Consider the following 288,358-nt stretch of genomic DNA (forward strand, 5'->3'; position numbering starts at 1 on the left):
TAATGATAAATGTGAGATGTCTTCTTCTTCCACGCGTTTGTTCCACTCACGTGGGGTCCGCCGTCCTTGCCACCTTCTCCACACCGCCCCGTCCCGCGCCATCTCTCCCTCCGCTCCTCGGGCCACCACGTTCGACCGCATCACCACATCGCCCCACGTCTTCTTCTTCTGCCTTCATCTCCTCATCTTACAATTACAATTACTTAATAATACGCTTCCAGGCCGCACTAAGCCTGTAGCTGTCAGAGAGGTTAAAATAATACAAATTTTCTCAGTTTCAATGGATTCTCGAATTAGTCTTGACCAGTAATAATGAGTTTTACACAACACTTCATCGTTATCAAAATACATTAAGTGTTCTTGTTGGCAAGCATGTACTGCAACTTCCGACAGTTATGTTTGAGAGTGTTTAATATTTATTTGGTGTTCCTTTAGTCTTACGCTAATGTTACGTCCCATCTGTCCAATGTAACATCTGCCACATAAGCCATTAATCCGATACACACCATCCGTTGACAACTTAGGCAATTCATCTTAAGTACAAGATACTATTTTTTGAATTTTGTGTACCGTGCCAAATCTTACTTAGATGTTTAGATTTTTGCTTTTCCAAAACTCGAGCTAATTTCTCAATTACTCCCACGATATATGGTATTTTAATTGTTTAATAACCTGATTCAGCAGTATTGCTGTTCGATCTTGGTTTAGCATTCATTGCTGTTAATTATTTGAGCATTTTCTTTGGTTCTTTCGGTAAAGTCACGTAGAATGAGAATAAAATAATAAATTGATAAAATATCAATTTATTATTTGATAAAATATCAATTTATTATTTTATTCTCATTCTACGTGACTTTACCGAAAGAACCAAAGAAGATGAATCATTGCAGTCACGAAAGCTTTAAATCGATATTTGAGCATTATTGTAGACATTCAATCGTAGCGTTTCTTTGACATGTTCAATCTCTCTCCCCAGACATTCACCATCTGACACTGTTTTAGCCAGATGTATGAGCATCTTGATGAGAGAGGTTTTCTGTACGGGGTGATGATGCGAATCTGCATTCAGATAGGCATCAGTATGCGTTCCCTTTTGGTAAACGCTGTGTGTGTTATTTTACCATTTAGGCCTCGTCCGATAAATCACCTCTCCCAAGGAAATAAGTATTTAGAGGCCACACGGGACCGGGGGGGGGGGGGGGGGGGGGAGTTTATCGTTGTCTGTTGCTGAGAGCAGATAGCGCGCAATGGAGAGCTTGCTCAGAGCGGAGCTGGGCACGTACTCGGCGAGGACGCTGGGCGCTTCGGCCAGTGGAGGCTGCATCAGCACCGGGCAGAGCTACGAGACGGGGCGCGGACACGTGCTCACCAAGATCAACGCCAAGAGCGGGGCACCCTCCTCTACGCCTCCTCTACGCCTCCTCACCACCTCACCTCCTCTACCCTTCTCCTCGCCTCCTCTACGCCTCCTCACTACGCCACCTCACCACGCCACCTCACCTCCTCACCACGCCACCTCACCTCCTCACGCCACCTCACCTCCTCACCACGCCACCTCACCTCCTCACCACGCCACCTCAACACCTCACCACCTCACCTCCTCTACCCTCTTCGCCTCCTCTACACCACCCTGCATTCTTGCCTCAACCTTCATTCATTCAGCCCTGTCATTAATGTATCACTTTTTTTTAGCTGCGACTACTAGCTAATTTGTCAGTTACTCCCACGATATATGGTATTTTAATTATTTAATAACCTGATTCAGCAGTATTACTGTTTGATCTTGGTTTAGCATTCACTGCTCTGTTAATTTGAGCATTATTGTAGACATTCAATCGTAGCGTTTCTTTGACATGTTTAATCTCTCTCCTCAGACTTTGACCATCTGACACTGTTTTAGCCAGATGTATGAGCATCTTGTTGAGAAAGGATTTCTGTTCGGGGTGATGATGCCAATCTGCATTCAGATAGGCATCAGTATGTGTTCCCTTTTGGTAAATGCTGTGTGTGTTACTGTGTGTTATTCACCTCCATTTCCATGGTGAACTGGATGGCCGGTTTTTGTGAATTGAGATGATTTAGACATTCATTCATTAAGTGTATCCTTCCCATGTCGCCAGACAACCAAAGTGTCATCTACATATCTACACCAAAAAGTGGGTTTTAATGTACTTGAAGCAAGTGCTCTTGCAACCCGGGGGTTGAGGACCCCTGTGTTAGAGGCCACACGGGACGGGGGGGGGGGGAGTTTAACGTTGTGTTTGTCGCTGCGAGCAGACAGCGTGCAATGGAGAGCTTGCTCAGAGCGGAGCTGTGCACGGACTCGGCGAGGCCGCTGGGCGCTGCGGCCGGTGGAGGCTGCATCAGCACCGGGCAGAGCTACGAGACGGGGCGCGGACACGTGTTCACCAAGATCAACGCCAAGAGCGGGGCACCCTCCTCTACGCCTCCTCACCACCTCACCTCCTCTACCCTCCTCTTCGCCTCCTCTACACCACCTTGCATCCTGGCCTCAACCTTCATTCAGTCAGCCCTGTATCACTTTTTTTCGCTGCGACTACTAGCACCACCGTGGTGAATGTTGCAGTGAACTTCCCCTCGTTGATTCCCCCCTCCACCCACGTTAAGGGACTCGGTCTACCAGACACTTTGACCGCTTCGTCTCATCCACTCCGCGTTCAACCACCGCGCCTCACTGCAGTTCACAACAACGCACTCAACTAAACAACTCGGTCACCCACTCATCCAGTCACTAACCCAATCACCCTATCACACATTCATCCAGTCACTAACTCATCCAGTCACTAACTCAATCACCCTATCACACACTCATCTCGTCACTAATTCAATCACCCTATCACCCACTCATCCAGTTAACCACTCATCCAGTCACCCACTCATTCAGTCACCCACTCATTCAGTCACCCACTCATCCAGTCACCCACTCATTCAGTCACCCACTCAATCACCCTATCACCCACTCATCAAATCAGCCACGCATCCAGTCACCCACTCATCCAGTCATCCACGCAATCACCCTATAACCCACTCATCCAGTCACCCACTCAATCACCCTATCACATACTCATCTAGTCACTAATTAAATCACCCTATCACCCACTCATCCAGTCACCCACTCATCTAGTCACCCACTCATTTAGTCACCCACTCAATCACCCACTCATCTAATCACCCACGCATTCAGTCACCCACGCATCCAGTCACCCACTCATCCGGTCACTGACTCAATCACCCTATCACACACTCCTCCACTCGTTTACTCAAACACTCACCCATTTACTCACCCACCCACTCACCACCATGCAGGTCACCTCACTCTTCTTTTCAGATTTATCAGTTTGCACTGCTCCACTCTGGAATCCACTCCCGGTCTTCCTGTTTTCCCAAACTCTTGCAACAATAAACTTGATCAATTTAAGGAACGCGTTTCTTTGATCTTAATTATCTAATTACTCATTGGACAGTTATGTATTATTATTTTTTATTGTTACTGGCCGTTTGGCGTTTTGTATTGTGTGGGGTTTGCATCGCTGTCAACCCCTCATCAGTGCCTACCTTATTACAGAACAATTCAGACCTTGTTGGTCACCCCGTGCCCCTTATAAGTCCCATGACAAGGGAGAAACACACAAATAAACTTAACAAAAATGTTGCCCGTATTGAAACGGCCGTCTGCCGTATGGACCTGACAACTCACTTTCCCCCAACAGAATACGGGTAAACCGTGTGGGTTGGCGGCTATGGGTTTTGTTGTGTTTGCGAGTCCAAGTTATAGGACTGCACCCTGGGTTGTGCGTGGTTCTCATTGGTGGGAGATTCCCTTCGCTGTGTTGCACGCCAGTGGCTGGGGGCTGCCTGGGGCTAGTGACGTGTAAGCCGGTCCCAATGTGCACCGGCAAACATTTACCGCCAGGTGGCCCCAGTGTTTATTGCCCGTCTCCACGTGGATACCTGAAACCCACGTCAATCCACTGCTGGATGAGTCCCGCAATGAAGATACAATCAGTACATCCACTTTGCTTTTGGACACCACCTGTTCCATTGGCGGCCGAATGCGAATCTAAATGTGCATACGTTAGAGACTGGTTAATGCGCATAGAAATCAAACCAATTGACCTACGACATTTGCCCCATCAACTTTTGTAGAATTTTAGATGTGCATTACAGCTACTTTAGCCGGATGGTTGTGGTGGCTTTGTATGCCTGTAATCCACGACTACGTGGAGGTGAGGGTTGGTGGATCACAAAAATGTTGCGACAACTCCCACCCCTTGGTCGTCAAGGAGGTAGAGAAGGCGGTGTCGAATAATGTGGACTCCGCCTGTTCCATCTGTAGATTTGTGATAGAGCGTTGGCCCCCCATTTGCTTGGATTTCTCCAGGTGCTCCGATTTCCTCCCACATGTAAACACTCATTAATCTTGATTTGAAGCTTTCGTGACTGCAGGAATCCTTACTCTTTGGTTCTTTCGGTAAAGTCACGTAGGTAGAAAAAATAATAATGGATCACGACGTTTCGATCGCCACACAAGCAATCTCACTGAGTCTCAAGACTCTTGTTCAGGAGGGGCCTGACAACTTTTCGCAGGAGTAATTTGGATGTTTGGCTAGTACCAGTTACATTGTATGTTGTTGTTGTTTTGCTGTGGGAGTAAACCCATACAGAGAAAGGGACCAGAATGAGGAAAGCGAAGCCAGGCAGTCCTTCAGAAGATGTCATGCACGGGCGTGACCACTGCACCACCCTGCCGCCCAAACAAATGTAATTTAAATAATGTACAATACTGGCAAATAAACCCTATTAGTATCAACTGAATTTGTGGACAATGTGGCACGTGTATAGCTGCATCGGTGTTTCTAAAAGTTGTGTTCAAATTGCTTATTAAAAATATTATAAAGAACAGGTTTCTCACCTCTGGTTTCATTTGACTTACCGGTTGTCCTCATTATGTGTGTCACAGGTAATATGGCAAGGAAAATATTATGCAGCACGAGTTGTAGGATTAGGGCAATTATGGTGACACACGTGACCCCCTCTACACAAGTAACAGCTGAGAGTCAATGCTGGGATGTTGTGCGATTGGTGCAAGCGACACATCATTGTGTTTTGATGTTGAGCTGTTAAAATTGCACTGTTGTGAGGTGAGGTCAAGGCCGATAACTGCTTCCAGCGGTGTCAAGATCAGCATTTTGAAGAGGCTCGCGGAGGATGATACTGGGCACTGGGGTGCAGTCTCCCTCCATGAACAACAGAGGGCAGAGGAGCGACGCTCACAACAATAATTGGCGGAGCACCGGGCGTATAAAAGACAAAGTTGGAAGAAAGTTTATCTCGGGGAGGTAACCCACAACACCTGGGTCTGTCCCGCGTGTTCACACGATAACGCGTTTTCACTACGTTGAGATTTATAAGGGCACGGGGTGACCAATAAAGTATGAATTGGTCTGTGATAAGCTCGGCCCTGATAAGGGGTTGACAGATATGAAATAATCGAGCAGACAGACACGGGCCTGACTTCATCCACAGATGCCTTGTTGAGTCTCTAATTTTTAGGATTCTGCTTGGGATGTCTTGCCAATTCCTCAGCAAATAATGTGTACGTGTGAGTAACCAGACCTACCTGAGATCTCACGCCTCGTAGAGAGCCAAAATAAATATCGTACGTTTATAGATTGCTCGGTAACCTCCGTTCCATGCTACCATCGACTGGCCAAGAATGTGGCCTGTAGATGCTGCCATCTGCTGGCCACTGATGTAGATGGCAGCATGTAATGTGGTGAATTGCGGTCGTTGAGATGAGTTTTGATTGGTGAGATGAGTGAGGTTGGTGCAGTGGATGAGATGGGTGCAGTCAGTATGGTGACTGTGTGGTTGGTGTGGTGAATGTAGTGGGTGGTGTGGTGAATGTAGTGGTTGGTGTGGTGAATGTAGTGGTTGGTGTAGTGAATGTAGTGGGTTGTGTGGTGAATGTAGTGGTTGGTGTGGTGAATGTAGTGGTTGGTGTGGTGAATGTAGTGGTTGGTGTGGTGAATGTAGTGGTTGGTGTGGTGAATGTAGTGGTTGGTGTGGTGAATGTAGTGGTTGGTGTGGTGAATGTAGTGGGTGAGATGAGTGTAGTAGGTGTGATGAGTGCCATTTGTGCGGTGAGTGGAGTTGGTGTTTGGTGAGTGAGGTGAGTGTGGTGTGATTGGTGAGGTGTAATTGGGGTGGTGAGGTGGGTGAGGTGTCATTGGTGAGGTAAAGTTGGTGAGTGTATCAGTGAGCACCTGGAGGATTCTCCTCCACGGTCGCCTTTGTCTCCCCCAGTAGCGGTGTTCACTCCACTCCTCACCAGGAACTCATCTGAGGCTGAGTCGACCTCACACTCTCTCACTGTCTCACAACAACAACAACAACCGCCATTCGCCACTAAGTGGCGGTGACGTCACCACGACGCTTGTGCCAGGCCATGTGCACCTTGAGGCCACGTGAAGTGTCGAACGCCCGCTGGCAGGAGGTCACGGGGCAGATCCAGGTGGTGCCACGGGTCGACTGACTGAGATGACTGAGATGACTGGCTGATGCACCACCTGTGCCCCCTGCTCACACTCACGCACGCGCACTCACTCACAAGCGCGAGTTCGCGTTTTCAGGCGATATAAAATAATTTATATTTCATGCCAGTTGGTTCTGAAGGGCGGCTGTTTGTAATTTGGGCGTTCGTAAGTCGAGGACTGTCTGTAAATAAAGATTCCGATTGTGGGGCTTTCACCGTGGGATGAGCTTGGCCCGATCTGCAGGGGCGTGGCTTGCACGACAGTGGGCGGGGCATAGCCGCGACGGGCGTGGCTTATCCAGGAAGTGGAGACCGCGATCGCCGGACTGCAAGCCAGACAGAAGCGCGCTCCTTTTAAAGTTAACAACATTGTTAAATGTAAGTAGCGCCTCTCTACTTTATTATTGTTTTATTTGTTTAATACATTACTTGTGGTGCCGTGAGTCGAGTGAAATCAGTCAATAACCTTGCTAGACATGGTTAATCTTTTAATAAGGGGCGCCGCGGTGTCGAGATGTTAACTACCTCGCTAGGCCTACAGCAGCGTGGAGGTTCCATCGAGACCCTGACGCCTGCTCTGTATTTGTTTATTTTTTTCCCCTGTGGTCGCGTAGATTCTTCTCCTGGTCCTTCGGTTTTCCCCTCCACATTTAGAAACGTGAGTTTAGAGTACTTGACTGCTATAAATGTCCACATGATAAGCCACTTTCGTTGAGCTATCATTTGTGTCCAGGTCGCTTCTGATAAGAGTTATATAGCTCAGTGGGCCTTACCTGGTTAAATAAAAATAGTTTATAGTTTAGTTTATAGTTCATAAGAACTCGTGACAAGGGTCAGTGTCTACTTCAAATATTGTTCAGGCTCTGGAGACCTCCAAAGTTATTCGTGATGTTATACATTTGGTTCGTTTTGAGCATAATCGCGACCTTATATAATTATGACGTGATGCACACGCTGAATATACGCACACAAACATCGTGTACACGTGTGTCGTGCCCTCTATTGTCCACATAGACGGCTTGTGCTGACGAGAGAACGGTCTTAATGTACAATGTCGTGACATGTATCAGCCCTTTGTCGATCCAGCGTTTTGATAGAGGCCTCCCCCACACCATGTCGTTCGTGGGAGTTGTTTAACCATACTTCACCATGCCGGTCAATGCGGGTTTGGTGAAGTGAGGAGGCCCAGAAACTTGTATATGCAGATACGAGTTTGCCTGTGCTTGCATCTGCAGAATTACATTCTCACACATCTTCAAGTATAGTTTAATACTTCTAAAATGCATTAATTATTGAGGATTCCATAAAGTACTGTGGTAAAAAGAAAATAACTTGATTTGAATACTTTGTTGAACAGGGAATGCTTTGAGTTTGTGGGTTGAATCCATTAGTGCGGAGTTGTGTTATTTCCCCATTTGCAAGGTGGGGTCTCTCTGGGTTCCACTCACACAAACATCTCAATGCAATGGGACCTTTCTGAAAATGCAGTACTTAGACTCAATGAAGCTTTCCTGGGTAACTATTTAACATTGTAATAATTAGCATGAGAGATAATGACGTTCACGTATAAGTGCCATTAATAGTACTATACTGTACTTTTATTGAAGACTATTTTACATAGTTGTTTGTAAAAAAAGTGTCCATTCTCAAAACTTTTTAACTGGCCCTCGTACATAAATGATATTACAATCTTTATGGAGATTGCAAGTCAGAGTGTTGTGAATAGTGGAGTGAACGTGTGGTGCAATCATTATATTGTTGGTTTGTATATACAGAAAGGCCTATTTGGTGGGTAACATTAGGAAAATGGAGGTAGTTGGTCATTGTTGTTTAGAAACAACATATTATTTGGGTGGATAAGAGGAGTAAAATCGTACATGATAGGAACTGCAATATTGTGGAGTTCTGGTATAATGAGTTGTAGTATATATGAATCTTATGTCACCTTAAGTATGCCTTTGTGAGTACACTCGTGACACGGGTGTCATGCGCGTGACCTTTGTCTTTGTTTCAGATGTGCGAGAGCAACTCCGCTGTGAGTCATGGTGGTGCTGGGAGAATTGCCTTTACCATCGATGGCACTTCATCAGCACCCGTCTCAACCCCACCTCAATCCGGTAGAGTTACAAGACCGAAAAAACTTATCTCTTGTGACGTCTGTGGGAAAAAATTCCAACTGGCATGGTGCCTAGAAGCCCACGTAACAACGCACAAAGAGACCCATGACCAATGGTGCCGCATATGTGGACAAAGGTTTGAACAGCTAGGAAAATTTAAAAGGCATGTGAAGACCCACGAGAAGGATTACGTGATAAAGGGTGCACCAGGCTTGGTGAATAACGGCAGTTTTGCCAATGCGGTGTTGAATCCACCATCGCCCTATGAGATGTGCTCAGTCTGCGGAGTTTTATGTCCTATTGAAATCCTGAAAACTCATGAAAGTCTTCACGCACAGTTCTTGTACAGACCGAAGCCTGAACATGATTACGCTTCGACAAAAGATAGCGGCGTTAAGATAAATGACATGAAATCCAATTTTCCTGAATGCTTTGGCCTAGTTCCACATCAACAAACTGCTTCACCAGTCAGTGAGAATAAACCATACGCTGCTCTCGATCCTATTACGAGCATGAAAGTGTTGATGGCCTTGCAGCAGAAGAAGAAGGAAAAGCGACGTAGACCTAAGTCCATTAAAAGAAAGAAGACCACCACCAGCGTCACCAATTGCAGCAGTAGCAACAGCCAGAATTCGGACATCAAGAGGATGGACTGCACGGAAGCAGGAGGCTGCGTGGAGCGGAACATCCCCAAGGTGGATGAACCCAACCTGGCACCTTTCGGTACGTCCGAGTAATGCACACACTACATTTCATTTGGATGTAATTCATAATTTCACAAATTAGTTAATGTACGCATATGTTGACCATATCTGTATGCCTGCGCTGAGGAGTCTAGAGATCTGATGTGGTGCTGCTCGGATGTTGGGTTAAACCATGAAACTCTGGGTTTCAGTCACTGAGCCATGATTAAACTGGCTTCTCATTGATGGTCTTATCCAGTTACCAAACACTTCTTCCAGCAAACACTTCTGATGTCGCGTGATGTGTAGGAAATTGCAATAACCTCCTAGTGGATAAAAAACGGTCACGAAGGGATGTCATGAGCAGTGCAATGATATCTCCTTCCACGAGCTGTTCCCTTACATGAGGTGGTTCACTGCTGTGTGAGAGTTGCACAGGGATACTTCATCTCATGACATGGAGCCAATAGCACCATTGGAAGGAAACTGAGAAAAATACATTGCTTGACAAATTCCAAAAATTATCTATTTCTTAACCGGGGTAAATTTTACTTAAACAAGTGGGTAAATTTAGGGAACATTTTTGAATGTATAGACCGAGTCATTTCCACGATGGGAATTTCCTCTTCATTGTACTCACACCTAACTTCCATGTGTATTTACTCGTTCTATTGCAGGTAATTATTGTGTAATTAATGAGCTGTAATAGAATAATCTGGCTCAACCACCTCAATGTTAATTATAGTTGTTGCTCTGCATCAACATCAACCACACGAAGAAGTGCAAAATGTTGGGGCTTCAAAATAAGCCCCAAAAATGTATTATGATATTTTTCAGGAAATCAGTATCTTGCTTTTCTACTATTTGTACGTATGTTGAACTTCTTTCGTACCATACGTAGCCAACCGTGCTAATCAGAGGTATTTGTTGCTGGCCATTTGGCATTTTGGGCCTTTGGGCCTGTGCTCAGCAACCGTGATTGATAAAACGTCCCATATACATAGTAATGCTATGGCATCCACTGCATGGTGATAAATAAATTATGTATTAGCGCGTGCGTGTGCTCAACGGTGGATGTCTTGTGTTCCAGAGGAAAAGCCCTTCCCGTGCAGTGACTGCTCGTACGGAGCGATGCAGAAGTCGAAGCTCAAGAGACATGTCCTGAGCGTTCACCACGTGCCCTTCGATAGCGCGCTGGACTCCGACTGCCCCAAGAAGAGAAGGCGTCTGGCTGGGTGCCGAGACCACGGCTCAACTCTGGATTTGGAGCGCGCACGATGCTCACGGAGAACTCCCTGATGATTTATTTCATCCTGAGGCTGAGGTACCACGTGTGGGGCGATGAACTCAAGGTTTTGTGCAGCGGACATTTCCATGATGAAATTTCGTCACGTTCACTGCTGCGAGGTTACATCTATTGCCGTATATTTTTAGTCAATTGCTGTATTTTATGGTATACAATATATTTAATAAATTGTCCTAATTTCATAACCCATCAAGTGCAGAAATCAGAGGCGGGGAGGGGGATTATTGAAATTATATAATTGATTAGTAATCATTTAATTAGTATGTTTCCTCTATAAGTAATGATAAATGTGAGATGTCTTCTTCTTCCACGCGTTTGTTCCACTCACGTGGGGTCCGCCGTCCTTGCCACCTTCTCCACACCGCCCCGTCCCGCGCCATCTCTCCCTCCGCTCCTCGGGCCACCACGTTCGACCGCATCACCACATCGCCCCACGTCTTCTTCTTCTGCCTTCATCTCCTCATCTTACAATTACAATTACTTAATAATACGCTTCCAGGCCGCACTAAGCCTGTAGCTGTCAGAGAGGTTAAAATAATACAAATTTTCTCAGTTTCAATGGATTCTCGAATTAGTCTTGACCAGTAATAATGAGTTTTACACAACACTTCATCGTTATCAAAATACATTAAGTGTTCTTGTTGGCAAGCATGTACTGCAACTTCCGACAGTTATGTTTGAGAGTGTTTAATATTTATTTGGTGTTCCTTTAGTCTTACGCTAATTTTACGTCCCATCTGTCCAATGTAACATCTGCCACATAAGCCATTAATCCGATACACACCATCCGTTGACAACTTAGGCAATTCATCTTAAGTACAAGATACTATTTTTTGAATTTTGTGTACCGTGCCAAATCTTACTTAGATGTTTAGATTTTTGCTTTTCCAAAACTCGAGCTAATTTCTCAATTACTCCCACGATATATGGTATTTTAATTGTTTAATAACCTGATTCAGCAGTATTGCTGTTCGATCTTGGTTTAGCATTCATTGCTGTTAATTATTTGAGCATTTTCTTTGGTTCTTTCGGTAAAGTCACGTAGAATGAGAATAAAATAATAAATTGATAAAATATCAATTTATTATTTGATAAAATATCAATTTATTATTTTATTCTCATTCTACGTGACTTTACCGAAAGAACCAAAGAAGATGAATCATTGCAGTCACGAAAGCTTTAAATCGATATTTGAGCATTATTGTAGACATTCAATCGTAGCGTTTCTTTGACATGTTCAATCTCTCTCCCCAGACATTCACCATCTGACACTGTTTTAGCCAGATGTATGAGCATCTTGATGAGAGAGGTTTTCTGTACGGGGTGATGATGCGAATCTGCATTCAGATAGGCATCAGTATGCGTTCCCTTTTGGTAAACGCTGTGTGTGTTATTTTACCATTTAGGCCTCGTCCGATAAATCACCTCTCCCAAGGAAATAAGTATTTAGAGGCCACACGGGACCGGGGGGGGGGGGGGGGGGGGGGGAGTTTATCGTTGTGTCTGTTGCTGAGAGCAGATAGCGCGCAATGGAGAGCTTGCTCAGAGCGGAGCTGGGCACGGACTCGGCGAGGACGCTGGGCGCTTCGGCCAGTGGAGGCTGCATCAGCACCGGGCAGAGCTACGAGACGGGGCGCGGACACGTGCTCACCAAGATCAACGCCAAGAGCGGGGCACCCTCCTCTACGCCTCCTCTACGCCTCCTCACCACCTCACCTCCTCTACCCTTCTCCTCGCCTCCTCTACGCCTCCTCACTACGCCACCTCACCACGCCACCTCACCTCCTCACCACGCCACCTCACCTCCTCACGCCACCTCACCTCCTCACCACGCCACCTCACCTCCTCACCACGCCACCTCAACACCTCACCACCTCACCTCCTCTACCCTCCTCTTCGCCTCCTCTACACCACCCTGCATTCTTGCCTCAACCTTCATTCATTCAGCCCTGTCATTAATGTATCACTTTTTTATAGCTGCGACTACTAGCTAATTTGTCAGTTACTCCCACGATATATGGTATTTTAATTATTTAATAACCTGATTCAGCAGTATTACTGTTTGATCTTGGTTTAGCATTCACTGCTCTGTTAATTTGAGCATTATTGTAGACATTCAATCGTAGCGTTTCTTTGACATGTTTAATCTCTCTCCTCAGACTTTGACCATCTGACACTGTTTTAGCCAGATGTATGAGCATCTTGTTGAGAAAGGATTTCTGTTCGGGGTGATGATGCCAATCTGCATTCAGATAGGCATCAGTATGTGTTCCCTTTTGGTAAATGCTGTGTGTGTTACTTTACCATTTAGGCCTCGTCCGAGCAAAATATCCAGGAAAGGGAGTGTGTTATTCACCTCCATTTCCATGGTGAACTGGATGGCCGGTTTTTGTGAATTGAGATGATTTAGACATTCATTCATTAAGTGTATCCTTCCCATGTCGCCAGACAACCAAAGTGTCATCTACATATCTACACCAAAAAGTGGGTTTTAATGTACTTGAAGCAAGTGCTCTTGCAACCCGGGGGTTGAGGACCCCTGTGTTAGAGGCCACACGGGACGGGGGGGGTGGGGAAGTTTAACGTTGTGTTTGTCGCTGCGAGCAGACAGCGTGCAATGGAGAGCTTGCTCAGAGCGGAGCTGTGCACGGACTCGGCGAGGCCGCTGGGCGCTGCGGCCGGTGGAGGCTGCATCAGCACCGGGCAGAGCTACGAGACGGGGCGCGGACACGTGTTCACCAAGATCAACGCCAAGAGCGGGGCACCCTCCTCTACGCCTCCTCACCACCTCACCTCCTCTACCCTCCTCTTCGCCTCCTCTACACCACCTTGCATCCTGGCCTCAACCTTCATTCAGTCAGCCCTGTATCACTTTTTTTCGCTGCGACTACTAGCACCACCGTGGTGAATGTTGCAGTGAACTTCCCCTCGTTGATTCCCCCCTCCACCCACGTTAAGGGACTCGGTCTACCAGACACTTTGACCGCTTCGTCTCATCCACTCCGCGTTCAACCACCGCGCCTCACTGCAGTTCACAACAACGCACTCAACTAAACAACTCGGTCACCCACTCATCCAGTCACTAACCCAATCACCCTATCACACACTCATCTCGTCACTAATTCAATCACCCTATCACCCACTCATCCAGTTAACCACTCATCCAGTCACCCACTCATTCAGTCACCCACTCATTCAGTCACCCACTCATCCAGTCACCCACTCATTCAGTCACCCACTCAATCACCCTATCACCCACTCATCCAGTCACCCACTCAATCACCCTATCACATACTCATCTAGTCACTAATTAAATCACCCTATCACCCACTCATCCAGTCACCCACTCATCTAGTCACCCACTCATTTAGTCACCCACTCAATCACCCACTCATCTAATCACCCACGCATTCAGTCACCCACGCATCCAGTCACCCACTCATCCGGTCACTGACTCAATCACCCTATCACACACTCCTCCACTCGTTTACTCAAACACTCACCCATTTACTCACCCACCCACTCACCACCATGCAGGTCACCTCACTCTTCTTTTCAGATTTATCAGTTTGCACTGCTCCACTCTGGAATCCACACCCGGTCTTCCTGTTTTCCCAAACTCTTGCAACAATAAACTTGATCAATTTAAGGAACGCGTTTCTTTGATCTTAATTATCTAATTACTCATTGGACAGTTATGTATTATTATTTTTTATTGTTACTAGCCGTTTGGCGTTTTGTATTGTGTGGGGATTGCATCGCTGTCAACCCCTCATCAGTGCCTACCTTATTACAGAACAATTCAGACCTTGTTGGTCACCCCGTGCCCCTTATAAGTCCCATGACAAGGGAGAAACACACAAATAAACTTAACAAAAATGTTGCCCGTATTGAAACGGCCGTCTGCCGTATGGACCTGACAACTCACTTTCCCCCAACAGAATACGGGTAAACCGTGTGGGTTGGCGGCTATGGGTTTTGTTGTGTTTGCGAGTCCAAGTTATAGGACTGCACCCTGGGTTGTGCGTGGTTCTCATTGGTGGGAGATTCCCTTCGCTGTGTTGCACGCCAGTGGCTGGGGGCTGCCTGGGGCTAGTGACGTGTAAGCCGGTCCCAATGTGCACCGGCAAACATTTACCGCCAGGTGGCCCCAGTGTTTATTGGCCGTCTCCACGTGGATACCTGAAACCCACGTCAATCCACTGCTGGATGAGTCCCGCAATGAAGATACAATCAGTACATCCACTTTGCTTTTGGACACCACCTGTTCCATTGGCGGCCGAATGCGAATCTAAATGTGCATACGTTAGAGACTGGTTAATGCGCATAGAAATCAAACCAATTGACCTACGACATTTGCCCCATCAACTTTTGTAGAATTTTAGATGTGCATTACAGCTACTTTAGCCGGATGGTTGTGGTGGCTTTGTATGCCTGTAATCCACGACTACGTGGAGGTGAGGGTTGGTGGATCACAAAAATGTTGCGACAACTCCCACCCCTTGGTCGTCAAGGAGGTAGAGAAGGCGGTGTCGAATAATGTGGACTCCGCCTGTTCCATCTGTAGATTTGTGATAGAGCGTTGGCCCCCCATTTGCTTGGATTTCTCCAGGTGCTCCGATTTCCTCCCACATGTAAACACTCATTAATCTTGATTTGAAGCTTTCGTGACTGCAGGAATCCTTACTCTTTGGTTCTTTCGGTAAAGTCACGTAGGTAGAAAAAATAATAATGGATCACGACGTTTCGATCGCCACACAAGCAATCTCACTGAGTCTCAAGACTCTTGTTCAGGAGGGGCCTGACAACTTTTCGCAGGAGTAATTTGGATGTTTGGCTAGTACCAGTTACATTGTATGTTGTTGTTGTTTTGCTGTGGGAGTAAACCCATACAGAGAAAGGGACCAGAATGAGGAAAGCGAAGCCAGGCAGTCCTTCAGAAGATGTCATGCACGGGCGTGACCACTGCACCACCCTGCCGCCCAAACAAATGTAATTTAAATAATGTACAATACTGGCAAATAAACCCTATTAGTATCAACTGAATTTGTGGACAATGTGGCACGTGTATAGCTGCATCGGTGTTTCTAAAAGTCGTGTTCAAATTGCTTACTAAAAATATTATAAAGAACAGGTTTCTCACCTCTGGTTTCATTTGACTTACCGGTTGTCCTCATTATGTGTGTCACAGGTAATATGGCAAGGAAAATATTATGCAGCACGAGTTGTAGGATTAGGGCAATTATGGTGACACACGTGACCCCCTCTACACAAGTAACAGCTGAGAGTCAATGCTGGGATGTTGTGCGATTGGTGCAAGGGACACATCATTGTGTTTTGATGTTGAGCTGTTAAAATTGCACTGTTGTGAGGTGAGGTCAAGGCCGATAACTGCTTCCAGCGGTGTCAAGATCAGCATTTTGAAGAGGCTCGCGGAGGATGATACTGGGCACTGGGGTGCAGTCTCCCTCCATGAACAACAGAGGGCAGAGGAGCGACGCTCACAACAATAATTGGCGGAGCGCCGGGCGTATAAAAGACAAAGTTGGAAGAAAGTTTATCTCGGGGAGGTAACCCACAACACCTGGGTCTGTCCCGCGTGTTCACACGATAACGCGTTTTCACTACGTTGAGATTTATAAGGGCACGGGGTGACCAATAAAGTATGAATTGGTCTGTGATAAGCTCGGCCCTGATAAGGGGTTGACAGATATGAAATAATCGAGCAGACAGACACGGGCCTGACTTCATCCACAGATGCCTTGTTGAGTCTCTAATTTTTAGGATTCTGCTTGGGATGTCTTGCCAATTCCTCAGCAAATAATGTGTACGTGTGAGTAACCAGACCTACCTGAGATCTCACGCCTCGTAGAGAGCCAAAATAAATATCGTACGTTTATAGATTGCTCGGTAACCTCCGTTCCATGCTGCCATCGACTGGCCAAGAATGTGGCCTGTAGATGCTGCCATCTGCTGGCCACTGATGTAGATGGCAGCATGTAATGTGGTGAATTGCGGTCGTTGAGATGAGTTTTGATTGGTGAGATGAGTGAGGTTGGTGCAGTGGATGAGATGGGTGCAGTCAGTATGGTGACTGTGTGGTTGGTGTGGTGAATGTAGTGGGTGGTGTGGTGAATGTAGTGGTTGGTGTGGTGAATGTAGTGGTTGGTGTAGTGAATGTAGTGGGTTGTGTGGTGAATGTAGTGGTTGGTGTGGTGAATGTAGTGGTTGGTGTGGTGAATGTAGTGGTTGGTGTGGTGAATGTAGTGGTTGGTGTGGTGAATGTAGTGGTTGGTGTGGTGAATGTAGTGGTTGGTGTGGTGAATGTAGTGGGTGAGATGAGTGTAGTAGGTGTGATGAGTGCCATTTGTGCGGTGAGTGGAGTTGGTGTTTGGTGAGTGAGGTGAGTGTGGTGTGATTGGTGAGGTGTAATTGGGGTGGTGAGGTGGGTGAGGTGTCATTGGTGAGGTAAAGTTGGTGAGTGTATCAGTGAGCACCTGGAGGATTCTCCTCCACGGTCGCCTTTGTCTCCCCGAGTAGCGGTGTTCACTCCACTCCTCACCAGGAACTCATCTGAGGCTGAGTCGACCTCACACTCTCTCACTGTCTCACAACAACAACAACCGCCATTCGCCACTAAGTGGCGGTGACGTCACCACGACGCTTGTGCCAGGCCATGTGCACCTTGAGGCCACGTGAAGTTTCGAACGCCCGCTGGCAGGAGGTCACGGGGCAGATCCAGGTGGTGCCACGGGTCGACTGACTGAGATGACTGAGATGACTGGCTGATGCACCACCTGTGCCCCCTGCTCACACTCACGCACGCGCACTCACTCACAAGCGCGAGTTCGCGTTTTCAGGCGATATAAAATAATTTATATTTCATGCCAGTTGGTTCTGAAGGGCGGCTGTTTGTAATTTGGGCGTTCGTAAGTCGAGGACTGTCTGTAAATAAAGATTCCGATTGTGGGGCTTTCACCGTGGGATGAGCTTGGCCCGATCCGCAGGGGCGTGGCTTGCACGACAGTGGGCGGGGCATAGCCGCGACGGGCGTGGCTTATCCAGGAAGTGGAGACCGCGATCGCCGGACTGCAAGCCAGACAGAAGCGCGCTCCTTTTAAAGTTAACAACAACATTGTTAAATGTAAGTAGCGCCTCTCTACTTTATTATTGTTTTATTTGTTTAATACATTACTTGTGGTGCCGTGAGTCGAGTGAAATCAGTCAATAACCTTGCTAGACATGGTTAATCTTTTAATAAGGGGCGCCGCGGTGTCGAGATGTTAACTACCTCGCTAGGCCTACAGCAGCGTGGAGGTTCCATCGAGACCCTGACGCCTGCTCTGTATTTGTTTATTTTTTTCCCCTGTGGTCGCGTAGATTCTTCTCCTGGTCCTTCGGTTTTCCCCTCCACATTTAGAAACGTGAGTTTAGAGTACTTGACTGCTATAAATGTCCACATGATAAGCCACTTTCGTTGAGCTATCATTTGTGTCCAGGTCGCTTCTGATAAGAGTTATATAGCTCAGTGGGCCTTACCTGGTTAAATAAAAATAGTTTATAGTTTAGTTTATAGTTCATAAGAACTCGTGACAAGGGTCAGTGTCTACTTCAAATATTGTTCAGGCTCTGGAGACCTCCAAAGTTATTCGTGATGTTATACATTTGGTTCGTTTTGAGCATAATCGCGACCTTATATAATTATGACGTGATGCACACGCTGAATATACGCACACAAACATCGTGTACACGTGTGTCGTGCCCTCTATTGTCCACATAGACGGCTTGTGCTGACGAGAGAACGGTCTTAATGTACAATGTCGTGACATGTATCAGCCCTTTGTCGATCCAGCGTTTTGATAGAGGCCTCCCCCACACCATGTCGTTCGTGGGAGTTGTTTAACCATACTTCACCATGCCGGTCAATGCGGGTTTGGTGAAGTGAGGAGGCCCAGAAACTTGTATATGCAGATACGAGTTTGCCTGTGCTTGCATCTGCAGAATTACATTCTCACACATCTTCAAGTATAGTTTAATACTTCTAAAATGCATTAATTATTGAGGATTCCATAAAGTACTGTGGTAAAAAGAAAATAACTTGATTTGAATACTTTGTTGAACAGGGAATGCTTTGAGTTTGTGGGTTGAATCCATTAGTGCGGAGTTGTGTTATTTCCCCATTTGCAAGGTGGGGTCTCTCTGGGTTCCACTCACACAAACATCTCAATGCAATGGGACCTTTCTGAAAATGCAGTACTTAGACTCAATGAAGCTTTCCTGGGTAACTATTTAACATTGTAATAATTAGTTTAACACGTAGGCTTCCGCGACCAATATTATTCATAATAAAGGTTTTTGGGTTAGATCGCGTTTATTTATAAATGTGTCGTAACCCTCCACCACCCGACACGGCCAATCAGCAAAAAAAGTGAATTATTTGTCTTTTGTCAACGTGACACTTTTTTTGCTGATTGGCCGTGTCGGGTGGTGGAGGGTTACGACACATTTATAAATAAACGCGATCTAACCCAAAAACCTTTATTATGAATTGTAATAATTAGCATGAGAGATAATGACGTTCACGTATAAGTGCCATTAATAGTACTATACTGTACTTTTATTGAAGACTATTTTACGTAGTTGTTTGTAAAAAAAGTGTCCATTCTCAAAACTTTTTAACTGGCCCTCGTACATAAATGATATTACAATCTTTATGGAGATTGCAAGTCAGAGTGTTGTGAATAGTGGAGTGAACGTGTGGTGCAATCATTATATTGTTGGTGTGTATATACAGAAAGGCCTATTTGGTGGGTAACATTAGGAAAATGGAGGTAGTTGGTCATTGTTGTTTAGAAACAAAATATTATTTGGGTGGATAAGAGGAGTAAAATCGTACATGATAGGAACTGCAATATTGTGGAGTTCTGGTATAATGAGTTGTAGTATATATGAATCTTATGTCACCTTAAGTATGCCTTTGTGAGTACACTCGTGACACGGGTGTCATGCACGTGACCTTTGTCTTTGTTTCAGATGTGCGAGAGCAACTCCGCTGTGAGTCATGGTGGTGCTGGGAGAATTGCCTTTACCATCGATGGCACTTCATCAGCACCCGTCTCAACCCCACCTCAATCCGGTAGAGTTACAAGACCGAAAAAACTTATCTCTTGTGACGTCTGTGGGAAAAAATTCCAACTGGCATGGTGCCTAGAAGCCCACGTAACAACGCACAAAGAGACCCATGACCAATGGTGCCGCATATGTGGACAAAGGTTTGAACAGCTAGGAAAATTTAAAAGGCATGTGAAGACCCACGAGAAGGATTACGTGATAAAGGGTGCACCAGGCTTGGTGAATAACGGCAGTTTTGCCAATGCGGTGTTGAATCCACCATCGCCCTATGAGATGTGCTCAGTCTGCGGAGTTTTATGTCCTATTGAAATCCTGAAAACTCATGAAAGTCTTCACGCACAGTTCTTGTACAGACCGAAGCCTGAACATGATTACGCTTCGACAAAAGATAGCGGCGTTAAGATAAATGACATGAAATCCAATTTTCCTGAATGCTTTGGCCTAGTTCCACATCAACAAACTGCTTCACCAGTCAGTGAGAATAAACCATACGCTGCTCTCGATCCTATTACGAGCATGAAAGTGTTGATGGCCTTGCAGCAGAAGAAGAAGGAAAAGCGACGTAGACCTAAGTCCATTAAAAGAAAGAAGACCACCACCAGCGTCACCAATTGCAGCAGTAGCAACAGCCAGAATTCGGACATCAAGAGGATGGACTGCACGGAAGCAGGAGGCTGCGTGGAGCGGAACATCCCCAAGGTGGATGAACCCAACCTGGCACCTTTCGGTACGTCCGAGTAATGCACACACTACATTTCATTTGGATGTAATTCATAATTTCACAAATTAGTTAATGTACGCATATGTTGACCATATCTGTATGCCTGCGCTGAGGAGTCTAGAGATCTGATGTGGTGCTGCTCGGATGTTGGGTTAAACCATGAAACTCTGGGTTTCAGTCACCGAGCCATGATTAAACTGGCTTCTCATTGATGGTCTTATCCAGTTACCAAACACTTCTTCCAGCAAACACTTCTGATGTCGCGTGATGTGTAGGAAATTGCAATAACCTCCTAGTGGATAAAAAACGGTCACGAAGGGATGTCATGAGCAGTGCAATGATATCTCCTTCCACGAGCTGTTCCCTTACATGAGGTGGTTCACTGCTGTGTGAGAGTTGCACAGGGATACTTCATCTCATGACATGGAGCCAATAGCACCATTGGAAGGAAACTGAGAAAAATACATTGCTTGACAAATTCCAAAAATTATCTATTTCTTAACCGGGGTAAATTTTACTTAAACAAGTGGGTAAATTTAGGGAACATTTTTGAATGTATAGACCGAGTCATTTCCACGATGGGAATTTCCTCTTCATTGTACTCACGCCTAACTTCCATGTGTATTTACTCATTCTATTGCAGGTAATTATTGTGTAATTAATGAGCTGTAATAGAATAATCTGGCTCAACCACCTCAATGTTAATTATAGTTGTTGCTCTGCATCAACATCAACCACATGAAGAAGTGCAAAATGTTGGGGCTTCAAAATAAGCCCCAAAAATGTATTATGATATTTTTCAGGAAATCAGTATCTTGCTTTTCTACTATTTGTACGTATGTTGAACTTCTTTCGTACCATACGTAGCCAACCGTGCTAATCGGAGGTATTTGTTGCTGGCCATTTGGCATTTTGGGCCTTTGGGCCTGTGCTCAGCAACCGTGATTGATAAAACGTCCCATATACATAGTAATGCTATGGCATCCACTGCATGGTGATAAATAAATTATGTATTAGCGCGTGCGTGTGCTCAACGGTGGATGTCTTGTGTTCCAGAGGAAAAGCCCTTCCCGTGCAGTGACTGCTCGTACGGAGCGATGCAGAAGTCGAAGCTCAAGAGACACGTCCTGAGCGTTCACCACGTGCCCTTCGATAGCGCGCTGGACTCCGACTGCCCCAAGAAGAGAAGGCGTCTGGCTGGGTGCCGAGACCACGGCTCAACTCTGGATTTGGAGCGCGCACGATGCTCACGGAGAACTCCCTGATGATTTATTTCATCCTGAGGCTGAGGTACCACGTGTGGGGCGATGAACTCAAGGTTTTGTGCAGCGGACATTTCCATGATGAAATTTCGTCACGTTCACTGCTGCGAGGTTACATCTATTGCCGTATATTTTTAGTCAATTGCTGTATTTTATGGTATACAATATATTTAATAAATTGTCCTAATTTCATAACCCATCAGGTGCAGAAATCAGAGGAGGATTATTGAAATTATATAATTGATTAGTAATCATTTAATTAGTATGTTTCCTCTATAAGTAATGATAAATGTGAGATGTCTTCTTCTTCCACGCGTTTGTTCCACTCACGTGGGGTCCGCCGTCCTTGCCACCTTCTCCACACCGCCCCGTCCCGCGCCATCTCTCCCTCCGCTCCTCGGGCCACCACGTTCGACCGCATCACCACATCGCCCCACGTCTTCTTCTTCTGCCTTCATCTCCTCATCTTACAATTACAATTACTTAATAATACGCTTCCAGGCCGCACTAAGCCTGTAGCTGTCAGAGAGGTTAAAATAATACAAATTTTCTCAGTTTCAATGGATTCTCGAATTAGTCTTGACCAGTAATAATGAGTTTTACACAACACTTCATCGTTATCAAAATACATTAAGTGTTCTTGTTGGCAAGCATGTACTGCAACTTCCGACAGTTATGTTTGAGAGTGTTTAATATTTATTTGGTGTTCCTTTAGTCTTACGCTAATGTTACGTCCCATCTGTCCAATGTAACATCTGCCACATAAGCCATTAATCCGATACACACCATCCGTTGACAACTTAGGCAATTCATCTTAAGTACAAGATACTATTTTTTGAATTTTGTGTACCGTGCCAAATCTTACTTAGATGTTTAGATTTTTGCTTTTCCAAAACTCGAGCTAATTTCTCAATTACTCCCACGATATATGGTATTTTAATTGTTTAATAACCTGATTCAGCAGTATTGCTGTTCGATCTTGGTTTAGCATTCATTGCTGTTAATTATTTGAGCATTTTCTTTGGTTCTTTCGGTAAAGTCACGTAGAATGAGAATAAAATAATAAATTGATAAAATATCAATTTATTATTTGATAAAATATCAATTTATTATTTTATTCTCATTCTACGTGACTTTACCGAAAGAACCAAAGAAGATGAATCATTGCAGTCACGAAAGCTTTAAATCGATATTTGAGCATTATTGTAGACATTCAATCGTAGCGTTTCTTTGACATGTTCAATCTCTCTCCCCAGACATTCACCATCTGACACTGTTTTAGCCAGATGTATGAGCATCTTGATGAGAGAGGTTTTCTGTACGGGGTGATGATGCGAATCTGCATTCAGATAGGCATCAGTATGCGTTCCCTTTTGGTAAACGCTGTGTGTGTTATTTTACCATTTAGGCCTCGTCCGATAAATCACCTCTCCCAAGGAAATAAGTATTTAGAGGCCACACGGGACCGGGGGGGGGGGGGGAGTTTATCGTTGTGTCTGTTGCTGAGAGCAGATAGCGCGCAATGGAGAGCTTGCTCAGAGCGGAGCTGGGCACGTACTCGGCGAGGACGCTGGGCGCTTCGGCCAGTGGAGGCTGCATCAGCACCGGGCAGAGCTACGAGACGGGGCGCGGACACGTGCTCACCAAGATCAACGCCAAGAGCGGGGCACCCTCCTCTACGCCTCCTCTACGCCTCCTCACCACCTCACCTCCTCTACCCTTCTCCTCGCCTCCTCTACGCCTCCTCACTACGCCACCTCACCACGCCACCTCACCTCCTCACCACGCCACCTCACCTCCTCACGCCACCTCACCTCCTCACCACGCCACCTCAACACCTCACCACCTCACCTCAACACCTCACCTCCTCTACCCTCCTCTTCGCCTCCTCTACACCACCCTGCATTCTTGCCTCAACCTTCATTCATTCAGCCCTGTCATTAATGTATCACTTTTTTTTAGCTGCGACTACTAGCTAATTTGTCAGTTACTCCCACGATATATGGTATTTTAATTATTTAATAACCTGATTCAGCAGTATTACTGTTTGATCTTGGTTTAGCATTCACTGCTCTGTTAATTTGAGCATTATTGTAGACATTCAATCGTAGCGTTTCTTTGACATGTTTAATCTCTCTCCTCAGACTTTGACCATCTGACACTGTTTTAGCCAGATGTATGAGCATCTTGTTGAGAAAGGATTTCTGTTCGGGGTGATGATGCCAATCTGCATTCAGATAGGCATCAGTATGTGTTCCCTTTTGGTAAATGCTGTGTGTGTTACTTTACCATTTAGGCCTCGTCCGAGCAAAATATCCAGGAAAGGGAGTGTGTTATTCACCTCCATTTCCATGGTGAACTGGATGGCCGTTTTTTGTGAATTGAGATGATTTAGACATTCATTCATTAAGTGTATCCTTCCCATGTCGCCAGACAACCAAAGTGTCATCTATATATCTACACCAAAAAGTGGGTTTTAATGTACTTGAAGCAAGTGCTCTTGCAACCCGGGGGTTGAGGACCCCTGTGTTAGAGGCCACACGGGACGGGGGGGGTGGGGAAGTTTAACGTTGTGTTTGTCGCTGCGAGCAGACAGCGTGCAATGGAGAGCTTGCTCAGAGCGGAGCTGTGCACGGACTCGGCGAGGCCGCTGGGCGCTGCGGCCGGTGGAGGCTGCATCAGCACCGGGCAGAGCTACGAGACGGGGCGCGGACACGTGTTCACCAAGATCAACGCCAAGAGCGGGGCACCCTCCTCTACGCCTCCTCACCACCTCACCTCCTCTACCCTCCTCTTCGCCTCCTCTACACCACCTTGCATCCTGGCCTCAACCTTCATTCAGTCAGCCCTGTATCACTTTTTTTCGCTGCGACTACTAGCACCACCGTGGTGAATGTTGCAGTGAACTTCCCCTCGTTGATTCCCCCCTCCACCCACGTTAAGGGACTCGGTCTACCAGACACTTTGACCGCTTCGTCTCATCCACTCCGCGTTCAACCACCGCGCCTCACTGCAGTTCACAACAACGCACTCAACTAAACAACTCGGTCACCCACTCATCCAGTCACTAACCCAATCACCCTATCACACATTCATCCAGTCACTAACTCATCCAGTCACTAACTCAATCACCCTATCACACACTCATCTCGTCACTAATTCAATCACCCTATCACCCACTCATCCAGTTAACCACTCATCCAGTCACCCACTCATTCAGTCACCCACTCATTCAATCACCCACTCATCCAGTCACCCACTCATTCAGTCACCCACTCAATCACCCTATCACCCACTCATCAAATCAGCCACGCATCCAGTCACCCACTCATCCAGTCATCCACGCAATCACCCTATAACCCACTCATCCAGTCACCCACTCAATCACCCTATCACATACTCATCTAGTCACTAATTAAAACACCCTATCACCCACTCATCCAGTCACCCACTCATCTAGTCACCCACTAATTTAGTCACCCACTCAATCACCCACTCATCTAATCACCCACGCATTCAGTCACCCACGCATCCAGTCACCCACTCATCCGGTCACTGACTCAATCACCCTATCACACACTCCTCCACTCGTTTACTCAAACACTCACCCATTTACTCACCCACCCACTCACCACCATGCAGGTCACCTCACTCTTCTTTTCAGATTTATCAGTTTGCACTGCTCCACTCTGGAATCCACTCCCGGTCTTCCTGTTTTCCCAAACTCTTGCAACAATAAACTTGATCAATTTAAGGAACGCGTTTCTTTGATCTTAATTATCTAATTACTCATTGGACAGTTATGTATTATTTTTTTTTTATTGTTACTGGCCGTTTGGCGTTTTGTATTGTGTGGGGTTTGCATCGCTGTCAACCCCTCATCAGTGCCTACCTTATTACAGAACAATTCAGACCTTGTTGGTCACCCCGTGCCCCTTATAAGTCCCATGACAAGGGAGAAACACACAAATAAACTTAACAAAAATGTTGCCCGTATTGAAACGGCCGTCTGCCGTATGGACCTGACAACTCACTTTCCCCCAACAGAATACGGGTAAACCGTGTGGGTTGGCGGCTATGGGTTTTGTTGTGTTTGCGAGTCCAAGTTATAGGACTGCACCCTGGGTTGTGCGTGGTTCTCATTGGTGGGAGATTCCCTTCGCTGTGTTGCACGCCAGTGGCTGGGGGCTGCCTGGGGCTAGTGACGTGTAAGCCGGTCCCAATGTGCACCGGCAAACATTTACCGCCAGGTGGCCCCAGTGTTTATTGCCCGTCTCCACGTGGATACCTGAAACCCACGTCAATCCACTGCTGGATGAGTCCCGCAATGAAGATACAATCAGTACATCCACTTTGCTTTTGGACACCACCTGTTCCATTGGCGGCCGAATGCGAATCTAAATGTGCATACGTTAGAGACTGGTTAATGCGCATAGAAATCAAACCAATTGACCTACGACATTTGCCCCATCAACTTTTGTAGAATTTTAGATGTGCATTACAGCTACTTTAGCCGGATGGTTGTGGTGGCTTTGTATGCCTGTAATCCACGACTACGTGGAGGTGAGGGTTGGTGGATCACAAAAATGTTGCGACAACTCCCACCCCTTGGTCGTCAAGGAGGTAGAGAAGGCGGTGTCGAATAATGTGGACTCCGCCTGTTCCATCTGTAGATTTGTGATAGAGCGTTGGCCCCCCATTTGCTTGGATTTCTCCAGGTGCTCCGATTTCCTCCCACATGTAAACAATCATTAATCTTGATTTGAAGCTTTCGTGACTGCAGGAATCCTTACTCTTTGGTTCTTTCGGTAAAGTCACGTAGGTAGAAAAAATAATGGATCACGACGTTTCGATCGCCACACAAGCAATCTCACTGAGTCTCAAGACTCTTGTTCAGGAGGGGCCTGACAACTTTTCGCAGGAGTAATTTGGATGTTTGGCTAGTACCAGTTACATTGTATGTTGTTGTTGTTTTGCTGTGGGAGTAAACCCATACAGAGAAGGGGACCAGAATGAGGAAAGCGAAGCCAGGCAGTCCTTCAGAAGATGTCATGCACGGGCGTGACCACTGCACCACCCTGCCGCCCAAACAAATGTAATTTAAATAATGTACAATACTGGCAAATAAACCCTATTAGTATCAACTGAATTTGTGGACAATGTGGCACGTGTATAGCTGCATCGGTGTTTCTAAAAGTCGTGTTCAAATTGCTTATTAAAAATATTATAAAGAACAGGTTTCTCACCTCTGGTTTCATTTGACTTACCGGTTGTCCTCATTATGTGTGTCACAGGTAATATGGCAAGGAAAATATTATGCAGCACGAGTTGTAGGATTAGGGCAATTATCGTGACACACGTGACCCCCTCTACACAAGTAACAGCTGAGAGTCAATGCTGGGATGTTTTGCGATTGGTGCAAGCGACACATCATTGTGTTTTGATGTTGAGCTGTTAAAATTGCACTGTTGTGAGGTGAGGTCAAGGCAGATAACTGCTTCCAGCGGTGTCAAGATCAGCATTTTGAAGAGGCTCGCGGAGGGCACTGGGGTGCAGTCTCCCTCCATGAACAACAGAGGGCAGAGGAGCGACGCTCACAACAATAATTGGCGGAGCGCCGGGCGTATAAAAGACAAAGTTGGAAGAAAGTTTATCTCGGGGAGGTAACCCACAACACCTGGGTCTGTCCCGCGTGTTCACACGATAACGCGTTTTCACTACGTTGAGATTTATAAGGGCACGGGGTGACCAATAAAGTATGAATTGGTCTGTGATAAGCTCGGCCCTGATAAGGGGTTGACAGATATGAAATAATCGAGCAGACAGACACGGGCCTGACTTCATCCACAGATGCCTTGTTGAGTCTCTAATTTTTAGGATTCTGCTTGGGATGTCTTGCCAATTCCTCAGCAAATAATGTGTACGTGTGAGTAACCAGACCTACCTGAGATCTCACGCCTCGTAGAGAGCCAAAATAAATATCGTACGTTTATAGATTGCTCGGTAACCTCCGTTCCATGCTGCCATCGACTGGCCAAGAATGTGGCCTGTAGATGCTGCCATCTGCTGGCCACTGATGTAGATGGCAGCATGTAATGTGGTGAATTGCGGTCGTTGAGATGAGTTTTGATTGGTGAGATGAGTGAGGTTGGTGCAGTGGATGAGATGGGTGCAGTCAGTATGGTGACTGTGTGGTTGGTGTGGTGAATGTAGTGGGTGGTGTGGTGAATGTAGTGGTTGGTGTGGTGAATGTAGTGGTTGGTGTAGTGAATGTAGTGGGTTGTGTGGTGAATGTAGTGGTTGGTGTGGTGAATGTAGTGGTTGGTGTGGTGAATGTAGTGGTTGGTGTGGTGAATGTAGTGGTTGGTGTGGTGAATGTAGTGGTTGGTGTGGTGAATGTAGTGGGTGAGATGAGTGTAGTAGGTGTGATGAGTGCCATTTGTGCGGTGAGTGGAGTTGGTGTTTGGTGAGTGAGGTGAGTGTGGTGTGATTGGTGAGGTGTAATTGGGGTGGTGAGGTGGGTGAGGTGTCATTGGTGAGGTAAAGTTGGTGAGTGTATCAGTGAGCACCTGGAGGATTCTCCTCCACGGTCGCCTTTGTCTCCCCCAGTAGCGGTGTTCACTCCACTCCTCACCAGGAACTCATCTGAGGCTGAGTCGACCTCACACTCTCTCACTGTCTCACAACAACAACAACAACCGCCATTCGCCACTAAGTGGCGGTGACGTCACCACGACGCTTGTGCCAGGCCATGTGCACCTTGAGGCCACGTGAAGTGTCGAACGCCCGCTGGCAGGAGGTCACGGGGCAGACCCAGGTGGTGCCACGGGTCGACTGACTGAGATGACTGGCTGATGCACCACCTGTGCCCCCTGCTCACACTCACGCACGCGCACTCACTCACAAGCGCGAGTTCGCGTTTTCAGGCGATATAAAATAATTTATATTTCATGCCAGTTGGTTCTGAAGGGCGGCTGTTTGTAATTTGGGCGTTCGTAAGTCGAGGACTGTCTGTAAATAAAGATTCCGATTGTGGGGCTTTCACCGTGGGATGAGCTTGGCCCGATCCGCAGGGGCGTGGCTTGCACGACAGTGGGCGGGGCATAGCCGCGACGGGCGTGGCTTATCCAGGAAGTGGAGACCGCGATCGCCGGACTGCAAGCCAGACAGAAGCGCGCTCCTTTTAAAGTTAACAACAACATTGTTAAATGTAAGTAGCGCCTCTCTACTTTATTATTGTTTTATTTGTTTAATACATTACTTGTGGTGCCGTGAGTCGAGTGAAATCAGTCAATAACCTTGCTAGACATGGTTAATCTTTTAATAAGGGGCGCCGCGGTGTCGAGATGTTAACTACCTCGCTAGGCCTACAGCAGCGTGGAGGTTCCATCGAGACCCTGACGCCTGCTCTGTATTTGTTTATTTTTTTCCCCTGTGGTCGCGTAGATTCTTCTCCTGGTCCTTCGGTTTTCCCCTCCACATTTAGAAACGTGAGTTTAGAGTACTTGACTGCTATAAATGTCCACATGATAAGCCACTTTCGTTGAGCTATCATTTGTGTCCAGGTCGCTTCTGATAAGAGTTATATAGCTCAGTGGGCCTTACCTGGTTAAATAAAAATAGTTTATAGTTTAGTTTATAGTTCATAAGAACTCGTGACAAGGGTCAGTGTCTACTTCAAATATTGTTCAGGCTCTGGAGACCTCCAAAGTTATTCGTGATGTTATACATTTGGTTCGTTTTGAGCATAATCGCGACCTTATATAATTATGACGTGATGCACACGCTGAATATACGCACACAAACATCGTGTACACGTGTGTCGTGCCCTCTATTGTCCACATAGACGGCTTGTGCTGACGAGAGAACGGTCTTAATGTACAATGTCGTGACATGTATCAGCCCTTTGTCGATCCAGCGTTTTGATAGAGGCCTCCCCCACACCATGTCGTTCGTGGGAGTTGTTTAACCATACTTCACCATGCCGGTCAATGCGGGTTTGGTGAAGTGAGGAGGCCCAGAAACTTGTATATGCAGATACGAGTTTGCCTGTGCTTGCATCTGCAGAATTACATTCTCACACATCTTCAAGTATAGTTTAATACTTCTAAAATGCATTAATTATTGAGGATTCCATAAAGTACTGTGGTAAAAAGAAAATAACTTGATTTGAATACTTTGTTGAACAGGGAATGCTTTGAGTTTGTGGGTTGAATCCATTAGTGCGGAGTTGTGTTATTTCCCCATTTGCAAGGTGGGGTCTCTCTGGGTTCCACTCACACAAACATCTCAATGCAATGGGACCTTTCTGAAAATGCAGTACTTAGACTCAATGAAGCTTTCCTGGGTAACTATTTAACATTGTAATAATTAGTTTAACACGTAGGCTTCCGCGGCCAATATTATTCATAATAAAGGTTTTTGGGTTAGATCGCGTTTATTTATAAATGTGTCGTAACCCTCCACCACCCGACACGGCCAATCAGCAAAAAAAGTGAATTATTTGTCTTTTGTCAACGTGACACTTTTTTTGCTGATTGGCCGTGTCGGGTGGTGGAGGGTTACGACACATTTATAAATAAACGCGATCTAACCCAAAAACCTTTATTATGAATTGTAATAATTAGCATGAGAGATAATGACGTTCACGTATAAGTGCCATTAATAGTACTATACTGTACTTTTATTGAAGACTATTTTACGTAGTTGTTTGTAAAAAAAGTGTCCATTCTCAAAACTTTTTAACTGGCCCTCGTACATAAATGATATTACAATCTTTATGGAGATTGCAAGTCAGAGTGTTGTGAATAGTGGAGTGAACGTGTGGTGCAATCATTATATTGTTGGTGTGTATATACAGAAAGGCCTATTTGGTGGGTAACATTAGGAAAATGGAGGTAGTTGGTCATTGTTGTTTAGAAACAAAATATTATTTGGGTGGATAAGAGGAGTAAAATCGTACATGATAGGAACTGCAATATTGTGGAGTTCTGGTATAATGAGTTGTAGTATATATGAATCTTATGTCACCTTAAGTATGCCTTTGTGAGTACACTCGTGACACGGGTGTCATGCGCGTGACCTTTGTCTTTGTTTCAGATGTGCGAGAGCAACTCCGCTGTGAGTCATGGTGGTGCTGGGAGAATTGCCTTTACCATCGATGGCACTTCATCAGCACCCGTCTCAACCCCACCTCAATCCGGTAGAGTTACAAGACCGAAAAAACTTATCTCTTGTGACGTCTGTGGGAAAAAATTCCAACTGGCATGGTGCCTAGAAGCCCACGTAACAACGCACAAAGAGACCCATGACCAATGGTGCCGCATATGTGGACAAAGGTTTGAACAGCTAGGAAAATTTAAAAGGCATGTGAAGACCCACGAGAAGGATTACGTGATAAAGGGTGCACCAGGCTTGGTGAATAACGGCAGTTTTGCCAATGCGGTGTTGAATCCACCATCGCCCTATGAGATGTGCTCAGTCTGCGGAGTTTTATGTCCTATTGAAATCCTGAAAACTCATGAAAGTCTTCACGCACAGTTCTTGTACAGACCGAAGCCTGAACATGATTACGCTTCGACAAAAGATAGCGGCGTTAAGATAAATGACATGAAATCCAATTTTCCTGAATGCTTTGGCCTAGTTCCACATCAACAAACTGCTTCACCAGTCAGTGAGAATAAACCATACGCTGCTCTCGATCCTATTACGAGCATGAAAGTGTTGATGGCCTTGCAGCAGAAGAAGAAGGAAAAGCGACGTAGACCTAAGTCCATTAAAAGAAAGAAGACCACCACCAGCGTCACCAATTGCAGCAGTAGCAACAGCCAGAATTCGGACATCAAGAGGATGGACTGCACGGAAGCAGGAGGCTGCGTGGAGCGGAACATCCCCAAGGTGGATGAACCCAACCTGGCACCTTTCGGTACGTCCGAGTAATGCACACACTACATTTCATTTGGATGTAATTCATAATTTCACAAATTAGTTAATGTACGCATATGTTGACCATATCTGTATGCCTGCGCTGAGGAGTCTAGAGATCTGATGTGGTGCTGCTCGGATGTTGGGTTAAACCGTGAAACTCTGGGTTTCAGTCACCGAGCCATGATTAAACTGGCTTCTCATTGATGGTCTTATCCAGTTACCAAACACTTCTTCCAGCAAACACTTCTGATGTCGCGTGATGTGTAGGAAATTGCAATAACCTCCTAGTGGATAAAAAACGGTCACGAAGGGATGTCATGAGCAGTGCAATGATATCTCCTTCCACGAGCTGTTCCCTTACATGAGGTGGTTCACTGCTGTGTGAGAGTTGCACAGGGATACTTCATCTCATGACATGGAGCCAATAGCACCATTGGAAGGAAACTGAGAAAAATACATTGCTTGACAAATTCCAAAAATTATCTATTTCTTAACCGGGGTAAATTTTACTTAAACAAGTGGGTAAATTTAGGGAACATTTTTGAATGTATAGACCGAGTCATTTCCACGATGGGAATTTCCTCTTCATTGTACTCACGCCTAACTTCCATGTGTATTTACTCGTTCTATTGCAGGTAATTATTGTGTAATTAATGAGCTGTAATAGAATAATCTGGCTCAACCACCTCAATGTTAATTATAGTTGTTGCTCTGCATCAACATCAACCACACGAAGAAGTGCAAAATGTTGGGGCTTCAAAATAAGCCCCAAAAATGTATTATGATATTTTTCAGGAAATCAGTATCTTGCTTTTCTACTATTTGTACGTATGTTGAACTTCTTTCGTACCATACGTAGCCAACCGTGCTAATCGGAGGTATTTGTTGCTGGCCATTTGGCATTTTGGGCCTTTGGGCCTGTGCTCAGCAACCGTGATTGATAAACCGTCCCATATACATAGTAATGCTATGGCATCCACTGCATGGTGATAAATAAATTATGTATTAGCGCGTGCGTGTGCTCAACGGTGGATGTCTTGTGTTCCAGAGGAAAAGCCCTTCCCGTGCAGTGACTGCTCGTACGGAGCGATGCAGAAGTCGAAGCTCAAGAGACACGTCCTGAGCGTTCACCACGTGCCCTTCGATAGCGCGCTGGACTCCGACTGCCCCAAGAAGAGAAGGCGTCTGGCTGGGTGCCGAGACCACGGCTCAACTCTGGATTTGGAGCGCGCACGATGCTCACGGAGAACTCCCTGATGATTTATTTCATCCTGAGGCTGAGGTACCACGTGTGGGGCGATGAACTCAAGGTTTTGTGCAGCGGACATTTCCATGATGAAATTTCGTCACGTTCACTGCTGCGAGGTTACATCTATTGCCGTATATTTTTAGTCAATTGCTGTATTTTATGGTATACAATATATTTAATAAATTGTCCTAATTTCATAACCCATCAGGTGCAGAAATCAAAGGCGGGGAGGGGGATTATTGAAATTATATAATTGATTAGTAATCATTTAATTAGTATGTTTCCTCTATAAGTAATGATAAATGTGAGATGTCTTCTTCTTCCACGCGTTTGTTCCACTCACGTGGGGTCCGCCGTCCTTGCCACCTTCTCCACACCGCCCCGTCCCGCGCCATCTCTCCCTCCGCTCCTCGGGCCACCACGTTCGACCGCATCACCACATCGCCCCACGTCTTCTTCTTCTGCCTTCATCTCCTCATCTTACAATTACAATTACTTAATAATACGCTTCCAGGCCGCACTAAGCCTGTAGCTGTCAGAGAGGTTAAAATAATACAAATTTTCTCAGTTTCAATGGATTCTCGAATTAGTCTTGACCAGTAATAATGAGTTTTACACAACACTTCATCGTTATCAAAATACATTAAGTGTTCTTGTTGGCAAGCATGTACTGCAACTTCCGACAGTTATGTTTGAGAGTGTTTAATATTTATTTGGTGTTCCTTTAGTCTTACGCTAATGTTACGTCCCATCTGTCCAATATAACATCTGCCACATAAGCCATTAATCCGATACACACCATCCGTTGACAACTTAGGCAATTCATCTTAAGTACAAGATACTATTTTTTGAATTTTGTGTACCGTGCCAAATCTTACTTAGATGTTTAGATTTTTGCTTTTCCAAAACTCGAGCTAATTTCTCAATTACTCCCACGATATATGGTATTTTAATTGTTTAATAACCTGATTCAGCAGTATTGCTGTTCGATCTTGGTTTAGCATTCATTGCTGTTAATTATTTGAGCATTTTCTTTGGTTCTTTCGGTAAAGTCACGTAGAATGAGAATAAAATAATAAATTGATAAAATATCAATTTATTATTTGATAAAATATCAATTTATTATTTTATTCTCATTCTACGTGACTTTACCGAAAGAACCAAAGAAGATGAATCATTGCAGTCACGAAAGCTTTAAATCGATATTTGAGCATTATTGTAGACATTCAATCGTAGCGTTTCTTTGACATGTTCAATCTCTCTCCCCAGACATTCACCATCTGACACTGTTTTAGCCAGATGTATGAGCATCTTGATGAGAGAGGTTTTCTGTACGGGGTGATGATGCGAATCTGCATTCAGATAGGCATCAGTATGCGTTCCCTTTTGGTAAACGCTGTGTGTGTTATTTTACCATTTAGGCCTCGTCCGATAAATCACCTCTCCCAAGGAAATAAGTATTTAGAGGCCACACGGGACCGGGGGGGGGGGGGGGGAGTTTATCGTTGTGTCTGTTGCTGAGAGCAGATAGCGCGCAATGGAGAGCTTGCTCAGAGCGGAGCTGGGCACGTACTTGGCGAGGACGCTGGGCGCTTCGGCCAGTGGAGGCTGCATCAGCACCGGGCAGAGCTACGAGACGGGGCGCGGACACGTGCTCACCAAGATCAACGCCAAGAGCGGGGCACCCTCCTCTACGCCTCCTCTACGCCTCCTCACCACCTCACCTCCTCTACCCTTCTCCTCGCCTCCTCTAAGCCTCCTCACTACGCCACCTCACCACGCCACCTCACCTCCTCACCACGCCACCTCACCTCCTCACCACGCCACCTCAACACCTCACCACCTCACCTCCTCTACCCTCCTCTTCGCCTCCTCTACACCACCCTGCATTCTTGCCTCAACCTTCATTCATTCAGCCCTGTCATTAATGTATCACTTTTTTTTAGCTGCGACTACTAGCTAATTTGTCAGTTACTCCCACGATATATGGTATTTTAATTATTTAATAACCTGATTCAGCAGTATTACTGTTTGATCTTGGTTTAGCATTCACTGCTCTGTTAATTTGAGCATTATTGTAGACATTCAATCGTAGCGTTTCTTTGACATGTTTAATCTCTCTCCTCAGACTTTGACCATCTGACACTGTTTTAGCCAGATGTATGAGCATCTTGTTGAGAAAGGATTTCTGTTCGGGGTGATGATGCCAATCTGCATTCAGATAGGCATCAGTATGTGTTCCCTTTTGGTAAATGCTGTGTGTGTTACTTTACCATTTAGGCCTCGTCCGAGCAAAATATCCAGGAAAGGGAGTGTGTTATTCACCTCCATTTCCATGGTGAACTGGATGGCTGTTTTTTGTGAATTGAGATGATTTAGACATTCATTCATTAAGTGTATCCTTCCCATGTCGCCAGACAACCAAAGTGTCATCTACATATCTACACCAAAAAGTGGGTTTTAATGTACTTGAAGCAAGTGCTCTTGCAACCCGGGGGTTGAGGACCCCTGTGTTAGAGGCCACACGGGACGGGGGGGGTGGGGAAGTTTAACGTTGTGTTTGTCGCTGCGAGCAGACAGCGTGCAATGGAGAGCTTGCTCAGAGCGGAGCTGTGCACGGACTCGGCGAGGCCGCTGGGCGCTGCGGCCGGTGGAGGCTGCATCAGCACCGGGCAGAGCTACGAGACGGGGCGCGGACACGTGTTCACCAAGATCAACGCCAAGAGCGGGGCACCCTCCTCTACGCCTCCTCACCACCTCACCTCCTCTACCCTCCTCTTCGCCTCCTCTACACCACCTTGCATCCTCGCCTCAACCTTCATTCAGTCAGCCCTGTATCACTCTTTTTTCGCTGCGACTACTAGCACCACCGTGGTGAATGTTGCAGTGAACTTCCCCTCGTTGATTCCCCCCTCCACCCACGTTAAGGGACTCGGTCTACCAGACACTTTGACCGCTTCGTCTCATCCACTCCGCGTTCAACCACCGCGCCTCACTGCAGTTCACAACAACGCACTCAACTAAACAACTCGGTCACCCACTCATCCAGTCACTAACCCAATCACCCTATCACACATTCATCCAGTCACTAACTCATCCAGTCACTAACTCAATCACCCTATCACACACTTATCTCGTCACTAATTCAATCACCCTATCACCCACTCATCCAGTTAACCACTCATCCAGTCACCCACTCATTCAGTCACCCACTCATCCAGTCACCCACTCATTCAGTCACCCACTCAATCACCCTATCACCCACTCATCAAATCAGCCACGCATCCAGTCACCCACTCATCCAGTCATCCACGCAATCACCCTATAACCCACTCACCCACTCATCTAGTCACCCACTCATTTAGTCACCCACTCAATCACCCACTCATCTAATCACCCACGCATTCAGTCACCCACGCATCCAGTCACCCACTCATCCGGTCACTGACTCAATCACCCTATCACACACTCCTCCACTCGTTTACTCAAACACTCACCCATTTACTCACCCACCCGCTCACCACCATGCAGGTCACCTCACTCTTCTTTTCAGATTTATCAGTTTGCACTGCTCCACTCTGGAATCCACACCCGGTCTTCCTGTTTTCCCAAACTCTTGCAACAATAAACTTGATCAATTTAAGGAACGCGTTTCTTTGATCTTAATTATCTAATTACTCATTGGACAGTTATGTATTATTATTTTTTATTGTTACTGGCCGTTTGGCGTTTGTATTGTGTGGGGTTTGCATCGCTGTCAACCCCTCATCAGTGCCTACCTTATTACAGAATAATTCAGACCTTGTTGGTCACCCCGTGCCCCTTATAAGTCCCATGACAAGGGAGAAACACACAAATAAACTTAACAAAATGTTGCCCGTATTGAAACGGCCGTCTGCCGTATGGACCTGACAACTCACTCCCCCCCAACAGAATACGGGTAAACCGTGTGGGTTGGCGGCTATGGGTTTTGTTGTGTTTGCGAGTCCAAGTTATAGGACTGCACCCTGGGTTGTGCGTGGTTCTCATTGGTGGGAGATTCCCTTCGCTGTGTTGCACGCCAGTGGCTGGGGGCTGCCTGGGGCTAGTGACGTGTAAGCCGGTCCCAATGTGCACCGGCAAACATTTACCGCCAGGTGGCCCCAGTGTTTATTGCCCGTCTCCACGTGGATACCTGAAACCCATGTCAATCCACTGCTGGATGAGTCCCGCAATGAAGATACAATCAGTACATCCACTTAGCTTTTGGACTCCACCTGTTCCATTGGCGGCCGAATGCGAATCTAAATGTGCATACGTTAGAGACTGGTTAATGCGCATAGAAATCAAACCAATTGACCTACGACATTTGCCCCGTCAACTTTTGTAGAATTTTAGATGTGCATTACAGCTACTTTAGCCGGATGGTTGTGGTGGCTATGTATGCCTGTAATCCACGACTACGTGGAGGTGAGGGTTGGTGGATTACAAAAATGTTGCGACAACTCCCACCCCTTGGTCGTCATGGAGGTAGAGAAGGCGGTGTCGAATAATGTGGACTCTGCCTGTTCCATCTGTAGATTTGTGATAGAGCATTTGATTGGATTTCTCCAGGTGCTCCGATTTCCTCCCACATGTAAACACTCATTAATCTTGATTTGAAGCTGTCGTGACTGCAGGAATCCTTACTCTTTGGTTCTTTCGGTAAAGTCACGTAAGTAGAAAAAATAATAATGGATCACGATGTTTCGATCGCCACACAAGCAATCTCACTGAGTCTCAAGACTCTTGTTCAGGAGGGGCCTGCCAACTTTTCGCAGGAGTAATTTGGATGTTTGGCTAGTACCAGTTACATTGTATGTTGTTGTTTTGCTATGGGAGTAAACCCATACAGAGAAAGGGACCAGAATGAGAAAAGCGAAGCCAGGCAGTCCTTCAGAAGATGTCATGCACGGGCGTGACCACTGCACCACCCTGCCGCCCAAACAAATGTAATTTAAATAATGTACAATACTGGCAAATAAACCCTATTAGTATCAACTGAATTTCTGGACAATGTGGCACGTGTATAGCTGCATCGGTGTTTCTAAAAGTCGTGTTAAAATTGCTTATTAAAAATATTATAAAGAACAGTTTCCCACCTCTGGTTTCATTTGACTTACCGGTTGTCCTCATTATGTGTGTCACAGGTAATATGGAAAGGAAAATATTACGCAGCACGAGTTGTAGGATAAGGGCAATTATGGTGACACACGTGACCCCCTCTACACAAGAAACAGCTAGGATTCATATTCTTGGTTCTTTCGGGAAAGTCACGTCGAAGGGAAACAATAAAATAATACAAATATAAAACAATAAAATTCTCGCGACCTTTTGATTGCAACACAAGCAATCATCATCAGGTGTGAAAACCACAAGAAAATTTGAAAGAACCAAGAATATGAATCTCTGCAGTCACTAAAGCTTTAAATCAAAATGTAACAGCTGAGAGTCAATGCTGTGGTGTTGTGCGATTGGTGCAAGCGACCCATCATTGTGTTTTGATGTTGAGCTGTTAAAATTGCACTGTTGTGAGGTGAGGTCAAGGCCGATGACTGCTTCCAGCGGTGTCAAGATCAGCATTTTGAAGAGGCTCGCGGAGGATGATACTGGGCACTGGGGTGCAGTCTCCCTCCATGAACAACAGAGGGCAGAGGAGCGACGCTCACAACAATTATTGGCGGAGCGCCGGGCGTATGAAACGCAAATTTGGAAGAAAGTTTATCTCGGGGAGTTAACCCACAACACCTGGGTCTGTCCCGCGTGTTCACACGATAACGCGTTTTCACTACAACGCGTTTTCTCCGTCACAACGCGCTTTCTGAGCGGACTACTTGCTTGAGCTGCGCGGTTGAGCGAGATGAGACGGTAACGCGGCGGCGGCGGCGTCCCCTCAAGTTATTTGGACCCCCATCTTACCGTGCGTGGACATTATTATTATTATTTACGGGAGGAAAATAGTTTCCGCTTAACGCGGCACTTTTCAGGAACGCATCTACCGCGTTAAACGAGGACTCGCCGCGTACAGGTGCCGTGCACGCTGTATCGACCCTTGAGAAATCCGAAGCGCTATGAAGCTCTTGTTCACAGACGTCCAGTAAGGGGCGGGTGGTGTTGGTGGTGTGGGCGTCACCACGTGACACACAGCTTGTCCGTGGAGTCGATCGTGAGGGTGCCGACGTCGCCTAGGCAACGCCGCCCCCCCTCTGGCTCTGCTGCTGCTGCTGCCTCGCTCTGTGCACGCGAGGCGCCAATCCGTGACGCGGGCACTGTACGCGTTGCGTCACCGTTCACCGTGGGGGGGCGGGGCCTCATCTACGTCACGTCGTGTACAGTGGCACATTAATATTGACACTTTTACTCGTGTTTATGTGCCTCATTATTAAAGGTGAGTTTAATAATAATCATGCTGCTGCTGCTACACAATGTGTGCATTGATATATACGTACAGTTTATGTGTTTAAACGCGATTGTAGTTTATGGGCCCTTGAGGGATTTTTCGCCTCGTGTGAGGTTTTTATGCGCAACCTTAATTATTGCGCTTTTGTTAATCGTTAACATTTGGTCAGGAATAATGCACTTAAGATAAATGTTCTGGCGACGATATTTTGCAAAACAGACGATGGAAAAATTTCGATTTAAAGCTTTCGTGACTGCAAGGATTCATCTTCTTTGGTTCTTTCGGTAAAGTCACGTAGAATGAGAATAAAATAATAAATTGATCAAATAAAATAACACAATATTCTCACGACGTTTCGGCCACAACACAAGCGGCCTTCATCAGGTGAAGGGGACGAGACTGTCTGATGAAGGCCACTTGTGTTGTGGCCGAAACGTCGTGAGAATATTGTTATTTTATTTTATCAATTTATTATTTTATCTTATTCTACGTGACTTTACCGAAAGAACCAAAGAAGATGGCAAAATTGTGTATATATTGTGCGATATGTGCCACTGAAACGGCAAGAAGTCAATAACAATGACTCGTGTTGAGTGTTTAATATGCAAGCAATGAGCCCACCACAAGTTCGTTAATGTTATAATGGAAGCAGTGAAATTAATGAAAATCTTTTGCTCTGCCAATTTCATTTTAAATTACGACTCTTCAATGAGCTTTGGTTGTAGTAAGCAATATTTGAATTTGTTTAAACGACCTGTATTCTCTTACAACATGTTTTATATTCCTAAGCATTAAATGTGTACTAAAGATTCAGACTAATTGTAAATCTAATGGGACCACTTTAATCGATGTCCGTTAATATATGTAGGCGTGGTAAGGTTTCGAGACGCACTCGGCGATGCGTGAAACGCAGTCCGTGTCCTTCCTCATCCATTTGTCTTCATTCCAACGTCAACTTTGTTCTGCCGGTCTCTCTCATTAAGGCCACATGGCCACACTGTGTCTCTTAGTTCTTGCAAGCTAAGCTGGAGTCAGTCTCTCTCATTAAGGCCACATGGCCACACTGTGTCTCTTAGTTCTTGCAAGCTAAGCTGGAGTCAGTCGCTCTCATTAAGGCCACATGGCCACACTGTGTCTCTTAGTTCTTGCAAGCTAAGCTGGAGTCAGTCGCTCTCATTAAGGCCACATGGCCACACTGTGTCTCTTAGTTCTTGCAAGCTAAGCTGGAGTCAGTCTCTCTCATTAAGGCCACATGGCCACACTGTGTCTCTTAGTTCTGGCAAGCTAAGCTGGAGTCAGTCTCTCTCATTAAGGCCACATGGCCACACTGTGTCTCTTAGTTCTTGCAAGCTAAGCTGGAGTCAGTCTCTCTCATTAAGGCGACATGGCCACACTGTGTCTCTTAGTTCTTGCAAGCTAAGCTGGAGTCAGTCTCTCTCATTAAGGCCACATGGCCACACTGTGTCTCTTAGTTCTTGCAAGCTAAGCTGGAGTCAGTCTCTCATTAAGGCCACATGGCCACACTGTGTCTCTTAGTTCTTGCAAGCTAAGCTGGAGTCAGTCTCTCTCATTAAGGCCACATGGCCACACTGTGTCTCTTAGTTCTTGCAAGCTGAGCTGGAGTTAGTCTCTCATTAAGGCCACATGGCCACACTGTGTCTTTTAGTTCTTGCAAGATAAGCTGGAGTCAGTCTCTCTCATTAAGGCCACATGGTAACACTGTGTCTCTTAGTTCTTGCAAGCTAAGCTGGAGTCAGTCTCTCTCATTAAGGCCACATGGCCACACTGTGTCTCTTAGTTCTTGCAAGCTAAGCTGGAGTCATGTTCTCTCATTAAGGCCACATGGCCACACTGTGTCTCTTAGTTCTTGCAAGCTGAGCTGGAGTTAGTCTCTCTCATTAAGGCCACATGGCCACACTGTGTCTCTTAGTTCTTGCAAGATAAGCTGGAGTCAGTCTCTCTCATTAAGGCCACATGGCCACACTGTGTCTCTTAGTTCTTGCAAGCTAAGTTGGAGTGAGTCTCTCTCATTAATGCCACATGGCTACACTGTGTCTCTTAGTTCTTGCAAGCTAAGCTGGAGTCAGTCGCTCTCATTAAGGCCACATGGCCACACTGTGTCTCTTAGTTCTTGCAAGCTAAGCTGGAGTCAGTCTCTCTCATTAAGGCCACATGGCCACACTGTGTCTCTTAGTTCTGGCAAGCTAAGCTGGAGTCAGTCTCTCTCATTAAGGCCACATGGCCACACTGTGTCTCTTAGTTCTTGCAAGCTAAGCTGGAGTCAGTCTCTCTCATTAAGGCGACATGGCCACACTGTGTCTCTTAGTTCTTGCAAGCTAAGCTGGAGTCAGTCTCTCTCATTAAGGCCACATGGCCACACTGTGTCTCTTAGTTCTTGCAAGCTAAGCTGGAGTCAGTCTCTCATTAAGGCCACATGGCCACACTGTGTCTCTTAGTTCTTGCAAGCTAAGCTGGAGTCATGTTCTCTCATTAAGGCCACATGGCCACACTGTGTCTCTTAGTTCTTGCAAGCTGAGCTGGAGTTAGTCTCTCTCATTAAGGCCACATGGCCACACTGTGTCTCTTAGTTCTTGCAAGATAAGCTGGAGTCAGTCTCTCTCATTAAGGCCACATGGCCACACTGTGTCTCTTAGTTCTGGCAAGCTAAGCTGGAGTCAGTCTCTCTCATTAAGGCCACATGGCCACACTGTGTCTCTTAGTTCTTGCAAGCTAAGCTGGAGTCAGTCTCTCTCATTAAGGCGACATGGCCACACTGTGTCTCTTAGTTCTTGCAAGCTAAGCTGGAGTCAGTCTCTCTCATTAAGGCCACATGGCCACACTGTGTCTCTTAGTTCTTGCAAGCTAAGCTGGAGTCAGTCTCTCTCATTAAGGCCACATGGCCACACTGTGTCTCTTAGTTCTGGCAAGCTAAGCTGGAGTCAGTCTCTCTCATTAAGTCCACATGGCCACACTGTGTCTCTTAGTTCTTGCAAGCTAAGCTGGAGTCAGTCTCTCTCATTAAGGCGACATGGCCACACTGTGTCTCTTAGTTCTTGCAAGCTAAGCTGGAGTCAGTCTCTCTCATTAAGGCCACATGGCCACACTGTGTCTCTTAGTTCTTGCAAGCTAAGCTGGAGTCAGTCTCTCATTAAGGCCACATGGCCACACTGTGTCTCTTAGTTCTTGCAAGCTAAGCTGGAGTCAGTCTCTCTCATTAAGGCCACATGGCCACACTGTGTCTCTTAGTTCTTGCAAGCTAAGCTGGAGTCAGTCTCTCATTAAGGCCACATGGCCACACTGTGTCTCTTAGTTCTTGCAAGCTAAGCTGGAGTCAGTCTCTCTCATTAAGGCCACATGGCCACACTGTGTCTCTTAGTTCTTGCAAGCTGAGCTGGAGTTAGTCTCTCATTAAGGCCACATGGCCACACTGTGTCTTTTAGTTCTTGCAAGATAAGCTGGAGTCAGTCTCTCTCATTAAGGCCACATGGTAACACTGTGTCTCTTAGTTCTTGCAAGCTAAGCTGGAGTCAGTCTCTCTCATTAAGGCCACATGGCCACACTGTGTCTCTTAGTTCTTGCAAGCTAAGCTGGAGTCATGTTCTCTCATTAAGGCCACATGGCCACACTGTGTCTCTTAGTTCTTGCAAGCTGAGCTGGAGTTAGTCTCTCTCATTAAGGCCACATGGCCACACTGTGTCTCTTAGTTCTTGCAAGATAAGCTGGAGTCAGTCTCTCTCATTAAGGCCACATGGCCACACTGTGTCTCTTAGTTCTTGCAAGCTAAGTTGGAGTGAGTCTCTCTCATTAATGCCACATGGCTACACTGTGTCTCTTAGTTCTTGCAAGCTAAGCTGGAGTCAGTCGCTCTCATTAAGGCCACATGGCCACACTGTGTCTCTTAGTTCTTGCAAGCTAAGCTGGAGTCAGTCTCTCTCATTAAGGCCACATGGCCACACTGTGTCTCTTAGTTCTGGCAAGCTAAGCTGGAGTCAGTCTCTCTCATTAAGGCCACATGGCCACACTGTGTCTCTTAGTTCTTGCAAGCTAAGCTGGAGTCAGTCTCTCTCATTAAGGCGACATGGCCACACTGTGTCTCTTAGTTCTTGCAAGCTAAGCTGGAGTCAGTCTCTCTCATTAAGGCCACATGGCCACACTGTGTCTCTTAGTTCTTGCAAGCTAAGCTGGAGTCAGTCTCTCATTAAGGCCACATGGCCACACTGTGTCTCTTAGTTCTTGCAAGCTAAGCTGGAGTCATGTTCTCTCATTAAGGCCACATGGCCACACTGTGTCTCTTAGTTCTTGCAAGCTGAGCTGGAGTTAGTCTCTCTCATTAAGGCCACATGGCCACACTGTGTCTCTTAGTTCTTGCAAGATAAGCTGGAGTCAGTCTCTCTCATTAAGGCCACATGGCCACACTGTGTCTCTTAGTTCTGGCAAGCTAAGCTGGAGTCAGTCTCTCTCATTAAGGCCACATGGCCACACTGTGTCTCTTAGTTCTTGCAAGCTAAGCTGGAGTCAGTCTCTCTCATTAAGGCGACATGGCCACACTGTGTCTCTTAGTTCTTGCAAGCTAAGCTGGAGTCAGTCTCTCTCATTAAGGCCACATGGCCACACTGTGTCTCTTAGTTCTTGCAAGCTAAGCTGGAGTCAGTCTCTCTCATTAAGGCCACATGGCCACACTGTGTCTCTTAGTTCTGGCAAGCTAAGCTGGAGTCAGTCTCTCTCATTAAGTCCACATGGCCACACTGTGTCTCTTAGTTCTTGCAAGCTAAGCTGGAGTCAGTCTCTCTCATTAAGGCGACATGGCCACACTGTGTCTCTTAGTTCTTGCAAGCTAAGCTGGAGTCAGTCTCTCTCATTAAGGCCACATGGCCACACTGTGTCTCTTAGTTCTTGCAAGCTAAGCTGGAGTCAGTCTCTCATTAAGGCCACATGGCCACACTGTGTCTCTTAGTTCTTGCAAGCTAAGCTGGAGTCAGTCTCTCTCATTAAGGCCACATGGCCACACTGTGTCTCTTAGTTCTTGCAAGCTGAGCTGGAGTTAGTCTCTCTCATTAAGGCCACATGGCCACACTGTGTCTTTTAGTTCTTGCAAGATAAGCTGGAGTCAGTCTCTCTCATTAAGGCCACATGGCCACACTGTGTCTCTTAGTTCTTGCAAGCTAAGCTGGAGTCAGTCTCTCTCATTAAGGCCACATGGCCACACTGTGTCTCTTAGTTCTTGCAAGCTAAGCTGGAGTCATGTTCTCTCATTAAGGCCACATGGCCACACTGTGTCTCTTAGTTCTTGCAAGCTGAGCTGGAGTTAGTCTCTCTCATTAAGGCCACATGGCCACACTGTGTCTCTTAGTTCTTGCAAGATAAGCTGGAGTCAGTCTCTCTCATTAAGGCCACATGGCCACACTGTGTCTCTTAGTTCTTGCAAGCTAAGTTGGAGTGAGTCTCTCTCATTAATGCCACATGGCTACACTGTGTCTCTTAGTTCTTGCAAGCTAAGCTGGAGTCAGTCTCTCTCATTAAGGCCACATGGCCACACCGTGTCTCTTAGTTCTTGCAAGCTAAGCTGGAGTCAGTCTCTCTCATTAAGGCCACATGGCCACACTGTGTCTCTTAGTTCTTGCAAGCTAAGCTGGAGCCAGTCTCTCTCATTAAGGCCACATGGCCACACAGTGTCTCTTAGTTCTTGCAAGCTAAGCTGGAGTCAGTCTCTCTCATTAAGGCCACATGGCCACACTGTGTATCTTAGTTCTTGCAAGCTAAGCTGGAGTCAGTCTCTCTCATTAAGGCCACATGGCCACACTGTCTCTTAATTCTTACAAGCTAAGCTGGAGTCAGTCTCTCTCATTAAGGCCACATGGCCACTGTCTCTTAGTTCTTGCAAGCTAAGCTGGAGTCAGTCTCTCTCATTAAGGCCACATGGCCACACTGTGTCTCTTAGTTCTTGCAAGCTAAGCTGGAGTCATGTTCTCTCATTAAGGCCACATGGCCACACTGTGTCTCTTAGTTCTTGCAAGCTGAGCTGGAGTTAGTCTCTCTCATTAAGGCCACATGGCCACACTGTGTCTCTTAGTTCTTGCAAGATAAGCTGGAGTCAGTCTCTCTCATTAAGGCCACATGGCCACACTGTGTCTCTTAGTTCTTGCAAGCTAAGTTGGAGTGAGTCTCTCTCATTAATGCCACATGGCTACACTGTGTCTCTTAGTTCTTGCAAGCTAAGCTGGAGTCAGTCGCTCTCATTAAGGCCACATGGCCACACTGTGTCTCTTAGTTCTTGCAAGCTAAGCTGGAGTCAGTCTCTCTCATTAAGGCCACATGGCCACACTGTGTCTCTTAGTTCTGGCAAGCTAAGCTGGAGTCAGTCTCTCTCATTAAGGCCACATGGCCACACTGTGTCTCTTAGTTCTTGCAAGCTAAGCTGGAGTCAGTCTCTCTCATTAAGGCGACATGGCCACACTGTGTCTCTTAGTTCTTGCAAGCTAAGCTGGAGTCAGTCTCTCTCATTAAGGCCACATGGCCACACTGTGTCTCTTAGTTCTTGCAAGCTAAGCTGGAGTCAGTCTCTCATTAAGGCCACATGGCCACACTGTGTCTCTTAGTTCTTGCAAGCTAAGCTGGAGTCATGTTCTCTCATTAAGGCCACATGGCCACACTGTGTCTCTTAGTTCTTGCAAGCTGAGCTGGAGTTAGTCTCTCTCATTAAGGCCACATGGCCACACTGTGTCTCTTAGTTCTTGCAAGATAAGCTGGAGTCAGTCTCTCTCATTAAGGCCACATGGCCACACTGTGTCTCTTAGTTCTGGCAAGCTAAGCTGGAGTCAGTCTCTCTCATTAAGGCCACATGGCCACACTGTGTCTCTTAGTTCTTGCAAGCTAAGCTGGAGTCAGTCTCTCTCATTAAGGCGACATGGCCACACTGTGTCTCTTAGTTCTTGCAAGCTAAGCTGGAGTCAGTCTCTCTCATTAAGGCCACATGGCCACACTGTGTCTCTTAGTTCTTGCAAGCTAAGCTGGAGTCAGTCTCTCTCATTAAGGCCACATGGCCACACTGTGTCTCTTAGTTCTGGCAAGCTAAGCTGGAGTCAGTCTCTCTCATTAAGTCCACATGGCCACACTGTGTCTCTTAGTTCTTGCAAGCTAAGCTGGAGTCAGTCTCTCTCATTAAGGCGACATGGCCACACTGTGTCTCTTAGTTCTTGCAAGCTAAGCTGGAGTCAGTCTCTCTCATTAAGGCCACATGGCCACACTGTGTCTCTTAGTTCTTGCAAGCTAAGCTGGAGTCAGTCTCTCATTAAGGCCACATGGCCACACTGTGTCTCTTAGTTCTTGCAAGCTAAGCTGGAGTCAGTCTCTCTCATTAAGGCCACATGGCCACACTGTGTCTCTTAGTTCTTGCAAGCTAAGCTGGAGTCAGTCTCTCTCATTAAGGCGACATGGCCACACTGTGTCTCTTAGTTCTTGCAAGCTAAGCTGGAGTCAGTCTCTCATTAAGGCCACATGGCCACACTGTGTCTCTTAGTTCTTGCAAGCTAAGCTGGAGTCAGTCTCTCTCATTAAGTCCACATGGCCACACTGTGTCTCTTAGTTCTTGCAAGCTAAGCTGGAGTCAGTCTCTCTCATTAAGGCGACATGGCCACACTGTGTCTCTTAGTTCTTGCAAGCTAAGCTGGAGTCAGTCTCTCTCATTAAGGCCACATGGCCACACTGTGTCTCTTAGTTCTTGCAAGCTAAGCTGGAGTCAGTCTCTCTCATTAAGGCCACATGGCCACACTGTGTCTCTTAGTTCTGGCAAGCTAAGCTGGAGTCAGTCTCTCTCATTAAGGCCACATGGCCACACTGTGTCTCTTAGTTCTTGCAAGCTAAGCTGGAGTCATGTTCTCTCATTAAGGCCACATGGCCACACTGTGTCTCTTAGTTCTTGCAAGCTGAGCTGGAGTTAGTCTCTCTCATTAAGGCCACATGGCCACACTGTGTCTCTTAGTTCTTGCAAGATAAGCTGGAGTCAGTCTCTCTCATTAAGGCCACATGGCCACACTGTGTCTCTTAGTTCTTGCAAGCTAAGTTGGAGTGAGTCTCTCTCATTAATGCCACATGGCTACACTGTGTCTCTTAGTTCTTGCAAGCTAAGCTGGAGTCAGTCGCTCTCATTAAGGCCACATGGCCACACTGTGTCTCTTAGTTCTTGCAAGCTAAGCTGGAGTCAGTCTCTCTCATTAAGGCCACATGGCCACACTGTGTCTCTTAGTTCTGGCAAGCTAAGCTGGAGTCAGTCTCTCTCATTAAGGCCACATGGCCACACTGTGTCTCTTAGTTCTTGCAAGCTAAGCTGGAGTCAGTCTCTCTCATTAAGGCGACATGGCCACACTGTGTCTCTTAGTTCTTGCAAGCTAAGCTGGAGTCAGTCTCTCTCATTAAGGCCACATGGCCACACTGTGTCTCTTAGTTCTTGCAAGCTAAGCTGGAGTCAGTCTCTCATTAAGGCCACATGGCCACACTGTGTCTCTTAGTTCTTGCAAGCTAAGCTGGAGTCATGTTCTCTCATTAAGGCCACATGGCCACACTGTGTCTCTTAGTTCTTGCAAGCTGAGCTGGAGTTAGTCTCTCTCATTAAGGCCACATGGCCACACTGTGTCTCTTAGTTCTTGCAAGATAAGCTGGAGTCAGTCTCTCTCATTAAGGCCACATGGCCACACTGTGTCTCTTAGTTCTGGCAAGCTAAGCTGGAGTCAGTCTCTCTCATTAAGGCCACATGGCCACACTGTGTCTCTTAGTTCTTGCAAGCTAAGCTGGAGTCAGTCTCTCTCATTAAGGCGACATGGCCACACTGTGTCTCTTAGTTCTTGCAAGCTAAGCTGGAGTCAGTCTCTCTCATTAAGGCCACATGGCCACACTGTGTCTCTTAGTTCTTGCAAGCTAAGCTGGAGTCAGTCTCTCTCATTAAGGCCACATGGCCACACTGTGTCTCTTAGTTCTGGCAAGCTAAGCTGGAGTCAGTCTCTCTCATTAAGTCCACATGGCCACACTGTGTCTCTTAGTTCTTGCAAGCTAAGCTGGAGTCAGTCTCTCTCATTAAGGCGACATGGCCACACTGTGTCTCTTAGTTCTTGCAAGCTAAGCTGGAGTCAGTCTCTCTCATTAAGGCCACATGGCCACACTGTGTCTCTTAGTTCTTGCAAGCTAAGCTGGAGTCATGTTCTCTCATTAAGGCCACATGGCCACACTGTGTCTCTTAGTTCTTGCAAGCTGAGCTGGAGTTAGTCTCTCTCATTAAGGCCACATGGCCACACTGTGTCTCTTAGTTCTTGCAAGATAAGCTGGAGTCAGTCTCTCTCATTAAGGCCACATGGCCACACTGTGTCTCTTAGTTCTTGCAAGCTAAGTTGGAGTGAGTCTCTCTCATTAATGCCACATGGCTACACTGTGTCTCTTAGTTCTTGCAAGCTAAGCTGGAGTCAGTCTCTCTCATTAAGGCCACATGGCCACACCGTGTCTCTTAGTTCTTGCAAGCTAAGCTGGAGTCAGTCTCTCTCATTAAGGCCACATGGCCACACTGTGTCTCTTAGTTCTTGCAAGCTAAGCTGGAGCCAGTCTCTCTCATTAAGGCCACATGGCCACACAGTGTCTCTTAGTTCTTGCAAGCTAAGCTGGAGTCAGTCTCTCTCATTAAGGCCACATGGCCACACTGTGTATCTTAGTTCTTGCAAGCTAAGCTGGAGTCAGTCTCTCTCATTAAGGCCACATGGCCACACTGTCTCTTAATTCTTACAAGCTAAGCTGGAGTCAGTCTCTCTCATTAAGGCCACATGGCCACTGTCTCTTAGTTCTTGCAAGCTAAGCTGGAGTCAGTCTCTCTCATTAAGGCCACATGGCCACACTGTGTCTCTTAGTTCTTGCAAGCTAAGCTGGAGTCATGTTCTCTCATTAAGGCCACATGGCCACACTGTGTCTCTTAGTTCTTGCAAGCTGAGCTGGAGTTAGTCTCTCTCATTAAGGCCACATGGCCACACTGTGTCTCTTAGTTCTTGCAAGATAAGCTGGAGTCAGTCTCTCTCATTAAGGCCACATGGCCACACTGTGTCTCTTAGTTCTTGCAAGCTAAGTTGGAGTGAGTCTCTCTCATTAATGCCACATGGCTACACTGTGTCTCTTAGTTCTTGCAAGCTAAGCTGGAGTCAGTCGCTCTCATTAAGGCCACATGGCCACACTGTGTCTCTTAGTTCTTGCAAGCTAAGCTGGAGTCAGTCTCTCTCATTAAGGCCACATGGCCACACTGTGTCTCTTAGTTCTGGCAAGCTAAGCTGGAGTCAGTCTCTCTCATTAAGGCCACATGGCCACACTGTGTCTCTTAGTTCTTGCAAGCTAAGCTGGAGTCAGTCTCTCTCATTAAGGCGACATGGCCACACTGTGTCTCTTAGTTCTTGCAAGCTAAGCTGGAGTCAGTCTCTCTCATTAAGGCCACATGGCCACACTGTGTCTCTTAGTTCTTGCAAGCTAAGCTGGAGTCAGTCTCTCATTAAGGCCACATGGCCACACTGTGTCTCTTAGTTCTTGCAAGCTAAGCTGGAGTCATGTTCTCTCATTAAGGCCACATGGCCACACTGTGTCTCTTAGTTCTTGCAAGCTGAGCTGGAGTTAGTCTCTCTCATTAAGGCCACATGGCCACACTGTGTCTCTTAGTTCTTGCAAGATAAGCTGGAGTCAGTCTCTCTCATTAAGGCCACATGGCCACACTGTGTCTCTTAGTTCTGGCAAGCTAAGCTGGAGTCAGTCTCTCTCATTAAGGCCACATGGCCACACTGTGTCTCTTAGTTCTTGCAAGCTAAGCTGGAGTCAGTCTCTCTCATTAAGGCGACATGGCCACACTGTGTCTCTTAGTTCTTGCAAGCTAAGCTGGAGTCAGTCTCTCTCATTAAGGCCACATGGCCACACTGTGTCTCTTAGTTCTTGCAAGCTAAGCTGGAGTCAGTCTCTCTCATTAAGGCCACATGGCCACACTGTGTCTCTTAGTTCTGGCAAGCTAAGCTGGAGTCAGTCTCTCTCATTAAGTCCACATGGCCACACTGTGTCTCTTAGTTCTTGCAAGCTAAGCTGGAGTCAGTCTCTCTCATTAAGGCGACATGGCCACACTGTGTCTCTTAGTTCTTGCAAGCTAAGCTGGAGTCAGTCTCTCTCATTAAGGCCACATGGCCACACTGTGTCTCTTAGTTCTTGCAAGCTAAGCTGGAGTCAGTCTCTCATTAAGGCCACATGGCCACACTGTGTCTCTTAGTTCTTGCAAGCTAAGCTGGAGTCAGTCTCTCTCATTAAGGCCACATGGCCACACTGTGTCTCTTAGTTCTTGCAAGCTGAGCTGGAGTTAGTCTCTCTCATTAAGGCCACATGGCCACACTGTGTCTTTTAGTTCTTGCAAGATAAGCTGGAGTCAGTCTCTCTCATTAAGGCCACATGGCCACACTGTGTCTCTTAGTTCTTGCAAGCTAAGCTGGAGTCAGTCTCTCTCATTAAGGCCACATGGCCACACTGTGTCTCTTAGTTCTTGCAAGCTAAGCTGGAGTCATGTTCTCTCATTAAGGCCACATGGCCACACTGTGTCTCTTAGTTCTTGCAAGCTGAGCTGGAGTTAGTCTCTCTCATTAAGGCCACATGGCCACACTGTGTCTCTTAGTTCTTGCAAGATAAGCTGGAGTCAGTCTCTCTCATTAAGGCCACATGGCCACACTGTGTCTCTTAGTTCTTGCAAGCTAAGTTGGAGTGAGTCTCTCTCATTAATGCCACATGGCTACACTGTGTCTCTTAGTTCTTGCAAGCTAAGCTGGAGTCAGTCTCTCTCATTAAGGCCACATGGCCACACCGTGTCTCTTAGTTCTTGCAAGCTAAGCTGGAGTCAGTCTCTCTCATTAAGGCCACATGGCCACACTGTGTCTCTTAGTTCTTGCAAGCTAAGCTGGAGCCAGTCTCTCTCATTAAGGCCACATGGCCACACAGTGTCTCTTAGTTCTTGCAAGCTAAGCTGGAGTCAGTCTCTCTCATTAAGGCCACATGGCCACACTGTGTATCTTAGTTCTTGCAAGCTAAGCTGGAGTCAGTCTCTCTCATTAAGGCCACATGGCCACACTGTCTCTTAATTCTTACAAGCTAAGCTGGAGTCAGTCTCTCTCATTAAGGCCACATGGCCACTGTCTCTTAGTTCTTGCAAGCTAAGCTGGAGTCAGTCTCTCTCATTAAGGCCACATGGCCACACTGTGTCTCTTAGTTATTACAAGCTAAGCTGGAGTCAGTCTCTCTCATTAAGGCCACATGGCCACACAGTGTATCTTAGTTCTTGCAAGCTAAGCTGGGGTCATTCTCTTTTCGACATATGTCCAACCAAATTCTGTAATAATAATGTTCCAGTTTCTCTATATGTTTTTAAATATAGATTTAAATAAATCTACATTTAAAAATCCACAAATCTGGCTGCCTCCTGATGATGCTGGTTGTAATTACTGGCAAAACGACGTACTCAGATTGTTAATGTTGTGGCTTTGCTCTCTAACACACAACCGGTGTGCTGTACTAGTAACGAATTGGCATGTTCTGTTTAAGTGACAAATCTTACTAATTGGCTGTGTCGGGTGGTGGTGGGTTTACCGACATATTTTTATATTTACGCAATCTTACGCAAAAAACCTGTATTATGTAAAAATAAATTTATTTTCCTCCTTTCTTTTTGGACAGTTTCAAATCTCTAACGTCTTTCAAATTGTTCTGATGTACAGTGCTACATTTCAAATTACTGTCATGTTTGCAACGGGTTGTTTACAATATATTTAAATGGTGTAGATTCATGTTTAAACTCGCTTCGAATCTGCATTCATCATTTTCTTCTTAAGCAGTCCGTAGCTACAATTGATACATCGATGCATGACCCATATGAATATGGTTTATTGGTCTTTATTTATCAATTAAAATGTTATTGAGTGTGCCAAATCCTAAAGAGTGGCGTTTGAGTCGACCTTATTTATTTCATATTCACATCTAAAACGCCTGTGCACATGAATGTAATCCAGTTACACACTCTCCTACTTGTTCATCAACTCTCTTCGTGGTGTAGATTTGATGGCTTGTATAGCAACTATAAACAAACACAACAAGTCCGGGTGACTCATGATCCATGACTCACGATGCCAGTGGGCCAGGTTTCACTATCAACTCTCTACCTGTGTGGCATGAATAAAACGCACCTGTAAATTTGACCTGAAATTATTGCACAACAATTGCCCCGCCTTCATGGGATGTTTATCCTCCACTGTTTATCTGGCTTTGACCTGAATTATATAAAAGTGCGGCTCTGCAACTGCTGTAGAGTCACATTGGTATAAACACATTTTACAATATGAACAGCGCATTGAAAACGCATACTATTTTATGTATTGTTTAACAAGTGTGTTCACAAATCCACACTGAGAAACACGATGATTGACAGAGGGGAGTAGATTATGTTTTCGATGGTGTATTTAAATAGAGCTACTGTAGGTAAGTAGTTTTCAGTTTTAATGGCATAGTTTAACAAGACAACACTTGCCACCATCCTTCAAACCCACTGGTGAAAAAGAGCACAGTTTATGTTTACATTATAATATAATGTTTACATTATATATAATATATAATATAATGTTTACATTATATATAATGCCTACATTATATATAATATAATGTTTACATGATATGTTTACATATAATGTTTACATTATATATAATATAATGTTTATGCGCGAGTCGCCATAAGGTTCATATGAATGGTTACCTAATAACTTTTGAAACACGGTAATCGCTGTGAAGTGCAGTTTCCAATTATTATTGTTCACTCAATCTCTCTGGCCTTTCTATGCAATATGAAGAAGGGTCATTGCCCGAAACGTCGCTTATCAGATGTTTTCCCTTTTGCAAGGCCACAGTCCTACTGATGCATGAATTTGTTTGGTATTTGAAATGATACGAAGGCTCAGCAAGTGATTCCTTGCAGACATAAACAGAAGCGATACGCGCCACCCCAGCCACCCATGTCGCGAATCAATCGATTATCGCGATTGAGGGCTCGTGATTACATTCTAAATTCAACGCCTTGTTTTAAAACGTGAACACAGCCGGCTCTAGTGACTGGAGTGGGTGGGTGTTGGACAATGTGAAACAATGACACGCAACGTATACAAATCTAAAACATAAATTCTTACGCACGCGATCCGGTGTGCATATCGCGATCTTCAGGATGAATGATCACGTCCGAATCAATGCGTCGTCGTTGCTCCCCTAGCATGCGCTCTGCGTAACCCGCTCGTATTGTTGTTGTTTGCGGCAGAGTTTAGGACCTTCGTGGCCAAGAGCCGCAGCTCCCGAGGCAAAGGAGTGATGGCACGCTTCAAGGTGCCGGACTTGCTGAAGCATCTCATGGAACGATACGGGGCTCCGGATATTCACGATCTGGGCATCCGTATCACCAGCATACCTCTGGGCATTTCCGTACGTGCCGTGCCTGCGTGTACGAGCGTGTGTGTGTGTGTACGTGTGTATGCATTGCGTCGCTTGTTGACTGCGAATTGTATTATTATTGGATGCCTCAAGTTATACTCTTTGGTTCTTTCGGTAAAGTCACGTAGGTATAAAATAAAATAAATCACGACGTTTCGGGCGCGACACAAGCGTCCGTCATCAGGTGATAAAGCCTTGGTGTGCTGCTGAGGCAGACTGTTTTAAATGGTTTGAAATGTGTGTAGCCCATGGGTCATAAAGAAGTGGCCAAGGCTAGTGATGTTAACGTGAGAAATTAGCGTGGAACTGTAAGGTAGGAAAGCGGCCTCCTCGATTTTACGTGACTTTACCGAAAGAACCAAAGAGTCTGGATTCCTGCAGTCGCGAAAGCTTCAAATCAAGATTGCCTCAAGTATGTATTGTTGTTGCCCTTGAGGGGGTTTACTTTCGGAATTAAATGCGTTCTGGAATTGCTGACACACAGCCACAACGTACGTGTCGCTGTGTTCACACCTGAGAGTGACACTGCATCAGCCTTTTACCAATATTCCCCCGCCCCTGCGTTTGCCTTACACGGCCACAATGCTGAGCTATCCTCAGTTGCTCAGGCACACAAGTTTCACACCTGTCTCCCTGTCAAGTGAATGTGGTGTATCCTTTTGTCATGCAGTCTGAGACAGACTTCCAACACGACTTCAGTTTTGTGGGTGCAGTGCTGTGACAAGAGCACTGAAGTAACTGCTCGTGTAAGTACATCATGTTAATATATATCGTATTGAAGGCTGAGGCCTATTTTACTGTACCGCTCCTTACAGAAATCTTCTTTCCCGAGTGGTTGTGCATTTGTCGCTTGTTTCAGAGGTTCGCGATTCGATCCCAGGAGTCGCCCTCGTTAATATTGCGGGTGTATTATCCAAAACTGCATTTCTATATGCTTCACAAATAATGTAAAAAAAAAATCCCGTGTTGTTATTAATGAATGAGGAGGACATGTGTGCCGGCGTCAGAATCAAAATTTGCAAATCTAAACAAGTTCTCAGAAATGACTGGATTGGGTAAAACCACAAGTATATATGTTGAACTTCTTTCGCACTGTACGTAGCCAACTGTGCTAATCGGAGGTGTGGAGGGCAACAAACTGAACACAAAAAGCAGTTCTAAAGAAATTGTTTTCAATCTAGATTTAAAAGTGCATAGCTCCAATGGCTTCCTAATATCGAAGTAAGAGTAATTACCGTGCGAGAAAATTCATGGATCTGCTTATATTTGTCAAAATTTTCCATAATACATTTGTCCTCGGGAATTATTTAATGAGTGATAATCGCCATACGTTTCAAGTCTGTGGATACTTCCACCAGTATCAAAAGACTTGCTCTACCACTGAATTAACTCTCCTCTATAATATTTAGGGCTATCGCTTTCACAAAATTCAGTCACGTTGAGACAAAAGTAAGGGGGGGCATTGAAATCGGTCGGACATCTATGCATGTGTCACCCTCTATTTGTCCCAACAGAGTGATATGGCTGCACGTGGTTTGGGTCCTTTGTTGTCTCCACCAACAGTGTGTGCAGGACTTCCTGGGGCAGGTGAAAGGGGACACGCTGGCCCGGAAGCTGTTTCAGTTGGCCCTGTGCTGTGGCTCCCTCGAGACTCCTCGCGACCTCGTGGTCAGGGAGAAACCGGCCGCGTTTCTCGGCAACATCAGCACTCCCGACACCAGACCGCCGCCTCCTCCAGGGAGTAAGGAGACAAATTTTCACATACAGTAGACTCTCGATTGTCCGCGCTAATGACGTGGAAGATGGCTGCGGATGATAAAAAATCTCGGATGATCCAAAGATATCTATTTTCTGCGGATCTCTATGCCACAAACTAACGATCGACCGATCGATGCATGTGGTCGGTGATAAAACTTTCCTGCTCCCGAGCAGAAGACTCGGCCCTCTAAGTGGATAGCAGAGCCACGCCAATCACCATCAATCAAACTCCACCCACTGTTGTAAAGATATGCAACTACTGTACTGTCGAGGTGATCACGTAGATTTCGGATTCATGGGTGCACATATTTGCTCGATATAAGCACGTGAGTTGTAACAAACATTTCCAAGAATTACAATGTATAACTATTTTTCGATTATTAATTTGGGCCTAAGGGGAAATCCATGAGATATTAATAAGTAAAAATCTCACGTGCGTGGTTAATCCGCAAATCAGATAAACCGCACACGGATAATGAAGAGTCTACTGGATTGCACGCGCGCTGAATTGTCGTAGCTTCTCTAAACACCTTATTTCACATCTCGTCTCGATTATTACTAATGCATTAGTAAGAGTTTGGCATATCACGAAGGATCAGTTTGTTAAATTTACGTCGAGATGGCCCGGGTGGCTGAGAGAGATTATTAGCGTTGAGCTGGAAACGCTGAGATCCTGGGTTCGAATCTGGGTAACCACCTGTGATTAAACTTGCTTTTGTCAAGTGCAGCCAGTTGATGGTCTCAGCTCGGTCATTAATGACTGTCAAAAAAATCCAAAACATACTAAATAAATGGCTATGCACTTAATTTGACCAAGTCCAATATCGGTTCAACAGAGTGGGTGGGAATGTGCTTCCCTTTACTCTGTGGCCTAGAGGTCACTAGAAGCAATGTCAGAGGTAGCTTTGTGATGTTCTCTTCTGCGGGCCATTCTCCAATAGGACGGGTTCCGCTGCTCTGTGAGAGATCCGAGTGGATACTCGGTCTCATGACACGATATCGAAAGCACAATCTGAATAAAATGTAGTTTCTTATATTGTACATAAGGGATCAGACCACGGAGGACCTTCAGAATGCTGAGTGTGAACTTGAAATTGATTCTGGACTGGTTCGGGGGATAGTTGAACAATTCGAATATTGGGGCGATATCGTCTTGCATACGGGTGTGAGTGAGAAGTCTGCCAGCGTTTTTTTGAGTCCATAATCGAGATTTTTTGGTTAGATCACGTAAATATGCACTCAATAATACGCGTAAATATGCACTATTTATTCGACCTAATCCAAAAATCTCTATTGCGGGTAATATTGGTCGCGAAGGCCTTCGCCTAGTTATTTCAATGCTAAATTCTCCTGTTTGATTTGTACTAGGTGCATCAGTGAATGTATATGCTCTGACTTTAACATAGCTATTTCTGTGACCAGTCAGAAGCTAATCACTCAGCTATTTCAATGCTAAATTATATGCTAATTCCTTTGTCAAGGGGTGCCTTTGCGGATGTGTATACTTTAACTTAGCTATTTCAATGCTAAATTCTATGCTAATTCCTTTGTCAAGGGGTGCCTTTGCGGATGTGTATGCTTTAACTTTAACGTAGACTTTTCTGTGACCAGTCACAAGCTAATCACTCAGCCATTTCAATGCTAAATTATATGCTAATTCCTTTGTCAAGGCGCTTTGTTTCTTCTCACACAGCTTAAAGGTCGTGATCTCAGCGTGGCTTTCTCACTCCAGCGCTGTCCTCCAGACAGTCTCGTCCCCTTCACCTGATGAAGGCCGCTTGTGTTGTGGCCGAAACGTCGTGAGAATATTATTGTGTTATTTTATTTGATCAATTTATTATTTTATTCTCATTCTACGTGACTTTACCGAGAGAACCAAAGAAGATGAATCCTTGCAGTCACGAAAGCTTTAAATCGAAACTCATTAATTGGTCGATAACATCTTTATATAAAGAGGACCACAGAGCATGGGCAGGAGTGGTGGGGGGGGATTTGTTGCCAGCTGCTCACCATTTGACTGCCGCCTTCCCTCATCTGTAGTTCCTCGCGCCAAAGTGAAGGAATACTGTGTGCCAGTTACAATTATCACTTGAACGTAACTTGATGTTTCAATTAAATCAGCCACTGAGATTTAATACTGAAAATCTTTATTTTTCACATGCAGTGAAACAATGTTGTTAGTAGGCTTGTTTCCCTGGGAAAGCCTCACTGAGTCTCAAGACTATTTTTTCAGGAGGGGCCTGCCAACTTTTCGCAGGAGTAATTTGGATGTTTGGCTAGTACCAGTTACATTGTATGTTGTTGTTGTTTTGCTATGGGAGTAAACCCATACAGAGAAAGGGACCAGAATGAGGAAAGCGAAGCCAGGCAGTCCTTCAGAAGATGTCATGCACGGGCGTGAACACTGCACCACTCTGCCGCCCAAAGAAATGTAATTTAAATAATGTACAATACTGGCAAATAAACCCTATTAGTATCAACCGCATTTCTAGACAATCTAGCACGTGTATAGCTGCATCGGTGTTTCTAAAAGTCGTGTTCAAATTGCTTATTAATAATATCATAAAGAACAGGTTTCCCACCTCTGGTTTCATTTGAATTACCGGTTGTCCTCATGTGTATCACAGGTAATATGGCAAGGAAAATATTACGCAGCACGAGTTGTAGGATAAGGGCAATTATGGTGACACACGTGACCCCCTCTACACCAAAAAACAGCTAAGATTCATATTCTTGGTTCTTTTGGGAAAGTCACGTCGAAGGGGAACAATAAAATAATACAAATATAAAACAATAAAATTCTCACGACCTTTTGACTGCAACACAAGCAATCATCATCAGGTGTGAAAACCACAACAAGAAAATTTGAAAGAACCAAGAATATGAATCTCTGCAGTCACGAAAGCTTTAAATCAAAATTTAACAGCTGAGAGTCAATGCTGGGATGTTGTGCGATTGGTGCAAGCGACCCATTATTGTGTTTTGATGTTGAGCTGTTAAAATTGCACTGTTGTGGGGTGAGGTCAAGGCCGATGACTGCTTCCAGCGGTGTCAAGATCAGCATTTTGAAGAGGCTCGCGGAGGATGATACTGGGCACTAGGGTGCAGTCTCCCTCCATGAACAACAGAGGGCAGAGGAGCGACGCTCACAACAACAATTGGCGGTGCACCGGGCGTATAAAACACAAAGTTGGAAGAAAGTTTATCTCGGGGAGTTAACCCACAACACCTGGGTCTGTCCCGCGTGTTCACACGATAACGCGTTTTCACTACAACGCGTTTTCTTTACTTTAGGGAACGCTTCTCGCACAACGCGGAACGCGCTCCGTCACAACGCGCTTTCTGAGCCACACTGTGTCTCTTAGTTCTTGCAAGCTAAGCTGGAGTCAGTCTCTCTCATTAAGGCCACATGGCCACACTGTGTCTCTTAGTTCTTGCAAGCTAAGCTTGAGTCAGTCTCTCTCATTAAGGCCACATGGCCACACAGTGTCTCTTAGTTCTTGCAAGGTAAGCTGGAATCAGTCTCTCTCATTAAGGCCACATGGCCACACTGTGTCTCTTAGTTCTTGCAAGCTAAGCTGGAGTCAGTCTCTCTCATTAAGGCCACATGGCCACACAGTGTCTCTTAGTTCTTGCAAGCTAAGCTGGAGTGAGTCTCTCTCATTAAGGCCACATGGCCACACTGTGTCTCTTAGTTCTTGCAAGCTAAGCTTGAGTCAGTCTCTCTCATTAAGGCCACATGGCCACACAGTGTCTCTTAGTTCTTGCAAGGTAAGCTGGAGTCAGTCTCTCTCATTAAGGTCACATGGGCACACTGTGTCTCTTAGTTCTTGCAAGCTAAGCTGGAGTCAGTCTCTCTCATTAAGGCCACATGGCCACACTGTGTCTCTTAGTTCTTGCAAGCTAAGCTGGAGTCAGTCTCTCTCATTAAGGCCACATGGCCACACAGTGTCTCTTAGTTCTTGCAAGCTAAGCTGGAGTGAGTCTCTCTCATTAAGGCCACATGGCCACACTGTGTCTCTTAGTTCTTGCAAGCTAAGCTTGAGTCAGTCTCTCTCATTAAGGCCACATGGCCACACAGTGTCTCTTAGTTCTTGCAAGGTAAGCTGGAGTCAGTCTCTCTCATTAAGGTCACATGGGCACACTGTGTCTCTTAGTTCTTGCAAGCTAAGCTGGAGTCAGTCTCTCTCATTAAGGCCACATGGCCACACTGTGTCTCTTAGTTCTTGCAAGTTAAGCTGGAATCAGTCTCTCTCATTAAGGCCACATGGCCACACTGTGTCTCTTAGTTCTTGCAAGCTAAGCTGGAGTCAGTCTCTCTCATTAAGGCCACATGGCCACACTGTGTCTCTTAGTTCTTGCAAGCTAAGCTGGAGTCAGTCTCTCTCATTAAGGCTACATGGCCACACTGTCTCTTAGTTCTTGCAAGCTAAGCTGGAGTGAGTCTCTCATTAAGGCCACATGGCCACACTGTGTCTCTTAGTTCTTGCAAGCTAAGCTGGAGTCAGTCTCTCTCATTAAGGCCACATGGCCACACTGTGTCTCTTAGTTCTTGCAAGCTAAGTTGGAGTCAGTCTCTCTCATTAAGGCCACATGGCCACACTGAGTATCTTAGTTCTTGCAAGCTAAGCTGGAGTGAGTCTCTCTCATTAAGGCCACATGGCCACACAGTGTCTCTTAGTTCTTGCAAGCTAAGCTGGAGTGAGTCTCTCTCATTAAGGCCACATGGCCACACTGTGTCTCTTAGTTCTTGCAAGCTAAGCTTGAGTCAGTCTCTCTCATTAAGGCCACATGGCCACACAGTGTCTCTTAGTTCTTGCAAGCTAAGCTGGAGTCAGTCTCTCTCATTAAGGTCACATGGTCACACTGTGTCTCTTAGTTCTTGCAAGCTAAGCTGGAGTCAGTCTCTCTCATTAAGGCCACATGGCCACACTGTCTCTTAGTTCTTGCAAGCTAAGCTGGAGTGAGTCTCTCATTAAGGCCACATGGCCACACTGTGTCTCTTAGTTCTTGCAAGCTAACCTGGAGTGAGTCTCTCTCATTAAGGCCACATGGCCACACAGTGTATCTTAGTTCTTGCAAGTTAAGTTGGAGTCAGTCTCTCTCATTAAGGCCACATGGCCATACTGAGTCTCTTAGTTCTTGCAAGCTAAGCTGGAGTGAGTCTTTCTCATTAAGGCCACATGGCCACACAGTGTCTCTTAGTTCTTGCAAGCTAAGCTGGAGTGAGTCTCTCTCATTAAGGCCACATGGCCACACAGTGTCTCTTAGTTCTTGCAAGCTAAGCTGGAGTCAGTCTCTCTCATTAAGGTCACATGGTCACACTGTGTCTCTTAGTTCCTGCAAGCTAAGCTGGAGTCAGTCTCTCATTAAGGCCACATGGCCACACTGTGTCTCTTAGTTCTAGCAAGCTAAGCTGGAATCAGTCTCTCTCATTAAGGCCACATGGCCACACTGTGTCTCTTAGTTCTTGCAAGCTAAGCTGGAGTCAGTCTCTCTCATTAAGGCCACATGGCCACACTGTGTCTCTTAGTTCTTGCAAGCTAAGCTGGAGTCAGTCTCTCTCATTAAGGCCACATGGCCACACTGTCTCTTAGTTCTTGCAAGCTAAGCTGGAGTGAGTCTCTCTCATTAAGGCCACATGGCCACACAGTGTCTCTTAGTTCTTGCAAGCTAAGCTTGAGTCAGTCTCTCTCATTAAGGCCACATGGCCACACAGTGTCTCTTAGTTCTTGCAAGGTAAGCTGGAGTCAGTCTCTCTCATTATGGTCACATGGGCACACTGTGTCTCTTAATTCTTGCAAGCTAAGCTGGAGTCAGTCTCTCTCATTAAGGCCACATGGCCACACTGTGTCGCTTAGTTCTTGCAAGTTAAGCTGGAATCAGTCTCTCTCATTAAGGCCACATGGCCACACTGTGTCTCTTAGTTCTTGCAAGCTAAGCTGGAGGCAGTCTCTCATTAAGGCCACATGGCCACACTGTGTCTCTTAGTTCTTGCAAGCTAAGCTGGAGTGAGTCTCTCATTAAGGCCACATGGCCACACTGTGTCTCTTACTTCTTGCAAGCTAAGCTGGAGTGAGTCTCTCTCATTAAGGCCACATGGCCACACAGTGTCTCTTAGTTCTTGCAAGCTAAGCTTGAGTCAGTCTCTCTCATTAAGGCCACATGGCCACACTGAGTCTCTTAGTTCTTGCAAGCTAAGCTGGAGTGAGTCTCTCTCATTAAGGCCACATGGCCACACAGTGTCTCTTAGTTCTTGCAAGCTAAGCTGGAGTGAGTCTCTCTCATTAAGGCCACATGGCCACACTGTGTCTCTTAGTTCTTGCAAGCTAAGCTTGAGTCAGTCTCTCTCATTAAGGCCACATGGCCACACAGTGTCTCTTAGTTCTTGCAAGCTAAGCTGGAGTCAGTCTCTCTCATTAAGGTCACATGGTCACACTGTGTCTCTTAGTTCTTGCAATCTAAGCTGGAGTCAGTCTCTCTCATTAAGGCCACATGGCCACACTGTCTCTTAGTTCTTGCAAGCTAAGCTGGAATCAGTCTCTCTCATTAAGGCCACATGGCCACACTGTGTCTCTTAGTTCTTGCAAGCTAAGCTGGAGTCAGTCTCTCTCATTAAGGCTACATGGCCACACTGTCTCTTAGTTCTTGCAAGCTAAGCTGGAGTGAGTCTCTCATTAAGGCCACATGGCCACACTGTGTCTCTTAGTTCTTGCAAGCTAAGCTGGAGTGAGTCTCTCTCATTAAGGCCACATGGCCACACTGTGTCTCTTAGTTCTTGCAAGCTAAGCTGGAGTGAGTCTCTCTCATTAAGGCCACATGGCCACACAGTGTCTCTTAGTTCTTGCAAGCTAAGCTGGAGTGAGTCTCTCATTAAGGCCACATGGCCACACTGTGTCTCTTAGTTCTTGCAAGCTAAGCTTGAGTCAGTCTCTCTCATTAAGGCCACATGGCCACACAGTGTCTCTTAGTTCTTGCAAGGTAAGCTGGAGTCAGTCTCTCTCATTAAGGTCACATGGGCACACTGTGTCTCTTAATTCTTGCAAGCTAAGCTGGAGTCAGTCTCTCTCATTAAGGCCACATGGCCACACTGTGTCGCTTAGTTCTTGCAAGTTAAGCTGGAATCAGTCTCTCTCATTAAGGCCACATGGCCACACTGTGTCTCTTAGTTCTTGCAAGCTAAGCTGGAGGCAGTCTCTCTCATTAAGGCCACATGGCCACACTGTGTCTCTTAGTTCTTGCAAGCTAAGCTGGAGTCAGTCTCTCTCATTAAGGCTACATGGCCACACTGTCTCTTAGTTCTTGCAAGCTAAGCTGGAGTGAGTCTCTCATTAAGGCCACATGGCCACACAGTGTCTCTTAGTTCTTGCAAGCTAAGTTGGAGTCAGTCTCTCTCATTAAGGCCACATGGCCACACTGAGTCTCTTAGTTCTTGCAAGCTAAGCTGGAGTGAGTCTCTCTCATTAAGGCCACATGGCCACACAGTGTCTCTTAGTTCCTGCAAGCTAAGCTGGAGTGAGTCTCTCATTAAGGCCACATGGCCACACTGTGTCTCTTAGTTCTTGCAAGCTAAGTTGGAGTCAGTCTCTCTCATTAAGGCCACATGGCCACACTGTGTCTCTTAGTTCTTGCAAGCTAAGCTGGAGGCAGTCTCTCTCATTAAGGCCACATGGCCACACTGTGTCTCTTAGTTCTTGCAAGCTAAGTTGGAGTCAGTCTCTCTCATTAAGGCCACATGGCCACACTGAGTCTCTTAGTTCTTGCAAGCTAAGCTGGAGTGAGTCTCTCTCATTAAGGCCACATGGCCACACAGTGTCTCTTAGTTCTTGCAAGCTAAGCTGGAGTGAGTCTCTCTCATTAAGGCCACATGGCCACACTGTGTCTCTTAGTTCTTGCAAGCTAAGCTTGAGTCAGTCTCTCTCATTAAGGCCACATGGCCACACAGTGTCTCTTAGTTCTTGCAAGCTAAGCTGGAGTCAGTCTCTCTCATTAAGGTCACATGGTCACACTGTGTCTCTTAGTTCTTGCAAGCTAAGCTGGAGTCAGTCTCTCTCATTAAGGCCACATGGCCACACAGTGTCTCTTAGTTCTTGCAAGCTAAGCTGGAGTCAGTCTCTCTCATTAAGGTCACATGGTCACACTGTGTCTCTTAGTTCTTGCAAGCTAAGCTGGAGTCAGTCTCTCTCATTAAGGCCACATGGCCACACTGTGTCTCTTAGTTCTTGCAAGCTAAGCTGGAATCAGTCTCTCTCATTAAGGCCACATGGCCACACTGTGTCTCTTAGTTCTTGCAAGCTAAGCTGGAGTCAGTCTCTCTCATTAAGGCCACATGGCCACACTGTGTCTCTTAGTTCTTGCAAGCTAAGCTGGAGTCAGTCTCTCTCATTAAGGCTACATGGCCACACTGTCTCTTAGTTCTTGCAAGCTAAGCTGGAGTGAGTCTCTCATTAAGGCCACATGGCCACACTGTGTCTCTTAGTTCTTGCAAGCTAACCTGGAGTGAGTCTCTCTCATTAAGGCCACATGGGCACACTGTGTCTCTTAATTCTTGCAAGCTAAGCTGGAGTCAGTCTCTCTCATTAAGGCCACATGGCCACACTGTGTCTCTTAGTTCTTGCAAGCTAAGCTGGAGTCAGTCTCTCTCATTAAGGCTACATGGCCACACTGTCTCTTAGTTCTTGCAAGCTAAGCTGGAGTGAGTCTCTCATTAAGGCCACATGGCCACACTGTGTCTCTTAGTTCTTGCAAGCTAACCTGGAGTGAGTCTCTCTCATTAAGGCCACATGTCCACACAGTGTATCTTAGTTCTTGCAAGTTAAGTTGGAGTCAGTCTCTCTCATTAAGGCCACATGGCCATACTGAGTCTCTTAGTTCTTGCAAGCTAAGCTGGAGTGAGTCTTTCTCATTAAGGCCACATGGCCACACAGTGTCTCTTAGTTCTTGCAAGTTAAGCTGGAATCAGTCTCTCTCATTAAGGCCACATGGCCACACTGTGTCTCTTAGTTCTTGCAAGCTAAGCTTGAGTCAGTCTCTCTCATTAAGGCCACATGGCCACACAGTGTATCTTAGTTCTTGCAAGCTAAGCTGGAGTCAGTCTCTCTCATTAAGGTCACATGGTCACACTGTGTCTCTTAGTTCTTGCAAGCTAAGCTGGAGTCAGTCTCTCTCATTAAGGCCACATGGCCACACTGTGTCTCTTAGTTCTTGCAAGCTAAGCTGGAATCAGTCTCTCTCATTAAGGCCACATGGCCACACTGTGTCTCTTAGTTCTTGCAATCTAAGCTGGAGTGAGTCTCTCTCATTAAGGCCACATGGCCACACTGTGTCTCTTAGTTCTTGCAAGCTAAGCTGGAGTGAGTCTCTCTCATTAAGGCCACATGGCCACACAGTGTCTCTTAGTTCTTGCAAGCTAAGCTGGAGTGAGTCTCTCTCATTAAGGCCACATGGCCACACTGTGTCTCTTAGTTCTTGCAAGCTAAGCTTGAGTCAGTCTCTCTCATTAAGGCCACATGGCCACATAGTGTCTCTTAGTTCTTGCAAGGTAAGCTGGAGTCAGTCTCTCTCATTAAGGCCACATGGCCATACTGAGTCTCTTAGTTCTTGCAAGCTAAGCTGGAGTGAGTCTTTCTCATTAAGGCCACATGGCCACACAGTGTCTCTTAGTTCTTGCAAGTTAAGCTGGAATCAGTCTCTCTCATTAAGGCCACATGGCCACACTGTGTCTCTTAGTTCTTGCAAGCTAAGCTTGAGTCAGTCTCTCTCATTAAGGCCACATGGCCACACAGTGTATCTTAGTTCTTGCAAGCTAAGCTGGAGTCAGTCTCTCTCATTAAGGTCACATGGTCACACTGTGTCTCTTAGTTCTTGCAAGCTAAGCTGGAGTCAGTCTCTCTCATTAAGGCCACATGGCCACACTGTGTCTCTTAGTTCTTGCAAGCTAAGCTGGAATCAGTCTCTCTCATTAAGGCCACATGGCCACACTGTGTCTCTTAGTTCTTGCAATCTAAGCTGGAGTGAGTCTCTCTCATTAAGGCCACATGGCCACACTGTGTCTCTTAGTTCTTGCAAGCTAAGCTGGAGTGAGTCTCTCTCATTAAGGCCACATGGCCACACAGTGTCTCTTAGTTCTTGCAAGCTAAGCTGGAGTGAGTCTCTCTCATTAAGGCCACATGGCCACACTGTGTCTCTTAGTTCTTGCAAGCTAAGCTTGAGTCAGTCTCTCTCATTAAGGCCACATGGCCACATAGTGTCTCTTAGTTCTTGCAAGGTAAGCTGGAGTCAGTCTCTCTCATTAAGGTCACATGGGCACACTGTGTCTCTTAATTCTTGCAAGCTAAGCTGGAGTCAGTCTCTCTCATTAAGGCCACATGGCCACACAGTGTCTCTTAGTTCTTGCAAGCTAAGTTGGAGTCAGTCTCTCTCATTAAGGCCACATGGCCACACTGTGTCTCTTAGTTCTTGCAAGCTAAGCTGGAGTCAGTCTCTCTCATTAAGGCCACATGGCCACACTGTGTCTCTTAGTTCTTGCAAGCTAAGCTGGAGTCAGTCTCTCTCATTAAGGCTACATGGCCACACTGTCTCTTAGTTCTTGCAAGCTAAGCTGGAGTGAGTCTCTCATTAAGGCCACATGGCCACACTGTGTCTCTTAGTTCTTGCAAGCTAACCTGGAGTGAGTCTCTCTCATTAAGGCCACATGGCCACACAGTGTATCTTAGTTCTTGCAAGTTAAGTTGGAGTCAGTCTCTCTCATTAAGGCCACATGGCCATACTGAGTCTCTTAGTTCTTGCAAGCTAAGCTGGAGTGAGTCTTTCTCATTAAGGCCACATGGCCACACAGTGTCTCTTAGTTCTTGCAAGTTAAGTTGGAATCAGTCTCTCTCATTAAGGCCACATGGCCACACTGTGTCTCTTAGTTCTTGCAAGCTAAGCTTGAGTCAGTCTCTCTCATTAAGGCCACATGGCCACACAGTGTATCTTAGTTCTTGCAAGCTAAGCTGGAGTCAGTCTCTCTCATTAAGGTCACATGGTCACACTGTGTCTCTTAGTTCTTGCAAGCTAAGCTGGAGTCAGTCTCTCTCATTAAGGCCACATGGCCACACTGTGTCTCTTAGTTCTTGCAAGCTAAGCTGGAATCAGTCTCTCTCATTAAGGCCACATGGCCACACAGTGTCTCTTAGTTCTTGCAAGCTAAGCTGGAGTGAGTCTCTCTCATTAAGGCCACATGGCCACACTGTGTCTCTTAGTTCTTGCAAGCTAAGCTTGAGTCAGTCTCTCTCATTAAGGCCACATGGCCACATAGTGTCTCTTAGTTCTTGCAAGGTAAGCTGGTGTCAGTCTCTCTCATTAAGGCCACATGGCCACACTGTGTCTCTTAGTTCTTGCAAGCTAAGCTGGAATCAGTCTCTCTCATTAAGGCCACATGGCCACACTGTGTCTCTTAGTTCTTGCAAGCTAAGCTGGAGTCAGTCTCTCTCATTAAGGCCACATGGCCACACTGTGTCTCTTAGTTCTTGCAAGCTAAGCTGGAGTCAGTCTCTCTCATTAAGGCCACATGGCCACACTGTGTCTCTTAGTTCTTGCAAGCTAAGCTGGAATCAGTCTCTCTCATTAAGGCCACATGGCCACACTGTGTCTCTTAGTTCTTGCAATCTAAGCTGGAGTGAGTCTCTCTCATTAAGGCCACATGGCCACACTGTGTCTCTTAGTTCTTGCAAGCTAAGCTGGAGTGAGTCTCTCTCATTAAGGCCACATGGCCACACAGTGTCTCTTAGTTCTTGCAAGCTAAGCTGGAGTGAGTCTCTCTCATTAAGGCCACATGGCCACACTGTGTCTCTTAGTTCTTGCAAGCTAAGCTTGAGTCAGTCTCTCTCATTAAGGCCACATGGCCACATAGTGTCTCTTAGTTCTTGCAAGGTAAGCTGGAGTCAGTCTCTCTCATTAAGGCCACATGGCCACACTGTGTCTCTTAGTTCTTGCAAGCTATGCTGGAATCAGTCTCTCTCATTAAGGCCACATGGCCACACTGTGTCTCTTAGTTCTTGCAAGCTAAGCTGGAGTCAGTCTCTCTCATTAAGGCCACATGGCCACACTGTGTCTCTTAGTTCTTGCAAGCTAAGCTGGAGTCAGTCTCTCTCATTAAGGCTACATGGCCACACTGTCTCTTAGTTCTTGCAAGCTAAGCTGGAGTGAGTCTCTCATTAAGGCCACATGGCCACACTGTGTCTCTTAGTTCTTGCAAGCTAACCTGGAGTGAGTCTCTCTCATTAAGGCCACATGTCCACACAGTGTATCTTAGTTCTTGCAAGTTAAGTTGGAGTCAGTCTCTCTCATTAAGGTCACATGGCCATACTGAGTCTCTTAGTTCTTGCAAGCTAAGCTGGAGTGAGTCTTTCTCATTAAGGCCACATGGCCACACAGTGTCTCTTAGTTCTTGCAAGTTAAGCTGGAATCAGTCTCTCTCATTAAGGCCACATGGCCACACTGTGTCTCTTAGTTCTTGCAAGCTAAGCTTGAGTCAGTCTCTCTCATTAAGGCCACATGGCCACACAGTGTATCTTAGTTCTTGCAAGCTAAGCTGGAGTCAGTCTCTCTCATTAAGGTCACATGGTCACACTGTGTCTCTTAGTTCTTGCAAGCTAAGCTGGAGTCAGTCTCTCTCATTAAGGCCACATGGCCACACTGTGTCTCTTAGTTCTTGCAAGCTAAGCTGGAATCAGTCTCTCTCATTAAGGCCACATGGCCACACTGTGTCTCTTAGTTCTTGCAATCTAAGCTGGAGTGAGTCTCTCTCATTAAGGCCACATGGCCACACTGTGTCTCTTAGTTCTTGCAAGCTAAGCTGGAGTGAGTCTCTCTCATTAAGGCCACATGGCCACACAGTGTCTCTTAGTTCTTGCAAGCTAAGCTGGAGTGAGTCTCTCTCATTAAGGCCACATGGCCACACTGTGTCTCTTAGTTCTTGCAAGCTAAGCTTGAGTCAGTCTCTCTCATTAAGGCCACATGGCCACATAGTGTCTCTTAGTTCTTGCAAGGTAAGCTGGAGTCAGTCTCTCTCATTAAGGCCACATGGCCATACTGAGTCTCTTAGTTCTTGCAAGCTAAGCTGGAGTGAGTCTTTCTCATTAAGGCCACATGGCCACACAGTGTCTCTTAGTTCTTGCAAGTTAAGCTGGAATCAGTCTCTCTCATTAAGGCCACATGGCCACACTGTGTCTCTTAGTTCTTGCAAGCTAAGCTTGAGTCAGTCTCTCTCATTAAGGCCACATGGCCACACAGTGTCTCTTAGTTCTTGCAAGCTAAGCTGGAGTGAGTCTCTCTCATTAAGGCCACATGGCCACACTGTGTCTCTTAGTTCTTGCAAGCTAAGCTTGAGTCAGTCTCTCTCATTAAGGCCACATGGCCACATAGTGTCTCTTAGTTCTTGCAAGGTAAGCTGGAGTCAGTCTCTCTCATTAAGGCCACATGGCCACACTGTGTCTCTTAGTTCTTGCAAGCTAAGCTGGAATCAGTCTCTCTCATTACGGCCACATGGCCACACTGTGTCTCTTAGTTCTTGCAAGCTAAGCTGGAGTCAGTCTCTCTCATTAAGGCCACATGGCCACACTGTGTCTCTTAGTTCTTGCAAGCTAAGCTGGAGTCAGTCTCTCTCATTAAGGCCACATGGCCACACTGTGTCTCTTAGTTCTTGCAAGCTAAGCTGGAATCAGTCTCTCTCATTAAGGCCACATGGCCACACTGTGTCTCTTAGTTCTTGCAATCTAAGCTGGAGTGAGTCTCTCTCATTAAGGCCACATGGCCACACTGTGTCTCTTAGTTCTTGCAAGCTAAGCTGGAGTGAGTCTCTCTCATTAAGGCCACATGGCCACACAGTGTCTCTTAGTTCTTGCAAGCTAAGCTGGAGTGAGTCTCTCTCATTAAGGCCACATGGCCACACTGTGTCTCTTAGTTCTTGCAAGCTAAGCTTGAGTCAGTCTCTCTCATTAAGGCCACATGGCCACATAGTGTCTCTTAGTTCTTGCAAGGTAAGCTGGAGTCAGTCTCTCTCATTAAGGCCACATGGCCACACTGTGTCTCTTATTTCTTGCAAGCTAAGCTGGAATCAGTCTCTCTCATTAAGGCCACATGGCCACACTGTGTCTCTTAGTTCTTGCAAGCTAAGCTGGAGTCAGTCTCTCTCATTAAGGCCACATGGCCACACTGTGTCTCTTAGTTCTTGCAAGCTAAGCTGGAGTCAGTCTCTCTCATTAAGGCTACATGGCCACACTGTCTCTTAGTTCTTGCAAGCTAAGCTGGAGTGAGTCTCTCATTAAGGCCACATGGCCACACTGTGTCTCTTAGTTCTTGCAAGCTAACCTGGAGTGAGTCTCTCTCATTAAGGCCACATGTCCACACAGTGTATCTTAGTTCTTGCAAGTTAAGTTGGAGTCAGTCTCTCTCATTAAGGCCACATGGCCATACTGAGTCTCTTAGTTCTTGCAAGCTAAGCTGGAGTGAGTCTTTCTCATTAAGGCCACATGGCCACACAGTGTCTCTTAGTTCTTGCAAGTTAAGCTGGAATCAGTCTCTCTCATTAAGGCCACATGGCCACACTGTGTCTCTTAGTTCTTGCAAGCTAAGCTTGAGTCAGTCTCTCTCATTAAGGCCACATGGCCACACAGTGTATCTTAGTTCTTGCAAGCTAAGCTGGAGTCAGTCTCTCTCATTAAGGTCACATGGTCACACTGTGTCTCTTAGTTCTTGCAAGCTAAGCTGGAGTCAGTCTCTCTCATTAAGGCCACATGGCCACACTGTGTCTCTTAGTTCTTGCAAGCTAAGCTGGAATCAGTCTCTCTCATTAAGGCCACATGGCCACACTGTGTCTCTTAGTTCTTGCAATCTAAGCTGGAGTGAGTCTCTCTCATTAAGGCCACATGGCCACACTGTGTCTCTTAGTTCTTGCAAGCTAAGCTGGAGTGAGTCTCTCTCATTAAGGCCACATGGCCACACAGTGTCTCTTAGTTCTTGCAAGCTAAGCTGGAGTGAGTCTCTCTCATTAAGGCCACATGGCCACACTGTGTCTCTTAGTTCTTGCAAGCTAAGCTTGAGTCAGTCTCTCTCATTAAGGCCACATGGCCACATAGTGTCTCTTAGTTCTTGCAAGGTAAGCTGGAGTCAGTCTCTCTCATTAAGGCCACATGGCCATACTGAGTCTCTTAGTTCTTGCAAGCTAAGCTGGAGTGAGTCTTTCTCATTAAGGCCACATGGCCACACAGTGTCTCTTAGTTCTTGCAAGTTAAGCTGGAATCAGTCTCTCTCATTAAGGCCACATGGCCACACTGTGTCTCTTAGTTCTTGCAAGCTAAGCTTGAGTCAGTCTCTCTCATTAAGGCCACATGGCCACACAGTGTATCTTAGTTCTTGCAAGCTAAGCTGGAGTCAGTCTCTCTCATTAAGGTCACATGGTCACACTGTGTCTCTTAGTTCTTGCAAGCTAAGCTGGAGTCAGTCTCTCTCATTAAGGCCACATGGCCACACTGTGTCTCTTAGTTCTTGCAAGCTAAGCTGGAATCAGTCTCTCTCATTAAGGCCACATGGCCACACTGTGTCTCTTAGTTCTTGCAATCTAAGCTGGAGTGAGTCTCTCTCATTAAGGCCACATGGCCACACTGTGTCTCTTAGTTCTTGCAAGCTAAGCTGGAGTGAGTCTCTCTCATTAAGGCCACATGGCCACACAGTGTCTCTTAGTTCTTGCAAGCTAAGCTGGAGTGAGTCTCTCTCATTAAGGCCACATGGCCACACTGTGTCTCTTAGTTCTTGCAAGCTAAGCTTGAGTCAGTCTCTCTCATTAAGGCCACATGGCCACATAGTGTCTCTTAGTTCTTGCAAGGTAAGCTGGAGTCAGTCTCTCTCATTAAGGTCACATGGGCACACTGTGTCTCTTAATTCTTGCAAGCTAAGCTGGAGTCAGTCTCTCTCATTAAGGCCACATGGCCACACTGTGTCGCTTAGTTCTTGCAAGTTAAGCTGGAATCAGTCTCTCTCATTAAGGCCACATGGCCACACTGTGTCTCTTAGTTCTTGCAAGCTAAGCTGGAGGCAGTCTCTCTCATTAAGGCCACATGGCCACACTGTGTCTCTTAGTTCTTGCAAGCTAAGCTGGAGTCAGTCTCTCTCATTAAGGCCACATGGCCACACTGTCTCTTAGTTCTTGCAAGCTAAGTTGGAGTCAGTCTCTCTCATTAAGGCCACATGGCCACACTGAGTCTCTTAGTTCTTGCAAGCTAAGCTGGAGTGAGTCTCTCTCATTAAGGCCACATGGCCACACTGTGTCTCTTAGTTCTTGCAAGCTAAGCTGGAGTGAGTCTCTCTCATTAAGGCCACATGGCCACACAGTGTCTCTTAGTTCTTGCAAGCTAAGCTGGAATCAGTCTCTCTCATTAAGTCCACATGGCCACACTGTGTCTCTTAGTTCTTGCAATCTAAGCTGGAGTGAGTCTCTCTCATTAAGGCCACATGGCCACACTGTGTCTCTTAGTTCTTGCAAGCTAAGCTGGAGTGAGTCTCTCTCATTAAGGCCACATGGCCACACAGTGTCTCTTAGTTCTTGCAAGCTAAGCTGGAGTGAGTCTCTCTCATTAAGGCCACATGGCCACACTGTGTCTCTTAGTTCTTGCAAGCTAAGCTTGAGTCAGTCTCTCTCATTAAGGCCACATGGCCACATAGTGTCTCTTAGTTCTTGCAAGGTAAGCTGGAGTCAGTCTCTCTCATTAAGGTCACATGGGCACACTGTGTCTCTTAATTCTTGCAAGCTAAGCTGGAGTCAGTCTCTCTCATTAAGGCCACATGGCCACACTGTGTCGCTTAGTTCTTGAAAGTTAAGCTGGAATCAGTCTCTCTCATTAAGGCCACATGGCCACACTGTGTCTCTTAGTTCTTGCAAGCTAAGCTGGAGTGAGTCTCTCTCATTAAGGCCACATGGCCACACTGTGTCTCTTAGTTCTTGCAAGCTAAGCTTGAGTCAGTCTCTCTCATTAAGGCCACATGGCCACATAGTGTCTCTTAGTTCTTGCAAGGTAAGCTGGAGTCAGTCTCTCTCATTAAGGTCACATGGGCACACTGTGTCTCTTAATTCTTGCAAGCTAAGCTGGAGTCAGTCTCTCTCATTAAGGCCACATGGCCACACTGTGTCGCTTAGTTCTTGCAAGTTAAGCTGGAATCAGTCTCTCTCATTAAGGCCACATGGCCACACTGTGTCTCTCAGTTCTTGCAAGCTAAGCTGGAGGCAGTCTCTCTCATTAAGGCCACATGGCCACACTGTGTCTCTTAGTTCTTGCAAGCTAAGCTGGAGTCAGTCTCTCTCATTAAGGCCAAATGGCCACACTGTCTCTTAGTTCTTGCAAGCTAAGTTGGAGTCAGTCTCTCTCATTAAGGCCACATGGCCACACTGAGTCTCTTAGTTCTTGCAAGCTAAGCTGGAGTGAGTCTCTCTCATTAAGGCCACATGGCCACACTGTGTCTCTTAGTTCTTGCAAGCTAAGCTGGAGTGAGTTTCTCTCATTAAGGCCACATGGCCACACAGTGTCTCTTAGTTCTTGCAAGCTAAGTTGGAGTCAGTCTCTCTCATTAAGGCCACATGGCCACACTGAGTCTCTTAGTTCTTGCAAGCTAAGCTGGAGTGAGTCTCTCTCATTAAGGCCACATGGCCACACAGTGTCTCTTAGTTCTTGCAAGTTAAGCTGGAGTGAGTCTCTCTCATTAAGGCCACATGACCACACTGTGTCTCTTAGTTCTTGCAAGCTAAGCTTGAGTCAGTCTCTCTCATTAAGGCCACATGGCCACACAGTGTCTCTTAGTTCTTGCAAGCTAAGCTGGAGTCAGTCTCTCTCATTAAGGTCACATGGTCACACTGTGTCTCTTAGTTCTTGCAAGCTAAGCTGGAGTCAGTCTCTCTCATTAAGGCCACATGGCCACACTGTGTCTCTTAGTTCTTGCAAGCTAAGCTGGAATCAGTCTCTCTCATTAAGGCCACATGGCCACACTGTGTCTCTTAGTTCTTGCAAGCTAAGCTGGAGTCAGTCTCTCTCATTAAGGCCACATGGCCACACTGTGTCTCTTAGTTCTTGCAAGCTAAGCTGGCGTCAGTCTCTCTCATTAAGGCTACATGGCCACACTGTCTCTTAGTTCTTGCAAGTTAAGCTGGAGTGAGTCTCTCATTAAGGCCACATGGCCACACTGTGTCTCTTAGTTCTTGCAAGCTAAGCTGGAGTCAGTCTCTCTCATTAAGGCTACATGGCCACACTGTCTATTAGTTCTTGCAAGCTAAGCTGGAGTGAGTCTCTCATTAAGGCCAAATGGCCACACTGTGTCTCTTAGTTCTTGCAAGCTAAGCTGGAGTGAGTCTCTCTCATTAAGGCCACATGGCCACACTGTGTCTCTTAGTTCTTGCAAGCTAAGCTGGAGGCAGTCTCTCTCATTAAGGCCACATGGCCACACTGTGTCTCTTAGTTCTTGCAAGCTAAGCTGGAGTCAGTCTCTCTCATTAAGGCCAAATGGCCACACTGTCTCTTAGTTCTTGCAAGCTAAGTTGGAGTCAGTCTCTCTCATTAAGGCCACATGGCCACACTGAGTCTCTTAGTTCTTGCAAGCTAAGCTGGAGTGAGTCTCTCTCATTAAGGCCACATGGCCACACTGTGTCTCTTAGTTCTTGCAAGCTAAGCTGGAGTGAGTTTCTCTCATTAAGGCCACATGGCCACACAGTGTCTCTTAGTTCTTGCAAGCTAAGTTGGAGTCAGTCTCTCTCATTAAGGCCACATGGCCACACTGAGTCTCTTAGTTCTTGCAAGCTAAGCTGGAGTGAGTCTCTCTCATTAAGGCCACATGGCCACACAGTGTCTCTTAGTTCTTGCAAGTTAAGCTGGAGTGAGTCTCTCTCATTAAGGCCACATGACCACACTGTGTCTCTTAGTTCTTGCAAGCTAAGCTTGAGTCAGTCTCTCTCATTAAGGCCACATGGCCACACAGTGTCTCTTAGTTCTTGCAAGCTAAGCTGGAGTCAGTCTCTCTCATTAAGGTCACATGGTCACACTGTGTCTCTTAGTTCTTGCAAGCTAAGCTGGAGTCAGTCTCTCTCATTAAGGCCACATGGCCACACTGTGTCTCTTAGTTCTTGCAAGCTAAGCTGGAATCAGTCTCTCTCATTAAGGCCACATGGCCACACTGTGTCTCTTAGTTCTTGCAAGCTAAGCTGGCGTCAGTCTCTCTCATTAAGGCTACATGGCCACACTGTCTCTTAGTTCTTGCAAGCTAAGCTGGAGTGAGTCTCTCATTAAGGCCACATGGCCACACTGTGTCTCTTAGTTCTTGCAAGCTAAGCTGGAGTCAGTCTCTCTCATTAAGGCTACATGGCCACACTGTCTATTAGTTCTTGCAAGCTAAGCTGGAGTGAGTCTCTCATTAAGGCCAAATGGCCACACTGTGTCTCTTAGTTCTTGCAAGCTAAGCTGGAGTGAGTCTCTCTCATTAAGGCCACATGGCCACACTGTGTCTCTTAGTTCTTGCAAGCTAAGCTTGAGTCAGTCTCTCTCATTAAGGCCACATGGCCACACAGGGTCTCTTAGTTCTTGCAAGCTAAGCTGGAGTGAGTCTCTCTCATTAAGGCCACATGGCCACACTGTGTCTCTTAGTTCTTGCAAGCTAAGCTGGAGTGAGTTTCTCTCATTAAGGCCACATGGCCACACAGTGTCTCTTAGTTCTTGCAAGCTAAGCTGGAGTGAGTCTCTCATTAAGGCCACATGGCCACACTGTGTCTCTTAGTTCTTGCAAGCTAAGCTTGAGTCAGTCTCTTTCATTAAGGCCACATGGCCACACAGTGTCTCTTAGTTCTTGCAAGGTAAGCTGGAGTCAGTCTCTCTCATTAAGGTCACATGGGCACACTGTGTCTCTTAATTCTTGCAAGCTAAGCTGGAGTCAGTCTCTCTCATTAAGGCCACATGGCCACACTGTGTCTCTTAGTTCTTGCAAGCTATGCTGGAGTCATTCTCTCTCATTAAGGCTACATGGCCACCCTGTCTCTTAGTTCTTGCAAGGTAAGCTGGAGTGAGTCTCTCATTAAGGCCACATGGCCACACTGTGTCTCTTAGTTCTTGCAAGCTAAGCTGGAGTGAGTCTCTCTCATTAAGGCCACATGGCCACACAGTGTCTCTTAGTTCTTGCAAGCTAAGTTGGAGTCAGTCTCTCTCATTAAGGCCACATGGCCACACTGTCTCTTATTTCTTGCAAGCTAAGCTGGAGTGAGTCTCTCTCATTAAGGCCACATGGCCACACTGTGTCTCTTAGTTCTTGCAAGCTAAGCTTGAGTCAGTCTCTCTCATTAAGGCCACATGGCCACACAGTGTCTCTTAGTTCTTGCAAGGTAAGCTGGAGTCAGTCTCTCTCATTAAGGTCACATGGGCACACTGTGTCTCTTAATTCTTGCAAGCTAAGCTGGAGTCAGTCTCTCTCATTAAGGCCACATGGCCACCCTGTCTCTTAGTTCTTGCAAGCTAAGCTGGAGTCAGTCTCTCTCATTAAGGCCACATGGCCACACTGTGTCTCTTAGTTCTTGCAAGCTAAGCTGGAATCAGTCTCTCTCATTAAGGCCACATGGCCACACAGTGTCTCTTAGTTCTTGCAAGTTAAGCTGGAATCAGTCTCTCTCATTAAGTCCACATGGCCACACTGTGTCTCTTAGTTCTCGCAAGCTAAGCTGGAGGCAGTCTCTCTCATTAAGGCCACATGGCCACACTGTGTCTCTTAGTTCTTGCAAGCTAAGCTGGAGTCAGTCTCTCTCATTAAGCTACATGGCCACACTGTCTCTTAGTTCTTGCAAGCTAAGCTGGAGTGAGTCTCTCATTAAGGCCACATGGCCACACTGTGTCTCTTAGTTCTTGCAAGCTAAGCTGGAGTGAGTCTCTCTCATTAAGGCCACATGGCCACACAGTGTCTCTTAGTTCTTGCAAGCTAAGTTGGAGTCAGTCTCTCTCATTAAGGCCACATGGCCACACTGTGTCTCTTAGTTCTTGCAAGCTAAGCTGGAGTGAGTCTCTCTCATTAAGGCCACATGGCCACACAGTGTCTCTTAGTTCTTGCAAGCTAAGCTGGCGTGAGTCTCTCTCATTAAGGCCACATGGCCACACTGTGTCTCTTAGTTCTTGCAAGCTAAGCTTGAGTCAGTCTCTCTCATTAAGGCCACATGGCCATACAGTGTATCTTAGTTCTTGCAAGCTAAGCTGGAGTCAGTCTCTCTCATTAAGGTCACATGGCCACACTGTGTCTCTTAGTTCTTGCAAGCTAAGCTGGAGTCAGTCTCTCTCATTAAGGCCACATGGCCACACTGTGTCTCTTAGTTCTTGCAAGCTATGCTGGAGTCAGTCTCTCTCATTAAGGCTACATGGCCACCCTGTCTCTTAGTTCTTGCAAGCTAAGCTGGAGTGAGTCTCTCATTAAGGCCACATGGCCACACTGTGTCTCTTAGTTCTTGCAAGCTAAGCTGGAGTGAGTCTCATTAAGGCCACATGGCCACACAGTGTATCTTAGTTCTTGCAACTTAAGTTGGAGTCAGTCTCTCTCATTAAGGCCACATGGCCATACTGAGTCTCTTAGTTCTTGCAAGCTAAGCTGGAGTGAGTCTTTCTCATTAAGGCCACATGGCCACACAGTGTCTCTTAGTTCTTGCAAGCTAAGCTGGAGTGAGTCTCTCTCATTAAGGCCACTTGGCCACACTGTGTCTCTTAGTTCTTGCAAGCTAAGCTTGAGTCAGTCTCTCTCATTAAGGCCACATGGCCACACAGTGTCTCTTAGTTCTTGCAAGCTAAGCTGGAGTCAGTCTCTCTCATTAAGGTCACATGGTCACACTGTGTCTCTTAGTTCTTGCAAGCTAAGCTGGAGTCAGTCTCTCTCATTAAGGCCACATGGCCACACTGTGTCTCTTAGTTCTTGCAAGCTAAGCTGGAATCAGTCTCTCTCATTAAGGCCACATGGCCACACTGTGTCTCTTAGTTCTTGCAAGCTAAGCTGGAGTCAGTCTCTCTCATTAAGGCCACATGGCCACACTGTGTCTCTTAGTTCTTGCAAGCTAAGCTGGAGTCAGTCTCTCTCATTAAGGCCACATGGCCACACTGTCTCTTAGTTCTTGCAAGCTAAGCTGGAGTGAGTCTCTCATTAAGGCCACATGGCCACACTGTGTCTCTTAGTTCTTGGAAGCTAAGCTGGAGTGAGTCTCTCTCATTAAGGCCACATGGCCACACTGTGTCTCTTAGTTCTTGCAAGCTAAGCTTGAGTCAGTCTCTCTCATTAAGGCCACATGGCCACACAGTGTCTCTTAGTTCTTGCAAGGTAAGCTGGAGTCAGTCTCTCTCATTAAGGTCACATGGGCACACTGTGTCTCTTAATTCTTGCAAGCTAAGCTGGAGTCAGTCTCTCTCATTAAGGCCACATGGCCACCCTGTCTCTTAGTTCTTGCAAGCTAAGCTGGAGTCAGTCTCTCTCATTAAGGCCACATGGCCACACTGTGTCTCTTAGTTCTTGCAAGCTAAGCTGGAATCAGTCTCTCTCATTAAGGCCACATGGCCACACAGTGTCTCTTAGTTCTTGCAAGCTAAGCTGGAGTCAGTCTCTCTCATTAAGGCCACATGGCCATACTGAGTCTCTTAGTTCTTGCAAGCTAAGCTGGAGTGAGTCTCTCATTAAGGCCACATGGCCACACAGTGTCTCTTAGTTCTTGCAAGTTAAGCTGGAATCAGTCTCTCTCATTAAGTCCACATGGCCACACTGTGTCTCTTAGTTCTTGCAAGCTAAGCTGGAGGCAGTCTCTCTCATTAAGGCCACATGGCCACACTGTGTCTCTTAGTTCTTGCAAGCTAAGCTGGAGTCAGTCTCTCTCATTAAGCTACATGGCCACACTGTCTCTTAGTTCTTGCAAGCTAAGCTGGAGTGAGTCTCTCATTAAGGCCACATGGCCACACTGTGTCTCTTAGTTCTTGCAAGCTAAGCTGGAGTGAGTCTCTCTCATTAAGGCCACATGGCCACACAGTGTCTCTTAGTTCTTGCAAGCTAAGTTGGAGTCAGTCTCTCTCATTAAGGCCACATGGCCACACTGAGTCTCTTAGTTCTTGCAAGCTAAGCTGGAGTGAGTCTCTCTCATTAAGGCCACATGGCCACACAGTGTCTCTTAGTTCTTGCAAGCTAAGCTGGCGTGAGTCTCTCTCATTAAGGCCACATGGCCACACTGTGTCTCTTAGTTCTTGCAAGCTAAGCTGGAGTCAGTCTCTCTCATTAAGGCCACATGGCCACACTGTGTCTCTTAGTTCTTGCAAGCTAAGCTGGAGTCAGTCTCTCTCATTAAGGCCACATGGCCACACTGTCTCTTAGTTCTTGCAAGCTAAGCTGGAGTGAGTCTCTCATTAAGGCCACATGGCCACACTGTGTCTCTTAGTTCTTGGAAGCTAAGCTGGAGTGAGTCTCTCTCATTAAGGCCACATGGCCACACTGTGTCTCTTAGTTCTTGCAAGCTAAGCTTGAGTCAGTCTCTCTCATTAAGGCCACATGGCCACACAGTGTCTCTTAGTTCTTGCAAGGTAAGCTGGAGTCAGTCTCTCTCATTAAGGTCACATGGGCACACTGTGTCTCTTAATTCTTGCAAGCTAAGCTGGAGTCAGTCTCTCTCATTAAGGCCACATGGCCACCCTGTCTCTTAGTTCTTGCAAGCTAAGCTGGAGTCAGTCTCTCTCATTAAGGCCACATGGCCACACTGTGTCTCTTAGTTCTTGCAAGCTAAGCTGGAATCAGTCTCTCTCATTAAGGCCACATGGCCACACAGTGTCTCTTAGTTCTTGCAAGCTAAGCTGGAGTCAGTCTCTCTCATTAAGGCCACATGGCCATACTGAGTCTCTTAGTTCTTGCAAGCTAAGCTGGAGTGAGTCTCTCATTAAGGCCACATGGCCACACAGTGTCTCTTAGTTCTTGCAAGTTAAGCTGGAATCAGTCTCTCTCATTAAGTCCACATGGCCACACTGTGTCTCTTAGTTCTTGCAAGCTAAGCTGGAGGCAGTCTCTCTCATTAAGGCCACATGGCCACACTGTGTCTCTTAGTTCTTGCAAGCTAAGCTGGAGTCAGTCTCTCTCATTAAGCTACATGGCCACACTGTCTCTTAGTTCTTGCAAGCTAAGCTGGAGTGAGTCTCTCATTAAGGCCACATGGCCACACTGTGTCTCTTAGTTCTTGCAAGCTAAGCTGGAGTGAGTCTCTCTCATTAAGGCCACATGGCCACACAGTGTCTCTTAGTTCTTGCAAGCTAAGTTGGAGTCAGTCTCTCTCATTAAGGCCACATGGCCACACTGAGTCTCTTAGTTCTTGCAAGCTAAGCTGGAGTGAGTCTCTCTCATTAAGGCCACATGGCCACACAGTGTCTCTTAGTTCTTGCAAGCTAAGCTGGCGTGAGTCTCTCTCATTAAGGCCACATGGCCACACTGTGTCTCTTAGTTCTTGCAAGCTAAGCTTGAGTCAGTCTCTCTCATTAAGGCCACATGGCCATACAGTGTATCTTAGTTCTTGCAAGCTAAGCTGGAGTCAGTCTCTCTCATTAAGGTCACATGGCCACACTGTGTCTCTTAGTTCTTGCAAGCTAAGCTGGAGTCAGTCTCTCTCATTAAGGCCACATGGCCACACTGTGTCTCTTAGTTCTTGCAAGCTATGCTGGAGTCAGTCTCTCTCATTAAGGCTACATGGCCACCCTGTCTCTTAGTTCTTGCAAGCTAAGCTGGAGTGAGTCTCTCATTAAGGCCACATGGCCACACTGTGTCTCTTAGTTCTTGCAAGCTAAGCTGGAGTGAGTCTCATTAAGGCCACATGGCCACACAGTGTATCTTAGTTCTTGCAACTTAAGTTGGAGTCAGTCTCTCTCATTAAGGCCACATGGCCATACTGAGTCTCTTAGTTCTTGCAAGCTAAGCTGGAGTGAGTCTTTCTCATTAAGGCCACATGGCCACACAGTGTCTCTTAGTTCTTGCAAGCTAAGCTGGAGTGAGTCTCTCTCATTAAGGCCACTTGGCCACACTGTGTCTCTTAGTTCTTGCAAGCTAAGCTTGAGTCAGTCTCTCTCATTAAGGCCACATGGCCACACAGTGTCTCTTAGTTCTTGCAAGCTAAGCTGGAGTCAGTCTCTCTCATTAAGGTCACATGGTCACACTGTGTCTCTTAGTTCTTGCAAGCTAAGCTGGAGTCAGTCTCTCTCATTAAGGCCACATGGCCACACTGTGTCTCTTAGTTCTTGCAAGCTAAGCTGGAATCAGTCTCTCTCATTAAGGCCACATGGCCACACTGTGTCTCTTAGTTCTTGCAAGCTAAGCTGGAGTCAGTCTCTCTCATTAAGGCCACATGGCCACACTGTGTCTCTTAGTTCTTGCAAGCTAAGCTGGAGTCAGTCTCTCTCATTAAGGCCACATGGCCACACTGTCTCTTAGTTCTTGCAAGCTAAGCTGGAGTGAGTCTCTCATTAAGGCCACATGGCCACACTGTGTCTCTTAGTTCTTGCAAGCTAAGCTGGAGTGAGTCTCTCTCATTAAGGCCACATGGCCACACAGTGTATCTTAGTTCTTGCAAGTTAAGTTGGAGTCAGTCTCTCTCATTAAGGCCACATGGCCACACTGAGACTCTTAGTTCTTGCAAGCTAAGCTGGAGTGAGTCTTTCTCATTAAGGCCACATGGCCACACAGTGTCTCTTAGTTCTTGCAAGCTAAGCTGGAGTGAGTCTCTCTCATTAAGGCCACATGGCCACACTGTGTCTCTTAGTTCTTGCAAGCTAAGCTTGAGTCAGTCTCTCTCATTAAGGCCACATGGCCACACAGTGTCTCTTAGTTCTTGCAAGCTAAGCTTGAGTCAGTCTCTCTCATTAAGGTCACATGGTCACACTGTGTCTCTTAGTTCTTGCAAGCTAAGCTGGAGTCAGTCTCTCTCATTAAGGCCACATGGCCACACAGTGTGTCTTAGTTCTTGCAAGCTAAGCTGGAGTCAGTCTCTCTCATTAAGGTCACATGGTCACACTGTGTCTCTTAGTTCTTGCAAGCTAAGCTGGAGTCAGTCTCTCTCATTAAGGCCACATGGCCACACTGTGTCTCTTAGTTCTTGCAAGCTATGCTGGAATCAGTCTCTCTCATTAAGGCTACATGGCCACACTGTGTCTCTTAGTTCTTGCAAGCTAAGCTGGAATCAGTCTCTCTCATTAAGGTCACATGGCCACACTGTGTCTCTTAGTTCTTGCAAGCTAAGCTGGAGTCAGTCTCTCTCATTAAGGCCACATGGCCACACTGTGTCTCTTAGTTCTTGCAAGCTAAGCTGGAGTCAGTCTCTCTCATTAAGGCCACATGGCCACACTGTCTCTTAGTTCTTGCAAGCTAAGCTGGAGTGAGTCTCTCATTAAGGCCACATGGCCACACTGTGTCTCTTAGTTCTTGCAAGCTAAGCTGGAGTGAGTCTCTCTCATTAAGGCCACATGGCGACACAGTGTCTCTTAGTTCTTGCAAGCTAAGCTGGAGTGAGTCTCTCTCATTAAGGCCACATGGCCACACTGTGTCTCTTAGTTCTTGCAAGCTAAGCTGGAGTGAGTCTCTCATTAAGGCCACATGGCCACACTGTGTCTCTTAGTTCTTGCAAGCTAAGCTTGAGTCATTCTCTCTCATTAAGGCCACATGGCCACACAGTGTCTCTTAGTTCTTGCAAGCTAAGCTTGAGTCAGTCTCTCTCATTAAGGTCACATGGTCACACTGTGTCTCTTAGTTCTTGCAAGCTAAGCTGGAGTCAGTCTCTCTCATTAAGGCCACATGGCCACACTGTCTCTTAGTTCTTGCAAGCTATGCTGGAATCAGTGTCTCTCATTAAGGCCACATTGCCACACTGTGTCTCTTAGTTCTTGCAAGCTAAGCTGGAGTCAGTCTCTCTCATTAAGGCCAAATGACCACACTGTGTCTCTTAGTTCTTGCAAGCTAAGCTGGAGTCAGTCTCTCTCATTAAGGCCACATGGCCACACAGTGTATCTTAGTTCTTGCAAGTTAAGTTGGAGTCAGTCTCTCTCATTAATGCCACATGGCCATACTGAATCTCTTAGTTCTTGCAAGCTAAGCTGGAGTGAGTCTTTCTCATTAAGGCCACATGGCCACACAGTGTCTCTTAGTTCTTGCAAGCTAAGCTGGAGTGAGTCTCTCTCATTAAGGCCACATGGCCACACTGTGTCTCTTAGTTCTTGCAAGCTAAGCTGGAATCAGTCTCTCTCATTAAGGCCACATGGCCACACTGTGTCTCTTAGTTCTTGCAAGCTAAGCTGGAGTCAGTCTCTCTCATTAAGGCTACATGGCCACACTGTCTCTTAGTTCTTGCAAGCTAAGCTGGAGTGAGTCTCTCATTAAGGCCACATGGCCACACTGTGTCTCTTAGTTCTTGCAAGCTAAGCTGCAGTGAGTCTCTCTCATTAAGGCCACATGGCCACACTGTGTCTCTTAGTTCTTGCAAGCTAAGCTGGAGTGAATCTCTCTCATTAAGGCCACATGGCCACACAGTGTCTCTTAGTTCTTGCAAGATAAGCTGGAGTGAGTCTCTCTCAATAAGGCCACATGGCCACACTGTGTCTCTTAGTTCTTGCAAGCTAAGCTTGAGTGAGTCTCTCTCATTAAGGCCACATGGCCACACAGTGTCTCTTAGTTCTTGCAAGGTAAGCTGGAGTCAGTCTCTCTCATTAAGGTCACATGGGCACACTGTGTCTCTTAATTCTTGCAAACTAAGCTGGAGTCAGTCTCTCTCATTAAGGCCACATGGCCACACTGTGTCGCTTAGTTCTTGCAAGTTAAGCTGGAATCAGTCTCTCTCATTAAGGCCATATGGCCACACTGTGTCTCTTAGTTCTTGCAAGCTAAGCTGGAGTCAGTCTCTCTCATTAAGGCTACATGGCCACACTGTCTCTTAGTTCTTGCAAGCTAAGCTGGAGTGAGTCTCTCATTAAGGCCACATGGCCACACTGTGTCTCTTAGTTCTTGCAAGCTAAGCTGGAGTGAGTCTCTCTCATTAAGGCCACATGGCCACACAGTGTCTCTTAGTTCTTGCAAGCTAAGTTGGAGTCAGTCTCTCTCATTAAGGCCACATGGCCACACTGAGTCTCTTAGTTCTTGCAAGCTAAGCTGGAGTGAGTCTCTCTCATTAAGGCCACATGGCCACACAGTGTCTCTTAGTTCTTGCAAGCTAAGCTGGAGTGAGTCTCTCTCATTAAGGCCACATGGCCACACTGTGTCTCTTAGTTCTTGCAAGCTAAGCTTGAGTCAGTCTCTCTCATTAAGGCCACATGGCCACACAGTGTCTCTTAGTTCTTGCAAGCTAAGCTGGAGTCAGTCTCTCTCATTAAGGTCACATGGTCACACTGTGTCTCTTAGTTCTTGCAAGCTAAGCTGGAGTCAGTCTCTCTCATTAAGGCCACATGGCCACACTGTGTCTCTTAGTTCTTGCAAGCTAAGCTGGAGTCAGTCTCTCTCATTAAGGCCACATGGCCACACTGTGTCTCTTAGTTCTTGCAAGCTAAGCTGGAGTCAGTCTCTCTCATTAAGGCTACATGGCCACACTGTCTCTTAGTTCTTGCAAGCTAAGCTGGAGTGAGTCTCTCATTAAGGCCACATGGCCACACTGTGTCTCTTAGTTCTTGCAAGCTAAGCTGGAGTGAGTCTCTCTCATTAAGGCCACATGGCCACACAGTGTATCTTAGTTCTTGCAAGTTAAGTTGGAGTCAGTATCTCTCATTAAGGCCACATGGCCATACTGAGTCTCTTAGTTCTTGCAAGCTAAGCTGGAGTGAGTCTTTCTCATTAAGGCCACATGGCCACACAGTGTCTCTTAGTTCTTGCAAGTTAAGCTGGAATCAGTCTCTCTCATTAAGGCCACATGGCCACACTGTGTCTCTTAGTTCTTGCAAGCTAAGCTGGAGGCAGTCTCTCTCATTAAGGCCACATGGCCACACTGTGTCTCTTAGTTCTTGCAAGCTAAGCTGGAGTCAATCTCTCTCATTAAGGCTACATGGCCACACTGTCTCTTAGTTCTTGTAAGCTAAGCTGGAGTGAGTCTCTCATTAAGGCCACATGGCCACACTGTGTCTCTTAGTTCTTGCAAGCTAAGCTGGAGTGAGTCTCTCTCATTAAGGCCACATGGCCACACTGTGTCTCTTAGTTCTTGCAAGCTAAGCTGGAGTCAGTCTCTCTCATTAAGGCCACAAGGCCACACAGTGTATCTTAGTTCTTGCAAGTGAAGTTGGAGTCAGTCTCTCTCATTAAGGCCACATGGCCATACTGAATCTCTTAGTTCTTGCAAGCTAAGCTGGAGTGAGTCTTTCTCATTAAGGCCACATGGCCACACAGTGTCTCTTAGTTCTTGCAAGTTAAGCTGGAGTGAGTCTCTCTCATTAAGGCCACATGGCCACACTGTGTCTCTTAGTTCTTGCAAGCTAAGCTGGAATCAGTCTCTCTCATTAAGGCCACATGGCCACACTGTGTCTCTTAGTTCTTGCAAGCTAAGCTGGAGTCAGTCTCTCTCATTAAGGCCACATGGCCACACTGTGTCTCTTAGTTCTTGCAAGCTAAGCTGGAGTCAGTCTCTCTCATTAAGGCTACATGGCCACACTGTCTCTTAGTTCTTGCAAGCTAAGCTGGAGTGAGTCTCTCATTAAGGCCACATGGCCACACTGTGTCTCTTAGTTCTTGCAAGCTAAGCTGGAGTGAGTCTCTCTCATTAAGGCCACATGGCCACACTGTGTCTCTTATGTCTTGCAAGCTAAGCTGGAGTGAGTCTCTCTCATTAAGGCCACATGGCCACACAGTGTCTCTTAGTTCTTGCAAGATAAGCTGGAGTGAGTCTCTCTCATTAAGGCCACATGGCCACACTGTGTCTCTTAGTTCTTGCAAGCTAAACTTGAGTCAGTCTCTCTCATTAAGGCCACATGGCCACACAGTGTCTCTTAGTTCTTGCAAGGTAAGCTGGAGTCAGTCTCTCTCATTAAGGTCACATGGGCACACTGTGTCTCTTAATTCTTGCAAGCTAAGCTGGAGTCAGTCTCTCTCATTAAGGCCACATGGCCACACTGTGTCGCTTAGTTCTTGCAAGTTAAGCTGGAATCAGTCTCTCTCATTAAGGCCACATGGCCACACTGTGTCTCTTAGTTCTTGCAAGCTAAGCTGGAGTCAGTCTCTCTCATTAAGGCTACATGGCCACACTGTCTCTTAGTTCTTGCAAGCTTAGCTGGAGTGAGTCTCTCATTAAGGCCACATGGCCACACTGTGTCTCTTAGTTCTTGCAAGCTAAGCTGGAGTGAGTCTCTCTCATTAAGGCCACATGGCCACACAGTGTCTCTTAGTTCTTGCAAGCTAAGTTGGAGTCAGTCTCTCTCATTAAGGCCACATGGCCACACTGAGTCTCTTAGTTCTTGCAAGCTAAGCTGGAGTGAGTCTCTCTCATTAAGGCCACATGGCCACACAGTGTCTCTTAGTTCTTGCAAGCTAAGCTTAAGTGAGTCTCTCTCATTAAGGCCACATGGCCACACAGTGTATCTTAGTTCTTGCAAGTTAAGTTGGAGTCAGTCTCTCTCATTAAGGCCACATGGCCATACTGAGTCTCTTAGTTCTTGCAAGCTAAGCTGGAGTGAGTCTTTCTCATTAAGGCCACATGGCCACACAGTGTCTCTTAGTTCTTGCACGTTAAGCTGGAATCAGTCTCTCTCCTTAAGGCCACATGGCCACACTGTGTCTCTTAGTTCTTGCAAGCTAAGCTGGAGGCAGTCTCTCTCATTAATGCCACATGGCCACACTGTGTCTCTTAGTTCTTGCAAGCTAAGCTGGAGTCAGTCTCTCTCATTAAGGCTACATGGCCACACTGTCTCTTAGTTCTTGTAAGCTAAGCTGGAGTGAGTCTCTCATTAAGGCCACATGGCCACACAGTGTCTCTTAGTTCTTGCAAGCTAAGCTGGAGTGAGTCTCTCTCATTAAGGCCACATGGCCACACTGTGTCTCTTAGTTCTTGCAAGCTAAGCTGGAGTGAGTCTCTCATTAAGGCCACATGGCCACACTGTGTCTCTTAGTTCTTGCAAGCTAAGCTTGAGTCATTCTCTCTCATTAAGGCCACATGGCCACACAGTGTCTCTTAGTTCTTGCAAGCTAAGCTTGAGTCAGTCTCTCTCATTAAGGTCACATGGTCACACTGTGTCTCTTAGTTCTTGCAAGCTAAGCTGGAGTCAGTCTCTCTCATTAAGGCCACATGGCCACACTGTCTCTTAGTTCTTGCAAGCTATGCTGGAATCAGTGTCTCTCATTAAGGCCACATTGCCACACTGTGTCTCTTAGTTCTTGCAAGCTAAGCTGGAGTCAGTCTCTCTCATTAAGGCCACATGACCACTCTGTGTCTCTTAGTTCTTGCAAGCTAAGCTGGAGTCAGTCTCTCTCATTAAGGCCACATGGCCACACAGTGTATCTTAGTTCTTGCAAGTTAAGTTGGAGACAGTCTCTCTCATTAATGCCACATGGCCATACTGAATCTCTTAGTTCTTGCAAGCTAAGCTGGAGTGAGTCTTTCTCATTAAGGCCACATGGCCACACAGTGTCTCTTAGTTCTTGCAAGCTAAGCTGGAGTGAGTCTCTCTCATTAAGGCCACATGGCCACACTGTGTCTCTTAGTTCTTGCAAGCTAAGCTGGAATCAGTCTCTCTCATTAAGGCCACATGGCCACACTGTGTCTCTTAGTTCTTGCAAGCTAAGCTGGAGTCAGTCTCTCTCATTAAGGCCACATGGCCAAACTGTGTCTCTTAGTTCTTGCAAGCTAAGCTGGAGTCAGTCTCTCTCATTAAGGCTACATGGCCACACTGTCTCTTAGTTCTTGCAAGCTAAGCTGGAGTGAGTCTCTCATTAAGGCCACATGGCCACACTGTGTCTCTTAGTTCTTGCAAGCTAAGCTGCAGTGAGTCTCTCTCATTAAGGCCACATGGCCACACTGTGTCTCTTAGTTCTTGCAAGCTAAGCTGGAGTGAATCTCTCTCATTAAGGCCACATGGCCACACAGTGTCTCTTAGTTCTTGCAAGATAAGCTGGAGTGAGTCTCTCTCAATAAGGCCACATGGCCACACTGTGTCTCTTAGTTCTTGCAAGCTAAGCTTGAGTGAGTCTCTCTCATTAAGGCCACATGGCCACACAGTGTCTCTTAGTTCTTGCAAGGTAAGCTGGAGTCAGTCTCTCTCATTAAGGTCACATGGGCACACTGTGTCTCTTAATTCTTGCAAACTAAGCTGGAGTCAGTCTCTCTCATTAAGGCCACATGGCCACACTGTGTCGCTTAGTTCTTGCAAGTTAAGCTGGAATCAGTCTCTCTCATTAAGGCCATATGGCCACACTGTGTCTCTTAGTTCTTGCAAGCTAAGCTGGAGTCAGTCTCTCTCATTAAGGCTACATGGCCACACTGTCTCTTAGTTCTTGCAAGCTAAGCTGGAGTGAGTCTCTCATTAAGGCCACATGGCCACACTGTGTCTCTTAGTTCTTGCAAGCTAAGCTGGAGTGAGTCTCTCTCATTAAGGCCACATGGCCACACAGTGTCTCTTAGTTCTTGCAAGCTAAGTTGGAGTCAGTCTCTCTCATTAAGGCCACATGGCCACACTGAGTCTCTTAGTTCTTGCAAGCTAAGCTGGAGTGAGTCTCTCTCATTAAGGCCACATGGCCACACAGTGTCTCTTAGTTCTTGCAAGCTAAGCTGGAGTGAGTCTCTCTCATTAAGGCCACATGGCCACACTGTGTCTCTTAGTTCTTGCAAGCTAAGCTTGAGTCAGTCTCTCTCATTAAGGCCACATGGCCACACAGTGTCTCTTAGTTCTTGCAAGCTAAGCTGGAGTCAGTCTCTCTCATTAAGGTCACATGGTCACACTGTGTCTCTTAGTTCTTGCAAGCTAAGCTGGAGTCAGTCTCTCTCATTAAGGCCACATGGCCACACTGTGTCTCTTAGTTCTTGCAAGCTAAGCTGGAGTCAGTCTCTCTCATTAAGGCCACATGGCCACACTGTGTCTCTTAGTTCTTGCAAGCTAAGCTGGAGTCAGTCTCTCTCATTAAGGCTACATGGCCACACTGTCTCTTAGTTCTTGCAAGCTAAGCTGGAGTGAGTCTCTCATTAAGGCCACATGGCCACACTGTGTCTCTTAGTTCTTGCAAGCTAAGCTGGAGTGAGTCTCTCTCATTAAGGCCACATGGCCACACAGTGTATCTTAGTTCTTGCAAGTTAAGTTGGAGTCAGTATCTCTCATTAAGGCCACATGGCCATACTGAGTCTCTTAGTTCTTGCAAGCTAAGCTGGAGTGAGTCTTTCTCATTAAGGCCACATGGCCACACAGTGTCTCTTAGTTCTTGCAAGTTAAGCTGGAATCAGTCTCTCTCATTAAGGCCACATGGCCACACTGTGTCTCTTAGTTCTTGCAAGCTAAGCTGGAGGCAGTCTCTCTCATTAAGGCCACATGGCCACACTGTGTCTCTTAGTTCTTGCAAGCTAAGCTGGAGTCAATCTCTCTCATTAAGGCTACATGGCCACACTGTCTCTTAGTTCTTGCAAGCTAAGCTGGAGTGAGTCTCTCATTAAGGCCACATGGCCACACTGTGTCTCTTAGTTCTTGCAAGCTAAGCTGGAGTGAGTCTCTCTCATTAAGGCCACATGGCCACACTGTGTCTCTTAGTTCTTGCAAGCTAAGCTGGAGTCAGTCTCTCTCATTAAGGCCACAAGGCCACACAGTGTATCTTAGTTCTTGCAAGTGAAGTTGGAGTCAGTCTCTCTCATTAAGGCCACATGGCCATACTGAATCTCTTAGTTCTTGCAAGCTAAGCTGGAGTGAGTCTTTCTCATTAAGGCCACATGGCCACACAGTGTCTCTTAGTTCTTGCAAGCTAAGCTGGAGTGAGTCTCTCTCATTAAGGCCACATGGCCACACTGTGTCTCTTAGTTCTTGCAAGCTAAGCTGGAATCAGTCTCTCTCATTAAGGCCACATGGCCACACTGTGTCTCTTAGTTCTTGCAAGCTAAGCTGGAGTCAGTCTCTCTCATTAAGGCCACATGGCCACACTGTGTCTCTTAGTTCTTGCAAGCTAAGCTGGAGTCAGTCTCTCTCATTAAGGCTACATGGCCACACTGTCTCTTAGTTCTTGCAAGCTAAGCTGGAGTGAGTCTCTCATTAAGGCCACATGGCCACACTGTGTCTCTTAGTTCTTGCAAGCTAAGCTGGAGTGAGTCTCTCTCATTAAGGCCACATGGCCACACTGTGTCTCTTATGTCTTGCAAGCTAAGCTGGAGTGAGTCTCTCTCATTAAGGCCACATGGCCACACAGTGTCTCTTAGTTCTTGCAAGATAAGCTGGAGTGAGTCTCTCTCATTAAGGCCACATGGCCACACTGTGTCTCTTAGTTCTTGCAAGCTAAACTTGAGTCAGTCTCTCTCATTAAGGCCACATGGCCACACAGTGTCTCTTAGTTCTTGCAAGGTAAGCTGGAGTCAGTCTTTCTCATTAAGGTCACATGGGCACACTGTGTCTCTTAATTCTTGCAAGCTAAGCTGGAGTCAGTCTCTCTCATTAAGGCCACATGGCCACACTGTGTCGCTTAGTTCTTGCAAGTTAAGCTGGAATCAGTCTCTCTCATTAAGGCCACATGGCCACACTGTGTCTCTTAGTTCTTGCAAGCTAAGCTGGAGTCAGTCTCTCTCATTAAGGCTACATGGCCACACTGTCTCTTAGTTCTTGCAAGCTTAGCTGGAGTGAGTCTCTCATTAAGGCCACATGGCCACACTGTGTCTCTTAGTTCTTGCAAGCTAAGCTGGAGTGAGTCTCTCTCATTAAGGCCACATGGCCACACAGTGTCTCTTAGTTCTTGCAAGCTAAGTTGGAGTCAGTCTCTCTCATTAAGGCCACATGGCCACACTGAGTCTCTTAGTTCTTGCAAGCTAAGCTGGAGTGAGTCTCTCTCATTAAGGCCACATGGCCACACAGTGTCTCTTAGTTCTTGCAAGCTAAGCTTAAGTGAGTCTCTCTCATTAAGGCCACATGGCCACACAGTGTATCTTAGTTCTTGCAAGTTAAGTTGGAGTCAGTCTCTCTCATTAAGGCCACATGGCCATACTGAGTCTCTTAGTTCTTGCAAGCTAAGCTGGAGTGAGTCTTTCTCATTAAGGCCACATGGCCACACAGTGTCTCTTAGTTCTTGCACGTTAAGCTGGAATCAGTCTCTCTCCTTAAGGCCACATGGCCACACTGTGTCTCTTAGTTCTTGCAAGCTAAGCTGGAGGCAGTCTCTCTCATTAATGCCACATGGCCACACTGTGTCTCTTAGTTCTTGCAAGCTAAGCTGGAGTCAGTCTCTCTCATTAAGGCTACATGGCCACACTGTCTCTTAGTTCTTGTAAGCTAAGCTGGAGTGAGTCTCTCATTAAGGCCACATGGCCACACAGTGTCTCTTAGTTCTTGCAAGCTAAGCTGGAGTCAGTCTCTCTCATTAAGGTCACATGGTCACACTGTGTCACTTAGTTCTTGCAAACTAAGCTGGAGTCAGTCTCTCTCATTAAGGCCACATGGCCACACTGTGTCTCTTAGTTCTTGCAAGCTAAGCTGGAATCAGTCTCTCTCATTAAGGCCACATGGCCACACTGTGTCTCTTAGTTCTTGCAAGCTAAGCTGGAGTCAGTCTCTCTCATTAAGGCCACATGGCCACACTGTGTCTCTTAGTTCTTGCAAGCTAAGCTGGAGTCAGTCTCTCTCATTAAGGCCACATGGCCACACTGTCTCTTAGTTCTTGCAAGCTAAGCTGGAGTGAGTCTCTCATTAAGGCCACATGGCCACACTGTGTCTCTTAGTTCTTGCAAGCTAAGCTGGAGTGAGTCTCTCTCATTAAGGCCACATGGCCACACAGTGTCTCTTAGTTCTTGCAAGCTAAGCTGGAGTGAGTCTCTCTCATTAAGGCCACATGGCCACACTGTGTCTCTTAGTTCTTGCAAGCTAAGCTGGAGTGAGTCTCTCATTAAGGCCACATGGCCACACTGTGTCTCTTAGTTCTTGCAAGCTAAGCTGGAGTGAGTCTTTCTCATTAAGGCCACATGGCCACACTGTGTCTCTTAGTTCTTGCAAGCTAAGCTGGAGTCAGTCTCTTTTCGACATGTCTCACCAAATTCTGTAATAATAATGTTCCAGTTTCTCTATATGTTTTTAAATTTAGATTTAAATAAATCTACATTTAAAAATCCACAAATCTGGCTGCCTCCTGATGACGCTGGTTGTAATTACTGGCGAAACGTCGTACACAGATTGTTAATGTTGTGGCTTTGCTCTCTAACACACAACCGGTGTGCTGTACTAGTAACGAATTGGCATGTTCTGTTTAAGTGACAGACCTTACTAATTAACTGTGTCGGGTGGTGGTGGGTTTACCGACATATTTTTATATTTACGCGATTTTACCCAAAAAACCTGTATTATGTAAAAATATATTTATTTTCCCCCTTTCTTTTTGGACAGTTTCAAATTTCTAACGTCTTTCAAATTGTTCTGATGTACAGTGCTACATTTCAAATTGCTGTCATGTTTGCAACGGGTTGTTTAAAATATATTTAAATGGTGTAGATTCACGTTTAAACTCGCTTCGAATCTGCATTCATCATTTTCTTCTTTAGCAGTCCGTAACCACAATTGGTAAATCGATGCATGATCCATTTGATTATGGTTTGTTGGTCTTAATTTATCAATTAAAATGTTATTGAGTGTGCCAAATCCTAAAGAGTGGCGTTTGAGTCGACCTTATTTATATTCACATCTGAAACGCCTGTGCACATGAATGTAATCCAGTTACACACTCTCCTACTTGTTCATCAACTCTCTTCGTGGCGTGGATTTGATGGCTAGCAACCATAAACAAACACAACAAGTCCGGGTGACTCATGATCCATGACTCACGATGCCAGTGGGCCTGGTTTCACTCTCAACTCTCTACCTGTGTGGCATGAATAAAACGCACCTGTAAATTTGACCTGAAATGATTGCACAAAAATTGCCCCGCCTTCATGCGATGTTTATCCTCCACTGTTTATCTGGCTTTGACCTGAATTATATAAAAGTGTGGCTCTGCAACTGCTGTAGAGTCACATTGGTATAAACACATTTTACAGTATGAACAGCGCATTGAAAACGCGTACTATTTTATGTATTGTTTAACAAGTGTGTTTACAAATCCACACTGAGAAACACGATGATTGTCAGAGGGGAGTAGATTATGTTTTCGATAGTGTATTTAAATAGAGCTACTGTAGGTAAGTAGTTTTCAGTTTTAAAGGCATAGTTTAACAAGACAACACTTGCCACCATCCTTCAAACCCATTGGTGAAAAAGACCACAGTTTATGTTTACATTATAATATGTTTACATTATATATAATATATAATATAATGTTTACATTATATATAATATAATGTTTATATATAATATAATGTTTACATTATAATACAATGTTTACATTATATATAATATAATGTTTATGCAAGAGCCGGAGACTTATGGGACCCCGGGGTCCCACCATAAGGTTCATATGAATGGTTACCTAATAACTTTTGAAACACGGTAATCGCTGTGAAGTGCAGTTTCCAATTCTTATTGTTCACTCAATCTCTCTGGCCTTTCTATGCAATATGAATAAGGGTCATTGCCCAAAACGTCGCTTATCGGATTTTTTCCCTTTTTCAAGGCACCAGTGCTACTGATGCATGAATTTGTTTGGTATTTGAAATGATACGAAGGCTCAGCAAGTGATTCCTTGCAGACATAAACAGAAGCGATACGCGCCACCCCAGCCACCCATGTCGCGAATCAATCGATTATCGCGATTGAGGGCTCGTGAATAAATTCTAGATTCAACGCCTTGTTTTAAAACGTGAACACAGCCGGTTCTAGTGACTGGAGTGGGTGGGTGTTGGACAATGTGAAACAATGACACGCAACGTATACAAATCTAAAACATAAATTCTTACGCACGCGATCCGGTGTGCATATCGCGATCTTTAGGATGAATGATCACGTCCGAATCAATGCATCGTCGTTGTTCCCCTAGCATGCGCTCTGCGTAACCCGCTCGTGTTGTTGTTGTTGTCTGCGGCAGAGTTTAGGACCTTCGTGGCCAAGAGCCGCAGCTCCCGAGGCAAAGGAGTGATGGCACGCTTCAAGGTGCCGGACTTGCTGAAGCATCTCATGGAACGATACGGGGCTCCGGATATTCACGATCTGGGCATCCGTATCACCAGCATACCTCTGGGCATTTCCGTACGTGCCGTGCCTGCGTGTACGAGCGTGTGTGTGTGTGTACGTGTGTATGCATTGCGTCGCTTGTTGACTGCGAATTGTATTATTATTGGATGCCTCAAGTTATACTCTTTGGTTCTTTCGGTAAAGTCACGTAGGTATAAAATAAAATAAATCACGACGTTTTGGGCGCGACACAAGCGTCCGTCATCAGGTGATAAAGCCTTGGTGTGCTGCTGAGGCAGACTGTTTTAAATTGTTTGAAATGTGTGTAGCCCATGGGTCATAAAGAAGTGTCCAGGGCTAGTGATGTTAACGTGAGAAATTAGCGTGTAACTGTAAGGTAGGAAAGCGGCCTCCTCCTCGATTTTACGTGACTTTACCGAAAGAACCATAGAGTGTGGATTCCTGCAGTCGCGAAAGCTTCAAATCAAGATTGCCTCAAGTATGTATTGTTGTTGCCCTTGAGGGGGTTTACTTTCTGAATTAAATGCGTTCTGGAATTGCTGACACACAGCCACAACGTACGTGTCGCTGTGTTCACACCTGAGAGTGACACTGCATCAGCCTTTTACCAATATTCCCCCGCCCCTGCGTTTGCCTTACACGGCCACAATGCTGAGCTATCCTCAGTTGCTCAGGCACACAAGTTTCACACCTGTCTCCCTGTCAAGTGAATGTGGTGTATCCTTTTGTCATGCAGTCTGAGACAGACTTCCAACACGATTTCAGTTTTGTGGGTGCAGTGCTGTGACAAGAGCACTGAAGTAACTGCTCGTGTAAGTACATCATGTTAATATATATCGTATTGAAGGCTGAGGCCTATTTTACTGTACCGCTCCTTACAGAAATCTTCTTTCCCGAGTGGTTGTGCATTTGTCGCTTGTTTCAGAGGTTCGCGATTCGATCCCAGGAGTCGCCCTAGTTAATATTGCGGGTGTATTATCCTAAACTGCATTTCTATATGCTTCACAAATAATGTAAAAAAAAAATCCCGTGTTATTATTAATGAATGAGGAGGACGTGTGTGCCGGCGTCAGAATCAAAATTTGCAAATCTAAACAAGTACTCAGAAATGACTGGATTGGGTAAAACCACATGTATATATGTTGAACTTCTTTCGCACTGTACGTAGCCAACTGTGCCAATCAGAGGTGTGGAGGACAACAAACTGAACACAAAAAGCAGTTCTAAAGAAATTGTTTTCAATCTAGATTTTAAAGTGCAAAGCTCCAATGGCTTACTAATATCGGAAGGAAGAGCATTCCAGTTGGCCGCAGAAGCCCATCTGAAAGCGAGTGATGCGGTGACTGTCTTTGGTCGATGGCTTGCCAAAAGCCACGGCCGCTAGGATTATCCACCAATCCCATCTCTCGATTGCAGTCTTGCATTAGCAGCACACCTTGCATTTGCTGTTGAACCACTCGTCCATCACGTGTTCCATCATCGCAACTACAGCACTGCCCTGCACCTGTGGCCGCCACAGTTGCTAACATTGTGTTGTTTGTTTAGGTGATTGGCAAAGCCCAGAAAGGCGAGCGGGAGGCGATGGACCGTGGGCTGGCTCGCATCGAGTGTGACATCAAGCAGGGGGTGGAGGGCCGGCCACACAAGGTCAAGGAATACCTGTTGGAGTCGTTCCCCTTGCCAGGGACGAGCGCCGATCTTCGCCGACAGTTCACGACACAGCCGGCGGCCGAGATGGTGCTGCAGGTCTTCCAGAACGCCGAGGACATCTTTGTGAATAAGCTGAAGAAGGTGGGGCCATGGCGTCTGGACTTAATGCAACAAAATTACCGTGCGAGAAAGTCCATGCATTTGCTTACATTTGTCAAAGATTTTCCATAATACATTTGTCCTCGGAATTATTTAATGAGTGATAATCGCCATACGTTTCAAGTCTGTGGATACTTCCACCATTATCAAAAAAACTTTCTCTGCCACTGAATTAACTCTCCTCTATAATATTTAGGGCCATCGCTTTCACAAAATTCAGTCACACGTTGAGACAAAAGTAAGGGGGGGGCATTGAAATTGGTCGGACATCTATGCATGTGTCACCTTCTATTTGTCCCAACAGAGTGATATGGCTGCAAGTGGTTTGGGTCCTTTATTGTTTCCACCACCAGTGTGTGCAGGACTTCCTGGGGCAGGTGAAAGGGGACACGCTGGCCGGGAAGCTGTTTCAGTTGGCTCTGTGCTGTGGCTCCCTCGAGACTCCTCGCGACCTCGTGGTCAAGGAGAAACCGGCCGCGTTTCTCGGCAACATCAGCACTCCCGACACCAGACCGCCGCTTCTTCCGGGGAGTAAGGAGACAAACTTGCATATACAGTAGACTCTCGATTATCCGCGCTAATTACGGGGAAGATGGCTGCGGATGATAAAAAATCTCGGATGATCCAAAGATATCTATTTTCTGCGGATCTCTATGCCACAAACTAACGATCAACCGATCAATGCACGTGGTCGGTGATAAAACTTTCCTGCTCCCGAGCAGAAGACTCGGCCCTCTAAGTGGATAGCAGAGCCACGCCAATCACCATCAATCAAACTCCACCCACTGTTGTAAAGATATGCAACTACTGTACTGTCGAGGTGATCACGTAGATTTCGGATTCATGGGCGCACATATTTGCTCGATATAAGCACGTGACTTGTAACAAACATTTCCAAGAATTACAATGTATAACTATTTTTAGATTATTAATTTGGGCCTAAGGGAAAATCCATGAGTTATTAATAAGTAAAAATCTCATGTGCGTGGTTAATCCGCAAATCAGATAAACCGCACACGGATAATCAAGAGTCTACTGGATTGCACGCGCGCTGAATTGTCGTAGCTTCTCTAAACACCTTATTTCACATCTCGTATCGATTATTACTAATGCATTAGTAAGAGTTTGGCATATCACGACGCATCAGTTTGTCAGATCTACATCGAGATGACCCGGGTGGCTGAGAGAGATTATTAGCATTGAGCTGGAAACGCTGAGATCCTGGGTTCGAATCTGGGTAACCACCTGTGATTAAACTTGCTTTTGTCAAGTGCAGCCAGTTGATGGTCTCAGCTCGGTCATTAATGACTGTCAAAAAAACCCAAGACATACTAAATGGCTATGCACTTAATTTGACCAAGTCCAATATCGGCTCAACAGAGTGGGTGGGAATGTGCTTCCCTTTACTCTGTGGACCAGAGGTCACTAGAAGCAATGTCAGAGGTAGCTTTGTGATGTTCTCTTCTGCGGGCCATTCTCCAATAGGACGGGTTCCGCTGCTCCGTGAGAGATCCGAGTGGATACTCCGTCTCATTACACGATATCGAAAGCACAATCTGAATAAAATGTAGTTTCTTGTATTGTACATAGGGGGTCAGACCACGGAGGACCTTCAGAATGCTGAGTGTGATCTTGAAATTAATCCTGGACTGGTTCGGGGGATAGTTGAACAATTCGAATATTGGGGCGATATCGTCTTGCATACGGGTGCGAGAAGTCTGCCAGTGGTTTTTTTAGTCCATCTAGATTTTTGGGTTAGATCATGTAAACATGCACTCAATAATACGCTTTAATATGCACTATTTATGTGACCTAACCCAAAAATCTCTATTATGGGTAATATTGGTCGCGAAGGCCGTCGTGTTAAACTTGTTTTTTGAGTCATCTGGAGAGTGATGATGAAACTTATCGGGAGGCCGTAGATGAGACGTGGGGGGTGGGAGGGCAGAGAGAGAGTTGCAGTTGTTGAGCCTATTGGAGTGAGTTACAGCATCGTTGTCCTCTCCTACAATGGCATTGCTTGTCTCCTTCGCAGAGGCGGTAGCCGAGCATCTGGTCCGTCTGCTGAGCCACGCAAGTAAGATGGCAGAGCCCCTGGGCCTACCCGCGCTGTCACGCGTGGAGAAGCAGCTTGCCGAGCTTTTGACTCGCGCAACCTCCCCAACCTGGGCCTCGGCTCCTTCTTGGACATCCTCCATCGCAACGCACAGGTGCGTACGTGGCGTGCGTGAGCCCACCCGCCTCCAGCTGGTAAGAGGCAGTACAGCAAGTAGGTGTACGACACTGCCCGTGCAAAGTTTGAGTGTACTTATCGCCTCCGAGTGGCGCTCAATGTTAAGTTTGTTTCCAAAATTGTGCGCGGTAATATTAGTTTATTATTACCAACTTAAAACTCATTTGTCGATAACTCAAATACGTTTAAGCGTTATTCAATCACTGCCAATGCAGAGCACAACAAAGTGTCACGTAAGATGCATGGGTTTTCTCTTGTCACTCTTAAAAAATATCTGTGAATTTGGCAAACATCCCAAAGGTAGATATTGAAAATCACCGTTAAAATTGAGTGTACAGCGGTGACATTCAGATAAAATATATGATAACACTATATATGCAAAGTGGACGGGTGGCTCAGAGATCAAAGCGGTGCGTTGGCAATAATGAGATTCTGGGCTTGAATCTGGATTTTGACTGCTTGGGTTGAAACCGAGGTCTCAAGTCTTATCAAGTCGATCGTCCGAGCCCCGTCACCAGCGACTGCACAAAATTACAGTCTCATTAAACTTGGGTTTTGCACTTCATTTTCCTAATTCCATCTCTGAGATAACAATTTCAGCTTGACTCTCGTGCGCCGCACAATCTCATAACACAGCTAATGTGAAAGTGTTGGCTCCTATTGTGTACAAGATAAAAGGCCACCCACCGCATTTTATGACACAGGGCCTGCACGGCTATGCGAGATTTACGAATGGATGATTTATTTGTCTCTTGACATTACGCCGATAGCGCATTTGGAAAACTAAAATTGAGAACGAATTTTGTGTTAATTTGCAAACTTAAATCTGTATTATTTAATCAGTTTTCGTGCACTGCATTGTGAGATGCAGCTCCATGCGTATCGTTTAGCTTTAAGCCGGTGTTTGCCTTGCGGTCGCCTCGGTGTCAACCAACTGATATTGACGGATTTGTTGTGTCTGTGGTAGCTGTTGGAGGAGACTGGGGTTGTGATCTCCGTCCTGGGTTGATCTGGAGCCAGAGAGAGGAGCCGGAGAGCGGCAGCCCTCTCCCCGCGAGCGAGGAGTCGAGTAGCGGCTGCTCTCACTCGAGTGAGGAGTCCGGAGCCCGCAGCCCTCTCGAGATCAGCCCTCCCCCGGGTGGGGAGCCGGGGGCCCGCGTCCCCCACAACTGACAACCTGTGTACCAACTAGCCGAGCGAGAGTTTGTGTGTATTTGAGCGCAATCGTGCCAGTGTTTAGCTGTACCAGGGAGTTTGATGCAGCAGAGTGTTTCGGTGTAGCAGGGTGTCCGGATTGTGCCGGCACACTATCCTTCTATCCGTAATGTCGTAGGGTGAGGTCCATTAAAAGTTTACTCGGACCCCAACCTGTCAAAGCGCCTAATCATGGAACGTGGTTCTCAACATCGTCCCTCACCCATGCTACGTACCTTTGAGACGTCCTGCTTTTACAAATGTTGATGAACTGGAGGGCAAAGGTCTGGAGGACCCCACATGGAGTCTGGTTTCTCACACCCGAGCCTCCTGTGACATTTCTGGAGGCTTCTCTGGGATCTTTGTCCCATTTATTGAGTGCGTATTTGGCTTACTTCTGGCTTCGTCCCAAGACGTCATCCAGTTGGTAAATACCCGAAGGTTGTGGGAGTCGCCTCGTGCTTCAGTTTATTTCCAACCCTCGCAATGGCCGGATGCTCACCAGCCGGAAGTCTTTTGCTGCTTACACCACGACCGAGGTGTTGAGAGCAGCCATCTCGTGGCTGGTCGGCAATGGAGATGGTATTATCGATTAGGGGAGCGTGAGTCTGTGGCGTTGGTGGTGCTGCTGTCACGGAGGCGACACGAGTTTAGGAAATTCAGTTTTGTGGGTTTCCTGTAGCGAGCCCTGAAAGATCCTCCCTTCCTCTTTCTCCACCCTTGTCTCTACTGTCTCCATGTCCCCGTTCAACTCTTTCTACGCCGCTTTCCTTGAATGTGCAGCCGCCTTTACGGCCTCCCCTCTCCCCTTCTCTCCACCTCCAACCCATCTCCGTCGTAATCTCCTCCCCTTTGTTCAGGCTCTTCCCTTTCTTCCTCAGTCTATGGATGGGGTTATTGTTTATCCGGCTCTTATACAAAAAATGGAGCTTATTTTAGCCTTTGAATAGGATTTAGTTTTCTTTCGGTAGCGTGTTGCGCATCTAGGGAAGATCGAGCCACGCCACCGGTTCCCATATCAAAATCTTTGTCAACTTGTCTCCCTCGGTAGGAATGCCTTTCCTTCTCCAGGAGGCAATTGTTTCTCTCTCTCACCTCCGTTATTTCTTCCGATGCGCTTTCTTAATCTCGCTTGCTGTGTGTCTCGACTCTATCATTCAACAAGGGCAAATTTAAAAATTTGCTTTTTTTTCCTCCACTGCTTTACCACTATACCTCCTGAGTGGGTACTCGGAGTTTCATCTAATGTACTATTTTATGGGTCGCTTACACACAGCACAAAGGCGGTAGCTATCCGAACGGTAAATTTTTCTTTCAATTTCGATAGATTCTCGAATTATTCTTGGCCAGCAGTAGCTAGTTTTGCACAGAAGCCTACGTGTTAAACCAAAATAAAAAATATTTACAAAATAACAATATCTAGTTTTCCTCATTCACATCGTGATTCGTATGAAAAGACATGAGATGATTGAGACATGTAAAATCATAAACTATTTATTAATATATATACAGATAGTCCTCGACTGCAATGTCCTTGTCCACGTGCAAACAGCGTTAGGATAGCAGCCTCCTTTAAAAGTCTGAGTAGATTTATATGCTGTAGAAGACAGTTGACGAATCCTCGCTGCTTGATTCCTCCTCGGATCCCTTCAGCAGTGAGTCGTCACCAGTCTTCTCTGCCTGCTCATTCTCCATGTGGCACCGCTGGGGTGGGTGCAATACGCCAGGAGACTCCTTATGCAGTGAGCAGCGAAGCAGGCCCATCTCTGCCTGCTCATCCTCAACGTGGAATTGAGGCGATGGCGGTGAGCTGGGGGCATCGGTGAGGAGGGTGTTACGGAGACGGCCCAGCTCTGCCTGCTGCAGAATCGTCTGTACGACGAAGCGCTCGCGGCACATGCAGGCGCGCACATGGGATGGCGTGTCCGGGATGATGTATGCAATGCAGGCCTTCGTGAGTAACACCACGTGCTGCACACGTCCACACACAGGTAAAGGATTTTCAGTTTCAGGATTTGCATGTAAAGGGTGCTTACTAAATATAATATGGCAGCATCTCAAAGTGCTTTACATCTCAGGTCAACTATTCCGGGGACCTGCAGCCTAGGGATATTATATTGTTACGTCGTTTTTCCCAAATTAAATTAAGTCATTTGAGTAATTTTTGAACATTTGGAAAATTATACCGAGGCACTTTTTTTGAATTACTTAATGGATTTTTTTACGTTCACTATGCAGCAGGCAACATTTATGATGTGCAGTTAATGCACCCACCGTATTCACCTGGGCAGCCGCAAATTACCGCAACAATCAGCAAACACTTACACTCGGCCATGTCACCACTACAAAGATTCCCTGTGTAGCCTTTCACAGACTGAGACAAGTGCATCTATGAAGGTTCGCACAGTGCCTGTGGGGGTGGTGTGCACCTTTATCTCGCCAGTGATGATTTTCACACACTTCATCAAGTACTCATTTTAAGACAGAATCAACTTAAGGGAAGCTCAACACTGGTTCTAATATTTTCCACTGTTGTTGGCTGTGGCCAGAAATAGTACTCCGGTCACACAGGATTGGTAGCGCAGTTCACAAACAACAACGCAGCCGCTCCCCTTCCCACAAGCACACATGCTTACGTGTGACAAATTGCATCAACAACATGAATCGTCTGCTGCATGATGAAAGTATTGTATTACCACTATTATTTGTGATCTCAGAAATACTGTGCAATTGTGAGGTGTAATAGCATTACTGGCATTATCTGTAATGACCCATTGACAATGATCACGGTTTGCTCTGCTGACCTTAACAACTGCTCACAGATGAGTCTATACGATGGTGCAGTAGTGTAAGGCTTTGCACACTAGACTTGCAATCCAGAGGTCACGGGTGTGAATTGATCTTTGGTCGTGGGAGTGTAAACAATGGTGAAAGTTTTTTTTTACATTCCACTGCCTCTATCCACCTAGCAGTGTAAATGGAATACATCCAGTCAATTGGTCGGCTGAGTTTGGTTCTGTCCAGTGTGGGAACTCCCACATCTTCCCAAGACGTCTGACCAGTGTGGAAGAGCAGTAAAAATACATCTTAAGGGTCTCTCTTGAGCTCCCTATAGCAGGAGCGCTTTTGCCATCAGTGACATGAGCAAGTAATTGGAGGGCTGTACCTTTATCTTTCAATGGGTTTATGAATGTGTGTGTGTGTGCATGTTGATGTGTACCTGCATGGCAATGACGAAGGCCAGCTTTGCCGTCAATACTTGCCAGTACTGCTTGGTGACGGAGTAGGCTTGGGGATGATCCGGCGGGTAGCGATAACCTGGATACCTACACACGTACAACCACAAGCACGCATGGACTATATTGAGCAAAGTGCCTCGAAAGTAGAGTTGGCGCTAAATTGAACAAGTATGGTTGTGCACAAACGGTAAATGCGTTCACAGCCCTTAAAAAAATCCGCTTCTGAAAGAGGGCCTTCCCACAACGTGCAGCTTGTGGGGGCTCTTTTGACAATGGTTCACGCTGGTCCATGCCAGGTTGGTGAAGGCAGGGATTAAAGATAATGGGAGAGCAATATAGCACAACTGTTAATTTTGCTGAACTACCCACTGCTGACAACCTAGCTCCACAGTCGCCTACTGCACCTGCATTGTGCATGGTGATCATAAATCTAACCACGAACAAGGCTCAAGCCGGCTTGACTTCCGGAATCTAAGATCAGCTGTATTCGTGGTGATTTGATCATAGTCAAGTAAGGTTATATTAAATATCGATCAATATGGTTATATTGATTATAGTTGTGTATGCCAGCAATTCAAAAACGTTAGAGAAAAGGGTTGGTAGATCGCATCAATTTCTTAACTATCTGTGCTGAGGTGACCAGAAGATGGCTGTAGACCAAGTGGTTTCATGTCTGTGTGAACCTTTAAGCTTCATTTCAATATCATGGGTTCTCCAGGACCTCTTATTGCATCCCACATGCATAAGACCACCTTAAACTGGAATCCCAATGCACGGTCTTCCTGCAAAGGGATCTTGAGACTCAATTAAGCAGTCGTGGATCGATAGATAAATAAATAACATTACTCTTTAGCAAGGTAACAATGAGCTAGAATTTATATCAATCTATTATTATATTTCTCTAAGTGGGACTTTGGTTGTGAAGCCATCCCACCCGTACCCACTGCTCCCCCCCTCCAATTCCCCCCCCACCCCCTTGACTGTCCCCCCACCCACCATGCACACTCTTCCCCCAACCCTACCACAACCCCTTACTACCCAACTAAGCCAAACCCTGTGTCCACGGTAAGGGGCAGGGCATAAACAGAGGTGGGGCCTAGGGCAAGTGTGGGTCTTAAAAGGAAAGTCACGGAGTGAAAAGAGGAAGAAAACGAGCCTAATCAGGAAGGGGCGAAGCCAGGAGGACGCCACACCCAGAAGGATGTCGCATCTACCTGGACAACACACCCAGACATCAGTGCATCACATTCGCAGGGACGGCACCCCCGATAGCTGGGCATGACACTGAATGGCACAAACCTGCAGGTTGTGTGGATTGCCGGATCAAACCAGGCTGGCAGGATGTTGGGATAATTTTGCTCCTTGAAGTCGCTGATCTTGAAAATTGAAAAGCTGTCCTCCGTGTACCCATGCATTGTAGGCGAACCTGTGCCATACTCTGCTGAGTATCCATAATAATACACCAGGCGTGGGATGATGTCCGTTGTGAACGCCAAGATGCATGACTGTGGAATTAGCATACGGAGGCACAGCGATAGCGGTCACTTAGCATGCAATGATTTGACCAAGGCTTCTGAACATCTTACCTTGGCAATTACATTAATTTTCACAAATACAATTTGGGGGGTTACTGCCAGAGTGAAATGGTTACCATATAAGGACTTGCAATCTGGCAGTCGTCAGTTCAGTCTCCTGACACAACAGTTGAAGCAATGGATCATTTTCTTAAATCTCCCCCACCTCTGTCCAATTAGCAATATAAATGGGTTCATCACTGTTTTAGCGCAGGTAATTCCACATCTTACAACATGTCTGGTCATCATGGAAGAGTAGGCCAAATACCGTGTAGAGGGGTTCTCTAGAGCTACCTTTAGTTGAGGCCCTTCTGCCAGCAGTGACATGAGCAAGCAATTGCAAGGCTTTACCTTTTGCGATTTTGGGAGAGAGTGGATAGGAGCGGTGGTGCAGTGATTCGTGCACTACACTTTGAATTCAGCACACATGCAATTGACTTCCAGCTACGACTAACATCAGTGACGAGTGATACCCGAACCGCTCCTGGTCCCCCACTACACCTCTTCTCAAACCTGCCATGACCAGAATGGTGAAGTATGGTAAAAAGAACCCACACGGCTAACATGACATGTTATGTCACTCATAAGATGGGATACTGAGCGAGAAAGCGAGCGGACAATCTGGCGACTTACATTGGTGATTACAGAGAGGGTGGCAATGAAACTCAGAATGTCGGCCCAGGCTCCAATTCCTCTTGCTCGCGAAACCACAGGCCTCCTCATCTTTGTTACGAGCTTCCACGCGTCGACCCGCACTTCGATGATGTTGTTCAGCAGTGCGAGCAATGGCGCAAGTGGAAATGATGCCACGAAGAGAGTGACAAACCCGAATTGGATAACTGGGGTATATTTTGAGAATGGGTAGGGGGGCAAGGATAGGATAATGAGTGAAACAGGATATAGACACACACTCTTAATGCTGTTATGTTGTGATTACTTTAAGCAAACAAAACATGTTTTCAATGCATTGAATGTGTTTTAGTCAAAGGAGACCCCAAAATATGATCACATTTTCGTATCATTTGTTCACAAAATTATCGTGTCCATTACATTGGCCACTGAGATGCGACCAGCCACTACCATCTTTAATGCTCAGCTCTGGTTCACCTGGGTTTCTTTCGCACCATTTTCCACCACTACGTGGCTATAATAACTAGATCACATCCTGTATTGAGGACTCCATTAACCGTACCACACATTTTTAGGCATATGCACTGTGGCTGAAATGCCAACAAATCACAGCAGTTAACCACAGTGGACATGATGCACAAGAGTTTTAAATAAATAGTAAGGGGGAGAAACGTCAACCCAAGCTGACCAATGTAGCTGCATTGGTTAGCAGACAAGAGGAGCAAATATGTGCTCCTATTGTTTCTAAAACTTAACTCCGTACATATGCACATACGCGCATGCTCAAAGACAATTGTGTTACAGTATATCCATAGATTGGTGCCTATGGCCAAATCACCCAGTATGTGTCAGATTTAATCAGATCCCAGAAGTTAAGGAGAGCTGAGCCTGAAAATTGGTTGGATGGGTGACCATGCAATAGTTATTGTGGGGTTGTGAGCAGCAGAGGACAGTGCAGCAAATTACATTGTTGTATTGTACATCTAAACTCTTACATCTGTGCTCCCTGCCTTCAACAACCCGAAGTGTGGGTAATTTCCCTCCCACAACAATGTCCGACAGATACACAGGGGCCATACACATGTGCCTATATAGTCAAATGATACCCAATTGTGTGTTTTTTTAAAATAATAAAGTAAAACGCGTTGACTCCGTAGTGTGATCCTCTGAGCTCATTGTACCCATCTCGAGGTATTCATCAAAGAGTCCAAGTGGGCTCTGGGGCTGTAGGTCCATGTCTTGCTCCCAGCGCGTGTAGACAGCCTCAGGCCTTAGCTTGGCCCGACGCTGGGCCCACCAATTGCTGAACCATCTGGGGAATTGAGGGGGGAGGTACGCATGTGCAGACACAGAGACACCCTTACACACGTGCATATCCATTTGTTCATCAACTCTAGGTTTGCTATTTCATAGCTTTCCACTGCGTTTTCAGGTTGTATCATGTGAATATCCCAAGCACGTGGAGCGAAACGTCAAGACATGCCAAACAATATGCGGTATGACACAAAACATGTCAGAGAGCTGTACAAAACAACTGCTAAAACCTAAGTAGTAGCTGTTTTTCATTTAGCCCGTTGTCAATCCACTACACTCTTTCAGTCATGGAAGTTGCTTGTCTAATATTATGAAACTATGTACGAAGCGTCTGATCGGAATATCGCATGATACTAACGAGGTGAACTTTGTCCAGTTGACTGGTGTTCACTGCTTAACCAGTGCACACTGCTAACAAGCTGTCGACACGACTTTTCGCTGAATGCGTTTTCACACAACACATTTTCATTGTAACATGGTTCCTATATTTGGGAAAACTTTTCACACAACGTGGAACGTGTCCATTATAATGTGGAATGCACACTGTTAAAACGCCGAACGCGGCCATTATAATGCTTTCCTGAGCAGTCGACGATGAACGACTGTCTTGAGTTGCGCGGCTGAGCAGTTTGATAAAGGATGCCGAATGATACAGTAACACGGCAGCCTAGCCTGAGTTATTTATCCCACCATGGGATGACTGCAGGTTGATTTTACTGTGCAAATGTGATTAACTTAGTAATTCCTTCCTTTGCGCGTTTTTACTTCACGCGGAAATTTTCAGGAACGCATCTACCGCGTTACACGAGGAAACGCCGTAATCAGACTTCACAGCTATCATGTGTTCATGCGATACTTACGGGATGATGACCTCCTGAAAATTGCCAACCATCTGCTTCACTACCATGATGACAGTGAGTTGAGAAGTCAGTTCAAAGAGACAGCCGTTTGGGGGACACTGGAGGGGGGATGAGGTGGAGAATAGATTCAGGTTAAACACTGAAGATATGAAATATTGGGTAATACATATATGGATACCACACATCATTTCTAATGATCCTCTCACATTCTTCTCTTCAGTCAATTGCACACTGCAAAACTGACGGCTCCATATGTTAGAGGGGACAGTGATTAAGAATATCAATATTCTCCAGATTATAAGAAACACTTTCCCCCTCCCCCTCATGTATTTTAAATAAAGAAAATGGTGGCGCATCTGATGTTTTGTTTGTTGTCCTTCCCCCACACATCCGATGCAGGCTGTGTACGGTGCAAAATAAGTTCAACACACAACATGCATACTGCAGTTGGTGTTTAGTATCAGGTGAGTTTAATTGCAGAGCATCGTCTAGTAAATATAATAATCGTAAAACATGAAATTAAGTTGGTAGAAAACACAGAGGCACTTAAATAATAAGCTGTATTCTTTATCCTTTATGTGTATTGTTTTTGAGAGGATATCAATCAATGAATCGCCCTCGTGACGATTTCCTACAAATCTGCAGCAGGAGAAGTAGGCACCTTAATATAACACCAAATGTACTCATTATAATCATCTCATGTGTCAACAAGTCTGCCTTCAAACAGAAACATGAGCAACAGGTGCACATTTTGGGCAATGGACTTTCTTCCGAGCATAGAGTGACTGCAAATACTCAGGGTGACTCTGAATGGCAATTATGTAAATGTTAAACTACGTGTCATTAACACTGTCTTAATGACATTGATTTAACGTGTGCACAACGCAATGCTGCTTAATTCCTTACTCCAGAATTCGTTCTTGATATCATATTACGGGGCCGTTCTCTAACACAACGTGCTCCACTGCGCCACAGTGAGTCATAGGTAGTGGCTAAACATATCCTTGAGGGGGGCTGAAATACTGTACATTTTTAAGGATGATCAAATATATAATTTTAAATAAATGGCGTTTGATAAATACGGTATATAATTGAAAATGTCCAATGAGAGACCACAAGGGTACTACTTGCAAAATATGTGATAATCTAACACCCTAAAGTTAACTGGGTTACCAATTGCATCAGTCTAACACGTGTTCTGCTCGTGGTGACCTCGTGCTCTCTCAAGTCTGGTTTCGAAAACTGTTTTACTCCGGAGACTGTGTTAATGCTAGAGCTGGTGACCAGGTGTGAAGACAATGAGGCCTTTTAGAGTTCCAAAAGAAAGAGTCCTTATTTCGACATTTCACCAACAGCACGGTGTGAAGACAATTGTTGGGAAAAATATCAACTACAAAAGTAAAACATGAAAATGTTGTACAAACAGCATAGAAAAGACAGGGCCAACCCCTCAGATCTACACACCTCCTCGATTCTCCATTTTCCAAAGTAAGTGTAGCTTCCGGGGAAGCCGATGAATTTCCCTTTGAAAAATGCAATGTAGAAAGACGCCGAGTAGAAGTTGACGAACTGAAATAAGAATTTCTTGAACGTCAGCCGATACTCATATTCTCCTTGCGTCTTGGGCATCTCTGTGGGTGTGATACAAAGGCACACAGGGACACAGACATCAAACAGGGCAATCGGTTTTGATGTTACTTACATAGTTTCTGGCACACAGGCTACGAAAAGCCACTGATAATGATGCCGCATTGAGGAATAGCAACATTTCACAATGTGACGTGCTTTGATATCCATTAAAATGAATTTGAAGATCAAAAGTGAATTTCAAAGATGTTGCTGGGGAATGAGTGACAGTGGACAAGTTGTTTACCAGGTGTTGTTCACCACATTCACCCTGTGGAGTGTCCTTCAGTCTCCATTTGCAATTAAGCCATTTACACTGTCCGTATGATGTCTGAAAGCCAGTGCACTTGATTTTCAAATATCTTTAAGGTGTATTAAATTTCGATTTAAAGCTTTCGTGACTGCAAGGATTCATTTTCTTTGGTTCTTTCGGTAAAGTCACGTAGAATGAGAATAAAATAATAAATTGATAAAATAAAATAACACAATAATATTCTCACGACGCTTCGGCCACAACACAAGCGGCCTTCATCAGGTGAAGGGACGAGACTGTCTGGAGGACAGCGCTAATTATCATGGGTCACCTTTCAGAGGGGGTGCAGGCTTCAGCAGGATAAATTACTAATAAAGGGCTCAGTAGCGGGCAACATGACCAACACAAGCAGAGAGCTGTTTGCTGGCTAGAAGGTAGCAATGCAGCAGTGAGGGTCAGCCCACAATTACATTCAGTGATTCAATGGATCGAGAGGTGAAATCAGAGCGCTAAGTTGGCACCATTGAGATCCTGGGTTTAAATCCAGGCAGTGGCCTCTGGTAACATGTGTTCTCAAGTGCAGTAAATTAATGGCTTCAGGACGATTACTAATGATGGCATTACATCTGTAACATACACCATTTGGTTCATCACTTAATTTGGTGAAATTTTAGTTGTGAGGATGAGCAATTTGACTGCTACGAGATTAACATTATATTCCGTAGCAGTGTGGATTGAAAAGTGCTTCCCTCTAATGTGTGAACCAGAGTTCACTTGAATGAAGGGTCTCAGAGGTAGCTCACTTCTAGGGCCATTTCATGGCATTAAGGGTTGCACTGGTCTACAAGAGATCCCATTGGATACTTCATCTCAAGACACGATTCTGATAGCCCAATCGGAATGAAACTGGAGGAAAAATTTAACAGAGTTCTGACAAAAACAGGCAGTAGTTGAACAAGTGATTGGATGATGCACTGATGCTGCTATTCATGGCCTCATGGTGCAAGGTTAAAATCATGATGACATTTTACAGCGACAATATTTACCATGCACAACATTTATCCAATCTTCAAATTTACATGTGTTCTCTGGTGGTGTATAATAAAATAAACATATGCAAACCGTGATGGTGATGACACCTACCAAGATCAGTGAGGACGAGGGCCAGCTTGTCGTAACCTTTGTTGAGTAGTAGTATGATTACGATGTTGAGGATGGAGGCCGTGATGGTGGTAACCATATCAGGTGTGAGTAGGGCACCGATCACCTTGATCTTGGTCACATGATTGGGGATACTCGAGGAGAGTATGCCAAAGATGGACAGGCGGTAAACAACCACACCCAAAATTGCAGCAAGAATCAGGAGGATCTGCCAGTAACACAAGAAACACAGAGGTGGGTGAGATTTACAGCCTTGTAGCTCTTTTCCACTGTATAACCAAGCCGTGAGTTAGCTGTGCCAAGCTAGCCTGGTGTGACTCAGGAGGTGCCAGTTCGTTTGTCTACTGCAGAACCAAATGACTGGCAAAACGTCGTACTCAGATTGTAGATATTGTGGATTTGCTGTACTAGTAACGAATTGGCATGTTCTGTTTACGTGAACAACTTTACTAATTGGCTTTGTCGGGTGGTGGTGGGTTTAATGACACATATTTACGCGATCTAATCCAAAAAAAATATTATGGATGATATTGGTCGCGAAAAGCCTACATGTTAAACAAAACCTGAGCTAAAGCTTTCGTGACTGCAGTAATTCATATTCTTAGTCGTGAGAATTTTTTTATTGTTTTATATATATTTTGTTATTTTGTTGTTTCTCTTCAACGTGACTTTACCGAAAAAACTAAGAATATAAAAAAACCTGAGCTGTTTCGCTAACATCACACACAATGAACGTGTAATGGTAACGTCACTTGGTCAATTGTAGAAAATGATGCAAGGTTATGAAAGGAATTACTATCCCTGGCCCTGCTTGACCTCGAGCCACGTTCAGATGTGAAGTTGAGACCAAAAGCCACAGGGCCAAGGTGAGGCCAAGGCGGCAGCTTTTTAGGCCACAATCAGTGTCAAGGTCACTCAAGGTTGGGTGCGCTAGTATGAGGCCAGTGTCAAGGTCGGTACCTCTAGTAAAACTCCTCGGACTGAGGCCACACACTCAAGGCCAAGGAGCTGAGGAAATCTTTTCCATCTGGCCTTAAGGCCGAGGACTAGTCTCGAGAAACCCAAATCGAGGTTGACAGGAGCAGGTGGATAACATGATACGGCTCATGATGTATTCATTGCCTTGGGCCACCTGTAGATATTTCAGGTGATTGGATTGACAAAGGGCTGTAAGTTATATAATTATGCATGTATCTATACCCCCACTTGTAATCACTCAATGGATCACACAGGAGGAACAACATAGTTTGAGAGCGATTCTGACTGGTGGAGCAGAGTGTGGAGGTTAGGATTGGGTCAAGTAAAAATATATATATGTGTATAACCCGTATATGAATCCACTGCTGGATGATGGCCTTCCCAACCCTGCACAGATTGTCAGGGTTATTTTCCCATACTTCACCATGCACACCAGTACAGGTTGGTAAAGGATGGAAGCAAAAGAATGCAGTTCTCTGTTGGCCACAAGGTAGCTCTGCAGCAGCCTACAGTCCATTTTGTGCATGATGGTTACCCATTCGTGCAGTACCCAGGCTCAAAACCTGCTTCGCCTCCAAGATGAGGCACATAGCAGGTGACTTGGCCATAGCTCACTGGATCAGGAGAAGGGGTTCAATGTTGCTGTTGAGTTGGCGGACTCACCCAGAACAACACCATGATCCCGGAGAGGCAGTATCGGAACCTCAGTATCCTCTTAGGCATATGAGGCTCCTCCTTCTGCACTCACAATGCACGGACACAGACGGAAAAGCATTTGTATATAGATTAGTTTGTCGGAGTGACCAATGTTAGTGTGAGCCGTTAAGGTTGACTGATGAACTATTATTTGTTTTCCCCACTACTAGTTAAGCATGCGATGATATAAAGGAATGGATTTGATGGTCCTGATGTCTGAGAGTTGAGCTGGCAGCGCTGAGATTTCTTGGTTTTAATCCAGGCAGCTGCCTCCAATAAAACCAAGTAGTAAGCCGATCAGCCTGGTCACCAATATTACATTTGTTTCTTTTCTTAATTTGGACAAATTTCACCTTTCAGAATTAAAAAAGATGAGTTTGACCATCATGAACATTTCTTTGTAGCAGGGCTGATGCGAAAGGGCCACCCTCTAGTGTGTGTTCACTTGAAGGGATCTTATAAGTAATTATGTAACATCTGCTTCAGCAAACCTTTCCATAACATAGAGTTCCAAATGGACATTGTTTCATAACGATGCCGATAGGACAATCGGGATAATATTGGGAGGAAAACACAATTGACCAAAGGCCAACAAATATGTTAGAAGAAAAACTAGGAAAACAGTGAATAGTTACACATGCAACATTACAAAACAGAGGTGTGTGTGTGCAATGAGGTAGTCGCCGTGGTGACAGCAAAAAGCATTACCATGGTGATGATGTTACATTTCGTGGTCGTGCAGCGAGCCAGGTACTCGGGCCGGATGGGGTCTCCTTCCTCCGCCGCTGCCGTCAGGTCCCAGCGGTATGCGAGCGATGCCTGGCGACGCTTCCAAAATTCCAGGAACACCGTGGCTGTTGCGACACACCACACGGGGAGGATTTACTTTGAAAAGTAATTTGACTATCGATTGCTCAAGGGTTCAAAAGTTACCTAATGTAGTCTGTTTAATGTAATGTTCAAAGTAACTTCATTAGTATTTTTTTTGTCTTTCATAAATACCTTTATTGGCTTTTTTTGGTACATTGCCACAATTTTATCCCACTTGCACCATGAGTGGCATGGCATGAGATTGAGATTTCTTTTGGATCTATAACAGAGCAGTGCTGCTCTTCGTGTTACAAAACGTTACACAAAAGCGAATGTCACAGAGCTACCTCTGTGATCTCTGATCCACATAATAGGGGTAGCTCTTTCCCAACTGCTTTGCCACGGAGAGGAGCGTTTGTTACGTGATAGTCAAGCTAACATTTTTATTCTCAGAGCTGGAATGTAGCCAAATTAAGTACAGAAGCAACTTCAACATTATGGATTTTTTCTATTTGTTGTGCAGATATCGGTGATTGAGTTGAGACCATCATCTCGCTATAATTGAAAAACTTGTTTAATCGCAGGTGGCCACTTTCATTTCAACACAGAATCTCAGCGACGGCAACGCAGCACTCTGAACTCTGAGCCACCTGGCCACTTTGTATTTTTCATGGAATCGCCTTGGGGTAGCGCATTCGTTGCTTGTTGCAGAGGTTCGTGGTTCAAATTATGTGGCTGCCCTGATTAATATTGCCGGTGTATTAATTACACAAAAATACACACCATCTGCTTCACAGTGGACATTAAAGATTATCGGTTATCATTCGTAAGAGTAGGACAATGTGTACAAGTCATGGTCCAAATGTGCCCTCATTGAGCAGTGGGTTCATAATAGGACTGTCAGGATCACTGCATACGAACATTGCAAGACATGATGGTACTGTATATGGTTGTACGTATGTATGTTGAACTTCTTTAACACTGTACGTGGCCAAATGTGCTCATCATCATTGCAAACATGTTGATACTTGTCACTGTGTCTGGACAATGTGTGCCAATGCTTAGAATCACTTACCCCAAAGTCCCATGAAAACTGCGAAGAATATGGTGACCGGATTTTCATACATGTGTGAAGTCTGCAACGGCACAATCAGAGGTGTTAGTCACAATTAAACCTTAAATCTTAGCATCCACGTCTTTTCAATATCAACAGCAGGAAAGTAACGATGCATCGATTGATTTTTAAGTTAAAATAGATTAATCACTCATGAAACATCCATTAAATTGTGGAGATGACAATGCTCTACAATGTCTGATATTATAGTGCTATTCATGTATCAAACAAATCTGTATAAATGTGACAGAAAGAGCAAAATAAGCAATGGGCAGTTCCATGATTGTGGACATACATTTCAGACACTTTAAAGTGAATAATCATTATTTCGGCATGACATGTCAACTAATTAGCACTGAAATTCAGATTTCAAAATACTTTGTCCACTTGTATTGATCGTGGAGAAATACTCATGAAATACATCGTGTCGGATTTACTCAAAGTAACTTTTGCACTCCCGCTGGGATGTGACGATGCATTCATTTTCATGTATTTGTCTAACCATCGACTTAGTCCATTAAAATACCCTATTTGCTAAAACTATAACTAACTACCCTCAGAATGATCACACGTGTATTATTAGTATAATATTTTTTTAACACCCACACGAATGGCAGCATAGTGTTTAGCATGATGTGCTGCAATCTAGTGATCATGGTTAATGTTAATGATACAATCTCAGCAACGTGAGTTGGCTTTGTGATAATGATGCACATCACCAATAACCAATAAGTATCCTTATTTAGAGGGAACATCGATGGTGTATTTGTGTGATACCTTCGCAGTCTCGCAGGTATCATTTAGCCTCCAAAAGGTGCATTTTTGGTCACACTGGGGACACATGACCAGGGATCCTCCGATGGTGTTGTTGCATATTTCTCCACTGCACACATAGACACGCACGAACATAAACACACTAATGGGCATAATACACTTGGATGAGAAATATAATTTGTCTAAAGGTCATGCCACCTTTGAATGTGTCATACCCTCCCTTTAAACAAAGTCAGACTAAATTATGGGTTCCAACGTCGAGCATTTTCCAAAGTAAAATGTATTTCCTGATGTTTAATTATAATTTTCGTTGATATCAGTGGTGTAACATCTCTATGTATTGATTTCCAGGGGTGTTTACAGCCCTTTTATCAATCCACTTCTGGCTGAGGGCCTCCCCACACCTCGTGGGTCATGAGGGCTATTTAATTCTAGTCATCCCACACTGGTCAGTACGGGTTGAATATGGGAAGCGAAGACTCCAGACACAGAGTACAGCAATGTATTTCCTGCACTTGCTCCCCGCTGTCCGTCATGCAGCTCCACAGAGTCTATGTGTGTAAGTCGTATTATAAGGATACGTTTCACATTTAAACATTTTGGATTTGAATATGTTTTGCTTTTGATTTTCGGATTATTTACAATTCGTAAGAATGTACAATATATTCATGTGAACAAGAGTGACGAAACCCGATGCCACGTGATACGTGTCGTCGTGAGTGACGTCACAATGGGCGATGTCATGTTTTCTGAGCAATCCAAAACAATGTTTAATTTTCCCTGGATTGTCCGAAATATTGTAGCTAGGCTTGATTTTTTGGATTTACTTTTAGAAACAGAGACATTTGGAACATATATACATATACAATATATTGAATGTACTATATTTGTACTGTATATGTATATAAACTGTATGAGATTGTATATATGTGCATATGTACTTTAATAGTGAAATGTTAAAGATGTGGCCCTGAAATTGCTTGCTCATGCCACTGCTGGTGGAAGGTCCTCCACTAAAGAATGCTCTAGATTGCCCATCGAGATGATATTTGGCCTACTCGTCCATGATGGCCAGACGTCTTGGACACGGTGGGAGTACCCACATTTTACCCCATCACATCTGAACTGCCAATCATCTAACTGCGGTGTCTCCGTTTATACTGCTGAGCATATGTGGGATAATTGAAGAAACCTAGCCATTATTTCAGCTGCCATGCCAGGCGATCGCACTGGAAATCTATAAACTGCAATTCTAGAAATGTAACTATTACACCATGGCAGCATCCCATGGGATTGTATATAAGTGTATATGTATGTCTATATGTACTTTACGTGTATATGTACTTGTGTATAGCCTTAGTAGGTGCTTGCTGATACTCATTGTTCAGTCTGTATTGCTATACAGGAGATCTGTGTGAGTTCTACATCTGACACATGAGTGTATGTGTGTGTGTGTTTGTATGCATTTGTCTGTATGCATGTGTCGGGCCAGTACCTAGTGATGTCACGGTCCTTGCTGAATACTCCAAAGAAAAAGGAGATCAGGCCGACGATTGCAGCGAAGATCAGCATCTTTGTGTAGAAGCCGAGCCATGCAAAATAGAGCCCCACTTGCTCCCCGAAGTATGACCTGTGCCGACAACATCACTCGCACACACAGCGCAAACATCACCAACCGCACATGGCACCAGTGGTGTAGCTATCGAATATGTAAGCAAGGACCATGGGCTGGAGGGAAATGTGAAGAGCAGGGAAGGCATGGGCAAATGCTATTCTGGAACTCAATTTCCCCAGCCATCTGTGCTATCAACTCCCAGCTAGCATTCAAGTCCAGCCTTAGGACCTTTCTGGACAGAGCACGTCCCTAAGAGGTACGATGGCCTGTGGTCGAGACTAAGAATGATGTGGCAGTCAAGAGAAGGAATGCGTCTGAGAGGATGTGCACCACAGAGATTTAAGTAATGAAATCAGCATGTGTGCAGGAGCCACATGGATCGTTGCATCAGGAGACTGGGAGAGATGGCGAAGGCTTGGGGAAGTCTTCATCCAGCAGTGGATAGGGCATGAACTTACCGCACAAGGTCAAGAGGCTGCTCCTTGAAAGAGCGCCCGGCTCTCGCCCACTCCCGTCGCAGCGTGTTGCGGTCGCCCAGCGTGTTCGGGTTTTTGGTGGGATGAACAGACTCACTCTGACATGGGGAAAGCAATTGTTAGTCACAAACACTGCATGGACATTCACAAATTACCAGCTCCACCCCCCCAAAACTCTGCCATGGCGCTGCTGTGGTGTAATGGTGTTGCACACTTGCACACTGCACTGGACATGGGAACGACAGTTAAAACAATGACCACGTTTCTTAATCACGCTGCTTCTTCCCAGCAAGCAGTGTAAATGGGTGCACCCACAGTTAATCTATTGGTTGTTCACGTGTTGTGGGATGAAGTGTGGGTACTTCTAATTCTTCCAAAGACTTCTGTCCCACGTGAAATAGTCGGCCAAATACCCTTGAGAATGGCTCTCTAGAGTGCTCGTGGAGTCCTTTCCAATGCATGGATATTGAACTTCTTTTGCACCGTATGTAGCCAACCATGCAAATCAGAGGTGTGTTTAGTGAGCTGGGGAACCTGGACACCTATGCGGCGCATCTCTGTGGGACACTAATGTTAAGTATGTGGTAAGCTTTAGACTATGCAATAGCATCCTAAACAGGTGTGCAATTCAGGTGTTGTACATAGGCCTCCCGTAAGGTGTCAGTGTGCCCTCCACCCCCTACCCCCCCAACAACTTACGTCATGCAGTGGATAGGCTGCAGTATAGCAGCCATTTTCAATCATTTGGTTGATATTTAATATGTTCGTGCTGTCTTGTGGCATGGGGTTTTGCAGCATGTAGTGGACCTGTGTGAGCACACATGACACACATGACAAACATTACATGCATGAAACATAGGGCTGGGTGGGTAAGCTATTATTGACTCACTCCACTCTGAAATGTTTCCCCCTCTCCAACCACCACCAGCCTACACAGTTATAATGGGCCCACAACTCTTATTGAGTCCCGACTCGGAAAGGTCCATAGAACACTCCAAAAACTGAAGCAGATATGTACCGATTTCAGCAAGTACAATATCCAGATTTCAAGGAGACATTTTATGCATGCTTCCCATGCACAAAGGCAATTTATTCAGAATACAATACTATCAAAACCCCAAATGCCCATAATATTGGCTCGACAGGATACCTGCTCACCAAGAACCATATCAACAGTAGTCTTTCATTCTTTTGTTGTGCAGGGGAGAGTGATTGAGGGGACGTGGTTATATAATGTGGGCAGGACTTACAAAGGGTGGGGCTGCTAGCTCACCATGTCTCCTGGTTAAGCATCCCAAAAATTTGGTAGCTTTCTCTACAGGGACACATATTACCACAACCCCTAAATCATAAATCCAGGCATTCTTAATAAACCATAATGATTTACACTTCTAACCACATGTCACTCAGAGATCGCAAGTTGCGATACAGAGCTGAAAACTTTAATTAAAATTATAAAAACACGACAAAACCCTATTAAATTAACTTGTTTTTGCAAAAAAACCACCTCATTCTGGCATTATTTATACAGCATTATTGATACAAACGTACGATTTGGCTGCGTACGGCCGGTGGGATGAGGACGTCATGATCCTTTATAGGATAGATGTCCTGCTGCGAACGCCGGTAGGGTGCCGTGAAATAGTCCGGTTGTTTGGGCACGGCTCCCGGCTTCAGGTGGTGAATATTTCCCAGGTAGTGAAGAGGCCCACTGTCTGAGCCTGACACCTGGGGGAGGTCGCTCTCCTTGAGTGGCACCTGTTTGATTTTAAATGTATTAAACCCTTTGCCTCGAGCACATGGAATCATCATCAGCCAAAATCAGTCCACGAATGGATGAAGGTCTCCCCAAGTTGTTGCAATCTATACAAGTCCTATAATACAACAAGTCCTTTAATACAACAAGTCCTATAATACAACAAATCCTATAATACAACAAGTCCTATAATACAACGTTCTATACAAGTCCTATAATACAACAAGTCCTATAATACAACAAGTCCTTTAATACAAGTCCTATAATACAACAATTCCTATAATACAACAAGTCCTATAATACAACAAGTCCTATAATACAAGTCCAATAATACAACAAGTCCTATAATACAACAAGTCCTATAATACAAGTCCTATAATACAACAAGTCCTATAATACAACAAGTCCTATAATACAACAAGTCCTATAATACAACATTCTATACAAGTCCAATAATACAACAAGTCCTATAATAATACAAGTCCTATAATACAACAAGTCCTATAATACAACAAGTCCTATAATACAACAAGTCCTATAATAATACAAGTCCTATAATACAACAAGTCCTATAATACAACAAGTCCTATAATACAACAAGTCCTATAATACAACAAGTCCTATAATACAACAAGTCCTATAATACAACAAGTCCTATAATACAACATTCTATACAAGTCCTATAATACAAGTCCTATAATACAACAAGTCCTATAATACAACAAGTCCTATAATGCAACAATTAATATGCCAAAAGCCTCCGCTGCATATCCCACCCACTCTTCAAGTTGTCCCACCAATATCCCCAGTCATGAGCACACGCACATGAGCCAATCTTATCTCGCCATCTCTATGATATACATCATCTTGGGCACGTTCTCTCCTTCTGCTGCCACTCCAATGTCATTTTCGGCCAGCAGACATCATCCCTTCAAGCAACGTGCCCTTCCCGAGCCCATTCACTTTTCTAAAAAGAGTCAATATGTTGCTAATATGCATATTTTTCCAAATGTACGTTTTTCTAATCCGTTTGTATATTTACGTCTCTCGATATCTCGTAATGTCAGTGCTACGATTATTATCGTTGAACGTCATAAATTATAATCATCACAATCATCACCCTCACCATCATACTCTGTATCACATGCATGATCATCGCAATTATCATCACAACCATGATGAATCTTCACAAACATTATTGTCATCACATTCATTATCACCATCATAATCACAATCATCACCACAATCATCATCACAATCATCGGCATCATCATGATCATCATTACAATGACCATCAGAATCTTGCCTGGATGTGTAGAATCTCGGCATAGGTGGTGAGTGGGTTCCATGGCGCGTGTACTTTCACAAAGGTGGTGCGTCCGCTCACCGACTCCTAGTGGATGGCACGAAGTTCATCGTCAGACTCTAGATGAGTGCATTTAGTTGTATTTATTAGACTTTGTTTGACCAGGTGAGAGTTCAAGGGAACCGGATGGTCTCATTTGGAAGAGTGTCCACGGCCGCGTGGATTTTCGTGCTTGTGTCACGTGTTGTTAGCACCTCGTGCCGATCAACGTGTGGCACAACCCAAAAGCAAATTGCATAATGTACGTGCAGTTATCGAACACTTATTACTACAGTATAAATAGCTGGCATGCCACATTAAGGTGGAGACTGTTATACCCTCCAGTATAAATGGGTAAGGCACAATTAATCCATCTTAAGATTGTGCATGGTGGGGTAAAGTATGGGTATTCGCTATCTCTTTCAAGACGTCTGGCAAGCATAGAAGAGTAGGCCATATACCCTCCAGCGGGGATCTTTAGCGCTCCTACTCAAGGAATGTATGCCAGCAGTGATATTATGAAGCAATCACAGTCTAACACCTTTTTATTTGTATACAGTGTCTGTCATCTATAGCAGAGAGACACGCAGGAAACTTACCTCCTTGGGTTCAATCTCGAGATCTAGCCCCATCTTCATCAGGCTTGCCTGATATTCGGTCCTCTTCTTCTGTCAAACAAAATTGACCATCTGTGTTATACATTGTTCTCAGTTGTGTCACTGTGGGAGTCAAGTCAAGAGGTGAGGAAACTTCTTGAACTCTTACAGTGAGTAGAGCCTCACATGGGAATCAATCAGAGAACGGCTCTGCAAAGTAGCATCACTGAACTGCTTCAGTCGGTGTCACTTCAGCAGACCTTAATAAAATAAAAATTTGCACAGCTCTTTGTCAATCAACTGTTTGAGTTCACCTTATTTGTTACAGGGATGGTCTCACTTAGCTAGTTGCTTTGCTATTTTACAAGGGAGATAGATCCATTGTGCGTGGGTACAATAGCAACAAAATAAACAAAAACATCAATATTGCAGAGAATGCATACTGGGTACTTCAGCACTGTTGTAATAGTTTTCCATTTGGCAGTTAGAATGTGGATATTACATGTATCCTGTAAGTTATGTCTGGGTGTCGGTGTTTGCAATATGAAAGTGGTGTATTTATTTAGGAGTTGTGGATGGAGTGTGATACGTAACGATAATTGATTGTTGTTCGCCAAAGCAGTGAGGCGTATGGTTCAGGGTATGGATGTGCGAGTTGAGTGATGGGAGTCTAGCGTTCATTGACTAGCGTGGTCTGCAGTTGACGATACAGTTTGATAAAGGATGTATACTGTGGATTTAAAGACTCGTATGGAGGTGGCAGGGTGACTCAGCAGTCAGAGAGCTGAGCTGGCACCACTGCGTCAAACCTAGGTTTAGAGGCGTGTGGTGTTGCACGTGGGGAGGGGTGATAATGCTGGGTGCAGGAAGGTGGAGCATTATTTGTAGGTTCCTCGTTCTCACCTGATTGTTGATGGCGTCCTGAGAATGGACCTCATCATCGAACGCGAGGATGAAATCGATCCGACGGACTCCATCGCAAAAGTAGACAGTGTCCTACACGCAAAGGCAAGCACACACACGAATATGAGAGATGTAATAGCTTATGCATGAAATGTATATTTATTCATAAGCTCATGATACATGTATCAGGACATAAGTTAATCTGCTATTTGTATGCAAGTTGTTTATTGCTATGATGATGTACTAGTTTACCCAGGAAAACCTCAATGAGTTTACATTTTTATTTTCAAGGAGGGTCCTACCAAGTTCTGTTTTTTTGCAGTCGAGAACGAAGTTGCTTAGTTTAATTCCAATTGAATAATTTGCATGTATTTTTTCAGCATTGGTACGTTTGGCCAATACCAGTTACACTGTGTCATTTAGCTATGGGATGAAACCAGAGACCTGGAGAAATATGTACACAAAGCATCTAGCCCCTGTGCATTATACAAAAAACATCAGTATTTTCTAAAGTGCATTGTGGTAATGGTATCTTAAACCACCATCAAAATAAAGGTGAGCAAATGTGACAGACTAACAGCAGCAGTTATGCAGTGATATGCAACTGTGGACCGGTGTAATCCTCATTCGGACTCATCAGCACAGTATAGTCACCAAAACGCACTGCTGCAAAGGCTGGAAATCTATAAATGAGGAGCAGCCATGTCTACACTTTGGGGCCCATTAGTTGGCAAATGCAAACAACTAAATCTGTAAATACCAGGAATCTCCCATCTTTGACATTAGCCAAGTTAATTTATAGGCTGTGCAAATCCACGTTGTGCCGCATCGTACCTGGGCCAGGGTAGATTGAAATGATGACGTCGAAAAGTCTTGTGGCACCGTTGAAGGCTGAGCCTCATGCCCCTCCGCTCCCTCCTCCTCATTCATTCTCTCCACGAGCTCTGCATAGGTAATGTGGGGGTAGAGGGTTCATTGCATTAGGGACAGGGGAGGCAGGTGCAAGGATGGGAATGTCGGTAAAGAACCGCACATGGTACTCATGTGTAAAGCTTTCTCATAAATGTCGACGCTGCTCCAGTGTGAGTACACCTGTGGTATAAAGTTGTATTACCATTAGGGGACTTTTACCCCATTGAATATCGTACACTTTAACAAAGCCGTGCCCAGCATGGTCAGACACAAACCAGGGCAAAAAATATTAGTTGGAATATGCAAAGTCATTTTTGCCCTGACAGCTTGTCAGCTATACTCTTTGGTTCTTTCGGTAAAGTCACGTAGGTGGAAAAAAAAATAGAAATAGAAATAAATCACGACGTTTCGAATGCAACATAAGCACTCATCATCAGGTGTGACAACCACAGCAAGGAAACTGTTTTACTGAAGTGGGAGAGAAACCAGGGTTAGGGCAGTTAAATAAGTCAGAGAGGGGGAGAGTGGGGGGTGAATGGGGCGAGGAGTGCGAGCGCTGCAAGCGCTGCAGAGACGCTGAGAGTAAAAAAAGAGGCAACATAATTACTGCCAAGATGGAAGCTTGTCAGCTTCTGCGAGAGCTTCCCCGTGACCACACAGATCATGGTGGTTACTTGACCACATTTCAATTGAAGTGCTGTCGCCCCGACAGTTCTGTTCCTTCATCTGAAGAAGGCCACTTGTGTTGTGGCCAAAACGTCGTGATTTTTGTTGTTTTATTTTTTACCTACGTGACTTTACCCAATAGAACCAAAGAGTATGGATCCTTGCAGTCACGAAAGCTTCAAATCCACATTTCACCACTCTGGTTAATGTGGGTTGGTGAAGACGTATAGTATGTATAGTACAACCAATTTTGATGGACTGCCCTTTGCTGCCCACCATGTAGCCCGACACTACACTTTTAGACCTGTTATGCACTATCCTGGCTCAAACCCTGCTGAGCGTCCGATTAAAACACTGACGAGATCTCAATATTTAAAAGTGGCCCAAAGCCCCGTCATAGCACGAACATTACACTTTACCTATCTCAACAAATGTGGACATCATGAATCTTTGGTCTAATCTCAGATCTTGTGAGTTAGAACTCGGGGGCTCCTCATGCACAGCCAGCCAAGGATAACTCCCCGCTATAGTGACGTCACAGGAAAAGGACGTGACGTCACCTAAATATGGGCGTGGTCAAAAGCGGCCCCATCCCCCGCTCTTCCCGACCTTGCTTCCCCCCTTGCCGAGGTTACCCACATGAACAATAATAATAAATCATAGATGTACATTATGAAAGAATCAATTATTTTTCACAAAACTGCTCCTGTACGACCTTTTGCCAATCCCCTGCTGGAGAGCCTCTTGACGATTGCACGAATCGTGTTGGTTATTTGCACATACTTCACCATGCCGGTGAGTATGGGTTGGTAAAGGAAAAGGAGGAGCATTAACGTACAAACAAAAACCTATTTTACTAGAATGCCTTCTGCTTCCCATCATGTAGCCTGTAACACCTGGTATGCGCTATCCAGACTCCAACCTCCTTAACGTTAGATGGAGACATCTGGCACATCCCCAGCAGTTTTGTCTACAGGCTCAACATATAACACAAACACACCTCCCTAACACTAACGTTAAACTTTACCTATCTCGACGAAGGTAGACATCGTGAATCTTTGATTTTTTCTCGAATTCAGAGTCAGAAGTCAGGAGCTCCTCGCGTGCACAGGCAGCCCACGATAAAGTCCGACCCAGAATGATGTCACCGTGACGTCAGTTAAATATGGGCGTGGCCTGAATGTGGGTGTGGCCAACAGCGGCGGCTTCCCCGCCCCCCGCTGCCCCTCCCCGCAGGTTTCTCTCAACCCTCAGTGCGCATGCGCGGGCGGCATGTCTCGGACATCGCCTTCAGCGGCCGTTGGCGACGCGGTGGTTGTGGCGGGAAAATTAATAAAAAAAAACTTCCCCCGAATAACCGCGACCTTTAACTACCCTCACGGATAATCCACACGGATCTCTGGACGGCAAGGCGAAGACGATCAATGGAATAATCTCCGGTGAGAGACGGAGAGAGATGGGCAGGCGTGAGGGCGAGCCAGGTTCAACTTTGTTGAACGCTGAGCGCAGAGTGAATGGGGTTTATACTCTTTGGTTCTATTGGGTAAAGTCACGTAGGTGAAAATAAAATAACAATTTTCACCTACGTGACTTTACCCAATAGAACCAAAGAGTATGGATCCTAGCAGCCACGAAAGCTTTAAATCTAGAATTGAATGGGGTTTGCTTCACTCAGCACGCGACTTGGACACTTCGGTGTGCAAAGTGTTGTCTGGTTGTGCCGTGTAAAGGAGGAGGACATTCAGTAAATGTCGTTGGTTTGTTAATGGGAGTGTGTGGCGCGGTAATGGACTGGGTACGACTTACAACACAAGTTCTGCTCACATTGCACGCTAAGGGTTAGCACGGCGATTACTACGTGTGCATTTATTAGTTATTGTTTATGTTAAAAGTAGTATTGATTGTTAAGACAATAATGTTTAGTATTTGTAGGTGAATCATTTCAATATTGTACAGTATAGAATTGTCCTGCTGTGTGGCTCTCACGTGGCGGGCATCAGTGCAGCAATATCCAGTACGTGGTTGTAATGCACTTCTATAGCCCCCTGCCACCAGTGCAGCAATATTCAGTACGTGGTTGTAATGTACTTCTATAGCCCCCTGCCACCAGTGCAGCAATATTCAGTACGTGGTTGTAATGTACTTCTATAGCCCCCTGCCATCAGTACAGCAATATTCAGCACGTGGTTGTAATGTACTTCTATAGCCCCCTGCCACCAGTGCAGCAATATTCAGTACGTGGTTGTAATGTACTTCTATAGCCCCCTGCCACCAGTGCAGCAGTATTCAGTACGTGGTTGTAATGCACTTCTATAGCCCCCTGCCATCAGTGCAGCAATATTCAGTACGTGGTTGTAATGTACTTCTATAGCCCCCTGCCACAAGTGCAGCAATATTCAGTACATGGTTGTAATGCACTTCTATAGCCCCCTGCCACCGGTGCAGCAATATTCAGTACGTGGTTGTAATGCACTTCTATAGCCCCCTGCCATCAGTGCAGCAATATTCAGTACGTGGTTGTAATGTACTTCTATAGCCCCCTGCCACAAGTGCAGCAATATTCAGTACATGGTTGTAATGCACTTCTATAGCCCCCTGCCACCAGTGCAGCAATATTCAGTACGTGGTTGTAATGCACTTCTATAGCCCCCTGCCACCGGTGCAGCAATATTCAGTACATGGTTGTAATGTACTTCTATAGCCCCCTGCCACCAGTGCAGCAATATTCAGTACATGGTTGTAATGCACTTCTATAGCCCCCTGCCACAAGTGCAGCAATATTCAGTACGTGGTTGTAATGTACTTCTATAGCCCCCTGCCACCAGTGCAGCAATATTCAGTACGTGGTTGTAATGAACTTCTATAGCCCCCTGCCACCGGTGCAGCAATATTCAGTACGTGGTTGTAATGCACTTCTATAGCCCCCTGCCACCAGTGCAGCAATATTCAGTACGTGGTTGTAATGTACTTCTATAGCCCCCTGCCATCAGTGCAGAAATATTCAGTATGTGGTTGTAATGCACTTCTATAGCCCCCTGCCACCAGTGCAGCAATATTCAGTACATTGTTGTAATCCACTTCTATAGCCCCCTGCCACCAGTGCAGCCATATTCAGTACGTGGTTGTAATGTACTTCTATAGCCCCCTGCCACCAGTGCAGCAATATTCAGTACATGGTTGTAATGTACTTCTATAGCCCCCTGCCACCAGTGCAGCAATATTCAGTACGTGGTTGTAATGCACTTCTATAGCCCCCTGCCATCAGTGCAGCAATATTCAGTGCATGGTTGTAATGCACTTCTATAGCCCCCTGCCATCAGTACAGCAATATTCAGTACATGGTTGTAATGTACTTCTATAGCCCCCTGCCACCAGTGCAGCAATATTCAATACGTGGTTGTAATGCACTTCTATAGCCCCCTGCCATCAGTGCAGCAATATTCAGTACATGGTTGTAATGTACTTCTATAGCCCCCTGCCACCAGTGCAGCAATATTCAGTACGTGGTTGTAATGCACTTCTATAGCTCCCTGCCACCAGTTCAGCAATATTCAGTACGTGGTTGTAATGTACTTCTATAGCCCCCTGCCACCAGTGCAGCAATATTCAGTACGTGGTTGTAATGCACTTCTATAGCCCCCTGCCACCAGTTCAGCAGTATTCAGTACGTGGTTGTAATGCACTTCTATAGCCCCCTGACATTGTGCAGCAATGTTCAGTACATTGTTGTAATGCACTTCTATAGCCCCCTGCCATCACCAAATTCACACTTACCAGCGTGGTGAAGTACGGTAAATAACCCCTCCCCCTGGGAGCTGCATAGCATGGGACAGCTGTCAGCCAGCAATGGATTGAAAAAGGAGCTGTACTCTGCACACGTTGTTATTCAGGGTAGGGTAAGGAACTTGGAGGTTCGGTATGCATAATGTGCTCGGAAAGTATTGTATTCTGTATGTGTGTTGAATCTCTTTCGCACCGTACCAAGCCCACCGTGCTCTTCGGAGGTGCGATAATATATAAATATAAGTAGTCATACTACTGTAATACCACTATTAATATGTAGCATTCATTTTATTAGTAGTACTGTAATTTGTTGATATGCAGGTGTACATGCCAAACGTTAACCAATGTTAAATGTTAAGCCTTCTCTTTTGAATACAGTGTGTTTTAAACATGGAGTTGTCTCCAGCTAATTCTTAAATGTATATCATTCATAATGTAGTAGTAGGCAGGTAGAGCATTTATGACACTTCAATTGTACATAGAGCTTGCAGGTGTGATGAAGGAAAGCATGGGAAAGGCTGGAATTTTTGTTGAAAAAAGGACAACAGCCACAGTAGCTTAAGAGACCTAACGCTGAAGCTGCTAACGCGAAGTGGTCGACACTGGCCCATGCGTTGTGACGTCGGACCCACTTTCCGCACACAGCAGCTCCTCATGGTGCCCCCCATACCAGGACCAGTGGTGACCTGGTAGCCACAGCGATTCCTCTCCCTGGCCCCATCCGGTTCGGGCATCCCAAATCGTACAAAATGAACTGCAACGGTGGTGAGACAAACAGCCCTTCGGGCGACAGCACGGTGACGGACACAAGCCCTCGCGGCAGCCAGGGCAGCTCGCTGCTCCGGACCGGAAGCGGGGGCTAGCACAGCCCTGTGGTGTGCGGAGAGCAGTGCTGCTCGTAGGCGAGCGGTGCGCTGGACGCCTACATCGAGGACTTTGAGCAGAGCGGAATCTGTGCGTCACCGCCATCCAGGATACGTGCAGAGCACAGCGCCGCGCAGCATAGCGGAGCGGAGACGCGTGGAGGAGAGGAGGATGCACAGTGTGGATGAGGGTGGGTTGCGCCTCTCGCCACGCGAGGAATCGCTCCGTGGTGCTTGCGCTCGAGTGGCTATCGAGTGTGCAGGCGGTGCAATGGTATCGAAGCTATAGTAATAGGTTTTTACCCTTTTATCTGGCACAAACACTGACACCTTTATACAAGGGATCATGTTTGCAATAACCACAACACAAGTAGTCAAAATGCAAACAAAAAAGACAACTGATAATATGCACTGTCCTTGAATTTGATTGGTCCACACCCGAGACGGCTTTTCTGAGATCCCAGTCTCCACTGGTGTTGGACCAGAAGACGCCAAAAGGCGTCTTCTTATTCTTAGCGTCTTCTTGTTTGCATTTTGACTACTTGCGTTGTGGTTATCGCAAACATGATCCCTTGTATAAAGGTGTCAGTTTTTGTGCCAGATAAAAGGGTAAAAACCTATTACTATATCTTGTTACTGGCAAAGGAGGTCTCACAAGGTATCGAAGCTAGTTGACTGGAGGGGGGATAATTGGAGAGGAGAACCCCATTTTTTTTGCTTGTACTGGGTGCTTGTCAATTATGCTATGCTATCATGAATGTAATGTAATTCCCCTAGAAAAAAAACCCTTAATAAGGTCTAAAGATACATTTTCGTGAGAGTCCCACACTGGGATGCTTGGCAAATTCCATTAATGAGTTCATTTTATGTCAGAGAAAACTATCCACAGTAAGCACACGCATATGAGAGGATAGCATAGGTCTGAACAGATAGGTTGGTGCATGCATTTCTTTCTCCTGTCATCTTCCAGCAACTTCACTGATTATCGAGTTTGTAAAGTTTGTGAAATCTAAGTGATCCTCCAACCTTTGTGTCAAAATTTGCAGATCCTAGACTGGACACATCTGAAGTTTAAACAATAACAGCTCATGCACTGATTTATCCCATATTCTCACAAACTCCACAAACGGATAACATCATTAGTTACTGATGGTGCAAAGTAAGGCAACATTGCAGGATTGCCGTTCAGGGGTCAAGGAATCTAGGGGAGAGCAAATTCATTGTGTACCAGTAAAATGTCTGTGGGTCTTACATTGCAGGTGGCATGCTGCTTGTGGAGGACCTCATCTCGGGCACGTGCAGCCTCACTGCTGCGCTGCAGCGGTCGTGGCTCATAGCCCGACGGTCAGTCTAACCACGGATCAGCTCCTAGCGGCGCCAGTTGACGGTTCCTCCAAGTCCTTGCTCCGCTCGCCTGGCGCCCACCGAGACCTCGCAGTGTCGCACAGAGGCAAGCGGTCATCTCTCGGGGTCACCGCGCACAGCCTCGGCGCATCATTGGTGAGGGGCAATAAGCCAACTAAACGGTTGAGCTCAACAGCGAGAAGCAACAAGGCCGTGATGCCATTAAATTTGTCGGCAAAGCCCGAAAATTATTTCTTTTCTAACCAGACGAATGTTTTGTTGTACTTATGGAGCAGTGAAGCAACTAGGCGTGAGCACTTGCCGAACGGCGGCTGTGCGACAAGTACCTATCTCAGGTGGTTGACAAGCCAAAAGGATAAGCTGGATGTGTCAGGGATCACGAGCATTCCTGAGCTCAGGTACCCGGCCTGGCTGCGTGACTGCGATGTGGACTCCCAGACCAGCAGCCACGAGACGGATACCAGCACAAAGAGAGCAGGTGCCGCTCAGAGCCCGCAAAGCAGACCAAAGTACCCAGAGTGGCTCAAAGTTTTGGATATCTCCGGCCTTACGAATGTAGCCAACGAGGAGCCCGTGTCAGAGGACAATAGATCCCTAGGTGTGTGTATATATATAGTCTGTATATAGCAGATGACATTTCATATGTTTTCAGGTACATATTCAGTCTTTTCTCACAGAGACGGCTGAGCGGCCACCCATGTGGTTGTGACGTGCGATGCGTGATTCTTGATGCACAGCCTCATTGGAGGAGCTGCTGAGCAGGGCGCACATGGAGTTGGACTCCCCCGGCTTGGAGGCCCCCTCCCCGGGCAGCTTCAACACGGACGTCTTTCTAGGGGCTGATCGTCCCTGGGAAAACCCCTCCACGCCATTGTGAATTTATCTTTATATCCACACTCACGCACAGCATAGAGGCTGCACCGCCTCTAAGTATGATGTCAGATTTTGAATGTTATAAGCTAAGCAGGTAAGCCTGGTTATTACTTGGATGGGAGACTGTTTTGAAATAGCATATATTATAGATTTTGGCTGCTAGGTAACCAGGAGTTAGTAATACGGCAATGGAATCTTGAATCTATATCTGGAGTTTTGCATTTTACTCCCTCTGTTTTCACCGGGTTCTCCGTTTTCCTCTCACATACCACTCGCTGATGAAATTTGCAAAATATCACTGCCAAACCCTCCTGAGACTTGGTGAGATTTTTCTGGCTTCCACCTTGATAATAAGTCAACCAAGTAATTTTCTCTCAATCGTGTCTCTTCTCAGGGCCGTGTACCACCTGTCGCGTCTGAAAGAGCTGGTTGACACCATCAAGGAGAACAAGGATGGCTGACTACCCGTGATGTAGAAAGCCCGAAAGCATTTTATGGCGGTGGTCGAGGTTTCTACTCAGAAGGATACGTTCGCTTGGTCCTGCTAATTCATGGTTGTTAAACATCAATGGTACTTCAGGTGCTGTGGTGTGAATCGCAATTACTTGTGAACTTGTGGGGCCCATGGGGCACAGTAATTGCCCTGTTAATGGAAGTGCCACAACAAAGTATTGGAAAAATGTGATAAAGTTCGTTCAGGGTTGGAGTTATTGAATGGTTGCAGCAGTATTTTGCACAGCAAATCCATACAGACTCAAATGTCACTTGAAATAGAACGGATATGTGACCAATATTGTGAGCACAACTAAACTAATTTTGGTTTTAGCCATTTTGGAAGGAGACTACTTTATTGGGAACATACATGCTAGTATTTGTGTAGTTATAAACATTTGGGAAATCACTGTAAAAGTACATTTGCTTATTTAGATTGCACTATACCTGTATTGTAAAATTTCAGAACCTTTTATGTAATTTGTAATCAATAAACCAAAGTTGCATATTGTATGCAACCCATGACTTGGATTGTTTTTATCATGTCTTGTTTAGCATGGTTGGTTATGTACAGTGTGAAAGAAATGCAACATACATTAAATATTTTCTGATATTTGAATGTTTATATTGTACATGTATATTTATTTTACAATAAATCTGAGACAAAGGCTTATACACATGGAATTGAAAATATTCAGCTATGATTTGTATTTCTCAAGTATTTTAAGAAAAGTCAGCGAGTCTCGTGACATGTCTTCACATTTGGGAGTGATGATTGTGATGGATATACAGGCATTAACCTGCTTACATTCCTAGAGTATGTAAGGTGAATTTGGGCATTCTGGGTGATTGGGTTTTAGGCCAAACACAGGCAGATGGTGGGGGATAGATGTTTTCAAGCATCTATTAATTATTCATCGGCATGTACTATCTTACTATGATGTAAAGTTCAAAAACATGGTTCATGAAGGGAATGGAATAAAAACTCAACTGTGCACAAGTATGGAGGAATTAATACTTGGAATTCAATGCAAAGATCTGGCCATATGGCGTTTACTGGGCACCATGGTTGCCAAACAACACGTGAAAGATGTGTATCAGGCACAGCCTCTGCATTATGAAAAAAATATCACTTCCTGAAGAAGTGCATTTTGCTTCTCCTGTCTTAGGTCACCGTCAAAATAAATTAGAGCAAATGTGACTCGACTGACACAGGCAGCATTTATACTTGTGAAGTGTTCTCCTTCCGACGTGTGGTGTGTGTCGCACACACTGTCGGAGACGAGGTAGTTGCAGGAGACATCGTCTCTTTATTATCTTGTTCACACCAACTCCGGCCTCACTCTCTCGACCACGTTGCCATAGAGCCCGGCCTAGACACAACCCTGTCCGTGTTGCACCGACGGCGTCGACCGAGAAGGCCAACGACTGGCCACGCAATGATTGGGCGAATGCGGTGGCAACGACAGCGACGTCGAGACGAGTCCACTCCCAGAACCGGCAGCCCGGAGCTGTCGCTCTCCGCTGCTTATATTATATTCTATATTCTACTCGGTGCGGCTTGGCTCTGCCCTATCCACGCCTCCCTTCTCGAACCGACCAGAGGGTTCCAGAGGCTTCCCTATGAGGTCTTCCATGACCCTTGCCCCAATTCCTCTGCCCGGCCGGCACACCCGTATATATGCTCAACGGCGTGTGCGCAAACTTTCCACTGCAGTTGCCGCTGCTGGACAGCAGTCAGCGCTGTGTCACTACACTTGTATGAACACAAGAATTACATAATCACATCTACACTTATATGTAATGGGCTGAGATAGGCGCACACAACTTCTTGGGAGGCAACACTATTTATTAACACCAACACATTACACTTAACATAAATTTCGATTTAAAGCTTTCGTGACTGCGGGCTAACACCAATCCCGAATATCCGCCCCCACAGCCCTTTAAATAACCTCCCATACAGCCCCCCAATCGGCTACGCGTGTACGAGTGACGTCCCTGCCCTCTGACCCCCGACCCCCCCGTCCTGCGCGTGCGATTGGTGTGTCGCTCTAAAACCGACTCCAAATCCCCGCCCCGCAGCCCTTTAAACAATCTCCATTGCCCGGCATCGGCGGCAACGCGTGTGCGAAGGACGTCATTGCCCTCTGACCCCTGACCCCCCGTTTAGTTCGTGTGAGTGGTGCGCGGGGTTGTGTGAGCGGAGACGTCGCGTTTGAGTGGCTGAGAAGCGACGGATTGATTCCAGGCAGCCACGTGCCAGCCCCGAGCTATGCCCCACAAACAGGACCCGCGGACCCGAGGGGCTGCGCCGTGAGGAGAGTAGCCGGAGAGCGGCAGCCCTCTCACCGCGAGCGAGGAGTCGAGTAGCGGCTGCTCTCACTCGAGCGAGGAGTCCGGAGCCCGCAGCCCTCTCGAGATCAGCCCTCCCCCAGGGGGGGAGCCAGGGGCCCGCATCCCCCACAACTGACAACCTGTGTACCAACTGGCCGAGCGAGAGTTTGTGTGTATTTGAGCGCAATCGTGCCAGTGTTTAGCTGTACCAGGGAGTTTGATGCAGCAGATTGTTTCGGTGTAGCAGGGTGTCCGGATTGTGCCGGCACACTATCCTTCTATCTGTAATGTCGTAGGGTGAGCTCCATTAAAAGTTTACTCGGACCCCAACCTGTCAAAGCGCCTAATCTCGGAACGTGGTTCTCAACCTCGTACCTCACCCATGCTACGTACCTTTGAGACGTCCTGCTTTTACAAATGTTGATGAACTGGAGGGCAAAGGTCTGGAGGACCCCACATGGAGTCTGGTTTCTCACACCCGAGCCTCCTGTGACATTTCTGGAGGCTTCTCTGGAATCTTTGTCCCATTTATTGAGTGCAGATTTGGCTTACTTCTAGCTTCATCCCAAGACGTCATCCAGTTTGGAAATACCCGAAGGTTGTGGGAGTCGCCCCGTGCTTCAGTTTCTTTCCAACCCTCGTAATGGCCGGATGCTCACCAGCCAGAAGTCTTTTGCTGCTTACACCACGACCGAGGTGTTGAGAGCAACCATCTCGTGGCTGGTCGGCAATGGAGATGGTATTGTCGATTTGGGGAGCGTGAGTCTGTGGCGTTCGTGGTGCTGCTGTCACGGAGGCGACACGAGTTTAGGAAATTCAGTTTTGTGGGTTTCCTGTAGCGAGCACTGAAAGATCCTCCCTTCCTCTTTCTCCACCCTTGTCTCTACTGTCTCCATGTCCCCGTTCAACTCTTTCTACACCGCTTTCCTTGAATGTGCAGCTGCCTTTACGGCCTCCCCTCTCCCCTTCTCTCCACCTCCAACCCATCTCCGTCGTAATCTCCTCCCGTTTGTTCAGGCTCTTCCCTTTCTTCCTCAGTCTATGGATGGGGTTATTGTTTATCGGGCTCTTATACAAAAAATGGAGCTTATTTTAGCCTTTGAATAGGATTTTCTGTTTTCCTTCGGTAGCATGTTGCGTACATAGGGAAGATCGAGCCACGCCACCGGTTCCCATTATCAAAATCTTTGTCAACTTGTCTCCCTCGGTAGCAATGCCTTTCCTTCTCCAGCAGGCAATTGTCTTCTCTCTCTCCTCCGGTATTTCTTCCGATGCGCTTTCTTAATCTCGCTTGCTGTGTCTCGACTCTATCATTCAACAAGGGCAAATAAAAAAAATTGCTTTTTTTTCCTCCACTGCTTTACCACTATACCTCCTGAGTGGGTACTCGGAGTTTCATCTAATGTACTATTTGATGAGTCGCTTCTACACAGCAGAAAGGCGGTAGCTATCCGAACTGTAAATTTTTCTTCCAATTTCGATAGATTCTCGAATTATTCTTGGGCAGTAGTAGCTAGTTTTGCACAGAATTTCAACATTAAAATCAACTGAGTGTCCTTGTTGGCACGTGTGTTCTGCTACTGCTGAACATGGGTGCCAACAAATAATACATTATTTAAATGCATGCCTATAAAGGGCAGCATACTTCAATAGGGATTACCATTGGTACGGCTATTTTAATACACAATAGACAGGAAGGACAAGATCAAAGGGCTCTCATAATGCACATGCATAATGTACGTTGACTCGGTAATCTCCCCCCCCCCCCCCACTTTGCGCGAGAGTGCCACAAATCTGGCTGTCGCCTGATGAAGCTAGTTGTAATTACTGGCAAAACGTCGTACTCCGATTGTAAATGTTGTGGCTTGGCTCTCCAAAGTACCAGTGACGAATTGGCTTGTTCTATTTCCGTGACAACCCTACTAGTTGGCTGTGTCGAGTGGTGGCGGGTTTTAACGACACGTTTATATATGTATGCGATCTAATCCAAAAAAACACCTCTATGGATGATATTGGGCGCGAAAGCCTACATGTTAAACCAAAATTTAAAATATATACAAAATAACAATAATTTCTAGTTTTCCTCATTCACATCGTGATTCGTATGAAAAGACATGAGATGATTGAGACATGTTAAATCATAAAGTATTTATTAATATATATATACAGATAGTCCTCGACTGCAATGTCTTTGTCCACGTGCAAACAGAGTTAGGATAGCAGCCTCCTTTAAAAGTCAGAGTAGATTTATACGCTGCTCATCCTCAACGTGGAATTGAGGCGATGGCGGTGAGCTGGGGGCATCGGTGAGGAGGGTGTTACGGAGACGGCCCAGCTCTGCCTGCTGCAGAATCGTCTGTACGACGAAGCGCTCGCGGCGCATGCAGGCGCGCACATGGGATGGCGTGTCCGGGATGATGTATGCAATGCAGGCCTTCGTGAGTAACACCACGTGCTGCACACGTCCACACACAGGTAAAGGATTTTCAGTTTCAGGATTTGCATGTAAAGGGTGCTTACTAAATATAATATGGCAGCATCTCAAAGTGCTTTACATCTCAGGTCAACTATTCCGGGGACCTGAAGCCTAGGGATATTATATTGTTACGTCGTTTTTCCCAATTAAATTAAGTCATTTGAGTAATTTTTGAACATTTGGCAAATTATACCGAGGCACTATTTGAATGACTTAATGGGTTTTTTACGTTCACTATGCAGTAGGCAACATTTATGATGTGCAGTTAATGCACCCACAGTATTTTCACACACTTCATCAAGTACTCATTTTAAGACAGCATCAACTTAAGGAAAGCTCAACACTGGTTCTAATATTTTCCACTGTTGTTGGCTGTGGCCAGAAATAGTACTCCGGTCACACAGGATTGGTAGCGCAGTTCACGAACAACTACGCAGCCGCTCCCCTTCCCACACGCACACATGCTTACGTGTGACAAATGTCATAAACAACATGGATCGTCTGCTGCATGATGACAGAGCGTATTGTATTACCACTATTATTTGTGATCTCAGAAATACTGTGCAATTGTGAGGTGTAATAGCATTACTGGCATTATCTGTAATGACCCATTGACAATGATCACAGTTTGCTCTGCTGACCTTAACAACTGCTCACAGATGAGTCTATACGATGGTGCAGTAGTGTATGGCTTTGCACACTAGACTTGCAATCCAGAGGTCGCGGGTGTGAATTGATCTTTGATCGTTGCAGTGTAAACAAAGGTGAAAGTTTTTTTTTACATTCAACTGCCTCTATCCACCTAGCAGTGTAAATGGAATACATCCAGTCAATTGGTCGGCTGAGTTTGGTGCTGTTCAGTGCGGGAACTCCCAGCTCTTCCCAAGACGTCTGACCAGTGTGGAAGAGCAGTTCAAATACATCTTAAGGGTCTCTCTTGAGCTCCCTATAGCAGGAGCCCTTTTGCCATCAGTGACATGAGCAAGTAATTGGAGGGCTGTACCTTTATCTTTCAATGGGTTTATGAATGTGTGTGTGTGCATGTTGATGTGTACCTGCATGGCAATGACGAAGGCCAGCTTTGCCGTCAGTACTTGCCAGTACTGCTTGGTGACGGAGTAGGCTTGGGGATGATCCGGCGGGTAGCGATAACCTGGATACCTACACACATAAAACCACAAGCACGCATGGACTATATTGAGCAAAGTGCCTCGAAAGTAGAGTTGGCGCTAAATTGAACAAGTGGTTTTGTACAAACGGTATATGCGTTCACAGCCCTTTAAAAAATTCGCTTCTGAAAGAGGGCCTTCCCACAACGTGCAGCTTGTGGGGGCTCTATTGACCATGGTTCACGCTGGTCCGTACCAGGTTGGTGAAGGTAGGGAGTTCAGATAATGGGAGAACAATATAGCACAACTATTAATTTTTCTGAACTACCCACTGCTGACAACCTAGCTCCAAAGTCGCCTACTGCACCTGCATTGTGCATGGTGTTCATCAATCTAAGTACGAACAAGGCTCAAGCCTGCTTGACTTCCGGAATCTAAGATTAGCTGTATTCGTGGTGATTTGGTCATAGTCAAGTAAGGTTATATTAAATATCGATCAATATGGTTATATTGATTATAGTTGTGTATGCCAGCAATTCAAAAACGTTACAGAAAAGGGTTGGTAGATCGCATCAATTTCCTAACTAACTGTGCGGTGAGGAGACCAGAAGATGGCTGTAGAGCAAGTGGTTTCATGTCTGTGTGGACCTTTAAGCTTCATTTCATTACCATGGGTTCTCCAGGACCTCTTATTGCATCCCACATGCATAAAACCACCTTAAACTGGAATCCCAATGCACGGTCTTCCTGAAAAGGGATCTTGAGACTCAATTAAGCAGTCGTGGATCGATAGATAAATAAATAACATTACTCTTTAGCAGGGTAACAATGAGCTATAATTTATATCAATCTATTATTATATTTCTCTAAGTGGGACTTTGGTTGTGAAGCCATCCCACCCGTACCCACTGCTCCCCCCCTCCAATTCCCCCCCCCCACCCCCTTTACTGTCCCCGCCCACCACGCACACTCCTCCCCCAACCCTACCACAACCCCTTACTACCCAACTAAGCCAAACCCTGTGTCCAGGGTAAGGGGCAGGGCCTAAACAGAGGTGGGGCCTAGGGGAAGTGTGGGTCTTAAAAGGAAAGTCACGGAGTGAAAAGAGGAAGAGAACCAGACTAATCAGGAAGGGGCGGAGCCAGGAGGACGCCACACCCAGAAGGATGTCGCATCTACCTGGACAACACACCCAGAGATCAGTGCATCACATTCGCAGGGACGGCACCCCCGATAGCTGGGCATGACACTGAATGGCACAAACCTGCAGGTTGTGTGGAATGCCGGATCAAACCAGGCTGGCAGGATGTTGGGATGATTTTGCTCCTTGAAGTCGCTGATCTTGAAAATTGAAAGGCTGTCCCCCGTGTACCCATGCATTGTAGGCGAACCTGTGCCATACTCTGCTGAGTATCCATAATAATATACCAGGCGTGGGATGATGTCCGTTGTGAACGCCAAGATGCATGACTGTGGAATTAGCATACGGAGGCACAGCGATAGCGGTCACTGAGCATGCAATGATTTGACCAAGGCTTCTGAACATCTTACCTTGGCAATTACATTAATTTTCACAAATACAATTTGGGGGGTTGCTGCCAGAGTGAAATGGTTACCATATAAGGACTTGCAATCTGGCAGTCGTCAGTTCAGTCTCCTGACACAACAGTTGAAGCAATGGATCATTTTCTTAAATCTCCCCCACCTCTGTCCAATTAGCAATATAAATGGGTTCATCACTGTTTTAGCGCAGGTAATTCCACATCTTACAACATGTCTGGTCATCATGGAAGAGTAGGCCAAATACCGTGTAGAGGGGTTCTCTAGAGCTACCTTTAGTTGAGGCCCTTCTGCCAGCAGTGACATGAGCAAGCAATTGCAAGGCTTTACCTTTTGCGATTTTGGGAGAGAGTGGATAGGAGCGGTGGTGCAGTGATTCATGCACTGCACTTTGAATTCAGCACACATGCAATTGACTTCCAGCTACGACTAACATCAGTGACGAGTGCTCCCCGAACCGCTCCTGGTCCCCCACTACACCTCTTCTCAAACCTGCCAGGACCAGAATGGTGAAGTATGGTAAAAAGAACCCACACGGCTAACATGACATGTTATGTCACTCATAAGATGGGATATTGAGCGAGAAAGCGAGCGGACAATCTGGCGACTTACATTGGTGATTACAGAGAGGGTGGCAACGATACTCAGAATGTCGGCCCAGGCTCCAATTCCTCTTGCTTGCGAAACCACAGGCCTCCTCATCTTTGTTACGAGCTTCCACGCGTCGACCCGCACTTCGATGATGTTGTTGAGCAGTGCGAGCAATGGCGCAAGTGGAAATGATGCCACGAAGAGAGTGACAAACCCGAATTGGATAACTGGGGTATATTTTGAGAATGGGTAGGGGGGCAAGGATAGGATAATGAGTGAAACAGGATATAGACACACACTCTTAATGCTGTTATGTTGTGATTACTTTAAGCAAACAAAACATGTTTTCAATGCATTGAATGTGTTTTAGTCAAAGGAGACCCCAAAATATGGTCACATTTTCGTGTCATTTGTTCACAAAATTATCGTGTCCATTACATTGGCCACTAAGATGCGATCAGCCACTACCATCTTTAATGCTCAGCTCTGGTTCACCTGGGTTTCTTTTGCACCATTTTCCACCACTAGGTGGCTATAATAACTAGATCACATCCTGTATTGAGGACTCCATTAACCGTACCACACATTTTTAGGCATATGCACTGTGGCTGAAATGCCAACAAATCACAGCAGTTAACCACAGTGGACATGATGCACAAGAGTTTTAAATAAATAGTAAGGGGAAAAAACGTCAATCCAAGCTGACCAATGTAGCTGCATTGGTTAGCAGACAAGAGGAGCAAATATGTGCTCCTATTGTTTCTAAAACTTAACTCCGTACATATGCACATATGCGCATGCTCAAAGACAATTGTGTTACAGTATATCCATAGATTGGTGCCTATGGCCAAATCACCCAGTATGCGTCAGATTTAATCAGATCCCAGAAGTTAAGGAGAGCTGAGCCTGAAAATTGGTTGGATGGGTGACCATGCAATAGTTATTGTGGGGTTGTGAGCAGCAGAGGACAGTGCAGCAAATTACATTGTTGTATTGTACATCTAAGCTCTTACATCTGTGCTCCCTGCCTTCAACAACCCGAAGTGTGGGTAATTTTCCTCCCACAACAATGTCCGACAGATACACAGGGGCCGTCCACACGTGCCAATATAATCAAATGATACCCAATTGTGTGTTTTTTTATAATAAAGTAAAACGCGTTGACTCCGTAGTGTGATCCTCTGAGCTCATTGTACCCATCTCGAGGTATTCATCAAAGAGTCCAAGTGGGCTCTGGGGCTGTAGGTCCAAGTGTTTGCTGGAAGAAGTGTTTGGTAACTGGATAAGACCATCAATGAGAAGCCAGTTTAATCGTGGTTCGGTGACAGAAAACCCAGAGTTTCACGGTTTAACCCAACATCCGAGCAGCACCACATCAGATCTCTAGACTCCTCAGCGCAGGCATACAGATATGGTCAACATATGCGTACATTAACTAATTTGTGAAATTATGAATTACATCCAAATGAAATGTAGTGTGTGCATTACTAGGACGTACCTAAAGGTGCCAGGTTGGATTCATCCACCTTGGGGATGCTCTGCTCCACGCAGCCTCCTGCTTCCGTGCAGTCCATCCTCTTGATGTCCGAATTCTGGCTGTTGCTACTGCTGCAATTGGTGACACTGGTGGTGGTCTTCTTTCTTTTAATGGACTTAGGTCTACTTCGCTTTTCCTTCTTCTGCTGCAAGGTCATCAACACTTTCATGCTCATAAAAGGATCGAGAGCAGCGTATGGTTTATTCTCACTGACTGGTGAAGCAGTTTGTTGACGTGGAACTAGGCCAAAGCATTCAAGAAATTTGGATTTCATGTCATTTATCTTAACGCCGCTATCTTTTGTCGAAGTGTAATCATGTTCAGGCTTCGGTCTGTACAATAACTGTGCGTGAAGACTTTCATGAGTTTTCAGGATTTCAATAGGACTTAAAAATCCGCAGACTGAGCACATCTCATAGGGCGATGGTGGATTCAACACCGCATTGGCAAAACTGCCGTTATTCACCAAACCTGGTGCACCCTTTATCATATAATCCTTTTCATGGGTCTTCATGTGCCTTTTTAATTTTCCTGGCTGATTAAACCTTTGTCCACATATGCCGCACCATTGCTCACGGGTCTCCTTATGCGTTCTTACGTGGGCTTCTAGGCACCATGCCAGTTGGATTTTTTTCCCACAGACGTCACAAGAGATACGTTTTTTCGCTCGTGTAACTCTACCGGATTGAGGTGGGGTTGAGACGGGTGCTGGTGAAGTGCCATCGATGGTGAAGGCAATTCTCCCAGCACCACCATGACTCGCAGCGGAGTTGCTCTCGCACATCTGAAACAAAAGACAAAGGTCACGCGCATGACACCCGTGTCACGAGTGTACTCGCACAGGCATACTTAAGGTGACGTAAGATTCATATATACTATAACTCATTATACCGGAACTCCACAATATTGCAGTTCCTATCATGTACGATTTTACCCTCTTATCCACCCAAGTAATATTTTGTTTCTAAACAACAATGACTAACTACCTCCATTTTCCTAATGTTACCCACCAAATAGGTCTTTCTGTATATACACACCAACAATATAATGATTGCACCACACGTTCACTCCACTATTCACAACACTCTGACTCGCAATCTCCATGTAAGATTGTAATATCATTTCTGTATGAGGGCCCGTCAAGTAGTTTTGGGAATGGACACTTTTTTACAAACAACTACGTAAAATAGTCTTCATTAAAAGTACAGGATAGTACTACTAATGGCACTTATAAGGGAACGTCATTATCTCTCATGCTAATTATTACAATGTTAACTAGTTACCCAGGAAAGCTTCATTGCGTCTAAGTACTGCATTTTCAGAAAGGTCCCATTGCATTGAGATGTTTGCGTGAGTGGAACCCAGAGAGACCCCACCTTGCATATTGCGAAATAACACAACTCCACACAGATGGATTCAACCCACAAGCTCAAAGCATTCCCTGTTCAACAAAGTACTCAGTGTAATGTTTAATATAATCTATTTGGTAATATACAGTATCGTAATTGTATAGTGAATCTACAGCAGTGAGGTATACAGTAGGGTTGGTAAAATAATACATAGTGTAATATTACAAGTCTAATATTATTATAATCTAACGTATAGGGTAGTGTATAGTAACGCAGTGTATAATTCAATGTTCGGGTCTGTCTATGGCAGTTTATAATAAAAAATGTTATTTGGAGGCATATTATAATATTTTTTGCGACATAGAAGTGTAATGTATAATAACTTATTGTTAGTAGCTCAGCTTAGTGGAGAATATATTGAGTACATTGATTATATTGATGTATATTCTTAGTTTTTTCGGTAAAGTCACGTTGAAGAGAAACAAACAAAATAATATAATATATATAAAACAATAAAAATTCTCACGACGTTTCAACTCAAACGGTCATCTTCAGGTCTTCAGGTGTGAAGATGACCGTTTGAGTTATGGTCGAAACGTCGTGAGAATTTTTATTGTTTTATATATATTATATTATTTTGTTTGTTTCTCTTCAACGTGACTTTACCGAAAAAACTAAGAATATGAATTACTGTAGTCACGAAAGCTTTAAATCAAAATTTATATTGATGTAGTTTATATTTAGTTCTTTCACATCGGTTTATTGTATGATAGTTGGGTAGTTGCAGTTCTTTAGCGTCAATATACTAAATGCCTCTGTTGATATGTAAACTCTGACTTTAACATAGCTACTTCTGTCACCAGTTACATGCTAATTCCTCACATTAACATCATGCTAATCTCCCAGTTACATGCTAATTTCTGACTTTAACATCCTGCTAATCTATCACATTAACACAGCTACTTCAATGCTAAATTCTTCTGTTGATATGTAAACTCCTTTGTCAAGGAGCTCTGCTCCTCCCACCCAGCTTAAATACGCTGCCAAGCTTAGCAGTGTTCATTGGAGCGCTGTCTTTCCGACAGTTCTGTTTCTTCACCTGAGGAAGGCTACTTGTGTTGTGGCCAAAACGTTGTGAGAATTTTATTATGTTTTGATTTTATTATGTTATTATTTCCCTTCTACGTGACTTTACCGAAAGAACCAAGAAGATGAATCCCTGCAGTCACGAACGCTTTAAATCGAAATTTATTCAAATCAAGTTGTTTTATTTTTACCACAGTACTTTATGGAATCCTCAAGAATTAATGCATTTTTATAAGTATTAAACTATACTTGAAGATGTGTGAGAATGTAATTCTGCAGATGCAAGCACAGGCAAACTCGTATCTGCATATGCAAGTTTCTGGGCCTCCTCACTTCACCAAACCCGCATTGACCGGCATGGTGAAGTATGGTTAAACAACTCCCACGAACGACATGGTGTGGGGGAGGCCTCTATCAAAACGCTGGATCGACAAAGGGCTGATACATGTCACGACATTGTACGTTAAGACCGTTCTCTCGTCAGCACAAGCCGTCTATGTGGACAATAGAGGGCACGACACACGTGTACACGATGTTTGTGTGCGTATATTCAGCGTGTGTATCACGTAATAATTATATAAGGTCGCGATTATGCTCAAAACGAACCAAATGTATAACATCACGAATAACTTTGGAGGTCTCCAGAGCCTGAACAATATTTGAAGTAGACACTGACCCTTGTCACGAGTTCTTATGAACTATAAACTAAACTATAAACTATTTATATTTACCAGGTAAGGCCCACTGAGCTATATAACTCTTATCAGAAGCGACCTGGACACAAATGATAGCTCAACAAAAGTGGCTTATCATGTGGACATTTATAGCAGCCAAGTACTCTGAACTCACGTTTCTAAATGTGGAGGGGAAAACCGAAGGACCAGGAGAAGAATCTACGTGACCACAGGGGAAAAAAATAAACAAATACAGAGCAGGCGTCAGGGTCTGGATGGAACCTCCACGCTGCTGTAGGCCTGGCGAGGTAGTTAACATCTCGACACCGCGGCGCCCCTTATTAAAAGCTTAGCCATGTCTAGCAAGGTTATTGACTCATTTCACTCGACTCACGGCACCACAAGTAATGTATTAAACAAATAAAACAATAATAAAGTAGAGAGGCGCTACTTACATTTAACAATGTTGTTGTTAACTTTAAAAGGAGCGCGCTTCTCTCTGGCTTGCAGTCCGGTGATCGCGGTCTCCTTTGCGATTGGTCAGCGCAGGCGTCACCCAGGGTGACACTCCACGTCCCCTTTGTTATTGCACGCCCCCACGTAGGCTCGAGACTCCTCCTCCCACTTCCTGGATAAGCCACGCCTGTCGCGGCTGTGCCCCGCCCACTGTCGTGCAAGCCACGCCCCCGCAGATCGGGCCAAGCTCACCCCACGGTGAAAGCCCCACATCCACAATCGGAATCTTTATTTACAGGCAGTCCTCGACTTACGAACGCCCAAATTACAAACAGCCGCCCTTCAGAACCAACTGGCATGAAATATAAATTATTTTATATCGCCTGAAAACGCGAACTCGCGCTTGTGAGTGAGTGCGCGTGAGTGTGAGGAGGGGGCACAGGTGGTGCATCAGCCAGTCATCTCAGTCATCTCAGTCAGTCGACCAGTGGCACCCTTGGGTCTGCCCCGTGACCTCATGCCAGCGGGCGTTCGACACTTGACGTAGCCTCAAGGTGCACATGGCCTGGCACAAGCGTCGTGGTGACGTCACCGACACTTAGTGGCGAATGGCGGTTGTTGTTGTTGTTGTGAGACAGTGAGAGAGTGTGAGGTCGACTCAGCCTCAGATGAGTTCCTGGTGCGGTGTGGAGTGAACATCGCTACTGGGGGAGACAAAGGCGACCGTGGAGGCGAATCCTCCAGGTGCTCACCGACACACTCACCATGCAACTCACCAACATCACCAACCCAATCACTTCTCAAATCACACCTGGCAGCATCTGCACGCCACGTTGGTGGCCGGCAGGTGGCAGCATCTTCACGCCGTATTCTTGGTTATGTCGGTAATGTCACGTCGATAGAAAATACAAATAATTAAATAAAATTGAAAATAATAAAAGCTTTTATTATTATTTTCAAAATAATAAAAGCTTTTATTATTTTCAATTTATCATTTGTATTTTTAAATTTAAAATAATAAAAACATTTTTTTAAATTAAATTCGATTATTTTATTTTCAAATCTACGTGACTTTACCGAAAGAACCGAGAATATTTTTCGATTTAAAGCTTTCGTGACTGCAAGGATTCATCTTCTTTGGTTCTTTCGGTAAAGTCACGTAGAATGAGAATAAAATAATAAATTGATAAAATAAAATAACAATAAAATTCTCACGACGTTTCAGCCACAACACAAGCGCCTTCAGCAGGTGAAGGGACGAGACTGCCTGGAGAACAGCGCTGGAGCGAACAAAGCCAAGCTCAGATCGCAACCTTTAAGCTGTGTGAGAAGAAACAGAGCGCCTTGACAAAGGAATTATCATAGAATTTAGCATTGAAATAGCTGAGTGATTAGCTTGTGACTGGTCACAGAAATGGCTATGTTAAAGTCAAAGCCTACACATCTGAGCTATTAACAGTAACTGGGTATACACTACACTAAATAATGAATACTATATACAACATGGAGTATAACAGCGCCTCGCAGCTGTCTCTCTACCCCTCCTCTGTTCCGACCATGGATGAACTCGTCCGTCTGAACGGGGCTCGTAGCTGTCCGTGGTGCTAAAGTTAACGGTAAGAATCCACCATTTTTTTCGCCATATAGCATTGTGATATATAACGACTTATTGTGTGGTAGCTTAGCTGATTGGAGAATATATAGAGTTTATTGATAACATTGAGGTAATTTATATTTTAGTTTTTATTGGTTTATTATGTAGTATTCATTATGTAGTGTAGTGTATACCCAGTTACGGTGAATAGCTCAGATGTGTAGGCTTTGACTTTAACATAGCCATTTCTGTGACCAGTCACAAGCTAATCACTCAGTTATTTCAATGCTAAATTCTCCTAGTTATTTCAATGCGAAATTCTCCTGTTTGATTTGTACTAGGTGCCTCTGTGAATGTGTATGCTTTGACTTTAACATAGCTATTTCTGTGACCAGTCACAAGCTAATCACTCAGCTATTTCAATGCTAAATTCTATGATCATTCCTTTGTCAAGGGGTGCCTCTGTGGATGTGTATGCTTTGACTTTAACGTAGCCATTTCTGTGACCAGTCACAAGCTAATCACTCAGCTATTTCAATGCTAAATTCTATGATAATTCCTTTGTCAAGGTGCTCTGTTCCTTCTCACACAGCTTAAAGGTCGCGATCTGAGCTTGGCTTTGTTCGCTCCAGCGCTGTCCTCCAGACAGTCTCGTCCCTTCACCTGATGAAGGCCGCTTGTGTTGTGGCCGAAACGTCGTGATAATTTCATTGTGTCATTTTATTTTATCAATTTATTATTTTATTCTCATTCTACGTGACTTTACCGAAAGAACCAAGATTATGGCGTGTAGATGCTGCCATCTGCCGGCCACCAACGTGGCGTGTAGATTCTGCCAATTGAAAAATGAAAATAATAAATTGAAAATAATAAGCAAAAATCCAGATTCATATTCTTGGTTCTTTCGGTAAAGTCATGTAGATTTAAAAATAATGAAATAAATTTTAAACAAAATAAATCGGAAATAATAAAAGCTTTTATTATTTTCAATTTATGACTTTTATTTGTAATTTTTAAATTGGCAGAATCTACACGCCACCTTGGTGGCCGGCAGATGGCAGCATCTACACGCCGTATTCTTGGTTCTTTCGGTAAAGTCACGTAGATTTGAAAATGAAAATGTAAGAATTAAATGAAAAATCATGAATTGTTATTATTAAATTTTGATTTAAAGCTTTCGTGACTGCAGGGATTCATATTATTGGTTCTTTCAGTAAAGTCACGTAGGAGGGACACAATAAAATAATAAAAATATTTTAAAAAATATTGTAAAAAATTTTACTTTTCTTTTATTATTTATATTTTCTATCTACGTGACTTTACCCAAAGAACCAAGAAAATGGCGTGTAGATTCTGCCAATTTAAAAATACAAAAAAATAAATGGAAAATAATAAAAGCTTTTATTGTCAATTTATTATTTTAAAATCCAAATTTTGTTTAATTTTTTTTTATCTCTGTGACTTTACCGAAAGAACCAAAAATATGAATGTGGGTTTTTTGCTTTAATTATTTTCAATTTCACACTTTTTATTTGATTTGATTTTTTGTTTCTATCAACGTGACTTTACCGATAGAACCAAGAATATGGCGTGTAGATGCTGCCAATTTAAAAATTAGAATAGATTGAAAATAATAATCAAAAATCCAGATTCATATTCTTGGTTCTTTCGGTAAAGCCATGTAGGTTGAAAATAAAAATAATAAAATTAAATAAAAAAAATACAAAAAATAAATGGAAAATAATGAAAGCTTTTATTATTTTCAATTTATTTTAATTTTTTTAAATTGGCAGAATCTACACGCCATATTCTTGGTTCTTTTGGTAAAGTAACGTAGATTTGAAAATGAAAATAATAGAATTAAATGAAAAAATACTAAATCATGAATTGTTAGTTTTTTACTTTTCTTTATTATTTATATTTTACCCAAAGAACCAAGAATATGGCGTGTAGATGCTGCCACCTGCCAACGTTGGTGGCCACCAGATGGCAGCATCTACACGCCAGATTATTGCTTCTTTCGGTAAAGTTATAATAAAATTAAAATAATAAATTGAAAATAATAAAAGCTTTTCTTATTTTCAATTTATTATAAAATAATAAATGCTTTTATTATTTTCAATTTATTATTTGTATTTTATTTTTTATATTTTAAAATTTCAAGTAATAAATTGAAAATAATAAAAGCTTTTATTAGTTTCAATATATAATTTATATTTTTCAATTGAATTGAATTATTTTTATTTTCAAATCTACGTGACTTTACCTGAAGAACCAAGAATATGGCGTGTAGATTCTGCCAATTAAAAAAATTAAACAATAAATTTAAAATAATAAAAGCTTTTATTAGTTTCAATATATAATTTATATTTTTGAATTAAATTGAATTATTTTTATTTCAAATCTACGTTACTTTACCTGAAGAACCAAGAATATGGCGTATAGATTCTGCCAATTAAAAAAATTAAATAATAAATTGAAAATAATAAAAGCTTTCATTATTTAAAATTTTTTTATTTTATTTTTTATTTAAAAAAATAAATTTTATGTTATTATTTTAGTTTTATTTCTATCTACGTGACTTTACCGAAGCAACCAAGAATATGAATCTGGGTTTTTGCTTATTATTTTCAATTTCTTATTTTTATTAGTAACTTTTTAATTTGGCAGAATCTACACGCCACGTTGGTGGCCGGCAGGTGGCAGCAAAATAAAAAATAATAAAATAATAAATTGGAAATAATCAAAGCTTTTATTATTTTAAATTTATTATTTGTATTTCTTTTCATAACAAATTGAAATTTTATTATAATAAAAGCTTTAAGTATAGCTTTTATTATAATATTAATAAAATATTACAATCAAAGTTTTTATTATAATAAAAGCTTTTATTATTTTAGGATTCTCCTCCACGGCGGCCTTTGTCTCCCCCAGTAGCGGTGTTTACGACACACCGCACCAGGTACTCATCTGAAGCTGAGTCTACCTCACACTCTCTTACTGTCTCAAAACAACCGCAATTCGCCACTAAGTGGTGGTGACGTCACCACGACGCTTGTGCCAGGCCATGTGCACCTTGAGGCCACGTGAAGTGTCGATCGCCGGCTGGCAAGAGGTCACGGGGCAGACCCAGGTGCCAATGGTCGACTGACTGACATGACTGAGATGACTGGCTGATGCACCACCTGTGCCCCCTACTGTGCCAACTTGCTGAGCTTTAGCCACCCGACGCTCCGCTCGTTTTTCTGAGCGTCGCTCCTCCGCCCTCCGTTGTTGTTGGAGGGCGACTGCCTCCAACTGCCCAGTAGCGTCCTTCACAAGCCTCCTCCACAGAGGCTGATCTTGACACCGCTGGTACCAGTCATCGGCAAGTCCACTCAGCTCCACATCCTCCTGTACCACATCACTCCATCTCTTCTCAAGTCCGTGCCACGCCCGTTTAGCTCCATCAATCCGGCCGAACAAAAGCTGTTTGGGCATGCGGTGATTGAGCATGCGGGCTACATGCCCAGCCAACACAGCCTTGCCTGCTGGAGGAGCTCGCCGATGGGACTTTGTCCAGATCTTTCGAGAATTTGTGAGCTCCTCACACAATCCAGCCTGGTTAAACCTAGGATTGATCGTAGGCAGGCCAGCCTAAATGTTTCTAACCGGTGAAGATGCTGCATTAGGGGGGTCCACGTTTCGCAAGCGTAGAGGGAGGGAATGACTGTGGCCGAGAAGACCCGAAGCTTCATGCGGAGCGACAGACCAGGTAGCTTCCACACGTTACACAACCGATGAAAAGATAATGCCGCTCGACTAATTCGGAGTGAGACCTCTGTTGTTAAACCGGAGCCGATCATGAACACACTGCCCAGGTATGGGAAACTCTCCACTCTCTTCCCAACTGCCCCATCACCGATTGGGAGTTGTGGGGGTGGAGTGCCCGATGGCACAAAATACCCAGGCAGGTGCTTCGTTTTGGTGGGGCTGATGGTAAGGCCCCACCTCTTAGTGGCACACTCCAGTTTCAGCAGCAGCGCCTCCAACTCTTCCTCTGAATGAGCAGCAATTACCAGGTCGTCGGCATACATAATGTGGTTGACCAATAGGGAGCCATCCCTTGACCGCACCCGGGCATCGATCAGCCTCCCATTATATCTGTACCAGACGTAAATTGCTCTGGTACAGCTACTGAAGGCTTCACGAACTATGTGGTCGAAATAGATGTTAAATGTTGGAGCCAGAGGACATCCCTGTCGCAGGGAATGGCTCTGACTCCCGGCTACGTAGTTTTACCCGGGCCTGCTCACCATCATGAAGGTCCTTAATGAGTGTGAGCAGAGGGTCAGGGACTCTGAAAGCACGAAGAAAAACCCAGAGCCCAGGCCTACTGATGGTATCATAGGCCTTGACCAGGTCAATAAAGCAGAGATGTAGGTCTTGTTGGAATTCCCTCCACCTCTGCTGTAGCAGACGGACAGAAAATATGACATCTGTGCAGGACCGCCCTTTCCTGAAACCGCATTGGGGCTCCGCAAGCCTCTGCTCAGCGTACCTAGCAAGGCGATGTTGAATGATCCTTGCCAGGACCTTTCCTGGCACACTGAGTGAGATGCCCCTGTAGTTGTTACAGTCTGTGCGGTCCCCCTTCATAAAGAGGGGGACCACCAGGGCATCCTTCCAATCCTGCGGAACCCATCCAGTGGCCCAGACTGTTGTTATGATGTCATGTAGGTCAGTCTACGCACAAACGCAACCCTCCCTCAGCATTTCGCTTGGGAGATCATCTCTGCTCGGTGCCTTTCCTGGTCTCAGACTCTGGATCGCCCTCAGTACTTCCTCAATGGATGGTACCTCAGCCAGCCACTCACAGGGGGTGACTTCCTCCTCTAATATTTGAGGCACCGCATCCTCAGCAAGGTCATCCCCACTTTGTCCCATGATGTTTTCCAGGCTGAGGGATTTTCCCTCCCCCAGGACCTCACAGAAATGCTCAGCAAATCTGCAAACCTGTCCCTGGGGTCGGAGATTGGATCACCCTTCGTTCCCCTAATGGTGGTGTAGTGGGTATAAATTGACGAATAAACTTCTGATGAGGCAACACGATATTTATTGTCTTCCTTACAAGTCTCTAACACAAAGGGTATATCGGTCCCTTTACCCGATACCTGGGGAGGTATGGCCTCCGGATTATGCGGGCCCTATCACTAGGTACCCCGTTACCCTTCGTGCTCCGGCTGGGACCCTAGGAGAGGCTATTTGACCTGACCGTACCCGGTCCGTGGGTCCTGACCACTGGCCTCACTGAGCTCCAGCCCTTAGAAGGACAACGGAGCTTGGGGTCCAGAGTCCTATCTTCAGCCCAGGTCTTCGTTCGTCAGCTTGCAGATGACTGAGCCAGACCTCTGAGAGGTCCGGCTTATGGTTCGTGGCTTGCTCCGCCCTAGCCACGCTTCCCTTCTAGAACGTTCTGGAAGGTGACATCATCCCCCGGTTCCCTCCTCCCGGGGCCCTGGGGAGTGTGTCCCAGGATCCGTTTGCTAGGGTTTGTCGTTGGCCCCTTTTTGGGCCATGGACATTAGCCCTGGCGTGATAGCGCTTCCGCCCCCTATTGACGATAAGGGGAAGCTACCAGCCCACAGAGTGGTGAGTGACGATTACCCCTACAATGGTAATAGGTGTGGCGCTGTAGGTTACTTTTTTGATGGAGTTAAATAGGGATTTGTGATCGCGGGCAATTGAGGCAGACTCCATCTCCTCAGCAACCCGCGACCACCACCCATCCTTGCAGCGCCTCACGGCTCTCCGATCCTCCGAGCGAAGGCTGCGGTAAGCCTCCTCATTCTCTGACGTGGGATGCTGTAGACGATTAGAGTGGGCCTGTCGCTTTTTCTCAAACATCCTGAACACCTCCTCTGTCAGCCAGGGTCTCTGGGGAGGTCTGGACCGCGTACACAAAGCAGCCATTGCAGCTGCATGAGTCACAGACCTAAACCTCGCCCATTTACCCTCGACATCAGGAGGAGTGGGGGACGATGCTGTCTCACTCACACTCACTCACAGCGCGAGGCCGACTCATTACATCTCGCGGAGGATCGCGCTGCGGAACAAAAAAATTTCCGCGGTTTCAGTTTGCAAGCGCGAGTTCGCGTTTTAAGGCGATGGGGGCCGTCCATAAATGACGTCACGCACCTGGGGAGGGGGGGTCAGACATTTGTGACGAGGGGGGGGGGGGGTTTGAGAAATGTGACGTTACGTCAAAATGCGCAACTTTAAATATAGACAACATGTTCTATTTAGTTAAATAAAACTTTTTAATAAATGTTTTCTCCTACAACATCAGAGTGCAGCGCCACATTAAATACAATGACAATAGTTTAAAGCGATTTGGAACATGTTTTATTTTCAAAATGAAAATATGGTTGGGGGGGGGGGGCAGAGCTTTGTGACGTCATACTTGAGGGGGGGGGGTCTGACTTTTTGTGACGCCGTGTGACGAGGGGGGGGGGTCAAAAATCGCGTGGCGTCATTTATGGTCGTGATATATTATTTTTTATTTTATTTTTCCTACCTACGTGACTTTACCGAAAGAACCAAAGAGTACTTAGTTGGGTGGATAAGGAGTGAAATAGTAGATGATAGGATCTGCACTATTGAGGAGTTCTGTTATAATGAATCTGTTGTAATGAATCTTACGTCACCTTAAGTATGCCTTTGTGAGTGCACTCGTGACACGGGTGTCATGCGCGTGACCTTTGTCTTTTGTTTCAGATGTGCGAGAGCAACTCCGCTGCGAGTCATGGTGGTGCTGGAAGAATTGCCTTTACCATCGATGGCACTTCACCAGCACCCGTCTCGACCCCACCTCAATCCGGTAGAGTTACAAGAGCGAAAAAACTCATCTCTTGTGACGTCTGTGGGAAAAAATTCCAACTGGCGTGGTGCCTAGAAGCCCACGTAAGAACGCACAAGGAGACCCGTGAGCAATGGTGCGGCTTATGTGGACGAAGCTTTGATCAGCCATGAAAATTCAAAAGGCATATGAAGACCCACGAAAAGGATTACATGATAAAGGGTGCAGCAGGCTTGGTGAACAACGGCAGTTTTGCCAATGCGGCGTTGAATCCGATAGTCACTAGAATCCGATAGAGTCACTAGAGTGAGAAAACGAATCTCTTGCGACATCTGCAGGAAAACATTCCAACTGGCATGGTGCCTAGAGTCCCACATGAGAATGCACAAGACCGGTGGTCAAAGCTGCAACATCTGCGATCAAAGCTTTGATCAGCCCTACAAACTCAGAAGGCATATGGAGACCCACGGAAAGAACTCAAGGGGCGCACGTGGCATGGTGAATGACGGCAATTTTGTCAATGCGGTGGTGAAGGTGTGTCAGAGCTACTCGGCTGCGAGTCATGGTGCTGGAAGAATTGCCTTTGCCATGGATGGCACCAGCAACAGCAGCAGCAGCTTGTCGAGTCCTGGTGGTGAGGAGGCAGAGTTGCAGACAATGCCACCTTCTGCAAAGGGCGCACCTGCGTGCAACGAAATTATTGCTATCACAGCGACCGCGCATGGAACGAAGGCGCCTGCTGGGAAACGCCACGCCTGACCAGCGCCCGTCTCGACTCCACCTCACTCCCATAGTCACTAGAGTGAGAAAACAAATGTCTTGCCAAGTCTGTGGGAAAGCATTCCAACTGCCATCATGCCTAGAGTCCCACATGAGAACGGATAAAGAGACCCCTGACCAATGGCATCTGCGGTCGAAACTTTGATCAGCCAGGCAAATTCAGAAGGCATATGGAAACCTACGAAAAGGACTATTGGGTATTTATTTGCTGTTCTATTACTGAAGCTATCAACAGAAGGTGTGTACCGGATTAATTGCACTTGTGGCAAATTCTATGTAGGGCAAACAGGATGAATGATCAGCACGAGACTAAAAGAACACCACAGAAATATGAAATGCTCACAAATACAACTGTCAGCAGTAGCAGAACACGCGTGCCCACAAAGACACTCAATTGATTTTGATAATGGTGAAGTTCTGTGCAAAATTAGTTACTACTGGCCAAGACTAATTACAGAATCTATCGAAATAAAAATAAATAAAAATAATTGTAATCGTTTGGATAGCTACCGACTTAGTTTCTGCATGGAAGAGAATCATCAAATTACCGTTTGTACGGCTATTTTAGTACACACAATGGACACTAAGTACAAGATCAATGGGCTAGGATAATGTGCATGTATAATGTACGTTGATTCATTAATCCCCCCCCCCTACTTTGCGCTCAAAGAGCGCACAAGTGTTGTCATCACATCTACGCCTCTATACAAGGAATGAAACAGGTGGACTTCTCCCAAATATTGCTGTTGCCTGATGAAGCTAGTTGTAATTACTGAAACGTCGTACTCCGATGGTAAATGTGGTGGCTTGGCTCTCCAACACACCACACACCGGTGTGCTGTACTAGTGATGAATTGGCATGTTCTGTTTACGTGACAACCCTTACTAGTTGGCTGTCAGGTGGTGGCGGGTTTAACGACACATTTATATTGTAATAGGTTTTTACCCTTTTATATGGCACCAAAACTGACACCTTTATACAAGGGATCATGTTTGCAATAACCACAAGACAAGCAATCAAAATGCAAACAAAAAGAGACAACTCTGATAGTAATATACATTGTCCTTGAAGTTGATTGGTCCACACCCGAGACGGCTTTTCTTAGAGCCTAGTCTCCACTGGTGTCGGACCAGATGATGCAAACATGATCCCTTGTATAAAGGTGTCAGTTTTGGTGCCAGATAAAACGGTAAAAACCTATTACTATATCTTGCTACTGGCAAAGGAGGTCTCATAATGACACATTTACATATTTACGCGATCCAACCCATAAAACCTGTATTATGGATATTTGTCGCGAAAGCCTACGTGTTAAACTGCCATGCATTTTTACGTCTATTGCTGTATTTTCTTACGTGCAATATATTTAATAAACCATCCTAATTTATTATATTTTTGTTTGTAGTTATATCATTGTTGCGCGTGCGGTGTGGTCAGTGGATATTGTTCAGTGGATCAAACCGAGACAAATATTTTTGCAGCAGCTGTAGCTGCACATTGCAACAGCGCATTCCGAATGGTGTAGAACGCATCGCCCATAATCTGTATCTGTGTGCAAACACCAGGTATGGTTGGTAAGAAACACGTTTGGTTTTAAATGAATAGAACTCGAGCTTCAGCCATATTGTTCATTATAGACCCCACTTTGTAAGAATTAATCATGCAAACCTTGCGCCTGATTCATTTGAGTCGCTGTGCTCATGAGCAACAGGGCATTTGTGGCAAGGTGTTAATGTACCACAGATTAGCACGGTTGGATACGCACACTGCGAAAAAAGTTCAACACATATTCTTTGGGTCTTCCCGTAAAGTCACGTAGATAGAACAATAAAATAATAAAAATAAAGTGAATAAAAATGTAAAATATATCACGACGTTTCGATCACAACACAAGCAATCGTCATCAGGAGAAAAATGAAGACGATTGCTTGTGTTGCGATCGAAACGTCGTGATAATTTTATTATTATTTCGTATTCACTTTATTTTTATTAGTTTATTGTTCTATCTACGTGACTTTACCGAAAGACCCAAAAAATATGAATTCCTGCAGTCACGAAAGCTTCAAGTCAAGATTCAAGTTCAACACACATTCATACATTTTGGAAAGCAAGTATCCTTGCACGTACAATGCACTGGACCGCATGTTCGTGTTAAGTGAGTCAGGGGCTTTGTCACTGCCTACCCCATGATATAAATAATCTCAGAGAATTCAATTGCAAGTGTGCAATCTCCCTTTCGGTGGACATCGAGGATGAGTCATACCCTGGCTTGCCAGGAGGCAGTGGAACACAACTGTGGAATCTGTTCCATCTGCACGGGATAGAACGTTGCCCCCTTGCTCACATTCGTTCGTTTTCTGCGAGTGTACTGGTTTCCCCCCACATGTAAACACTCAGTAAGTGGCTGCAAATATCGGAATGTAAAGAGAACCGCAGAGCTTGGGCGATTGTTGGGAGTGCCGGCTCACCGCCTGGCTGCTGTCTCCCCGCTCGTCTGTGGGAGACATATAGAGGTACTGAATTAGATTTATATTCTCTACATAAGATGATTCCTATCTACACAAAGCACTCACCGCGTGGAGTACAGCAAGTGAAATTCCACGAAATAAAAAATAAACGTACATGACCATAACAGAAGCCAATGGGTACAGCTGTGCATACACGTACACACATATACACGATTCCTACTGATGGTTGGAACGATTCACCACTGCCGGAGAGTCAAGGAATTGTCATGATTCAGGATCATGAATGCAAACTGGTCAATGAACGCCTTTGTCGGAAGCAATTACTTCCCCATGTCACTGCGATGGGCAGATTCATGCCGTTGAGTCGGCTTACACATTGTCAGTAGACCCCCCATACACAAGCGTACGCATTTGGGTTAACCCCTCCTCCCCCCTCCATGCATACATACTAAAATTCATACTAACAGCTACACCACCACTCCCCACACGAGACGAGCACGTGACTCGGTGTAAATGGAGCCGGAGCGCGAATAAACGTGCCGATGCCTCAAGTACAGTTGCCACCATTTCCACGACAGAGAAAACCCAGGCACATTTCTCAGCGAGCCCAGGTCTATTGTTAAAACTGTGCTGTTCACGGTGATAAAATTCAACCACAGCTATACCCGGGGTACCAGATTTTGGCCCAAATTAATTCCTGCTGCCACCCGAACACTGTCCGGGGGTCAAACGCGGACAGGTGGCAGCCCCAGTCGCGAGGCCACATCTGCGCCGACTCACGGTAAACGTATGCAGGGCCAGCAGGAAGAGCCCCGGGATCTCGGAGCGCAGCCACTGGTTCCACGCGCTGTCTCGGTCCACGTCCTCGCGTGACGACGACACTTCAAAATCACCTGACCGGAAGGAGGGGGGTGGGAAGGAGAGTAAGAAGGTACGAAGGGGGACCTTCTAACTCTTTCACAGCGACGTGTTCTTCGCGTGCGTCACCCTGCAGCCAACCTCTCTGCTCTCGTGTGTGAACGTGGGTCAGTTTGGTTTAATCGTTCAGAATGAATGGGGCATGACCCTGGCCCTTGTGCAATTTATTATTTTCCATGAGATAATACCAAACACATCATTCATGTGTGTGTGTGTGGCCTGCAAGCAAAACCTACATGCTCTCGAGTCATATATCGGGAGCAGTCACAGGTGGGAAAGCATTGCCGAATTCCTAGAAAGGCTCAGCTCTCTCCAACTTATGTTGAAAGCGTTTATGCATTAATTCTGCCCGTACCTCTTTGTGCCTGTGTAGTGGGCAGGCAAGTGTGGTGGAGCAGCAGGTCCAGCACACGGGGTGTCCAGCAGAGGAGAGGAACTCCCCGTGGCCGTGGCCGGGGAAGCAGAGGTCGGCGGCGCTGGGAGCGGCGTCAGTTGCGCGGCGTCTGTGGGAGAAGGCACAGGCCTCTGCTGAAGATTATCATCCGCAGACACATCACACGGCTTGCCAGACACGTCACACACTCGGCCCTGTGATTGTGGAGGTGAGACAGGTTCGCGCGTGGCAACGAATGGCTTGTCGCTGGACAAACATCGACGGCAACATCGGGAGAACGCGGCACGAACTCGTGCAGAGTTTCTGGCACCGTATGAATTTACACTCCTTGTAGGTATGTACGTTGAACCTCTTTCGCGCCGTACGTCAGCCAGCCGTGCTAATCGGAGGTGCAGATGGATGCAAATGAAGGACGTGGAGCAGAGGTTTCAAAATGAAAAAAAATTGATACAGAAATTACACAAGTCCAGGGGACGTCACCAAGGCCGTGTTATCCCAGACTCTGACAGAGCACAAAGGAAGATTGGCAATGACAAAAAATGGCTTCATAACTATCATTGTCAGGTGGCACACCTGCATCTTCAGTCTTCAGTCGGCGTCAGTAATTTAAGAATGCACGCATGATGCGTGACACCAACTAAAATGGCATCGATGCTGACTAATCACATCCTCTCCAAGATGTAGAACTCAAGAGACGAGGATAGCCTCTTCCAAACAGGACTACCCTTGACAATTGAGTTGTCGCCTGGGTAAAAATAAAATGAACTAGGAGATTTCAACTTGGAAATCCAAACCATCGCACCAACAGTAATGGACGGAATCCTATAAGAGGCGCACACTGCAGGAGCTTCAGGTGGACTCTGGTACCTGCTTTAACGTCTGTGTGAGAAGCATCTTCTCTCACTGAAATTCAAACAAAGTTGACAGTTAGACAGGACATGTTTTAAAACATCCGCAGTAAAATTCAAGTATGTATACCATTAAAGCAAACTATTTTTTATTTACCAGGTAAGGCCCATTGAGAGCTATATAGCTCTTTTTCAGAAGCGACCTGGCCACAAATTATAGCTTAACGAAGTGGCTTATCACGTGGAAATTTATAGCAGCCAAATACTATAAACGCATTACTTACAAATAGCTCACAAAGCGGTTATCCTCCCACTACCCTTGGGTTACCTCCTGTCCCGGTCCAGCCGAGACAGTCTGTGAATTGGCATCTGTGTTTGGGTGGCATGAATTAATTTGTACCGAGATCTGGTGTCGGTACTGTGCTGAACTTTACTACTGCATGGTTGTTGACAGACCTAGACCAACTGAAACATACAGTGAGGGAAACAAGTATTTGATCCCCTGCTGATTTTGTACGTTTGCCCACTGACAAAGAAATTATCAGTCTATAATTTTAATGGTAGGTTTATTTGAACAGTGAGAGACAGAATAACAACAAAAAAATCCAGAAAAACGCATGTCAAATTTTTTATAAATTGATTTGCATTTTAATGAGGGAAATAAGTATTTGACCCCTTCTCAATTATAAAGATTTCTGGCTCCCAGGTGTCTTTTATACAGGTAACGAGCTGAGATTAGGAGCCCACTCTTAAAGGGAGTGCTCCTAATCTCAGCTTGTTACCTGTATAAAAGACACCTGTCCACAGAAGCAATCAATCAATCAGATACCAAACTCTCCACCATGGCCAAGACCAAAGAGCTCTCCAAGGATGTCAGGGACAAGATTGTAGACCTACACAAGGCTGGAATGGGCTACAGGACCATTGCCAAGCAGCTTGGCGAGAAGGTGACAACAGTTGGTGCGATTATTCACAAATGGAAGAAACACAAAAGAACTGTCAATCTCCCTCGGCCTGAAGCTCCATGCAAGATCTCACCTCGTGGAGTTGCAATGATCATGAGGACGGTGAGGAATCAGCCCAGAACTAAACGGGAGGATCTTGTCAATGATCTCAAGGCAGCTGGGACAATAGTCACCAAGAAAACAATTGGTAACACACTACGCCGTGAAGGACTGAAATCCTGCAGCGCCCGCAAGGTCCCTCTGCTCAAGAAAGCACATATACATGCCCATCTGAAGTTTGCCAATGAACATCTGAATGATTCAGAGGACAACTGGGTGAAAGTGTTGTGGTCAGATGAGACCAAAATGGAGCTCTTTGGCATCAACTCAACTCGCCGTGTTTGGAGGAGGAGGAGGAATGCTGCCTATGACCCCAATAACACCATCCCCACCGTCAAACATGGAGGTGGAAACATTATGCTTTGGGGGTGTTTTTCTGCTAAGGGGACAGGACAACATCACCGCATCAAAGGGACGATGGACGGGGCCATGTACCGTCAAATCTTGGGTGAGAACCTCCTTCCCTCAGCCAGGGCATTGAAAATGGGTCGTGGATGGGTATTCCAGTATGACAATGACCCAAAACACATGGCCAAGGCAACAAAGGAGTGGCTCAAGAAGAAGCACATTAAGGTCCTGGAGTGGCCTAGCCAGTCTCCAGACCTTAATCCCATAGAACATCTGTGGAGGGAGCTGAAGGTTCAAGTTGCCAAACGTCAGCCTCGAAACCTTAATGACTTGGAGAAGATCTGCAAAGGGGAGGGTGACAAAATCCCTCCTGAGATGTGTGCAAACCTGGTGGCCAACTACAAGAAACGTCTGACCTCTGTGATTGCCAACAAGGGTTTTGCCAACAAGTACTAAATTTAGATTTAAAGCTTTCGTGACTGCAGTAATTCATATTCTTAGTTCTTTCGGTAAAGTAACGTTGAAGGGAAACAATAAAATAATAAGATATATATTTTGTATTGTTTTATATATATTTTATTGTTTCCCTTCAACGTGACTTTACCGAAAGAACTAAGATTATAACAAGTACTAAGTCATCTTTTGCAGAGGGGTCAAATACTTATTTCCCTCATTAAAATGCAAATCAATTTAGAACATTTTTGACATGCGTTCTTCTGGATTTTCTTGTTATTCTGTCTCTCACTGTTCAAATAAACCTACCATTAAAATTATAGACTGATCATTTATTTGTCAGTGGGCAAACGTACAAAATCAGCAGGGGATCAAATACTTTTTTCCCTCACTGTAGGTCTGGGTTTGATCTCCATAGTGGAAAAGGTGGCAACCCGAAAACTAACCCAAGCCCTTCCACATTTAACGATAAACACTTTCAAACCGAGTTCGCTCGGAAATGACCCCACTAAACTGCACAAATGTAAACGTTTGACTTCAGTGGTTCCTCCGCCGCGTGCGAACGATGAAGTGCACGGCCTCTCGTGATGATGACCTCACACCCGCATGACTGCACGAAAGGCGGTGCTGACGAGCATGAGGCAGGTGGAAGAGGCAAAACGAGGAGGCAAGATTGGAGTGCTGTAGTCGGTGGGGTATAGTGGGGCCTATTTCCGAATGATTGATTTATGTAGAAATGAAATTGGTCATGAGTCCGTTACTTTGTAAACGTTAGCATGTATCTACTTTAATACCAAGTCTGCAGGGGTGGGAAAGATGAGGTCTGTTCATTCTGGTGGGCAAAGGGAATTTAGACACTCCAAGTTAAGTCTGGTGGCATACGGATGAAATGCACCTTACTAATGTAAATAATAATGATTATTAATCCTTCTTCTTCTTCACTCCCACGGTGTTTCCAACCAGGGTTAGGCAATGTAATTATCTGACGTGCTGTACACTTGTACAGTGTTACTGAATTATTGTATCATTATGAATTCAGTGCCCCTTCTGCGACCTTTCCCTAGATCCCCCTCTGGTGTATAACCTGGCCTGCTGACGTCAGGGCCGTAAGCCTCACATCCCTTTCCCTGCCAGCAGCAAGCGCTATGCTGTTACATTACGATTCTATGCCACTACACAGGGACACCCCTACTTACGAACATTCGACTTACGAACTTTCAGAGATATGATCAAACCTGTCCGTATGTCCAGTTTCCTGTTCGGACCGAGAGTCGCAAGTTCATGGTGGCATCTACATCTGCAGAACGTGAAGAACCAGAGGCAACTGTCAAAGCCATTCCCCGTGTTTAGTGTACAAGCCGTAAAACGTGTTTGAAATCGACGGGAGTAAAGTTGGACTCACGAACAAATCGACTTACGAACAGACCTCTGGAACCAAACTCGTTTGTACGTACAAGAGTCTGTATATGGTGGTCACTCTGAACAACACAGACCCAGCCTCCTTTTTACTATTTTTGGTCCATTAGGACATTACCAGATGCATCTTTCTGTGATAACGACCACACAATACACATTAGACGAGTCACAACAGGTCACGTTTAATAGTCTAAACTTGTCTGGAGTAAGTCGCATACGGTAGACATTTCTGCACATTTGCAGAATTACATGTCTATGATAAAGGAACCATGTGTATTGCATTACACAGGGGTGCTTGATCATGTGTGGATGCAGATTCCCGCAGCAATACAGGGAATAGGTTGTTTGCAGCGCCACTGATTAATCAGAATCTTTTTTATATCCTGGAGGAATCCGATGAGCTATGAAGATCTTTTTCACATATGTCCAGTAGGGGCGGGTCAGCGAGCTATTTCCAAAACCGATGAGAGGCAAGATGGAGAAAATGTAAGCAAATTGCTAAAAATACAAAGTACATACATTCCTGCCAATTTGTCAACAAATGCAAGCTTGGGCAAGGTAGAAACACAACAACCACAGCTCCAGACCACGACAAGACTCCACAAAGTCCCTCAATTGCATTGCATTAAAATTGAACGTTTAATGAGCGATATTTGAAATAGCGTTACCAAATGACAATATTCCCTTCGAATACCTGACTAATGAATGAGGCTAAGACGCTTGCAGTAATGTTCAAATATGCATCACAAGCCATTCAGAAGTGGTAGGCCTCACGTGACCACAGGGTACCACAGTGGCAATATGTTAACTACCTCGCCTGGTACGCAGGAGGCCATGGATTCAATCCGGACCCTGTCGCCTGCTGTATATTTTGAGGTTGCATGTCTCTCTCACTACATTTAGAATAAACATCACGCGTTTAGAGTATTTGGCCTCTATACATTTCCACGGGATAAGCCACTTCGTTGAAGATAACATTTGTGATAGCCAGGTTGCTTCTGAAAAATAGCTCCATAGCTCAGTGGGGCCTCAAACTGGTAAAATAAAAAAAATATTGTTCATATTCTTGGTTCTTTCGGTAAAGTCACGTAGAAGGGAAACAATAAAATAATAAAAATATAAAACAATACAATTCTCACGACGTTTCGACTGCAACACAAGCAATCATCATCACCTGATGATCATTGCCTTCAACAGCCCCCTGAGCAGCATGGTGAGGTATGGCCATACAACCCCCTTGATTAACACGGCATGGGGTAGGGAGATCTTCAAGCATGATTACATTTACAAAGGGCATTAAGTGTTCAACAAAAATGAGTACATGAAATCTTTGAGTAAACCGCCATGAACCAATTCAACAAAACGCAATCTCACCGACACACCACGAGTTTCACTGACAACCACTGTCTTTTTTGCAGGCAAACATCTTGGTCAAAGGCCACATCAGTGGCAATATCAGGCTCACGGATTTTGGCCTGAGCATCAGCGAGACCTGCCCAAGTGAGTGATCTAGCTGCCCTGTGAATGTGTGTACGTGTGTAGCAGCATGTGTGTGTGCGTGTCACAGTGTTTGTGGGGAGCGGTGGTGTTAACGGTTAGCACGCTGCGCTACAAGCCTGTTTAAGCTATATGGGGGGGGGGTCTTTGTCTTCGTGCTGTGGTGGCGTGTTGGTTAGCACCGCTTAAACAAAGTGTGGTAGTGACACTGATACCCTTCAAACGTTACATTTCGTCAATCATTTGGCCAGGATTTCAACTCTCAACCTCCCAGGTTTGAGGAGGGTAGTTGTCAAACAGTAACCAGTAAACCGCTAACAATTTTCATAATCGATTGCTGGTATTGAAAGTCTGGAGCCAGTAGACAATCCCATTGGAATTTTCGTCGCGGATGGCTGATTTACGTGTGATTTACATGTGATTTACGATTGCAAATGTACAGATCTCATGGCAGCCCTAGGTACCTTTGTCCTCATTCCTCACTTAACCTTTTCCCGTTCCGAGACGTCTGCACGTTACAGGGTGGTGGTAGGCGTCCCCGGTTCATCACTGAATCTTGAAACGCGCAAAGCGGCTCGGCGTTAATTTTATTCAGAGAGGCGTCGCAGCACCGTTGCTTTTAAAGAAGTTGTTACTCACCGCAGAGAACTCTCGCGACACGACAGCTGCACTCTATGATAGCTGGCACCAGTGTAATGAAAATAATTTACATTTCTAAGTGCTACCCAGCTGATACACGCATTTATGTGGGCGATCTTTGTCATTGTGCGCATTTTGAGTGCCATACGTGACTGCGTGTGCATACCCTCATCTATTCTGCACTTCACAAGTACAGATGAATAATGTGCAAGTGCCACCTTGTTTGGTCACCTGTCTGTCCGTGTGCTGCTAGGAGCTTGGTGTCTTGGCTCGATATGATACATGGCCCCCGAAATGTACTTTGGGCTCCCGGTCACATGCAGCGCGGACATGTGGTCACTCGGATGTGTGGTGGCCGAGATGCTCCTCGGGAACCTGCTCTTCAAGACAAGCTCGGAAGACCACATCGGCTATCTCATCCAGGTATCTGACGCGTAGGAAAACACCATTGCATATATATCCAGTTGGTTATAAGGTCCTGCTGTTGAGCTACAAGGCTGTCAGTGGGTTAGCCCCACAATACTTACAGGAGCTGATCCACTCATGTACACCAATGAGGTCCTTGAGATCTTCTGATCTCCTACTCAGTTTTCTGAGGTCAAGTCTCAATTCCTGGGGGCGATCGGGCCTTTTGCCAGTGCAGCTCCAAGACTATGGAACGCGTTGGCCTCTGAAAACAAGACAGAATTTTTTAAGCTATTTAAATCTCGCCATGAAAACTCACCTCGGTAAAATGGCCTATTCCCCATAGTTTTGGTCGTCTCATTTCCTCGTTTTGGTCGTCTCATTTCCCTGCTTTCCATACACGGGGCGCATTGGGATCATCGGATTAAATGCGCCTTACAAATATTAATTATTATAATATATACATACTGATGAATTCTATAATTTTTATTGTAACAAGCCTCGAGCCCGATACGGCACCACCAAACCGGGCGTCATATTTCCCATGGGACCGTTCCAACTGCGCCATATAAAGGAGGAGGGAGGGTTTAATTCGAATTTGAACCAACGATGGAGTCCACGATAAACAACAACAGCAGCAGCAGCAGGGGGTTGGTTATGACTGATGGCGCACGACGATCCACCAGCGTACAGACCCGCTGTGCGATGGCTCATGCGACAAAGCTGGCTACGTGCAGGGCTGTCGTCATCCTCTGGGCCTTTCACTGGTCAAAAAATGTCGCTCAGCTACCGGTACACGGGAGAGGAGTGGACGTGTTCACTGCGTGATCACGCACCATTTGCATGAGTAAAGAAGTAAAGAGAGATTTCGGGATCATCGGTAATACCAGATAATCAGAGCGTCAGGCTGATGTCCTTCGGAATGATTACTATTGTTATGATTATTGTGGTTTGTTGTTAATCCCCGAGGCTTTCAGAGCCTGTGTTGGAGAGCAACGAAGCCGCACGTAGTAACTACGTCATCAATTAAAGACCAAATATGTATGCTTCGCCTGATGATAGAGATAAATATCTGCAAACAGTATGTACAAGAGCAGGCAAAGTTCATTGTACATCAACGTTTCAATGAGACAAAGAGCAGCGTATGTATGCTCTGTTCACTCGAGCGACGGACCTCATCCAACTCATCCCTCTTGTGATCTTGGTTTCAGATGTTGGGGCTCCCACCCAAAGCCATGATTGACGCCTCGACCCACAACATTATCTCCTTTGGTGAGTGGACAGGGGGGGTGGTGAGGTGGTGGTGTTGGAGTTCGTAGCTGTTGCTGCTGCTGCTGTCACTGCCCGGAGAGTCGTGGCCGTGCAGCCGCGTGTCTCGTGCTCTGTGCTTGAATAGAAAGGCATGGAAACTGCTTCGCATAATTTAAAAATGAACTGTGCTTTATTTGGGTTTAAAAGTCACAACGGTCTTGGCAACGTACTCGTCAGTACGTGTTGAATTAGTGTGACAGTAAGGAGTCTTATGAAAAAAATACTTTAAAAGGAACGGTTATGTTTAGGTAGCAGAGTATATTTGGAAAACCTTATAGGGATTTGCAATCCAACAGAGGACGTGTGTATTAATTACATGGAATTCTGGCCATCACATTTTTAATAAAGATGAGTGGCCGTTTTTTTATTTCAGCATGACTTAGCACAATTTTTAAAAATTGTGTGGCAGATGCGACGGTATCCTAAATCAGCATAGAACAGTTCTACCATAGTACAAAACAACCACAGAGAACAACCCTCCACACAAACTGTGGGTCCTTGATTGAGAAATAGATTATGCTTAAAAGCACGCTTGTACAACAAATTACCATCCTCTCCAAGTGATGCAAATAATAATATAATACTAAAATAAACATCAAAGTGTCTCCTTGCTCAAACAAGTATCAGGAGGATCTCGTCTCCTCCAGTGGCCCAGAGTTGAGAGTGGGAATTTCACTTTCACACTTAGGAGCCATCCTTTCCACACGACTACTGCAAACGTCTCACAAACGGTTACAAATTTTATCGACCCTGGAGGGATAACAGGCTGTAGTCGACCGCCAAGATGGAATCATATTTGCAAACATCGCAATTGGAGGGTTAAGGACCGCCCCCGCATTGTACTGATCGCCACAACTAATTCAGTGTATCTCTCTTTTTCTCTCTCCGATAAACAGACAAAAAGAATCGCCCCGTCGTCAACGGGAAACGGGGTTTTGGAGTCGCTGACTGGGAGGAGTGGGAACGGGTGAAGCCGGATCTGCCACGCGTTGCGCTCACCAACTCGAGCTTCGCCGGGACAGCAACAAACGAAGAGACGGAGAGAGGAGCTACCCCGGGTTTACATCGCCACGACTCACGACGCACACAACACACACGGCACATGCCCATGGGGAGGAGGGCGATGACCACCCCACAGTGCGATAGCTACGACTCCCCTTTCATTTAGTGAGCCATCCTCACACAACGCTGCACGGAGTGTGCAGCGTTATCAATGAACACGGCACTACCACTGCATGGAGTGTGCAGCGTTATCAATGAACACGGCACTACCACTGCACGGAGTGTGCAGTGTTATCAATGAACACGGCACTACCACTGCACGGAGAGTGCAGTGTTATCAATGAACACGGCACTACCACTGCACGCGAGCAATCGGCTGCTTAGTGAGTTACACGGCACGGTACGGAGCTATTAACGCGACACGAACCACAGCGTGTTCCCGGGGTACTCAACTACCTTAGTTTCTCAACTACCGGGATTACTCAACTCAATATTTCAAGAGGCGCAATGCACTGTGGTGAATACGAGACAGTGGTCCTTCATAAACAACATCACCAAACAGTCTTTAAAGAGCAGCATGCGGCACTGGGAGACGCAGATTGCCAACCCCTGAGCTATTCTATTCCTGCCCATGAGGGCAACATGTTCAGGAGCCATAAGCCAATGTCCGAGGTCTGCTGGTCACGACGAGAGGGCTTCAGGAGAAACTTCGTGTAGGGTTACTATTCCTACTCCGTTGAAGGAGCACAGACGACTGTGGTTCACAATATCGTGCATAGTTTGGGTTGCATGGTCACAATCGCACTGTGGCTTGACTTTAATTTTCTATTGCGTCGTTTCACGTTGTACAATCTGTTCTGGATGACCACAGTCAAACACTGGAGAGTTTTAAATTTTCCATTTGTGCATCAGGTATCCGCATCTGCCATGGTTTGTGCAGATGCGGTTTAGGGGGACCATGATCTTCGTGGAATATCAAACCCAGGGATCTTCTGCGTTGGGTTTTTCACAAGGTGTGTCAGTTCTTTTGAACTTACACTGATCATGTCGACTCTCTGCAGTGGCAATGTGAAACTATTAAAATAAAAAGCGATACAATTTTTTGAAGTTGATTCTTACACGTGCAATTCAATACATGAATTGTCAGCTGAATAATAAATATTAATCGATTTAACCAATGTATCGCGCTGTTACTACTAACTAGCACAACTCTTTATAACGATCACAGCATGTATAAAGTAAACTTTTAACTACAAATATATATTCCTGAAGAAATGATGGTTTATTCAAACTGTGTGCAATATCAAGCAACTTCGGAATGATTTCTGAAGCACTGCTGCAATGTTTGGTGCACTGCGATACTAACGCGGCGATCCGAGTTGGATTCCTAGCCATGGCTAACGTCAGTGGTGACGGATATCTGAACAAGTCCTGAACCTAATCCGCGCCCCCTTCACCAAGCGTGGTAAAGTTTGGTGCAACAACCCCCATGACCAAAGCAACGTGGCGAGGCCTTCATCAGGCAGTGGACTGCCAGAGGGGTGTAACACACACAATCATCAGTTTGTCTCGACAATCACTTGCCTTGAACATTGAATCCTTAAGTTACATTACCAATGGCATATTGGTGTGGCTCACTGACCCTTTGATGTGAAAGATTAAAGAACCCCAAGTGTCTGTCGCCGACTCAACAATTTTGAGGAGCGACCCGTGGCGGTCAGGCAGATCACGAGGTGAGCAGAGGGGTGAGGAGGAGGGCACTTTGGAGGGGGCTGCCAAACCTCGAGTCGCGAGCACACAGCGCCGTCTCCTCGTACAAGACGGCGCACCGATGGGCACCGCCGCTGCTGCCACCGGGCTTGGCCTTCTGCGCCAGTTTTACCAGGTTGGCCATGGGGCCGTGCCCAAGGTTGCGGCAGGAATGCACGCCGTAGTGCTGCCCCACAGCACAGTCCACGGCCGGCAGCTGCAGAGCACACAGCCAACAACAGAGACCTGGAACCCTCTCTCTTTCGTTTGGAGGCGGCCGGGTTGCTAGCAGCCCTTTTCCACTGGCGCATCCGATCCGTGCCAGCGCGTAGCACCCCCACGGAACGGGTGGTTTTCCATTGGCTATTTGCGGTGCCGATATAAAATCAAACTGTAATACGCCGCCCTTACAAGACCTCTCAAAAAGGACCAGGAGCCAAACAGGTCCAGAGGTGGTGCTAATAATAAAGTGTCCATTGTGTACGACGTGAACAGCGTTAATGTGACTGCACAAATTTATGGAAACATGGCCGAGTGGTGGTTCTCGGTTCAAGCCCAGCATCCGCCCTGGTAATTGTTGCCAGTTTATTCACCATAAACAAAGAGATCTGTTTCACAATGTATGATAAAAATCCTGTGACGCTGTATAAAAAAAATAGAATTGGCCACGTGTAACCGCATCATGTTCCAAATTTGCTCAATCAGAAAAAATACTTGCAAATTACTTTATCGGGGAAAAACCATGTAGGAAACTCAAACATCGCTCCCAAATGGCAGACATGTCCATTCAAAGGCCGGTAGTGCGCGCACCACGTGCCAAATAGGAACAGCTGCCATTGGGGGGGGTCCCCTCGGGTAGACTGCCGTACAGCAATGGAATGGTTGAGATGAGACGTTGCTGTAAGGCGCTTTGAGTTGAAGAGTTTACTTACGTGAGCGCCCTATATCTCCAAATCCTTATCCCTATCTCTGAGCCGCCCCTGTGGCCCCTACTGGGGCCCGTGTCTCACCGCTGCGGTGTCGAGGCTGCCGCACTGGTGGATGAACTCCATGCAGCTCGTCGCGCTTTGGGCAGAAGCTTCCCGCTGTGGCTCCAGATCCACCCAGGGCAGAGATCACCACCCCAGTCTCCTCCAACAGCTACCACAGACACAACAAATCCGTCAACATCAGTTGGTTGACACCGAGGCGACCGCAAGGCAAACACCGGCTTAAAGCTAAACGATACGCATGGAGCTGCATCTCACAATGCAGTGCACAAAAACTGATTAAATATTACAGATTTAAGTTTGCAAATTAACACAAAATTCGTTCTCAATTTTAGTTTTCCAAATGCACTATCGACGTAATGTCAAGAGACAAATAAATCATCCATTCGTAAATCTCGCATAGCCGTGCAGGCCCTGTATCATAAAATGCGGTGGGTGGCCTCTTATCTTGTACACAATAGGAGCCAACACTTTCACATTAGCTGTGTTATGAGATTGTGCGGCGCACGAGAGTCAAGCTGAAATTGTTATTCTCAGAGATGGAATTAGGAAAATGAAGTGCAAAACCAAAGTTTAATGAGACTGTAATTTTGTGCAATCGCTGGTGACGGGGCTCGGACGATCGACTTGATAAGACTTGAGACCTCGGTTTCAACCCAAGCGGTCAAAATCCAGATTCAAGCCCAGAATCTCATTATTGCCAACGCACCGCTTTGATCTCTGAGCCACCCGTCCACTTTGCATATATAGTGCTATCATGTATGTTATCTGAATGTCACCGCTGTACACTCAATTTTAACGGTGATTTTCAATATCTACCTTTGGGATGTTTGCCAAATTCACAGATATTTTTTAAGAGTGACAAGGGAAAACCCATGCATCTTACGTGACACTTTGTTGTGCTCTGCATTGGCAGTGATTACATAACATTTAAACGTATTCGAGTTATCGACAAATGAGTTTTAAGTTCGTAATAATAAACTAATATTACCCCGCACAATTTTGGAAACAAAGTTAACATTGAGCGCCACTCGGAGGCGGTAAGTACACTCAAACTTTGCACGGGCAGTGTCGTACACCTACTTGCTGTACTGCCTCTTACCAGCTGGAGGCGGGTGGGCTCACGCACGCCACGTACGCACCTGGGCGTTGCGATGGAGGATGTCCAAGAAGGAGCCGAGGCCCAGGCTGGGGAGGTCGCGCGAGTCAAAAGCTCGGCAAGCTGCTTCTCCACGCGTGACAGCGCGGGTAGGCCCAGGGGCTCTGCCATCTTACTTGCGTGGCTCAGCAGACGGACCAGATGCTCGGCTACCGCCTCTGCGAAGGAGAGAAGCAATGCCATTGTAGGAGAGGACAACGATGCTGTAACTCGCTCCAATAGGCTCAACAACTGCAACTCTCTCTGCCCCCCCACCCCCCACGTCTCATCGACAGCCTCCCGATAAGTTTCATCATCACTCTCCAGATGACTCAAAAAACAAGTTTAACACAAAGGCCTTCGCGACCATGATTATCCATAATAGAGATTTTTGGGTTAGGTCACATAAATAGTGCATATTTACGCGTATTATTGAGTGCATGTTTACATGATCTAACCCAAAAATCTAGATGATGGACTAAAAAAACCACTGGCAAACTTCTCACTCACACCCGTATGCAAGACGATATCGCCCCAATATTCGAATTGTTCAACTATCCCCCGAACCAGTCCAGAATCAATTTCAAGTTCACACTCAGCATTCTGACGGTCCTCCGTGGTCTGATCCCTTATGTGCAATATAAGAAACTACATTTTATTCAGATTGTGCTTTCGATATCGTGTCATGAGACGGAGTATCCACTCGGATCTCTCACAGAGCAGCGGAACCCGTCCTATTGGAGAATGGCCCGCAGAAGAGAACATCACAAAGCTACCTCTGACATTGCTTCTAGTGACCTCTAGGCCACAGAGTAAAGGGAAGCACATTCCCACCCACTCTGTTGAGCCGATATTAAGTGCATAGACATTTATTTAGTATGTTTTGGGTTTTTTTGACAGTCATTAATGACCGAGCTGAGACCATCAACTGGCTGCACTTGACAAAAGCAAGTTTAATCACAGATGGTTACCCACATTCGAACCCAGGATCTCAGCGTTTCCAGCTCAACGCTAATAATCTCTCTCAGCCACCCGGGCCATCTCGACGTAAATTTGACAAACTGATGCGTCGTGATATGCCAAACTCTTACTAATGCATTAGTAATAATCGAGATGAGATGTGAAATAAGGTGTTTAGAGAAGCTACGACAATTCAGCGCGCGTGCAATCCAGTAGACTCTTGATTATCCGTGTGCGGTTTATCTGATTTGCGGATTAACCACGCACGTGAGATTTTTACTTATTAATAACTCATGGATTTCCCCTTAGGCCCAAATTAATAATCGAAAAATAGTTATACATTGTAATTCTTGGAAATGTTTGTTACAAGTCACGTGCTTATATCGAGCAAATATGTGCGCCCATGAATCCGAAATCTACGTGATCACCTCGACAGTACAGTAGTTGCATATCTTTACAACAGTGGGTGGAGTTTGATTGATGGTGATTGGCGTGGCTCTGCTATCCATTTAGAGGGCCGAGTCTTCTGCTCGGGAGCAGGAAAGTGTTATCACCCAGCACGTGCATCGATCGGTTGATCGTTAGTTTTTGGCATAGAGATCCGCAGAAAATAGATATCTTTGGATCATCCGACATTTTTTATCATCCGCAGCCATCCTCCACGTCATTAGCGCGGATAATCGAGAGTCTACTGTATGTGAAAATTTGTCTCCTTACTCCCCGCAAGAAGCGGCGGTCTGGTGTCGGGAGTGCTGATGTTGCCGAGAAACTCGGCCGGTTTCTCCTTAACTACGAGGTCGCGAGGAGTCTCGAGGGAGCCACAGCACAGGGCCAACTGAAACAGCTTCCGGGCCAGCGTGTCTCCTTTCACCTGCCCCAGGAAGTCCTGCACACACTGTTGGTGGAAACAACAAAGGACCCAAACCACGTGCAGCCATATCACTCTGTTGGGATAAATCGAGGGTGACACATGCATAGATGTCCGACCAAATTCAATGCCCCCCCTTACTTTTGTCTCAACGTGTGACTGAATTTTGTGAAAGCGATGGCCCTAAATATTATAGAGGAGAGTTAATTCAGTGGTAGAGCAAGTCTTTTGATACTGGTGGAAGTATCCACAGACTTGAAACGTATGGCGATTATCACTCATTAAATCATTCCCGAGGACAAATGTAGTATGGAAAATTTTGACAAATATAAGCAGATCCATGAATTTTCTCGCACGGTAATTACTCTTACTTCCGATATTAGGAAGCCATTGGAGCTATGCACTTTTAAATCTAGCTTGAAAACAATTTCTTTAGAACTGCTTTTTGTGTTCAGTTTGTTGTCCTCCACACCTCCGATTAGCACAGTTGGCTACGTACAGTGCGAAAGAAGTTCAACATATATACTTGTGGTTTTACCCAATCCAGTCATTTCTGAGTACGTGTTTAGATTTGCAAATTTTGATTCTGACGCCGGCACACATGTCCTCCTCATTCATTAATAACACGGGATTTTTTTTTTACATTATTTGTGAAGCATATAGAAATGCAGTTTTGGATAATACACCCGCAATATTAACTAGGGCGACTCCTGGGATCGAATCGCGAACCTTTGAAACAAGCGACAAATGCACAACCACTCGGGAAAGAAGATTTCTGTAAGGAGCGGTACAGTAAAATAGGCCTCAGCCTTCAATACGATATATATTAACATGTACTTACACGAGCAGTTACTTCAGTGCTCTTGTCGCAGCACTGCACCCACAAAACTGAAGTCGTGTTGGAAGTCTGTCTCAGACTGCATGACAAAAGGATACACCACATTCACTTGACAGGGAGACAGGTGTGAAACTTGTGTGCCTGAGCAACTGAGGATAGCTCAGCATTGTGGCCGTGTAAGGCAAACGCAGGGGCGGGGGAATATTGGTAAAAGGCTGATGCAGTGTCACTCTCAGGTGTGAACACAGCGACACGTACGTTGTGGCTGTGTGTCAGCAATTCCAGAACGCATTTAATTCAGAAAGTAAACCCCCTCAAGGGCAACAACAATACATACTTGAGGCAATCTTGATTTGAAGCTTTCGCGACTGCAGGAATCCACACTCTTTGGTTCTTTCGGTAAAGTCACGTAAAATCGAGGAAGAGGCCGCTTTCCTAGCTTACAGTTACACGCTAATTTCTCACGTTAACATCACTAGCCCTGGCCACTTCTTTATGACCCATGGGCTACACACATTTCAAACCATTTAAAACAGTCTGCCTCAGCAGCACACCAAGGCTTTCGCACCTGATGACGGACGATTGTGTCGCGCCCGAAACGTCGTGATTTATTTTATTTTATACCTACGTGACTTTACCGAAAGAACCAAAGAGTATACTTGAGGCATCCAATAATAATACAATTCGCAGTCGACAAGCGACGCAATGCATACACACGTACACACACACACACGCTCGTACACGCAGGCACGGCACGTACGGAAATGCCCAGAGGTATGCTGGTGATACGGATGCCCAGATCGTGAATATCCGGAGCCCCGTATCGTTCCATGAGATGCTTCAGCAAGTCCGGCACCTTGAAGCGTGCCATCACTCCTTTGCCTCGGGAGCTGCGGCTCTTGGCCACGAAGGTCCTAAACTCTGCCGCAAACAACAACAACAACAACACGAGCGGGTTACGCAGAGCACATGCTAGGGGAGCAACGACGACGCATTGATTCGGACGTGATCATTCATCCTGAAGATCGCGATATGCACACCGGATCGCGTGCGTAAGAATTTATGTTTTAGATTTGTATACGTTGCGTGTCATTGTTTCACACTGTCCAACACCCACCCACTCCAGTCACTAGAGCCGGCTGTGTTCATGTTTTAAAACAAGGCGTTGAATCTAGAATTTATTCACGAGCCCTCAATCGCGATAATCGATTGATTCGCGACATGGGTGGCTGGGGTGGCGCGTATCGCTTCTGTTTATGTCTGCAAGGAATCACTTGCTGAGCCTTCGTATCATTTCAAATACCAAACAAATTCATGCATCAGTAGCACTGGGGCCTTGAAAAAGGAAAACAAATCCGATAAGCGACGTTTCGGGCAATGACCCTTCTTCATATTGCATAGAAAGGCCAGAGAGATTGAGTGAACAATAAGAATTGGAAACTGCACTTCACAGCGATTACCGTGTTTCAAAAGTTATTAGGTAACCATTCATATGAACCTTATGGCGGGACCCCGGGGTCCCATAAGTCCCCGGTTCTCGCATAAACATTATATTATAATGTAAACATTATATTATATATAATATATAAACATATTATATATTATATAATGTAAACATATTATATATATTATAATCTAAACATTATATTATAATGTAAACATAAACTTTGCTCTTTTGTCACCAATGGGTTTGAAGGATGGTGGCAAGTGTTGTCTTGTTAAACTATGCCTTTAAAACTGAAAACTACGTACCTACAGTAGCTCTATTTAAATACACTATCTAAAAAATAATTTACTCCCCTCTGTCAATCATCGTGTTTCTCAGTGTGGATTTGTGAACACACTTGTTAAACAATACATAAAATAGTACGCGTTTTCAATGCGCTGTTCATATTGTAAAATGCGTTTATACCAATGTGACTCTACAGCAGTTGCACAGCCGCGCTTTTATATAATTCAGGTCAAAGCCAGATAAACAGTGGAGGATAAACATCCCATGAAGGCGGGGCAATTGTTGTGCAATCATTTCAGGTCAAATTTACAGGTGCGTTTTATTCATGCCACACAGGTAGAGAGTTGAGAGTGAAACCTGGCCCACTGGCATCGTGAATCATGGATCATGAGTCACCCGGACTTCTTGTGTTTGATTATGGTTGCTATACAAGCCATCAAATCTACACCACGAAGAGAGTTGATGAACAAGTAGGAGAGTGTGTAACTGGATTACATTCATGAGCACAGGCGTTTCACATGTGAATATAAAATAAATAAGGTCGATTCAAACGCCACTCTTTAGGATTTGGCACACTCAATAACATTTTAATTGATAAATTAAGATCAACAAACCATAATCAAATGGGTCATGCATCGATGTACCAATTGTGGTTACGGACTGCTTAAGAAGAAAATTATGAATGCAGATTCGAATCGAGTTTAAACATGAATCTACACCATTTAAATATATTTTAAACAACCCGTTGCAAACATGACAGTAATTAAAAAGGTAGCACTGTACATCAGAACAATTTGAAAGACGTTAGAGATTTGAAACTGTCCAAAAAGAAAGGGGGAAAATACATTTATTTTTACATAATACAGGTTTTTTGGGTAAGATCGCGTAAATATAAAAATATGTCGGTAAACCCACCACCACCCGACACAGCCAATTAGTAAGGTTTGTCACTTAAACAGAACATGCCAATTCGTTACTAGTACAGCACACCGGTTGTGTGTTAGAGAGCAAAGCCACAACATTAACAATCTGAGTACGACGTTTCGCCAGTAATTACAACCAGCATCATCAGGAGGCAGCCAGATTTGTGGATTTTTAAATGTAGATTTATTTAAATCTATATTTAAAACATATAGAGAAACTGGAACATTATTACAGAATTTGGTGGGACATATGTCGAAAAGAGAATGACTCCAGCTTAGCCTGCAAGAACTAAGAGACACAGTGTGGCCATGTGGCCTTAATGAGAGAGACTGACTCCAGCTTAGCTTGCAAGAACTAAGAGACACAGTGTGGCCATGTGGCCTTAATGAGAGAGACTGACTCCAGCTTAGCTTGCAAAAACTAAAAGACACAGTGTGGCCATGTGCCCTTATTGAGAGAGACTGACTCCAGCTTAGCTTGCAAGAACTAAGAGACAGAGTGTGGCCATGTGGCCTTAATGAAAGAGACTTGACTCCAGCTTAGCTTGCAAGAACTAAAAGACACAGTGTGGCCATGTGGCCTTAATGAGAGAGACTGACTCCAGCTTGGCTTGCAAGAACTAAGAGACACAGTGTGGCCATGTGGCCTTAATGAGACTCACTCCAGCTTAGCTTGCAAGAACTAAGAGACACAGTGTGGTCATGTGGCCTTAATGAGAGAGACTCACTCCAGCTTAGCTTGCAAGAACTAAGAGATGCAGTGTGGCCATGTGGCTTAATGAGAGAGACTGACTCCAGCTTAGCTTGCAAGAACTAAGAGACACAGTGTGGTCATGTGGCCTTAATGAGAGAGACTGACTCCAGCTTAGCTTGCAAGAACTAAGAGACACAGTGTAGCCATGTGGCCTTAATGAGAGAGACTGACTCCAGCTTAGCTTGCAAGAACTAAGAGACACTGTGTGGCCATGTGGCCTTAATGAGAGAAACTGACTCCAGCTTAGCTTGCAAGAACTAAGAGACACAGTGTGGCCATGTGGCCTTAATGAGACTCACTCCAGCTTAGCTTGCAAGAACTAAGGGACACAGTGTGGCCATGTGGCCTTAATGAGAGAGACTTACTCCAGCTTAGCTTGCAAGAACTAAGAGACACAGTGTGGCCATGTGGCCTTAATGAGAGAGACTGACTCCAGCTTAGCTTGCAAGAACTAAGAGACACAGTGTGGCCATGTGGCCTTAATGAGAGAGACCGGCAGAACAAAGTTGACGTTGGAATGAAGACAAATGGACGAGGAAGGACACGGACTGCGTTTCACGCATCGCCGAGTGCGTCTCGAAACCTTACCACGCCTACATATATTAAAGGACATCGATTAAAGTGGTCCCATTAGATTTACAATTAGTCTGCATCTTTAGTACACATTTAATGCCTAGGAATATAAAACATGTTGTAAGAGAATACAGGTCGTTTAAACAAATATCGCTTACTACAACCAAAGCTCTTTGAAGAGTCGTAATTTAAAATCAAATGGCAGAGCAAAAGATTTTAATTAATTTCACTGTTCAAGAAAGTAGTCCGCTCAGAAAGCGCGTTGTGACGGAGCGCGTTCCGTAGTTGTGCGAGAAGCGTTCCCTAAAGTAAAGAAAACACGTTGTAGTGAAAACGCGTTATCGTGTGAACACGCGGGACAGACCCAGGTGTTGTGGGTTAACTCCCCGAGATAAACTTTCTTCCAACTTTGTGTTTTATACGCCTTGTGCTCCGCCAATTGTTGTTGTGAGCGTCGCTCCTCTGCCCTCTGTTGTTCATGGAGGGAGACTGCACCCCAGTGCCCAGTATCATCCTCCGCGAGCCTCTTCAAAATGCTGATCTTGACACCGCTGGAAGCAGTCATCGGCTTTGACCTCACCCCACAACAGTGCAATTTTAACAGCTCAACATCAAAACACAATGATGGGTCGCTTGCACCAATCGCACAACATCCCAGCATTGACTCTCAGCTGTTAAATTTTGATTTAAAGCTTTCGTGACTGCAGAGATTCATATTCTTGGTTCTTTCAAATTTTCTTGTTGTGGTTTTCACACCTGATGATGATTGCTTGTGTTGCAGTCAAAAGGTCGTGAGAATTTTATTGTTTTATATTTGTATTATTTTATTGTTTCCCTTCGACGTGACATTCCCAAAAGAACCAAGAATATGAATCTTAGCTGTTTCTTGGTGTAGAGGGGGTCACGTGTGTCACCATAATTGCCCTTATCCTACAACTCGTGCTGCGTAATATTTTCCTTGCCATATTATCTGTGATACACATAATGAGGACAACCGGTAAGTCAAATGAAACCAGAGGTGGGAAACCTGTTCTTTATGATATTATTAATAAGCAATTTGAACACGACTTTTAGAAACACTGATGCAGCTATACACGTGCTAGATTGTCTAGAAATTCGGTTGATACTAATAGGGTTTATTTGCCAGTATTGTACATTATTTAAATTACATTTGTTTGGGTGGCAGGGTGGTGCAGTGGTCACGCCCATGCATGACATCTTCTGAAGGACTGCCTGGCTTCGCTTTCCTCATTCTGGTCCCTTTCTCTGTATGGGTTTACTCCCATGGCAAAACAACAACAACATACAATGTAACTGGTACTAGCCAAACATCCAAATTACTCCTGCGAAAAGTTGGCAGGCCCCTCCTGAAAAAAGAGTCTTGAGACTCAGTGAGGCTTTCCCAGGGAAACAAGCCTACTAACAACATTGTTTCACTGCATGTGATAAATAAAGATTTTCAGTATTAAATCTCAGTGGCTGTTTACATTGAAACATCAAGTTACGTTCAAGTGATAATTGTAACTGGCACACAGAATTCCTTCACTTTGGCGCGAGGAACTACAGACGAGGGAAGGCGGCAGTCAAATGGTGAGCAGCTGGCAACAATAAATTGATCAAATAAAATAACACAATAATATTCTCACGACGTTTCGGCCACAACACAAGCGGCCTTCATCAGGTGAAGGGGACGAGACTGTCTGGAGGACAGCGCTGGAGTGAGAAAGCCATGCTGAGATCACGACCTTTAAGCTGTGTGAGAAGAAACAAAGCGCCTTGACAAAGGAATTAGCATATAATTTAGCATTGAAATGGCTGAGTGATTAGCTTGTGACTGGTCACAGAAAAGGCTATGTTAAAGTTAAAGCATACACATCCGCAAAGGCACCCCTTGATAAAGGAATTAGCATAGAATTTAGCATTGAAATAGCTAAGTTAAAGCATACACATCCGCAGAGGCACCCCTTGACAAAGGAATTAGCATATAATTTAGCATTGAAATGGCTGAGTGATTAGCTTGTGACTGGTCACAGAAAAGGCTATGTTAAAGTTAAAGCATACACATCCGCAAAGGCACCCCTTGACAAAGGAATTAGCATAGAATTTAGCATTGAAATAGCTAAGTTAAAGTATACACATCCGCAAAGGCACCCCTTGACAAAGGAATTAGCATACAAATTTAGCATTGAAATAGCTGAGTGATTAGCTTGTGACTGGTCACAGAAATAGCAATGTTAAAGTCAGAGCATATACATTCACTGATGTACCTAGTACAAATCAAACAGGAGAATTTAGCATTGAAATAACTAGGCGAAGGCCTTCGCGACCAATATTACCCGCAATAGAGATTTTTGGATTAGGTCGAATAAATAGTGCATATTTACGCATTTTATTGAGTGCATATTTACGTGATCTAACCCAAAAATCTCGATTATGGACTCAAAAAAACGCTGGCAGACTTCTCACTCACACCCGTATGCAAGACGATATCGCCCCAATATTCCAATTGTTCAACTATCCCCCGAACCAGTCCAGAATCAATTTCAAGTTCACACTCAGCATTCTGAAGGTCCTCCGTGGTCTGATCCCTTATGTACAATATAAGAAACTACATTTTATTCAGATTGTGCTTTCGATATCGTGTCATGAGACGGAGTATCCACTCGGATCTCTCACAGAGCAGCGGAACCCGTCCTATTGGAGAATGGCCCGCAGAAGAGAACATCACAAAGCTACCTCTGACATTGCTTCTAGTGACCTCTAGGCCACAGAGTAAAGGGAAGCACATTCCCACCCACTCTGTTGAACAGATATTAAGTGCATAGCCATTTATTTAGTATGTTTTGGGGTTTTTTGACAGTCATTAATGACCGAGCTGAGGCCATCAACTGGCTGCACTTGACAAAAGCAAGTTTAATCACAGGTGGTTACCCAGATTCGAACCCAGGATCTCAGCGTTTCCAGCTCAACGCTAATAATCTCTCTCAGCCACCCGGGCCATCTCGACGTAAATCTGACACACTGATGCGTCGTGATATGCCAAACTCTTACTGATGCATTAGTAATAATCGAGACGAGATGTGAAATAAGGTGTTTAGAGAAGCTACGACAATTCAGCGCACGTGCAATCCAGTAGACTCTTGATTATCCGTGTGCGGTTTATCTGATTTGCGGATTAACCACGCACGTGAGATTTTTACTTATTAATATCTCATGGATTTCCCCTTAGGCCCAAATTAATAATCGAAAAATAGTTATACATTGTAATTCTTGGAAATGTTTGTTACAAGTCACGTGCTTATATCGAGTAAATATGTGCGCCCATGAATCCGAAATCTACGTGATCACCTCGACAGTACAGTAGTTGCATATCTTTACAACAGTGGGTGGAGTTTGATTGATGGTGATTGGCGTGGCTCTGCTATCCACTTAGAGGGCCGAGTCTTCTGCTCGGGAACAGGAAAGTTTTATCACCGACCACGTGCATCGATCGGTTGATCGTTATTCATAATAAAGGTTTTTTGGGTTAGATCGCGTTTATTTATAAATGTGTCGTAACCCTCCACCACCCGACACGGCCAATCAGCAAAAAAAGTGTCACGTTGACAAAAGACAAATAATTCACTACTTCAGCCCACCGGTGTGTTGAAGAGTTAATCCACATTTACAGTTTGAGTACGACGTTTCGCTGGTAAATACATCCAGCATCAAGCAATTCGCCAGAATGGTAAAGCCGCGATCTACCCCAAAAACCTTTATTATGAATAATATTGGTCGCGAAAGCCTACGTGTTAAACGGTTGATCGTTAGTTTGTGGCATAGAGAGCCGCAGAAAATAGATATCTTTGGATCATCCGACATTTTTTATCATCCGCAGCCATCCTCCACGTCATTAGCGCGGATAATCGAGAGTCTACTGTATATGAAAATTTGTCTCCTTACTCCCCGGAAGAAGCGGCGGTCTCGTGTCGGGAGTGCTGATGTTGCCGAGAAACGCGGCCGGTTTCTCCTTGACCACGAGGTCGCGAGGAGTCTCGAGGGAGCCACAGCACAGGGCCAACTGAAACAGCTTCCGGGCCAGCGTGTCCCCTTTCATCTGCCCCAGGAAGTCCTGCACACACTGTCGGTGGAAACAACAAAGGACCCAAACCACGTGCAGCCATATCACTCTGTTGGGACAAATAGAGGGTGACACATGCATAGATGTCCGACCGATTTCAATGCCCCCCCTTACTTTTGTCTCAACGTGTGACTGAATTTTGTGAAAGCGATGGCCCTAAATATTATAGAGGAGAGTTAATTCAGTGGTAGAGCAAGTCTTTTGATACTGGTGGAAGTATCCACAGACTTGAAACGTATGGCGATTATCACTCATTAAATAATTCCCGAGGACAAATATACGGAAAATTTTGACAAATATAAGCAGATCCATGAATTTTCTCGCACGGTAATTACTCTTACTTCCGATATTAGGAAGCCATTGGAGCTATGCACTTTTAAATCTAGATTGAAAACAATTTCTTTAGAACTGCTTTTTGTGTTCAGTTTGTGCCCTCCACACCTCCGATTAGCACAGTTGGCTACGTACAGTGCGAAAGAAGTTCAACATATATACTTGTGGTTTTACCCAATGCAGTCATTTCTGAGTACTTGTTTAGATTTGCACATTTTGATTCTGATGCCGGCACACATGTCCTCCTCATTCATTAATAACAACACGGGATTTTTTTTTACATTATTTGTGAAGCATATAGAAATGCAGTTTTGGATAATACACCCGCAATATTAACTAGGGCGACTCCTGGGATCGAATCGCGAACCTCTGAAACAAGCGACAAATGCACAACCACTCGGGAAAGAAGATTTCTGTAAGGAGCGGTACAGTAAAATAGGCCTCAGCCTTCAATACGATATATATTAACATGATGTACTTACACGAGCAGTTACTTCAGTGCTCTTGTCGCAGCACTGCACCCACAAAATTGAAGTCGTGTTGGAAGTCTGTCTCAGACTGCATGACAAAAGGATACACCACATTCACTTGACAGGGAGACAGGTGTGAAACTTGTGTGCCTGAGCAACTGAGGATAGCTCAGCATTGTGGCCGTGTAGGGCAAACGCAGGGGAGGGGGAATATTGGTAAAAGGCTGATGCAGTGTCACTCTCAGGTGTGAACACAGCGACACGTACGTTGTGGCTGTGTGTCAGCAATTCCAGAACGCATTTAATTCCGAAAGTAAACCCCCTCAAGGGCAACAACAATACATACTTGAGGCAATCTTGATTTGAAGCTTTCGCGACTGCAGGAATCCAGACTCTTTGGTTCTTTCGGTAAAGTCACGTAAAATCGAGGAGGCCGCTTTCCTACCTTACAGTAACACGCTAATTTCTCACGTTAACATCACTAGCCCTGGCCACTTCTTTATGACCCATGGGCTACACACATTTCAAACCATTTAAAACAGTCTGCCTCAGCAGCACACCAAGGTTTTCCCACCTGATGACGGACGCTTGTGTTGCGCCCGAAACGTCGTGATTTATTTTATTTTATACCTACGTGACTTTACCGAAAGAACCAAAGAGTATAACTTGAGGCATCCAATAATAATAATACAATTCGCAGTCAACAAGCGACGCAATGCATACACACACACACACGCTCGTACACGCAGGCACGGCACGTACGGAAATGCCCAGAGGTATGCTGGTGATACGGATGCCCAGATCGTGAATATCCGGAGCCCCGTATCGTTCCATGAGATGCTTCAGCAAGTCTGGCACCTTGAAGCGTGCCATCACTCCTTTGCCTCGGGAGCTGCGGCTCTTGGCCACGAAGGTCCTAAACTCTGCCGCAAACAACAACAACACGAGTGGGTCACGCAGAGCGCATGCTAGGGGAGCAACGACGACGCATTGATTCGGACGTGATCATTCATCCTGAAGATCGCGATATGCACACCGGATCGCGTGCGTAAGAATTTATGTTTTCGATTTGTATACGTTGCGTGTCATTGTTTCACATTGTCCAACACCCACCCACTCCAGTCACTAGAGCCGGCTGTGTTCACGTTTTAAAACAAGGCGTTGAATCTAGAATTTATTCACGAGCCCTCAATCGCGATAATCGATTGATTCGCGACATGGATGGCTGGGGTGGCGCGTATCGCTTCTGTTTATGTCTGCAAGGAATCACTTGCTGAGCCTTCGTATCATTTCAAATACCAAACAAATTCATGCATCAGTAGCACTGGGACCTTGAAAAAGGAAAATAATCCGATAAGCGATGTTTCGGGCAATGATCCTTCTTCATATTGCATAGAAAGGTCAGAGAGATTGAGTGAACAATAAGAATTGGAAACTGCACTTCACAGCGATTACCGTGTTTCAAAAGTTATTAGGTAACCATTCATATGAACCTTATGGCGGCTCGCGCATAAACATTATATTATAATGTAAACATTATATTATATATTATATAATATAATATTTATGTTATGTCATATATAATGTAAACATTATATTATATATTATATATAATGTAACCATATAATATATAAACATTATATTACATATATTATATATAAACATTATATTATATATAATGTAAACATTACATTATATTATATAATGTAAATATTATATTATATATAATGTAAACATATTATTGTGTAAACATAAACTTTGCTCTTTTTCACCAATGGGTTTGAAGGATGGTGGCAAGTGTTGTCTTGTTAAACTATGCCTTTAAAACTGAAAACTACTTACCTACAGTAGCTCTATTTAAATACACTATCGAAAACATAATTTACTCCCCTCTGTCAATCATCGTGTTTCTCAGTGTGGATTTGTGAACACACTTGTTAAACGATACATAAAATAGTACGCGTTTTCAATGCACTGTTCATATTGTAAAATGCGTTTATTCCAATGTGACTCTACAGCAGTTGCAGAGCCGCACTTTTATATAATTCAGGTCAAAGCCAGATAAACAGTGGAGGATAAACATCGCATGAAGGCGGGGCAATTGTTGTGCAATCATTTCAGGTCAAATTTACAGGTGCGTTTTATTAATGCCACACAGGTAGAGAGTTGAGAATGAAACCTGGCCCACTGGCATCGTGAATCATGGATCATGAGTCACCTGGACTTGTTGTGTTTGTTTATGGTTGCTATACAAGCCATCAAATCTACACCACGAAGAGAGTTGATGAACAAGTAGGAGAGTGTGTAACTGGATTACATTCATGTGCACAGGCGTTTCAGATGTGAATATAAAATAAGGTCGACTCAAACGCCACTCTTTAGGATTTGGCACACTCAATAACATTTTAATTGATAAATTAAGATCAACAAACCATAATCAAATGGGTCATGCATCGATGTACCAATTGTGGTTACGGACTGCTTAAGAAGAAAATGATGAATGCAGATTCGAATCGAGTTTAAACATGAATCTACACCATTTAAATATATTTTAAACAACCCGTTGCAAACATGACAGTAATTTGAAATGAAGCACTGTACATCAGAACAATTTGAAAGACGTTAGAGATTTGAAACTGTCCAAAAAGAAAGGAGGAAAATAAATGTATTTTTACATAATACAGGTTTTTTAGGTAAGATCACGTAAATATAAAAATGTCGGTAAACCCACCACCACCCGACGCAGCCAATTAGTAAGGTTTGTCACTTAAACAGAACATGCCAATTCGTTACTAGTACAGCACACCGGTTGTGTGTTAGAGAGCAAAGCCACAACATGAACAATCTGAGTACGACGTTTCGCCAGTAATTACAACCAGCGTCATCAGGAGGCAGCCAGATTTGTGGATTTTTAAATGTAGATTTATTTAAATCTAAATTTTAAAACATATAGAGAAACTGGAACATTATTATTACAGAATTTGGTGGGACACATGTCGAAAAGAGAATGACTACAGCTTAGCTTGCAAGAACTAAGAGACACAGTGTGGCCATGTGGCCTTAATGAGAGAGACTGACTCCAGCTTAGCTTGCAAGAACTAAGAGACACTGTGTGGCCATGTGGCCTTAATGAGAGACTGACTCCACCTTAGCTTGCAAGAACTAAGAGACACAGTGTGGCCATGTGGCCTTAATGAGAGAGACTGACTCCAGCTTAGCTTGCAAGAACTAAGAGACAGTGTGGCCATGTGGCCTTAATGAGAGAGACTGACTCCAGCTTAGCTTGCAAGAACTAAGAGACACACTGTGGCCATGTGGCCTTAATGAGAGACACTAACTCCAGCTTAGCTTGCAAGAACTAAGAGACACAGTGTGGCCATGTGGCCTTAATGAGAGAGACTGACTCCAGCTTAGCTTGCAAGAACTAAGAGACACAGTGTGGCCATGTGGCCTTAATGAGAGACACTAACTCCAGCTTAGCTTGCAAGAACTAAGAGACACAGTGTGGCCATGTGGCCTTAATGAGAGACACTAACTCCAGCTTAGCTTGCAAGAACTAAGAGACACAGTGTGGCCATGTGGCCTTAATGAGAGAGACTGACTCCAGCTTAGCTTGCAAGAACTAAGAGACGCTGTGTGGCCATGTGGCCTTAATGAGAGAGACTGACTCAAGCTTAGCTTGCAAGAACTAAGAGACACAGTGTGGCCATGTGGCCTTAATGAGAGAGACTCACTCCAGCTTAGCTTGCAAGAACTAAGAGACACAGTGTGGCCATGTGGCCTTAATGAGAGAGACCGGCAGAACAAAGTTGACGTTGGAATGAAGACAAATGGACGAGGAAGGACACGGACTGCGTTTCACGCATCGCCGAGTGCGTCTCGAAACCTTACCACGCCTACATATATTAACGGACATCGATTAAAGTGGTGTCATTAGATTTACAATTAGTCTGAATCTTTAGTACACATTTAATGCCTAGGAATATAAAACATGTTGTAAGAGAATACAGGTTGTTTAAACAAATTCAAATATTGCTTACTACAACCAAAGCTCATTGAAGAGTCGTAATTTAAAATGAAATTGGCAGAGCAAAAGATTTTAATTAATTTCACTGCTTCCATTATAACATTAACGAACCTGTGGTGGGCCCATTGCTTGCATATTAAACACTCAACACGAGTCATTGTTATTGACTTCTTGACGTTTCAGTGGCACATCGCACAATATATACACAATTTTGCCATCTTCTTTGGTTCTTTCGGTAAAGTCACGTAGAATAAGATAAAATAATAAATTGATAAAATAAAATAACAATATTCTCGACGTTTCGGCCACAACACAAGTGGCCTTCATCAGACAGTCTCGTCCCCTTCACCTGATGAAGGCCGCTTGTGTTGTGGCCGAAACGTCGTGAGAATATTATTGTGTTATTTTATTTTATCCATTTATTATTTTATTCTCATTCTACGTGACTTTACCGAAAGAACCAAAGAAGATGAATCCTTGCAGTCATGAAAGCTTTAAATCGAAATTTTGCCATCGTCTGTTTAGCAAGATATCGTCGCCAGAACATTTATCTTAAGTGCATTATTCCTGACCAAATGTTAACGATTAACAAAAGCGCAATAATTAAGGTTGCGCATAAAAACCTCACACGAGGCGAAAAATCCCTCAAGGGCCCATAAACTACAATCGCGTTTAAACACATAAACTGTACGTATATATCAATGCACACATTGTGTAGCAGCAGCAGCATGATTATTATTAAACTCACCTTTAATAACGAGGCACATAAACACGAGTAAAAGTGTCAATATTAATGTGCCACTGTACACGACGTGACGTAGCTGAGGCCCCGTCCCCCCCCGTGAACGGTGACGCAACGCGTACAGTGCCCGCGTCACGGATTGGCGCCTCGCGTGCACAGAGCGAGGCAGCAGCAGCAGAGCCAGAGGGGGGGCGGCGTTGCCTAGGCGACGTCGGCACCCTCACGATGGACTCCACGGACAAGCTGTGTGTCACGTGGTGACGCCCACACCACCAACACCACCCGCCCCTTACTGGACGTCTGTGAACAAGAGCTTCATAGCGCTTCGGATTTCTCCAGGGTCGATACAGCGTGCGCGGCACCTGTACGCGGCGAGTCCTCGTTTAACGCGGTAGATGCGTTCCTGAAAAGTGCCGCGTTAAGCGGAAACTATTTTCCTCCCGTAAATAATAATAATGTCCACGCACGGTAAGATGGGGGTCCCAATAACTTGAGGGGACGCCACCGCCGTGTTACCGTCTCATCTCGCTCAACCGCGCAGCTCAAGAAAGTAGTCCGCTCAGAAAGCGCGTTGTGACGGAGAAAACGCGTTGTAGTGAAAACGCGTTATCGTGTGAACACGCGGGACAGACCCAGGTGTTGTGGGTTAACTCCCCGAGATAAACTTTCTTCCAACTTTGTGTTTTATACGCCCAGTGCTCCGCCAATAATTGTTGTGAGCGTCGCTCCTCTGCCCTCTGTTGTTCATGGAGGGAGACTGCACCCCAGTGCCCAGTATCATCCTCCACGAGCCTCTTCAAAATGCTGATCTTGACACCGCTGGAAGCAGTCATCGGCCTTGACCTCACCCCACAACAGTGCAATTTTAACAGCTCAACATCAAAACACAATGATGGGTCGCTTGCACCAATCGCACAACATCCCAGCATTGACTCTCAGCTGTTAAATTTTGATTTAAAGCTTTAGTGACTGCAGAGATTCATATTCTTGGTTCTTTCAAATTTTCTTGTTGTGGTTTTCACACCTGATGATGATTGCTTGTGTTGCAGTCAAAAGGTCGTGAGAATTTTATTGTTTTATATTTGTATTATTTTATTGTTTCCCTTCGAGGTGACTTTCCCGAAAGAACCAAGAATATGAATCTTAGCTGTTTCTTGTGTAGAGGGGGTCACGTGTGTCACCATAATTGCCCTAATTCTACAACTCGTGCTGCGTAATATTTTCCTTTCCATATTACCTGTGACACACATAATGAGGACAACCGGTAATCCAAATGAAACCAGAGGTGGGAAATCTGTTCTTTATATGATTAATTTCAGGCAATGTGAACACGACTTTTAGAAACACCGATGCAGCTATACACGTGCCATATTGGCCAGTAATTCAGTTGATACTAATAGGGTTTATTTGCCAGTATTGTACATTATTTAAATTACTTTTGTTTGGGCGGCAGGGTGGTGCAGTGGTCACGCCCGTGCATGACATCTTCTGAAGGACTGCCTGGCTTCGCTTTCCTCATTCTGGTCCGTTTCTCTGCATGGGTTTACTCCCATGGCAAAACAACAACAACATACAATGTAACTGGTACTAGCCAAACATCCAAATTACTCCTGCGAAAAGTTGGCAGGCCCCTCCTGAAAAAGAGTCTTGAGACTCAGTGAGGCTTTCCCAGGGAAACAAGCCTACTAACAACATTGTTTCACTGCATGTGAAAAATAAAGATTTTCAGGATTAAATCTCAGTGGCTGTTTACATTGAAACATCAAGTTACATTCAAGTGATAATTGTAACTGGCACACAGAATTCCTTCACTTTGGCGCGAGGAACTACAGACGAGGGAAGGCGGCAGTCAAATGGTGAGCAGCTGGCAACAAATCCCCCCCATCACTCCTGCCCATGCTCTGTGGTCCTCTTTATATAAAGATGTTATCGGACAATTAATGAGAGTTTGTACTCTTTGGTTGTTTAGGTAAAGTCGCGTAGGTAGAACAAATAATAATGGATCACGACGTTTCGATCGCCACACAAGCAATCGATGATTATTTTTTATTAGTTTTTTCTACTTACGTGACTTTACCGAAAGAACCAAAGAGTAAGGATTCCTGCAGTCACGACAGCTTCAAATCAAGATTAATGAGTGTTTACATGTGGGAGGAAATCGGAGCATCTGGAGAAATCCACGCTCTATCACAAATCTACACATGGAACAGGCGGAGTCCACATTATTCGACACCGCCTTCTCTACCTCCTTGACGACCAAGGGGTGGGAGTTGTCGCAACATTGTTGTGATCCACCAACCCTCACCTCCACGTAGTCGTGGATTACAGGCATACATAGCCACCACAACCATCCGGCTAAAGTAGCTGTAATGCACATCTAAAATTCTACAAAAGTTGATGGGGTAAAGGTCGTAGGTCAATTGGTTTGATTTGTATGCGCATTAACCAGTCTCTAACGTATGCACATTTAGATTCGCATTCGGCCGCCAATGGAACAGGTGGTGTCCAAAAGCAAAGTGGATGTACTGATTGTATCTTCATTGCGGGACTCATCCAGCAGTGGATTGACATGGGCTTCAGGTATCCACGTGTGGACGGGCAATGAACACTGGGGCCACCTGGCGGTAAATGTTTGCCGGTGCACATTGGGACCGGCTCACACGTCACTGGCCCCAGGCAGCCCCCAGCCACTGGCGTGCAACACAGCGAAGGGAATCTCCCACTAATGAGAACCACGCACAACCCAGGGTGCAGTCCTATAACTTGGACTTGCAAACACAACAAAACCCATAGCCGCCAACCCACACGGTTTACCCGTATTCTGTTGGGGGAAAGTGAGTTGCCAGGTCCATACGGCAGACGGCCGTTTCAATACGGGCAACATTTTTGTTAAGTTTATTTGTGTTTCTCCCTTGTCGTGGGACTTATAAGGGGCACGGGGTGACCAACAAGGTCTGAATTGTTCTGTAATAAGGTAGGCACTGATGAGGGGTTGACAGCGATGCAAACCCCACACAATACAAAACGCCAAGCGGCCAGCAACAATAAAAAATAATAATACATAACTGTCCAATGAGTAATTAGATAATTAAGATCAAAGAAACGCGTTCCTTAAATTGATCAAGTTTATTGTTGCAAGAGTTTGGGAAAACAGGAAGACCGGGTGTGGATTCCAGAGTGGAGCAGTGCAAACTGATAAAGCTGAAAAGAAGAGTGAGGTGACCTGCATAGTGGTGAGCGGGTGGGTGAGTAAATGGGTGAGTGTTTGAGTAAAAGAGTTGAGGAGTGTGTGATAGGGTGATTGAGTCAGTGATCAGATGCGTGAGTGACTGGATGAGTGGGTGACTGGATGAGTGGGTGACTGGATGAGTGGGTGACTGGATGAGTGGGTGAGAGGATGCGTAGGTGATAGGATGATTGTGTGGTTGACTGGATGAGTGGGTGACTGAATGAGTGGGTGAGTGGATGAGTGCGTGATTGAATGGGTGACTGGATGAGTGGGTGACTGGATGAGTGGGTGACTGGATGAATGGGTGACTGGATGAGTGGGTGACTGGATGAATGGGTGACTGAATGAGTAAGTTATTGGATGAATGAGTGATAGGATGATTTACTGAGTGACTAGCTGAGTGTGTGATTGAATTAGTGACGAGATGAGTGTGTGATAGGGTGATTGAGTGAGTGGGTGACTGGATGATAGGGTGATTGCGTGGGCGACTGGATGCGTGGGTGACTGGATGAGTGTGTGATAGGGTGATTGAGTTAGTGACTGGATGAGTGGGTGACCGAGTTGTTTAGTTGAGTGCGTTCTTGTGAACTGCAGTGAGGCGCGGTGGTTGAACGCGGAGTGGATGAGACGAAGCGGTCAAAGTGTCTGGTAGACCGAGTCCCTTAAGGTGGGTGGAGGGGGGAATCAACGAGGGGAAGTTCAGTGCAACATTCACCACGGTGGTGCTAGTAGTCGCAGCGAAAAAAAGTGATGCAGGGCTGACTGAATGAAGGTTGAGGCGAGGATGCAAGGTGGTGTAGAGGAGGCGAAGAGGGTAGAGGAGGTGAGGTGGTGAGGAGGCGTAGAGCAGGGTGCCCCGCTCTTGGCGTTGATCTTGGTGAACACGTGTCCGCGCCCCGTCTCGTAGCTCTGCCCGGTGCTGATGCAGCCTCCACCGGCCGCAGCGCCCAGCGGCCTTGCTGAGTCCGTGCCCAGCTCCGCTCTGAGCAAGCTCTCCATTGCACGCTGTCTGCTCGCAGCGACAAACACAACGTTAAACTCCCCCCCCCCCCTCCCGTCCCGTGTGGCCTCTAACACAGGGGTCCTCAACCCCCGGGTTGCAAGAGCACTTGCTTCAAGTACATATAAACCCACTTTTTTGTGTAGATATGAAGATGACACTTTGGTTGTCTGGCGACATGGTAAGGATACACTTAATGAATGAATGTCTAAGTCATCTCAATTCACAAAAACCGGCCATCCAGTTCACCATGGAAATGGAGGTGAATAACACACTCCCTTTCCTGGATATTTTGCTCGGACGAGGCCTAAATGGTAAAGTAACACACACAGCGTTTACCGAAAGGGAACACATACTGATGCCTATCTGAATGCAGATTGGCATCATCACCCCGCACAGAAATCCTTTCTCAACAAGATGCTCATACATCTGGCTAAAACAGTGTCAGATGGTCAAAGTCTGAGGAGAGAGATTAAACATGTCAAAGAAACGTTACGATTGAATGTCTACAAAAATGCTCAAATTAACAGAGCAGTGAATGCTAAACTAAGATCAAACAGCTATACTGCTGAATCAGGTTATTAAACAATTAAAATACCATATATCGTGGGAGAAACTGTCAAATTAGCTAGTAGTCGCAGCTAAAAAAAAAGTGATACATTAATGACAGGGCTGAATGAATGAAGGTTGAGGCAAGGATGCAGGGTGGTGTAGAGGAGGCGAAGAGGAGGGTAGAGGAGGTGAGGTGGTGAGGTGTTGAGGTGGCGTGGTGAGGAGGTGAGGTGGCGTGGTGAGGAGGTGAGGTGGCGTGGTGAGGAGGTGAGGTGGCGTGGTGAGGAGGTGAGGTGGCGTGGTGAGGTGGCGTGGTGAGGAGGCGTAGAGGAGGCGAGGAGAAGGGTAGAGGAGGTGAGGTGGTGAGGAGGCGTAGAGGAGGCGTAGAGGAGGGTGCCCCGCTCTTGGCGTTGATCTTGGTGAACACGTGTCCGCGCCCCGTCTCGTAGCTCTGCCCGGTGCTGATGCAGCCTCCACCGGCCGAAGCGCCCAGCGTCCTCGCCGAGTCCGTGCCCAGCTCCGCTCTGAGCAAGCTCTCCATTGCGCGCTATCTGCTCGCAGCAACAGACACAACGATAAACTCCCCCCCCACCCCCCCCGGTCCCGTGTGGCCTCTAAATACTTATTTCCTTAGGAGAGGTGATTTATCGGACGAGGCCTAAATGGTAAAATAACACACACAGCGTTTACCAAAAGGGAACGCATACTGATGCCTATCTGAATGCAGATTCGCATCATCACCCCGTACAGAAAACCTCTCTCATCAAGATGCTCATACATCTGGCTAAAACAGTGTCAGATGGTGAATGTCTGGGGAGAGAGATTGAACATGTCAAAGAAACGCTACGATTGAATGTCTACAATAATGCTCAAATTAACAGCAATGAATGCTAAACCAAGATCGAACAGCAATACTGCTGAATCAGCTTATTAAACAATTAAAATACCATATATCGTGGGAGTAATTGAGAAATTAGCTCGAGTTTTGGAAAAGCAAAAAGCTAAACATCTAAGTAAGATTTGGCATGGTACACAAAATTCAAAATATAGTATCTTGTACTTAAGATGAATTGCCTAAGTTGTCAACGGATGGTGTGTATCGGATTAATGGCTTATGTGGCAGATGTTATATTGGACAGATGAGACGTAACATTAGCGTAAGACTAAAAGAACACCAAATAAATATTAAACACTCTCAAACATAACTGTTGGAAGTTGCAGAACATGTTTGCCAACAAGGACACCTAATGTATTTTGATAACGATGAAGTGTTGTGTAAAATTCATTATTACTGGCCAAGACTAATTCGAGAATCCATTGAAACTGAGAAAATTTGTATTATTTTAACCTCTCTGACAGCTACAGGCTTAGTGCGGCCTGGAAGCGTATTATTAAGTTATTGTGATTGTAAGATGAGGAGATGAAGGCAGAAGAAGAAGACGTTAGGCGATGTGGTGATGCGGTCGAACGTGGTGGCCCGAGGAGCGGAGGGAGAGATGGCGCGGGACGGGGCGGTGTGGAGAAGGTGGCAAGGACGGTGGACCCCACGTGAGTGGAACAAACGCGTGGAGGAAGAAGACATCTCTCATTTATCATTACTTATAGAGGAAACATACTAATTAAATGATTACTAATCAATTATATAATTTCAATAATCCCCCTCCCCGCCTCTGATTTCTGCACCTGATGGGTTCAGTGATGACATCGCCTTTCTCTATTTAAGACCGGAAGCAGGGGGATGGCTTCACTATTCTGGCAAATCGCCCGATGATGCTGGATGTAATTACCAGTGAAACGTCGTACTCATCTTGTGGATTTACTTTCCAAAACACCGGTGGGCTGAAGTAGTAACTAAGTGGAGTTTTGTTTACGTGACAAATTCCTTACTAATTGGCTGTGTCAGGTAGTGTAGGGTTATGAGACATTTATATTTACACGATCTAACCCAAAAACCTTTGTTATGAAATTAGGACAATTTATTAAATATATTGTATACCAGAAAATACAGCAATTGACTAAAAATATACGGCAATAGATGTAACCTCGCAGCAGTGAACGTAACGAAATTTCATCATGGAAATGTCCGCTGCACAAAACCTTGCATTCATCGCCCCACACGTGGTACCTCAGCCTCAGGATGAAATAAATCATCAGGGAGTTCTCCGTGAGCATCGTGCGCGCTCCAAATCCAGAGTTGAGCCGTGGTCTCGGCACCCAGCCAGCCGCCTTCTCTTCTTGGGGCAGTCGGAGTCCAGCGCGCTATCGAAGGGCACGTGGTGAACGCTCAGGACGTGTCTCTTGAGCTTCGACTTCTGCGTCGCTCCGTACGAGCAGTCACTGCATGGGAAGGGCTTTTCCTCTGGAACACAAGACATCCACCGTTGAGCACACGCACGCGCTAATACATAATTTATTTATCACCATGCAGTGGATGCCATAGCATTACTATGTATATGGGACGTTTTATCAATCACGGTTGCTGACCACAGGCCCAAAGGCCCAAAATGCCAAATGGCCAGCAACAAATACCTCCGATTAGCACGGTTGGCTACGTATGGTACGAAAGAAGTTCAACATACGTACAAATAGTAGAAAAGCAAGATACTGATTTCCTGAAAAATATCACGCGACATCAGAAGTGTTTGCTGGAAGAAGTTTGGTAACTGGATAAGACCATCAATGAGAAGCCAGTTTAATCATGGCTCGGTGACTGAAACCCAGAGTTTCACAGTTTAACCCAACATCCGAACAGCACCACATCAGATCTCTAGACTCCTCAGCGCAGGCATACAGATATGGTCAACATATGCGTACATTAACTAATTTGTGAAATTATGAATTACATCCAAATGAAATGTAGTGTGTGCATTACTAGGACGTACCTAAAGGTGCCAGGTTGGGTTCATCCACCTTGGGGATGCTCTGCTCCACGCAGCCTCCTGCTTCCGTGCAGTCCATCCTCTTGATGTCCGAATTCTGGCTGTTGCTACTGCTGCAATTGGTGACGCTGGTGGTGGTCTTTTTTCTTTTAATGGACTTAGGTCTACTTCGCTTTTCCTTCTTCTTCTGCTGCAAGGCCATCAACACTTTCATGCTCGTAATAGGATCGAGAGCAGCGTATGGTTTATTCTCACTGACTGGTGAAGCAGTTTGTTGATGTGGAACTAGGCCAAAGCATTCAAGAAAATTGGATTTCATGTCATTTATCTTAACGCCGCTATCTTTTGTCGAAGTGTAATCATGTTCAGGCTTCGGTCTGTACAATAACTGTGCGTGAAGACTTTCATGAGTTTTCAGGATTTCAATAGGACTTAAAAATCCGCAGACTGAGCACATCTCATAGGGCGACGGTGGATTCAACACCGCATTGGCAAAACTGCCGTTATTCACCAAGCCTGGTGCACCCTTGATCATATAATCCTTTTCGTGGCTCTTCAAATGCCTTTTGAATTTTCCTGGCTGATCAAACCTTTGTCCACATATGCCGCACCATTGCTCACGGGTCTCCTTATGCGTTCTTACGTGGGCTTCTAGGCACCATGCCAGCTGGAATTTTTTCCCACAGACGTCACAAGAGATTAGTTTTTTAGCTCTCGTAACTCTACCGGATTGAGGTAGGGTTGAGACGGGTGCTGGTGAAGTGCCATCGCTGGTAAAGGCAATTCTCCCAGCACCACCATGACTCGCCGCCGAATTGCTCTCACACATCTGAAACAAAAGACAAAGGTCACGCGCATGACACCCGTGTCACGAGTGTACTCACAAAGGCATACTTAAGGTGACATAAGATTCATATATACTACAACTCATTATACCAGAACTCCACAATATTGCAGTTCCTATCATGTACGATTTTACTCCTCTTATCCACCCAAATAAGATTTTGTTTAACAACAATGACGAACTACCTCCATTTTCCTAATGTTACCCACCAAATAGGCCTTTCTGTATATACACACCAACAATATAATGATGGCACCACACGTTCACTCCACTATTCACAACACTCTGACTCGCAATCTCCATATAAGATTGTAATATCATTTCTGTACGAGGGCCCGTCAAAAAGTTTTGAGAATGGACACTTTTTTTTACAAACAACTACGTAAAATAGTCTTCAATAAAAGTACAGTATAGTACAATTAATGGCACTTATAACTGAACGTCACTATCTCTCATGCTAATTATTACAATGTTAACTAGTTACCCAGGAAAGCTTCATTGAGTCTAAGTACTGCATTTTCAGAAAGGTCCCATTGCATTGAGATGTTTGTGTGAGTGGAACCCAGAGAGACCCCACCTTGCATATGGGGAAATAACACAACTTCACACAGATGGATTCAACCCACAAGCTCAAAGCATTCCTTGTTTAACAAAGTATTCAGTGTAATGTTTAATATAATTTATTTGGTAATATATAGTATCGTAATTGTATAGTCAATATATAGCAGTGTGGTATACAGTAGGGTTGGTAAAATAACACAGTGTAATATTATTATAATCTAAGGTATAGGGTAGTGTATAGTAACGCTGCGTATAATTCAATGTTGGGGTCTGTCTATGGCAGTTTATAATAAAACATTATTTGGAGGCATATTATAATAATTTTTGCGACATAGAAGTGTAATGTATAATGACGTATTGTTAGTAGCTCAGCTTAGTGGAGAATATATTGAGTACATTGATTATATTGATGTAGTTTATATTTAGTTCTTTCACATCGGTTTGTTGTATGATAGTTGGGTAGTTGCAGTTCTTTAGCGTCAATATACTAAATGCCTCTGTTGATATATAAACTCTGACTTTAACATAGCTACTTCCGTGACAAGTTACATGCTAATTCCTCGCAATAACATCATGCTAATCTCACAGTTACATGCTAATTTCTGACGTTAACATCCTGCTAATATCTCACATTAACACAGCTACTTCAATGCTAAATTATTCTGTTGATATGTAAACTCCTTTGTCAAGGCGCTCTGCTCCTCCCACCCAGCTTAAAATACGCTGCCAAGCTTAGCAGTGTTCATTGGAGCGCTGTCTTTCCGACAGTTCTGTTTCTTCACCTGAGGAAGGCTACTTGTGTTGTGGCCGAAACGTCGTGAGAATTTTATTGTTTAATTTTAATTATTTTATTATTTCCCTTCGACGTGACTTTACCGAAAGAACCAAGAAGATGAATCCCTGCAGTCACGAAAGCTTTAAATCGAAATTTATTCAAATCAAGTTGTTTTATTTTTACCACAGTACTTTATGGAATCCTGAAGAATAAATGCATTTTTAGAAGTATTAAACTACACTTGAAGATGTGTGAGAATGTAATTCTGCAGATGCAAGCACAGGCAAACTCGTATCTGCATATACAAGTTTCTGGGCCTCCTCACTTCACCAAACCCGCATTGACCGGCATGGTGAAGTATGGTTAAACAACTCCCACGAACGACGTGGTGTGGGGGAGGCCTCTATCAAAACGCTGGATCGACAAAGGGCTGATACATGTCACGACATTGTACGTTAAGATCGTTCTCTCGTCAGCACAAGCCGTATATGTGGACAATAGAGGGCACGACACACGTGTACACGATGTTTGTGTGCGTATATTCAGCGTGTGTATCACGTAATAATTATATGAGGTCGCGATTATGCTCAAAACGAACCAAATGTATAACATCACGAATAACTTTGGAGGTCTCCAGAGCCTGAACAATATTTCAAGTAGACACTGACCCTTGTCACGAGTTCTTATTAACTATAAACTAAACTATAAACTATTTCTATTTAACCAGGTAAGGCCCACTGAGCTATATAACTCTTATCAGAAGCGACCTGGACACAAATGATAGCTCAACGAAAGTGGCTTATCATGTGGACATTTATAGCAGTCAAGTACTCTAAACTCACGTTTCTAAATGTGGAGGGGAAAACCGAAGGACCAGGAGAAGAATCTACGCGACCACAGGGGAAAAAAATTAACAAATACAGAGCAGGCGTAAGGGTCTGGATGGAACCTCCACGCTGCTGTAGGCCTAGCGAGGTAGTTAACATCTCGACACCGCGGCGCCCCTTATTAAAAGCTTAGCCATGTCTAGCAAGGTTATTGACTCATTTCACTCGACTCACGGCACCACAAGTAATGTATTAAACAAATAAAACAATAATAAAGTAGAGAGGCGCTACTTACATTTAACAATGTTGTTGTTAACTTTAAAAGGAGCGCGCTTCCCTCTGGCTTGCAGTCCGGCGTTCGCGGTCTCCACTTCCTGGATAAGCCACGCCCGTCGCGGCTATGCCCCGCCCACTGTCGTGCAAGCCACGCCCCCGCGGATCGGGCCAAGCTCATCCCACGGTGAAAGCCCCACATCCTCTATCGGAATCTTTATTTACAGACAGTCCTCGACTTACGAACGCCCAAATTACAAACAGCCGCCCTTCAGAACCAACTGGCATGAAATATAAATTATTTTATATCGCCTGAAAACGCGAACTCGCGCTTGTGAGTGAGTGCGCGTGCGTGAGTGTGAGCAGGGGGCACAGGTGGTGCATCAGCCAGTCATCTCAGTCATCTCAGTCAGTCGACCCGTGGCACCACCTGGGTCTGCCCCGTGACCTGCCAGCGGGCGTTCGACACTTCACGTGGCCTCAAGGTGCACATGGCCTGGCACAAGCGTCGTGGTGACGTCACCGCCACTTAGTGGCGAATGGCGGTTGTTGTTGTTGTTGTGAGACAGTGAGAGAGTGTGAGGTCGACTCAGCCTCAGATGAGTTCCTGGTGCGGTGTGGAGTGAACATCGCTACTGGGGGAGACAAAGGCGACCGTGGAGGAGAATCCTCCAGGTGCTCACTGATACACTCACCAACTTTACCTCACCAATTACACCTCACCCACCTCACCACCCCAATTACACCTCACAAACCTAACCTCACCAATTACACCTCACCAATCACACCACACTCACCTCACTCACCAAACACCAACTCCACTAACCGCACAAATGGCACTCATCACACCTACTACACTCATCTCACCCACTACATTCACCACACCACCCACTACATTCACCAAACCAACCACTACATTCACCACACCAACCACACAGTCACCACACCACCCACTACATTCACCACACCAACCACTACATTCACCACACCAACCACTACATTCACCACACCAACCACTACATTCACCACACCAACCACACAGTCACCACACACCAACCACTATATTCACCACACCAACCACTATATTCACCACACCAACCACTACATTCACCACACCAACCACTACATTCACCACACCAACCACTACATTCACCACACCAACCACTACATTCACCACACCAACCACTACATTCACCACACCAACCACACAGTCACCACACACCAACCACTACATTCACCACACCAACCACTACATTCACCACACCAACCACTACATTCACCACACCAACCACTACATTCACCACACCAACCACTACATTCACCACACCAACCACACAGTCACCAGACTGACTGCACCCATCTCATCCACAGCACCAACCTCACTCATCTCACCAATCAAAACTCATCTCAACGACCGCAATTCACCACCTTCCATGCTGCCATCTACATCAGTGGCCAGCAGATGGCAGCATCTACAGGCCACATTCTTGGCCAGTCGATGGCAGCATGGAACGGAGGTTACCGAGCAATCTATAAACGTACGATATTTATTTTGGCTCTCTACGAGGCGTGGTATCTCAGGTAGGTCTGGTTACTCACACGTACATATTATTTGGTGAGGAATTGGCAAGACATCTCAAGCAGAATCCTAAAAATTAGAGACTCAACAAGGCATCTGTGGATGAAGTCAGGCCCGTGTCTGTCTGCTCGATTATTTCATATCTGTCAACCCCTTATCAGGGCCGAGCTTATTACAGACCAATTCAGACTTTATTTATAGATGGTGAATGTAGTGGTTGGTGTGGTGAATGTAATGGTTGGTGTGGTGAATATAGTGGTTGGTGTGGTGAATGTAGTGGTTGGTGTGTGGTGACTGTGTGGTTGGTGTGGTGAATGTAGTGGTTGGTGTGGTGAATGTAGTGGTTGGTGTGGTGAATGTAGTGGTTGGTGTGGTGAATGTAGTGGTTGGTGTGGTGAATGTAGTGGGTGGTGTGGTGACTGTGTGGTTGGTGTGGTGAATGTAGTGGGTGGTGTGGTGAATGTAGTGGTTGGTGTGGTGAATGTAGTGGTTGGTTTGGTGAATGTAGTGGGTGGTGTGGTGAATGTAGTGGGTGAGATGAGTGTAGTAGGTGTGATGAGTGCCATTTGTGCGGTTAGTGGAGTTGGTGTTTGGTGAGTGAGGTGAGTGTGGTGTGATTGGTGAGGTGTAATTGGTGAGGTTAGGTTTGTGAGGTGTAATTGGGGTGGTGAGGTGGGTGAGGTGTAATTGGTGAGGTAAAGTTGGTGAGTGTATCAGTGAGCACCTGGAGGATTCTCCTCCACGGTCGCCTTTGTCTCCCCCAATAGCGATGTTCACTCCAGAAGAGTGAGGTGACCTGCATGGTGGTGAGCGGGTGGGTGAGTAAATGGGTGAGTGTTTGAGTAAACGAGTGGAGGAGTGTGTGATAGGGTGATTGAGTCAGTGACCGGATGAGTGGGTGACTGGATGCGTGGGTGACTGAATGCGTGGGTGATTATATGAGTGGGTGATTGAGTGGGGGACTAAATGAGTGGGTGACTAGATGAGTGGGTGACTGGATGAGTGGGTGATTTAATTAGTGACTAGATGAGTATGTGATAGGGTGATTGAGTGGGTGACTGGATGAGTGGATGAGTGGGTTATAGGGTGATTGCGTGGATGACTGGATGAGTGGGTGACTGGATGAGTGGGTGACTGAATGAGTGGGTGACCGGATGAGTGGTTAACTGGATGAGTGGGTGATAGGGTGATTGAATTAGTGACGAGATAGTGTGTGATAGGGTGATTGAGTTAGTGACTGGATGAGTTAGTGACTGGATGAATGTGTGATAGGGTGATTGAGTTAGTGACTGGATGAGTGGGTGACCGAGTTGTTTAGTTGAGTGCGTTGTTGTGAACTACAGTGAGGCGCAGTGGTTGAACGCGGAGTGGATGAGACGAAGCGGTCAAAGTGTCTGGTAGACCGAGTCCCTTAAGGTGGGTGGAGGGGGGAATCAACGAGGGGAAGTTCACTGCAACATTCACCACGGTGGTGCTAGTAGTCGCAGCGAAAAAAAGTGATACAGGGCTGAATGAATGAAGGTTGAGGCGAGGATGCAAGGTGGTGTAGAGGAGGCGAAGAGGAGGGTAGAGGAGGTGAGGTGGTGAGGAGGCGTAGAGGAGGGTGCCCCGCTCATGGCGTTGATCTTGGTGAACACATGTCCACGCCCCGTCTCGTAGCTCTGCCCGGTGCTGATGCAGCCTCCACCGGCCGCAGCGCCCAGCGGCCTCGCCGAGTCCGTGCCCAGCTCCGCTCTGAGCAAGCTCTCCATTGCACGCTGTCTGCTCGCAGCAACAGACACAACGATAAACTCCCCCCCCCCCCGTCCTGTGTGGCCTCTAACACAGGGGTCCTCAACCCACGGGTTGCAAGAGCACTTGCTTCAAGTACATTAAAACCCACTTTTTGGTGTAGATATGTAGATGACACTTTGGTTGTCTGGCGACATGGTAAGGATACACTTAATGAATGAATGTCTAAATCATCTCAATTCACAAAAACCGGCCATCCATTTCACCATGGAAATGGAGGTGAATAACACACTCCCTTTCCTGGATATTTTGCTCGGACGAGGCCTAAATGGTAAAGTAACACACACAGCATTTACCGAAAGGGAACACATACTGATGCCTATCTGAATGCAGATTGGCATCATCACCCCGCACAGAAATCCTTTCTCAACAAGATGCTCATACATCTGGATAAAACAGTGTCAGATGGTCAAAGTCTGAGGAGAGAGATTAAACATGTCCAAGAAACGCTACGATTGAATGTCTACAATAATGCTCAAATTAACAGAGCAGTGAATGCTAAACCAAGATCAAACAGCAATACTGCTGAATCAGGTTATTAAACAATTAAAATACCATATATCGTGGGAGTAATTGAGAAATTAGCTCGAGTTTTGGAAAAGCAAAAAGCTAAACATCTAAGTAAGATTTGGCACGGTACACAAAATAAAAAAAATAGTATCTTGTACGTAAGATGAATTGCCTAAGTTGTCAACGGATGGTGTGTATCGGATTAATGGCTTATGTGGCAGATGTTATATTGGACAGATGGGATGTAACATTAGCGTAAGACTAAAGGAACACCAAATAAATATTAAACACTCTCAAACATAACTGTCGGAAGTTGCAGTACATGCTTGCCAACAAGAACACGTCATGTATTTTGATAACGATGAAGTGTTGTGTAAAACTCATTATTACTGGCCAAGACTAATTCGAGAATCCATTGAAACTGAGAAAATGTGTATTATTTTAACCTCTCTGACAGCTACAGGCTTAGTGCGGCCTGGAAGCGTATTATTGAGTAATTGTGATTGTAAGATGAGGAGATGAAGGCAGAAGAAGACGTGGGGCAATGTGGTGATGCGGTCGAACGTGGTGGCCCGAGGAGCGGAGGGAGAGATGTTGTATATGTGGGTGTGTGAAAATTGATGAAAAATAATTAAAATTAAATGAAATTCAAAATTTGCATAATTAATCCAAATTATGTTAATTCGTGTAATTATGCGTGTAACTATGCTAATTAGAGAGGTAATCGTATTAATTTATACGAGTGGGTGTGGTTGTGTTAATGAGAGCCTTTATGATAATCAGGTCCCGCCTCGTTGACGAGGTGGGGTTATCAATCAGGATAGCGCAATCAATCGTGTGCAGTTACGCTAGTGTCAATTCGGCCTCGTTGTCTAACTTCGTATTATTGATCAGCATAATACAATGATTCTCGCTTTAACACTCCCCGAGTGTTCATATTTTAGGTCCCAAGTTCATATCATTCGCTTTAAAGTTTAATGAGTGTGGATTGGTGTGTTTATAGTTTAGGTTACCGAGTTCATATCTCGTCGCAGGATACAGATTTTATGCAAAAACTTCAGGAAAGAATCACACGACCACTTCTGTATTAATCAATTTATTTTCTAATTAAACCTTAACTATAATATGTATGTGAACTCTCAATCTCGGAACTTCAACACGGTATCCACACTGTATCAAGACAGTATCATCAACGACTGTACGATTTCACTTTGATAACACATGCACCCCGCATAAAGCGATTGCTGTTAGTGAGAGAGAGAGTCAGGACATGCAAATGCTATGCTACACAAAAGCTTATACATTATAATATGAACGATCATTATTCTTGAAATGGTCAGCACATTATCACAGGCGATTGATTAACATGCAACGGTATTCATATAAAAAGACAATCAAACAGTTATTATTTCCAAAGGCATAAATGTAACAACAGATCCACCGGACAGACTATAAGATTACCGAAATGGCTTAGTGTGAGGGTATGCGGTGGAACGTGTTATCTCACGGGATATTAATTAATTAATTCGTGAATAAGATTGTATGATCAGAAAATCGGTTTAGCACGATTCCTCCGCGGGAGCGTAGCTCCGTGGCGAAGGCTCCAAGGGTTAATTCGTATTGATGGATCGGTTGGTAACTTATGCGATTAGAAGTACAGTCCAAAACAAAATATTAAAGAGGGAAATTATGAATATACTTATAAATGTCAGACTGTTATCACACGATCGATGCTTCCACAGCCAGATGGTTCACGGACTTGAGTGTTCGCCTCTGGTTAAGGACCCATGTATGTTTGAGTGATATGAATTGTTTTGAATAGTCAGTGTTTGGAATTCTTTGCGTTGCCATACGCTGAAGTTGGCATCGCTTGTAGAAGTAGCCTCGCTCCCTTTAGAGCGGTGAGGTGTGTGAGAGTTGTGCATCATACGTATCGGCGTTCCCTCCTCCACACAGCAGCCAGCCTCTGTCCACGGGGGAGAGTTGCTTGATCGCTCTCAGTTCTGCTCAGTGGACACCTCTCTCCACTGCTGGATGAGCTGCGCGATCACGCTCGTGCTGGTTCGCTGACAGCAGTTTCTCTCCGCTGTTGGATGAGCTGCATCGGCACGCTCCCTCTCTCTGGGTGGAGAACTCGAACGTGCTCGTTGCTGGTTTGCTGAAAGCAGGTTTTTCTCCACTGCTGGATGACTCAAGTCGCACGTGCTCTTGCTCTGGTTTGCAGAAGCTCTTGCTTGGTGCGTCGGTCGCTCAATGTAGAATAATCTTTCAGCAATACTCTGTCTTTCAGCTCTTGGAAATCACACTCGGTGACGCCTCACTACCCTGCGAGTCTTGCCAACGTCAGTGGGTAGCGACGGGGCCACTTTGGCTACTGCTCGCCGCCCCCTGCTCTGCAGCTCGCCGGCTGGCGACCTGTTGCTCTCGTTCCCGATTGGAACTGCTCCTGAGCTGACCCACTGGTCGAACTCCCCGCGTTCCGACCTCCTCCGAGTCGAACTCCCCGAGTTCCGACCCCCCTGGTCGAACTCTTCCGAGTTGCTCCTCCGAGTCGAACTTTCTCCCGAGAGTCGACCCCCCGGTCGAACTCTGGTGAGCCGACCCCCCCCGGGTCGAACTCTGGTGAGCCGACCCACTCCTGTCGAACTGAGGTTTCAATGCTCAGGATCCTCTTTTTATGCCCAAAAATCCCTTCACTCGGATCCTGCCCACAAGGCGGGGTTTCTTTCGATTTTTGCTGTGTCAGGATTTGTCCGTATGTATCTGCGTCCGTGTGTGTGTCCGTACGTGTGTCAGTGTGTGTCCTTGTGCATCACCGACGGTATATTCCGTTGTCATACTCCTACCATAAAACCCACAAGTAAAACAATCAAATGTTATAAATTGTCTCGAAGGCGCCTCTCTGTCTGGGTGCACAACCTGGAGGGAGGGACGATATTCCCTCCTTTCACCGACGCACAAAGAAATGGTTAAAAAGTTTTAAGTTAACATTTCATTTCATCAGAGTTCCATAGTTATGATTCTGTATTAATCCAAGGTCTGAGTCAGCTTCTCGTTGTGGTGTTTGACTCGTGTTTCCCCAAGCGTATACACACTCCTTTCCCGCGCTGCAGGGATACAAAGACGGCCGGGATTTCCCTTTCTCTCCGACCCTGGGTTTAACATCGCCCTTTGCTTACGTTGCAGTTTTGCTGTGCGCTTGCATTTATTTTCCTCTCTACTCTTACTTTAACCCTGCTTATTATTTGCGTATGGGTGGAGGCTAGAGCATTTATGTTGACTTAGGAAAACCTGATTGTTATAGGCTTCGGGTCAAGTCGTATAGAAATTATTAAAATATGGAAATAATTTCATATTAAATTAATAGACGGGTGATGGTTACATTGACGTAGCTTGTGGCAGGGTTCAATTGAAGTGGGTATGAAGATCAATAACTTTAGCCTACCCTGTCGTTGAATTCCGATTTTAAGTTACTTTAATAGTAATGCAGAACCAATCAGCTTTTTGACTGAACTATATCTAGGCTAACGCAAACTCCCAGTGACCCTGGCTTGGTGTGTTTACGTCAGCCCCTGGCAATTCGCTGTGCTCTGCTCTCTATCTGCTCCCTCTGACCCTGGGAGGGCTCTTAATGTCAAAATCGTGTTAGTGGGTCAAGGTAAATATGACCTCCACATGCCATGCTGAGGCCTGGTTTGGTGTTTTCATTCATTATTAAAATTAAAAGAAACAATAGAAATATGCATCTATATGTATTGAAAAATTACTTGTTAATATTAAGATGGAAAGGGGGGCATATACTACAGAGATGGTGCGGGACGGGGCGGTGTGGAGAAGGTGGCAAGGACGGCGGACCCCACGTGAGTGGAACAAACGCGTGGAGGAAGAAGACATCTCACATTTATCATTACTTATAGAGGAAACATACTAATTAAATGATTACTAATCAATTATATCATTTCAATAATCCCCCTCCCCGACTCTGATTTCTGGACCTGATGGGTTCAGTGATGACATCGCCTTTCTCTATTTAAGACCGGAAGCAGGTGGATGGCTTCACTATTCTGGCAAATCGCCCGATGATGCTGGATGTAATTACCAGTGAAACGTCGTACTCATCTTGTGGATTTACTCTCCAAAACACCGGTGGGCTGAAGTAGTAACTAAGTGGAGTTTTGTTTACGTGACAAATTCCTTACTAATTGGCTGTGTCAGGTAGTGTAGGGTTATGACACATTTATAATTACACGATCTAACCCAAAAACCTTTGTTATGAAATTAGGACAATTTATTAAATATATTGTATACCATAAAATACAGCAATTGACTAAAAATATACGGCAATAGATGTAACCTCGCAGCAGTGAACGTGACGAAATTTCATCATGGAAATGTCCGCCGCACAAAACCTTGCGTTCATCGCCCCACATGTGGTACCTCAGCCTCAGGATGAAATAAATCATCAGGGAGTTCTCCGTGAGCATCGTGCGCGCTCCAAATCCAGAGTTGAGCCGTGGTCTCGGCACCCAGCCAGCCGCCTTCTCTTCTTGGGGCAGTCGGAGTCCAGCGCGCTATCGAAGGGCACGTGGTGAACGCTCAGGACGTGTCTCTTGAGCTTCGACTTCTGCGTCGCTCCGTACGAGCAGTCACTGCACGGGAAGGGCTTTTCCTCTGGAACACAAGACATCCACCGTTGAGCACACGCACGCGCTAATACATAATTTATTTATCACCATGCAGTGGATGTCATAGCATTACTATGTATATGGGACGTTTTATCAATCACGGTTGCTGACCACAGGCCCAAAGGCCCAAAATGCCAAATGGCCAGCAACAAATACCTCTGATTAGCACGGTTGGCTACGTATGGTACGAAAGAAGTTCAACATACGTACAAATAGTAGAAAAGCAAGATACTGATTTCCTGAAAAATATCATAATACATTTTTGGGGCTTATTTTGAAGCCCCAACATTTTGCACTTCTTCGTGTGGTTGATGTTGATGCAGAGCAACAACTATAATTTAACATTGAGGTGGTTGAGCCAGATTATTATATTACAGCTCATTAATTACGCAATAATTACCTGCAATAGAACGAGTAAATACACATGGAATTTAGGTGTTAGTACAATGAAGAGGAAATTCCCATTGTGGAAATGACTCGGTCTATACATTCAAAAATGTTCCCTAAATTTACCCACTTGTTTAAGTAAAATTTACCCCGGTTAAGAAATAGATACTTTTTGGAATTTGTCAAGCAATGTATTTTGCTCAGTTTCCTTCCAATGGTGCTATTGGCTCCATGTCATGAGATGAAGTATCCCTGTGCAACTCTCACACAGCAGTGAACCACCTCATGTAAGAGAACAGCTCGTGGAAGGAGATATCATTGCACTACTCATGACATCCCTTCGTGACCGTTTTTTATCCACTAGGAGGTTATTGCAATTTCCTACACATCACGCGACATCAGAAGTGTTTGCTGGAAGAAGTGTTTGGTAACTGGATAAGACCATCAATGAGAAGCCAGTTTAATCATGGCTCGGTGACTGAAACCCAGAGTTTCACGGTTTAACCCAACATCCGAGCAGCACCACATTAGATCTCTAGACTCCTCAGCGCAGGCATACAGATATGGTCAACATATGCATACATTAACTAATTTGTGAAATTATGAATTACATCCAAATGAAATGTAGTGTGTGCATTACTAGGACGTACCTAAAGGTGCCAGGTTGGGTTCATCCACCTTGGGGATGCTCTGCTCCACGCAGCCTCTTGCTTCCGTGCAGTCCATCCTCTTGATGTCCGAATTCTGGCTGTTGCTACTGCTGCAATTGGTGACGCTGGTGGTGGTCTTCTTTCTTTTAATGGGCTTAGGTCTACTTCGCTTTTCCTTCTTCTTCTGCTGCAAGGCCATCAACACTTTCATGCTCGTCATAGGATCGAGAGCAGCGTATGGTTTATTCTCACTGACTGGTGAAGCAGTTTGTTGACGTGGAACTAGGCCAAAGCATTCAAGAAAATTGGATTTCATGTCATTTATCTTAACGCCGCTATCTTTTGTCGAAGTGTAATCATGTTCAGGCTTCGGTCTGTACAAGAACTGTGCGTGAAGACTTTCATGAGTTTTCAGGATTTCAATAGGACTTAAAAATCCGCAGACTGAGCATATCTCATAGGGCGACGGTGGATTCAACACCGCATTGGCAAAACTGCCGTTAATCACCAAGCCTGGTGCACCCTTTATCATGTAATCCTTCTCATGGGTCTTCAAATGCCTTTTTAATTTTCCTAGCTGATCAAACCTTTTTCCGCATATGCCGCACCATTGATCACGGGTCTCCTTGTGCGTTCTTTCGTGGGCTTCTAGGCACCATGCCAGCTGGAATTTTTTCCCACAGACGTCACAAGAGATAAGTTTTTTCGTTCTTGTAATTCTACCGGATTGAGGTGGGGTTGAGATGGGTGCTGGTGAAGTGCCATCAATGGTGAAGGCAATTCTCCCAGCACCACCTTGACTCGCAGCGGAGTTGCTCTCGCACATCTGAAACAAAAGACAAAGGTCACGCGCATGACACCCGTGTCACGAGTGTACTCACACAGGCATACTTAAGGTGACATAAGATTCATATATACTACAACTCATTTCTGACTTTAACATCCTGCTAATCTATCACATTAACACAGCTACTTCAATGCTAAATTATTCTGTTGATATGTAAACTCTTTTGGCAAGGCGCTCTGTTCCTCCCACCCAGCTTAAAATACGCTGCCAAGCTTAGCAGTGTTCATTGGAGCGCTGTCTTTCCGACAGTTCTGTTTCTTCACCTGAGGACGGCTGCTTGTGTTGTGGCCGAAACGTCGTGAGAATTTTATTTTATTATGTTTTATTTTATTATTTCCCTTCTACGTGACTTTACCGAAAGAACCAAGAAGATGAATCTCTGCAGTCACGAAAGCTTTAAATCGAAATTTATTCAAATCAAGTTGTTTTCTTTTTACCACAGTACTTTATGGAATCCTCAAGAATAAATGCATTTTTAGAAGTATTAAACTACACTTGAAGATGTGTGAGAATGTAATCCTGCAGATGCAAGCACAGGCAAACTCGTATCTGCATATACAAGTTTCTGGGCCTCCTCACTTCACCAAACCCGCATTGACCGGCATGGTGAAGTATGGTTAAACAACTCCCACGAACGACATGGTGTGGGGGAGGCCTCTATCAAAACGCTGGATCGACAAAGGGCTGATACATGTCACGACATTGTACGTTAAGATCGTTCTCTCGTCAGCACAAGCCGTCTATGTGGACAATAGAGGACACGACACACGTGTACACGATGTTTGTGTGCGTATATTCAGCGTGTGTATCACGTAATAATTATATAAGGTCGCGATTATGCTCAAAACGAACCAAATGTATAACATCACGAATAACTTTGGAAGTCTCCTGAGCCTGAACAATATTTGAAGTAGACACTGACCCAGTTACTATTAATAGCTCAGATGTGTAGGCTTTGACTTTAACATAGCCATTTCTGTGACCAGTCACAAGCTAATCACTCAGCCATTTCAATGCTAAATTTTCCTGTTTGATTTTTACTAGGTGCCTCTGTGAATGTGTATGCTTTGACTTTAACATAGCCATTTCTGTGACCAGTCACAAGCTAATCACTCAGCTATTTCAATGCTAAATTCTATGCTAATTCCTTTGTCAAGGGGTGCCTCTGTGGATGTGTATGGTTTGACTTTAACATAGCCATATCTGTGACCAGTCACAAGCTAATCACTCAGCCATTTCAATGCTAAATTAAATGCTAATTCCTTTGTCAAGGCGCTTTGTTTTTTCTCACACAGCTTAAAGGTCTCGATCTGAGCTTGGCTTTGTTCGCTCCAGCGCTGTCCTCCAGACAGTCTCGTCCCTTCACCTGATGAAGGCCGCTTGTGTTGTGGCCGAAACGTCGTGAGAATTTTATTGTGTTATTTTATTTTTTCAATTTATTATTTTATTCTCATGCTACGTGACTTTACCGAAAGAACCAAAGAAGATGAACCAAGAATATGGCGTGTAGATGCTGCCATCTGCCGGCCACCAACGTGGCGTGTAGATTCTGCAAATTGAAAAATTAAAATAATAAATTGAAAATAATAAGCAAAAATCCAGATTCATATTCTTGGTTCTTTCGGTAAAGTCACGTAGATTTAAAAATAATTAAATAAATTTACATACAAAATAAATCGGAAATAATAAAATTACTTTTATTTGTAATTTTTCAATTGGCATAATCTACACGCCATATTCTTGGTTCTTTCGGTAAAGTCACGTAGATTTGAAAAGAAAAAGAAAATAATTAAATGAAAATCATGAATTGTTATTATTATATTTTGATTTAAAGCTTTCGTGACTGCAGTGATTCATATTATTGGTTCTTTCAGTAAAGTCACGTAGAAGGGAAACAATAAAATAAAATAAATATTTTTTTAAATATTATTTAAATTTTTACTTTTCTTTTATTATTTATATTTTCTATCTACGTGACTTTACCCAAAGAACTAAGAATATAGCGTGTAGATTCTGCCAATTTTAAAATACAAAAAAATAAATGGAAAATAATAAAAGCTTTTATTATTTTCAATTTATTATTTTAAAATCAAAATTTTGTTTCATTTTTTTTTATCTCTGTGACTTTACCGAAAGAACCAAGAATATGAATGTGGGTTTTTTGCTTTTATTATTTTCCATTTCACACTTTTTATTTGATTTGATTATTTTTTTATTTTCTATCGACGTGACTTTACCGATAGAACCAAGAATATGGCGTGTAGATGCTGCCAATTTAAAAATTAAAATAGATTGAAAATAATAATCAAAATCCAGATTCATATTCTTGGTTCTTTCGGTAAAGCCATGTAGGTTGAAAATAAAAATAATAAAATTAAATGAAAAATACAAAAGATAAATGGAAAATAATGAAAGCTTTTATTATTTTAAATTTATTATTTTAATTTGTAATTTTTTTAAAATTGGCAGAATCTACACGCCATATTCTTGGTTCTTTCCGTAAAGTAACGTAGATTTGAAAATGAAAATAATAGAATTAAATGAAAAAATACTAAATCATGAATTTTTTTTTTTACTTTTCTTTATTATTTCTATTTTACCCAAAGAACCAAGAATCTGGCGTGTAGATGCTGCCACCTGCCAACGTTGTTGGCCACCAAATGGCAGCATCTACACGCCATATTATTGCTTCCTTCGGTAAAGTAATGGAGATAGAAAATAATAATAAAATTAAAAAATGAAGATTATGAAAGCTTTTATTATTTTCAATTTATTATTTGTATTTTTAAATCAAATTCTATTATTTTTATTTTAAAATCTACGTGACTTTAACGAAAAAAACAAGAATTCGGCGTGTAGATGTTGCCACCTGCCGGCCACCAACGTGGCGTGTAGATTCTGCCAATTTAAAAATTAAAATAATAAATTGAATATAACAAAAGCTTAAATAATATGAAAAGCTTTTATTCAATTGATTATTTTAAAATTGTATTTTTTTTTTATCTCCGTGACTTTACTTTTAAATAATATTAAAAGCTTTTATTCAATTGATTATTTTAAAATTGTAATTTTTTTTATCTCCGTGACTTTACCGAAAGAACCAAGAATATGAATGTGGGTTTTTTGCTTTTATTATTTAAAATTTCACATTTTTATTTGATTTGATATTTTTTTTATTTTCTATGGACGTGACTTTACCGAAAGAACCAAGAATATGAATTCCTGAAGTCACGAAAGTTTTAAGTCACAATCTACACCCAACAATGGTGGCCAGCAGATGGCAGCATCTACACGCCAGATTATTGCTTCCTTCGGTAAAGTCATAATACTGGTAGGAACGAAGTTGTAAACTGAGTGTACCAGCCTGCAATAGATTAATGTGTCCGTCCGTCCCCTTTCAATACTTTAACGAAGTGAAATCTCGTGCTGTTGGGTGTAAAATCAGCAATAGGCAGCGCAGAGACTTGCCCTACCAGCCCACCCTGCAGGGACCTGTTAATACAATTAAAATAATAAATTGAAAATAATAAAAGCTTTTATTTTCAATTTATTATAAAATAATACAAGCTTTTATTATTTTCAATTTATTATTTGTATTTTATTTTTTTGTATTTTAAAATTTCAAATAATAAATTGAAAATGATAAAGCTTTTATTAGTTTAAATATTAAAATTTATATTTTTAAATTAAATTTAATTATTTTTATTTTCAAATCTACGTGACTTTACCTGAAGAACCAAGAATATGGCGTGTAGATTCTGCCAACTTAAAAATTAAAATAATAAATTGAATATAACAAAAGCTTAACTAATATTAAAAGCTTTTATTCAATTTATTATTTTAAAATTGTATGTTTTTATCTCCGTGACTTTACCGAAAGAACCAAGAATATGAATGTGGGTTTTTTGCTTTTATTATTTAAAATTTCACATTTTTATTTGATTTGATATTTTTTTTATTTTCTATGGACGTGACTACCGAAAGAACCAAGAATATGAATTCCTGAAGTCACGAAAGTTTTAAGTCACAATCTACACCCAACAATGGTGGCCAGCAGATGGCAGCATCTACACGCCAGATTATTGCTTCCTTCGGTAAAGTCATAATACTGGTAGGAACGAAGTTGTAAACTGAGTGTACCAGCCTGCAATAGATTAATGTGTCCGTCCGTCCCCTTTCAATACTTTAACGAAGTGAAATCTCGTGCTGTTGGGTGTAAAATCAGCAATAGGCAGCGCAGAGACTTGCCCTACCAGCCCACCCTGCAGGGACCTGTTAATACAATTAAAATAATAAATTGAAAATAATAAAAGCTTTTATTTTCAATTTATTATAAAATAATACAAGCTTTTATTATTTTCAATTTATTATTTGTATTTTATTTTTTGGTATTTTAAAATTTCAAATAATAAATTGAAAATGATAAAGCTTTTATTAGTTTAAATATTAAAATTTATATTTTTAAATTAAATGTAATTATTTTTATTTTCAAATCTACGTGACTTTACCTGAAGAACCAAGAATATGGCGTGTAGATTCTGCCCATTATAAAATTAAATAATAAATTTTAAATAATGAAAGCTTTCATTATTTCAAAAAAATTTGTATTTTTAATTTAAAAAGCTTTTAGTATAGCTTTTATTATAATATCATAATATTATAATCAAAGCTTTTATTATTATTATTATTATAATAAAAGCTTTAATTATTTTAGGATTCTCCTCCACGGCGGCCTTTGTCTCCCCCAGTAGCAATGTTTACGACACACCGCACCAGGTACTCATCTGAGGCTGAGTCGACCTCACACTCTCTTACTGTCTCAAAACAACAACCGCCATGCGCCACTAAGTGGCGGTGACGTCACCACGACGCTTATGCCAGGCTATGTGCACCTTGAGGCTACGTGAAGTGTCGATCGCCGGCTGGCAGGAGGTCACGGGGCAGACCCAGGTGCCACTGGTCGACTGACTGAGATGACTGAGATTACTGGCTGATGCACCACCTGTGCCCCCTACTGTGCCAACTTGCTGAGCTTTAGCCACCCGACGCTCCGCTCGTTTTTCTGAGCGTCGCTCCTCCGCCCTCCGTTGTTGTTGGAGGGCGACTGCCTCCAACTGCCCAGTAGAGACACCGCTGGTACCAGTCATTGGCAAGTCCACTCAGCTCCACATCCTCCTGTACCACATCACTCCATCTCTTCTCTAGTCCGTGCCACGCCCGTTTAGCTCCCTCGATCCGGACGAACAAAAGCTGTTTGGGCATGCGGTGATTCGGCATGCGGGCTACATGGCCCAGCCAACGCAGCCTTGCCTGCTGGAGGAGCTCACCGATGGGACTTTGTCCAGATCTTTCGAGGATTTGTGAGCTCCTCACACAATCCAGCCTGGTTAAACCCAGGATTGATCGTAGGCAGGCCAGCCTAAATGTTTCTAACCGGTGAAGATGCTGCATTAGGGGGGTCCACGTTTTGCAAGCGTACAGAAGGGAGGGAATGACTGTGGCCGAGAAGAACCGAAGCTTCATGCGGAGCGACAGACCAGGTAGCTTCCACACAACGTTACACAACTGATGAAAAGATAATGCCGCTCGACTAATTCGGAGTGAGACCTCTGCTGTTAAACCGGAGCCGATCATGAGCACACTGCCCAGGTATGGAAAACTCTCCACTCTCTCCCCAACTGCCCCATCACCGATTGGGAGTTGTGGGGGTAGAGTGCCCGATGGCACAAAATACCCAGGCAGGTGCTTCGTTTTGGTGGGGCTGATGGTAAGGCCCCACCTCTTAGTGGCACACTCCAGTTTCAGCAGCAGCGCCTCCAACTCCTCCTCTGAATGAGCAGCAATTACCAGGTCGTCGGCATACATAATGTGGTTGACCAATAGGGAGACATCCCTTGACCGCACCTGGGCATCGATCAGCCTCCCATTGTATCTGTACCAGACGTAAATTCCTCTGGTACAGCTACTGAAGGCTTCACGAACTATGTGGTCGAAATAGATGTTAAATAATGTTGGAGCCAGAGGACATCCCTGTCGCAGGGAATGGCTCTGACTCCCGGCTATGTAGTTTTACTCGGGTCTGCTCACCATCATGAAGGTCCTTAATGAGTGTGAGCAGAGGGTCAGGGACTCTGAAAGCACGAAGAACAACCCAGAGCCCAGGCCTACTGATGGTATCATAGGCCTTAACCAGGTCAATAAAGCAGAGATGTAGGTCTAGTTGGAATTCCCTCAACCTCTGCTGTAGCAGACGGACAGAAAATATGACATTTTTGCAGGACCGCCCTTTCTTGAAACCGCATTGGGGCTCCGCAAGCCTCTCCTTAGCGTACCTAGCAAGGCGATGTTGAATAATCCTTGCCAGGACCTTTCCCGGCACACTGAGGAGTTAGATGCCCCTGTTGTTGTTACAGTCTGTGCGGTCCCCCTTCTTAAAGAGGGGGACCGCCAGGGCATCCTTCCAATCCTGCGGAACCCGTCCAGTGGCCCAGACTGTTGTTATGATGTCATGTAGGGCAGTCTACGCACAAACGCCACCCTCCCTCAGCATTTCGCTTGGGAGATCATCTCTGCTCGGTGCCTTTCCTGTTCTCAGACTCTGGATCGCCCTCAGTACTTCCTTAACGGATGGTACCTCAGCCAGCCACTCACAGAGGGTGACTTCCTCCTCCAATATTTGAGGCACCGCATCCTCAGCAGAGTCATCCCCATTTTGTCCCATGATGTTTTCCAGGCTGAGGGATTCCCCCTCCCCCAGGACCTCACAGAAATGCTCAGCAAATCTGCAAACCTGTCGCTGGGGGTCGGAGATTGGATCACCCTTCGTTCCCCTAATGATGGTGTAGTGGGTATAAATTGACGAAGAAACTTCTGATGAGGCAACACGATATTTATTGTCTTGGCCCCTTTTTGGGCCATGGACATTAGCCCTGGCGTGATAGCGCTTCCGCCCCCTATTGACGATAAGGGGAAGCTACCAGCCCACAGAGTGGTGAGTGACGATTACCCCTACAATGGTAATAGGTGTGGCGCTGTAGGTTACTTTTTTAATGGAGTTAAATAGGGATTTGTGATCGCGGGCCATTGAGGCAGACTCCATCTCCTCAGCAACCCGCGACCACCACCCATCCTTGCAGCGCCTCACGTCTCTCCGAACCTCCGACCGAAGGCTGCGGTAAGCCTCCTCATTCTCTGACGTGGGATGCTGTAGACGATTATAGTGGGCTTGTTGCTTTTTCTCAACCATCCTGAACGCCTCCTCTGTCAGCCAGGGTCTGGGGCGGTCTGGACCGCGTACACAAAGCAGCCATTGCAGCTGCATGAGTCACAGACCTAAACCTCGCCCATTTACCCTCGACATCAGGAGTGGGGGACGATGCTGTCTCACTCACACTCACTCACAGCACGAGGCCGACTCATTACATCTCGCGGAGGATCGCGCTGCCGAACAAAAAAAGTTCCGCGGTTTCAGTTTGCAAGCGCGAGTTCGCGTTTTAAGGCGATGGGGGCCATCCATAAATGACGTCACACACCTGGGGAGGGGGGGGTCAGACATTTGTGACAAGGGGGGGGTTTGAGAAATGTGACGTCACGTCAAAATGCGCAACTTTAAATAAATATAGACAACACGTTCTATTTAGTTAAATAGACTTTTTAATAAATGTTTTCTCCTACAACATCAGAGTGCAGCGCCACATTAAATACAATGACAATAGTTTAAAGCGATTTGAAGCATGTTTTATTTTCAAAATGAAAATATGGTTTTGGGGGGGGGGCAGAGCTTTGTGACGTCATACTTGAGGGGGGGGTCTGACTTTTTGTGACGCCGTGTGACGAGGGGGGGGGGGGTCAAAAATCGTCCAAAATCGCGTGACATCATTTATGGTCGTGATATATTATTTTTTATTTTATTTTTCCTACCTATGTTACTTTACCGAAAGAACCAAAGAGTACTTATTTTGGTGGATAAGGAGTAAAATAGTAGATGATAGGATCTGCACTATTGAGGAGTTCTGTTATAATGAATCTGTTGTAATGAATTTCATGTCACCTTAAGTATGCCTTTGTGAGTACACCCGTGACACGGGTGTCATGCGCGTGAACTTTGTCTTTTGTATCAGATGTGCGAGAGCAACTCTGCTGCGAGTCATGGTGGTGCTGGGAGAATTGCCTTTACCAGCGATGGCACTTCACCAGCACCCGTCTCGACCCCACCTCAATCCGGTAGAGTTACAAGAGCGAAAAAACTCATCTCTTGTGACGTCTGTGGGAAAAAATTCCAACTGGCATGGTGCCTAGAATCCCACGTAAGAACGCACAAGGAGACCCGTGATCAATGGGGTGGCATATGCGGACAAAGCTTTGATCAGCCAGGAAAATTCAAAAGGCATATGAAGACCCATGAAAAGGATTACATGATAAAGGGTGCACCAGGCTTGGTGAATAACGGCAGTTTTGCCAATGCGGTGTTGAATCCGATAGAGTCACTAGAATCTGATAGAGTCACTAGAGTGAGAAAACGAATCTCTTGCGACGTCTGCAGGAAAACATTCCAACTGGCATGGTGCCTAGAGTCCCACATGAGAATGCACAAGACCGGTGGTCAAAGCTGCCACATCTGCGATCAAAGCTTTGATCAGCCCTACAAACTCAGAAGGCATATGGAGTAACCCACGGAAAGAAGTCAAGGGGCGCACGTGGCACGGTGAATGACGGCAATTTTGCCAATGCGGTGTTGAAGGTGTGTCAGAGCTACTCGGCTGCGAGTCATGGTGCTGGAAGAATTGCCTTTGCCATGGATGGCACCAGCAGCTCCAGCAGCAGCTTGTCGAGTCCTGGTGGTGAGGAGGCAGAGTTGCAGACAATGCCACCTTCTGCAAAGGGCGCACCTGCATGCAACGAAGTTATTGCTATCACAGCGACCACGCATGGAATGAAGGCGCCTGCTGGGAAACGCCACGCTGACCAGCGCCCGTCTCGACTCCACCTCACTCCCATAGTCACTAGAGTGAGAAAACAAATGTCTTGCCAAGTCTGTGGGAAAGCATTCCAACTGCCATCATGCCTACAGTACCACATGAGAATGGACAAAGAGACCCCTGACCAATGGCATCTGCGGTCGAAACTTTGATCAGCCAGGCAAATTCAGAAGGCATATGGAAACCTACGAAAAGGACTATTGGATATTTCTTTGCTGTTCTATTACTGAAGCTATCAACAGAAGGTGTGTACCGGATTAATTGCACTTGTGGAATGCTATGTTGGGCAAACAGGATGAATGATCAGCACAAGACTATAAGAACACCACAGAAATATGAAATGCTCACAAATACAACTGTCAGCAGTAGCAGAACACACGTGCCCACAAGGACACTCAATTGATAATGTTGAAGTTCTGTGCAAAACTTGTTACTACTGGCCAAGACTAATTACAGAATCTATCGAAATTTAAAGAAATGAAAATAATTGTAATCCATATTCTTAGTTTTTTCGGTAAAGTCACGTTGAAGAGAAACAACAAAATAACAATATATATATAAAACAATAAAAAAAAATAAAAAATTCTCACGACGTTTCGACCATAACTCAAACGGTCATCATCAGGTGTGTTGGTTTGCATAAATTTATTTTTAAAACGGCACATTTATTTATTTATAAAAAACGTTGGCGTCACGCGCAGCGATTGGCAGTTTGCCCAGGACTAGTCCATCTATTTTTTTTTTAAAAGAGGAGGGGGGAGACGAAATTTTTTATAATGTATGCTGTCTGAAAGCCACTGTAAGCGTGAACAATCAATCAAGAACTGAAATGATTTATCAAATATTTCCAATGATTGCCAAGATAGAATCCATCTTCTCGGTTGAAATTGTCTCTGTGCTTGTATATGTGGATAGCCTCATGAACGAATCTCTCATGGAAGCCAGATGGCTTACAAAGAACCTCCGTCTTGGAAAAGTCAATGGCATGTGAGCCTACTGAATTAGAACAATGATCTGCTACGGCCGAGGTGTTGGTCCTACCGTGTTTAAGGTCTGCTTTATGTTCACGAATGCGGTCCGAGACATGGCGTTTGGTTTCTCCAATGTAACTACTACCACAGAGGCAACTTAGTTTGTAGACACCAGGGTATTGTATGTCCGGAATCACATCTTTTACAGACGGAACCAGATCACGGATTTTATGTAATGTGTTGAAACGGACCTGGATCTTGTGTTTATTCAAGATTTTGGAGATCTTTTTTGTGATCCCAGCAATGTAGGGTAAAGTGATGGTTTTGAAAACCATCACTTTACCCTACATTGCTGGGATCACACACCCTACATTGCTGGGATCACAAAAAAGATCTCCAAAATCTTGAATAAACACAAGATTCAGGTCCGTTTCAACACATTACATAAAATCCGTGATCTGGTTCCATCTGTAAAAGATGTGATTCCGGACATACAATACCCTGGTGTCTACAAACTAAGTTGCCTCTGTGGTAGTAGTTACATTGGAGAAACCAAACGCCATGTCTCGGACCGCATTCGTGAACATAAAGCAGACCTTAAACACGGTAGGACCAACACCTCGGCCGTAGCAGATCATTGTTCTAATTCAGTAGGCTCACATGCCATTGACTTTTCCAAGACGGAGGTTCTTTGTAAGCCATCTGGCTTCCATGAGAGATTCGTTCATGAGGCTATCCACATATACAAGCACAGAGACAATTTCAACCGAGAAGATGGATTCTATCTTAGCAATCATTGGAAAGATTTGATAAATCATTTCAGTTCTTGATTGATTGTTCACGCTTACAGTGGCTTTCAGACAGCATACATTATAAAAAATTTCGTCTCCCCCCTCCTCTTTTCAAAAAAAATATAGATGGACTAGTCCTGGGCAAACTGCCAATCGCTGCGCGTGACGCCAACGTTTTTTATAAATAAATAAATGTGCCGTTTTAAAAATACATTTATGCAAACCAACACACCTGATGATGACCGTTTGAGTTATGGTCGAAACGTCGTGAGAATTTTTTTTTATTGTTTTATATATATTTTGTTATTTTGTTGTTTCTCTTCAACGTGACTTTACCGAAAAAACTAAGAATATGAATTACTGCAGTCACGAAAGCTTTAAATCAAAATATAATTGTAATCGTTTGGATAGCTACCGACTTAGTGCTGCATGGAAGAGAATCATCAAATTACCGTTTGTACGGCTATTTTAATACACACAATGGACACTAAGTACAAGATCAATGGGCTAGCATAATGTGCATGTATAATGTATGTTGATTCATTAATCCCCCCCCACTTTGCGCTCAAAGAGTGCACAAGTGTTGTCACCACATCTACGTCTCTATATAAGGAATTAAACAGGTGGACTTCTCCCAAACCTTGCTGTTGCCTGATGAAGCTAGTTGTAATTACTGAAACGCCGTACTCCGATGGTAAATGTTGTGGCTTGGCTCTCCAACACACCACACACCGGTGTGCTGTACTAGTGATGAATTGGCATGTTCTGTTTACGTGACAACCCTTACTAGTGGGCTGTCGGGTGGTGGCGGGTTTAACGACACATTTAAATTGTAATAGGTTTTTACCCTTTTATCTGGCACCAAAACTGACACCTTTATGGAAACATGATCCCTTGTATAAAGGTGTCAGTTTTGGTGCCAGATAAAAGGGTAAAAACCTATTACTATATCTTGCTACTGGCAAAGGAGGTCTCATAATGTAAATTCTTACCCCGAGCTCTCAATACTCTGATAGTGCGCTGTTTTTAAATTGTATGCCTTTTGGCGTCATCTGGTCCAACACCAGTGGAGACTAGGCTCTAAGAAAAGCCGTCTCGGGTGTGGACCAATCAGCTTCAAGGACAGTGTATATCATTATCAGAGTTGTCTCTTTTTGTTTGCATTTTGACTGCTTGTGTTGTGGTTATTGCAAACATGATCCCTTGTATAAAGGTGTCAGTTTTGGTGCCAGATAAAAGGGTAAAAACCTATTACTATATCTTGCTACTGGCAAAGGAGGTCTTATGACACATTTATATATTTACGCGATCCAACCCATAAAACCTGTATTATGGATATTTGTCGCGAAAGCCTACGTGTTAAACTGCCATGTATTTTTACGTCTATTGCTGTATTTTCTTACGTGCAATATATTTAATAAACCATCCTAATTTATTCATATTTTTGTTCATAGTTATATCATTGTTGCACGTGCGGTGTGGTCAGTGGATATTGTTCAGTGGATCAAACCGAGACAAATATTTTTGCAGCAGCTGTGGCTGCACATTGCAACAGCGCATTCCGAATGGTGTAGAACGCATCGCCCAGAATCTGTATCTGTGTGCAAACACCAGGTATGGTTGGTAAGAAACACGTTTGGTTTTAAATGAATAGAACTCGAGCTTCAGCCATATTGTTCATTATAGACCCCACTTTGTAAGAATTAATCACGCAAACCTTGCGCCTGATTCATTTGAGTCGGTGTGCTCATGAGCAACAGGGCATTTGTGGCAAGGTGTTAATGTACCACAGATTAGCACGGTTGGCTACGTACACTGCGAAAGAAGTTCAACACATATTCTTTGGGTCTTTCCGTAAAGTCACGTAGATAGAACAATAAAATAATGAAAATAAAGTGAATAAAAAAGTAAAATATATCACGACGTTTCGATCGCAACACAAGCAATCGTCATCAGGAGAGTATCCTTGCACGTACAATGCACTGGACCGCATGTTCGTGTTAAGTGATTCAGGGGCTTTGTCACTGCCTACCCCATGATATAAATAATCTCAGGGAATTCAATTGCAAGTGTGCAATCTCCCTTCCGGTGGGCATCGAGGATGAGTCATACCCTGGCTTGCCAGGAGGCAGTGGAACACAACTGTGGAATCCTTTCCATCTGCACGGGATAGAACGTTGCCCCCTTACTCACATTCGTTCGTTTTCTGCGAGTGTACTGGTTTCCCCCCACATGTAAACACTCAGTAAGGGCTGCAAATATCGGAATGTAAAGAGAACCGCAGATCTTGGGCGATTGTTGGTAGTGCCGGCTCACCGCCTGGCTGCTGTCTCCCCGCTCGTCTGTGGGAGACATATAGAGGTACTGAATTAGATTTATATTCTCTACATAACATGATTCCTATCTACACAAAGCACTCACCGCGTGGAGTACAGCAAGTGATATTCCACGAAATAAAAAATAAACGTACATGACCATAACAGAAGCCAATGGGTACAGCTGTGCATACACGTACACACATATACACGATTCCTACTGATGGAACGATTCACCACTGCCGGAGAGTCAAGGAATTGTCATGATTCAGGATCATGAATGCAAACTGTCCCCGTGCTCAAACCTGAGTACGATTGAAAAGGTCGTAGAACGCCTTTGTCGGAAGCAATTACTTCCCCATGTCACTGCGATGGGCAGATTCATGCCATTGCAGTCGGCTTACACATTGTCAGTAGTACGCAAGCGTACGCATTTGGGTTAACCCCTCCTCCCCCCTCCATGCATACATACTAAATGGATGCCCCCTGACAGCTACACCACCACTCCCCGCACGAGACAAGCACGTGACTCTCGGTGTAAATGGAGCCGGAGCGCGAATAAACGTGCCGATGCCCCAAGTACAGTTGCCACCATTCCTACGACAGAGCAAACCCAGCCACATTTCTCAGCGAGCCGAGGTCTATTGTTAAAACTGTGCAGTTCACGGTGATAAAATTCAACCATAGCCATACCCGGGGTACCAGATCTCGACACAAATTAATTCCTGCTGCCACCCGAACACTGTCCGGGGGTCAAACACAGACAGGTGGCAGCCCCAGTCGCGAGGCCACATCTGCACCGACTCACGGTAAACGTGTGCAGGGCCAGCAGGAAGAGCCCCGGGATCTCGGAGCGCAGCCACTGGTTCCACGCGCTGTCTCGGTCCACGTCCTCGCGTGACGACGACACTTCAAAATCACCTGACCGGAAGGAGGGGGGTGGGAGGGAGAGTAAGAAGGTACGAAGGGGAACCTTCTAACTCTTTCACAGTGACGCGTTCTTCGCGTGCGTCACCCTGCAGCCAACCTCTCTGCTCTCGTGTGTGAACGTGGGTCAGTTTGGTTTAATCGTTCAGAATGAATGGGGCATGACCCTGGCCCTTGTGCAATTTATTATTTTCCATGAGATAATACCAAACACATCATTCATGTGTGTGTGTGTGTGGCCTGCAAGCAAAACTTCTGACCTCTGTGATTGCCAACAAGGGGTCAAATACTTATTTCCCTCATTAAAATGCAAATCAATTTATAACATTTTTCACATGCGTTTTTCTCGATTTTTTTTGTTGTTATTCTGTCTCTCACTGTTCAAATAAACCTACCATTAAAAATATAGACTGATCATTTCTTTGTCAGTGGGCAAACGTACAAAAGCAGCAGGGGATCAAAGACTTTTTTTCCCTCACTGTATGCATTAGTTCTGCCCGTACCTCTTTGTGCCTGTGTAGTGGGCAGGCAAGTGTGGTGGAGCAGCAGGTCCAGCACACGGGGTGTCCAGCAGAGGAGAGGAACTCCCCGTGGCCGTGGCCGGGGAAGCAGAGGTCAGCGGCGCTGGGAGCGGCGTCAGTTGCGCGGCGTCTGTGGGAGAAGGCACAGGCCTCTGCTGAAGAATATCATCCGCAGACACATCACACGGCTTGCCGGACACGTCACACACTCGGCCCTGTGATTGTGGAGGTGAGAGAGGTTCGCGCGTGGCAACGAATGGCTTGTCGCTGGACAAACATCGACGGCAACATCGGGAGAACGCGGCACGAACTCGTGCAGAGTTTCTAGCACCGTATGAATTTACACTACTTGTAGGTATGTACGTTGAACCTCTTTCGCGCCGTACGTCAGCCAGCCGTGCTAATCGGAGGTGCAGATGGATGCAATTGAAGGAAGTGGAGCAGAGATTTCAAAATGAAACAAAAGAAATTGATACAGAAATTATACAAGTCCAGGGGACTTCACCAAGGCCGTGTTATCGCAGACTCTGACAGAGCACAAAAGAAGACTGGCAATGGCAAAAAATGGCTTCATAACTATCATTGTCAGATGGCACACTTGCACCTTCAGTCTTCAGTCGGCGTCAGTAATTTAAGAATGCACGCATGATGCGTGACACCAACTAAAATGGCATCGATGCTGACTAATCACATCCTCTCCAAGATGTGGAACTCAAGAGACATGGATGCCTCTTCCAAACAGGACTACCCTTGACAATTGAGTTGTCGCCTGGGTAAAGATAAAATGAACAAGGAGATTTCAACTTGAAAATCCAAACCATCGCACCAACAGTAATGGACGGAATCCTATGTAAGGCGCACACTGCAGGAGCTTCAGGTAGACTCTGGTACCTGCTTTAACGTCTGTGTGAGAAGCATCTTCTCCCACTGAAATTCAAACAAAGTTGACAGTTAGACAGGACATGTTTTAAAACATCCGCAGTAAAATTCAAGTATGTATACCATTAAAGTAAACTATTTTTTATTTACCAGGTAAGGCCCATTGAGAGCTATTAAGCTCTTTTTCAGAAGCGACCTGGCCACAAATTATAGCTTAACGAAGTGGCTTATCACGTGGAAATTTATAGTAGCCAAATACTCTAAACGCATTACTTACAAATAGCTCACAAAGCGGTTATCCTCCCACTACCCTTGGGTTACCTCCTGTCCCGGTCCAGCCGAGACAGTCTGTGAATTGGCATCTGTGTTTGGGTGGCATGAATTAATTTGTACCGAGATCTGGTACCGGTACTGTGCTGAACTTTACTACTGCATGGTTGTTGACAGACCTAGACAGACTGAAACATAGGTCTGGGTTTGATCTCCATAGTGGAAAAGGTGGTAACCCGAAAACTAACCCAAACCCTTCCACATTCAACGATAAACACTTTCAAACCGAGTTCGCTTGGAAATGACCCCACTAAACCGCACGTATGTAAACGTTTCACTTCAGTGGTTCCTCCGCCGCGTGCGAACGATGAAGTGCACTGCCTCTCGTGATGATGACCTCACACCCGCATGGCTGCACGAAAGGCGGTGCTGACGAGCATGAGGCAGGTGGAAGAGGCAAAACGAGGAGGCAAGATTAGAGTGCTGTAGTCGGTGGGGTATAGTGGGGCCTATTTCCGAATGATTGATTTATGCGGAAATGAAATTGGTCAAGAGTCCGTTACTTTGTAAACATTAGCATGTATCTACTTTAATACCAAGTCTGCAGGGGTGGGAAAGATGAGGTCTGTTCATTCTGGTGGGCAAAGGTAATTTAGACACTCCAAGTTAAGTCTGGTGGCATAAGGATGAAATGCACCTTACAAATGTAAATAATAATGATTATTAATCAATCTTCTTCTTCACTCCCAAGGTGTTCCAACCAGGGTTAGGCCATGTAATGATCTGACGTGCTGTACACTTGTACAGTGTTACTGAATTATTGTATCATTATGAATTCAGTGCCCCTTCTGCGACCTTTCCCTAGATACCCCTCTGGTGTATAACCTGGCCTGCTGACGTCAGGGCCGTAAGCCGCAGATCCCTTTCCCTGCCAGCAGCCAGCGCTATACTGTTACATTACGATTCTATGCCAAAACACAGGGAATCCTCTACTTACGATCATTCAACTTACGAACTTTCAGAGATATGATCAAACCTGTCCGTATGTCCAGTTTCCTGTTCGGACCGAGAGTCGTAAGTTCAACTGCCGCACAATAGGTGGTGATGGTGGCATCTACATCTGCAGAACGTGAAGAACCAGAGGCAACTATTAAAGCCATTCCCCGTGTTTAGTGTACAAGCCGTAAAACGTGTTTGAAATCGACGGGAGTAAAGTTGGACTCACGAACAAATCGACTTACGAACAGACCTCTGGAACCGAACTCGTTTGTACGTACAAGAGTCTGTATATGGTGGTCACTCTGAACAACACAGACCCAGCCTCCTTTTTACTATTTTTGGTCCATTAGGACATTACCAGACCCATGTTTCTGTGCTAACGACCACACAATACACATTAGACGTGTCACAACAGGTCACGTTTAATAGTCTAAACTTGTCTGGAGTAAGTCGCATATGGTAGACATTTCTGCACATTTGCACAATTACATGTCAATGATAAAGGAACCATGTGTATTGCATTACACAGGTGTTTTGATCATGTGTGGATGCAGATTCCCGCAGCAATACAGGGAATAGGTTGTTCGCAGAGCCACTGATTAATCAGAATCAGAATCTTTTTTATATCCTGGAGGAATACGAAAAGACACTTTTTTTGCTAATTGGCCGTGTCGGGTGGTGGGGGGTTACGACACATTTATAAATAAACGCGATCTAACCCAAAAACCTTTATTATGAAGGATTGTTTTTATTTACATGCGTTTGGGTAATTTGTTTACCTTTCTTGTACTTTGCACTGCTATCATATTTTTGTATTGTTTGTTGTTGTAACGTTCTCACCCGCCCCTACTGGACGTCTGTGAAAAAGTTCTTTGTAGCTCATCAAATTCCTCCAGTATAAATACACATGCCGATTCTGACATTCATTGTAAGTATGTAATGTTGAACTTCTTTCGCACCGTATGTAACCGACCATGCTAATCGGAGGTGCAGAGGAAGGGCAACAAACTAAACACAAACAGCGTGTTGACGGTGTGTTTAATGGTTCCCTCAGCCATTGGGATTCACACTCTTGGCTTAGGACCACTCATGGAGGGTGAATGAGCATTGCCTCCGCCCCTGCGTGTTGCGATGCTCAGAGCGAGGTGACAACTCTCATTCCGTGCGTTCTCCCCCCCACCCCACAGCATCAACAACAAGAGACAGCAGCTGGAGTTGGAGATCATGAAGATCCTGCAGAGCAAGGGGGACCCTGACAACAACAACATCGTCACCCTCCTGGACAACTTCACCTTCCGGGGACACAACTGCGTCGTCCTGGAGCTCATCAGGTGAGTGTCATGGCGTCCGATGAACACCGATCCAAAGACAAAGATTAACCAGTATAGCCTCGGAAGATTGTTGGGGCAAGTGCTTTTAGCAAGTAGCGCCTATGAAGACGGGCAAGGCACACGAGGGGGGGGTGGGTGGGCAGCACCACGCCCGACAGCCATTGTCTCCCCAGTGGCGATGTTTACACACCGCACCAGGTACTCATTTGAGGCTGAGTCGATCTAGGGGAGGCCCAGGATTGGTTCAGATAATCGTCACCGGTCTTGGCCGTGAGCGGGAATTGTAGAGCAACGCGCTAAACGCCGCACCACCGCTCCCCCAAACACCGATGCGTCCGTGTATTCACACACATGAATCATTTGGATGTAGAATAAATGTCCGTAGGCTTTCAGAATACCCTAGAATTATTGTCTTTGTACGCGGCTCCATGGTCAGACATAATTGTTTATAATGCCTTCCTGCCTCATTGACTATCTTTTGAGTTGAGCGGCAACCCTGTATGGTTACTCCGTGCGGCTTCGCCTCAGTCAAGCACGTGTGCTCCTGTTCAAGGGGCCAATCAGGGAATGGGTCACAAGCAGGAAAAAACTGTAACCGTTCACGTTTTGTGTCGTCACGCAGCGGAGACCTCCTCCAGAAGCTGGACGAGACCTATGGCTTATACATGACGGAATTGAAGCCGTACGTGGGCTCCATGCTGCAGGCTCTGGCAAAGCTGAAGGCGATGCACATCATTCACGCGGATCTGAAGCCGGTTAGTAAACTAAGCAGCCCGCTACTTCTTTTGTCCGTCAGTATGGAGTTAGTGCCTCAGTTCGTGCAGTTGTAGAAAATGAGAACACTCTTAAATTTTGATTTAAAGCTTTCGTGACTCCAGCAATTCATATTCTTAGTTCTTTCTTACCGAAAGAACTAAGAATATGAGAACACTCTTGTAAACCTTAGTAACAGGATTTCGAGATATCTTATTCTACACCGCAACAACACTCATGCCACGACTTGCTATTTCATAAACACAGATAGCCAAAACTTGCATAGAAATACAACTTTTCACGTGGATCTCTGTTTGCTCTCAACAACCAACGCTCCGCGGAACATTTAATATTTTCTAATTTGCGTTAAACAACAACGACCACTGCCCTAAGCAACAATTCCGAATGCCAAAGCTAAATGATGGGCGTAGCAGTGGTGCGGTGGTTCGCAAACTGCACTCAGAGGTTAATGACCCGAATTCGATTTCTGGCCACGGCTTAAACCAGGGTTTGGGCGATATCTGAACCGGTCCTGGATCCCATTGCCTTCAAAAGCCCCCAGAGCAGCATGGTGAGGTATGGCCATACAACCCCCTTGATTAACACGGCATGGGGTAGGGAGATCTTTAAGCATGATTACATTTACAAAGGGCAGTAAGTGTTCAACAAAAATGAGTACATGAAATCCTTGAGTAAACCGCCATGAACCAATTCAACAAGACGCAATCTCACCGACACACCACGAGTTTCACTGACAACCACTCTGTCTTTTTTGCAGGCAAACATCTTAGTCAAAGACCACATCAGTGGCAATATCAGGCTCACGGATTTTGGCCTGAGCATCAGCGAGACCTGCCCAAGTGAGTGATCTAGCTGCCCTGTGTGTGTGTACGTGTGTAGCAGCATGTGTGTGTGCGTGTCACAGTGTTTGTGGGGAGCGGTGGTGTTAACGGTTAGCACGCTGCGCTACGAGCCTGTTTAAGCTATATGGGGGGTCTTTGTCTTCGTGCTGTGGTGGCGTGCTGGTTAGCACCGCTTAAACAAAGTGTGGTAGTGACACTGATACCCTTCAAACGTTACATTTCGTCAATCATTTGGCCAGGATTTCAACTCTCAACCTCCCAGTTTTGAGGAGGGTAGTTGTCAAACAAGAACCAGTAAACCGGTAACAATTTTCATAATCGATTGCTGGAATTGAAAGTCTGGAGTCAGTAGCCAATCCCATTGGAATTTTCGTCGCGGATGGCTGATTTACGTGTGATTTACATGTGATTTACATTTGCAAATGTACAGATCGCATGGCAGCAATAAGTACCTTTGTCCTCATTCCTCACTTAACCTTTTCCCGTTCCGAGACGTCTGCACGTTACAGGGTGGTGGTAGGTGTCCCCGGTTCATCACTGAATCTTGAAACGCGCAAAGCGGCTTGGTGTTAATTTTATTCAGAGAGGCGTCGCAGCGCCGTTGCTTTTAAAGAAGTTGTTACTCACCGCAGAGAACTCTCGCGACACGACAGCTGCACTCTATGATAGCTGGCACCAGTGTAATGAAAATAATTTACATTTCTAAGTGCTACCCAGCTGATACACGCATTTACGTGGGCGATCTTTGTCATTGTGCGTATTTTGAGTGCCATACGTGACTGCGTGTGCATACCCTCATCTATTCTGCACTTCACAAGTACAGGTGAATAATGTGCAAGTGCCACCTTGTTTGGTCACCTGTCTGTCCGTGTGCCGCTAGGAGCTTGGTGTCTTGGCTCGATGTGGTACATGGCCCCCGAAATGTACTTTGGGCTCCCGATCACATGCAGCGCGGACATGTGGTCACTCGGATGTGTGGTGGCCGAGATGCTCCTCGGGAACCCGCTCTTCAAGACAAGCTCGGAAGACCACATCGGCTATCTCATCCAGGTATCTGATGCGTAGGAAAACACCACTGCATATATATCCAGTTGGTTATAAGGTCCTGCTGTTGAGCTACAAGGCTGTCAGTGGGTTAGCCCCACAATACTTACAGGAGCTGATTCACTCATGTACACCAATGAGGTCCTTGAGATCTTCTGATCTCCTACTCAGTTTTCTGAGGTCAAGTCTCAATTCCTGTGGGCGATCGGGCTTTTTGCCAGTGCAGCTCCAAAACGATGGAACGCGTTGGCCTCTGATAACAAGACAGAATTTTTAAAGCTATTTAAATCTCGCCATGAAAACTCACCTAGGTAAAATGGCCAATTCCCCATAGTTTTGGTCGTCTCATTTCCTCGTTTTGGTCGTCTCATTTCCCTGCTTTCCATACACGGGGCACATTGGGATCATCGGATTAAATGCGCCTTACAAATATTAATTATTATAACATATACATACTGATGAATTCTATAATTTTTATTGTAACAAACCTTGAGCCCGATACGGCACCACCAAACCGGGCGTCATATTTCCCATGGGACCGTTCCAACTGCGCCATATAAAGGAGGAGGGACAGTTTAATTCGAATTTGAAGCAACGATGGAGTCCAAGATAAACAACAGCAGCAGCAGCAGGGGGTTGGTTATGACTGATGGCGCACGACGATCCACCAGCGTACAGACCCGCTGTGCGATGGCTCATGCGACAAAGCTGGTTACGTGCAGGGCTGTCGTCATCCTCTGGGCCTTTCACTGGTCAAAAAATGTCGCTCAGCTGCCGGTACACGGGAGAGGAGTGGACGTGTTCACTGCGTGATCACGCACCATTTGCATGAGTAAAGAAGGAAAGAGAGATTTCGGGTTCATCGGTAATACCAGATAATCAGAGCGTCAGGCTGATGTCCTTCGGAATGATTACTATTATTATGATTATTGTGGTTTGTTGTTAATCCCCGAGGCTTTCAGAGCCTGTGTTGGAGAGCAACGAAGCCGCACGTAGTAACCACGTCATGAATTAAAGACCAAATATGTATGCTTCGCCTGATGATAGAGATAAATATCTGCAAACAGTATGTACAAGAGCAGGCAAAGTTCATTGTTCATCGACGTTTCAATGAGACAAAGTGCAGCGTACGTACGCTCTGTTCACTCGAGCGACGGACCTCATCCAACTCATCCCTCTTGTGATCTTGGTTTCAGATGTTGGGGCTCCCACCCAAAGCCATGATTGACGCCTCGACCCACAACATTATCTCCTTTGGTGAGTGGACAGGGGGGGTGGTGAGGTGGTGGTGTTGGAGTTCGTAGCTGTTGCTGCTGCTGCTGCTGTCACTGCCCGGAGAGTCGTGGCCATGCAGCCGCGCGTCTCGTGCTCTGTGCTTGAATAGAAAGGCATGGAAACTGCTTCGCGTAATGTAAAAATGAACTGTGCTTTATTTGGGTTTAAAAGTCACAACGGTCTTGGCAACGTACTCGTCAGTACGTGTTGAATTAGTGTGACAGTAAGGAGTCTTATGAAAAAAATACTTTAAAAGGAACGGTAATGTTTAGGTAGCACAGTATATTTGGAAAACCCATAGGGATTTGCAATCCAACAGAGGACGTGTGTATTAATTACATGGAATTCTGGCCATCACATTTTTCATGAAGATGAGTGGCCGTTTTTTTTATTTCAGCATGACTTAGCACAATTTTTAAAAATTGTGTGGCAGATGCGACGGTATCCTAAATCAGCATAGAGCAGTTCTACCATAGTACAAAACAACCACAGAGAACAACCCTCCACACAAACTGTGGGTCCTTGATTGAGAAATATATTATGCTTAAAAGCATGCTTGTACAACAAATTACCATCCTCTCCAAGTGATGCAAATAATAATATAATTCTAAAATAAACATCAAAGTGTCTCCTTGCTCAAACAAGTATCAGGAGGTTCTCGTCTCCTCCGGTGGCCCAGAGTTGAGAGTGGGAATTTCACTTTCACGCTTAGGAGCCATCCTTTCCACACGACTACTGCAAACGTCTCACAAACGGTTACAAATTTTATCGACCCTGGAGGGATGACAGGCTGTAGTCGACCACCAACATGGAATCATATTTGCAAACATCGCAATTGGAGGGTTAAGGACCGCCGCCGCATTGTACTGATCGCCACAACTAATTCAGTGTTTTTCTCTTTTTCTCTCTCCGATAAACAGACAAAAAGAATCGCCCCGTCGTCAACGGGAAACGGATCGTCCCGTGCTCCGTGTCTTTGAAGGCGGTTCTGGGAACCCGCAATCAAAAGTTCATCAATTTTCTCCGCGGGTGCCTTCAGTAAGAGACTTGTTACTATTGTCTACATTTCACCTCGTACAAATAATTACATATAAATCACTTTGCGTCTACCATCAACATTACTGGAAACGATCTTAGACCTCACGTGTCGTTTGGGCTAGGACTGCAAAGTTTCGTGTCACACCGGGGCATCGTTTCTTCATCTCGTCGCTTTTTAAAATAAATATCGTTTCTGACAAAAGTGTTGAGGATAGAATTGCGCATTTCACCCCAGACCACGATTCAATGAAGCGATTTTAGAATGCAACAGGCACCTGACTCCCTCCGTTTGCCTCCTTGGCAGGTGGGATCCCCAACGTCGCCTCACACCCACGGAGGCCCTCAACCACCCATTATTGTTGGGCAGCAGGGCCGTGCCACCGCAAGCGAACTTCCCGCCTTGCCCAGCCATGGACACGGAGCCGGTGGCGGCCTGCAGCCTCTCGGCAGTCCCCCGTCTCAGCCAGGGAGATTGCCAAGTCCCTGCTGCAAGCGAGCAGACTTCGGAGTCCACTTGGTCAAATCAGAATACTGCAGGCTCAGTTTCTGGGAGCGAGTGGGCTTCGAACTCGGATTGGGGAATGGAGTCGGAGCGGGGAGTGGAGTCGTTGGGTGACTGTGCGGTAACACGCCTGTCTGAAAAATTCCCCAATCAAAGTGGTGGCACCAATGACGTCATCGCGGAGGAGGAGATGGAGTCGGCCACGAGACAAGAGTGAGTCTCCACGCAGAAATGCACCTTGAGAAAAATGTGTATTGGGGAGGTCATTCCGACAAAGTGTCTCCTGATATAAATTAGCATATAGCAAACACCATCGATCATCAGAAATTAGTTATTTGAGTAAATCACACATTCCTATAGCAAGGGCAAGTCGATTCATATTACAACCACTGTTGATTCCCACAATGTGGTATTCACGATTGAGAGGAAGTAAAAAATATTGAGGACACATGAGATTTGGGTTCTGTATCAGATGAGACAAGTTCTGTATTGTAAAAACGAGGAATATGTTTCATGAGGAGTTGTGAAATGAGGATTCTGTAATGGCATTCACCTCTTTAGTTCATCTCACTTGAAGATGTAAATATCCCAGGGCTCCACAGAATGTAATATCTTATCCCTAACCTCATCTCCACCAATCTGCAGCTAAATGCATTCCTAGTAAAAAATATATATCTTAATTATAAATATATGAATTGCACTGCATCCCACTTGGAGGTGCTGCGGTTAGAGCACTCCACGATCACTGTACACTTGCGAGTTCAAAATCCAGGTGAAGAAGGTTAACAGCTTATTTATCAACCCGAGCTATAGTCAAATAATAAATCCCATTTTGTGGGAAGTCAACAGCGGTCATCCTATTATACACCAACATTGGCTCCTGTTATAGGAATGTAGCATTCCGTTACTGGCCATAGTGAGAGATGTGTGACATCCTCCTACCTCGCATTTGAGCGGCCGGACACATATGAGGTGCAGTACAGCAACCAGTGTAAGCACAGCCGAGAATGCACGATGGGGCAGACGGTGGCGTAATGAATACGCGCATGTGTGTACGTTGAAATAATTTTGAACGCGTACGTAGTCGATCGTGCTAACCGTAGCCGACCGTGCTAACGATGGCGCGTGCGTCCATTTGCCAGGCGGGGCCCTGCTCTCCAACCAGGCAACAACAACAACGAGGAGGAGGATGATGATGCCGTCGACAAGATTGGGCCAAAGGCGTCACGCGGGCCTGGACGGAGATTCTCCCGCCTGAGGCGGAATATTCGGGGGATTCTGCGATTCTTACGGGAGTGCTGTTTCTGTTGCCGTGACGATACCGCTGAATAAATGCTGTCATGCGGCTGGGCCCTCCCTGCCCTGTGTACATATTTTTCAATGTTACTGTCGTTTTTATCTCACTTCTTTCTGGTCCAATGACTCCAAGACTCACGGTTTAAACTGAAGATCCCAGTGGTCCTCAAAAATATTTACGGGGACTTCTTCACTTAAAAAACATTCAACTTAGAAAGTCTCAGAGATACAAAGAAACCTGTCCATATGTCCAGTTGCCTGTTTGTACCGAGATTCATAAGTTCAACTGCCACGCAATAGATGGTGGTGTTGGCATCTACATCTACACAACGTGAAGAACCAGTGGCGTCTACGTCTACAGGAGATTATACAACTCTTAAAGCCATTCCCTGTGTTTAGTGTACACGCCGTACAACATGTTTGGAATCGACAGGAGTAAAGTTGGACTTACGAACAGACTTCTGGAACCTAACTCGTCCGCAAGTAGAAGAGTCCACGTATATGGTGGTCACTCTGAACAACGCAGACCCAGCCTCCTTTTTACGATGTTTGGTCCATTAGGACGTTACCAGACGCATCTTTCTGTGCTAACGACCACGCGATACACATTAGACGAGTCACAACAGGTCGCGTTTAATACTCTAAACTTGTCTGGAGTAATTTGCATACGGCAGACATTTATGCACATTTGCAGAATTACATGTCCATGGGAAAGGAACCATGTGCATGGCATTACAAGGGGTGCTTGGTCGTGTGTGGATGCAGGCTGTTGGCAGTGCCACTGATTAATCAGAATCTTTTTTTTCATCCTGGAGGAATCCAATGAGCTATGAAGCTCTTTTCACATATGTCCAGTAGGGGCGGGTCAGCGAGGTATGTACAAAAACGATATGAGAGGCAAGATGGAGAAAATGTAAGCATGTTGCTAAAAATACAAAGTACATAGATTCCTGCCGATTTGTCAACAAATGCAAGTTTGGGCAAGGCAGCAACACAACAAAGCACCAGACCACGACAAGACAACAATTACATTGCAAATGTAATTACATTGCAAATTAAAATCGAAAGTTCAATGCGCAATATTTGAAACAGCGTTACTAAATGGCAATATTCCCCTTGAATACCGAATGAACGAGGCTAAGACGCTTGCAGTAATGTTCAAATATGCATCGCAAGCCATTCAGAAGTGGAAGGCCTCACGTGACCACAGGGCACCACGGTGGCTGGGAGATGTTAACTACCTCCCCTGGTACGCAGGAGGTCGTGGGTTCCATCCCAACCCTCACGCATGCTGTATATTTGTCTGCTATAAATGTCCACGTGACGATAAGCCACTTCGTTGAGCTATCATTTGCGATGGCCAGGTCGCTTCTGAAAAACTGCTATATATGCTCAGTGGGCCTTACCTGGTAAAATAAAAATAGTTTGTCAATTAGTAAATAAATGAAGTATATAAGTTACAATTGCATTCATACATACATTTCCAAGCTTGGGAAAGGCAGTAAAACAATAGCAAAAACAGCCACAGTCCACACCAAGACAACATACAGTGCCTCGGTAAAATTGTACTTTAAAATTGAACTGTGGATACATTGTTAAGAATACAAAAAATAGTTTAGTTAGAAATCATTTTGTTGATAAGGACCTGGGTAGTGATCTGCGATTATTGAGTGGGGGTTTGGGAGTCGCTGACTGGGAGGAGTGGGAACGGGTGAAGCCGGATCTGCCACGCGTTGCGCTCACCAACTCGAGCTTCGCCGGGACAGCAACAAACGAAGAGACGGAGAGAGGAGCTACCCCGGGTTTACATCGCCACGACTCACGACGCACACAACACACACGGCACATGCCCAGGGGGAGGAGGACGATGACCACCCCACAGTGCGATAGCTACGACTCCCCTTTCATTTAGTGAGCCATCCTCACACAACGCTGCACGGAGTGTGCAGCGTTATCAATGAACACGGCACTACCACTGCACAGAGTGTGCAGTGTTATCAATGAACACGGCACTACCACTGCACGGAGTGTGCAGTGTCATCAATGAACACGGCACTACCACTGCACGCGAGCAATCGGCTGCTTAGCGAGTTACACGGCATGGTACGGAGCTATTAACGCGACACGAACCACAGCGTGTTCCCGGGGTACTCAACTACCTTAGTTTCTCAACTACCGGGACTACTCAACTCAATATTTCAAGAGGCGCAATGCACTGTGGTGAATACGAGACAGTGGTCCTTCATAAACAACATCACCAAACAGTCTTTAAAGAGCAGCATGCGGCACCGGGAGACGCAGATTGCCAACCCCTGAGCTATTATATTCCTGCGCATGAGGGCAACATGTTCAGGAGCCATAAGCCAATGTCCGAGGTCTGCTGGTCACGACGAGAGGGCTTCATGTAGGGTTACTATTCCTGCTCCTCCTGTTGTTTGTGGAGTGACTCATGCAGCCAGCTGTGGCTCTAGGGTTTGGTGATACATGTTATTTATGTAGTTTATTGTTAAAAATTCGGTCACAGTTCCTATGATCACTGTTACATTGCATTTATAGCTTTATTTTGGTGATTTCTAAAAGTTTTTTGGTCTGGCCATGTTTTTGTTTATTGTAGTACGGAGTTAGACTGATGGCCTTAATCTAAGTTTTCTTGTTGTTGTTTGTCTTGCATCCCACTGGGATTTTTGCACACAGCGTTGGTGTACGGTGCTATATCAGGAATATTTTGACGTTTTTTCCTGGATTTTCTGTTTGCACATGCACAAAGTCACTTTAAGATGTTTTCTTGTTCATGTTTTTGTCTTTTTTGTTTGTTGAGGTTGCACCCGATTCAAGAGCAGAATGGCTCACAGGGCTAAACCAAATAAATGAAAACTAAACTAAACTAAAACTACTCCGTTGAAGGAGCACAAACGACTGTGGTTCACAATATCGTGAATAGCTTGGGTTGGATGGTCACAATCGCACTGTGGCTTGACTTTAATTTTCTATTGCGTCGTTTCACGTTGTACGATCTGTTCTGGATGACCACAGTCAAACACTGGAGAGTTTAAAATTTTCCATTTGTGCATCAGGTATCCGCATCTGCCATGGTTTGTGCAGATGCGGTTTAGGGGGACCATGATCTTCGTGGAATATCAAGCCCAGGGATCTTCTGCGTTGGGTTTTTCACAAGGTGTGTCAGTTCATTTGAACTTACACTGATCATGTCGACTCTCTGCAGTGGCAATGTGAAACTATTAAAATAAAAAGCGATACAATTTTTTGAAGTTGATTCTTACACGTGCAATTCAATACATGAATTGTCAGCTGAATAATAAATATTAATCGATTTAACCAATGTATCGCGCTGTTACTACTAACTAGCACAACTCTTTATAACGATCACAGCATGTATAAAGTAAACTTTTAACTACAAATATATATTCCTGAAGAAATGATGGTTTATTCAAACTGTGTGCAATATCAAGCAACTTCGGAATGATTTCTGAAGCACTGCTGCAATGTTTGGTGCACTGCGATACTAACGCGGCGATCCGAGTTGGATTCCTAGCCATGGCTAACGTCAGTGGTGACTGATATCTGAACAAGTCCTGAACCTAATCCGCGCCCCCTTCACCAAGCGTGGTAAAGTTTGGTGCAACAACCCCCATGACCAAAGCAACGTGGCGAGGCCTTCATCAGGCAGTGGACTGCCAGAGGGGTGTAACACACACAATCATCAGTTTGTCTCGACAATCACTTGCCTTGAACATTGAATCCTTAAGTTACATTACCAATGGCATATTGGTGTGGCTCACTGACCCTTTGATGTGAAAGATTAAAGAACCCCAAGTGTCTGTCGCCGACTCAACAATTTTGAGGAGCGACCCGTGGCGGTCAGGCAGATCACGAGGTGAGCAGAGAGGTGAGGAGGAGGGCACTTTGGAGGGGGCTGCCAAACCTCGAGTCGCGAGCACACAGCGCCGTCTCGTACAAGACGGCGCACCGATGGGCACCGCCGCTGCTGCCACCGGGCTTGGCCTTCTGCGCCAGTTTTACCAGGTTGGCCACGGGGCCGTGCCCAAGGTTGCAGCAGGAATGCACGCCGTAGTGCTGCCCCACAGCGCAGTCCACGGCCGGCAGCTGCAGAGCACACAGCCAACAACAGAGACCTGGAACCCTCTCTCTTTCGTTTGGAGGCGGCCGGGTTGCTAGCAGCCCTTTTCCACTGGCGCATCCGATCCGTGCCAGCGCGTAGCACCCCCACGGAACGGGTGGTTTTCCATTGGCTATTTGCTCTGCCGATATAAAATCAAACTGTATATGCCGCCCTTACAAGACCTCTCAAAATGGACCAGGGGCCAAACAGGTCCAGAGGTGGTGCTAATAATAAAGTGTTCATTGCGTACGACGTGAACAGCGTTAATGTGACTGCACAAATTTATGGAAACATGGTCGAGTGGTGGTTCTCGGTTCAAGCCCAGCATCCGCCCGGGTTAATGTTGCCGGTTTATTCACCATAAACAAAGAGATCTGTTTCACAATGTATGATAATAATCCTGTGACACTGTATTAAAAAAATAGAATTGGCCACGTGTAACCGCATCATGTTCCAAATTTTCCAAATCAGATCAAATACTTGCAAATTACTTTATCGGGGAAAAAACCATGTAGGAAACTCAAACATCGCTCCCAATTGGCAGACATGTCCATTCACAGGCCGGTAGTGCGTGCACCACGTGCCAAATAGGAACAGCTGCCATTGGGGGGGGTCTCCTCGGGTAGACTGCCGCAGAGCAATGGAATGGTTGAGATGAGACGTTGCTGTAAGGCGCTTTGAGTTGAAGAGTTTATTTCCGCGAGCGCCCTAAATCTCCAAATCCTTATCCCCATCCCTGAGCCGCCCCTGTGGCCCCTACTGGGGCCCGTGTCTCACCGCTGCGGTGTCGAGGCTGCCGCACTGGTGGATGAACTCCATGCAGCTCGTCGCGCTTTGGACAGAAGCTTCCCGCTGTGGCTCCAGATCCACCCAGGGCAGAGATCACAACCCCAGTCTCGTCCAACAGCTACCACAGACACAACAAATCCGTCAACATCAGTTGGTTGACACCGAGGCGACCGCAAGGCAAACACCAGCTTAAAGCTAAACGATACGCATGGAGCTGCATCTCACAATGCAGTGCACGAAAACTGATTAAATATTACAGATTTAAGTTTGCAAATTAACACAAAATTCGTTCTCAATTTTAGTTTTCCAAATGCACTATCGACGTAATGTCAAGAGACAAATAAATCATCCATTCGTAAATCTCGCATAGCCGTGCAGGCCCTGTGTCATAAAATGTGGGGGGTGGCCTTTTATCTTGTACACAATAGGAGCCAACACTTTCACATTAGCTGTGTTATGAGATTGTGCGGCGCACGAGAGTCAAGCTGAAATTGTTATTCTCAAAGATGGAATTAGGAAAATGAAGTGCAAAACTCAAGTTTAATGAGACTGTAATTTTGTGCAGTCGCTGGTGACGGGGCTCGGACGATCGACTTGATAAGACTTGAGACCTCGGTTTCAACCCAAGCGGTCAAAATCCAGATTCAAGCCCAGAATCTCATTATTGCCAATGCACCGCTTTGATCTCTGAGCCACCTGGCCACTTTGCATATATAGTGTTATCATATATTTTATCTGAATGTCACCGCTGTACACTCAATTTTAACGGTGATTTTCAATATCTACCTTTGGGATGTTTGCCAAATTCACAGATATTTTTTAAGAGTGACAAGAGAAAACCCATGCATCTTACGTGACACTTTGTTGCGCTCTGAATTGGCAGTTATTACATAACGCTTAAACGTATTCGAATTATCGACAAATGAGTTTTAAGTTCGTAATAATAAACTAATATTACCGCGCACAATTTTGGAAACAAACTTAACATTGAGCGCCACTCGGAGGCGGTAAGTACACTCAAACTTTGCACGGGCAGTGTCGTACACCTACTTGCTGTACTGCCTCTTACCAGCTGGAGGCGGGTGGGCTCACGCACGCCACGTACGCACCTGGGCGTCGCGATGGAGGATGTCCAAGAAGGAGCCGAGGCCCAGGCTGGGGAGGTCGCGCGAGTCAAAGTGCTCGGCAAGCTGTTTCTCCAGGCGTGACAGCGCGGGTAGGCCCAGGGGCTCTGCCATCTTACTTGCGTGGCTCAGCAGACGGACCAGATGCTCGGCTACCGCCTCTGCGAAGGAGACAAGCAATGCCATTGTAGGAGAGGACAACGATGCTGTAACTCGCTCCAATAGGCTCAACAACTGCAACTCTCTCTCTGCCCCCCCACCCCCACGTCTCATCTACAGCCTCCCGATAAGTTTCATCATCACTCTCCAGATGACTCAAAAAACAAGTTTAACACGAAGGCCTTCGCGACCAATATTATCCATAATTGAGATTTTTGGGCTAGGTCACGTAAAAAGTGCATTTTAACGCGTATTATTGAGTGCATGTTTACGTGATCTAACCCAAAAATCTAGATGATGGCCTAAAAAAACCACTGGCAGACTTCTCACTCACACCCGTATGCAAGACGATATCGCCCCAATATTCGAATTGTTCAACTATCCCCTGAACCAGTCCAGAATCAATTTCAAGTTCACACTCAGCATTCTGAAGGTCCTCCGTGGTCTGACCCCTTATGTACAATATAAGAAACTACATTTTATTCAGATTGTGCTTTCGATATCGTGTCATGAGACGGAGTATCCACTCGGATCTCTCACGGAGCAGCGGAACCCGTCCTATTGGAGAATGGCCCGCAGAAGAGAACATCACAAAGCTACCTCTGACATTGCTTCTAGTGACCTCTGGTCCACAGAGTAAAGGGAAGCACATTCCCACCCACTCTGTTGAGCCGATATTGGACTTGGTAAAATTAAGTGCATAGCCATTTATTGAGTATGTTTTGGGTTTTTTTGACAGTCATTAATGACCGAGCTGAGACCATCAACTGGCTGCACTTGACAAAAGCAAGTTTAATCACAGGTGGTTACCCAGATTCGAACCCAGGATCTCAGCGTTTCCAGCTCAATGCTAATAATCTCTCTCAGCCACCCGGGTCATCTCGATGTAAATTTGATAAACTGATGCGTCGTGATATGCCAAACTCTTACTAATGCATTAGTAATAATCGAGACGAGATGTGAAATAAGGTGTTTAGAGAAGCTATGACAATTCAGCGCACGTGCAATCCAGTAGACTCTTGATTATCCGTGTGCGGTTTATCTGATTTGCGGATTAACCACGCACATGAGATTTTAACTTATTAATAACTCATGGATTTCCCCTTAGGCCCAAATTAATAATCTAAAAATAGTTATACATTGTAATTCTTGGAAATGTTTGTTACAAGTCACGTGCTTATATCGAGCAAATATGTGCGCCCATGAATCCGAAATCTACGTGATCACCTCGACAGTACAGTAGTTGCATATCTTTACAACAGTGGGTGGAGTTTGATTGATGGTGATTGGCGTGGCTCTGCTATCCACTTAGAGGGCCGAGTCCTCTGCTCAGGAGCAGGAAAGTTTTATCACCGACCACGTGCATCGATCGGTCGATCGTTAGTTTGTGGCATAGAGATCCGCAGAAAATAGATATATTTGGATAATCCGAGATTTTTATCATCCGCAGCCATCTTCCCCGTAATTAGCGCGGACAATCGAGAGTCTAATGTATATGCAAATTTGTCTCCTTACTCCCCGGAGGAGGCGGCGGTCTGGTGTCGGGAGTGCTGATGTTGCCGAGAAACGCGGCCGGTTTCTCCTTGACCACGAGGTCGCGAGGAGTCTCGAGGGAGCCACAGCACAGGGCCAACTGAAACAGCTTCTGGGCCAGCGTGTCCCCTTTCACCTGCCCCAAGAAGTCCTGCACACACTGTTGGTGGAAACAACAAAGGACCCAAACCACGTGCAGCCATATCACTCTGTTGGGACAAATAGAGGGTGACACATGCATAGATGTCCTACCGATTTCAATGCCCCCCTTACTTTTGTCTCAACGTGACTGAATTTTGTGAAAGCGATGGCCCTAAATATTATAGAGGAGAGTTAATTCAGTGGTAGAACAAGCCATTGATACTGGTGGAAGTATCGACAGACTTGAAACGTATGGCGATTATCACTCATTAAATAATTCCGAGAACAAATGTATTTTGGAAAATCTTTGACAAATCTAAGCAAATGCATGAACTTTCTCGCACGGTAATTTTGTTGCATTAAGTCCAGACGCCATGGCCCCACCTTCTTCAGCTTATTCACAAAGATGTCATCGGCGTTCTGGAAGACCTGCAGCACCATCTCGGCCGCCGGCTGTGTCGTGAACTGTTGGCGAAGATCGGCGCTCGTCCCTGGCAAGGGGAACGACTCCAACAGGTATTTCTTGACCTTGTGTGGCCGGCCCTCCACCTCCTGCTTGATGTCACACTCGATGCGAGCCATTCCACGGTCCATCACCTCCCGCTCGCCTTTCTGGGCCTTGCCGATCACCTAAACAAACAACACAATGTTAGCAACTGTGGCGGCCACAGGTGCAGGGCAGTGCTGTAGTTGCGATGATGGAACACGTGATGGACGAGTGGTTCAACAGCGAATGCAAGGTGTGCTGCTAATGCACGATTGCAATCGAGAGATGGGATTGGTGGATCATCCTAGCAGCAGTGGCTTTTGGCAAGCCATCGAACAAAGACAGTCACCGCATCACTCGCTATCAGATGGGCTTCTGCGGTCAACTGGAATGCTCTTCCTTCCGATATTAGGAAGCCATTGGAGCTATGCACTTTTAAATCTAGATTGAAAACAATTTCTTTAGAACTGCTTTTTGTGTTCAGTTTGTTGTCCTCCACACCTCCGATTAGCACAGTTGGCTACGTACAGTGCGAAAGAAGTTCAACATATATACTTGTGGTTTTACCCAATCCAGTCATTTCTGAGTACTTGTTTAGATTTGCAAATTTTGATTCTGACGCCGGCACACACGTCCTCCTCATTCATTATTAACAACACGGGATTTTTTTTTACATTATTTGTGAAGCATATAGAAATGCAGTTTTGGATAATACACCCGCAATATTAACTAGGGCGACTCCTGGGATCGAATCGCAAACCTCTGAAACAAGCGACAAATGCACAACCACTCGGGAAAGAAGATTTCTGTAAGGAGCGGTATATATTAACATGATGTACTTACACGAGCAGTCACTTCAGTGCTCTTGTCACAGCACTGCACCCACAAAACTGAAGTCGTGTTGGAAGTCTGTCTCAGACTGCATGACAAAAGGATACACCACATTCACTTGACAGGGAGACAGGTGTGAAACTTGTGTGCCTGAGCAACTGAGGATAGCTCAGCGTTGTGGCCGTGTAAGGCAAACGCAGGGGCGGGGGAATATTGGTAAAAGGCTGATGCAGTGTCACTCTCAGGTGTGAACACAGCGACACGTACGTTGTGGCTGTGTGTCAGCAATTCCAGAACGCATTTAATTCCGAAAGTAAACCCCCTCAAGGGCAACAACAATACATACTTGAGGCAGTCTTGATTTGAAGCTTTCGCCACTGCAGGAATCCACACTCTTTGGTTCTTTCGGTAAAGTCACGTAAAATCGAGGAGGAGGCCGCTTTCCTACCTTACAGTTACACGCTAATTTCTCACGTTAACATCACTAGCCCTGGACACTTCTTTATGACCCATGGGCTACACACATTTCAAACCATTTGAAACAGTCTGCCTCAGTAGCACACCAAGGCTTTATCACCTGATGACGGACGCTTGTGTCGCGCCCGAAACGTCGTGATTTATTTTATTTTATACCTACGTGACTTTACCGAAAGAACCAAAGAGTATAACTTGAGGCATCCAATAATAATACAATTCTCAGTCAACAAGCGACGCAATGCATACACACGTACACACACACACACGCTCGTACACGCAGGCACGGCACGTAGGGAAATGCCCAGAGGTATGCTGGTGATACGGATGCCCAGATCGTGAATATCCGGAGCCCCGTATCGTTCCATGAGATGCTTCAGCAAGTCCGGCACCTTGAAGCGTGCCATCACTCCTTTGCCTCGGGAGCTGCGGCTCTTGGCCACGAAGGTCCTAAACTCTGCCGCAAACAACAACAACAACACGAGCGGGTTACGCAGAGCGCATGCTAGGGGAGCAACGACGACGCATTTATTCGGACGTGATCATTCATCCTGAAGATCGCGATATGCACACCGGATCGCGTGCGTAAGAATTTATGTTTTAGATTTGTATACGTTGCGTGTCATTGTTTCACATTGTCCAACACCCACCCACTCCAGTCACTAGAGCCGGCTGTGTTCACGTTTTAAAACAAGGCGTTGAATCTAGAATTTATTCACGAGCCCTCAATCGCGATAATCGATTGATTCGCGACATGGGTGGCTGGGGTGGCGCGTATCGCTTCTGTTTATGTCTGCAAGGAATCACTTGCTGAGCCTTCGTATCATTTCAAATACCAAACAAATTCATGCATCAGTAGCACTGGGGCCTTGAAAAAGGAAAAAAAATCCGATAAGCGACGTTTCGGGCAATGACCCTTTTTCATATTGCATAGAAAGGCCAGGGAGATTGAGTGAACAATAAGAATTGGAAACTGCACTTCATAGCGATTACCGTGTTTCAAACGTTATTAGGTAACCAGTCATATGAACCTTATGGTGGGACCCCGGGGTCCCATAAGTCCCCGGCTCTTGCATAAACATTATATTATATATTATATAATATAAACATTATATTATATATAATGTAAACATTATATTATATATAAACATTATGTTATAATGTAAACATATTATATATTATATATAATGAAAAACATTATATTATATAATGTTTACATTATATAATATAATAAATATAACGTTTATATTATGATGTAAACATAAACTTTGCTCTTTTTCACCAATGGGTTTGAAGGATGGTGGCAGGTGTTGTCTTGTTAAACTACGCCTTTAAAACTAAAAACTACTTACCTACATAAGCTCTATTTAAATACACTATCGAAAACATAATTTACTCCCCTCTGCCAATCATCGTGTTTCTCAGTGTGGATTTGTGAACACACTTGTTAAACTATACATAAAATAGTACGCGTTTTCAATGCGCTGTTCATATTGTAAAATGTGTTTATACCAATGTGACTCTACAGCAGTTGCAGAGCCGCACTTTTATATAATTCAGGTCAAAGCCAGATAAACAGTGGAGGATAAACATCGCATGAAGGCGGGGCAATTGTTGTGCAATCATTTCAGGTCAAATTTACAGGTGCGTTTTATTCATGCCACACAGGTAGAGAGTTGAGAGTGAAACCTGGCCCACTGGCATCGTGAGTCATGGATCATGAGTCACACGGACTTGTTGTGTTTGTTTATGGTTGCTATACAAGCCATCAAATCTACACCACGAAGAGAGTTGATGAACAAGTAGGAGAGTGTGTAACTGGATTACATTCATGTGCACAGGCGTTTCAGATGTGAATATAAAATAAGGTCGACTCAAACGCCACTCTTTAGGATTTCGCACACTCAATAACATTTTAATTGATAAATTAAGATCAACAAACCATAATCAAATGGGTCATGTATCGATGTACCAATTGTGGTTACGGACTGCTTAAGAAGAAAATGATGAATGCAGATTCGAAGCGAGTTTAAACATGAATCTACACCATCCATTTAAATATATTTTAAACAACCCGTTGCAAACATGACAGTAATTTGAAATGTAGCACTGTACATCAGATCAATTTGAAAGACGTTAGAGATTTGAAACTGTCCAAAAAGAAAGGGGGAAAATAAATTTATTTTTACATAATACAGGTTTTTTGGGTAAGATCGCGTAAATATAAAAATATGTCGGTAAACCCACCACCACCCGACACAGCCGATTAGTAAGGTTTGTCACTTAAACAGAACATGCCAATTCGTTACTAGTACAGCACACCGGTTGTGTGTTAGAGAGCAAAGCCACAACATTTACAATCTGAGTACGACGTTTCGCCAGTAATTACAACCAGCATCATCAGGAGGCAGCCAGATTTGTGGATTTTAAAATGTAGATTTATTTAAATCTATATTTAAAAACATATAGAGAAACTGGAACATTATTATTACAGAATTTGGTGGGACATATGTCGAAAAGAGAATGACTCCACCTTAGCTTGGAAGAACTAAGAGACACAGTGTGGCCATGTGGCCTTAATGAGAGAGACTGACTCCAGCTTAGCTTGCAAGAACTAAGAGACACAGTGTGGCCATGTGGCCTAAATGAGAGAGACTGACTCCAGCTTAGCTTACAAGAACTAAGAGACACAGTGTGGCCATGTGGCCTTAATGAGAGAGACTGACTCCAGCTTAGCTTGCAAGAACTAAGAGACACAGTGTGGCCATGTGGCCTAAATGAGAGAGACTGACTCCAGCTTAGCTTACAAGAACTAAGAGACACAGTGTGGCCATGTGGCCTTAATGAGACTGACTCCAGCTTAGCTTGCAAGAACTAAGAGACACAGTGTGGCCATGTGGCCTTAATGAGAGAGACTTACTCCAGCTTAGCTTGCAAGAACTAAGAGACACAGTGTGGCCATGTGGCTTAATGAGAGAGACTGACTCCAGCTTAGCTTGCAAGAACTAAGAGACACAGTGTGGCCATGTGGCCTTAATGAGAGAGACTGACTCCAGCTTAGCTTGCAAGAACTAAGAGATACAGTGTGGCCATGTGGCCTTAATGAGAGAGACTCACTCCAGCTTAGCTTGCAAGAACTAAGAGACACAGTGTGGTCATGTGGCCTTAATGAGAGAGACTGACTCCAGCTTAGCTTGCAATAACTAAGAGACACAGTGTGGCCATGTGGCCTTAATGAGAGAGACCGGCAGAACAAAGTTGACGTTGGAATGAAGACAAATGAACGAGGAAGGACACGGAATGCGTTTCACGCATCGCCGAGTGCGTCTCGAAACCTTACCACGCCTACATGTATTAACGGACATCGATTAAAGTGGTCCCATTAGATTTACAATTAGTCTGAATCTTTAGTACACATGTAATGCCTAGGAATATAAAACATGTAAGAGAATACAGGTCGTTTAAACAAATTCAAATATTGCTTACTACAACCAAAGCTCATTGAAGAGTCGTAATTTAAAATGAAATTGGCAGAGCAAAATATTTTCATTAATTTCACTGCTTCCATTATAACATTAACGAACTTGTGGTGGGCTCATTGCTTGCATATTAAACACTCGACACGAGTCATTGTTATTGACTTCTTGCCGTTTCAGTGGCACATATCGCACAATATATACACAATTTTGCCATCTTCTTTGGTTCTTTCGGTAAAGTCACGTAGAATAAGATTAAAATAATAAATTGATAAAATAAAATAACAATAATATTCTCACGACGTTTCGGCCACAACACATATGGCCTTCATCAGACAGTCTCGTCCCCTTCACCTGATGAAGGCCGCTTATGTTGTGGCCGAAACGTCGCGAGAATATTATTATTTTATTTGATCAATTTATTATTTTATTCTCATTCTACGTGACTTTACCGAAAGAACCAAAGAAGATGAATCCTTGCAGTCACGAAAGCTTTAAATCTAAATTTTGCCATCGTCTGTTTTGCAAAATATCGTCGCCAGAACATTTATCTTAAGTGCATTATTCCTGACCAAATGTTAACGATTAACAAAAGCGCAATAATTAAGGTTGCGCATAAAAACCTCACACGAGGCGAAAAAGCCCTCAAGGGCCCATAAACTACAATCGCGTTTAAACACATAAACTGTACGTATATATCAATGCACACATTGTGTAGCAGCAGCATGATTATTATTAAACTCACCTTTAATAACGAGGCACATAATCACGTGTAAAAGTGTCAATATTAATGTGCCACTGTACACGACGTGACGTAGCTGAGGCCCCGTCCCCCCCGTGAACGGTGACGCAACGCGTACAGTGCCCGCGTCCCGGATTGGCGCCTCGCGTGCACAGAGCGAGGCAGCAGCAGCAGCAGAGCCAGAGGGGGGGCGGCGTTGCCTAGGCGACGTCGGCACCCTCACGATCGACTCCACGGACAAGCTGTGTGTCACGTGGTGACGCCCACACCACCAACACCACCCGCCCCTTACTGAACGTCTGTGAACAAGAGCTTCATAGCGCTTCGGATTTCTCCAGGGTCGATACAGCGTGCACGGCACCTGTACGCGGCGAGTCCTCGTTTAACGCGGTAGATGCGTTCCTGAAAAGTGCCGCGTTAAGCGGAAACTATTTTCTACCCGTAAATAATAATAATGTCCACGCACGGTAAGATGGGGGTCCAAATAACTTGAGGGGACGCCGCCGCCGCCGCGTTACCGTCTCATCTCGCTCAACCGCGCAGCTCAAGCAAGTAGTCCGCTCAGAAAGCGCGTTGTGACGGAGAAAACGCGTTGTAGTGAAAACGCGTTATCGTGTGAACACGCGGGACAGACCCAGGTGTTGTGGGTTAACTCCCCGAGATAAACTTTCTTCCAAATTTGCGTTTCATACGCCCGGCGCTCCGCCAATAATTGTTGTGAGCGTCGCTCCTCTGCCCTCTGTTGTTCATGGAGGGAGACTGCACCCCAGTGCCCAGTATCATCCTCCGCGAGCCTCTTCAAAATGCTGATGTTGACACCGCTGGAAGCAGTCATCGGCCTTGACCTCACCTCACAACAGTGCAATTTTAACAGCTCAACATCAAAACACAATGATGGGTCGCTTGCACCAATCGCACAACATCCCAGCATTGACTCTCAGCTGTTAAATTTTGATTTAAAGCTTTAGTGACTGCAGAGATTCATATTCTTGGTTCTTTCAAATTTTCTTGTTGTGGTTTTCACACCTGATGATGATTGCTTGTGTTGCAGTCAAAAGGTCGTGAGAATTTTATTGTTTTATATTTGTATTATTTTATTGTTTCCCTTCGAGGTGACTTTCCCGAAAGAACCAAGAATATGAATCTTAGCTGTTTCTTGTGTAGAGGGGGTCACGTGTGTCACCATAATTGCCCTAATCCTACAACTCGTGCTGCGTAATATTTTCCTTTCCATATTACCTGTGACACACATAATGAGGACAACCGGTAATCCAAATGAAACCAGAGGTGGGAAATCTGTTCTTTATATTATTAATTTCAGGCAATGTGAACACGACTTTTAGAAACACCGATGCAGCTATACACGTGCCATATTGGCCAGAAATTCAGTTGATACTAATAGGGTTTATTTGCCAGTATTGTACATTATTTAAATTACTTTTGTTTGGGCGGCAGGGTGGTGCAGTGGTCACGCCCGTGCATGACATCTTCTGAAGGACTGCCTGGCCTCGCTTTCCTCATTCTGGTCCCTTTCTCTGCATGGGTTTACTCCCATGGCAAAACAACAACAACATACAATGTAACTGGTACTAGCCAAACATCCAAATTACTCCTGCGAAAAGTTGGCAGGCCCCTCCTGAAAAAGAGTCTTGAGACTCAGTGAGGCTTTCCCAGGGAAACAAGCCTACTAACAATATTGTTTCACTGCATGTGAAAAATAAAGATTTTCAGGATTAAATCTGTGGCTGTTTTCATTGAAACATCAAGTTACGTTCAAGTGATAATTGTAACTGGCACACAGTATCCCTTCACTTTGGCGCGAGGAACTACAGATGAGGGAAGGCGGCAGTCAAATGGTGAGCAGCTGGCAACAAATCCCCCCCCACCACTCCTGCCCATGCTCTGTTGTCCTCTTTATATAAAGATGTTATCGGACAATTAATGAGAGTTTGTACTCTTTGGTTGTTTAGGTAAAGTCGCGTAGGTAGAACAAATAATAATGGATCACGACGTTTCGATCGCCACACAAGCAATCGATGATTATTTTTTATTAGTTTTTTCTACTTACGTGACTTTACCGAAAGAACCAAAGAGTAAGGATTCCTGCAGTCACGACAGCTTCAAATCAAGATTAATGAGTGTTTACATGTGGGAGGAAATCGGAGCATCTGGAGAAATCCAAGCAAATGGGGGGGCCAACGCTCTATCACAAATCTACAGATGGAACAGGCGGAGTCCACATTATTCGACACCGCCTTCTCTACCTCCTTGACGACCAAGGGGTGGGAGTTGTCGCAACATTTTTGTGATCCACCAACCCTCACCTCCACGCAGTCGTGGATTACAGGCATACATAACCACCACAACCACGCGGCTAAAGTAGCTGTAATGCACATCTAAAATTCTACAAAAGTTGATGGGGTAAAGGTCGTAGGTCAATTGGTTTGATTTCTATGCGCATTAACCAGTCTCTAACGTATGCACATTTAGATTCGCATTCGGCCGCCAATGGAACAGGTGGAGTCCAAAAGCAAAGTGGATGTACTGATTGTATCTTCATTGCGGGACTCATCCAGCAGTGGATTGACATGGGCTTCAGGTATCCACGTGTGGACGGGCAATGAACACTGGGGCCACCTGGTGGTAAATGTTTGCCGGTGCACATTGGGACCGGCTCACACGTCACTGGCCCCAGGCAGCCCCCAGCCACTGGCGTGCAACACAGCGAAGGGAATCTCCCACCAATGAGAACCACGCACAACCCAGGGTGCAGTCCTATAACTTGGACTTGCAAACACAACAAAACCCATAGCCGCCAACCCAGACGGTTTACCCGTATTCTGTTGGGGGAAAGTGAGTTTTCAGGTCCATACGGCAATACGGCCAACAAGGTCTGAATTGGTCTATAATAAGGAAGGCACTGATAAGGGGTTGACAGCGATGCAAACCCCACAATACAAAACGCCAAGCGGCCAGCAACAATAAAAAAAATAATATATAACTGTCCAATGAGTAATTACATAATTAAGATCAAAGAAACGCGTTCCTTAAATTGATCAAGTTTATTGTTGCAAGAGTTTGGGAAAACAGGAAGACCGGGTGTGAATTCCAGAGTGGAGCAGTGCAAACTGATAAATCTGAAAAGAAGAGTGAGGTGACCTGCATAGTGGTGAGCGGGTGGGTGAGTAAATGGGTGAGTGTTTGAGTAAACGAGTTGAGGAGTGTGTGATAGGGTGATTGAGTCAGTGACCAGATGCGTGAGTGACTGGATGAGTGGGTGACTGGATGAGTGGGTGACTGGATGAGTGGGTGACTGGATGAGTGGGTGACAGGATGCGTCGGTGATAGGATGATTGTGTGGTTGACTGGATGAGTGGGTGACTGAATGAGTGGGTGATTGGATGAGTGAGTGATAGGATGATTGACTGAGTGACTAGCTGAGTGTGTGATTAAATTAGTGACGAGATGAGTGTGTGATAGGGTGATTGAGTGAGTAGGTGACTGGATGAGTAGGTGACCGAGTTGTTTAGTTGAGTGCGTTCTTGTGAACTGCAGTGAGGCGCGGTGGTTGAACGCGGAGTGGATGAGACGAAGCGGTCAAAGTGTCTGGTAGACCGAGTCCCTTAACGTGGGTGGAGGGGGGAATCAACGAGGGGAAGTTCACTGCAACATTCACCACGGTGGTGCTAGTAGTCGCAGCGAAAAAAAGTGATACAGGGCTGACTGAATGAAGGTTGAGGCGAGGATGCAAGGTGGTGTAGAGGAGGCGAAGAGGAGGGTAGAGGAGGTGAGGTGGTGAGGAGGCGTAGAGGAGGGTGCCCCGCTCTTGGCGTTGATCTTGGTGAACACGTGTCCGCGCCCCGTCTCGTAGCTCTGCCCGGTGCTGATGCAGCCTCCACCGGCCGCATCGCCCAGCGGCCTCGCCGAGTCCGTGCCCAGCTCCGCTCTGAGCAAGCTCTCCATTGCACGCTGTCTGCTCGCAGCGACAAACACAACGTTAAACTCCCCCCCCCACCCCCCCGTCCCGTGTGGCCTCTAACACAGGGGTCCTCAACCCCCGGGTTGCAAGAGCACTTGCTTCAAGTACATATAAACCCACTTTTTGGTGTAGATATGTAGATGACACTTTGGTTGTCTGGCGACATGGTAAGGATACACTTAATGAATGAATGAATGTCTAAATCATCTCAATTCACAAAAACTGGTCATCCAGTTCACCATAGAAATGGAGGTGAATAACACACTCCCTTTCCTGGATATTTTGCTCGGACGAGGCCTAAATGGTAAAGTAACACACACAGCGTTTACAGAAAGGGAACACATACTGATGCCTATCTGAATGCAGATTGGCATCATCACCCCGCACAGAAATCCTTTCTCAACAAGATGCTCATACATCTGGCTAAAACAGTATCAGATGGTCAAAGTCTGAGGAGAGAGATTAAACATGTCAAAGAAACGTTACGATTGAATGTCTACAAAAATGCTCAAATTAACAGAGCAGTGAATGCTAAACCAAGATCAAACAGCAATAATGCTGAATCAGGTTATTAAACAATTAAAATACCATATATCGTGGGAGTAACTGACAAATTAGCTAGTAGTCGCAGCTAAAAAAAAAGTGATACATTAATGACAGGGCTGAATGAATGAAGGTTGAGGCAAGGATGCAGGGTGGTGTAGAGGAGGCGAAGAGGAGGGTAGAGGAGGTGAGGTGGTGAGGTGTTGAGGTGGCGTGGTGAGGAGGTGAGGTGGCGTGGTGAGGAGGTGAGGTGGCGTGGTGAGGAGGTGAGGTGGCGTGGTGAGGAGGTGAGGTGGCGTGGTGAGGAGGTGAGGTGGCGTGGTGAGGAGGTGAGGTGGCGTGGTGAGGTGGCGTGGTGAGGAGGCGTAGAGGAGGCGAGGAGAAGGGTAGAGGAGGTGAGGTGGTGAGGAGGCGTAGAGGAGGCGTAGAGGAGGCGTAGAGGAGGGTGCCCCGCTCTTGGCGTTGATCTTGGTGAACACGTGTCCGCGCCCCGTCTCGTAGCTCTGCCCGGTGCTGATGCAGCCTCCACCGGCCGAAGTGCCCAGCGTCCTCGCCGAGTCCGTGCCCAGCTCCGCTCTGAGCAAGCTCTCCATTGCGCGCTATCTGCTCGCAGCAACAGACACAACGATAAACTCCCCCCCCCCCCCCCCCCCCGGTCCTGTGTGGCCTCTAAATACTTATTTCCTTAGGAGAGGTGATTTATCGGACGAGGCCTAAATGGTAAAATAACACACACAGCGTTTACCAAAAGGGAACACATACTGATGCCTATCTGAATGCAGATTCGCATCATCACCCCGTACAGAAAACCTCTCTCATCAAGATGCTCATACATCTGGCTAAAACAGTGTCAGATGGTGAATGTCTGGGGAGAGAGATTGAACATGTCAAAGAAACGCTACGATTGAATGTCTACAATAATGCTCAAATTAACAGCAATGAATGCTAAACCAAGATCGAACAGCAATACTGCTGAATCAGGTTATTAAACAATTAAAATACCATATATCGTGGGAGTAATTGAGAAATTAGCTCGAGTTTTGGAAAAGCAAAAAGCTAAACATCTAAGTAAGATTTGGCATGGTACACAAAATTCAAAATATAGTATCTTGTACTTAAGATGAATTGCCTAAGTTGTCAACGGATGGTGTGTATCGGATTAATGGCTTATGTGGCAGATGTTATATTGGACAGATGAGACGTAACATTAGCGTAAGACTAAAAGAACACCAAATAAATATTAAACACTCTCAAACATAACTGTTGGAAGTTGCAGAACATGTTTGCCAACAAGGACACCTAATGTATTTTGATAACGATGAAGTGTTGTGTAAAATTCATTATTACTGGCCAAGACTAATTCGAGAATCCATTGAAACTGAGAAAATTTGTATTATTTTAACCTCTCTGACAGCTACAGGCTTAGTGCGGCCTGGAAGCGTATTATTAAGTTATTGTGATTGTAAGATGAGGAGATGAAGGCAGAAGAAGAAGACGTGGGGCGATGTGGTGATGCGGTCGAACGTGGTGGCCCGAGGAGCGGAGGGAGAGATGGCGCGGGACGGGGCGGTGTGGAGAAGGTGGCAAGGACGGCGGACCCCACGTGAGTGGAACAAACGCGTGGAGGAAGAAGACATCTCTCATTTATCATTACTTATAGAGGAAACATACTAATTAAATGATTACTAATCAATTATATAATTTCAATAATCCCCCTCCCCGCCTCTGATTTATGCACCTGATGGGTTCAGTGATGACATCGCCTTTCTCTATTTAAGACCGGAAGCAGGGGGATGGCTTCACTATTCTGGCAAATCGCCCGATGATGCTGGATGTAATTACCAGTGAAACGTCGTACTCATCTTGTGGATTTACTCTCCAAAACACCGGTGGGCTGAAGTAGTAACTAAGTGGAGTTTTGTTTACGTGACAAATTCCTTACTAATTGGCTGTGTGAGGTAGTGTAGGGTTATGACACATTTATATTTACACGATCTAACCCAAAAACCTTTGTTATGAAATTAGGACAATTTATTAAATATATTGTATACCAGAAAATACAGCAATTGACTAAAAATATACGGCAATAGATGTAACCTCGCAGCAGTGAACGTAACGAAATTTCATCATGGAAATGTCCGCTGCACAAAACCTTGCATTCATCGCCCCACACGTGGTACCTCAGCCTCAGGATGAAATAAATCATCAGGGAGTTCTCCGTGAGCATCGTGCGCGCTCCAAATCCAGAGTTGAGCCGTGGTCTCGGCACCCAGCCAGCCGCGTTCTCTTCTTGGGGCAGTCGGAGTCCAGCGCGCTATCGAAGGGCACGTGGTGAACGCTCAGGACGTGTCTCTTGAGCTTCGACTTCTGCGTCGCTCCGTACGAGCAGTCACTGCACAGGAAGGGCTTTTCCTCTGGAACACAAGACATCCACCGTTGAGCACACGCACGCGCTAATACATAATTTATTTATCACCATGCAGTGGATGCCATAGCATTACTATGTATATGGGACGTCTTATCAATCACGGTTGCTGACCACAGGCCCAAAGGACCAAAATGCCAAATGGCCAGCAACAAATACCTCCGATTAGCACGGTTGGCTACGTATGGTACGAAAGAAGTTCAACATACGTACAAATAGTAGAAAAGAAGATACTGATTTCCTGAAAAATATCATAATACATTTTTGGGGCTTATTTTGAAGCCCCAACATTTTGCACTTCTTCGTGTGGTTGATGTTGATGCAGAGCAACAACTATAATTTAACATTGAGGTGGTTGAGCCAGATTATTCTATTACAGCTCATTAATTACACAATAATTACCTGCAATAGAACGAGTAAATACACATGGAAGTTAGGTGTTAGTACAATGAAGAGGAAATTCCCATTGTGGAAATGACTCGGTCTATACATTCAAAAATGTTCCCTAAATTTACCCACTTGTTTAAGTAAAATTTACCCCGGTTAAGAAATAGATACTTTTTGGAATTTGTCAAGCAATGTATTTTGCTCAGTTTCCTTCCAATGGTGATATTGGCTCCATGTCATGAGATGAAGTATCCCTGTGCAACTCTCACACAGCAGTGAACCACCTCATGTAAGAGAACAGCTCGTGGAAGGAGATATCATTGCACTACTCATGACATCCCTTCGTGACCGTTTTTTATCCACTAGGAGGTTATTGCAATTTCCTATACATCACGCGACATCAGAAGTGTTTGCTGGAAGAAGTGTTTGGTAACTGGATAAGACCATCAATGAGAAGCCAGTTTAATCATGGCTCGGTGACTGAAACCCAGAGTTTCACGGTTTAACCCAACATCCGAGCAGCACCACATCAGATCTCTAGACTCCTCAGCGCAGGCATACAGATATGGTCAACATATGCGTACATTAACTAATTTGTGAAATTATGAATTACATCCAAATGAAATGTAGTGTGTGCATTACTAGGACGTACCTAAAGGTGCCAGGTTGGGTTCATCCACCTTGGGGATGCTCTGCTCCACGCAGCCTCCTGCTTCCGTGCAGTCCATCCTCTTGATGTCCGAATTCTGGCTGTTGCTACTGCTGCAATTGGTGATGCTGGTGGTGGTCTTTTTTCTTTTAATGGGCTTAGGTCTACTTCGCTTTTCCTTCTTCCTCTGCTGCAAGGTCATCAACACTTTCATGCTCGTAATAGGATCGAGAGCAGCGTATGGTTTATTCTCACTGACTGGTGAAGCAGTTTGTTGATGTGGAACTAGGCCAAAGCATTCAAGAAAATTGGATTTCATGTCATTTATCTTAACGCCGCTATCTTTTGTCGAAGTGTAATCATGTTCAGGCTTCGGTCTGTACAAGAACTGTGCGTGAAGACTTTCATGAGTTTTCAGGATTTCAATAGGACTTAAAAATCCGCAGACTGAGCACATCTCATAGGGCGACGGTGGATTCAACACCGCATTGGCAAAACTGCTGTTATTCACCAAGCCTGGTGCACCCTTGATCATATAATCCTTTTCGTGGCTCTTCAAATGCCTTTTGAATTTTCCTGGCTGATCAAACCTTTGTCCACATATGCCGCACCATTGCTCACGGGTCTCCTTATGCGTTCTTACGTGGGCTTCTAGGCACCATGCCAGCTGGAATTTTTTCCCACAGACGTCACAAGAGATTAGTTTTTTAGCTCTTGTAACTCTACCGGATTGAGGTGGGGTTGAGACGGGTGCTGGTGAAGTGCCATCGCTGGTAAAGGCAATTCTCCCAGCACCACCATGACTCGCCGCCGAATTGCTCTCACACATCTGAAACAAAAGACAAAGGTGGCGCGCATGACACCTGTGTCACGAGTGTACTCACAAAGGCATACTTAAGGTGACATAAGATTCATATATACTGCAACTAATTATACCAGAACTCTACAATATTGCAGGTCCTATCATGTACGATTTTACCCTCTTATCCACCCAAGTAATATTTTGTTTCTAAACAACATGACTAACTACCTCCAATTTCCTAATGTTACCCACCCAATAGGCCTTTCTGTATATACACACCAACAATATAATGATGGCACCACACGTTCACTCCACTATTCACAACACTCTGACTCGCAATCTCCATATAAGATTGTAATATAATTTCTGTACGAGGGCCCGTCAAAAAGTTTTGAGAATGGACACTTTTTTACAAAAAACTACGTAAAATAGTCTTCATTAAAAGTACAGTATAGTATTATTAATGGCACTTATAAGTGAAAGTCATTATCTCTCGTGCTAATATTACAATGTTAACTAGTTACCCAGGAAAGCTTCATTGAGTCTAAGTACTGCATTTTCAGAAAGGTCCCATTGCATTGAGATGTTTGTGTGAGTGGAACCCAGAGAGACCCCACCTTGCATATTGGGAAATAACACAACTCCACACAGATGGATTCAACCCACAAGCTCAAAGCATTCCCTGTTCAACAAAGTACTCAGTGTAATGTTTAATATCATTTATTTGGTAATATATAGTATCGTAATTGTATAGTGAATCTACAGCAGTGTGGTATACAGTAGGGTTGGTAAAATAATACATAGTGTAATATTACAAGTCTAATATTATTATAATCTAACGTATAGGGTAGTGTATAGTAACTCAGTGTATAATTCAATGTTGTGGTCTGTCTATGCCAGTTTATAATAAAAATATTATTTGGAGGCATATTATAATATTTTTTGCGACATAGAAGTGTAATGAATAATAACTTATTGTTAGTAGCTCAGCTTAGTGGAGAATATATTGAGTACATTGATTATATTGATGTAGTTTATATTTAGTTATTTCACATCGGTTTATTGTATGATAGTTGGGTAGTTGCAATTCTTTAGCGTCAATATACTAAATGCCTCTGTTGATATGTAAACTCTGACTTTAACATAGCTACTTCCGTGACCAGTTACATGCTAATTCCTCACATTAACATCATGCTAATCTCCCAGTTACATGCTAATTTCTGACTTTAACATCCTGCTAATCTATCACATTAACACAGCTACTTCAATGCTAAATTATTCTGTTGATATGTAAACTCTTTTGGCAAGGCGCTCTGCTCCTCCCACCCAGCTTAAAATACGCTGCCAAGCTTAGCAGTGTTCATTGGAGCGCTGTCTTTCCGACAGTTCTGTTTCTTCACCTGAGGACGGCTGCTTGTGTTGTGGCCGAAACGTCGTGAGAATTTTATTTTATTATGTTTTATTTTATTATATCCCTTCTACGTGACTTTACCGAAAGAACCAAGAAGATGAGTCACGAAAGCTTTAAATCGAAATTTATTCAAATCAAGTTGTTTTCTTTTTACCACAGTACTTTATGGAATCCTCAAGAATAAATGCATTTTTAGAAGTATTAAACTACACTTGAAGATGTGTGAGAATGTAATTCTGCAGATGCAAGCACAGGCAAACTCGTATCTGCATATACAAGTTTCTGGGCCTCCTCACTTCACCAAACCCGCATTAACCGGCATGGTGAAGTATGGTTAAACAACTCCCACGAACGACATGGTGTGGGGGAGGCCTCTATCAAAACGCTGGATCGACTAAGGGCTGATACATGTCACGACATTGTACGTTAAGATCGTTCTCTCGTCAGCACAAGCCGTCTATGTGGACAATAGAGGGCACGACACACGTGTATACGATGTTTGTGTGCGTATATTCAGCGTGTGTATCACGTAATAATTATATAAGGTCGCGATTATGCTCAAAACGAACCAAATGTATAACATCACGAATAACTTTGGAGGTCTCCAGAGCCTGAACAATATTTGAAGTAGACACTGACCCTTGTCACGAGTTCTTATGAACTATAAACTAAACTATAAACTATTTCTATTTAACCAGGTTAAGGCCCACTGAGCTATATAACTCTTATCAGAAGCGACCTGGACACAAATGATAGCTCAACGAAAGTGGCTTATCATGTGGACATTTATAGCAGTCAAGTACTCTAAACTCACGTTTCTAAATGTGGAGGGGAAAACCGAAGGACCAGGAGAAGAATCTACGCGACCACAGGGGAAAAATTAACAAATACAGAGCAGGCGTCAGGGTCTGGATGGAACCTCCACGCTGCTGTAGGCCTAGCGAGGTAGTTAACATCTCGACACCGCGGCGCCCCTTATTAAAAGATTAACCATGTCTAGCAAGGTTATTGACTCATTTCACTCGACTCACGGCACCACAAGTAATGTATTAAACAAATAAAACAATAATAAAGTAGAGAGGCGCTACTTACATTTAACAATGTTGTTGTTAACTTTAAAAGGAGCGCGCTTCTGTCAGGCTTGCAGTCCGGCGATCGCGGTCTCCACTTCCTGGATAAGCCACGCCCGTCGCGGCTATGCCCCGCCCACTGTCGTGCAAGCCACGCCCCCGTGGATCGGGCCAAGCTCATCCCACGGTGAAAGCCCCACAATCGGAATCTTTATTTACAGACAGTCCTCGACTTACGAACGCCCAAATTACAAACAGCCGCCCTTCAGAACCAACTGGCATGAAATATAAATTACTTTATATCGCCTTAAAACGCGAACTCGCGCTTGTGAGTGAGTGCGCGTGCGTGAGTGTGAGCAGGGGGCACAGGTGGTGCATCAGCCAGTCATCTCAGTCATCTCAGTCAGTCGACCCGTGGCACCACCTGGGTCTGCCCCGTGACCTCCTGCCAGCGGGCGTTCGACACTTCACGTGGCCTCAAGGTGCACATGGCCTGGCACAAGCGTCGTGGTGACGTCACCGCCACTTAGTGGCGAATGGCGGTTGTTGTTGTTGTTGTGAGACAGTGAGAGAGTGTGAGGTCGACTCAGCCTCAGATGAGTTCCTGGTGCGGTGTGGAGTGAACATCGCTACTGGGGGAGACAAAGGCGACCGTGGAGGAGAATCCTCCAGGTGCTCACTGATACACTCACCAACTTTACCTCACCAATTACACCTCACCCACCTCACCACCCCAATTACACCTCACAAACCTAACCTCACCAATTACACCTCACCAATCACACCACACTCACCTCACTCACCAAACACCAACTCCACTAACCGCACAAATGGCACTCATCACACCTACTACACTCATCTCACCCACTACATTCACCACACCACCCACTACATTCACCAAACCAACCACTACATTCACCACACCAACCACTACATTCACCACACCACCCACTACATTCACCAAACCAACCACTACATTCACCACACCAACCACTACATTCACCACACCAACCACTACATTCACCACACCAACCACACAGTCACCACACCACCCACTACATTCACCACACCAACCACTACATTCACCACACCAACCACTACATTCACCACACCAACCACTACATTCACCACACCAACCACTACATTCACCACACCACCCACTACATTCACCAAACCAACCACTACATTCACCACACCAACCACTACATTCACCACACCAACCACTACATTCACCACACCAACCACTACATTCACCACACCAACCACTACATTCACCACGCCAACCACTACATTCACCACACCAACCACTACATTCACCACACCAACCACTACATTCACCACACCAACCACTACATTCACCACACCAACCAATACATTCACCACACCAACCACTACATTCACCACACCAACCACTACATTCACCACACAACCCACTACATTCACTACACCAACCACTACATTCACCACACCAACCACTACATTCACCACACCAACCACTACATTCACCACACCAACCACTACATTCACCACACCAACCACTACATTCACCACACCAACCACTACATTCACCACACCAACCACTACATTCACCACACCAACCACTACATTCACCACACCAACCACTACATTCACCACACCAACCACTACATTCACCACACCAACCACTACATTCACCACACCAACCACTACATTCACCACACCAACCACTACATTCACCACACCAACCACTACATTCACCACACCAACCAATACATTCACCACACCAACCACTACATTCACCACACCAACCACTACATTCACCACACCAACCACTACATTCACCACACAACCCACTACATTCACTACACCAACCACTACATTCACCACACCAACCACTACATTCACCACACCAACCACTACATTCACCACACCACCCACTACATTCACCACACCAACCACTACATTCACCACACCAACCACTACATTCACCACACCAACCACACAGTCACCAGACTGACTGCACCCATCTCATCCACAGCACCAACCTCACTCATCTCACCAATCAAAACTCATCTCAACGACCGCAATTCACCACCTTACATGCTGCCATCTACATTATTGGCCAGCAGATGGCAGCATCTACAGGCCACATTCTTGGCCAGTCGATGGCAGCATGGAACGGAGGTTACCGAGCAATCTATAAACGTACGATATTTATTTTGGCTCTCTACGAGGCGTGAGATCTCAGGTAGGTCTGGTTACTCACACGTACACATTATTTGGTGAGGAATTGGCAAGACGTCCCAAGCAGAATCCTAAAAATTAGAGACTCAACAAGGCATCTGTGGATGAAGTCAGGCCCGTGTCTGCTCGATTATTTAATATCTGTCAACCCCTTATCAGGGCCGAGCTTATTACAGACCAATTCATACTTTATTGGTCACCCCGTGCCCTTATAAATCTCAACGTAGTGAAAACGCGTTATCGTGTGAACACGCGGGACAGACCCAGGTGTTGTGGGTTAACTCCCCGAGATAAACTTTCTTCCAACTTTGTCTTTTATACGCCCGGCGCTCCGCCAATAATTGTTGTGAGCGTCGCTCCTCTGCCCTCTGTTGTTCATGGAGGGAGACTGCACCCCAGTGCCCAGTATCATCCTCCGCGAGCCTCTTCAAAATGCTGATCTTGACACCGCTGGAAGCAGTCATCGGCCTTGACCTCACCTCACAACAGTGCAATTTTAACAGCTCAACATCAAAACACAATGATGGGTCGCTTGCACCAATCGCACAACATCTCAGCATTGACTCTCAGCTGTTACTTGTGTAGAGGGGGTCACGTGTGTCACCATAATTGCCCTAATCCTACAATTCGTGCTGCGTAATATTTTCCTTGCCATATTACCTGTGACACACATAATGAGGACAACCGGTAAGTCAAATGAAACCAGAGGTGGGAAACCTGTTCTTTATAATAATTTTAATAAGCAATTTGAACAGGACTTTTAGAAACACCGATGCAGCTATACACGTGCCACATTGTCCAGAAATTCAGTTGATACTAATAGGGTTTATTTGCCAGTATTGTACATTATTTAAATTACATTTGTTTGGGCGGCAGGGTGGTGCAGTGGTCACGCCCGTGCATGACATCTTCTGAAGGAGTGCCTGGCTTTGCTTTCCTCATTCTGGTCCCTTTCTCTGTATGGGTTTACTCCCATAGCAAAACAACAACAACAACATACAATGTAACTGGTACTAGCCAAACATCCAAATTACTCCTGCGAAAAGTTGTCAGGCCCCTCCTGAACAAGAGTCTTGAGACTCAGTGAGATTGCTTGTGTGGCGATCGAAACGTCGTGATCCATTATTATTTTTTCTACCTACGTGACTTTACCGAAAGAACCAAAGAGTAAGGATTCCTGCAGTCACGAAAGCTTCAAATCAAGATTAATGAGTGTTTACATGTGGGAGGAAATCGGAGCACCTGGAGAAATCCAAGCAAATGCTCTATCACAAATCTACAGATGGAACAGGCGGAGTCCACATTATTCGACACCGCCTTCTCTACCTCCTTGACGACCAAGGGGTGGGAGTTGTCGCAACATTTTTGTGATCCACCAACCATCACCTCCACGTAGTCGTGGATTACAGGCATACAAAGCCACCACAACCATCCGGCTAAAGTAGCTGTAATGCACGTCTAAAATTCTACAAAAGTTGAAGGGGCAAAGGTCGTAGGTCAATTGGTTTGATTTCTATGCGCATTAACCAGTCTCTAACGTATGCACATTTAGATTCGCATTCGGCCGCCAATGGAACAGGTGGAGTCCAAAAGGAAAGTGGATGTACTGATCGTATCTTCATTGCGGGACTCATCCAGCAGTGGATTGACATGGGTTTCAGGTATCCACGTGGAGACGGGCAATAAACACTGGGGCCACCTGGCGGTAAATGTTTGCCGGTGCACATTGGGACCGGCTCACACGTCACTGGCCCCAGGCAGCCCCCAGCCACTGGCGTGCAACACAGCGAAGGGAATCTCCCACCAATGAGAACCACGCACAACCCAGGGTGCAGTCCTATAACTTGGACTCGCAAACACAACAAAACCCATAGCCGCCAACCCACACGGTTTACCCGTATTCTGTTGGGGGAAAGTGAGTTGTCAGGTCCATACGGCAGACGGCCGTTTCAATACGGGCGACATTTTTGTTAAGTTTATTTGTGTGTTTCTCCCTTGTCATGGGACTTATAAGGGGCACGGGGTGACCAACAAGGTCTGAATTGTTCTGTAATAGGGTAGGCACTGATGAGGGGTTGACAGCGATGCAAACCCCACACAATACAAAACGCCAAACGGCCAGTAACAATAAAAAATAATAATACATAACTGTCCAATGAGTAATTAGATAATTAAGATCAAAGAAACGCGTTCCTTAAATTGATCAAGTTTATTGTTGCAAGAGTTTGGGAAAACAGGAAGACCGGGTGTGGATTCCAGAGTGGAGCAGTGCAAACTGATGAAGCTGAAAAGAAGAGTGAGGTGACCTGCATGGTGGTGAGCGGGTGGGTGAGTAAATGGGTGAGTGTTTGAGTAAACGAGTGGAGGAGTGTGTGATAGGGTGATTGAGTCAGTGACCGGATGAGTGGGTGACTAAATGCGTGGGTGACTGAATGCGTGGGTGATTAGATGAGTGGGTGATTGAGTGGGTGACTAAATGAGTGGGTGACTAGATGAGTGGGTGACTGGATGAGTGGGTGATAGGGTGATTTAATTAGTGACTAGATGAGTATGTGATAGGGTGATTGAGTGGGTGACTGGATGAGTGGGTTATAGGGTGATTGCGTGGATGACTGGATGAGTGGGTGACTGGATGCGTGGCTGATTTGATGAGTGGGTGATAGGGTGATTGAGTGGGTGACTGAATGAGTGGGTGACTGGATGAGTGGGTGACTGAATGAGTGGGTGACTGGATGAGTGGTTAACTGGATGAGTGGGTGATAGGGTGATTGAATTAGTGACGAGATAAGTGTGTGATAGGGTGATTGAGTTAGTGACTGGATGAGTTAGTGACTGGATGAATGTGTGATAGGGTGATTGAGTTAGTGACTGGATGAGTGGGTGACCGAGTTGTTTAGTTGAGTGCGTTGTTGTGAACTGCAGTGAGGCGCGGTGGTTGAACTCGGAGTGGATGAGACGAAGCGGTCAAAGTGTCTGGTAGACCGAGTCCCTTAACGTGGGTGGAGGGGGGAATCAACGAGTGGAAGTTCACTGCAACATTCACCACGGTGGTGCTAGTAGTTGCAGCGAAAAAAAGTGATACAGGGCTGACTGAATGAAGGTTGAGGCGAGGATGCAAGGTGGTGTAGAGGAGGCGAAGAGGAGGGTAGAGGAGGTGAGGTGGTGAGGAGGCGTAGAGGAGGGTGCCCCGCTCTTGGCGTTGATCTTGGTGAACACGTGTCCGCGCCCCGTCTCGTAGCTCTGCCCGGTGCTGATGCAGCCTCCACCGGCTGCAGCGCCCAGCGTCCTCGCCGAGTCCGTGCACAGCTCCGCTCTGAGCAAGCTCTCCATTGCACGCTGTCTGCTCGCAGCGACAAACACAACGTTAAACTCCCCCCCCCCCCCCCCCCCCCGTCCTGTGTGGCCTCAAACACAGGGGTCCTCAACCTACGGGTTGCAAGAGCACTTGCTTCAAGTACATTAAAACCCACTTTTTGGTGTAGATATGTAGATGACACTTTGGTTGTCTGGCGACATGGTAAGGATACACTTAATGAATGAATGTCTAAATCATCTCAATTCACAAAAAACGGCCATCCATTTCACCATGGAAATGGAGGTGAATAACACACTCCCTTTCCTGGATATTTTGCTCGGACGAGGCCTAAATGGTAAAGTAACACACAGCGTTTACCGAAAGGGAACACATACTGATGCCTATCTGAATGCAGATTGGCATCATCACCCCACACAGAAATCCTTTCTCAACAAGATGCTCATACATCCGGCTAAAACAGTGTCAGATGGTCAAAGTCTGAAGAGAGAGATTAAACATGTCAAAGAAACGCTATGATTGAATGTCTACAATAATGCTCAAATTAACAGAGCAGTGAATGCTAAACCAAGATCAAACAGCAATACTGCTGAATCAGGTTATTAAATAATTAAAATACCATATATCTTGGGAGTAACTGACAAATTAGCTAGTAGTCGCAGCTAAAAAAAAAGTGATACATTAATCACAGGGCTGAATGAATGAAGGTTGAGGCAAGGATGCGGGGTGGTGTAGAGGAGGCGAAGAGGAGGGTAGAGGAGGTGAGGTGGTGAGGTGTTGAGGTGGCGTGGTGAGGAGGTGAGGTGGCGTGGTGAGGAGGTGAGGTGGCGTGGTGAGGAGGTGAGGTGGCGTGGTGAGGTGGCGTGGTGAGCAGGCATAGAGGAGGCGAGGAGAATGGTAGAGGAGGTGAGGTGGTGAGGAGGCGTAGAGGAGGGTGCCCCGCTCTTGGCGTTGATCTTGGTGAACACGTGTCCGCGCCCCGTCTCGTAGCTCTGCCCGGTGCTGATGCAGCCTCCACCGGCCGAAGCGCCCAGCGTCCTCGCCGAGTCCGTGCCCAGCTCCGCTCTGAGCAAGCTCTCCATTGCGCGCTATCTGCTCGCAGCAACAGACATAACGATAAACTCCCCCCCCCCCCCCCGGTCCCGTGTGGCCTCTAAATACTTATTTCCTTGGGAGAGGTGATTTATCGGACGAGGCCTAAATGGTAAAATAACACACAGCGTTTACCAAAAGGGAACGCATACTGATACCTATCTGAATGCAGATTCGCATCATCACCCCGTACAGAAAACCTCTCTCATCAAGATGCTCATACATCTGGCTAAAACAGTGTCAGATGGTGAATGTCTGGGGAGAGAGATTGAACATGTCAAAGAAACGCTACGATTGAATGTCTACAATAATGCTCAAATAATTAACAGCAATGAATGCTAAACCAAGACCGAACAGCAATACTGCTGAATCAGGTTATTAAACAATTAAAATACCATATATCGTGGGAGTAATTGAGAAATTAGCTCGAGTTTTGGAAAAGCAAAAAGCTAAACATCTAAGTAAGATTTGGCACGGTACACAAAATTCAAAAAATAGTATCTTGTACTTAATATGAATTGCCTAAGTTGTCAACGGATGGTGTGTATCGGATTAATGGCTTATGTGGCAGATGTTATATTGGACAGATGGGACATAACATTAGCGTAAGACTAAAGGAACACCAAATAAATATTAAACACTCTCAAACATAACTGTCGGAAGTTGCAGTACATGCTTGCCAACAAGAACACTTCATGTATTTTGATAACGATGAAGTGTTGTGTAAAACTCATTATTACTGGCCAAGACTAATTCGAGAATCCATTGAAACTGAGAAAATTTGTATTATTTTAACCTCTCTGACAGCTACAGGCTTAGTGCGGCCTGGAAGCGTATTATTAAGTTATTGTGATTGTAAGATGAGGAGATGAAGGCAGAAGAAGAAGAAGACGTGGGGCGATGTGGTGATGCGGTCGAACGTGGTGGCCCGAGGAGCGGAGAGAGAGATGGCGCGGGACGGGGCGGTGTGGAGAAGGTGGCAAGGACGGCGGACCCCACGTGAGTGGAACAAACGCGTGGAAGAAGAAGACATCTCACATTTATCATTACTTATAGAGGAAACATACTAATTAAATGATTACTAATAAATTATATAATTTCAATAATCCCCCTCCCCGCCTCTGATTTCTGCACCTGATGGGTTCAGTGATGACATCGCCTTTCTCTATTTAAGACTGGAAGCAGGTGGATGGCTTCACTATTCTGGCAAATCGCCCGATGATGCTGGATGTAATTACTAGTGAAACGTCGTACTCATCTTGTGGATTTACTCTCCAAAACACCGGTGGGCTGAAGTATTAAGTAAGTGGAGTTTTGTTTACGTGACAAATTCCTTACTAATTGGCTGTGTCAGGTGGTGTAGGGTTATGACACATTCATACGATCTAACCCAAAAACCTCTGTTATGAAATTAGGACAATTTATTAAATATATTGTATACCAGAAAATACAGAAATTGACTAAAAATATACGGCAATAGATGTAACCTCGCAGCAGTGAACGTGACGAAATTTAATCATGGAAATGTCCGCTGCACAAAACCTTGAGTTCATCGCCCCACACGTGGTACCTCAGCCTCAGGATGAAATAAATCATCAGGGAGTTCTCCGTGAGCATCGTGCGCGCTCCAAATCCAGAGTTGAGCCGTGGTCTCAGCACCCAGCCAGCCGCCTTCTCTTCTTGGGGCAGTTGGAGTCCAGCGCGCTATCGAAGGGCACGTGGTGAACGCTCAGGACGTGTCTCTTGAGCTTCGACTTCTGCGTCGCTCTGTACGAGCAGTCACTGCACGGGAAGGGCTTTTCCTCTGGAACACAAGACATCCACCGTTGAGCACACGCACGCGCTAATACATAATTTATTTATCACCATGCAGTGGATGCCATAGCATTACTATGTATATGGGACGTTTTATCAATCACGGTTGCTGACCACAGGCCCAAAGGCCCAAAATGCCAAATGGCCAGCAACAAATACCTCCGATTAGCACGGTTGGCTACGTATGGTACGAAAAAAGTTCAACATACGTACAGATAGTAGAAAAGCAAGATACTGATTTCCTGAAAAATATCATAATACATTTTTGGGGCTTATTTTGAAGCCCCAACATTTTGCACTTCTTCGTGTGGTTGATGTTGATGCAGAGCAACAACTATAATTTAACATTGAGGTGGTTGAGCCAGATTATTCTATTACAGCTCATTAATTACACAATAATTACCTGCAATAGAACGAGTAAATACACATGGAAGTTAGGTGTTAGTACAATGAAGAGGAAATTCCCATTGTGGAAATGACTCGGTCTATACATTCAAAAATGTTCCCTAAATTTACCCACTTGTTTAAGTAAAATTTACCCCGGTTAAGAAATAGATACTTTTTGTAATTTGTCAAGCAATGTATTTTGCTCAGTTTCCTTCCAATGGTGCTATTGCCTCCATGTCATGAGATGAAGGATCCCTGTGCAACTCTCACACAGCAGTGAACCACCTCATGTAAGAGAAGAGCTCGTGGAAGGAGATATCATTGCACTACTCATGACATCCCTTCGTGACCGTTTTTTATCCACTAGGAGGTTGTTGCAATTTCCTACACATCACGCGACATCAGAAGTGTTTGCTGGAAGAAGTGTTTGGTAACTGGATAAGACCATCAATGAGAAGCCAGTTTAATCATGGCTCGGTGACTGAAACCCTGAGTTTCACGGTTTAACCCAACATCCGAGCAGCACCACATCAGATCTTTAGACTCCTCAGCGCAGGCATACAGATATGGTCAACATATGCGTACATTAACTAATTTGTGAAATTATGAATTACATCCAAATGAAATGTAGTGTGTGCATTACTAGGACGTACCTAAAGGTGCCAGGTTGGGTTCATCCACCTTGGGGATGCTCTGCTCCACGCAGCCTCCTGCTTCCGTGCAGTCCATCCTCTTGATGTCCGAATTCTGGCTGTTGCTACTGCTGCAATTGGTGACGCTGGTGGTGGTCTTCTTTTTTTAATGGGCTTAGGTCTACTTCGCTTTTCCTTCTTCTTCTGCTGCAAGACCATCAACACTTTCATGCTCGTAATAGGATCAAGAGCAGCGTATGGTTTATTCTCACTGACTGGTGAAGCAGTTTGTTGACGTGGAACTAGGCCAAAGCATTCAAGAAAATTGGATTTCATGTCATTTATCTTAACGCCGCTATCTTTTGTCGAAGTGTAATCATGTTCAGGCTTCAGTCTGTACAAGAACTGTGCGTGAAGACTTTCATGAGTTTTCAGGATTTCAATAGGACTTAAAAATCCGCAGACTGAGCACATCTCATAGGGCGACGGTGGATTCAACACCGCATTGGCAAAACTGCCGTTATTCACCAAGCCTGGTGCACCCTTTATCATATAATCCTTTTCGTGGCTCTTCAAATGCCTTTTGAATTTTCCTGGCTGATCAAACCTTTGTCCACATATGCCGCACCATTGCTCACGGGTCTCCTTATGCGTTCTTAAGTGGGATTCTAGGCACCATGCCAACTGGAATTTTTTCCCACAGACGTCACAAGAGATTAGTTTTTTAGCTGTTGTAACTCTACCGGATTGAGGTGGGGTTGAGACGGGTGCTGGTGAAGTGCCATCGATGGTAAAGGCAATTCTCCCAGCACCACCATGACTCGCAGCGGAGTTGCTTTCGCACATCTGATACAAAAGACAAAGGTCACGCGCATGACACCCGTGTCACGAGTGTACTCACAAAGGCATACTTAAGGTGACATAAGATTCATATATACTACAACTCATTATACCAGAACTCCACAATATTGCAGTTCCTATCATGTACGATTTTACCCTCTTATCCACCCAAGTAATATTTTGTTTCTAAACAACAATGACTAACTACCTCCAATTTCCTAATGTTACCCACCCAATAGGCCTTTCTCTATATACACACCAACAATATAATGATGGCACCACACGTTCAGTCCACTATTCACAACACTCTGACTCGCAATCTCCATATAAGATTGCAATATAATTTCTGTACGATGGCCCGTCAAAAAGTTTTGAGAATGGACACTTTTTTACACAAAACTACGTAAAATAGTCTTCATTAAAAGTACAGTATAGTACTATTAATGGCACTTATAAGTGAACGTCATGATCTCTCATGCTAATATTACAATGTTAACTAGTTACCCAGGAAAGCTTCATTGAGTCTAAGTACTGCATTTTCAGAAAGGTCCCATTGCATTGAGATGTTTGTGTGAGTGGAACCCAGAGAGACCCCACCTTGCATATTGGGAAATAACACAACTCCACACAGATGGATTCAACCCACAAGCTCAAAGCATTCCCTGTTCAACAAAGTACTCAGTGTAATATTTATATTCTTAGTTTTTTCGGTAAAGTCACGTTGAAGAGAAACAACAAAATAACAAAATATATATAAAACAATACAAAATTCTCACGACGTTTCGACCATAACTCAAACGGTCATCATCAGGTGTGTTGGTATTGATGATGACCGTTTGAGTTATGGTCGAAACGTCGTGAGAATTTTTTATTGTTTTATATATATTTTGTTATTTTGTTGTTTCTCTTCAACGTGACTTTACCGAAAAAACTAAGAATATGAATTACTGCAGTCACGAAAGCTTTAAATCAAAATTTACTCAGTGTAATGTTTAATATAATTTATTTGGTAATATATAGTATCGTAATTGTATAGTGAATCTACAGCAGTGTGGTATACAGTAGGGTTGGTAAAATAATACATAGTGTAATATTACAAGTCTAATATTATTATAATCTAACGTAGTGTATAGTAACTCAGTGTATAATTCAATGTTGTGGTCTGTCTATGCCAGTTTATAATAAAAATATTAATTGGAGGCATATTATAATATTTTTTGCGACATAGAAGTGTAATGTATAATAACTTATTGTTAGTAGCTCAGCTTAGTGGAGAATATATTGAGTACATTGATTATATTGATGTAGTTTATATTTAGTTCTTTCACATCGGTTTATTGTATGATAGTTGGGTAGTTGCAGTTCTTTAGCGTCAATATACTAAATGCCTCTGTTGATATGTAAACTCTGACTTTAACATAGCTACTTCCGTGACCAGTTACATGCTAATTCCTCACATTAACATCATGCTAATCTCCCAGTTACATGCTAATTTCTGACTTTAACATCCTGCTAATATCTCACATTAACATAGCTACTTCAATGCTAAATTATTCTGTTGATATGTAAACTCTTTTGGCAAGGCGCTCTGCTCCTCCCACCCAGCTTAAAATACGCTGCCAAGCTTAGCAGTGTTCATTAGAGCGCTGTCTTTCCGACAGTTCTGTTTCTTCACCTGAGGACGGCTGCAGCTATTTCAATGCTAAATTCTATGCTAATTCCTTTGTCAAGGGGTGCCTCTGTGGATGTGTATGCTTTGACTTTAACATAGCCATATCTGTGACCAGTCACAAGCTAATCACTCAGCCATTTCAATGCTAAATTCAATGCTAATTCCTTTGTCAAGGCGCTTTGTTGCTTCTCACACAGCTTAAAGGTCTCGATCTGACCTTGGCTTTGTTCGCTCCAGCGCTGTCCTCCAGACAGTCTCGTCCCTTCACCTGATGAAGGCCGCTTGTGTTGTGGCCGAAACGTCGTGAGAATTTTATTGTGTTATTTTATTTTATCAATTTATTATTTTATTCTCATTCAACGTGACTTTACCGAAAGAACCAAGAATATGGCGTGTAGATGCTGCCATCTGCCGGCCACCAACGTGGCGTGTAGATTCTGAAAATTGAAAAATTAAAATAATAAATTGAAAATAATAAGCAAAAATCCAGATTCATATTCTTGGTTCTTTCGGTAAAGTCACGTAGATTTAAAAATAATGAAATAAATAAAAAAAATACATCGGAAATAATAAAATTACTTTTATTTGTAATTTTTAAATTGGCATAATCTACACGCCATATTCTTGGTTCTTTCGGTAAAGTCACGTAGATTTGAAAATAAAAAGAAAATAATTAAATGAAAATCATGAATTGTTATTATTATATTTTGATTTAAAGCTTTCGTGACTGCAGTGATTCATATTATTGGTTCTTTCAGTAAAGTCACGTAGAAGCGAAACAAAAAATAAAATAAATATTTTTTAAAATATTATTTAAATTTTTACTTTTCTTTTATTATTTATATTTTCTATCTACGTGACTTTACCCAAAGAACTAAGAATATAGCGTGTAGATTCTGCCAATTTAAAAATACAAAAAAATAAATGGATAATAATAAAAGCTTTTATTATTTTCAATTTATTATTTTAAAATCAAAATTTTGTTTCATTTTTTTTTTATCTCTGTGACTTTACCGAAAGAACCAAGAATATGAATGTCGGTTTTTTGCTTTTATTATTTTCCATTTCACACTTTTTATTTGATTTGATTATTTTTTTATTTTCTATCAACGTGACTTTACCGATAGAACCAAGAATATGGAGTGTAGATGCTGCCAATTTTAAAATTAAAATAGATTGAAAATAATAATCAAAATCCAGATTCATATTCTTGGTTCTTTCGGTAAAGCCATGTAGGTTGAAAATAAAAATAATAAAATGAAATGAAAAATACAAAAGATAAATGGAAAATAATGAAAGCTTTTATTATTTTACATTTATTATTTTAATTTGTATTTTTTTTTTAAATTGGCAGAATCTACACGCCATATTCTTGGTTCTTTCGGTAAAGTAACTTAGATTTGAAAATGAAAATAATAGAATTAAATGAAAAAATACTAAATCATGACTTATTATTTTTTTACTTTTCTTTATTATTTCTATTTTACCCAAAGAACCAAGAATCTGGCGTGTAGATGCTGCCACCTGCCAACGTTGTTGGCCACCAGATGGCAGCATCTACACGCCATATTATTGCTTCCTTCGGTAAAGTCACATAGATAGAAAATAATAATAAAATAAAAAATGAAAATTATGAAAGCTTTTATTATTCTGCCAATTTAAAAATTAAAATAATAAATTGAATATAACAAAAGCTTAAATAATATTAAAAGCTTTTATTCAATTGATTATTTTAAAATTGTATTTTTTTATCTCCGTGACTTTACCGAAAGAACCAAGAATATGAATGTGGGTTTTTTGCTTTTATTGTTTAAAATTTCACATTTTTTATTTGATTTGATATTTTTTATTTTCTATGGACGTGACTTTACCGAAAGAACCAAGAATATGAATTCCTGAAGTCACGAAAGTTTTAAGTCACAATCTACACCCAACAATGGTGGCCAGCAGATGGCAGCATCTACACGCCAGATTATTGCTTCCTTCGGTAAAGTCATAATACTGGTAGGAACGAAGTTGTAAACTGAGTGTACCAGCCTGCAATAGATTAATGTGTCCGTCCGTCCCCTTTCAATACTTTAACGAAGTGAAATCTCGTGCTGTTGGGTGTAAAATCAGCAATAGGCAGCGCAGAGACTTGCCCTACCAGCCCACCCTGCAGGGACCTGTTAATACAATTAAAATAATAAATTGAAAATAATAAAAGCTTTTATTTTCAATTTATTATAAAATAATACAAGCTTTTATTATTTTCAATTTATTATTTGTATTTTCTTTTTTTGTATTTTAAAATTTCAAATAATAAATTGAAAATGAGAAAGCTTTTATTAGTTTAAATATTAAAATTTTTATTTATAAATAAAATGTAATTATTTTTTATTTTCAAATCTACGTGACTTTACCTGAAGAACCAAGAATATGGGGTGTAGATTCTGCCAATTTAAAAATTAAAATAATAAATTGAATATAATAAAAGCTTAAATAATATTAAAAGCTTTTATTCAATTGATTATTTTAAAATTGCATTTTTTTTCTCTCCGTGACTTTACCGAAAGAACCAAGAATATGAATGTGGGTTTTTTGCTTTTATTATTTAAAATTTCACATTTTTATTTGATTTGATATTTTTTTTATTTTCTATGGACGTGACTTTACCGAAAGAACCAAGAATATGAATTCCTGAAGTCACGAAAGTTTTAAGTCACAATCTACACCCAACAATGGTGGCCAGCAGATGGCAGCATCTACACGCCAGATTATTGCTTCCTTCGGTAAAGTCATAATACTGGTAGGAACGAAGTTGTAAACTGAGTGTACCAGCCTGCAATAGATTAATGTGTCCGTCCGTCCCCTTTCAATACTTTAACGAAGTGAAATCTCGTGCTGTTGGGTGTAAAATCAGCAATAGGCAGCGCAGAGACTTGCCCTACCAGTCCACCCTGCAGGGACCTGTTAATAAAATTTAAATAATAAATTGAAAATAATAAAAGTTTTTATTTTCAATTTATTATAAAATAATACAAGCTTTTATTATTTTCAATTTATTATTTGTATTTTATTTTTTTGTATTTTAAAATTTCAAATAATAAATTGAAAATAATAAAGCTTTTATTAGTTTAAATATTAAAATTTATATTTTTAAATTAAATGTAATTCTTTTTATTTTCAAATCTACGTGACTTTACCTGAAGAACCAAGAATGTGGCGTGTAGATTCTGCCAATTTAAAAATTTAATAATAAAATTTAAATACTAAAAGCTTTCATTATTTCAAATTTTTTTGTATTTTTAATTTAAAAAGCTTTTAGTATAGCTTTTATTATAATATCATAATATTATAATCAAAGCTTTTATTATAATAAAAGCTTTTATTATTTTAGGATTCTCCTCAACGGCGGCCTTTGTCTCCCCCAGTAGCAATGTTTACGACATACCGCACCAGGTACTCATCTGAGGCTGAGTCGACCTCACACTCTCTTACTGTCTCAAAACAACAACCGCCATGCGCCACTAAGTGGCGATGACGTCACCACAACGCTTATGCCAGGCTATGTGCACCTTGAGGCTACGTGAAGTGTCGATCGCCGGCTGGCAGGAGGTCACGGGGCAGACCCAGGTGCCACTGGTCGACTGACTGAGATGACTGAGATTACTGGCTGATGCACCACCTGTGCCCCCTACTGTGCCAACTTTCTGATCTTTAGCCACCCGACGCTCCGCTCGTTTTTCTGAGCGTCGCTCCTCCGCCCTCCGTTGTTGTTGGAGGGCGACTGCCTCCAACTGCCCAGTAGAGACACCGCTGGTACCAGTCATTGGCAAGTCCACTCAGCTCCACATCCTCCTGTACCACATCACTCCATCTCTTCTCTAGTCCGTGCCACGCCCGTTTAGCTCCCTCGATCCGGCCGAACAAAAGCTGTTTGGGCATGCGGTGATTGGGCATGCGGGCCACATGGCCCAGCCAACGCAGCCTTGCCTGCTGGAGGAGCTCACCGATGGGACTTTGTCCAGATCTTTTGAGGATTTGTGAGCTCCTCACCCAATCCAGCCTGGTTAAACCCAGGATTGATCGTAGGCAGGCCAGCCTAAATGTTTATAACCGGTGAAGATGCTGCATTAGGGGGGTCCACGTTTTGCAAGCGTAGAGAAGGGAGGGAATGACTGTGGCCGAGAAGAACCGAAGCTTCATGCGGAGCGACAGACCAGGTAGCTTCCACACAACGTTACACAACCGATGAAAAGATAATGCCGCTCGACTAATTCCGAGTGAGACCTGGCTGTTAATCCGGAGCCGATCATGAGCACACTGCCCAGGTATGGAAAACTCTCCACTCTCTCCCCAACTGCCCCATCACCGATTGGGAGTTGTGGGGGTAGAGTGCCTGATGGCACAAAATACCCAGGCAGGTGCTTCGTTTTGGTGGGGCTGATGGTAAGGCCCCACCTCTTAGTGGCACACTCCAGTTTCAGCAGCAGCGCCTCCAACTCCTCCTCTGAATGAGCAGCAATTACCAGGTCGTCGGCATACATAATGTGGTTGACCAATAGGGAGACATCCCTTGACCGCACCTGGGCATCGATCAGCCTCCCATTGTATCTGTACCAGACGTAAATTCCTCTGGTACAGCTACTGAAGGCTTCACAAACTATGTGGTCGAAATAGATGTTAAATAATGTTGGAGCCAGAGGACATCCCTGTCGCAGGGAATGGCTCTGACTCCCGGCTATGTAGTTTTACTCGGGTCTGCTCACCATCATGAAGGTCCTTAATGAGTGTGAGCAGAGGGTCAGGGACTCTGAAAGCACGAAGAACAACCCAGAGCCCAGGCCTACTGATGGTATCATAGGCCTTAACCAGGTCAATAAAGCAGAGATGTAGGTCTAGTTGGAATTCCCTCCACCTCTGCTGTAGCAGACGGACAGAAAATATGAAATTTTTGCAGGACCGCCCTTTCTTGAAACCGCATTGGGGCTCCGCAAGCCTCTCCTTAGCGTACCTAGCAAGGCGATGTTGAATAATCCTTGCCAGGACCTTTCCCGGCACACTGAGGAGTTAGATGCCCCTGTAGTTGTTACAGTCTGTGCGGTCCCCCTTCTTAAAGAGGGGGACCGCCAGGGCATCCTTCCAATCCTGCGGAACCCGTCCAGTGGCCCAGACTGTTGTTATGATGTCATGTAGGGCAGTCTGCGCACAAACGCCACCCTCCCTCAGCATTTCGTTTGGGAGATCATCTCTGCTCCGTGCATTTCCTGTTCTCAGACTCTGGATCGCCCTCAGTACTTCCTCAACGGATGGTACCTCAGCCAGCCACTCACAGAGGGTGACTTCCTCCTCCAATATTTGAGGCACCGCATCCTCAGCAGAGTCATCCCCACTTTGTCCCATGATGTTTTCCAGGCTGAGGGATTCCCCCTCCCCCAGGACCTCACAGAAATGCTCAGCAAATCTGCAAACCTGTCGCTGGGGGTCGGAGATTGGATCACCCTTCGTTCCCCTAATGGTGGTGTAGTGGATATAAATTGACGAAGAAACTTCTGATGAGGCAACACGATATTTATTGTCTTGGCCCCTTTTTGGGCCATGGACATTAGCCCTGGCGTGATAGCGCTTCCGCCCCCTATTGACGATAAGGGGAAGCTACCAGCCCACAGAGTGGTGAGTGACGATTACCCCTACAATGGTAATAGGTGTGGCGCTGTAGGTTACTTTTTTAATGGAGTTAAATAAGGATTTGTGATCGCGGGTCATTGAGGCAGACTCCATCTCCTCAGCAACCCGCGACCACCACCCATCCTTGCAGCGCCTCACGTCTCTCCGAACCTCCGAGCGAAGGCTGCGGTAAGCCTCCTCATTCTCTGACGTGGGATGCTGTAGACGATTAGAGTGGGCCTGTCGCTTTTTCTCAACCATCCTGAATACCTCCTCTGTCAGCCAGGGTCTCTGGGGAGGTCTGGACCGCGTACACAAAGCAGCCATTGCAGCTGCATGAGTCACAGGCTTAAACCTCGCCCATTTACCCTCGACATCAGGAGGAGTGGGGGACGATGCTGTCTCACTCACACTCACTCACAGCGCGAGGCCGACTCATTACATCTCGCGGAGGATCGCGCTGCTGAACAAAAAAAGTTCCGCGGTTTCAGTTTGCAAGCGCGAGTTCGCGTTTTAAGGCGATGGGGGCCGTCCATAAATGACGTCACGCACCTGGGGAGGGGGGGTCAGACATTTGTGACGGGGGGGGTGGGTTTGAGAAATGTGACGTCACATCAAATGCGCAACTTTAAATAAATATAGACAACACGTTCTACTTAGGTAAATAGACTTTTTAATGTTTTCTCCGACAACAACTGAGTGCAGCACCACATTAAATACGCGCTACAATGACAATAGTTTACAGCGATTTGAAGCATGTTTAATTTTCAAAATGTAAATATGGTTTGGGGGGGGGGGGCAGAGCTTTGTGACGTCATATTTGAGGGGGGGGTCTGACTTTTTGTGACGCCGTGTGACGAGGGGGGGGGGGGGTCAAAAATCGTCCAAAATCGCGTGACGTCATTTATGGACGACCCCATATAAAATAATTAATATTTCATGGCAGTTGGTTCTGAAGTGCGACTGTTTGTAATTTGGGCGTTCGTAAGTCGAGGACTGCCTGTAAATAAAAATTCCAATTGTGGATGTGGGACTTGCTGGTAACAGCTTCTCTTCACAAGGCAGCAGACATCGCGGCTGTCGCGATTTTCACCTGAAGACGATGGCTTGTGTTGCTATCGAAACGTCGTGATTTATTTTATTTTATTTTTCTTCCAAAGTGACTTTACCGAAAGAACCAAAGAGTATGGATTCCTGCAGTCACAAAAGCTTCAAATCAAGATCGGTTTTAATTATTTATCGAATGTGGGTAGAATCTGTGCAGAGTTGTGCTGTTTCCCCATGTGCAAGGTGGGGGTCTCTCTGGGTTCTACTCACACAGAGCCAAACGCTCATTAATGTAATTGCCAAATATCTCATTGCAATGGGAAACTTCTGATAAAAAATCAGTCTTTAGACTCAATGAGGCTTTCCTGGGTAAATAGTTAATATTGTAATAATTAGCATGAGCAATAATGAAGTTCACTTATGAGTGCCACGAATAGTACTATACTGGACTTTTAATTAAGACTATTTTACGTAGTTTTTTGAAAAAAGTGTCCATTCTCAACACTTTTTGACGGGCCCTCATGCAGAAATTATATTGCAATCTTACATGGGGATTGGGAGTCAAGTGTGTCATGAATAGGAACTGAACGTATGGTGCTATAATTAACTTTCTGTTGTGTATATGCAGATAGGATCTCTGGTGGGTAACATTGGGAAAATAGAGATAATTAGTAATTGTTGTTCATATACAAAATCTTATTTTGGTGGTGATTTGAAGCTTTCGTGACTGCAGAAATCCATACCCTTTTGTTCTTTCGGTAAAGTCACGTAGGTAGAAAAATAAAATAAAAAATAATATATTACGTTTCGATCGCAACACAAGCGGTCGTCCTCAGGCGGAAAAAATAATCCGCTGCATCTCTGACCAGCGCCACCTAGCCAGTGAACTGGAGCACATATGTTGTGGGTAAATCATCGGTGGAGAACTTCTTGTGAGGCAACACGATATTTATTAACACTCTATTTTACAGGGTCCCTAACACAAAGGGGTAGCGGCCCCTTCACCCGATACCTGGGGAGGTATGGCCTCCGGACTACACGGGCCCTAACACTGGGAACCCGTTAATTCCCCGTCCTCCGGCTGGGGGTCCTAGGGGAGGCTCTGCTGACCCGACCGTGCCAGGGTCTTCGGGTCCTGACCACTGGCCTCACTGAGCTCCGGCCCTTGGAAGGACGACGGAGTTTGGGGTCCAGGGTCCTATCCCCCAGGACCTATCTTCCCTTGACCACTGGCCTCACTGAGCTCTGGCCCTTTGAAGGACGACGGAGCTTGGGGTCCAGGGTCCTAACTTCAGCCCAGGGGCCAGTGACGTGTGAGCCGGTCCCAATGTGCACCGGCAAACATTTACCGCCAGGTGGCCCCAGTGTTCATTGCCGTCCACACGTGGATACCTGAAGCCCATGTCAATCCACTGCTGGATGAGTCCCGCAATGAAGATACAATCAGTACATCCACTTTGCTTTTGGACTCCACCTGTTCCATTGGCGGCCGAATGCGAATCTAAATATGCATACGTTAGAGACTGGTTAATGCGCATAGAAATCAAACCAATTGACCTACGACCTTTGCCCCATCAACTTTTGTAGAATTTTAGATGTGCATTACAGCTACTTTAGCCGGATGGTTGTGGTGGCTATGTATGCCTGTAATCAACGACTACGTGGAGGTGAGGGTTGGTGGATCACAAAAATGTTGCGACAACTCCCACCCCTTGGTCGTCTAGGAGGTAGAGAAGGCAGTGTGGAATAATGTGGACTCCGCCTGTTCCATGTGTAGATTTGTGATAGAGCGTTGGCCCCTCATTTGCTTCGATTTCTCCAGGTGCTCCGATTTCCTCCCACATGTAAACACTCATTAATCTTGATTTGAAGCTGTCGTGACTGCAGGAATCTATACTCTTTGGTTCTTTCGGTAAAGTCACGTAGGTATAAAAAACAAATAAAAAAAATCGTCAATTGCTTGTGTGGCGATCGAAACGTCGTGATCCATTATTATTTGTTCTACCTACGCGACTTTACATAAACAACCAAAGAGTACAAACCCTCATTAATTTGCCGATAACATCTTTATATAAAGAGGACAACAGAGCATGGGCAGGAGTGGTGGGGGGGGATGTTGCCAGCTGCTCACCATTTGACTGCCGCCTTCCCTCGTCTGTAGTTCCTCGCGCCAAAGTGAAGGAATACTGTGTGCCAGTTACAATTATCACTTGAACGTAACTTGATGTTTCAATGAAAACAGCCACAGATTTAATCCTGAAAATCTTTATTTTTCACATGCAGTGAAACAATGTTGTTAGTAGGCTTGTTTCCCTGGGAAAGCCTCACTGAGTCTCAAGACTCTTTTTCAGGAGGGGCCTGCCAACTTTTCGCAGGAGTAATTTGGATGTTTGGCTAGTACCAGTTACATTGTATGTTGTTGTTGTTTTGCTATGGGAGTAAACCCATGCAGAGAAAGGGACCAGAATGAGGAAAGCGAAGCCAGGCAGTCCTTCAGAAGATGTCATGCACGGGCGTGACCACTGCACCACCCTGCCGCCCAAACAAAAGTAATTTAAATAATGTACAATACTGGCAAATAAACCCTATTAGTATCAACTGAATTTCTGGCCAATATGGCACGTGTATAGCTGCATCGGTGTTTCTAAAAGTTGTGTTCACATTGCCTGAAATTAATAATATAAATAACAGATTTCCCACCTCTGGTTTCATTTGGATTACCGGTTGTCCTCATTATGTGTGTCACAGGTAATATGGAAAGGAAAATATTACGCAGCACGAGTTGTAGGATTAGGGCAATTATGGTGACACACGTGACCCCCTCTACACAAGAAACAGCTAAGATTCATATTCTTGGTTCTTTCGGGAAAATCACGTCGAAGGGAAACAATAAAATAATACAAATATAAAACAATTAAATTCTCGCGACCTTTTGACTGCAACACAAGCAATCATCATCAGGTGTGAAAACCACAACAAGAAAATTTGAAAGAACCAAGAATATGAATCTCTGCAGTCACTAAAGCTTTAAATCAAAATTTAACAGCTGAGAGTCAATGCTGTGGTGTTGTGCGATTGGTGCAAGCGACCCATCATTGTGTTTTGATGTTGAGCTGTTAAAATTGCACTGTTGTGGGGTGAGGTCAAGGCCGATGACTGCTTCCAGCGGTGTCAAGATCAGTATTTTGAAGAGGCTCGCGGAGGATGATACTGGGCACTAGGGTGCAGTCTCCCTCCATGAACAACAGAGGGCAGAGGAGCGACGCTCACAACAACAATTGGCGGAGCACCGCGCGTATAAAACACAAAGTTGGAAGAAAGTTTATCTCGGGGAGTTAACCCACAACACCTGGGTCTGTCCCGCGTGTTCACACGATAACGCGTTTTCACTACAACGCGTTTTCTTTACTTTAGGGAACGCTTCTCGCACAACGCGGAACGCGCTCCGTCACAACGCGCTTTCTGAGCGGACTACTTTCTTGAGCAGTGAAATTTATTAAAATCTTTTGCTCTGCCATTTGATTTTAAATTACGACTCTTCAAAGAGCTTTGGTTGTAGTAAGCAATATTTGAATTTGTTTAAACGACCTGTATTTTCTTACAACATGTTTTATATTCCTAGGCATTAAATGTGTACTAAAGATTCAGACTAATTGTAAATATAATGGGACCACTTTAATCGATGTCCGTTAATATATGTAGGCGTGGTAAGGTTTCGAGACGCACTCGGCGATGCGTGAAACGCAGTCCGTGTCCTTCCTCGTCCATTTGTCTTCATTCCAACGTCAACTTTGTTCTGCCGGTCTCTCTCATTAAGGCCACATGGCCACACTGTGTCTCTTAGTTCTTGCAAGCTAAGCTGGAGTCAGTCTCTCTCATTAAGGCCACATGGCCACACTGTGTCTCTTAGTTCTTGCAAGCTAAGCTGGAGTGAGTCTCTCTCATTAAGGCCACATGGCCACACTGTGTCTCTTAGTTCTTGCAAGCTAAGCTGGAGTAAGTCTCTCTCATTAAGGCCACATGGCCACACTGTGTCTCTTAGTTCTTGCAAGCTAAGCTGGAGTGAGTCTCATTAAGGCCACATGGCCACACTGTGTCTCTTAGTTCTTGCAAGCTAAGCTGGAGTCAGTCTCTCTCATTAAGGCCACATTGCCACACAGTGTCTCTTAGTTCTTGCAAGCTAAGCTGGAGTCAGTCTCTCTCATTAAGGCCACATGGCTACACTGTGTCTCTTAGTTCTTGCAAGCTAGCTGGAGTGAGTCTCTCTCATTAAGGCCACATGGCCACAGTGTGTCTCTTAGTTCTTGCAAGCTAAGCTGGAGTCAGTCTCTCTCATTAAGGCCACATGACCACACTGTGTCTCTTAGTTCTTGCAAGCTAAGCTGGAGTGAGTCTCTCTCATTAAGGCCACATGACCACAGTGTCTCTTAGTTCTTACAAGCTAAGCTGGAGTCAGTCTCTCTCATTAAGCCACATGGCCACACTGTGTCTCTTAGTTCTTGCAAGCTAAGCTGGAGTGAGTCTCATTAAGGCCACATGGCCACACTGTGTCTCTTAGTGCTTGCAAGCCAAGCTGGAGTCAGTCTCTCTCATTAAGGCCACATGGCCACACAGTGTCTCTTAGTTCTTGCAAGCTAAGCTGGAGTCAGTCTCTTTTCGACATATGTCCCACCAAATTCTGTAATAATAATGTTCCAGTTTCTCTATATGTTTTTAAATTTAGATTTAAATAAATCTACATTTTAAAATCCACAAATCTGGCTGCCTCCTGATGATGCTGGTTGTAATTACTGGCGAAACGTCATACTCAGATTGTTAATGTTGCGGCTTTGCTCTCTAACACACAACCGGTGTGCTGTACTAGTAACGAATTGGCATGTTCTGTTTAAGTGACAAACCTTACTAATTGGCTGTGTCGGGTGGTGGTGGGTTTACCGACATATTTTTATATTTACGCGATCTTACCCAAAAAACCTGTATTATGTAAAAATACATTTATTTTCCCCCTTTCTTTTTGGACAGTTTCAAATCTCTAACGTCTTTCAAATTGTTCTGATGTACAGTGCTACATTTTAAGTTACTGTCATGTTTGCAACGGGTTGTTTAAAATATATTCAAATGGTGTAGATTCATGTTTAAACTCGATTCGAATCTGCATTCATCATTTTCTTCTTAAGCAGTCCGTAACCACAATTGGTACATCGATGCATGACCCATTTGATTATGGTTTGTTGGTCTTAATTTATCAATTAAAATGTTATTGAGTGTGCCAAATCCTAAAGAGTGGCGTTTGAGTCGACCTTATTTTATATTCACATGTGAAACGCCTGTGCACATGAATGTAATCCAGTTACACACTCTCCTACTTGTTCATCAACTCTCTTCGTGGTGTAGATTTGATGGCTTGTATAGCAACCATAAACAAACGCAACAAATCCGGGTGACTCATGATCCATGATTCACGATGCCAGTGGGCCAGGTTTCACTTTCAACCTGTGTGGCATGAATTAAACACACCTGTAAATTTGACCTGAAATGATTGCACAACAATTGCCCCGCCTTCATGGGATGTTTATCCTCCACTGTTTATCTGGCTTTGACCTGAATTATATAAAAGTGCGGCTCTGCAACTGCTGTAGAGTCACATTGGTATAAACGCATTTTACAATATGAACAGCGCATTGAAAACGCGTACTATTTTATGTATTGTTTAACAAGTGTGTTTACAAATCCACACTGTGAAACACGATGATTGACACAGGGGAGTAGATTATGTTTTCGATAGTGTATTTAAATAGAGCTACTGTAGGTAAGTAGTTTTCAGTTTTAAAGGCATAGTTTAACAAGACAACACTTGCCACCATCCTTCAAACCCAATGGTGAAAAAAACCACAGTTTATGTTTACATTATAATATGTTTACATTATATATAATATAATGTTTATATTATAATATAATGTTTACATTTTATATAATATAATGTTTATATATAATATAATGTTTACATTATAATACAATGTTTACATTATATATAATGTAATGTTTATGCAAGAGCCGGGGACTTATGGGACCCCGGGGTCCCACCATAAGGTTCATATGAATGGTTACCTAATAACTTTTGAAACACGGTAATCGCTGTGAAGTGCAGTTTCCAATTCTTATTGTTGACTCAATCTCTATGGCCTTTCTATGCAATATGAAGAAGGGGCATTGCCCGAAACGTCGCTTATCGGATGTTTTCCCTTTTTCAAGGCCCCAGTGCTACTGATGCATGAATTTGTTTGGTATTTGAAATGATACGAAGGCTCAGCAAGTGATTCCTTGCAGACATAAACAGAAGCGATACGCGCCACCCCAGCCACCCATGTCGCGAATCAATCGATTATAGCGATTGAGGGCTCGTGAATAAATTCTAGATTCAACGCCTTGTTTTAAAACGTGAACACAGCCGGCTCTAGTGACTGGAGTGGGTGCGTGTTGGACAATGTGAAACAATGACACGCAACGTATACAAATCTAAAACATAAATTCTTACGCACGCGATCCGGTGTGCATATCGCGATCTTCAGGATGAATGATCACATCCGAATCAATGCGTCGTCGTTGCTCCCCTAGCATGCGCTCTGCGTGACCCGCTCGTGTTGTTGTTGTTGTTTGCGGCAGAGTTTAGGACCTTCGTGGCCAAGAGCCGCAGCTCCCGAGGCAAAGGAGTGATGGCACGCTTCAAGGTGCCGGACTTGCTGAAGCATCTCATGGAACGATACGGGGCTCCGGATATTCACGATCTGGGCACCGCATCACCAGCATACCTCTGGGCATTTCTGTACGTGCCGTGCCTGCGTGTATGAGCGTGTGTGTACGTGTGTATGCATTGCGTCGCTTGTTGACTGCGAATTGTATTATTATTATTGGATGCCTCAAGTAGACTCTTTGGTTCTTTCGGTAGTCACGTAGGTATAAAATAAAATAAATCACGACGTTTCGGGCGCAACACAAGCGTCCGTCATCAGGTGGGAAAGCCTTGGTGTGCTGCTGAGGCAGACTGTTTTAAATGGTTTGAAATGTGTGTAGCCCATGGGTCATAAAGAAGTGGCCAGGGCTAGTGATGTTAACGTGAGAAATTAGCGTGTAACTGTAAGGTAGGAAAGCGGCCTCCTCCTCGATTTTACGTGACTTTACCGAAAGAACCAAAGAGTATGGATTCCTGCAGTCGCGAAAGCTTCAAATCAAGATTGCCTCAAGTATGTATTGTTGTTGCCCTTGAGGGGGTTTACTTTCTGAATTAAATGCGTTCTGGAATTGCTGACACACAGCCACAACGTACGTGTCGCTGTGTTCACACCTGAGAGTGACACTGCATCAGCCTTTTACCAATATTCCCCCGCCCCTGCGTTTGCCTTACACGGCCACAATGCTGAGCTATCCTCAGTTGCTCAGGCACGCAAGTTTCACACCTGTCTCCCTGTCAAGTGAATGTGGTGTATCCTTTTGTCATGCAGTCTGAGACAGACTTCCAACACGACTTCAGTTTTGTGGGTGCAGTGCTGTGACAAGAGCACTGAAGTAACTGCTCGTGTAAGTACATCATGTTAATATATATCGTATAGAAGGCTGAGGCCTATTTTACTGTACCACTCCTTACAGAAATCTTCTTTCCCGAGTGGTTGTGCATTTGTCGCTTGTTTCAGAGGTTCGCGATTCGATCCCAGGAGTCGCCCTAGTTAATATTGCGGGTGTATTATCCAAAACTGCATTTCTATATGCTTCACAAATAATGTAAAAAAATAAATCCCGTGTTGTTATTAATGAATGAGGAGGACGTGTGTGCCGGCGTCAGAATCAAAATTTGCAAATCTAAACAGGTACTCAGAAATGACTGGATTGGGTAAAACCACAAGTATATATGTTGAACTTCTTTCGCACTGTACGTAGCCAACTGTGCTAATCGGAGGTGTGGAGGACAACAAACTGAACACAAAAAGCAGTTCTAAAGAAATTGTTTTCAATCTAGATTTAAAAGTGCATAGCTCCAATGGCTTACTAATATCGGAAGGAAGAGCATTCCAGTTGGCCGCAGAAGCGCATCTGAAAGCGAGTGATGCGGTGACTGTCTTTGTTCGATGGCTTGCCAAAAGCCACTGCTGCTAGGATGATCCACCAATCCCATCTCTCGATTGCAATCGTGCATTAGCAGCACACCTTGCATTCGCTGTTGAACCACTCGTCCATCACGTGTTCCATCATCGCAACTACAGCACTGCCCTGCACCTGTGGCCACCACAGTTGCTAACATTGTGTTGTTTGTTTAGGTGATCGGCAAGGCCCAGAAAGGCGAGCGGGAGGTGATGGACCGTGGGCTGGCTCGCATTGAGTGTGACATCAAGCAGGAGGTGGAGGGCCGGCCACACAAGATCAAGAAATACCTGTTGGAGTCGTTCCCCTTGCCAGGGACGAGCGCCGATCTTCGCCAACAGTTCACGACACAGCCGGCGGCCGACATGGTGCTGCAGGTCTTCCAGAACGCCGATGACATCTTTGTGAATAAGCTGAAGAAGGTGGGGCCATGGCGTCTGGACTTAATGCAACAAAATTACCGTGCGAGAAAGTTCATGCATTTGCTTAGATTTGTCAAAGATTTTCCAAAATACATTTGTTCTCAGAATTATTTAATGAGTGATAATTGCCATACGTTTCAAGTCTGTCGATACTTCCACCAGTATCAATGGCTTGTTCTACCACTGAATTAACTCTCCTCTATAATATTTAGGGCCATCGCTTTCACAAAATTCAGTCACACGTTGAGACAAAAGTAAGGGGGGCATTGAAATCGGTAGGACATCTATGCATGTGTCACCCTCTATTTGTCCCAACAGAGTGATATGGCTGCACGTGGTTTGGGTCCTTTGTTGTTTCCACCAACAGTGTGTGCAGGACTTCTTGGGGCAGGTGAAAGGGGACACGCTGGCCCAGAAGCTGTTTCAGTTGGCCCTGTGCTGTGGCTCCCTCGAGACTCCTCGCGACCTCGTGGTCAAGGAGAAACCGGCCGCGTTTCTCGGCAACATCAGCACTCCCGACACCAGACCGCCGCCTCCTCCGGGGAGTAAGGAGACAAATTTGCATATACAGTAGACTCTCGATTGTCCGCGCTAATTACGGGGAAGATGGCTGCGGATGATAAAAAAATCTCGGATTATCCAAAGATATCTATTTTCTGCGGATCTCTATGCCACAAACTAACGATCGACCGATCGATGCACATGGTCGGTGATAAAACTTTCCTGCTCCTGAGCAGAGGACTCGGCCCTCTAAGTGGATAGCAGAGCCACGCCAATCACCATCAATCAAACTCCACCCACTGTTGTAAAGATATGCAACTACTGTACTGTCGAGGTGATCACGTAGATTTCGGATTCATGGGCGCACATATTTGCTCGATATAAGCACGTGACTTGTAACAAACATTTCCAAGAATTACAATGTATAACTATTTTTAGATTATTAATTTGGGCCTAAGGGAAAATCCATGAGTTATTAATAAGTTAAAATCTCATGTGCGTGGTTAATCCGCAAATCAGATAAACCGCACACGGATAATCAAGAGTCTACTGGATTGCACGTGCGCTGAATTGTCGTAGCTTCTCTAAACACCTTATTTCACATCTCGTCTCGATTATTACTAATGCATTAGTAAGAGTTTGGCATATCACGACGCATCAGTTTGTTAAATTTACATCGAGATGACCCGGGTGGATGAGAGAGATTATTTGCATTGAGCTGGAAACGCTGAGATCCTGGGTTCGAATCTGGGTAACCACCTGTGATTAAACTTGCTTTTGTCAAGTGCAGCCAGTTGATGGTCTCAGCTCGGTCATTAATGACTGTCAAAAAAACCCAAAACATACTCAGTAAATGGCTATGCACTTAATTTGACCAAGTCCAATATCGGCTCAACAGAGTGGGTGGGAATGTGCTTCCCTTTACTCTGTGGACCAGAGGTCACTAGAAACAATGTCAGAGGTAGCTTTGTGATGTTCTCTTCTGCGGGCCATTCTCCAATAGGACGGGTTCCGCTGCTCCGTGAGAGATCTCCGTCTCATGACACGATATCGAAAGCACAATTTGAATAAAATGTAGTTTCTTATATTGTACATAAGGGGTCAGACCACGGAGGACCTTCAGAATGCTCAGTGTGAACTTGAAATTGATTCTGGACTGGTTCAGGGGATAGTTGAACAATTCGAATATTGGGGCGATATCGTCTTGCATACGGGTGTGAGTGAGAAGTCTGCCAGTGGTTTTTTTAGGCCATCATCTAGATTTTTGGGTTAGATCACGTAAACATGCACTCAATAATACGCGTTAATATGCACTTTTTACGTGACCTAACCCAAAAATCTCAATTATGGATAATATGGGTCGCGAAGGCCTTCGTGTTAAACTTGTTTTTTGAGTCATCTGGAGAGTGATGATGAAACTTATCGGGAGGCCGTCAATGAGACGTGGGGGGGGGGGGGGGGGGGTGGGGCAGAGAGAGAGTTGCAGTTGTTGAGCCTATTGGAGCGAGTTACAGCATCGTTGTCCTCTCCTACAATGGCATTGCTTGTCTCCTTCGTAGAGGCGGTAGCCGAGCATCTGGTCCATCTGCTGAGCCACGCAAGTAAGATGGCAGAGCCCCTGGGCCTACCCGCGCTGTCACGCCTGGAGAAGCAGCTTGCCGAGCACTTTGACTCGTGCGACCTCCCCAGCCTGGGCCTCGGCTCCTTCTTGGACATCCTCCATCGCGACGCCCAGGTGCGTACGTGGCGTGCGTGAGCCCACCCGCCTCCAGCTGGTAAGAGGCAGTACAGCAAGTAGGTGTACGACACTGCCCGTGCAAAGTTTGAGTGTACTTACCGCCTCCGAGTGGCGCTCAATGTTAAGTTTGTTTCCAAAATTGTGCGCGGTAATATTAGTTTATTATTACGAACTTAAAACTCATTTGTCGATAACTCGAATACGTTTAAGCGTTATGTAATAACTGCCAATTCAGAGCGCAACAAAGTGTCACGTAAGATGCATGGGTTTTCTCTTGTCACTCTTAAAAAATATCTGTGAATTTGGCAAACATCCCAAAGGTAGATATTGAAAATCACCGTTAAAATTGAGTGTACAGCGGTGACATTCAGATAAAATATATGATAACACTATATATGCAAAGTGGCCAGGTGGCTCAGAGATCAAAGCGGTGCATTGGCAATAATGAGATTCTGGGCTTGAATCTGGATTTTGACCGCTTGGGTTGAAACCGAGGTCACAAGTCTTATCAAGTCGATCGTCCGAGCCCCGTCACCAGCGACTGCACAAAATTACAGTCTCATTAAACTTGAGTTTTGCACTTTATTTTCCTAATTCCATCTTTGAGAATAACAATTTCAGCTTGACTCTCGTGCGCCGCACAATCTCATAACACAGCTAATGTGAAAGTGTTGGCTCCTATTGTGTACAAGATAAAAGGCCACCCCCCACATTTTATGACACGGCCTGCAAGGCTATGCGAGATTTACGAATGGATGATTTATTTGTCTCTTGACATTACGTCGATAGTGCATTTGGAAAACTAAAATTGAGAACGAATTTTGTGTTAATTTGCAAACTTAAATCTGTAATATTTAATCAGTTTTCGTGCACTGCATTGTGAGATGCAGCTCCATGCGTATCGTTTAGCTTTAAGCCGGTGTTTGCCTTGCGGTCGCCTCGGTGTCAACCAACTGATGTTGACGGATTTGTTGTGTCTGTGGTAGCTGTTGGACGAGACTGGGGTTGTGATCTCTGCCCTGGGTGGATCTGGAGCCACAGCGGGAAGCTTCTGTCCAAAGCGCGACGAGCTGCATGGAGTTCATCCACCAGTGCGGCAGCCTCGACACCGCAGCGGTGAGACACGGGCCCCAGTAGGGGCCACAGGGGCGGCTCAGAGATGGGGATAAGGATTTGGAGATTTAGGGCGCTCGCGGAAATAAACTCTTCAACTCAAAGCGCCTTACAGCAACGTCTCATCTCAACCATTCCATTGCTCTGCGGCAGTCTACCCGAGGAGACCCCCCCCCCATGGCAGCTGTTCCTATTTGGCACGTGGTGCACGCACTACCGGCCTGTGAATGGACATGTCTGCCAATTGGGAGCGATGTTTGAGTTTCCTACATGGTTTTTTCCCCGATAAAGTAATTTGCAAGTATTTGATCTGATTTGGAAAATTTGGAACATGATGCGGTTACATGTGGCCAATTCTATTTTTTTAATACAGTGTCACAGGATTATTATCATACATTGTGAAACAGATCTCTTTGTTTATGGTGAATAAACCGGCAACATTAACCCGGGCGGATGCTGGGCTTGAACCGAGAACCACCACTCGACCATGTTTCCATAAATTTGTGCAGTCACATTAACGCTGTTCACGTCGTACGCAATGAACACTTTATTATTAGCACCACCTCTGGACCTGTTTGGCCCCTGGTCCATTTTGAGAGGTCTTGTAAGGGCGGCGTATACAGTTTGATTTTATATCGGCAGAGCAAATAGCCAATGGAAAACGACCCGTTCCGTGGGGGTGCTACGCGCTGGCACGGATCGGATGCGCCAGTGGAAAAGGGCTGCTAGCAACCCGGCCGCCTCCAAACGAAAGAGAGAGGGTTCCAGGTCTCTGTTGTTGGCTGTGTGCTCTGCAGCTGCCGGCCGTGGACTGCGCTGTGGGGCAGCACTACGGCGTGCATTCCTGCCGCAACCTTGGGCACGGCCCCATGGCCAACCTGGTAAAACTGGCGCAGAAGGCCAAGCCCGGTGGCAGCAGCGGCGGTGCCCATCGGTGCGCCGTCTTGTACGAGGAGACGGCGCTGTGTGCTCGCGACTCGAGGTTTGGCAGCCCCCTCCAAAGTGCCCTCCTCCTCACCCCTCTGCTCACCTCGTGATCTGCCTGACCGCCACGGGTCGCTCCTCAAAATTGTTGAGTCGGCGACAGACACTTGGGGTTCTTTAATCTTTCACATCAAAGGGTCAGTGAGCCACACCAATATGCCATTGGTAAAGTAACTTAAGGATTCAATGTTCAAGGCAAGTGATTGTCGAGACAAACTGATGATTGTGTGTGTTACACCCCTCTGGCAGTCCACTGCCTGATGAAGGCCTCGCCACGTTGCTTTGGTCAT

At 45.0% G+C, this 288,358-nt stretch overlaps 1 long non-coding RNA gene across 2 annotated transcripts; it reads left to right on the forward strand.

Annotated features, from left to right (window-relative positions):
* Positions 1–123,584: 123,584 nt before the first annotated feature.
* LOC142924821 (uncharacterized) lies at positions 123,585–130,454 on the forward strand. 2 transcript variants are annotated; one of them, XR_012941900.1, is made up of 5 exons: positions 123,585–123,898; positions 127,133–127,296; positions 128,365–128,605; positions 129,208–129,343; positions 129,738–130,454. It is a non-coding gene; the product is annotated as an uncharacterized LOC142924821 (long non-coding RNA). The 2 variants fall into 2 exon arrangements; XR_012941899.1 differs by lacking the exon at positions 127,133–127,296 and having other exon boundaries at positions 123,618–123,898.
* Positions 130,455–288,358: the final 157,904 nt, after the last annotated feature.

This window comes from Petromyzon marinus, chromosome 17, assembly GCF_048934315.1.
Source record: "Petromyzon marinus isolate PM22_M1 ecotype Great Lakes invasive population chromosome 17, UKy_Petmar_22M1.pri1.0, whole genome shotgun sequence".
Lineage (NCBI taxonomy): Eukaryota > Metazoa > Chordata > Hyperoartia > Petromyzontiformes > Petromyzontidae > Petromyzon > Petromyzon marinus.